The following is a 268,158-nucleotide window of genomic DNA, read 5'->3' as shown; positions in this document are numbered from 1 at the left end:
AAGCACTTGGTAGTGTCAATGTTGCTAAAAAAATCACGTGATACTGACACGTGCTGCCCTAGTGCAAGAGATATGCAACAAACTATGAACTCGCCACTACAACAGTATATTGCTCTAATTAAAATTTGACAGTTTTATGAAACACAAGAGGAAATAGCATTCAATTCTATGGTCTTACAAATTTCTATTGTATTTCAACAGGTTTGCAGTGAACATTCTCATGCATGTATCAGGGTGTATTACATGGACAAGGAAAAAAAAGTCTCTGACGTTTCCCGGATTTCCTGGTTAAAAATACACTTTCTCCCGGATGAAAACACACTTTTTCCGTGTTAAGTGACAGTATATTTTCCTTCGGAACTGCAAAACTTATGAATCCTTTGAATGGTTATGGTTTTATACACGGGCGTAGAATTTCCCGACACTTTAGAAAACAAAACGTAGGGAAAAAGACATGTTTTGGAAATATCTATGATGTGCAGCAACATGTATTTTCATATTACGAAAGTATACATTGGAATTCCACCAAACACCGTATGTTTACTTTCCGAATCATTGAAACCTAGCTTGCGATGCGCTTTTGTATGCCAGCCATAGCTCATGTCACGTGATCTCGCCAGTCGATGACAGCGGATATTCAGAGCATAGGACACGTGATGTAGTCAGCTAACAGCAACATCACTGTTAATTGGTCTCTAAGGTTAACAAGCTGCAAGAGAAGCTAAGCTGTCGCATATAATGTTGGTCTTCTTTGCGCGTGTTACACCTTAAGATATATCACACAAATGTGCCAGTAAAATTTTTAATAATGACATAAATGTCTGTTCAAATTTTTCTGACCAATGGTTTTTGAGTTTCAAGGGTTTTAAAATAAAAAAAAAAAACTTTTTGATCAATCGATGATTGTTTTAAACTGCTGTAGCTCAAACTATACAACCCAGAGAGCTCAAACTTGCACCACTGTTATCCTCTAAAAAATTCCCTTCAATTTGATATGTAACATGACTATGCTACCTAAATCTGAAAATTTTAAACCATTCAAAAAAAATTTTTTTTGTTTGAAATTTCCAAAATACGTACCCTCCTTCCTTATTCTAACAAACATTCTTGTCATCATGAATTCTGTAGCTGTTCCTGCCGTTGTCAAAATTTGTTAGCCGATTAACTTCACAAACTAGTTATCCCGTGATTATTCTCCGGTTAGGTGTTGTTACATATTGGTACAACACGTTTTCCGCGTTACTTCCAGAATAGAACTTAAGCGGCTGCTAGCCGGGAACTGTACAACTGGTCCTTACTAGTGTAGCTATCTGGCCAAAAATTGTCAAAATTTCATTATGTCTGACCGTCAGGGTTTGAAATTCTCCTAAATGGCTCGTCATCAAAGAGTTGATTTTTAAACGAGAGTCAAACGCTCTTTGATTTAAGAAATTCATGGTACATTCTCGCACATAGTTCAACTTACGTAAAAGGATATTTACTTTGAAAGTAACGCTTTTCAAACCACCATTCGCAATATTTTCCCGTGACCTGTTAGAAACAGGTTCCTTTCAGCAGATGCCAGAGAGCGCCAGATAACAGGCGACACAGCGCATGCATAGCTACCATGACGTAGGAAGCCTGTATGTACGTACGTGTAAAACATTAAAATATCATACATTGTCATAAAAGAAACATGACAGGATACTGCAAGAGCAACGGAATTTCGTGAACCATACTAAAATGTGCACATTTAAAGTTTTTTTAAAAAAATCGAAATGTTATCTAATACTGAAAAGCTGTTAATACAAATAATACCCAAGACTGGCGTGGTTTCAAGACCTGATTACGTGTATTTTGTCACTATCTGCTAGATAAAATGAAATAAGCTGCCTAATATTGTAGCAATTGTAACACACCAAATAAACAAGACTGTTTTGGCACAAATGGTAATTTTTATAAAACGACAATATAATCCATGAAGTACCAATATCATATGCCTATTAGGCCTACTACAAGCAAAAAGTTGTGTTAGGAAATAGTTTCACATTTCATTCATATGCTCCAGCTTCTGAAGCATGAGATCAAATATTAGTAGTACAAAATTTTTATTTAAATTTGGAATAGTTACATTCTTCCATAATTTGTGTGATGTCCCCGTTTCTTCTCCTTCCAACAATCTTGTCATCAAGGTTTCTGTAACTATTCCTACCATTATCAGAATATGTTCGCCGATTAACTTCACAATAAACTAGTTATTCCGCGATTATTCTCCGGTTAGGCGTTGTTACATATTCGTACAACACATTTTCCGCGTTACTTCCAGAATAGAACTTAAGCGCCTGCTAGCCGGGGACTGTACAACTGATCTTACCAGTGTAGCGATCTGCCCAAAAGTTATGTCAAAATGTCATTTTCTTGAATACACCTAGAAGATAATACGTAATTTTTCTCACCTGTTATTCCTGGTAGTCTGAATCTATGGATTTCGCTAGTAATTATAACAACGCTGAACATTTGCAAACCCAATCAACCACATAATCAGACAGCGAGTGGCGTTCATCCGTTCGGCTTTACTCCGCTCAGCTCTTATAGCCCCAATTTTATTTCTAGATGCGACAAGGATTCTCCTGACAGACATCACGTACACTATGCACGCATTCAAAAATCAACTTGCGATTCATTCAGAAATAAACAAAAATTTTCAAAAACCTACAGGGATGCGTTTCAAAATCATATGAATAATCGACAGACCAACGTGCACTGGATGTTAGGCGCTCTGTGAAACGAGATGTTTTCCCACAAGAATATGAATATGGCGCCCTCTTTTTCCCGGTAGTTTCTAGCTGCTTGATGCTACTGCTTGCACAGTTAACAGCCACCAGCCACATTCCTGTAGCCAGAAGCGGGAGAATCTACTACTCAAACGCTATTCAACTGCGAATGGGCATGAGCCCGCTCGTAACTGCTAAAACCAATCTAAGGTAAACAGTTGTGACATCACGCAAATCGGAGGCAATTTGTTGTTATAAAGCATTGCATAGTGTTCCTAAAACCTTTGACATTTTGTTGTTGGTAGACGCTTGCAAAAAGTCTGTCGTATATGGCGCATTTCCTTTGCGATTTAAGGGGCTCCGGAAAGGCTCAAAATCATGAAAAGTTCAATTTTTACTTTTTTGCGTTTTCTGAATCTGCAGACTATTACCTTTTAATAGATATATAATTTATTCAATTCCGAAGACTACAACTATTATTAAATGTGTTCTACATGGGGGTGACCCACTGTGGCGCTGTTAAACTGCTGTAAAATGGTGTTATTATTAACGTCCGTGTTCATCAGGTACATTTTAGTGATGTGTGAGAAAGTGTGTGTTGTGGCTAACCTGTGATGGTTCAATATATATCGCTGGTGTGATTGTCGATTGTTTCATGTTTATTTACTCTGTCGTTATCTCGAAAATATTCGTAATTAATTCTGTTTCTTGAGTCTCTGTTTTGTTGAAGTATAATAATGAGTAAAAGTAAAGTTATTAGAAATCCTCTGAAGGCTTTTAAGAAAAGGAGAAATGTTGGAAAGCCATAGGTATGTGTTATTACTGTAAACAATAAAGACGATAACCAAGTGAGTGAACCTAACCTCTCAAGTACACCTGCCCATAGCAGTCAAAGTGGGAAAGAAAATACTTCACAGAAGAAGCTTGGTTCAATGAGTGAAAACTATGAATGTTTTATGGGCGAATCGGATGTGAATGAAATATTTGATATGTCGGTTCTCAAAGGAATTTTTTCAAACTGTGTAAGATGTATTCATTGTAGTGAAGTTGGTCTGGAACTCTCCATAATAAAGCACGTAGGACTTGCTAGTGAAATACAACTGAAATGTGATAAGTGTTCATACATGACCACCTTTTGGAACAGTGTTGCAGTAACTGCAACTGAAGAAAATGGTAGCAAAATCTACGAACACAACATTAGATTTGTTTATTCCTTGCGTTCAGTTGGTAAGGGTGCTACTGCAGGTGATATTTTCTGTGGCATCATGAATCTTCCAAATCCCCCAACCAAGTTCACTACCAATAATAAATTAATAGGGTCTAAAGTAGAAGATGTCTGTATAGAATCTATGAAGAACGCTGTGGAAGAGGCAGTAATGGAAAATAATGGTAACAGAGATTTGACTGCAGCTTTCGATGGTACCTGGCATAAACGGGGACACACATCTCTTCATGGTGTAGTATCTGCCACCAGTATGTATACAGGGAAAGTTTTAGATGTAGCAGTAATATCAAAGTATTGTAGATGTCCACAAAAATATCAAGGTACACATGAAAATAATTGCAAAGCTAACTATAGTGGCAGTAGTGGAGGAATGGAAGTGGCTGGTGTTGCCAGTATTTTCCAGCGTTCTGAGGCGTGTGATAAAGTGCGATATGTTAATTACCTTGGTGACGGTGATTCTAAAAGTTTCAAACATGTTCAAGGACTGAAGCCCTATGGTGATGATGTTGTAGTGCAGAAATTTGAGTGTATTGGACACGTACAGAAGCGAATGGGAACAAGACTTCGGCGACTGAAAGCTTCGTACAAAAAACAAAAACTCAGTGATGGTAAAGGGTTGGATGGGAAGGGAAGGTTAACTGACAGTGTAATTGACAAAATACAGAACTATTATGGAATGGCTATTAGGCAAAATACACAAAGTGTCGACGAAATGAAGAAGGCTGTTTGGGCTCTTTTTTTTCATACTTCTTCAACCGATGAAAATCCCCAACATAGCTTGTGTCCCAAAGAAGAAGACAGTTGGTGTAAATATAACAAAGGATTGCTAACTGGTGAAGTGTACACTCATAAGCATAGTCTGCCTCATGCAATAATGGAGGTGATAAAACCTATTTTCAGAGACTTAGCAGCACCTGAACTGTTGAAAAAGTGTATTCACGGAAAAACTCAAAACCCCAATGAAAGTGTAAATAGTGTTATATCGTCGAGAATCCCCAAGACTGTATTTGTTGGAATAGAAACACTTCACTTTGGTGTGTATGATGTTGCGACTTTCAATGATGGCAACATTGTAAGGTGCAAGGTATTTAGAAATATGGGAATGAAGATAGGTTCTAACATGGTACGAGCGATGCTTGCTTTAGACAAGGAACGCCTTTTGGCTGCAGACAGGGCTGTAAAGAGTCTAGAAATACAAGCAAGAGTAAACAGGAGGAGGAACAAGAGGAAGCAGGAGGAGGAGTTTGCATAGGATGAAGATAATCCATCCTATGGACCTGGAATGCACTAAAAAGTTAATCCAATCTTTGTCGCTCGATTCCCAAAACTTTTATTTTCTCATACTAATTACATGTTTTCTAAGGATCTTCCAAACATATTTGTTTCAAACTTTCAGTAAATGTTACACAGTACCTTCTGCATAATTTAACACAGCCTTTTTTCAAAAAAACTGTATATTTTTTAATATATAAATAAAAAATTGCAAAAAAATGTTGTGAATTTTCATTACAATTGAAAAAAAAATCATCTTTAATAACTGAAATAAAATTTTGTAAAATCCCTGTGTTAAGTTGTAGCCCATATTCCAATAAATAATCTGAAAAAGTTCAACTTCCTACCGCAAATACTTTGTGAGGAAAGATGTAATTTATAAGCGTTATTTTAACATTGCAAGTATAGGACGTTCCGGAGCCCCTTAAGTTATTTTCGTTTATTTCTCTCGTTTATGTTTTATTGTTGAATTATTCTGCAGTACTGGGATACAGTAATATACTTTGGTAGAGTATCGGTTCTTACCAGTCAAAATTACAAAAATTTAACTGAATACTAAAACAATGAAAAATTCCTGGAATTCTAAAAAATTCCGTGTTTTTCCTGGTTTTCTCCCGAATGAAAAAATTCCCGGATCTCTCGGTTGTCCTGGGTCGTATATACCCTGATGTATGGATACCAATAAAACAATGCCACATTACGGTAACATTCAAAATTAGAAATGTTGTCCTTCAACAAACATTAGCTGATTAAGAACCCAGACCAATATTTTTTTTTATTGAGACACTGTAATGATTTATTAACTGGATTTCAAATGAGAAACTATGTCATTGTTCACATATTACAATACCGGGTAAAAAGTTAACAACTTTTAATCAGCATTAGCACATGATGGTGGCATTGAGTTGAAACAAGAAGGGAAATTAAACATCGATAGTTGACACATCCAACATTATCAATGTTATAACCTTAATCACTAATAAATTGCGTGGATTTACAAACGTAGAAACAATAACGGGTTACATGCTACCAACTCCGTATCTGTCACTCAACTGCCGTGCCGTGACATGCGGCCGGCGCCAGGTGGCGCTCCCGCGCTTGGCCGAGCTGCAGAGCGCCTCCATCGCCGTGTTCACATACTGACGTAGCGGCACTTTTAAATCTCGTGGCACTGTCACAACACCTTTCCCCCCTTTGAAAAAAAAAACACTCACTTCCTTGGAGACACGGACAGTGCGGAGACATCCATGGCCTCTTGGGAGGCCCCGATAAGATCCCGCAGAGTAACACGAGAGTATGGTCGAAAATGTCCAGGACGGAAGCTTGCGCGTGGAACGTGCCTCCTGGACGAGATGATGGGTGAAAACTCCGGAGCAGCATTCATAGGTGTCGTGGACCTGGGAGTGTGCTCCAGCGAGATGGGTCCTGGAGAAGGCGGCGTCACGACTGGGGCCGGTTCCGGCATACTCGGAAGCGGTAACGACGTCGGCTGCAGCAACACGCACGGAAGATCAGCAGCAGCGACAGGACTGGCTTCTCGGGCTGGTGGAGGCGAAAGAAGGGGCGTTGGCACCGGCGTGGCCACCACTTGTGGGTGCATCTGGTCGTAATGGCGAACAACCGTGCCGTCGTCCGTACGTATTTCACAAAGCCGGCGGCCGCGAAGAGCCTGGACCACCCCTGGAATCCATTTAGGGCGAGATCCATACCCTCGTGCCCACACGTCGGCACCCGCCGAGTATTATCCCGCACTAGCGGACACAGTACAAGGCCTGACAGGGTGAAGCAGGTGCAGTAGAGTGCGCGGTTGGCGGCCATGCAAGAGTTCAGCAGGGCTGCGATCACCCAGAGGCGTGAAGCGATAAGAACTCAGAAATTGCAACAGAGCGTCATCTGTGGAAAAATCACTAAGGAATTTTTTCATCAGGCTTTTGAAAGTGCGGACAAGGTGCTCGACCTCCCCATTTGATTGCGGATGGAAGGGCGTTGCTGTAACATGATGAATCCCTTGTCCAGCCGGCTGCGCCAGATCAGGCCATGGAGAGGGCATTGTACGGGGTGCAGCCAGTTGTTGAGCACACTGACCACACGCAGCGACCATGTGGGTGATGTCCGAATCAATACCGGGCCAATAAACGTGCCTGCGGGCCAGGGACTTAGTCCGAGAAATCCCCCAATGGCCTTCATGCAATAGTTTGAGAACATCTTTGCGAAGAGAGGCTGGCACCACGACCCGTGGAGATGGGCCATCCGTGGCCAGAAGAACAACACCCTCACGAACAGACAGACAAAGGCGCAAGGCATGGTAGTTGCGAAGGGGATCCGATGCCCGGCCCTTGGTCCTGTCCAGCCAACCCCGTTGAACAAAACCGATCACCTGACGCAGGACCAGATCCCGCGCAGTAGCCGACGCGACCTGCGAACCTGTAAGTGGAAAACCCTCGACCGCATGACATTCTTCCTCATCAATGTGGAAACAGTAGTTCATCTCGATCGAAAACCGGGTCGGGGCCCATCGGCAAACACGACAACGCTTCAGCGTTGGCGTGCTGGGCCGTGGGGCGATAGTGAATCTCATAGTGAAAACGAGAGAAGTATAAGGCCCAACGTTGCAGGCGGTGAGCTGCCTTATCCGGAAGCGACGCTGAGGGGCTGAACAGAGAGACCAGCGGCTTGTGGTCGGTGATGAGGTGAAACTTAGAACCATACAAAAAAACGCTGAACTTTTTTAGAGCATAAATGATAGCGAGCGCCTCCTTTTCGATTTGAGAGTAACGCCATTGGGCATCGTTGAGGGTCTTGGAAGCGTAGGCAATGGGTCGTTCCGACCCATCCTCATACCGATGGGCGAGAACAGCCCCTAGGCCATACTGTGACGTGTCAGTCACCAGAACCAAGTGCTGACCCGGATGGAATGTGGCAAGACAAGGCGCCGACTGCAAATGAGCCTTCAGGCGGACAAAAGCCTGCTCACACTCGTCGGACCAACAGAAAGGAACGTTTTTGCGTAACAGCTGATGCAGAGGATGAGCCACCGCCGCCGTGGATGGAATGAATTTGTGATAATAAGCAATCTTGCCTAGAAACGCCTGAAGTTCTTTGACCGTAGACGGCCGGGGTAGAGCGGTAATGGCCGCAACGTGCTGTCTTAGAGGACGTATACCCTCACTGGACAAGTGGAAACCAAGATATACAATGGAGGGTTGGAAGAACTGTGACTTGTCCAGATTGCACTTCAACCCAGCCGAATGCAGAACCCGAAACAGTGAACGCAAATTGCAAAGGTGATCCTCAGTGGAGGCCCCCGTGACAACAATGTCATCCATGTAGTTGATGCAGCCGGGAACGGAAGCCGTGAGCTGTTCCAAAAACAGCTGAAAAATGGCCGGCGCGCTAGCAACGCCAAATGGTAACCGCTGGTACTGATACAACCCACAAGGAGTGTTTATGACGAGAAATTCCTTGGAAGACGCATCCAACGGCAACTGATGGTATGCCTCAGATAAGTCAAGTTTGGAAAAGAACTGGCCCCCAGCGAGCTTGGTAAATAACTCCTCAGGACGGGGAAGAGGATAAGTGTCAATGAGGCTCTGAGCGTTGACAGTGGCTTTAAAATCACCACACAATCGCAGACTCCCGTTTGGTTTAGAAACCACCACGATTGGCGATGCCCATTCGCTGGAGGTAACAGGAAGGAGAATCCCTGAAGCTGTTAATCTGTCTATCTCAGCTTTGACAGGTGCATGCAACGCCATCGGAATAGGGCGTGCCCGGAAAAACTTAGGGCGAGCTGTAGGTTTAAGTACTGATTGTTTCAAGTCGGCACCATTCGGAACACTTCTTCGCTGCTGTGCTCTTTGTCTCACTCCAGCCAATGACAGTGATTATACAGTTATGGCATTATAGTTGTGTTATGAAGAATAATCCTGTTGTTGTGTGGCATTTAAATAACGAAATGAGGGATGAATAAGTGATTGTTGGCACACTGAGGTCACCTCCTACAATACCCCGCAGAGCTAGAAGCTTTAGAGGCAGAATTCTTCCTCGTGACACTTGAAAAATTATTAATCAGGTTGCAGAATGATGTAAACTTGAAAAAATGAAAAAAAATAAAATAAAAATAATGGTGAGCTTCAGAAATATCTACAGGATTTGGAGGTCTGCAAAAACATTCCTGGACATTCACAGTCAACTCTTGGCAAGAAGGGATTAGTTGTCTCACATCCACTGAAACGTTCACATTTCGCCCGAATTACTTATGAAAATGTACTGCAATGCTTTGAAAGCAGACAGCATGTAGATACAGCTGTATATTTTAATGATTATGTCTAGCTACCATACAAATAAAAAAGCTTGACACACTATGGGTTGTACTTTTACTGTATTCAGTTTTGGGGGAGTTGGAGTGTCCTCGAAGAAACAAGCTCCGCTAATCAACCATAACGTGGACAGCCAATATATGAATGATGTTTGTGCTTCTGCAAAAGCAGAAGTGACGCAGGGGCATTAGGATTGGGTCAGTGTTTTGTGTTTTTGAATCACTGTAGACGTTAACACATACAACTGGAAACACTTGTAAGTACAATGAGGACTCAGAAACAGAAGAGGACTGTAGCAGGCGTGTTTAATTACTAATAACAATAATTGTATTTATTTTAAAATACATTATACAATACAATCAGAAACACTTAACAAATCTTTAAAATGTCAATTTTTTCTCTACTAACTGTGTTGTATTACAACACCCTTATTTACATTTGTATTCCTTGCTACAAGTAAGCAAGCTCACTCCTTTGAAGATGAAAGTCAGTATAATGCATCAGTATGAGATGCGCACAACCGTCAGTTGTCATCATTGAAAGACAAACAAGAAAACTCCCTCTTTCACAACCCCTCCCCAACAGCGACCAATATATTAACAACATAGTTTATAAACAACTTAGACTGGCGAAGGTGCCACCATATTTGTTGTTGATTAAATACCCCCATGCAATCTACTTTCCATCTGCACTCCAAATGCCATGGAGGTAATACGAACTGACAATCTGTCAGGCGCCAATTCAAAAATAATTACATTATAAACGATAGGACTATCGATAGTGCAGACACTATCGATTAATCAATAGTTTTTTGATGTTTTAAGTAACACTAATCCAGAATAAAATGTCTAACAAAGCAAATAAATCATATTAAACTGACTTTAATTGTTATCGTGGGAATAAATTAAAGCAGCAAGACCTGTCATGGAGATAGTAGTACCAACAGACGTCACTAGATTGCAGGGAGAGCAGAAGTTTGAGAATGGAACTTAATTGTAGTTGCGATCTTTTATTTGTGTATTGGTTGGTGGTGTCAAATATGACCTGCATACTACAAGATATTGCAGTCTGTTTTTCACAGTTGCTCAGGTTCAGCATTACTGAAAGTTTGGAAAGGGTACAGTGACACCAGCTTGGCTGGGAGCTAGGATGATTGTGGGGAGGGGAGTGGCAAGTGAGCAGCTAAGTTCATTGTGTTGCCGGCAATAGGATCTACACTCCTGGAAATGGAAAAAAGAACACATTGACACCGGTGTGTCAGACCCACCATACTTGCACCGGACACTGCGAGAGGGCTGTACAAGCAATGATCACACGCACAGCACAGCGGACACACCAGGAACCGCGGTGTTGGCCGTCGAATGGTGCTAGCTGCGCAGCATTTGTGCACCGCCGCCGTCAGTGTCAGCCAGTTTGCCGTGGCATACGGAGCTCCATCGCAGTCTTTAACACTGGTAGCATGCCGCGACAGCGTGGACGTGAACCGTATGTGCAGTTGACGGACTTTGGCGAGGGCGTATAGTGGGCATGCGGGAGGCCGGGTGGACGTACCTCCGAATTGCTCAACACGTGGGGCGTGAGGTCTCCACAGTACATCGATGTTGTCGCCAGTGGTCGGCGGAAGGTGCACGTGCCCGTCGACCTGGGACTGGACCGCAGCGACGCACGGATGCACGCCAAGACCGTAGGATCCTACGCAGTGCCATAGGGGACCGCACCGCCACTTCCCAGCAAATTAGGGACACTGTTGCTCCTGGGGTATCGGCGAGGACCATTCGCAACCGTCTCCATGAAGCTGGGCTACGGTCCCGCACACCATTAGGCCGTCTTCCGCTCACGCCCCAACATCGTGCAGCCCGCCTCCAATGGTGTCGCGACAGGCGTGAATGGAGGGACGAATGGAGACGTGTCGTCTTCAGCGATGAGAGTCGCTTCTGCCTTGGTGCCAATGATGGTGGTATGCGTGTTTGGCGCCGTGCAGGTGAGCGCCACAATCAGGACTGCATACGACCGAGGCACACACGGCCAACACCCGGCATCATGGTGTGGGGAGCGATCTCCTACACTGGCCGTACACCACTGGTGATCGTCGAGGGGACACTGAATAGTGCACGGTACATCCAAACCGTCATCGAACCCATCGTTCTACCATTCCTAGACCGGCAAGGGAACTTGCTGTTCCAACAGGACAATGCACGTCCGCATGTATCCCGTGCCACCCAACGTGCTCTAGAAGGTGTAAGTCAACTACCCTGGCCAGCAAGATCTCCGGATCTGTCCCCCATTGAGCATGTTTGGGACTGGATGAAGCGTCGTCTCACGCGGTCTGCACGTCCAGCACGAACGCTGGTCCAACTGAGGCGCCAGGTGGAAATGGCATGGCAAGCCGTTCCACAGGACTACATCCAGCATCTCTACGATCGTCTCCATGGGAGAATAGCAGCCTGCATTGCTGCGAAAGGTGGATATACACTGTACTAGTGCCGACATTGTGCATGCTCTGTTGCCTGTGTCTATGTGCCTGTGGTTCTGTCAGTGTGATCATGTGATGTATCTGACCCCAGGAATGTGTCAATCAAGTTTCCCCTTCCTGGGACAATGAATTCACGGTGTTCTTATTTCAATTTCCAGGAGTGTATATCATGTACTTTAGCTTTTTATGAACACTTACTCCATTTAAACTGCAATTTGCCAGAGTCCATTTGTAGTTGGAATCAAAATGTCTTTAGAAATGGACAAATACTCAAGAATAGTATTCATTTCTACAGGAAATGGTAAAATTCTAGACAGGGGCCAGTGGCATACTTTCGTGTTTCTTACTGCAATGGTGTCAACACATGCCGTGACGTATAACTGTTATGAAAGGTGGTGTGTCAGTTGGTTCTACACAACCAACAGAGAGCGGTGGGCAGGTGATACGTTTGGAAGCGAGAGTCATTGTAACATTATCACATCAGCATAGAAGCGAAATCAGATATATAGTCAGAAAAAAAAAGCTGTGTTCAGGTCCCACAATAACAATTACCTGAGAAATAGCAACATATCTGGAACAAACAGCAAAATATTTGTGACAATGAAGATATAAATTAACAGCTGTGCTATTAGGGCGGTGGTGGTGGTTGTGGTTATTACAAATAGTGATGCCACAGAGTACAGCGCTAGTAGAAAAGAAAATGGTCTGAAGATTAATGTAAACCATTTCTTTTTGAAACTTCCTGGCAGATTAAAACTGTGTGCCGGACCGAGACTCAAACTCGGGACCTTTGCCTTTCGCGGGCAACTGCTCTACCAACTGAGCTACCAAAGCACGACTCACGCCCCATCCTCACAGCTTTACTTCTGCCAGTGCCTCGTCTCCTACCTTCCAAACTTTACAGAAGCTCTCCTGCGAATCTTGCAGAACTAGCACTCCTGAAAGAAAGGATATTGCGGAGACATGCCTTAGCCACAGCCTGGGGGATGTTTCTAGAATGAAATTTTCACTCTACAGCGGAGTGTGTGCTGATATAAAACTTCCTGGCAGATTAAAACTGTGAGCCGGACCGAGACTCAAACTCGGGACCTTTGCCTTTTGCGGGCAAGTGCTCTACCAACTGAGCTACCCAAGCATGACTCACGCCCCGTCCTCACAGCTTTACTTCTGCCAGTACCTCATCTCCTACCTTCCAAACTTTACAGAAGCTCTCAGTTGGTAGAGCACTTGCCCGTGAAAGGCAAAAGTCCCGAGTTCGAGTCTTGGTCCAGCACACAGTTTTAATCTGCCAGGAAGTTTCATATCAACGCACACTCGGCTGTAGACTGAAAATTTCATTCTAGAAACATCCCCCAGGCTATGGCTAAGCCATGTCTCTTCAATATCCTTTCTTTCAGGAGTGCTAGTTCTGCAAGGTTCGCAGGAGAGCTTCTGTAAAGTTTGGAAGGTAGGAGACGAGGTACTGGCATAAGTAAAGCTGTGAAGATGGGCCGTGAGTCGTGCTTGGGTAGCTCAGTTGGTAGAGCAGTTGCGCGCGAAAGGCAAAGGTCCCAAGTTCGAGTCTCGGTCCGGCACACAGTTTTAATCTGCCAGGAAGTTTCATATCAGCGCACACTCTGCTGTAGAGTGAAAATTTCATTCTAGAAACATTTCTTTTTGTTTATTTTATTCCTCCTGGTATTATCAGAATGTAGATAATCAATAAATGGCACAAGTTTAGAATAGGTATAATGTTAACTTTTTAGCACATACTTTGTAAATAAAACAGTTTGTAATTTTGATTAGTCAGAATATGTTAAAAATAAATTTTTCTCAAGGAGCCTCTTTTTTTAAAAAGAAAAAAGGGTGTGGGGTCATCTTACATTCATGGCTGTCTTATACTTGGCTAAGTACAGTAATATAGAATGTTGAAGGAATATATGTTCTAGTCTTTAGCACCAGTCTCCATCACCAGTGAAACACACCAGGAAAAATGGACTTTACAAACTCGAACTTATGCCGTGGTCATCAAACAACTATCCAGAATCCACCCAGTACAGGTACAACCAACTCCTATACCAAGTACAATGCCCTGCTCAGAAACAGACATTTGGTGTTTCCACTGTGGACACCCTGGACATGTTGTATAGTACTTCAGAGAAAGAAGGTGAGTTTTCGACAACTAGTACACTGCCACATGCCAAACATCAGAACAGTTCTATAAATGCCAGTCAGCTGCAGACAATTACAGTCGACCTATGGGATGGAATTTATCGCCATACCCTAGATGAGGTCACTCCCCAAAATGCCATAGCTGTTCCCCATGATCCTACAGAGGTACCAACCACTCCCGAATTCAGGAAACCTATGGAAGGCAACCACCTATGGAGGTGAGGCTACTCCATATGAAAATCCACCACGGGTGAAAGTCATGTGGCTGTCATCAGGGAACCTCACTGACATCATCAACGGCTACCCTGTCTCGACACTAGTTATCTCTGGGCTTTCTTTTCCAGTTTCGGATACTTATCATCACCGAGTAAAGAAGACTACATTACATGATAATAATTTTGTTTGCTGAAAGTCACATATGGGAAATAAGTCCAGCCAATAGGAAAATATATTAAATCAATGCCATAACACAGCCTTTCACATTTGGCATTTTATCAGAATGTAGTCATAATGTCATTCTCAGATGTGACATCTTCAAGGATCACAAACAACTGAGATTGCTCTGGGTGACTGGCATTGAAGGTAATGTTATTCCGCCATCATCAATGAGATGAGTTCACTCAAGCTCACAAAAAGAAATCTATATGCCTCCAGTGATCATAAGTACTGTAGGTGGTCAAGGAGAACTTAGGATCACTAATTGTCACAAGCAGCCACAACTCATCCCTAAAGATATATGCGTAGGAACAGCCAAACTAGCCAAAGGAGGGTAGCTTAATGCCATCAGCAAAGAATCTTACTCCCCTACTTCTATGAACACTGCAGGGGAGGGAGCTGTTATTGAACTTCCAATAGGATCTGATCTGACCGAGGAACAACGTTGGTGAATGATTGACACAGAATGGCTGTTTTTGCATGCTTTCAAATCCTGAATGGAGAAAAGGCAGGCCAAGCGGCCTGTCACAAAACATGCTATCAATCGTGGGTATCATCTACCAATAAACGAGCACTCATGTACAGTGTAACTGACTGAACAGCAGGTAATCCAAGAAGTAGAGAAGATTCTGCAAGACAACATTACTAAACTTTCAGAGTATCCTTGGTCCCTGTGAAGAAGCAGGATGGCATCATAGCCATTTTTGCATCTATCACCCAATAGCTGAATCCAAAGACATCAACTAACATTAACAGTTTTTCTCAGTAACAAACAAAAATATTTAGACACACAATAATGTTTTAATATGTGCTTAATTCTAACTGATGTTGGCAAATTCGGCTGTGAACTAAATACACCTGGCTGCTTACTTCAGGGCTGTGGGGATGTCAGGGGGAAAATGTTTTTTTGTTTGTCTTCCAGTGCTGACAACTAAAGAACATTTAAGTGTCATATCGATCTGCTGCTATCCATGGAGTAAATATTTGTAGCAATAAAAATTAAATTAAATTAAATTAAATTAAGGCTTTTCTAGATTAAGCTGTTGTAATACAATGCAATAATATTTCAGAATACACAAATACTATATACAGAACCTTCCAGAAATGATAAACTGGCGACCCGCAGCATGCAAGCAGCAACGCTAACTACTAAGCCACACTGCACACACATTTTATGGCAATATGGATTTGATATTATTTCAATAAAACAATTAACAGGTGTGGCCCTAAAAGATGCAATGTTCTCAGTCACTTGTATAATACATTAATAATTAGGGCAGTTTGCCAGACAGAACAAGGTCTGACAACATAATATTTTAATCTAAGTTTGGTTTTCAAAAGGGCTGCTCTACTGAGGCATCTGTTTATACTTCCACTGAGCACATAATAAAATTACTGAACATGTTGGGACAGTGGTAAGTCCGTGTGCTCTCATTTGGGAGATTGGCATTTCAGATCTGTATCCCGATATCCAGATTTTGGTTTTCTGTGATTTCTCTAACATGTTGACTGCCATGAGGCCACTGGAAACTATAGCAGCATCACAGCTGATGCCATATGCCTGCTGGCCTGATGGCAAAACATTTATCACTACGCATGTGGCGGTCAACTTGTTACAACACTTTTGGCAAATACCTGTTGGTTCGTTTTGAAAGGGACACAGCTAATTAATTTCCTTCTTCGATCTGAGCTTGTGCTCTGTCTCTGATGACCTCATTAGCAATGGGTTAAATCCAATCTTCCTTCCTTCATAATAAAATCTTTGAATGATGAAATAACACCAGTTGGGATCTTCAACACATCCGAGGCATTGGATTGCATCAATGATAAATTCTATCAGACAAATTAAGTTTGTATGGGATACACGAGTTGGCATGTGCTTTATTTAGTTCCTATTTATGAAACAGCATGCTGAAAGCTGCACTAAGATGTTAGTCTTACAAATTGGGCCGCCACTTCATCAGAGTCTGGAAAATTGGTGGTGGTGGTGGTTAGTGTTTAACGTCCCGTCGACTACGAGGTCATTAGAGACGGAGCGCAAGCTCGGGTTAGGGAAAGATTGGGAAGGAAATCGGCCGTGCCCTTTCAAAGGAACCATCCCGGCATTTGCCTGAAACGATTTAGGGAAATCACGGAAAACCTAAATCAGGATGGCTGGAGACGGGATTGAACCGTCGTCCTCCCGAATGCGAGTCCAGTGTGCTACCACTGCGCCACCTCGCTCGGTCTGGAAAATTGTAATGGGTGTTGGTCGCATTACATTTCTTGCTCTTTGTCAATGATTTACTATTTTATTGAAATCTAGAAGCGTAATTAGTCATTTTTGCAGATGATATAAGCATTGTTGTCAAGCCGAGCACAGAAGCACAAAGAGGGAAAAGAGTAAATGATGATTCCATTAGTTATTTATGGGGTTTTCAGAAATGGATTAGCTATAAACCTTTTTTGTTAAAAAAAAAAAAAGCAATAAATAAACAGCATAGAAAGTTCCAAGTTCTTGTGTGTGGATATTGATAAAAACAAACTTTGAACTGTACAGTAGACTTACTAATACAGTGTGTGTCAGTTACTTTTGGCACAAGAATATCGACTACTTTGAATGTAGAAATAAATAAATTAACATATTTTTGTTCACTGATGTCCTACACAACAATACACTGGGTTAACTCCTCAGTTAGGTGAAAAGTATTCATTATGCAAAAGAAAGTAAATAAGATGCACTTATGGCAGCAAATTTTCCAATCCTGGAGCTCGCTTTTTGTTGTGGTGTTCAGCTTCTTCAGTGATTCTGTTTTTATCTCATCAGTGGGGACAAAACGACGTCCTTTCACGCTTCTCTTCAGCCTTGGAGAAAGAAGTCACAGAGGACCATGTCCGGTGAATATAGTGGCTGCGGCAACATAACTTTTTTTTTTTTTTTTTTTTTTTTTTTTTTTTTTTTTGAGGTGTGGGTAGGAGCAATATCGTGATGCAATTTTCATGAGTGGTTTTGCCATAGTTGTGGTCTTTTCTTCGGATTGCTTCATACAAATGGTCCATAACTTCTAGATAGTATTCCTTATTGACCGTACGACCGTAAGGCAGGAACTCATGATGCACTATCCCATTGCAATAGAAGAAAACAGTGGGAAGAACCTTCACGTGTGATGGAACTTTTCAATTTTTTTTCGTCTTGTCACATCAAGCAGTTTCCATAGGGACAGTTGGACCTCTGTTTCAATGCCATATGTGTATGCCCATGTTTCGTCACCTGTTACAACCTTCTCCAGAAGTTCTGCATCATTGTCAGCTTCATTGAGCAATTCCTGAGCAATGTCTACATGAAGTCGTTTCTGGTCAAAATTCAACAATTTTGGAACAAACTCAATGCTGCTATGCATTTCATGCACAAAACATCTCAAAAAATTGATGGCACGAGCCCAAGGATATGCTGCCACCACCAGCAACCTCTCTGATGGTGATTTGACTATTTTCCAGAACCATTTTCTTTACTTCTTCCAAATTTTCTTCAGCAATTGTTGTGCTACGGTGTCCAGGGTGGTCATCATCTTCATCTTTCTGACCCTCTTAGAAATGCTTACACCACTTGCAAACTCTTGTCTTACTCATAGTAGATTCATCAAAAGCCACAGTCAACATTTTGAATGCGGTGCTGCACTTTACTCCATTTCTCGAGCAAAATTTAATGCAAGATCTTTAATCCATCTCTTTTGAAAGTAAACATTCATTGAGCATTTGCAAACGCCCACAGAACCTTTTTGACTGTTAACAATAAGCTAAATAGTCAAAACAGTTGAAAATGCAAACATACATCAGGAACATAATTCTGAAAATCGGATGTATAAAGCCCGCAAAATCAAAAAATTGCCATTACTTTTTTAATCACAGCTCATATGTATGTGTGTGTGTATAGGTAATAATGAAAGCTGGAGAACTGGCAATAGCTATAAGTTGAGATTTCCATCATAGTTGGCTATCCAAAGAGTCCAGACCTTGAACTGCTGCACGTATTGGGTCTGTCTGGTGCACTGTAAGTTATTCAATGCTTCATGAACTGGTAAAGCTCTGGATGTTTTTAGTTTCATCCATTGTCATCGGGGAGTACGAGGAACAATATTGGTGAGTAACGGGTTACGAGGGACAATACTGGTGAGTATTGACAGCCTTGGAATGCGTTTGGATTTGAGAGTTCCTGTTGTGATGCACATTTAGATGGATATATATTTTGTTGACATTGCTACTTTTACTCTAAACAGGAGAACAGGATACACAAGTGCTTGGGTTGTAGTTCTTATGGTGTTTGCATTAGATCCACAGCTAGCACCTGTAAGTGTCCTTAATATATTATTTCTTGATTTTAGCTTCCATTCTGTTAGTGCTAGGTGTTTTGTAAATGTCAGGGATCTGTCTAGACCATCATCACTCAGTTACTGCTACTATTGGTGTAAACAATGAACTAACCAACCTAATAGTCTGCAAACCATCTCCTTTCTTAATTTTAGTATTGACCGAGGTGTGTAAAATCATAAGAGGAGCTATAATAATCTGTTCTTGAAATTTTGCAGTTCTTGACAAATGAGGCTGGTTAGTGGCCTGCAGCCATACTTGCTCTTCTCATATGGTTCTCTGTGTGGCATTTCATGGATGATTTTGTTCACATGTCCAAAAGATTGGACAGCACTTACACATAATTAAGGTGAGGAAACCAACTGATCACTTCAGTCCAGATGCACACCATGATTGAACTCTTATGGAAATTGGTGAAATGCTGTGTGTAATGAGGATAATGGGCAAAGGGCACCACATATGTAGTGTAAGATAAGTTGAGAATTTGGGTTTGAAAGGTGGTGTGCTAGAGTAATCTGCGCAGCTGCAATGACCACTGTGTCCGTATGGTGCAGTGGTCAGTGCATCTGTCTTGTAAGCAGGAGACCCGGGTTCAAATCCCAATTCGGCACAAATTTTCAATTTTCCCCATTGATTTAAATCAACGCCCACTAGCAGCTAATGTCAGTAATTTATTTGTGTTTTAAAAACTGATAATTCTGTAAGGCCATGTGCCAAAATAATTACGAGGGATAATCATAAATTTTTAATTATAACATCAATAAATCTTTATTTTCTTTGTTTGCATGCACATTTGCCGTCCTATCACACATTGAAATCCCTGCACCATAGCATGCAACTAGAGGAGCCAAAATGAAAAGACTCAACCCGTTGATAAAGTGAAGTATCATGTGATAATTCATTTTCTACAACTGAAAGGGAGAAAACACTGCAGCAATCCATGCTGCATTGGTGGAAGTGTAATACAACTATGCACCACACTAGACTCTGAATGCTGAAGAATTAAATGGCAGAAAATATCTCTGACTAACTGGATATCACAAGAGAAGTGGAGCCCTCGGCACCAGAAGATCACAATCGAAGTAATGGTGCAAAACAATGTGAATCAGTTTTAAGCAACTTGCATAACATTTCAAACGTGACAAAGGTCACTGCGCACTGGGTTACACGACTTTCACATCCATTCAAAAAGGCCGTGGGACCAAGGCAGCAGCATAAACATTGTAGCTGTCATATACCAATCAAGATGTGTTAAAGCTACCTAATCACCATCTATGACTGCTGGGTGTATCACTATGACTCCAAGACAAAGGAGTAACAGAGCAATGCAAATGAGTGGATTCACCACCGCCAAAAACTATGAAGACTCAGCCATCATTGGGCAAGGTGATATTGAGTGTTATCTGTCAATGCCATTGTGTAGTACAAATTACCCCAGGAGAATAATACTGAAATATTGTGATGAGGTTACAGGAGCCTCTCAAAATGAAGCATTGCAGGAACCTGTGTGAAAAGGGGTTTTTGCTCAATCTGTACAGGAAACAGTCAGAGATGCTACATCTCTGGGGTATCAAATTTTGCCTCGCATCCCTATTCTCCTGACATGGCACCAACTGACGTCTTCCTCTTTCCTAGGATGAAGAAACCATTGTCAGACACACATTTCCAGAATGACAGGAAGGTGATGCATTTCCTGAAGAGCCAAAATGCATAATTCTACAACTGAGGTCTCCGCCATGCCATCCATCTTCAGGAAAATGTGTTGGATTGACAGGTGATTACATAAAGAAGGACTGACACCATCACCAAGTTTTGTGCTCACAGCTTGATTTTTTAAACCTGATGATTAAAATTTTATGAGTACCCCTCATAATGAGGCTTTGGCAAGATACTCATGTGGGAAATGGAATGGTGCAGTAAATGCAACAGACCTCATACTAGGATCAATACGGTAACAGAGGCAGCCATCGATAACATGTGAGATACGAGAATAAATACAGAACCATAAACTGGGGTGAATAGGGACATTTTTGTGTTTCTTTTGTTATTCCTGAACAATAAATTACTTCTGTACTGAAGGTAACGTGTTTATATTCTGTAATATTGCTCATGCTATCCATGCCATATAAAGAAAATCTATTCTCCTTTTTCCTCTACAAATATATATTTCTTTTGTTTGTGTCCCTAGTCCTGTGTGAAAAGGGACAGGCATTTGTTTATTATTGTGTTCCCTATCCAAATGTCTCGTGGGGTCTATAGGGACATAATTTTCTTTAAGACTTGATGATATTATATAAGTATGGTAGTATAAATGAACTTTTGTTTATTTTAAACTGATAACTATAATTTTTACAATACAATTTACTATTATACAAATCAGGGGTAACATAAAATTAGCAAACTGATTAATGAAACAAATCAGTCATTACAAAAATGAGTTTGGCTTGAAGGTGTAACAGTTGTTCTTCAAAATGCCAAAAATATTAGCTTTTAAGAAAACACAATTATCAGGCACATCAGGAAAAACAAACACATCTGAGCACTTGTTTGACAGGTAAAGAAATATTCCACTGTATTTTCCATTTTCCTTATCAATTTGAAGAACCTTTCCAATGAACACCTTCAGGCACCCATCATAAGAAAACTTCATCTTAACCCAGTCTCCTTCCTTTAAATTGTTTATCCCGTCATCTGCAGTGGCTGCAGCACCATTTTGTGCGTCTTCTACAGAAGAATCTAGATCAACTGGAATAGTTTCTTCACCATCAGATAATTGTTCTGGATCATCTACACTGGTTTTCTGGAAGTCTGCTAGAGTAACACTGCGACCAGTCGGGACATTCAGTCTCTTTTTCCAACATCTTGTCTGTTCTGGTTCATCATTCTTGTAGAGCATTACTTTCAAGAATTCTGTCAGATTGACTGTTGCAGAGGCTGGGGCAGCAGTTCATGTTTCTTCATGTTCAACTGGCAAGTTGTCAAGTACTTTCTTCCAGTTAAGAGGAAATATAACTGCCTTTCGAAAACCGCTTTGGATATTATCTTTCAACATTTCTTCCATTAAATTTAATGTTTCCTTCGTATGAGAAGGAATATACTTTTTATCAAATGCTCTGCTTTTGACATTTGCTTTGGATTTGCTATTCACAAGAATTTTTCTCCAGCTTATCCTGAGTGGTCGGAATAGGGCAACATCTAATGGCTCTGTCAAATCCGTCCAATTTGCAGGAAGAAATACAAACAAGATGTTATTTTCCTCACACAGCCTGACAACTGTTGGAGATAAGTGAGAACTTAAATTGTCACCTATCACAAGCTTCCTTCTCTCAAATCGACGACAGTATTATAACTCTCTGTAACCATCCATCCAGCTCTACTTACTGTGGTTGTAGAAGGCAACTGTCCACAAGTCATACATATATGCGGATTTGTAGATTACATTGGGGGGGGGGGGGGGTAGCTGCATCCCAGAAGCACATGCTACAAACATGAAAGATACACTAGACTTGCTTATTACCCTCTCTGGGTATTTGCACCCTCTTTTAAAAATAAGTTTGTGTCAGCCTGGGTCATCAGAGAGTGCAGACTTGTCATAGTTTATAATCAGATGTGATGGTACAGGCTCCTTTTATTATTATGGGATGAGCTGAGAGAGTTCAGCATTGTGTCTAGTCAGGAAGTCAAGTGCCCACTCATTCCTAGACATGTTGTCTTTAAATTTAGTTACATTCTTGCCTTCTCTGTCCAAGTGATATTTTATGAAGCAACCCAAGTCAAAGGCACTTAAAAGATAGCCCTAATCTGCACAAATTAAAAGGTGTTCACCAAGTTCTTGTTCAAGATGATCTGGAAAACAAGTCTGACCACCTTTCTTTTGGAACTCAATATTTCCAGCAGGTGTCTCTCTTACTTGCTTCATATAACAGTTTAGGGCTGGCTTAGAAATTTCAATTTTTTTTCTGCTTCCTTTGTGGACATTTCTGGAGTAACTGCCTGCATTATCATCTTCTCATCAACAGGACGATGTATGTTCGATCGAGGGTCACTTTTGTGTGTCCTAGACATCGTGAATCACGGGAAAGATGTTAACACTGAGGTTAGGTTTTAAAAATAAAGTTTGTCTGTCATTTTAATCACATATGTTTAAGCTAAATATGTTACCAGAATTACTTTTGGTATTTTTCATATTGTCCCTACTCACCCCAATAGAACTATACAAATGCTACTTAAAAACAAATTAAATGGTTGCTTTCAGAATGAAGATAAGTAAACATTTATTATGTATAAATACTCACCAAATTCATTGAACTGAGAGTCTAACTGCAACAACACGTCAATCCAGTCACCAGATAGCATCAAACAACATTTTAAAATGTATAAAAATTTTATGCACATTGCCAGCAGATTAAAATGTCTATCAACATGATAAAAAATAAAAACACAATTTTGGTGTCAAAACATCTTGTAGATAACAGAATGGCCATCTTAATTGCACTGGTCCCAACACATACACAGAAACACAAGTCAGAGGTTTCATTCGATTAAATTTTTCCAGTTTGTGTCCCTATTCACTCCAGTTTACAGAAACAACACAAATGTTGAAAGTGAAAACACAGAAATGAAATTAACTATAAATTTATAAATGATAAAGAAGAATGCAGAATGATGTAGATGCTGCACATACACTAAAAAAATAACTAAGTATTTTATAGTGCTAAGGAGTGCAGCGACCAGTGATGAAAGAGGTAAGTGGGTAATGGAAACAGAAACTGAAGCAGGAAGATAGACAGATTACATGAAGATACTTTATAGCTGCTCAGAAGAAATTAGGCCGTATCAAAATAAGGATACAGGTCAAGAAGATGATAGAAGAGATTCAATCCTTATATCTGAAATTCAAGAAGCTTTGCACGACAGCACAGGTACAGCCATGGAACGTATAAAGTTTTCGATGTTGGAAGAACTTTGTGAGAGGTACAGACCTAGTTCTGTTGAATGACGACAATATCAATCTCCACTTGAGAAACAATATAATCAAGTTGCGGCTACTAGTATATAATCAATTGTTTTTGCCAAGGCTTACCTATGTACTGAAACATGCCTGATACAAATCAGGATATTTAAAAGGATCACCTGTAACAGTTTGAAATCCAGCTGAATTTTCTTTTATATTGTGTTCTCAGTCAGGTATATTATGAGAAAAAAAATGTTCATTCATTTTGTGTGCATGGTGTAAAAATATTAAGTTTTAAGCAATTATTTACAGATTATAATTATTGTAAGGATTTTGTACAGTAATAATGAATTACTAATTGTTTTCAATTAAGAAAATATATATATTTAAAAAAAGAGGAGGAGGAGGAGGAGGAGGAGGAGGAGGAGGAAGGGAGTGAGAGAGGGGATATATATATATATATATATATATATATATATATATATATATATATATAAATGCAACACATAAAAAACAATAAAATAAATATAAGTAACATAAATAATTAGAACAATAATGAATATTTAGTTATTTTAATTGGTTATGTTGAAAATACTCCATCAGCACACTGCGTACAGTTTATTTTACAAAAATGGTATTTCAGAAACCAACTTTATTACACATGGATATATGAGGCTTGAAAACTGCTTTAATTTATGTTTTAATAAAAGTTTTCATTTTTCGAAATTAGTTAATGGTGGTGGGGTATTTTGCAAAATTTCAAATTATAATGAAAGCTGATTATACAGTTTTCAAGAATTTTATTTACATATCAATTTTTATATGAAAAACATTTTTTATTTATCATTATTTTGGAGATATTTCCTCTAAACCTAATATACCAAATGACCTTTCGGGGTGTGTTTTACCCCTTTAAAGTGAAATTGGCGAGGGGGGGGGGGGGAAGAAAAACACATTGCATTATTTACCCCCCTGTGCACACCTGTCAAGTTTCATCAAGATCATTTATTTACACTTGGGAATGTTCCCTTGTGAGTCAAAATAAATGAGTAAACTATCAAATACATAAGACTATCTTTATTTAACCAAAAATTCTATTAAGACTATCTTTATTTAACCAAAAATTCTATCATTTACATAAGCAACAAATATTTCAAATTTTTCGCTAGGCCTACTATCTCTGCTAGTTCACATATATGATAACATTTTGACTAAATCTACTGATCATTAAATAAATGTATTTTCACAAACATTTAAAAACGTACATCACATTCATTTGTACAAAACAAACATTATTTGTAAAACAGGAAACCACTAACATCAGCAACAAATGTTTCGAAGTTTTCCCTGAACTTCTTTTTTTCTTGACGGTCCATGTTCAGTGAAGCACTTTCAGTCAGCTTTTGGAAAGCAATTCTTAATCTGTCAGCACTTCCTTCATCTGCCTGGGAATTCAATGCTTTCTGAATAACAACTTGATATTCATCCTAAAAATGATGAATTGTATTGTATTACCACAAATACATGAAAAATACAGTTATACTACCAGGTAATAAAAACAAGAATGGGAAATCCTGGTTTGGATCTAGACAATATTATAGCTGAGGCACTGAGTGGGGAGTAGTCACGTAAAGTAGTAGTGATTTTTGCTCAGCTCTGAAATCTGAAATGAATGAAAGAAGGAAATGGATTGTGGTTGAGGATACAAAGGGACAAGAAGAGGATACAAACATAAGAGCAGCAACAGTTACTATAAATGCAAACGGGGAAAAGGCAAGGGAGGAAATGGAGACCTAATAGAGGGAGACTGTTAACAAACATGGTTGGAGGTATGCATCATTTTATGCAAGTATGGCAATCAACTGTCTACTTGTAAGATTTTTGTCATGAATGTGTAGTAAAGAACTAGCCTGACCACCCAACAGTTTCAGGGTTTGCTTCTCAGCAAAGTTTGATCAATTTCATCAGATGCTCCATAAACTGAACTTCAAACCCTTTGGTCCCACGACCTCCAGGCATCAATCTCCACTACTCACTTTAATCCACCATGTTAACCTTCCAATGCCCCCCCCCCCCCCCGCCCCAAATAAATAAATAAATAAAATAAAATCAGCTTCAGTTCTACTACAGTTCTCAATGTCTCATATGTTGCTTACAATTTTAATTTTGGAGTACACATATCATTATCATTCTTTGACCGCTTCTACATTGATTTTTAAGCAATTTCCCTCTGTTCTGTCCCTTTCCTCTTCTTACTGCAAACAACCTACCGTATTTACTCAAATCTAAGCTGCACCTGAAAAATGAGACTCGAAATCAAGGGGAAAAAAAAAAAATTCCCGAATCTAAGCCGCACCTGAAATTTGAGACTCGAATTTCAAGGAGAGAGAAAAGTTTTAGACTGCACCTCCAAATCAAAACAAAGTTGGTTCATTGTAACATGAGACACAATTTAGGTTGAATGGATGAAGATACAGCTACAGTAGTTTGGATTGAGTCGTAAGCATAACAGTTAAGCTTTACCAAGTAGCCATTGCTATGTGTCAGGCGCTCTGCATGTATTTGTATGGGTACCCTTCCTTTTTCACCTGCTTCGTCTGGTTTAAATCGATTGCTTATTTTGCTTTGATCTGATAAATGCCGTTCTCATTTTATAGGTGTTTACGTCACTCTAAGCTGAAACTGCATTATTGTAATGTGTCATGCATTGTTTGTCGCATTCTGATAATGAGTGTTTACGACCTGTCGCCGCGCGTGGCATGGTTTGCTCTTGTGTGCGCTACTGCGGCTTACAATTAAAAAAAAAGAGAGGAATTGTCTCATAGGCGAAACAATGGCTAGAGACTATATTTGTTGTGACTTAAACCGCTGCTTTATTTGATAATGATCAACAAGAACCAAGTAATAGACTGCATATGATAAATGTTCTGAATGAGAATTTAGCGAAAATTTTTCTCCGTTTGAAAATCTTTGCAGACGCCTGTTTAGTACATTACATTCTGCACAGAAATTAGAGTAGTCTTAGATTTAAAAATCTAGTCAGTTGCCGTGCTTCATTTCTGATTGTATCACTATTCAGCATAAAAATAATATGAATATAAACATGACATGATATGTATATTGTTCCGTGTTTGCTGTTGTCTCACCCTAGTTTCGTAGTTTATTAGGCAGACTGGATTTATATGGGATAGCAGCAAAAATGAAAGAATACATGGCATAATGTTTACATTCTTCTATCTTTTCTTTTAATTTATTTACTGATGCAGAGGTTTTGGCGCCAGTATTTATCTTTGTGTGTGTAAAGCATGCCTGTGTAGCGCCACATATATTCGACGGCAGAAGTTAGTTGTGGCGGCACCTACCAACAATTTTCAGAACTTTCGATTACTTTGCACTCGATTCTAAGCCGCAGGCGGTGTTTTGGATTACAAAAACCGGAAAAAAAGTGCAGCTTAGATTCGAGTAAATACAGTACAGTTATACCTGCCTATACCTGTGAGAGCTGTCGCTGTCCATGTACTCATATCCTCCTATCCTGCTGTCAGCTATTCTCTCCATCCCCCTCTCAAGAAGGGTAGTCTTGAGCAGTTCTGACTATAAAGAACATATTTCATAAATACAATTGTATGCATCTCAAATACTCTTGTCCTGGCAGGAATTAAATGAACTTGGAAACCCTTGATCCTATTTATATTATTCGTGCATTTTATTTTGCAAAAATAACATGATTTCTTTAGTTTCAACACACATCAAGGATGCTATTTTTGGCATAAAGTAAGTCAAACCAGCAGCCGTATCAGCCAAAACGAAGAATTCTAATCCTTTAGAAAAGCTTGGAAATTCTTTTCCCTCAAAAATGGAACTGATGAGGTCGAAAGACCACAACTGTGAATAACTGCTTTATTCACATTTAGTGATTTGCTGACTTTTTCATTCATCTGAAAGGCAAAAGGAATTACGATACACATTGAACTATATCCTAAGGCAGATCACTAGTCCCATTTATGTTCTTAATGTGAAAAAAGCATTAGTTAATGGAATCTAAATGCAGTAGAATGACCAAAGTAACTTAAGTGTTCTTATCTTTATTTTCAACCCTTCAAGCTGTTATTTTCCATATGTGCACCTAGCCTACTGGCAGTAGCTGATACGGCCAGCTGGTACAGGAATGCAGAGCGTAGTGTTTTAGTGAAATTGCTCTAAGGTGGGAATTATTTGTAGAAAATTAATTAAATTTTCAGGAATTGTTAACAATACATTTTCATTTTAATTAAACATACATTTTCAGTGCAGTGTACCTCGAAACAAAGTCCTACACCATAGTCCTTGCACCAGAACGATGTTTCCTTTCATTTTCCTGTAGCATACTGTGCCTCTCTTGTAGGATTTATCCTCTTGTCTGTGGGTGGGATCTTCTCAATGAAATGCCTTGCTGTGAGACATTTAGGCATAGCATTTGAAGGCCACCCACATTGAGGTGAAGCTACACTCTTCCTGCAAATTTCCAGCAGTTCTGACATGAGAAGCAACCTGTAATTTACACGTGTTTCTTTCTTTGTCTTTTGACTGACTTTATAAATAATAAATGCATTATGCACTGCAATGTTCACCAGCTAACCAAATGTTTCCATATATTACTTTACAATTTTCCTCCTTTCCACGAAAAAAGGTTGTTGTTTCTGATCCTTTAGATCTACACAACCCATAAAAGAAAAGTATTCTTTAATGCCACTTTTGATTGCTGTACCAACTATATCATTACAGAATGCTAAAATAAAGGCCATCTGTTTTTCATCCATCACTTTCAGTACCATAACACCCTGTGAGTGACATGCTACCAGTTCACCTTTCTTGAATCTTGCATTTTTCAAGGTATCATGTATCTTCTTATTCAGTCAAAGTGTGTCAGTGACTTTCATACCTCTTTCCTTCAAAAAGTGACACAAATGCATGTTGTTTTATTAGTTGTCCACCAAGAGCATATGGCTTATGTTGCGAAGAGGCTCAACAAGTTTTACTACAGTCTGACTTGTTTTCAGAGTATCTGCAGAAGGAAACTTCATTTCTGTCTCTGTGGGGCTTCCCGTATAAATAATAAATTGCTATAAATATCATGTCGATGATTCACAGATGTCATAGGACTTCATTCCAAATGGTGCTGCTTTTAGAGGTAGGTAAGTTTTTCTTGCCAACCTTCTTTTCCATCACATAAAAGGTCCATCCGTAGAAATTTTACCCCATGTTGTATGAATTTTTAAAGGTTTCATCCAAATGCTGAATGACTGATCCCTACTTGAACAATCTTTTATTCCTCTCAAATGCATGCAGTTCCTCATTGTTTACAGAATACAGGAATCTACAAAGTAACTCAAATTTGTCTTGGTGCATATTCTGGTAAATAGTCGGCACATTCAGAAGTCAATGTTTGCTGAAATAAGATTTTATGGATGATTTCTGACTATTTCCCATCAACATATGCAGTGCAAAAAAAAAACAAAGCTCATCTGCATCAACATGTACCCAGTTACAAAGCCTAGAATGTGATGTATAGCAGCCTGTTTCTGAATAAAAACTGCAGCAAAACAGTTAGTTTCATTCAGGATTGTTTCTACAATTGACTCACCAAAATGCAGCTTGAATGCTTCAGCAGCAGAATTTACTTATTTCATTGGTCCACGTTTACCAACAAATGGTATTTTCAAAGGCACAGTAAGAGCTGTCAACTTCTTCTCACTTCCAGTCTTCTTCATGTCGCAGAACTTTTTCGATCTCATCCTCACTATCCACGGTTTCTTTTTCAGTTGTTTAGGCATTTGTTCCAGTCAGTCAGTATCAATGTTATCATCAATATCTAGATCACTTCCATTGCTAATTCACTCATTCATCAGCTCACTAAGAATCACAAGACCCTGCTATGATGTAACACTGCATGAAGTATTTGGCTGTATCGTTTCGCGTTAGTGTCGCTCAGACTGTAAGATTCATCACTTGATTTCATCAGACATGCCCACTTTCTACTGAAGATCTTTAAGGTGAGTCTGCACAGATATATCTACAGTGAGCTGACAAAGTAGTATTGCCCATCATTAACCGTCAGCAGAGCAATACAGTTTTACCTGCGAGACTGCAACTGGTGAGTACATGGTCAGGATACTGCCAGTGTGGATGCTCACAGCATGCGAATACATACTAAGGCTACAGGCTTGAGGGTTAATAAGGAAATATAATAAGCTCTGCACAACTTGAATGTGACTGATAAAGAAGATGCATACTGAAATTATTGCTCCTATCAGCTTAGAAACAGTGAAAGCCAAATTTTACATAAGTAGTTTTCTTTTCAGATGTTTGCTTGCATTTCTGTTTCTTTGCAAACAGCATTCTCATTTCTTGTGCCAGTGCAGAAATAGTGACAGCAAAATTTATTTTATGTATAGCAATAATAAATAGTTGATAAGAAGATTATTTCACAGCCAGTACCATTTAATTGTGTACCACAGTAAAAATGTATTTTGCATTTGAGTGTCGATTATTGTGACAAACACAGCACTGTGATTTCACTTTCAAGAATTCCCACATTTATTTAATACAATCTTCTTGTTATTAATTGTCTACTATTAGGTGTTGAATAAATGCACCACCAGCTGAATACACGAACTTATGAACAAAAACGGAAATTGCTATTGAACTTAAAATTGTTGATGACCAGTAAAAGATCAGACACTTTTAGAGATGATTAAAATTTCCAACAAATGGAATAATAACAATGTGGGCAGTCGGAAACCTATTTCTGAAAGCTTGTTTATTTTTTAAAAAAATTAGCATTAAAATGAGGACATAGTTGAAACAATCAAGAAAGACAGAACACCTCAGGTACAATGAAAATAATGAAGATAACAGCTGTTTTAGAGTGGGAAAGGAATGTGTAAACATGTAAATACATGTGAAATGATGATGTCTAGGAATGAAAAATGAATTTAAACCCACTATAAAAGACATCAAAGTAGACAAGAAAAGGAACAAAATGTACTATTCATATGGAAGAGGAAAAAAAGAATGGTGGGGAGGCAACTGAAAGGAAAAGGGGTGATCAATAATGAGAGTTCAGAACTGGTACAGAACTGCTAATTATCAAATCAAAATTATTACAGGGGGCGCTACAATATGATTTTTCAGTTGAAATAATGGGGAACAATGGAGGAGCCACCATGTGTGCACTATCCAAACAGAAAATGCCGGTGTCCTCTGGAAACATGATTAAAAAAAAAGAACAGCACCCAATTCTTTTACAACTATAAATTGAAGTGAAACGAGAAAGAGAAATTATGCTTGTTGGAGTCAACCTTGACCACTGCAAGCATAAATGTGTTGAGAGAATGACTAAAAATAAACAACAAATACTGTCATAACTTTGCTGCAAATGCAAATGGGACATACTGTGCATTCAAGACGAAGGAGAAATAAGACCAGAAGGAGAGAGAATGTGCTTAGCCTTAGAATCTCCACACCCTAAATATGGCACAACAATCTTCATAAAACCTAACAGGGCCGTAACATCAACAGACAGGACCAACTGCAATAACATAGAGTTACTAACAAACAAATGCTGCACTTTCACTGTGACATCTATATATCAACTCCCTGGAGAAAAGATCAGCCTGACATTACAGAAAAACTTCTGTAACCAGAAAACAGCTCATAATAGAATATTTTCATAGACACAGCACCATATGGGGGCTGTAAGGAAACAGATGACAATGACCATATATTGGAGCAACGGGCTAAAATAAATAACTTATTACTATTATACAATCCAAAATTACCTTGCACCTTTAAAAGGAAAATATGGCAGCATGGTTACAATCTTTTTAACTGTTTCACCAGTACAAACAGGCCAACCAGTGCTTGGGAACCACATAAAACCCTATCTCTAAAAGTCAACACACAGTCCAACTGAAATCCAGACATACGATCCAGTTAGAACAACAAAAACATTTCAGAGAATGTTCCATTTTAAAAAGGCCAAATGGATACAACATGCTAAAGATTTTGATGCAGAAGTAAAGAAACTCAATCTACTACAGAGACAGTCTCATGCAGAACTACACTAATGGAAATGCTGAGCGAGGAAAAACCAAAGTAGGGATGGACATGACGCAGAGCAGCAAAATGACCTGCAACTTAATAAACTTAACTGCAACCCCAAGGTTGCCAAATAACAATCCAAAGTAACAACCAATGGGAAATCCAGTAAAAGATGTCTGAAGTCCAAAAATCAATAGATGCCCACACCAAGAATCAAATAACTTTGTTGTGCCTCTTGCCTTAAAAGAACTCATGCTCAATATCACTCTTATGAAACCTACACAAATTGTAAGAACAAGTGATATTTAACTGCACAGTGAACCCAAAGCTCACCACTCCAACCATCACCAGATCAGGAAAATCATTCACCAGAAAAATCTTGTCCATCACTGAACATTTAGAGGAAGGACATCAATATGAACAAGTAACAGGACTAGCTCTGGTTGACCTAAGTTATGCATACAACACAATGAACCACACACTGACCACGACAAAACTGTACAACAAATACAAAATTACCACATTATAAAAATCGCTGCTCCAAAACAGAATGTTGTATGTTATTCTATAGGGTAGGAAGAGGTGACGGCAATGTCTGAAAACTGGGCTCACCCAGGGTAGTGTTTTGTTGCCCTTCCCCCCACTTTCAACTTTCATAGTATACACCAATGACAAAGCACCACCAAATTAAATAATCCACTTCCTGTATGCCAATGACGTGGCAATCACAGACAAAGGAAAGAGTTTTGAGGTGGTAGACAAGTGGAATAATAATATCAAGATAGGGACAACTGGAGTAACAAATGAGATTTCAGGAAAAAGGAAACTAGAACATAAAAAAAAATCTTGGATGACAGAAGAAATACTATAGATCTAATCCAGAAAAGGAATCAGCTCAGGAATGAAAATAATGTAGATGAATACAAAAGAATTAAAAATTACATCATAACCAAATGCAGACAAGAAAAACTGAAACAGACAAAAAGCCTTGCTGAAGAGATAGAAGAAGATCACTAAAAGGGAAAACAGGACCACATTTATACAAAAATCAGAGTCCTTCAGCACAGAACAAAATCTGTAGTAGTAAAAAATAAAGAGGGAATATCACTGACACACGCTGATAAGATATGTCGTCATTGGAATGAATACCTAGAACTGTACGATGATAAAGACTTCAAGAATGAACATAATCTAACTGAACATATCAATGAATGTGAAAGAGAAGTGCGAGGTCCTCAAATCATGAGAAATTAATTTGAAAACGACATTTGGAACCTCAAAGAAGGAAAAGCGACTGGTGTTGATGACATCCTGCAGAATTGCTGAAAAATTTAGGTAATAACATGGAAGACCAATTATGAAGAGTAATAAATGACAGATGCAAAAGACGAATCATGCCAAAAGACTTCACACAATGCAGAACCATTAGCATACCTAAAACAAGAAAGACTGCACAAATTATAAAACACACTCAATATTATCCCATGCCTCTAAAATACTCACTAATATAGTTAAAAGCAGGATAAAGGGAGATATAGATAAGTAGTTGTATATTGGAAAAGACCAGTTTTGAATTAGAGAAGGCAGAGGAACAAGAGAAGCAAGTCTGGCCTTGCACATACTGAAAGAAGGATGGATATGAATACAAGAACTTTTCTTATCTCTGTTGATTTAGAAAAAGCTTTTGACGATGTGACTGGGAACTACTCTTTAGAACTATGAAAGAAATAGGATTGACTCGAAGAAAGAAGAATGGTTAATCAACTGTATCAGAATCAAAGCACAAAAATAAACATCGCTAAGATAGAGAAACAGGCCACAAGTACAAAAGGAGCTAGACAAGGATGTCCCCTATCTCTATATTTATTAACGTGTTCATTGAGGAAGCTATTCAAAGCATGAAGGAGAAGAGAAAGGGAATAAAGCCAATGGCAAAAGGATACACTGTATTAGATTTGCTGATGACATTGTGATAGTTGCAGCCTCTGAGAAAGATATGGATAGAATGTTGCAAGTCCTATAAGACACTCTTTAACAATGGAAATGGAAAACAAACGTAATGGCAGAATGGAAAAAAATATGGGAGAAATAAAAACTAGCATAAAAATTGACGATGTCAGAACTGATCAGGTGAAACAATATTGTTATTTCAGTAGCATAATCACAGAGAACTATACATACTTAATGGAAGGGAAGAGAGAGACTCCATTGACAAAACAGGCATTTAGGACTAAGAAAACATTTTAAACAGCAAACATATGAATACAGATGTCAAAAAAATAATTTGCATCGAATAAACTGCTGTACGGAACTGAAAGTTGGACTCTGCCTGATCAGGTGGGGCCTTATAAAAGTGGACTAAAGATTAAGTTACACCGTGTTATGGCAGGCCAAGTAACTTTCGGTGTGCTGCACTGCACTTCATAGTGACAGAGATTCATGACACTATTTTTCATCAGGTCTCTGTCAACAATGGTCTGAATGTTTTACCAATTGTTAAATTCATTGACAACAGAACTCCAGTCCTTGGCCATAGAACCATTCAAGAATCACTGTGTGAACATCTTCATCACTGGAAATCGCATGGTGCAAGAACTGAACTTCTTCGGGAATCTGTACAGCCTTGCCAAATTGTTGCCACCATTCCTCTACACCTGGATGTCACCTGGATGTGACATTCCATTTGGTCCATATACTGTCAGAATGCAATTTACACATTTTTTCCACAAGAATCCTTCTGTCCCACATACTTCAACCTTGGAACATGTTTCTGGTTGCTGTGCTACTTCAGTCAGACAGTGTTGTGCACTTATTATCTGAAATGCAGCAGAACTGTGTCTGCAGGTACCCAGAACATGTACTCACTTCTGACAATGTGTCTGCAGTAGCCACCAGAAAGATCGCGGGAGGCGCACATCGGCACGGCGCGTCACGGACGGTAGTTGCCGCAAGTAGAGTCCCGTCCACTAGAGGGCACGCGAGAATTCGGCCGCGACTTCTGCCAGCGGAACAACAACAACAACAACAACAACAACTCAGGCAGCACGGGCCGTGCCCAGTCAGTTCACATCGGGCATGCCTAGGACACAGCTCCCGGTCTACGCTATGTGAAATGCGACGGAAAACGTGAACCGTGTTACTACACAATTGGCGACAAGTAGGGTCGTTCTTTCGCGTGTTGCGTCGTTGTTCCAGTTTTGCAGCTTATCCACGGCATGGGAATTTAGTGCGGGTTTTGGCTGAGCAGCAGACAGAGCTCATGGCCACCATGAAACAAGTGCTTCCGGCGTTGTTCTCCATGCAGTCTGCTCCAGCGCCATTCCCTCCTCCCTTTTCCCCGTATGACGAGATGGTGGAGGATTGGGGCGCATATGATCATCTCCTTCGGCAGCATTTCCAGGCGTTTCATGTTACCGTTGCGGAGGTATGTCGTGCTCTTTTCTTGTCTTGGATATCTCCCTTGCTGTATCAAGTTTTGCGGCAGCTAGCGCCGTTGCAGGAACCCTCGTCCTTGTCTTTTGACGCATTGTGTTCATTGCTGTCTTCATATTATCGCCGCCGCACACATGTTGTGGCGGCTAGGGTTGAGTTCTATCAATGCAAGAAGCAGCCCCCATCAGCCTTACCGGGCATGGGCCGCTACCCTGCACGGTCTTAGTCGCAAGTGTCATTTTGTCACGGAGCAGTCGCGAGAGTCATATGCCCACATTATGGTGCGCGACGTCATTGTTCGTTTGGCCCCTGATAGGGAGGTCCGGCAACGGGCCCTGCAGTTAGAAGACCCTTCCCTTGAGGACATCCTGTCCATTGCTCAATCGTATGAAGTCTCTCACGCCACAGGTCAACAGTTGGAAGCGTGGTGCGACGTCGCGGCAGTTCAGGGCGGCGCGGCTTCATCCACTGCGTCCGGGATGGACGACGTGCGAGCGGTACAATCTGGCCGTTATGGCCGCTCCCGTACGGCGCGTAAACAGAGTTCTGGCCGCCGGCCCCTGTTACCGTCCTGTGCGTCATGCTATATACATCATGATCGGTCAGAGCGCCCCCAGCGTTGGGCCGTTTGTCGCAAATGTAATAAAAAAGGACACATTGCTAAAGTTTGCCGCTCAGCCTCGAAAGAATCGAAGGAAGCAGGTACAGAGGACATGGACGTTGACATTCAGGAAGTTTCATCGGGCCAGGCTCCCGACGCATCGGCACACAAACTCTTTATCGAGGTGTCGGTTCGGTCGTGCCGATTACAACTGCAAGTAGATACGGGTGCGGCAGTTTCTTTGTTGAATGCACAAACTTACTCCGACCTTGGGTCGCCCCCGTTGGCGCCAGTTTACTGGAGTCTACGCGGTTATGGTAAAAAGTTCATTCCCCTACTGGGTCAATTCACTACCGACATGACTTACAAATCAGTCACTTGGCCTATTACGTTCATTGTTGTCAGTGATGCAAGCTCCGCTAACCTTTTTGGCTTGGATGCCTTTCAAGCTTTCGGTTTTTCTATCGCTGACACCATACAGTTGGTTTCCAAAGACGTTCCCTATCAATCATTGGAATCTTTGATCTCTGACTTTCTGGATATCTTTGAGGAGGGCCTGGGGCGTGTTTCAGGCTTTGAAGCTCACTTAACGTTGAAGGCGTCGGCTCGCCCGCGTTTTCTACGCGCGAGGCAGATCCCCTTGGCTCTCCGCCCTCAGGTAAAAGAAGAGCTTGACCGGCTGACAGCCCTAGGGGTCGTTCTTCCCATTTCTTCTAGTGAGTGTTACAGGCACTCGTTATTGTAAGGAAACCCTCGGGAAAATTACGTCTTTGTGGCGATTTCAAGGCCACCATTAATTCCCAATTGGTGGTGGACGCCTATCCTTTTCCTCGTGCTGATGAATTGTTCTCCGCTGTGGCGGGAGGCCAATATTTTTCGAAAATCGATCTTTCGGAGGCTTATCATCAGATACCACTTGATAAGGACTCCAAACGGCTGGCGGTCGTCAACACCCCGTTTGGCCTTTACCAATACCAGCAGTTGGCCTTCGGAATATCCAGTGCCCCGGCGATATTCCAGCATTATCTTGAGCACGTCACGTCAACAATCCTTCATTGTATTAATTACCTGGACGACATAATTGTCACAGGCCGCAGCACGAAGGAACACTCGCACAACCTTCGCACCCTCTTTCTCAAATTCATGTCCGTGGGCTTGCGTTGCAACCTGTGTAAGTCAAACTTCTTCCAACCGTCCATTGAGTATGTGGGCTACACCATCTCTCGGCACGGCGTCCAGCCACTAGGAAGTTTGGTCCAAGGTATCATTGACCTTCCGCGGCCCGCTTCGCTGAAAGAGTTACAAGCTTTTTAAGGCAAGATTGCCTATTACCACCGGTTCATTCCCAGGGCTTCCACCATAGCCCGAACCCTGTACTGCCTTCTGCGCAAGGGTGTTCCTTTTGTTTGGTTGCCTGCATGCGAGCGAGCGTTCACCTCGTTGAAGGGCCTCCTCACGTCAGCGCCTTGTTTGGCTACTTTTGACCCCCATAAGCCGTTGGTCCTGGCTACAGATGCTTCGCAGTATGAGATGGGGGCGGTCCTGGCCCATCACAATGCGGATGGTTCTGAGCAGCCACTGGCTTTTGCGTCTAAAACTCTTAGTCCCGCGCAGGCCCATTACTCCCAGGTGGAAAAATAGGTTTTGGCCATTGTCTATGCTGTTACCAAGTTTCACCCTTTCTTGTATGGCATGAAGTTTCAGTTAATCACTGACCATAAGCCGTTAATATCGTTATTTGGTCCCGTCTCTCAGATTCCGGATAGGGCGGCCCACAGACTACAGCACTGGGCCTTGTTCCTCCCTAAGTACCATTATGACATTGATTTTCACCCTACCGGAAAGCATGCCAATGCAGCCGGTATTTCCTGTCTACCGGTGGGCCCGGATCCTAAGTTCGATTGAGAGGAGATTATGTGTTTTCATTTGGATGTGGCGTCCCGCCAAGTGGTTGATGGCTTCCCGATCACTAGTTCTAGAGTCACCAGGGAAACGGCAGCAGACCCGGTTCTACGGCAAGTAGTTCGCCTCATTGAGCAGGGGTGGTCATCCCGACCTCCAGGCCGGGCCTCGGACCCTCTTTGTAATTATTTTGTTCTACGAGACCGCCTCTCCGTCTTGGAAGGAGTTCTCCGTCTGGCTACCAATGATACAGCTCCTCGCATGGTTGTTCCTGCAAGTTTGCGAAGGGAAGTCCTCATGTTATTACATGAGGGGCACTGTGGTGTTTCCCATACTAAAACCTTGGCTCGCAGACATGTGTACTGGCCCAGTATTGACAGAAAAATTGAGCACTTGATGGCCGCCTGTTCCCAGTGTGCGAGCCAACAGGCATCTCCCAGGTCAGCGTTCTCTTCATGGCCGCCTGCATCCCAGGCATGGGAACGTGTTCACATCAATTTTGCGGGCCCGTTTCTCAATGGCTTTTGGCTCATTGTCATTGATGCTTGTTCCCGATTCCCATATGTGGTTCGCTGCTCCTCAACCACCTCAGAAGTTGCAATCCAGGCACTAGCAAAAATCTTTTCTGTGGAAGGTCTGCCAGTCACCCTGGTCTCTGACAATGGACCTCAGCTTATTTCGCAGACCTTCCAGGATTTTTGTAGGCACTTTGGTATTCGGCACGTTTGCTCTCCACCCTTTCATCCACAATCGAATGGGGAAGCCGAGCACATGGTGCGCACATTTAAGACGCAGATGAAAAAGTATGTGCACGAATTTCCTGCGGAGAAGGCGTTGACGTTTTTCCTCATGGCATACCGGACCACACCAAATGTAGTACCCGGCTTTCCACCGGGTATGTCGGTCTGGGCACGTCGGTTTGGTCGCAATCCACGGTGGATACTGGCGGTGGTCCTGCGCCGAAATGGCCGCCGGCTCTATACCTTGCAGGCGGGGAACCGGGAGGCACGTCGTCACCAAAATCAGCTACGTCCAACGTTTGGGCACCCACCCTCCGACCCCTCGGGCACTGGCTTCCCCATTGCCGGCGCCCGTGTTGGTTTCTCAGGGGACGCTACCGCCCCTCCCCCCGGTGACTCCGCTGCACTGTGATGGTTCTCAGCCTTGGCAGCTCCAGCACCGGCATCGCCATTGTTAGAGATGCCCCAGCGGGAGCCGGCCCCCTCGCAGGCCCGGTTTCTCAGAAGGCTGGTTCACCTGTGGTCGTACCTTCCAGGTCGTCCCTGCCACTGGGTCTTGCCCCTCCCGAGGTGGACCAGGATCCTGAATTCGACGGCTTGTCTCCCGTTTTGTCCCGGGCTCCGGTGGTGGGACGACGGGCGCCTCTTCGTGTGGGTCACTTCCAGCCATATTCGAAGGTTCTGGCTCGAGGGTTGGCAGATCCCCTCAACTCCAGCCTTCCGATGGACGTGGAGGTCATCACTCCTGCACGACGCTCCACCTTCCGACACAGTGGATTGCAGTGGCTTCACCTCCAGAAGGAGGAGGAGTGCAGTAGCCACCAGAAAGATCGCGGGAGGCGCACATCGGCACGGCGCGTCACAGATGGTAGTTGCCGCAAGTAGAGTCCCGTCCACCAGTGGGCATGCAAGAATTCAGCCGCGATCTCTGCCGGCGGAACAACAACAACTCAGGCAGCATGGGCCGTGCCCAGTCAGTTCACATTGGGCATGCCTAGGACACAGTTCCCAGTCTACGCTATGTGAAGTGCGACGGAAAACGTGAACAGTGTTACTACAGTGTCATTCTTGTTGTGCAATGGTCTTATTGTGGAACGATGTACGCAACTAACTTTATGAAGCCCCTACACAGATGAATATGACTACAGATGTGATTGTCGCAAATATTGGAATACGGAATATCTTCTGACCTGTGCTAACTTTGCCAGTAAATGTACCCTTGATAAATTATGACAAGAAAGTATTGGATGTAGCCTAATTTTGATATGAAAAACTTCGATCTCTGGACACGAAAAAATAAAGTAAGGCTGAAATAACTACACTGATTTATTTGGTGTATTAAACAATATAATGTCCATTTCCTGTTCATATAAAAAAGAACAATATTAAAATGTGAAACAATCTGCATCCAATACCATACAAATGAAAGTAATACTAATATAATACATGTTTACTTGGCAAAAAAGTCTAACTGTGCATGAATTTTAGAGAGAGAATATACATTAGTAGAGTCATACTAGCTGAACATTTTATAGCTCACCTGGTAACAGCATATAAGTGCGTAAAGTGCTGACCCAGCATTTGTCATGGCATCTGAATTTACTTGACGAGTGAGAATCATTTTCATTATGAACTGTAAAAAGAAATAACAATATCAAAACTGAGAACAATTATGATTCTTCAAAATAATATGCTTGTTTAACCATTTAACTTCTGTGGATGAGTTAACTCATCATACTTTGCTGCTCCTTGGATGCTGGAGAAATGTTTAAACACAGCCCCCAGGTTTCCTGAAGCACTACTGACATGTTTACACATCCCATTCCACTGACGTCTCACTGCTGTGGACGAGTTACTACCATATCTTGGCAAATAAAAAAAGTTTTGAGTATTTATTATAAAATGTGTGTCTTTTGCATGCTATCATTTGCAAAAGACATCACTTCAATATCTTGAACAGTTTAGGGCCTATGAAATGTGACAACTGCTTTGACCACAGTTCCCAAAGCGCAAGTACAAAAATGGGCGCATCTGGTGTGACCGTCCGCTTGATACAAAAACCAATATCTCAAGAATGAAATGAGGTATTGTTCTGCTCTCAATTTTAAACAAAATTTTTTAGCTTATCTACATTTCATACACAGCAATGTATCAGCTAAAATAAACCATACACAAAGTTTGTGCAATGTATTTTAACCTCTGAAAACTCTCTAAGATTTCATGCAATGGTTTACTTAATTTGATTCAGTGCAGTAACTACGAGGTACAAGGAAAATAAATTGAGTCCTTTATCGAGAAAAGCTATCAGACTGTAAGATATGCAAATATCAAATTTTTTCATCACAGATTCTTTTTTTAAAATTGGATGATAAGTATTGGAACACCATTTTTCAGCATAAGTAACTGCATTTGGCAAGCAGTACAGCCACAAAAAAGCCATGCTCAGCACCGAATGCACAGAGTGTGCCTGTAGCAGCAAAAGGGCTAATGTTAACAGCCATCAACTGACATTTCACATACAAAAAATCAACATCCTCAGAATCCCATACCTAACAAACAGAACTACTACACACTTCAGTTACAGTTATGAAAGAAAACTTTCTGTGTATCCAAACAATAAAGTTATTAAACACATGATCAAATTAAACAAAACTACTTATGAAAATAGTTGGCTGAATGAGTATAGTAAGGAAAGTTCTGGCAGAATGCAAATAATTTAGGATTGAAGGAGGCCACTCACTGAATAAGCAGAAGCATTGGGTTGTCAACAGGCACACACAAAAGAGAAAGAATACTAGCTTTGGGAATAAATCCTCTGATGAGCCAGAGTACGTACGTACACATACAAGTGGTCCTGGAATAAGAAATGCTGGGTGAGCGTATTGGGCAGGTCTTGCACTTGGATCTTAAACAGCGATATGACTCCTGTGGCAAGGGGTTGGGAGTAGGAGTGGCATATGGATGGACCAGTATATTGTGTAGGTTGGGCAGGAGAAGGAATACCATTTTAGGAGGGGTGGGAAGGATCTTGGGTAGGTTGTCCTTCCTTTCCAGGCATGATGTTAGATATCGAAGCAATTCACAGGCTAGATTTGTTACCGATAGATTCAAACAATGTGCAAGTATTATCGAGGTGCTTTGTGAACTCAAATGGAAATCCCTAGAGAACGCAACCTTCTTTGTGAGGAACACTATTGAGAAAATTCTGGAAACCTGCATTTAATGCTGACAGCATAACGATTCTATTGCTGCCAATGTATATTTTGCAGAAGGGCCATGAAGATAAGAGAAATTAGGGCTGATACAGAGGCATATAGAAGTCATTTTTCTCTCGCTCAATTTGTAAGTGGAACAGGGTACCCTCTGCCACACACTGTATGGTGGCTTGTAGATGTACGTAACACTACTCAATAGCCACTTTGCATCTCGGATGTGATTTACTAATTAGTATCTATTTTGGTGTGTGGAGTCCAAATCTACCTTCCAAAATGTTACAGGACATAAGATTTATGTGTTTTTAAGGCTTTTTTATTGTTGGATCTTCAATCATGTGAAAGAAAAGTTTCGTAAATTGAGTGAAGGAAAGCTGAAAGAAGGCACATTTCTTGGGACACAAATAAGAAAATTGATGAAAGATTAAGCCTTTCAAATCAAACTCACAAATATTGAAGTAGCTGCTTGGTCCTCTTTCAAAGCAGTGTTAAAGGGCTTTTTGAGCAATAGAAGAGATGATAACTATGTTTTCATTATCAATGATCTGTTAGAAAGTTACAACAATGTATAATGTCGCTTAAAATTCACTTTTTACATCCCCACCTCGATTTCTTTCAGTAAAATTTTGTAGCCATAAACTATGAGCACTGTGAACAGTTTTACACTCTTCTACAAAGACATCCATACAATGAAACACTGTTATCAAGGTCACTGGAACCCTTTGATAAGTTACTACTGTGGGGGTCTTGTTAGGGAGAGTGATGAAATGGCAAACAAAAGAAGAGAACTGTTGTCAAATTTTTAACACCAAAAAAGAAGACAGTTGAAAATATGTTTAGATCATCTGTATATACACATATTCAGTAGTATTGAATTCTAAAGTTTTGAACACATATTTCTTGTTTGTTTTAATTCTGTCACAGCTTCCCAGTACTGTTTCTGATTCTGCTGTGTATCTAGGAAATATAATGAATTCAGCACTCCAAAATTAGGTAAATCCACCCATTTACAAACCAGATGCAGAAAAAAGTTTAAATTTGCTGACTAGTGTAATCAAAGCCCTGGCAAGGGCTACAGTCCAGGGTGATATTGGGGAGGGGGGGGGGGGGGGGGGGGGGAGCCCTGGTAAGGGATATGGTTCAGTTGCTACAGTCCAGGGTGATACTGGACGATGAGGGTGGAGGGGCCACATTCCTTTATAGCTGATTCTTGGGACTGGTGGGAGGATTAGGGTGTGTGTGTGTGTGTGTGTGTGTGTGTGTGTGTGAGGATATTGCACAAGAAATGATGATTAGGTCAGGATTTGCTTTGAGATTGTGTATGGCTGCCATTTCTTCTGTTGAGAGGTCCTTAGGAAGTGACCTGGAGAAGGCTGGTGAGGCCAAGTTGTAGGTGAGGAATTCCTCGAAGGAGACCGGGGGATAGTCATGTAGGCAGTTAACAATTTGGATGGTGTTCTGAACAAAAAGGGGCAAGATTAACCAAAGCCAACCCAGTCACCCTCCCAGCAGACAAAAGCTATACCACTGTCATGATGAATTTCAGTGACCCACCTTCTATGTGCTCCCCAAAATCCACAAACACAACAATCCTGGACACACCATTGTACCTTGTTGTTATTCCCCTACTGCAAGAATTTCCACTCTTGTTGACCAACACCTTCAATCAATTGCCAGAAGCATAGCCTTTAAAAAATGCTAGCCACTTCCTTCACACTCTTCACCCTCCCTTTACCACCTGGATCCCTCATTGTCACTGTTGCTGCCACCTCTCTATACGCCAACATCCTATATGCCCATGGCCTTGCAGCTATAAAACACTACACATCTTCAGACTCCAATTCCACTATCTCATTCCTCATACATCTTACCTTACAAACTATATCTGCACATACAACTACACTCCTGGAAATGGAAAAAAGAACACATTGACACCGGTGTGTGAGATCCACCATACTTGCTCCGGACACTGCGAGAGGGCTGTACAAGCAATGATCACACGCACGGCACAGCGGACACACCAGGAACCGCGGTGTTGGCCGTCAAATGGCGCTAGCTGCGCAGCATTTGTGCACCGCCGCCGTCAGTGTCAGCCAGTTTGCCGTGGCATTCGGAGCTCCATCGCAGTCTTTAACACTGGTAGCATGCCGCGACAGCGTGGACGTGAACCGTATGTGTAGTTGACGGACTTTGAGCGAGGGCGTATAGTGGGCATGCGGGAGGCCGGGTGGACGTACCGCCGAATTGCTCAACACGTGGGGCGTGAGGTCTCCACAGTACATCGATGTTGTCGCCAGTGGTTGGCGGAAGGTGCACGTGCCGGTCGACCTGGGACCGGACCGCAGCGACGCACGGATGCACGCCAAGACCGTAGGATCCTACGCAGTGCAGTAGGGGACCGCACCGCCACTTCCCAGCAAATTAGGGACACTGTTGCTCCTGGGGTATCGGCGAGGACCATTCGCATCCGTCTCCATGAAGCTGGGCTACGGTCCCGCACACCGTTAGGCCGTCTTCCGCTCACGCCCCAACATCGTGCAGCCCGCCTCCAGTTGTGTCGCGACAGGCGTGAATGGAGGGACGAATGGAGACGTGTCGTCTTCAGCGATGAGAGTCGCTTCTGCCTTGGTGCCAATGATGGTCGTATGCGTGTTTGGCGCCGTGCAGGTGAGCGCCACAATCAGGACTGCATACGACTGAGGCACACAGGGCCAACACCCGGCATCATGGTGTGGGGAGCGATCTCCTACACTGGCCGTATACCACTGGTGATCGTCGAGGGGACACTGAATAGTGCACGCTACATCCAAACCGTCATCGAACCCATCGTTCTACCATTCCTAGACCGGCAAGGGAACTTGCTGTCCCAACAGGACAATGCACGTCCGCATGTATCCCGTGCCACCCAACGTGCTCTAGAAGGTGTAAGTCAACTACCCTGGCCAGCAAGATCTCCGGATCTGTCCCCCATTGAGCATGTTTGGGACTGGATGAAGCGTCGTCTCACGCGGTCTGCACGTCCAGCACGAACGCTGGTCCAACTGAGGCGCCAGGTGGAAATGGCATGGCAAGCCGTTCCACAGGACTACATCCAGCATCTCTACGATCGTCTCCATGGGAGAATAGCAGCCTGCATTGCTGCGAAAGGTGGATATACACTGTACTAGTGCCGACATTGTGCATGCTCTGTTGCCTGTGTCTATGTGCCTGTGATTCTGTCAGTGTGATCATGTGATGTATCTGACCCCAGGAATGTGTCAATAAAGTTTCCCCTTCCTGGGACAATGAATTCACGGTGTTCTTATTTCAATTTCCAGGAGTGTATTTCTCCTTTGTGGGGAAGGTATAAAAACAAACAATCTATCCATATTCCTCCACAACCACAACACCTTCTCACACATCAACTTCACAAGGTCCTCTTAAAATGAACATTCCACCTTCCTGGATGTTGATCTCCATCTCTATGATACTTCCATCTGCACCTCTGTCCATATTAAGCCCATTACCCACATTCTAACAGTTATCACCCTTTGTCCTTCACAGACAGATACTACCCCACAAACCTGGTCCATCGACAGCTTTCCTGTGTTGTATCCTTACACACCCTTAATCTCCCCCCCCCCCCCCCCCCCCCCAAGAATCAGCTACGAAGGAGGCACCCTCCACCCCCAAACCCAATATCACCACTGACTGAAGCGACTGAACCACATCCTTTGTGATGGCTTTCATGATCTAACATCATGCATAGAAATTACGGACATCCTACCAAAGATCCTTCTCACCTCTCCTAAAGTGTCATTCTGTCACCTACGCGACCTCCACAACATCCTTGTCGCCGGCCGGTGAGGCCGAGCGTTTCTAGGCACTTCAGTCTGGAACCGCGCGACTGCTACAGTTGCAGGTTCGAATCCTGCCTCGGGCATGGATGTGTGTGATGTACTTAGGTTAGTTAGGTTTAAGTAGTTCTAAGTTCTAGGGGACTGATGACCTGAGATGTTAAGTCCCATAGTGCTCAGAGCCATTTGAACATCCTTGTCCATCCCCATGCCACTCCCAACCCCAACCCCTTCCCACAGGGATTATACCATTGTGGAAGACCCATATGAAAGACCTGATCAATCCACACACCCAGCACTTCCCCTTCCAGTCCTGTATCAGGTTTATCCTATCCCATCACAGGGAGGGCAACCTGAGAAAGCAGCCATGTCATACACCAACTCTGCTGCAATAACAGCACAGCCTTTTATATCGGTGTGACAATCAATCGTGTGTCCACTAGAATGAATGCTCACTGCCAAACTGCGGTCAAGAACAAAGTTGACCACCCAGTGGCACAACATGCAGCTGAGCACAGCATGCTCAGTTTCAATGGCTGCTTTACAACCCGTGCCATTTGGCTCCTTCTCTCCAGTACTAGCTTTTCTGAAATACACAGATGGGAGTTAGCCTTGCAACACATCCTTTGTTCCCGTATCTCTCCTGGCCCCAATCTCTGCTACCTAACTGTTTCTCCTTCTCCTGTCCTTTCCCCCTCTCCCATCTACACCTCCACATCACATCATCATCATCATCATCATCATCATCATCATCATCATCATCATGCACCTCACCAGCTCTTAGCACCTGCCACCCTCTCTCCTGAATTTACAGCAAGCAAATCTGCTACCACCCTCCGGGCTGCTAGCTAACCTCTCTTCCTGGCTCCCACCTCTTTCTCCCTCTATCCCCCCCCCCCCCCCCAATGACACAAACACACTCCAAACTAGTCCACCTGCTGAAATGCAATCCTGGCATTGTGTATCCAGCCGGCTTAATGTAAGGGCTTGTGTGTGTGTGTGTGTGTGTGTGTGTGTGTGTGTGTGTGTGTGTGTGTGTACACGATTTATTCCAAAAGCTAGCAAGAAGTCGCCTTTCTCTTTTGCGTGTTTCTGTCAACGACTCAATGCTTCTACTATTCAGTGAGTGGGATCCTTTACACCTAAATTACTTAGTTGTGTGAACAGTGTTGTGAACACACTTCAATTTTTAGTGGTAAATTCAAACAGTTTAGAAATTATAATCACAATTGTAAAAAATGAGTCTCAAAACAGATTGGGTATAGACAATGAGTAATAAAAATAAATTTCTTTGTTGCACGATAACTATCACTGTATTACAAGAAAATAACCAGAATTAAAACATTTTTAAAACACTCAAAGTGTTGATGTGGTATGGTGTCAGAACAATGGTGAAGAGAGGATAAGCCAAATTTTTCATTTCATGGTTATATTATTGGACACATTTTGTATCAGTAAATGGAAGCCTGGAGAAGATAGAGTATTTACTACATACTGCTATAATTTTTGTATTATGTATTATTTTGAAATGGACAGAGAATTTTCTAAATGATTTTATGATGCCTTTAAAAAATTCATGATAGCTGTGGACCCAGTCACAATGAAAATTATACGATGCAGAATTTATTAATGAGTGTACAGAATATTATAATTAATAGATTGTGTAGATGTCCAGGTGCTAATTTCAATACATTTCAATAATTACTGGTGAAAATAGTAATATCTAGCCAAAATGCATGATATTTGCTTATTTCAATATAGAAATGCCAAATTTAATGAACATGTTTCAAGAAAATTTTTCTATCTTTTAATATCAGAGGCCTTACAGCAAACAAATTTCAACTCCACATGGAATAATATAGTATTAATATTAATTCTCTACAAAAATGTGAATTAAATGTGTGTCACTACAGAATGTTCCACATATTATTGCCACTAATTAGTTTAGCTTTACATAAATATGAAGGGAAAAAGTGAAGTATAAATTCTTAACAACTCAGGTTCAAAGCATGCATCCCTAACCACTTTAAATGAACTGAATAATAAACTCAACTCAAAAGGTACATCTGCAATACATCCACTTATTGTCAAGACCACTAGGATTAATGTTTTACACTGTATTACTGTCACATCCACAGATGTTGCAAAATTTGTTAACTAAATTCTCAAACTCCAAATATATGGACTTCACATGTAACTTCAAATTAATGCTAGTTTTTGAGAAAGAATGATATCTTTCTGCCCCCAAAACTACCAACTAGTTTCGATTATTCCTATCCTTTCAAAGTCTAAGTTCATTACATACACTGAAAGAGAGAGAGAGAGAGAGAGAGAGAGAGAGAGAGAGAGAGAATCTATTTCAAAAAGCATAATCTCCTCTCCAACAGTTAGTTTAGTTTCTAAGAGAGCAAAAGTACTAAAGCTGCTATTGCTGCCTTTCAAGTTGTAAAATAAACGGTAACAGCATTTGAAACTAAGGATACTGTTGGCTGTAATGATGCCATCTGACATCCTGACATTGAATGCCTATCCACTGCAAGTCATTTTCATCTCTTCATCATGTTGTTATCCTCAACTGTTTCTCTTAAAATGTTCTCATTATTTCTGATATGCTCTTGCAGACATATCTGAGTGCATTTGTTTAGTTCAGTATTTTATGGAATTTTGGCTGTCATGTTCTCTGAGTCCGCATTCCTCTTTTACTCTTTTACATCTATTATGTTTAACGGTACTTAAGAAGTTTATTTCAGGTAACTAATACACACCTGCAACGTTTTTAATGGTTACTCAAAATATTTGTTATACTTCATTTCTGACAGTTATATTTACCTCAGCGCCATCGACTACATAACTTCTCTGTGTAACAATATCTTTTCCAGTTGTTCTTGTTATCATGCAATATAGAAGAACCCAAAAATTTCTGTCATTGAGTGACAGCAAAAGATGAGACTTTTGTTTACTGAACTTACCTCCAAAAACTTCTTGACAGTGGCACCAGCAACTGATGCTTGGGAACGAGAACCATATATATGTGAAGCCAATCCTTCCACAAGGTCAAAGCTTAGCACAGAAACATCATGGCCAAGATCTGATAGACCCAATGCTACTGACTCCATGAGGTGAACCAACATATTTTGAGGTAATGCACAGACTTTGTCTGGATACAGTTCACTCACAAATGTTATTAACTTAAAATACTGAAGACACAATTTTGGGAACTTCAGCAACTCTATACTCAGTAAGGGCATCAGAGTGTTCAATCCAAACAGTACAATATCTGCTGCATCATATCCATGCCCTGTTGACTGCACTGGATGCTGTAAAACTAAAAAACAAAAAGGTAGTATCAGTTACACTTTACAACTACATTTAAATTAAGTATCATAGTACAATTATATTCCCAACATGCTCTAAGAAAAGGATTTATAGAAGTAGCACAATGCCAAGTACATTTCAATATCTTCATAGAACCCAACAAAGTTAACAAACTGAAATAAATGTTGTGCTCAATCTTCTTATGCAACTAGATAAGGAAACAATTTTGCTTCAGTTTTGTAACAGAAAAATGCAGCTTCAACTGATCAGATATAATTTTGGTAAAACCACTACTCAAGTGCCTCTACAGCCTGTTGACATTCACTTCTCACAGAACTGTATACATTCACATTTGATTAAATGTGGAAGCAAAAATGATGCAAATAACTCAGTGAATGTATTACCTGAACAGTATGTGCTTGAATGAAAATCTATTTTTATGACACCTGAGTTCCTTTACTACATTAAATTATTTTCTCAAACAGATGAATTAATTTGTATTATCAATACATATGGCATTCAATGAAAATATTTATTGTCTTCCATGTAAGGAACAGTGCCTCGTCTATTTCATCTGAAAATAACATCTGATCAAAACCAGGCATCAGGCAAACCATGTTGAAGCTTTACGCTGAATTTTAAATTTACTTACCACTGGGAACTAGATCAACCACGTAATCCTTGGACAGCAATCCCGTGAGGAGCTCAAGCAGCAATATTATATCTTGATATGCATTCTCTTCAGCAGCTGCCTCTATACTAAAACGTCCTTTGTTCCTTAATGTATACACTTTTACAGTCTCAAGAGCTGCTGCATTCAGTCTTCTGCTGTAGGCCTATTAAAGTAGTAAAAATGTTTAGTAAATTACATACAGCTACATCCAGAAAGAAAAGAAATGTAGCCTGAAACTCTTTGGCAAAAAGCATACAGCCCAAAATGATACTGTCACTAATAGCAGCTGCACACAGTTTTCGTATTTGAATTATTACAATGAACAACTATAGAAAATCAATGTCTATATGTACAGTCACATAACCATTACACAAAAATATGATGGTGAAACTAACTTGTCCTCTGTAGCAGCTGGTGTCTTCCTGCTACAACAGTATGACAAAACATTCCTTGTTCAATGTGTACCCCTTGTTAATTTACATAATCCTAAGGACGAATGGAGAGGGACTGCATTAAAAGCCAAACTGAAAAAAAGATAACTGAACAATAATGAAGCAGAAAAATTTAATAAAATGAATTTATTGGAGAAATTTGTCATCTTAATAGGGCCCTGAAATAAGAAACTACAAGAAATTAGTAGTTTCTGGCTTCAAAAACCAATTGCTCTTTTTGACAACAAACTGAAACAAGATACAATTAGAGCTTCGGTTTACTCTGAGGAAAGTTTAGTGAAGAATATAATTACAGTAAATAAATACACATTGCTGACAATGTGCTCCCTAAGACAAGGAGCATATTAATCCATAGTAACACGTTCTCAGTCTAAATGACAGAAATTATTTTTACTTTAACTCAAAATGTGATTTTTTTTATTTTATGAAAACCCATATTACTTTAGTGATTTCACAGAAAAATAGTCCATCCATGGCAAGTACTTTACTTATAATTTCAACTGGTAAAACGAAAGAGGAGGCTGGAGTTAAATAAAACTGCCTATTAAAGAGAGAGATTTACAACCACTGACATTTGTAGCAATGCTTTAAGAAATGTCTCAGTTGACTAAACAATATACTGTGTATTACAATTACATTAACAACTTTCATAAGATTACCTCTGACATGTCTAGGAGCAAGTAAACTATGTTAACACATGCCCAGAAAAGAACTTTTCCATAGTACATGGCAACACTGTTCTTCTTAACAACACTCCAAACATTTTCATCATATTGACATTTTAGTCCCACTGGAGATTGAACATGGAGTCAATGGTGAATTTTAATATACAGGGTGTAGCGAAATTCGCACACTCGGGCTTCACAGTGCGACTCCTCACATGCAAGCAAATAAAAAAATGACTGTCACAAAATTTTGTCCGGCAAGTGCATCCAGCAGAAAAAGGACGTTAAAGAGAGTGGCAATCTGGCAACACTATAGGCACATATATGGTAGATACCTCTTTCAGCACATATTAGTTGTGCTTTACAGTTGGTGGAGGGGATAGAGTTTTAGGTTGGCATGCAGAAGGTCGAGGGTTCGATCCTGGGTTGGAGTACATTTTTTTTATCTGCTAATTTCATTCTGACATTTCATACTGTAATATACATCATTTCTTAGGTCACAGGACAGAATAACTACATAAACAATATCAATTTCGAGATGCTAAAGATAATAGCACAATACAATAACACAACATCTATTTGTTATTTATACTACATGTAAGATTAGTGCTCCAATGTTGCACATTAGTAACCAGTTACAATAATAATGTCCATATGAATGACCTTCAAAACATAATACATTGTCCTCAGAACAACAGATGCTCAAAGTGCCCTCCCTGCATGTCTAAACATTGCGCAACTCACCAGATAATACAGCTCTGGACCCTTTGCAGCAAAGCTGCATTCACAGTAACAAGAGCAGCATGAAAACACGCTACCAGTTCTTCCACATTTTTTGGGAGAGTAGAGTGCATGTACTCCTTCAGGTGTCCCCACAGGAAGAAATCCACGGGATTTAGGTCACATGAACACGATGGCCACACAACTGGACCTGTATGTCTGAGCCATTTCCCTGAAAATGTTCTGTCCATATACTGTCGCACATTAATTCCAGAGTGTGAAGGAGCACCATCATGTTGGAACCATGTCCTCTGCTGAACATGTACTGGAACACCTTCCAGTGGATCAGGCACAGTTTGAGAGGAATGCATGATACTTTCATGCAGTCAACTGGTCAGGCAACATGTAGGGGCACAAACATCTGTCGTCCAATATTTCAGCCCAGATATTGAGACCAAAGCAAATTTGATATCCAAGATCACGGGTGACATGTGGGTTACCCTCACGCCAATGGTGGGCATTGTGCATATTGAAGACACCCTCACAAGTGAATGCTGCTTCATCTGACCATACTAGGGTGTTCAAGGAGTCATCATTGGCATCCTTTTGTTGTTGGAACCATTCACAGAATTGCATCTGCTGATGGCGATCTGCAGGATGTAGGTGTTGTGTGAAACCATAATGATAGGCGTGCAGCCCATGCTCATGCAGCACACTAACGACCATGGGTTGCAAGACACACAGCTATCTTGCTACACTATGTGTACTTCGCTGAGGTTCTTGGTGTATGACCTCCAGAATAGCTTCCTCAGTAGCTGGAGTACGGTGAGTCCGTGGATGACCATTGTCACACGATGGTGGAAGGAGAGAACCTGACTTCTGAAGGCGCAGCTCCAGATGACGAAGCACATTTTTATCTGGATGGCGTCAATGAGGTTTTCTAGCAGCATATCCATGAACGGCAACAGCAACCCGGTTATCAGATGCACCAATGACCAGAAGCATATCCCCATACTGTTTGTGTATGCCAGACATCTGCCACACTGCTTTAGAGGTTTACAATCAGAAAATTTGATACGTGTAGGCACGTACATTGGAGTCTGCATTGGGAGAATTACTCCACTCGCAATTAGTCCCTATCTGGTGGACAGTACATACAGTATAAACACACCGTGAGGCCTGCGCGCTGGTCCTCCTAACGTGCATTACCCCTCTGACAGATACTGTTCTGCATGATTCACCCTGACACCGCGAATTGCGAAATGTTCAGTTTCGAAGTACACTGTTTCCCTAACGGTAATAGATGTGATGTTTCCATAATCCCATCAATAGAATAATAATAATAATAATAATAATAATAATAATAATAATGAATTGAGATGTGTAATAAACAGCATGCAGTTACCAGACTCAATGTTGATAGGCATAATTAGTGGGACCATGGTGATAACACATACAAATAGGAACAGAGTTTGGACATTATTCGCAAAGCACGTTGCTAATCCCTCTGGTAACATAAGGCCCTAACAAAATGTAATGGACCTGAACGAGGCAAGAATAATAGTTGGTACTAATCTATGGGACCATTGGAGGAGGGTATAAAGAAAAAAAAGTTTTTCATCTAGTAAATGAAGTAGTGTGAATAAATTCACACACAAGAAGTGGAATGGGCTTCTTTCAAAGCTGACCAATCTTCCATTTCTATGATTGCAGTATGACAGTGCAAATGTTTTCTAGAGGACCCGCTACAGTCACTGTTGATGATTGAGATGCCAGATACCATACCACCTGGACAACATTTATCAAATAAAAAACATATCCCTCAACCCAGGAATGAACCATCAACCTCCTGCAAGCTAACCCAAAACTCTATCCACTGCACTAAAAGTACAGCACAACTAATATGTACTGACAGAGGTAGTTACCATACATGTGTTTACAGTGTTGCCAGATTGGCACTCTTTTACATCCTTTTTCTGCAGGATGTGCCCACCGGACGAAATTTTGTTGGAGACATTTTTTTTTTATCACTGCCGTGTGCGGAGTCGTGCTTTGAAGCCCAAGTGTGCAAATTTCGCTTCACCCTGTATATCAAAACAGTCCCTTAAATGAAACATGTCATTCAAACAAGGTTAAGGAAAAAATATTTAAAACAGCCAGATTTAAAAGAAAACGTACTTTCATAGACAACAACTGGATAAAAAAATTCTGCAGCCATGTATGAACTTCTGTATAAATATGGAACGTGTTGTGATCACATATGTTGAATTTTTGTGTCACAAGCATCTCCACCACTATGTAAATGACAGCTATGTGTTTTTTATCATTTGTGAGTCCCTGCAGGCTGCAGATAGCACAGCCAAAATTGATTTTATATCTCTTGATCACCAATAATCAAATGGTTCAAATGGCTCTGAGCACTATGGGACTCAATTGCTGAGGTCATTAGTCCCCTAGAACTTAGAACTAGTTAAACCTAACTAACCTAAGGACATCACAAACATACATGCCCGAGGCAGGATTCGAACCTGCGACCGTAGCGGTCTTGCGGCTCCAGACTGCAGCGCCTTTAACCGCACGGCCACTTCGGCCGGCGCACCAATAATCCTTTGATATAGTTCCGCATTGCCATTTAGTGAACAATACATAGATGCTTCTGGAATATCAAATCAGACATGTGGCTGGATAAAAGGTTAGGTTAGCATTGTTTAACGTCCCGTCGACAACGAGGTCATTAGAGACGGAGCGCAAGCTCGGGTTAGGGAAGGAAATCGGCCGTGCCCTTTCCAAGGAACCATCCCGGCATTTGCCTCAAACGATATAGGGAAATCACGGAAAACCTAAATCAGGATGCCTGGAGACGGGATTGAACCGTCGTCCTCCCGAATGCGAGTGGATGGATAAAAGATTTACATATGGTCAATTAGACTACATCAGTAACTAAAGCTGTTTATATAAAGGTAATGACCCGAAAAATTCGCAGTTTGTGATAAATGTGAAATAGATTTGAATTCTTCCTCAAAACGTGAAATTACTTACAGACACTATATCACAGAGAGTTTTATCCAGATGAACTATTTAACCAGGAATAGTGTCTGTACGAACCTGTTTCTAAAAATAAAGTCCACAAGTGCAATGATGTATCAATGCACTCATTGCTCTGGTGCCATGCAATTTGGGGGTGGTTGAATAGTCTTTTTAACATACACGTGACATAATGCTAAGTAGTACTCAGCTGTGGCACTGTGACATTTAGCATTTTATAACATAGAAACACATACATTTGTTTGTCAGCTTAAGTTCCAAAGTCATTAGAATGCACTTTTAACATGGAAAATTAGGTGGCAGATGTTTTAAACTATGGTTGTGTTGAATAGCGCTAGAGGTCGTGCCTGAGCTACATCATTAACAATGCCCTGCCAACCTCTACAAGCAAATGCGCGTAGCTGTTTCCAAATGCTATGTGTTGTGCACTGCTCGTTATTTTCTTTTCTTATTTTGAAATGAGTGAATCAACTAACCCCTGTCCATCATGGATTTCAGTTATGTTGCCTACAACACCACAAGAGATTGGCTGCCCTGCAAGAGGGAGGTCGGGCTTGTTTCTTCGCACCGCTCCTCTCCGATCTGGCAGTCAGGATTCTAGACTGTTTATACTCACGGACATCTGCCACTATACTGTATAGTGCCTGCACTCGACTCTATAATGGTTGAAAGAAAAATCTAAAATGTTTGCTTGAGTGCATTGAAATTCTTCCACTGTTTTAAAACACTAAATGCCTTGTCAGTTCTATCTGTAGCATTGTTAGACATAGCTACAAATGCCCAAAAAAGATCAAAATTAATATTCTGCAGCTTTTGTAGTCATCAAATTTGGTCGAAGAAGACAAATAATGTCCAGAAAGTCCTTTAATTGGAGATGTATTCAGTACACCAGTGGGAAAATGCTGCTGGATTTGAAAGATTAAATACAGCCAAATAAAGACCAATTTGGAAAAAAAAGCTGTTGAAGTTTTTGCAAAAGCAAACATTTCAGTTAAAAAGTTCCCAATCAGTACATTTTTTAAAAATCAATTTCGAAGAACTAAGGCTTTGTTGGTCTTCACTCATGCAGTGTGATAACTTTTTAAATTTGTCTGTTTACTCATAAAAAATTATATGCAAATTTTGAAAAAATAGATGCACATTTTGCACAAAATACATGCGGATTTTGCCAAAAACAGATGCTGCATTTTCTGGACCTCATACATAGGGGACAGTTGTGCACAAGAAGGCTGTATCAGAATATTATTATAAAATGCACAAAGGCCTGCTGTAAAATAGACTGGTGGCTGATTCTCAACATGAAAAACAATGTACTGTAAAAATGCCAAATGACAAAAAAACTTTTTTGTTTAATTAAAGCTTTGCTGAACAAACACTGCCATCAGCCACAACCATCTACTATTACAAGCAATTTATGCTGTGAGGAAACAGTTGTCAAACTGAGATTCACTGGGAGACTCCTCATGATATGTACCACATCCAAGAAGAAAATAGCTTACAAAACTTTCATTTGATCTATTCTTCACCATTGAGCCCCTTGCCAATTTGTATTATCAGAAAAGAAATCACAAAAACATTCAAATATTTTAAAGGACAGATACTACAGGAAAGATACTTTGCATCACATTAAGACACTTTTAAAATTTAAAGAATGCACATTACAAGATCAGACAAGAAACATTAATTCTTCAGTAAGGACACTAAAAAGCCCAGCTTGAATATCAAGTGCTGTTAGGTGGACAGTATGTTCTTACTGTTGAGACATGGAAAAAGGCAGAACCCCCATCCTTCCACCACACAAATATCAGCATAAGGTTAATAAGAACCTTCCATTCAAGAAAGTCGAGGAGGTACAATGCAGATTACATTTTTCTGCATGTTTGCCTTAAAAAATAGCAACATTAGCTTGGGCCACAGAGAAATCCAATTCCCTATCAGCCTTCAAGAATGGCAATAGTAGCTTGGACCACGGATAAATCCAATCCACTATTCACAAAATAAGTGTAGGATCATAAAAGGGTAAAACAACAGTGGAGTGAATTCATGAACATGTTGTGGAGAAGATGAATCAAAGACTGCATTTTACTGGTAGAACACTTAGAAGGCACAACAAATCTACCAAAGAGACTGCCTGCAGTACACCTGTCCATCTTCTTCTAGAGTACTGCTGCAAGGTATGTGATTCTTACCAGATAGGATTAACAGGGGACATTGGTAAAGTTCAAAGAAAGCAGCTTGTTTTGTATCAGCGTAAGGTAGGGGGCAGAGCGCTACATATATAGCATGTAAGTTGGGGTAGCAATCATTAAAACAAAGGCTATTTTGCTGTGGCAAAATCTTTTCACGAAATTTCAGTTCCCAACTTTCTCCTCCAAATGCGAAAATACTTTGTTGACTCTCACCTACATATGGAGAATTGACCATCACAATAAAATAAGAGAAATAAGAACTTATATGGAAAGATTTAGGTGTTCATATTTTTCCATGTGTCATTTGAGAATAGATCAAGAAACAATCTGAAAGTAGTTCTATCTCTGAGAATCCTCGGCCAAGCACTTAAGTGTGAACTCAAGAGTTGTCCTTTCAACGTAGAACATGAGTTGCATGGGAAAAGAAAGAGTTAATCTTACCAACACTTTGCTATAGAATTGTTACCCATTCTTTGATTTCTGAAAGGCATTACAGCAGTTATGAAGAGACCAAAGTGACATATGGGCATCTATAAAACCAGAGGCCTTTTACTCTCTTTCAAAGATGTTACAGGCCATATAGGAAAGACCTTTGCCAAAAGGAAAATCACTTTAATATGCAAAGAATATACAACATAATCTGAGCACGGACAAGAATGTTCAGCAATCGCAAGAAAATTCAGGTTTGTATACAGCGATTGGACTAAATTTGGAAACACTACGAGAAATGCATGCTTGAACATAAATGCAGGTGCTAGCCACGCCTACAGGTTGCGCCATTGTATCTGACCACGAATGGCACCTGTACAATGTTTTAAATACATTGCAAGTGTCAGTTGTGATCGGAATGATGTTCTGTGTAGTTGTGAGTGGAATATGTCAGAGCCCTTATGGTGGGTGCTTCCACAACCATGGTAACCAAAGTGTTTGATGATTTAAGAGGCAATGTACTGAAGATTTATAATGCATACAAAACATCAACTGCAAAGTCACAACACAGACAAAAGTGTGAGTTGTGAGATTCTGACACACAGTCATTGAAGATGATTGCACTGAAAAAGATAAGAGAACAACTGCAAAAGTCACTGCAGAACTGAATGTTGCACTCACAAGCCCTGTCAGCACCAAAACAACATGAAGGGAGCCTCATAATCAGGGAATTGCAGGGAGAGCTGGAATTCGAAAACCACTCATCAGTGACGCAAATACCCATAACAGGAAAACATGGTTTCACACTGTTTCTAACTTCTGACCAAGTTTATGTCCAAGAGCGAAACACGTTGGGAGTTCAGTAACGCTTTGAGCAGCCATATCATGGCATTCCACGAGCCCACAGTTACTTGAAAGGTTGCATTACTGCCAAGGATTATGTGACCATCTTGGCTGATCAGGTCCACCCCATGGTACATACAATGATTATTCCCCAATGGCGATGCTGTGTTCCAAGACAACAGTACTTCTGTTCACACAGCTCGCATTGTCCAAGATTGATTTTGTGAGCACAAGGATGAACTGTCACATTTACCTTGGCCATCGGAGTCACCAGATGTCAATATTATTGACCCTTTATGGTCTACTTTGGAGAGAGAGGTTGTGTTCACTATCCACCTTCATCATCATCATTACCTGAACTCGCCACTATTTTGCAGGAAGTATGGAATAAGATTCCCTTGAAAACCACACAGAACTTGCATTTATCCCTTCCGAGATGACTGGAAGCTGTTTGGAATTCCAGCAGGTTTCCTACACTGTATTAGGCATGGTAATGTGTTGTGTTTATGGTGCTTCCATATATTTGTCCACCATCTGCAGAATACTGTGAAGTTATGGGTAAATGTACACAGATACTAAGGAGAGGACATGGGAGAAAGAAATAAAGTAAGATAAATGCAGCTGTTGACATAAGACGGGGGGGGGGGGGGGGGGGGGAATGGATGCATTACTTATAGCTGAACATGCTTTGTAGTCAGAAAATATAATATTCTATTTGATAAGACCCAAATCCTAGGAGTCATGAGCACATGTTACAATAGATTATATAAAGTGCCAACAATGTATGCTAAACATGAGGATAATTCTATCTGGACAGGGGAACATGTCAAACTTAATGCTATAGGTTTACAGCACTGAAGAAGTAACCTACTAATCTACCATTTTGAGAAAATAGTAGTGGTGATGATGACAACTGAAAATACCCAAGCCTCACTCATTTTTCAGAAAGAAGTGTTATGCCACCTCTGTACTTATGTATAATACAACAAAAATTCACTTCAGACAATAGCAATACATGGAGTGCATCAAAACCTTGATGAATACTTGCCCAATAGATGTCCTATATGGGTAGAATATGAAATATTTTGTCATTGTCAACTGTTTGACATTATAAACAACAAAAGATTTTAATAGTTTAAAGAATTACCTGTAAGGGTACATTATTCTGGTAAAGTTTTGGCAGTGATATTGCAAGGAATAAATTATGGATCTGTTAACAAATGCAGAATGCACCAAATGGTTTTGGTAAAATTGCACTACTGTCGAGAAATTTGAAATTACCTTGTCCTGAATGTTTATCCAGTGTCTATACATTGCATCATATCATTTTGTGAACAGAAATCTCTTCATCTGTGTGATCATTAACAACATCAATTTGCGAATCCTTCCTTGTGAATACTTCATTGACATGCCCACTTATATCAAAAGATGTAAAGACAGTGTTGATTAACACATGTTTGCTAATGAGTTTACTTTACTGTGCATTCAAGCTTGCCTTGGTACTATTACACAAATGACCTTTCTCACCGATATTCTCCATCTCACATTTTTCAGTTATTTTAAGTTTTATGTCGTTGAAATTTAAAGGAAAATACTTACCTACCTACATGTATTATAATATCAAGCATCATGCATTTTGTGTGTATTTTCATTATTAGTGAACATAAAAGTAACTAGCTTCTCTTTTTTACTTCCATGCTAAGGATTCCCTCACATTTGAATTTAACATCCTTGCTACTTTCCCCATTGCTAACAATGCAGTCAAACTCCTTTTGCTTTACTTTCATCATTAGAACAACAAATTTTTATGTTGTTGCAACAACAGAAAGTCCAGGATAGACAATATATACAAACATGAGGAGAGGCCTACTTTTCCCTTTAAGGTAGGGTGGTGAATAGCAGGAAAAAGGGAAATCAGATTTCTGCTTGTTGTTGAGCTATTAAATTGTCATTCATATTCCAAGTAAAACAATCATCATCAGGAATAAACTCATTTTCTGAACAAGGGCCATAAACAGAAATTGTAAACATTTGTCATAGGTTTTTTTTCTGTTTAGGCCTTTAGACTGTGTGAACACCATGAAGAATAGTGGAACAACTGATCAGGGTGCTAAGCTCACCTGACAAAAAATTAGTCACCCCCAAGAGAAACCATTACAAGCATAATTTAATACTGTATAATTCAGCCCCTGGACTTCATAAACATACAGATTCGATTAGGAAATGAATCCACGAGGTTGTGCAGGTATGTCGCATCCAGGTTAAGCTACCCTTTGATGATATGGTCACATAATTCCACCAAATTGTGGGGCTGCTGATGTTGGTGTTTCACCCACTGTTTCAACATGTCCCACATATTTTCTATGAGATTCAAGTCAGGTGATTTTGCAGGCCAGGTGACATGAAATAATAGGGTGGGAAAGTGTTCAGAAAACCAGTCACATACTCTTACAGCTCGATGAACTTTTCTGTTGTCTTCTTGAAAAATAGAGGTGAGCAATGATTGCATGTAGTTTCCCTCAAAATGCTCTTTCACTAACAGTTTGGGATGGACCTTCATTTACTTCTTGCAGCAATTTCTACTGGGTTTGGAAGCAGTTTTGCTTCACAAGCCATGAAATGTGTTTCCAAAATGGCTCTGAGCACTATGGGACTTAACATCTAAGGTCCCCTAGACTTAGAACTACTTAAACCTAACTAACTTAAGGACATCACACACATTCATGCGCGAGGCAGGATTTGAACCTGCGACCGTAGCAGCAGCGCGGTTCCGGACTGAAGCACCTAGAACCACTCGACCACAACGGTCAGCAATGGGTCTCCAATCCCTCTCAATTAGGGTCTTTTTCCAACCACAATTCTGACTTCACGTTTCATGGTCACATGTGTCACACCACTGCTTGTTGACACGTTGAACAATCTACTACAAAACATCAACAAATCCAGCAACTTCACACACTTTACGGCCACAGGCGTGGCCAAACATGATTGCTCCTTTCTGCCACTTTGTCATATCCTTACATTTACAGTGTTTCAGAAAAAGATGTTGGCAATGTAGGTGACTACGTGGTTTCGTATGTTTTCCTGGCACCAGAATATGGAGTCAACATTGTAACCTCAGACCTTTGTGATGTATTTTCTTTAGTAAAAGCTTAGCACATACTCCGATCCACATGGGATGACTGCCTCAACAGCTAACACAGGCCTCTAGGGGAATACGTGACACTCACTCTCAAAGTGCTGGTATGTTTGATATGTTGCTGAGCATTTACACCCTAGACTCATTTAATACAGTATTAGAAGCACAAGCTCCCTGCTCAGGAATCCTGGTTTTGCAAAACCCAAACACAGTCACTGCTGTCTGAGCCCCCTGAAGTGCCACACAACTGTCTTGGGAAATTATTGTATAAAACATTCTAAAAGTTTTCCTGTAACAGGATAAATTTTATTTAGCTTGCTTATCAAGTACGGTATATGATTACTGAACAAATCATGCACCTCTGATAGGTCATTAATTCTGTTTTTATTACACTGCAGTGATACTTTCTTGACACTTGCTCATATATTATTATTTTGTTTTAAGAAATTTGTGTGTTCAACAAAGGCTTCTAACAATCACAATTGATATATCATAACAATGGCAATGCATAAAGAAAAAAAATGCGTACCTCTGAAAGAAAGCAAAGCATATATCTTGTACAAGAACAAAAGAATTCCAGAATCAGTTCAACCACTTCTTGATAGTTTTGGTACAGATCCACAAGGAAAGCACATTCTAACATGGCAGGATAAAGAAAGTCGAGCAGAGTCTCAGCTGTAGTACAATGGGCTCCTTGAGACACACCTGAAACAAAACAAAAAAAAAAAAAAAAAATGCAGAACTCCTTGTTTCCAGTCATGATAAAAGCAGAAATTTTAATTTTCAACATGACATTCTGGATTAATATAGACTATGAGTGTCATTCGTAAAGTATAGTAAAATGTTGATGTTGATAACAAAAGTATAATTCATCATTAAACAAAGGCAGGCAGAGATCCCTCTTTGTGTCAATAGCATGTGTGTACCATGACCCTAAGTCTATTACAATTGTAACCTGCTACAAGTTGATCTAGAAGCCACATGGACAAAAGTAGGATAAAGAAGCATTCCTGTACATCACAGACTGAACCCAGCTTTCTTCAGACAGTTCAAAACAACATTACTTATGGTCATACAATGATTATGCAGAAATATTACTCCATTTTTTGCTATTTGAGCTCTGGTCCTCATAAATGAAAGTCTAGTGTATTAACACTGTACATCTCTCTCTATTGGACTGATAGATTACAACTTTGTGCATGGAGTGCTCTCTTTCATGGAGGCAAACATCTGAGAAAAGCATTTGGGCAACAGCTCATAATCTATGCCACTAATCATTTTCTTTTGAATGTCACAGAAGAAACAGTTTACATCCTTAACATGCACAACTGATACAAGTTTTGAAAGTAGAAGGTTATTTAAAACAAGCAAATTTTTGTGACAGAATTAAGACACTGCCAGCACCCCAACAACATGAATTTTTCTAATGGAGCAGTATGTAATGTCCACAGCCATCAGTGGACATGTGAAAATCCCCATTACATTTAACAAAGTGTTCGGGTGTGATGGTCCTCTAGAGTCGCATCCTTGGTTGCCTGATTTAACACCAGTGCACTTTGTTGTTTGATGAAAGACACCAGTGAAGGTGAGTCACAAAATTTTTGAAGCTGCAAGAATCATTTGCAACAGAAAATGTGTGTTTAATGTAGAAAACCATGTATACAAACATACATTTTGCCTAGCTTTTATTACCATTCAGCTGAAACTATTATATTCATCTAATTTAATCAGTAACTGCGCAGTTTAAGATAACAGGTATTAGCAGAGGCAAGTACATACATTTTCACAAGCTTGGTGCTGTATGGTTGTGTCATTTCATGACCGCAGTTTCACAATGGTGCATGGTTACTGGGAAAACTTTGTTCAATTTAATATCGCCTACCCTGATCTGCCACCTACCCTGATCTGATACCATTACCACATTGCTTTTCTTCAACCTGTACTATTAATTCATCAAAGGAGAAACTTTCCTTCTTTTACATTCACTGTTGAAGTTAATCTTCTGTTAACCATATGAAAATCTTTTCTATGCCTCATTTCATAGTTGTGAATATCCATGTTTCTTTTTGTGATCTTAGAGTCCTCTTTCATTAGCATTATACAGGGTGTATATGCGGACAAAGGAAAAAAAATTCCAATTTTTTTCCTGGATTTCCAGGTTAAAAATACACTTTTTCCATGATAAGTGACAGCATACTTTTCCTGAGAACTGTAAAACTTATCAATCCTTTGAATGGTTATGGTTTTATGCACTGGTGTAGAATTCCCCAACACTTTATAAGACGAAACTCTAGGAAAAAAAAACACATTTTGGAAGGATGTTTGATGTGCAGCAACATTTACACTGCATATTTTCATATTACGAAAGTATAAATTCGAATTCCACCAAACAGCGCATGTTACTTTCCGAAGCACTGAAATTGAGATTGGGATGCGCTTTCATAAGCCAGTCATAGCTCATGTCACATGATCTAGCCAGCCGATGACAGTGGATATTCAAAGCATACGACACGTGATGTAGTCAGCCTATAGCAACATTACTGTTAAGTAGCACGACTACACAAACAGGAGAAGTTAATGGTTTAAATTAATATACATAGTGTTGCTACGAGAAAAGAAAAGCTTTCACATATAATATTGGTCTCCAAGATTAATAAGCTGCAAGAGAAGCTAAGCTTTGACATATAATGTTGATCTTTTTGGCAAATTTTACACTTTAAGATACATCACACTAATGCATCAGTAAAATTTTTAACAATGACACGAACATCTGATCTTCTGGGTTCGAAATTCTGCTATGTGGTCATCCTCAAAGAGTTGATTTTTAAATGAGAGTCAAGCACTCTGCGATTTAAGAAATACATCGTACATTCTCACACAGAGTTCATGTTTCGAAAAAGGAAATTTACTTCAAAAGTAACGCTTTTCAAACAATCATTCAAAATATTTTCCCGCGACCTGTTAGAAATGGGTTCGTTTCAGCAGTTGATAGAGTGTGCCAGATAACGGGCATCACTGCGCTTGCGCAGCTATGATGATGCAGGAAGCCTGTATGTTTGATGTGTGTAAAACATTAAAAGATCTTACATTATATCATAAAAGATACAATACATTAGAGGATACTCAAAGTGCAATTTCATGAACCATACTAAAATGCTTAATTCGGCTTAAAGTGCACATTCATATGTTCAGAACCAGATGTAAATTTTCTTGGAGTACCAGTACTGTACTATCTTATGTTTGGTTCTTTATTATGGCACAATGTCATAGGTGCCAGAAGATGAAAACATGCACTTGAAATGCAGTGAACAGTTGAAACTAGCTAATAGTGGAATTAAACACTTCGTTTCAAATAAATTGACTGCCTCAGCGGAAAAGATTACTAAAAGTCATTTTTTTTTTTTGCAAACCGACAAAAATAACTTAATTGTTATTAATTCTTGACTGTCAGAAAGGTGGAAACGGAATAAAATCTGAAACCAGTAACATATTTTAGCCTTCCGTAATTATGTGAATGTATTTTAATTCACTTAATAGCTCCTGGCCACAGAAATCCGAGAAATCCGTTTTGTTTTCATTTGACATGAGAGCAATAAATGAAGAGGAAACAGCAAAAGCACTAAATGTAAACACAGGTCACATGGAGACTACCCACCTCCTCACTAAAACTCAGACTGTTCTGTGCATCAGCCCCGGACCTATGATATTTCCAAACCAGGGCAATACTAGATAGTGACGGCCCCCCTCCCTCGAGTGTTTGAGGTAGGACACCAAAAATTTAAAGAAATCACTTTTCAAAAATATGTTTATTTTGTAGCACACATCTTTCTGAAGGTTGGTTGGTTGGTTGGTTTGGGGAAGGAGACCAGACAGCGAGGTCATCGGTCTCATCGGATTAGGGAAGGACGGGGAAGGAAGTCGGCCGTGCCCTTTGAAAGGAACCATCCCGGCATTTGCCTGGAGCGATTTAGGGAAATCACGGAAAACTTAAATCAGGATGGCCGGACGCGGGATTGAACCGTCGTCCTCCCGAATGCGAGTCCAGTGTCTAACCACTGCGCCACCTCGCTTGGTCATCTTTCTGAAGGGTCTGATACATAAAACATGTGTGTTCTAGGAAATGCAAGACATGTTATTTGGTCTTAAGGGTGCCAAAATGAAGTGTCACACCTTCACACAGCATTCTTCTATCACATGTCACTGTATTTCGCTCCATCAAACTCAAACATGTAATGGATGCCATCAAACTATATTCAGGTCAGTGGAAATTAAAATGTCCTATGGTGCCTCTCCTGCTCCCAGTCGGCCGGTTTGACATCCTGCCCCTCTTTAAAAAAAATTTGCAATTAATACTGAATGGGATTATCTGTAACTGAACAAGAACTCTTCAGGAAATTTGCACTCTTTATTGCCTATTAGCTAATAACTTGCTGTTTTGTGTGACATAAAATTAAATATAGGATACATAAAACTAGTTAAGACAACAGACAAGCAAGACAGTATACATTTCTTCAATCCTTAAGTCCTAGCATTTTTTTCTCTCTAATCTTGCTACAGCTTTACATGGCATGCTTCCTTTCTGGGAAAGAATCTATTACCTCATAAAAGTTCATCAAACATTTTGCCACATGAGAAAACGAAATGTAGTTGTCTAATACTGAAAAACCTGTTAATACAAATAGTACCCAAGACTGTTGGGGTTTCAAGATCTGATTACGTGTATTTTGTCACTATCTGCTAGATAAAATGAAATAAGCTGCCTAATATTGCAGCAATTGTAACACACACCAAATAAACAAGACTGTTTTGGCACAAATGGTAATTTTTATAAAACGACAGAATATAATCCATGCAGTACCAATATCATATGCCTATTAGGCCTACTACAAGCAAAAAGTTTTGTGTTAGGAAATAGTTTCACATTTCATTCATATGCTCCAGCTTCTGAAGCATGAGATCAAATATTAGTAGTACAAAATTTTTATTTAAATTTGGAATCGTTACATTCTTCCATAATTGTAACAAACAATCTTGTCATCACAAATTCTGTAACTATTCCTGCCAGTGTCAAAACTTATTCTTTATCCTTTATCACTTAGCTACAATATAGCAGGTCAGCAACTGGAAGCAGTTAATTCCATAAATTATCTGGGAGTAGGCATTAGGAGTAATTTAAAATGGAATGACCATATAAAATAAATTGTAGGTAAAGCAGATGCCAGACTGAGATTCATTGGAAGAATCCTAAGGAAATGCAGTCCAAACACAAAGGAAGTAGGTTACAGTACACTTGTTCGCCCTCTGCTTGAATACTGCTCACTGGCGTGGGATCCGTACCAGATAGGGTTGATAGAAGAGATAGAGAAGATTAAACAGAGACCAGCGCTTCGTTACAGGATCATTTAATAATCGCGAAAGCATTACGGAGATGATAGCTAAACTCCAGTGGAAGACTCTACAAGAGAGACGGTCAGTAGCTTGGTACGGGCTTTTGTTGAAGTTTCGAGAACATACCTTCACTGAGGAGCCAAGCAGTATATTGCTCCCTCCTACGTATATCTCACGAAGAGACCATGAGGATAAAATCAGAGAGATTAGAGCCCACACAGAGGCATACCAACAATCTTTCTTTCCACGAAGAATACAAGACTGGAATAGGAGGGAGAACCAATAGAGGTACTCAAGGTACTCTCCGCCACACACTGTCAAGTGGCTTGTGGAGTAGGGATGTAGATGTAGATATTCACCGTTTAAGTTCATTAACCCTGCCACAATCAATGGTTAGGTTATCCTGAATTTATTTTCTGGTTAGGCATTATTATGTGTTCACACAATGCAATTTCTGTACTGCTCCCAGAACAGAACTTAAGTGGCTGCTAGCCTGGGACTGTACAACTGGCCCTTAATAGTGTAGCAGTCTGGCCAAAAATTTTCTGTCAAAATTTCATTTTCTTGGATACACCGAGAATATAATACGTAACCTTTCTTACCCGGCATTCCTGTAAGTCGTTTATTTTCATTCTGGTAGTCTGAATCTATGGATTTCACTAGTAATTATAACAATGTTGATCATTTGCAAACCAGTCAACCACATAAACAACAGTTGGCAGTCATCCGTCCAGCTTTATTCCACTCAGCTCGTATAGCCCTGTCCCCTTTTGTCTGCAGGTAAGTTTATTTCTAGATGCAATGGGGATTCCCCTGGCAGACACATCATGCCCATTATGTATGCATTCAAAAATCAACTTAGAATGTGTTCAAAAATATTAAAAAACCAACAGAGATGGATTTCAAAATCATATGAATAGTTGATAGACCAATGTGTGCTAGATACTAGGCACTTTGTGAAACATGGTTTTTTTCCCCCTCAAGAATATAAATTTTTTTACGTTTACTTTTAGGTTCTCTCTTTCAAAGTGAGCTTTCGCCTTTTCAATAAAGTTATGTATCTCTTCAACTAGGCTGGGTTCACTGTCTGCATAGCAGACACCAAATGTATCTACTGCATAAATAGTGATCAATTGCTTATTGTCAAGAGAGCTTGGGAAATCATTTACATAGGGTATGAATAGGACAGGACCTAAAATGGATCCCTGAGGAACACCAAAATGTATATTTCTTATACTTGACCTTCCCCTCTCCAGTATTTCTCCATTAGAGTACATAATCTCCATGCACTATTGTCTACCCTCTAAATATGTTTCTAGCAATTTTTGATAAGAGCACGTCATGATGTACTCTATCAAAAGCCTTTGAGAGGTCCAGGAATACTCCTGCTGCTTGTGATTTTTCATTTATATCTTCAAGTACACTATGAAGAAATTGTACTGCTGCTGACGTGTACTTCGATTTCTCCTGAAACCATGCTGGAAATCACTTAACATGTCAGCATTGTTGTAATGTTTGAGGATTTTTTTTATTATTATTTTCTCTACCAGTCTGCTGAAAGTTGAGATTAGGGCAATGGGTCTGTAATTCTATACATGCTTTATCCCCCCCCCCCCTTTTTTGTGTCTTTGTTTCACTACAGACAGTTTCAACTTATCAGGGAATACACCGTCTTCGAGAACACAGTTTAGTAAGATGAACTAGTGGTCTCATTAGTTCAATAAATATGGAGAAATTTCATCTAATCCTGCTGATTTTTTGTTTCTGAGGTTGTCAATAAGCTGCAGAATGTCATATGTGCTTACTGCAAGTAGTGTACTGCAGTTCTGTTTGTTACTGCATTCAAATGAGTGCTGTATATCCTGTTTCATAGAGACATCATTTTTGACAGTACGTATGAAGTAATTATTAAAAATATTGCTGACTAGAAGAGGATCAGAGATATCTTCATTAATCACAGGTAATTGTACATTATTAATTTTAGTTTATGTTTCATTGTTTCTGATTTTATTTAAAATTGGGCAACAAGTCTTTGAAACATCATCTTAACCTCATATCTGTTGGCTGATCCTTTCTGATTTTAATCTCCTGACTTCTTTGCGTTAATTTTTCTGGATACTCACTTTTTTTTAATGGCATGGCTCTATTTAAGTGCTCAGTCATAATTTCTGTGAGCATGTTGACCCCAATGGTAGTCATAACTGAATCCCATGATTCCTGGCTTAAACTATGTCTTAGTGTAGCAATGTTGTTTGTAGATAATATTCATCTGTGCTCATACTTTTTTTTTGTTTGAATTTGGTATTACATTTTAGCACTAGTGTTTGGACTAAATGATCTGAGAGGTGACCATTTATGACATCTGTTGAGATGATGTGGTCATAATTTGTGATAACATGATCAATTGAAATACTGTGTGTGTTAGCTATTCTGGTGGGTATTAGTCCAAGAAGATCTTTAGCCCCATAAGGCAGGATACAATCTGTAAAAAGTTTGCTTTCCTGACCATCATGTAAAGTGTTGATGTTCAGATCTCCCAGTATGGCAAGATTTACACTTCTATAATGTGACATTATTTTACTTAACACTCCATTAAGTTATTTCAGTAAAGCATTAAAATTTCCACAGGGGGATCTATATAAACCTACAACATAGAAAGGAACAGTGCAAAATGTGATTTTAAGAATTGCAATTTCGAAATCTTTGTCAACACAGAAATGGTTCCCCCAAAGCACTTTTTTCGTGGTGGTTGTGAACTTACATTTTCTTGAGTAGATAGCAACACCACCACCTTTATTGTGTGTTCTGCAGTAGAACGTAGCTAGGTTGTAGCCCTCTAATTTGCAATATTGAATGTTGTCCACTGTTTTCTGGTGTTCTGTAGCTATTACTACATGCGAAGATAGTCCTGTGATAAATGATTCAAAAGCATTTATTTTGTTTCCTAAACCCTGTACATTATAATGCAAAAGTGATACATTATTCTCGTGTGGACTGACAACTGTTTTGAGGCTCATGTGAAACACATACACCTGCATCTGGTGTTGCACTGGTGGAAGGTTTCATTGTCCTAAAGAAAACATCGCTCTTGTCCTACCGATGTATTGTTTTACTAACCTGGCATTTTGTGGTTGATACTGGTAAGATCATAATTATTCAAAGTTAACAATTATGCAAGAACTATGATGTTTCTCACCAAATTTGTTGTTCAGCATACTTTGTCTCTATCAGCTGAAAGTGATGTACCAGGAGTCAAGAATTTTCCAATTACTTTTTGTTTCTCACAAACGAAGCCCTCTGAACAGACTGATTACCACTTAACACCAGAATGCCTGGCAGAGATACTGAGCATTTTTTATTTTGAGATGTGAATTTCTTCAGTGTTTAAAATAGTGATTTTATGACTTTTATTTATGTTAGAGGTTGTTTAATTGCCTTAATTGTTTTGTTTTGTAACTAAAATTTTTTAAGCTAATTACACATTTACCATTGATTCCTGATGGCGGTCAATTTACCACTTCTCACAGAAATGCATTTTACCTGTTTACTTGGTGCTTTCATTAGCCAACAATGATGACCTTCATACAATGTTGCGTATAACAGTTTTGCACTGTTTGTTGTCACTAGCAGTTCAACTGTTAACTATAATGAATTGCTGTCCCAATCTCAGCATTTCTGAAACTGAAAATAAAGCATTGGATGCTCACAGACACTAAAGTTAAATATGTTCTGAATGGTTTTACTTACTTGGGAAAACGTGAAATGAAACCTGTGGATACTAATCTACTAGAACATATTACACTACACTTCATGTAACCTTACTAACGAAAGTGGAGGAAAGTTACATCAGACAACTTCTTCATTTCTCTCAAGCTGGCAAAAGAGCTGAAAAATGGGATACAAACATTGTTGATACTCTGAACAGCAGTAGAAGGGAAGTGCCTCCATCTGTGAGAAAAGGACAAGCTGTACTTCATTCAGGTGTTATTTACAAGGTAAATGTCATTCCTCTAATATCTTACCAAGGGAAAATGTGCTTATTCTTAGTTCTTTGCACTCCAGTGTAACAAGCAATAAGGCTGCAAAAAAGACAATTTCAGAAACACCTAATTTGGTCTAGATGTGGTAAATCAAAACTCACAAAAATATATAGCATAACAGCCACAACGAGGCCCTGCCCTGTCCATGTTTTCTATAAAATTCTACATCTGGTTATGATCAATGCCCACACCATGTACAGGTTGATAACAGGTTTTACCATTTGTCAACTGTCTTTTATAATGATAGCTGTAGAAGAATTAGTGCTACCAATCAGGAATTCTCACCCTCAACAATTCCATACTTCATCTATTTTGTCTGCTAACAGAGAAGAAGGATCATCTAAAGGTGCTAAATGAAAAACTTGCAAAATTGAAGTGTGCAAGAAAAACAAAACTATAGATTGTATATGTAAAAAATGTAAAAAATTTGCCTCCGATTCGTCTAAGCAAAAAGATAACAGAATTCTCCATATAGATGTGTATTGTTAAACACTACTTATTTGTTACAGGATATAAGTATAATTAGTGAAGAGCTAAGTAATTCCATGATAACATTTGTCATGTTGTTATATGATGTAAAAAACAAAATACTGAAAAGTACACAATGTTATGTAGCTCTAAAACAGTATCACTTATATTTGTATGCAACATAAAAATACAGTTGAGCAGGTACAAATAAAATTGTTCAAAAATGTTCAAATGTGTGTGAAATCTTATGGGACTTAACTTCTAAGGTGATCAGTCCCTAAGATTACACACTACTTAACCTAAATTATCCTAAGAACAAACACACACACCCATGCCCGAGGGAGGACTCGAACCTCCACTGGGATCAGACGCACAATAAAATTGTGCCCACATAATTATTATACATGAAGAAAATAAGAAAAGCAATATTAAAGACAATAAATACAAAATACTGTTGCATAGCAATAAAAGTCTTAGAAGTCAACTGACCTCCATTGGGCATTCTAAGGGATAGGAGACAGATCGAAGATTTACTAAGATTTTCATCCTTCAATAATATCAATGGCACACTCATAGAACATCACGATGCTGTGCTTCAATTAAAATGAACACTATATACCAGATATAATACACAAAAGAAGAGTTAAGGAGGTCAAATCACAATTTTACAACAAAAAAAAAAAAAAAAAAAAAAAAAAAAACTTCAAGAAGACAAGCACAATCTCTTGATTTAAACAGCAAATATGTTTAAAAGATTGTGTAGTACCTATAAAACTTTCAATAATATCCATAATTTCCATCTTCACAGATTCTTGATGATACATTCTGCGTAGGGTCTCACGATTGACAACAGCTTGAAAACGATCACAAAGCGGTTTTGGAACCTGCACAACAAGAAACATTCACTTGATTAGTTCAAAAAAAAGCTTTTACAATCATGAGACAGACAAAATGAATTTATTATAACAAAAAGGTTCATCACAGCGCTTAGTGCCCTGTAACACACACACAAAACCCTCACCAGAATAACAAGACATGATGTAATTTGCTATGCATAATACTTACCAAATGTCATTTATACACAAATTAACAACAGATACCACAATAGTACATAAGTCACAAGCGGAAGGAAACAACTGACTGTTTTAGAGATGCCATAATATCATTATGTAACAGACTTTGTAGACTACAGACTGAATTTTACTACATATGAACAATTCAAACTTCACAGCCACGACATATTTAGATAAATGGAAAATAAAAATATACAAGTGCTCTGGAAAAGGAGACTGGACAACAGTACTGTGCAAAATCACCTAACGAGTCAGAACCTCCTGGTCACAATCCAGTGCCATACAGTAATTTTTCTTGTGCACTGTAATTGTATGGAGTTTTCTAGAAGACTGCGCACTGGCAATTCTGTGACTTGTATTTCTTTTAGGGTTTTGAAAGCAGTGCTTTAAAACTGTCATATCTTATTATTCAGTATTTCACAGGTTCTGTTCTACAGAAGAATAGTGTGAGTTTTTGTTCAGATGGTCTATATGGGTTCATTCATTATTAATTATATTTTTGTAGTTGCCAATCTGATGGAGAGAGCATTACATTGAATCTGACTTCACAGATCATATAGGAATGCAATCACATAAATCATAGTAAAGTTATGACTAGACACTCAGCCCACAAGCATTCGAAGAGCTGGGCAGTATGCGACACCCAGTCTGTGTCAACCGGAGTACTCTCCATCACTATGTCATCACCAGGCCGCAAATAACGGTCCTCCGCCCATCTGCGACAGCCAACAATCTGCCAGCAGCTCGCCTCTGAATTCACCATAAATCCAGATTTCAACTCTGGGAAACACCAATGTCGTGCCGCTGCGATGCTGCGAAGTACAAGAAATTACTGCCACACCATGTGCTGTACCACGTGCAGTATCTGGACACCACCATCACGTCAGTGAGCTGAGTCGGCATTCCACTGCGTAAGCAGCTTGCATCCTTGCACCTCTAGCCATTGCTACGCCTGCCACTTCAATGCCAGAACATTACACAAAGGCAGAAACACACTCAAATGACTGTTCAAGTTGTATGGATTAATTAGACTCATTTCTGTTCATTCTCATATCTGTCCACAGCCACTTCCAGCCAGTTACATGGTGGAACTAAGTCGAATGAATTAATAACTTTTATTTTGTCTGCAGCTTCCCCATGTCACACCTTCCTCCCAAGCCATCTATGAACCTTACAACACCCAAGGAAGACTCAAGAACATCCAGACAAGCAGGAACTGTTTATGTTCCACTACGGTTTCTCTGCAGCTATTCCCGACTGCTACATTTTGGTGCCAAATGGGCAACATCTTGCTTCTGATCACAACACATAATTTATTAATGATACATTGCTATTTCATATGAGATATACCAAAAGAGATGTTGGAACTGAGCAAGATAAAGATGATAGAGCACATCTGCTTATGGACAAGACTATGGGGTTCACTGCAGATCAGCGAGACACTAGTGTAAATGTAGAATCTATATCAGGAAATAATGAACTGCTATGAAGATCTGACATCGGCAGTTATCTGAAACTGGAAAGACAGCCATACACAGATGTTATACTTTATAAGCGTGTTTGATATACAACACTGTGACATAATGTCTTTTAATACAAAGGAATCAACCACCCACGTGACTTGATCAATGAACAGAACCAGTTCAATGAAACGTATGTAGAAAGAAGGAAGGAACGAAGATTAGTGTTTCATGTCCCATCAACAACGAGGTCATTAGCGATGGAACACGAGCTCAGACTGGGGAAGGAAATCCACAGTGCACTTTCAAAGGAACCACCACGGTGTTTGTCTTAAGCAATGCAGGGAAATCAGGGAAAGTCTAAATCAGGATGGCCGTACTGGGGTTCGAACTGCAGTCCTCCTGAATGTGAGTCAAATGTGCTAACCACTGTGCCACCTCACTTAGTAAACTTAAGTAGACGTATTCTTGAACTGTTGATGGCAACTATGGCCACTACGTACAGCTGTTAGTGATAATAGAATTGTTATTGTTGGCAGCAACACCAGCAGCAGGTGTAGTAGCAACAATGGAAGCAGTTATGATCTTACACCATGGAAAAATCATCAGATATTGCTTACTTTGGCTTTGATATCGATAGGACAAATGTTCCTCCTGTACACTCAAAACTTACCTCATTCCAGTAGTTCGCACGGTGTTCAGACTCAACAGCAGGTGCCACAACAATTAAGGCTTTGAAAAGACCTCTCTTGCATCCTTGAGGAAATAGTGGTGCATTTTGCTTCAAAAGATTTAATAGCTTCAGTAGGCCCTCAGTCTTTAATGCTGTCTTTGCCCTATAACGAGATATTAATCATTACTGTTGACAGGTTACAAAAATCTAGTAAGGTGGTTAAAATGCCCAGGAAAAATTTTCTCAACATTTGAACATAAAAAGAATTTAAATTTCTCAGTGTCAAAATTCAGTCATGTTTTACCACCAAAATTACTACTTTTAATATCGAGTTTGGTGATTACTGTGAGAAATTATAGGAAATAATTAAAATAAATGTACTAAATTCACTAGTGCAATCAAATAATAACAGCAGTTCATTACCTGAGAATTAATTTGTTACTTTAATTATTAGAAGTTTCTTCTCTAGATGAAGAAGAATTTATGACTGAAAGGGTTCAAATGGCTCTGAGCACTATGGGACTTAACATCTGAGGTCATCAGTCCCCTAGAACTTAGAACTACTTAAACCTAACTAATCTAAGGACATCAGACATCACACACATCCATGCTCGAGGCAGGATCCGAACCTGCGACCGTAGCAGTCGCGCGGTTCCGGACTGAAGCGCCTAGAACCGCTCGGCCACCGCACCTGGCGACTGAAAGGGAAGGAGATATAATGCAACAGAGATTTCTAAGAGGAGGATAAATCATTTAGATCACTGAATTAAAGATGGTAAGGGGAGTGAAGTGGGAGAGAAACTGAAAGCCACTGAAGGTTAGAAGGAAGATTAGAGTTTAACGTCCTATCGACAGTTTGATCATTTGAGATGGAGTACAAGTTCTGACTATATAAAAGGACAGGGAAGAAAACTGGCTGTGCCCTTATCAAAGGAACCACTCCGGCATTTCCCTGGAGCAATTTAACGAGATCACAGAAAACCTAAATCTGGATGGTCGCTTGGGGATGTGAACTGTTGTCCTCCGGAATGCAGAGAGCCACTGAATATCTGCTGGACCGAGTTCTGATGAACCATGTGCAATTAAAAAAGAATCAGAACTGTTACTCTATGTAGGATTTTGTGTTGCTAAAATGTTGAATTCAGCTGAGAAATAATAGTTCTAAGTCTTAACAGGTCCATAGTAAAAACAGTTATTATGGCTAATTCAATAACTAAATAAAATTTACCTGCAACTTAAGTTAAAAAACAAGACTAAACTCAAAAAAGAAACAGCATATAATAACTAAAAAACCATGCATGCAGAATGTGGCCATCAATCTAAGTTAGGGCTCATAAAAACAATCAATATAAGTACAGAATTGCATTTTTTTTAAAAAGCTGGATAGAGTCCAGAGTAGAACATGGTGCTCACTTAATAGGTGCGACCCAGTAATTGTTTAATTTTATTACCATATGTTGCACGTTTATCTACCACAAGCAAATATTTTCTAATTGTATAGTTGTATCAGATATACTGACACTAATATTTTCAATGGCAGACTCTGTAGTCAAGGTAGCCACGACCTAGATATATCATTTTGAAAAGATCAGAACACAGATGTAAGTCCTTTATTTATAGGCACAACCAGTTTTGCAGCATTTTAACTGCATCATCAGGTGCAATTAAATCATGTTCTGATCGTGAAAAGAGAATGGGATGACCCAGTGTTTTTAGTTATCAATCTGCAGATGGACTTCCGCGCTCCACATGACCACTCTCTCCATGTCGGTACCTGGCATTTCCGCAACTGTGTCTTGACATGCTGCCTGTTAGTACACAATCCAGTGCGTGTTTTCTGTGGGTAAATGAAGGACTGTGAGCTGCTTAATTTTACATAATCCCATAGATAATCATATATGCTCTGTTTTGATCACTATTTCAGTATATGGGGACACTGTTAGCTCACCAGGTACTGTTAGTCGCAGTATCAAGGGAGTGTTCTATGTTGCTTTATGTTTGATGTCCACTACTTGGTGAAAAATTGCTGACTATGGATGCTGAGTCATCCCACTGTCTTTTCTTGATTCGAACATGACTTGGATTTTACTGCATCTGACGATGCAGCTGAAATGCTGCAAAACCTGTCATGCCTATAAATAAAGGACTTGCAGATAACACAGTTTTATCTTTTCAAAACTAATATTTTGATAAATAAATATAATAAATAATGTTTAAATAATTCTTTCTTTCATTCAGTTTGAGTCTTTATTTCATACACTCGCTTGGCAGGCAGTAGTGTAGTCAGTATTAAAAATAACACACTCACAGTCAGAAAAAAGAAACCACATTGGTTTATTTCCTTATGGAGATTACCATATTTACCTGATTATAAGATGAGTTTTTTTTTCCCAAGTTTGTCCTCAAAAAGGAGATTCTCTTATATTTTCAGATTAAGCTATTGCTGCTGAACTCAATATTTTTACGTTGTTTAATAGACTATACTGGGGTAATCTTACGTTTGTAGGGGTCATCTTACATTTGGAGATGAAGGTTTGGCTACTGAGGTCATGTGCAGATTTATTTTGAAGAATTCAGAAGAGCAGGGCTCACGTTCCAGCAGGTTCAAGATTTCCTGATACCTGAAGCACTTGATATGGTATCGATGTTGCTCAAAAATCACAAAGACATAGATCACATAGTGCTAGTGCAAGAATTACACAAGAAACTATCAAACAGCCATGACAACAGTCTACTGCTCTGATTAAAATTTAACAATTTTGTGAAACATAGGAGGAAATAGCATTAAATTCTATCATTTTACAAACTTTTGTTGTATTTGAACTAATTTGCAATAAACATTCTTATATACCTATGGATATCATATACAAACATTTATGCCACTTTTTAAGTACAGCCAACATTTAAAAAACAAAATGTGTCCTTCAGAAAACATTCGCAGATTTAGGACCCATACCAATATTTTATTTGGTTATGATAGAATGTAATGATTTACTAAGTGGATTGAAAATGAGAAATTTTATCACTTGTGGTATTAGAATAGGGTAAAAATGTTACCAGCTTTAGAACATGATCACGACATTCAATTGAAAGAAGGTGGAAAATTAGTCCAGAATGAAATATCTAACAAAGGAAATAAATTATATTAAACTCACTGTAATTGTCATCACGAGAATAAATTACAGCAGCAAGACCTGTCGAGGAGATAGTAGTACCAACAGATGTCACTAGATCACACAAAAAGTGAAAGTTCGAAAATGGGACTGAATCGTAATTGCAATATTTTATTTATGTATTAATTCATGTTTCTACATATGATTTGAACACTAAAAGATACTGCAGTCTGTTTCTTACAATTGCTCAAGCTCGACACTACGGAGTGATTAGAAGGGGAACAGTGACATCAGCTTGGCTGGGAGCTAGGATGATTGCAGGGATGTACTTCAGCTTTTTATGAACATCTACCACATTGAAACTTTTGTTTCTCCGAATATATTTGTAGTCGGAATTAAACTGACTTTAAAATTGGACAAATGTTCAACAGTAATATTCATTTCTGCAAATGGTAGAAGTCTAGATAGGGACCAGTGGTGTATTTACATTTTCCTTGCTGCAATGTTGTTGACATTCTCCGTGATGTAAAAATGAAAGGTTTTTTTTTTTTTCTACACAGCCAATGAGAGAAAGTGTCAGGAAGGAAATGTGTTTGGAAGCAAAAGACATTGTGACATTGTCACATCAGTTTAGAAGCAAAATCCAGTATATTCAGAAAAAAAAGAAAGAAAAAACTGTGTTCTCAGGTCCAACCGTAATGACAACCTCAGAAACAATGACAGATTCAGGAGAAACAGCCAAATATTTGAGACAACAAAGACATAAATTTACAGCTGTTCTGTTAGGATGATTGCTATCATTATTATTATTATTTTTTTTTTCTTTACTTTCTCAGACTTTTTAGAAGTCTGGTTAAGAATGGAGTGACGCGGACCTTTATCAAGCGTCACTTCCTTTTTGCTGTACGGTACATGTTATATTGCATTTAGGAACTTTCGGGTAATTGAACATGTATCAATAATTACGGATTTCTGTAATTGTATATATATGTTTGGATGTAGCTGTATTGCATTGATGTATTGGTGGATATTGTGTGGTATGACTCCTGTAGTTGATAGTATAATTGGTATGATGTCAACTTTATCCTGATGCCACATGTCTTTGACTTCCTCAGCCAGTTGGATGTATTTTTCAATTTTTTCTCCTGTTTTCTTTTGTATATTTGTTGTATTGGGTATGGATATTTCGATTAGTTGTGTTAATTTCTTCTTTTTATTGGTGAGTATGATGTCAGGTTTGTTATGTGGTGTTGTTTTATCTGTTATAATGGTTCTGTTCCAGTATAATTTGTATTCATCATTCTCCAGTACATTTTGTGGTGCATACTTGTATGTAGGAACTTGTTGTTTTAAAAGTTTATGTTGTAAGGCAAGCTGTTGATGTATTATTTTTGCTACATTGTCATGTCTTCTGGGGTATTCTGTATTTGCTAGTATTGTACATCCGCTTGTGATGTGATCTACTGTTTCTATTTGTTGTTTACAAAGTCTGCATTTATCTGTTGTGGTATTAGGATCTTTAATAATATGCTTGCTGTAATACCTGGTGTTTATTGTTTGATCCTGTATTGCAATCATGAATCCTTCTGTCTCACTGTATATATTGCCTTTTCTTAGCCATGTGTTGGATGCGTCTTGATCGATGTGTGGCTGTGTTAGATGATACGGGTGCTTGCCATGAAGTGTTTTCTTTTTCCAATTTACTTTCTTCGTATCTGTTGATGTTATGTGGTCTAAAGGGTTGTAGAGGTGGTTATGAAATTGTAGTGGTGTAGCCGATGTATTTATATGAGTGATTGCTTTGTGTATTTTGCTAGTTTCTGCTCGTTCTATAAAGAATTTTCTTAAATTGTCTACCTGTCCATAATGTAGGTTTTTTATATCGATAAATCCCCTTCCTCTTTCCTTTCTGCTTAATGTGAATCTTTCTGTTGCTGAATGTATGTGATGTATTCTATATTTGTGGCATTGTGAGCGTGTAAGTGTATTGAGTGCTTCTAGGTCTGTGTTACTCCATTATTATTATTATTATTATTATTATTAATATTATTAGAAATAGTGATACCACAAACTGCAGGATTAGTAAGTGAAAATGGTAGAAAAGAAAACTGTCCAAAAACTAATGTAAACAGTTTCTTTTCGTTTATTTTATTTCACCTCATATTATCAATATGTCGACAATCAATAAATAATTTAAGTTTAGAATAGATATAATGTTAACCTTTTAGCAGATACTTTATGTTAATAAAACAGTTTGTAATTCTGATTAGTCAGGATATGTTAACAATAAATTTTTCTCAAAGAGCCTCTTAAAAAAAGGGTGGATCGTCTTATATTCAAGGTGAGCTTATATTCAGGTAAGTACGGTAGGTATGTGGTGAAGATTTTGAGGTAGGTCAGAGAATGTAACTATTAGCCGCAGACCCATCTTGGAGGAGAAGAGAAGTAAAAAGGTAAAGAAAACTAAGCCACTTAGTGTCTGCTCTGGAAGTGACTCGGAACAGAAGAGACCATGGCTCCACGATCCCTCCAGCTCACAAGTCAGATGAACCTGCAGCATGATTTGATTGGCGCGGAGACTTTGCTTACAACGATTTGGACTATTCTGGAGTGAACCAGTCAATTGTCATCACATTATCAGAAAGGTGAGGGACAAAAAAGGCTTTTTTTAAATTAAATAACAAAAATTTCTCACGTTTGGGGCCTACAGGCAGGTTGTATAATTTACTGCTACCTAGACACAGTTCCGTAAACAAACTTTTCTGCCTAACTAAATCTTTATTTGTGGTGCAAATGATGTGAGACATGTAAAAATTAAAATGAAATGACATACACTGATTGCTTTCATTCCATAATGTCATATGGTGTCATATTTCAGAGTAACTCATCAAAGTTACAGTTTTCAGAGTCCAAAAGAGTCTTATACAAGTTACTTATCGCACGAATTCATAAACATTTCTGTAGGAGCCTGTTCAAAGAAGTCTGTACATTAACTACTGCTTATCTGTATATTTACTTCTTAATGCAATTTGTTGCAAATGTCTTTCAAACCACCAACTCGGGAGATGGAATCAATAAAAGGAAAAACAACAATCTACATAAACACTTAAAATCACTTACTTTGATCCAGAAGGGTCTTTATTTATTCAGGAACAAAGATTTTCTCAGGAACACACATTTTCAACAGATCCATAAAAAGTTTGGCCATGAATAAAATATCATCTAATAGGAGTAAAAATGATTTATTAGTATCTACCTCCTCCTAATCCACTAGTGAATTTATTAGCAGAACCAACTGATGTACACTGAGGCGACAAAAGTCATGGGGTAGTGATATGTACAAATACAGATGGTGGTAGTATTGCGTACACAAGGTATAAAAGGGCAGTGCATTGGCGGAGCTGCCCTTTGTACTCAGGCCAAACGATGGGAATTAACAGGCTTTGAACGATGAATGGTAGTTGCAGCTAGGCGCATGGGATATCCAGGTTTGGAAATAATTAGGGAATTCAATATTCTGAGATCCAAAATGTTAAGTGTGTGCCAAGAATACCTAATTTCAGGAATTACCTCTCACCACAGACTTAATGACCGAGAGCAGCAGCGTTTGCATGGAGTTGTCAGTGCTAAATGTCTGCATGAAATAACTGCAGAAATCAATGTGAGATGTATGACGAACATGTTGGTTAGGCTGACCCACGCGAGTGCCTTTGCTAACAGCACAACATTGCCTGCAGCACCTCTTCCGCGCTTATGACCAAACCAGTTGAATCCAAGACAACTGAAAAACTATGGCCTGGTCACATGAGCTCGATTTCAGTTGATAAGAGCTGATGGTAGGGTTTGAAAGTGGCACAGATGCCACAAAGCCATGGACTGAAGTTGTCTATAAGGCACTGTGCAAGCTGGTAGTGTGTTTACACACAATGGATTTGGTCCTCTGGTCCAACTGAATGACGAGACGCGATTATGATCGGCTACTTGGAGACCATTTGTAGCCATTCATAGACTACATGTTCCCAAACAATGATGGAAATTTTATGGAAGCCAAGGTGTCATGTCACCGGGCCATAATTATTCACGACTGGTTTGAAGAACATTCTGGACAATTTGAGTAAATGATCTGGCCAGCCAGATTGGCCGACATTAATCCCATCGAAAATTTATGGGATGTAATCGAGAAGCCAGTTTGTGCACAAAATCCTGCACTTGCAGTTATGGATGGCTATAGAGACAGCATAGCTCAATATTTCTGCAGGGTACTTCCAATGACTTCTTGAGTCTATGCAATGTCGAATTATTGCACTAGGCCAGGCAAAAAGAGGTCCAACTCAATATTAGGAGGTATCCCACGACTCTTTCCCCCTCAGTGTATATATTACTAACAATGTCACATAACGCAAGTAATATCTACTACATTGTTATTGCACCTCACGAACACAGTTACATGTTGAGGTTCAATCCAAGAGTAGTCCAGGTCACCACAAGGCAGTGAGTGTAACATGGAGATCACACACAGCACCAACAAGAACTGCTGTTTCTGGCAGAGCGCCCGCTTATATTAGGCATGTCAGCCACAGGATCCCACCAGGTGACACGACAATTGCCTTGAGGGCGTGGCTTCTTTCTGGCATTTGTCCTGCGGCAGCCACCCACAGACTGCAGCGCCACTGGCGGTGCACGTGGCAAGCATGGAAAGGTTTCTGAGAGTTGTGATAACTCCATCTAGCTGCCCCAGTCACTTACACCAACCCATCAACCCCCCCCCCCCCCTTCCCCACCCCCCACCAAAGACAGCATATAGGGGCGGAAGCAGCCCTTATGGTGCCAAATGCAACGACGAGGTGGTGGGCCAGGAGTGTTCACTGCATGGAGGCTGGGAGTGGTCCCGGCAACGCTAAGTCCACGACAGGTCGTATTTCGATCTCTACAGTCACAGGACTGTCACGAGCAAGCACAGTTGTGCCCAGAGCAGCAACCTCCAATGGACCTGGAAAGCAACATAAGGGGGCGGTGGGGTCCACTCCATGATCTCCGGGGCACTGAGGGCAAGGCTGGCATGTAGCAGAACTGGTGGCCAGAGAGGGTGAGGCAGTAAGGCATCCAGTGCCGGGGCATCAACTGCAGAAATCTGAGGTGCAGCCAGTTCTAGTGGCACCAAAGATGGCACTTAGCAGAGACCTCGTTAATCCAGTGACCGTGAGAGCCATGGACTGTAGCAGGAACCCAGAGCAGACAATATCCAAATGACAGTACCCACACTGGGACGCTGAGCTGGAAACGGCTACAGGCCCAACACAGGGAGGGTTGAGATCCTGGAGGAAACAGTGGCATAAGGAGAGTCCACAGAAAGCCACCACAGTGACTTGGCAGGGCTCTTCCCAGCTATGGGAGTGGCTTGATAGGTGGCCAAAAACAGTGCAAGAACCTCATCTGTGTAAGCAGTGTGCCATGGTTGACATCTTCTCCTTGAAATTACGCACCATCCATTTTTGCCTCCACATTCTATAGTGGGTGTAATGGGGCAGTGAGCAGGTATGTGATCCCACTGAGCTCACAAAAATGGGCAAACTGTGCGGATGTAAACTGAGGGCTGTAGTCTGAGACGATGGCCACTGTGAGACTGTCAATAACACCTATGTGAGACGAGACCCAGATGACATTTGCCAAAATGGTAGAGTTGAGTGGGTGTATATGAGGAAACTTGGAGAATGAGTCGACCACAATAAGTCACATCTCCTGCAACAAAGGGTTGGCAAAGTCAACGTGAAGATGCTTCCAGACGCTGCTGGTGCACACATGTGGTACAGGACTGAACCATCAACATGATATCTCTACTGATGGACAGCCAATAGGCATGCTGACGGGCCAGCCGCTTCGTATGTGAAATACTCCAGTGACAGGCACATAGCAGATCAAGGATCTTGGGGCACAGAGTTGGCAGAATAATGACCGAAGGCCAATGCTGTTCCATCTGGAGGTACAGAACCCTGTCACGGAGGGAGCACCGAGACCGGAAGGTGAAGTATGTCTTCAGGGGACCATGGGTGTTCATAGACAATCTCTGGGGCCAACCATGTCAAATCCACTGGACAGTGGAACAGCGTGTGGGGTCCACCCGTATCCAAGCTGTGTCTACTGACGCATCAAGGGGAAAATTCTGAAAGGCCAATGACAAATACGATGACCTCCTGAGCATCAAACTCAGGATCTGGGTCAGACAGCAGATAAGATCGAACGTTAGCGTTTGCGTGGAAACCTGATGGTTTGTAGAGGATGATGTATGTATATGCAGATGGAAACAACACCCAACGCTGAAGCTTTTGTGGGAGTTTGCACCGAGGTCCAAACACTGTGAGTAACAGTTTGTGGTCCGTGATCAACTGAAACTTCACACTATAGAAATAGGTATGGAACTTCTTCACTGCACAGACCGTGGCTAACGCCTCTTTCTCTACCTGCAAGTAGTTGCGCTGAGCCTGGGTGAGAGTTTAGGGAATTAAAGCAAATGGGTGTTCGAAGCCATCAGGGCCCTCATGGGAGAGCACCGCACAAACTGCATGCTGTAAGACATCAGTGGTGAGGAGAAGGAACTTTCCCAATGAGTATGGGACAAGACACAGCGCCGACTAAAGAGCCTGCTTCAGCATAAGAAATGCCACACGCAGGTGACCACACAAAGCGAGCCCCCTTCTTACGCAGGACATTGAATGGAGGCAGTGAGCTTGGCAGACTGGGGGATAAAATGATCATAGCAGCTAATCTACCCCAGAAATGATTGTAGTTCTTTCAGAGTTGGAGGGCGGGGCATGTTCTCAATGGCCCACACATGGTCTCTGGTCATACGAATACCTTATTTACAGAGAAGGAAACCAGGGTACTCCACCACAAGCCAGAAAAACTTACACTTACTGAGGTTACATTTCAGGTCCTCGGCTGATAAGCAAGAAAACAAGAGTGCAAATTCTGGAGGTGCTCGACCATAGACGTACCTGTCACGATGATGCCATGTAAATAATTGCCCCCGAGGAATGGCATGAATCAGTTGTTGCAAGAAGATCTGAAAAACAGCTGGGGCACTAGTGATTCCAGCTATACAGCTATACAGGTATAAGCCAAAGAGTATATTAAGCATCAGCAGGTCACAGGAATCTGGATGTAATGACAGCTGTGAATTTGCATCAAACAGATCAATCTTCGTGTAATAGTCTCTGTTCTTTAGCCTGGTGAACATATCCTCTGGTCTTGAAATTAGAAAAGAATCTATGATCCACAGGTCATTCAAAGCCTCAAAATCACAACACACCCTGAGAGAGCCATCTGGTTTTTTGACAATGACGAGGGGATAAGCCTACTGACTGGAAGAAACTGGGTTGACTGCACTGAGGGTGACCAAACTGTCCAGTTCTGCCCTCAACACATCCCAGGGGGCACGAGAAACTGGGTGCAAGTGAAGATGTACCTAGACAGATGCCACCCGACCAAAACCTGGCGTGAACAATTCCGAAAAGGAGGTCATCAAATCTTCAATGCCTTGGAATGGAATATCCAGGGATACCAAACACGCAATCTAAGAAGTGGAAAACCCAAAATGTGAGAAGGCATCTAACCCAAAAATGTTTTCTGTTGTGCAGGAAGAAATCACCAAAAATGAAAGCATGCAGAACACATTTCTATATGAGACCCCCATCAGAAAAACACCCTGCATTGGAATTTCATGATCGCCACAGGCCATGGCCTTCCTCTGAAATGGGGACAGAGGAGGTGAGCCCAGCATCACATAGGTAGAACGATTGATCAGAAAAGCAGATGCACCAGTACCCATCATCAGGAACTATACTGCCTGACCCATCACGTGCAGCATGAGTAGGAGCTTGATGCATTTCCCTGATGCCGGGTCAAGCATAATGTCAATGGTGGGAACAGCTTCAGCTAGAACACATGACACAGTCCACCGAAACAGATAGCTGACTGATGCAGGAAGTCTAAGTGCAAATGCTGATAGAAACACTGAGGGTATCAAGGAAGATGACAGTGCCCCATGTGCTTACCAGAGTTGTTGTACAACTCAGAATAATTGCAGGGAACAAGCTGCTTATTCGGAATGTCGGGGTGCAGCCTGATTTTCCTGGTGCGTGCTCTCTGTCACAGCCCTCTACAGTCCGAGTCCTACATGAGTTCAGAAGCTGCAGCGATTTTAAGAATTTCATCCAAGGAAGGAACTGCACAGTGCATAGCTTGTGTGTTCACTTTCCTATCTGGGCAAAATTGAAGAAGAGAGTTCTTAATCACAGAATCAGCATACAATCTTCGACTAGTATCTGCCTAGCTGGTCAAAGCACAATGACAACTAAGGCCGTGAAGCTCAGTGACTCAATCATTGTATGATTTTGATGGCGACATCCACTGTCGATAGAATTCCACCCTAGCACACAACACCACAGACTGGCTTCCACAGTAGTTTGATAAAAAAGTGCAAATATCAAGAAATGACAAAGTATCAGGATTCACGGTAGGAGATAACTTGTGGAGCAAAGCTAACACATCTTGAGAGGACCATGTATAAATAAGGATTGCTTCCAATTGGTGTTGGTTACCTGATATGCCACAAAATGATGGTTGAGGCACTGTAAATGTGTGTCCCAATGGTCATCACTGTCCACAAAGGAAGAAAATGGAGGAACAGCTGGGGGTGAAGCACCTCCGACAGAGAACGCCGACAACTGTTGTTGTAATAAAACAAACAGGTAACATTGTTGTTCCACTAACTGCCTATCCAACTGACGCTATTGCTGTTGTGTCAGCCACTGCTCCAGCAATCTGGTTCCATGACATCAGAGTAAACGAAGCACAGAGGGTCTGAAAATACTCATTGCAACTGTTGAGATTTACACTTACTAACACACTTTATTCCGTATGCACTGGATACTGAAATGGTGAGCAAGAAGTACACAATCACACAGTCCAAAAGTAGTCTGGGTCCAAGGCAGTAGTTGTCAGCACAAGGTGGCCACCATAATAAGTGGATCATAAGGAGCACCAATGAGAACTACCATTCCCGGCAGAGCAGCCATTTATATCAGGCAGAGCAGCCATCGGATCCTGCCAGATGATGCGGCTATCACCTCAAGGGTGTGACTTCTTTCCTACACCAGTCTTGTGGCGGCACCTCATAGCTTGCGGCACCTCGTAGCTCGCAGCAGTGCAGGCGGCAAGTATGGATCGATTTTGGACAGTTGCGATAACTTCATCTCACTGTCCAAATAAGTTACATCATAATGTGAGCATTGTAAATAACTATTGTAAACTGTATTCTTTTGATGATGTTTGGCTATAACAGCTTAGAGATTTTCTTATGTACTATACTATGCAGAGATTTTTATGTTTGTGAAGTTTTGAATTAATTTGTAACTAGAAATATGTTTAAAAATTTTATCTTATTCGATACCCATCACAACATTTCATTTCACTTAGGGTCTGTTAAAGGAACATTAATATTTCAAGTCTTTTGCAATTATATATTTTTGTTTTTCTGATATGTTCCACATCCTGTGAGAGCTCTTCACTGTTGGTCTACAGAATGAACACTTTATATTATCCTATAATAATTACAATAATAAAAATACTCTGTATCATGTACTACCTCACTTGTAGTATCTTGTAACAGAAAATTGCAATTAAGGGAGGTAAGTTCAAGCCATGAACGGTATGAAAACAAACACACACACACACACACACACACACACACACACACACATACATTCTCCCTTTCTCTCTTTGCAAAAGACAAGAGTGTTATACCTGTTACCAACACAGCAACTAGGACTGCTGATATTTTAAAAAATATTAGAAATCCGATAAATTGATATTTTAAAAAATATCATCGTCAGCTTTCAATGTATCGCAAAAAAGTATCAATATATCGATGGCAAAAATATTGACATACCAGCCGATAAAAATATTTACTTCACATTGTAAATACACAGCCAGTTTTACAGCTGTATATTTGAGTATTGATTTATTACGAGATATTCTGTACATCAACAAACTAGCAGCCTGCCTATCCCCCTTACTGCAAGAACTGAAAGAAAAACAATGCACATTCATGCTTGGTGACAAACACTTTGCTAACAATGGTAACTGAATGTACATAGTGTAACAAAAGGTGTCCGATGGGTCCGTTGTTTGGTTTAGTCACATATCGGACTTGTCCAGAACACTTCATGTTGACTTCCCTGTTTTTTTTTTTTTTCATTTCTGCCAACACCAGCGACCTAGCAGTTATAGTGCCAAAATTGTATCGGGAAGCTAAACATTGCAGTTTCTGTTGGTAGCACCGAGCACCAATTACATCAACATTTTCCTTCGCACATCTCTGTCCACCACAAAGACCAATCTTGTCATTTAGGTTTCTGTTCGTGATTTTGAGCAACCGTTATTGAATAATGCTGATCAGAAGAAACAGCACATTAGTTGCATTAGTTCCCAGTGCAATCGGACTTCCTCTTTCGTGCCACATACACTTGCTTCACACAGTCAAAGAGAAAGGTTGAACATGATGAAAACTCAAAAAGTAGCAAGACTTCTTCAACAGTGAAAGTAAAACTATGCTCAACTACAATTTCAAAAACAACTTCAAATATGTGCTGAAAATTGTGAAAATATATATCAATATTTTTCGGAAAAAAATATTAATATATGGATATTTTATCAACAGCCTAACAGCAAACAACAACAGAAACCATCACTAAAATTTTTAAATAATGTTTAAGTTCATATTTGCAATTGGACTCACCTTCAACTAAAGAAACTACAATATTCGTATATGTACAACAGAGTAACAGTTATGACTAACTTAACACACAAATATGGTGTCATTGAATAGAGCATATTGTTCCAAATTTTTTGTTTTCATATTGACGGGATGAGCCAAATCTTTGCAAACAGCAAAGTTTATCAATGTTTGTTTTTTGTATAACTGCTACTTCCCAAAATACACCAATCAACAAATTAACGTATTTTGCATAGCACTGAGCATAGCCTGTAGCAATATATATACACAAATCTCATAAACAAGTCTGTTAACTGACTTGTTCTTAATTATTCTGAAAGAACCTATGTCAGTTATCTATGGAATTAACTGACTAACTAAGTGACTGAGTATTTCAGTTCACATACTCTGCATTACAAGATTCCTCAATCTAGGAGATTAGAGAAAACTTTTTCGCTTTTTTCTAAAACAGATTTTTGAGCATCCCATGTCTTAAGTCCATCTGCTGAAGGAGAAAGTTGAGTCCAAAAAACTAAATTAGATAAATTAAACATTGTCGTGTTTTCTCTCATTTGCTTCATCATAATACCTTCCATATTTATTTATCCATCCACGGATGACGTCACAACAATATGGGATTTGTCACTTCTAGGGGGATAGGACAGTGGTCAGCCATGGCCTGGAGGGAGGAAGGAAGGAACCATCCCAGCAATTTCCTGAAATGATTCAGGGAAACTATGGAAAAGCTAAAGCAGGAAAGCTGGGCAGAGCAAACTCCATCCTCCCAAATACAAGGTCATCATCCTTAACAACAGCACTTCCCCATTCAGTTGGTGCTTATTGTACAATGTTCTTTGATTTACACACGATTTGCTCCAGATAACTTACAATGTTGTGAACATGCAACTATGCCCCAAGCATATCTTCATGTTCTCCCTTCAGTCTGCCTGAAAAGCTGATGGGAGGACATGAATTTCTGCATGGGGCACAGTTGCACGTTTTCAAGCCTGGAGTCAGTGTCGTGAATGGACTGGAGTTAGTGCAAGGGGCATAGTAGCATGTTCGTGATAAAGGAGTCATCAGCGGGTGTCCTTAGTGTGTGCGGTGATGGAGTTCAAAACTGTTTTATATTATACGTTATAGGGAGCAAACTGTGCGTAAATCGAAGAACATTATACAATAGGGATTAAAAAAAAACTGGGCAACGCAGTTGTTCAGACACTAACCTCAAGATTGGGAGGATGAGGTTTGCTCTGTCTGTCCATTCTGATTTAAGTTTTCTGTGGTTTTCCTAAATCATTTCAGGCGAATCCTTCATCAAGATCACATGCATTATCCCCATAGAAGCATACTTACATGTTCTATGGGTATATATATTCTGAGTTATTTATATTCAAGGTGTTATGACGACAAATTCTATATCACTGAGAGATGATCACTGGATGAATAACTCTATCAATAACAGGAGGAAGCTATTATGATGAAGCAAACAAGAGAAAACACAGCAAAACACAATTTAATTTAGCTTGCGATCTCAACTTTCTCCTTATATTATAACTATTTTAGCTAACTTACACAATGATATTATGATTAATTTTTGCTTCCTCTATTCTATAACAATATCAATATCATCATACTCATTCCTAACAAACCCCTTCATTGCCAACTTAAAAACGTTATTTGTTTCCTCTCTTCCAGTACTTTTCTCTGTGTCTTATAATTCTTGAAGAAATGCTACTCAAAGAAATTACATGCACACAAAGATAAACAAACAAGTAAAAAAATAATTAAAGAAAAAATACTCACTTTTCTTTGGTCTCAAGCAGACAAATTAGCATGTCTGATGTCGATTTGACAACATCAGCATCAAAATTGAAGCACTGAAGATTCCCTTCCACCTTGGTCAACAAGAAATTTGTGCACCATACACTTCCATCACCATCTCTTCCAAAAGCAGCAATGAAGCTCGGACTAATCTGTAAGAGTAATAAAACATATTTGTTTAACCCATGCTGTAAACAGAATGGGATATGACTACGAGACCATCTCCAGGAAAGCTTTCCTTAAATTGGGAGCAATATGTTAGGGGATGGAGAAGTGACATGTTATGCATGAAAAATATTTATTTTTAAAATTCAGCTCAATTTGTTAGCGAGATCCTTGAGTTTATGTAGCCTGAAAAAATCTTTCTAAACATGCTTTACATGCAAGCATTTGTCTCATTTCGGGTTTCCCATTATTCTTTTGGAGTGGTTTTACAACTCTAAAAACATATAATCAATTTTAAAGCCAGATACTTCTATTTTTCATGAAACCAATTCATATTTCAACTGCTACATAACAATATGCTACAAATGAAAAAAAATTAATTGTTCCATTGAATCATATGATTTCCTGGAAATGGTCACATATAAAGACAGATGATTCTCTCTCTCTCTCTCTCTCTCTCTCTCTCTCTCTCTCTCTCTCTCTACCTCCTTGTACTTTCTACTATCACATCACAAAGAGCAGAAGGAGAATATCTGATGGTGGCCCTGTCACAACATAGCAGAGAAATCACACAGCAACCAATTCTGGTAGGGCTCCCAGCTACAGGGAGCCCCGACATCAGTAATCGACATCACTTTGGTTACCTTTAATGGGCTGTCTGTAAAACTAACATCATCTGTCCGGTGGTAAAGCAACATTCAGACATGGGCTCCATACTACCTGAAGATCTCAAGCAGTTGCCTAAAAGAAACATTGTGGGATATACACAATGCGATCACGGGTAGCAGGCCCAAGAACTGTATATTCATTTGGCTATACTGCTGGTGATACGAGACCACACATTATTGTGTATGTGACAAGCAGATCATTATCTAATTTCAGTAATGATGTTCAAAACTAATACACTGCATACTATGGTACAGTGGTACAGAAAGTTCCAGCAGAATGTAAATGTTTTAGGAGTAAAGGCAACAACTCGCAAAATACCAAATACTGTAAGTCCACACATAAAGGAATCATAAGAGGGTGAATCCCCACTAGCTTTCAAATGAATCCTTTTTCCAGTTAAAGCACATGAAAGGACCCCCCCCCCCCCCCACACACACACACACACACAACATTAAGCCAGCTTATACAATGCTGGGACTGCATTTTGGCGTAGGTTGAGAGGGTGACGGAAAGTGGTATTTTACCACTGATCCAACCTACACAACATCCTGGTCCACCCCTATGCCACTCCCACTACCAAATTCTTGCCACAAGGGTCATATTCCTGTGGAAGCTCCAAGTGCAAGACCTGCGCAATTCACCCACCTAGCACAGCCTACTCTGGTCTCAACACGAGCTTATCCTGTCCTGTCCTGTGAAAGGACCCATCTCATACACTAGCTCCACTGCAATTTCTGCACAGCAAGCCCAGCATCCTGCTATCTACCAGAATTAACTGTCACGGCCAAACTGTGGCCAGGAACAGAGTTGACCACCCAGTGGCAGGACATGCTGTTGAGCGCAACGTGCTCACTTTTAATGACTGTTCACAACACATGCCATCTGGATCCTACCCCCCAGCACCAGCTTTTGTGAACTACACTGATAGGAGTTATCCATGTAACACATTCTTCATTCCACATTCCTTCAGGCCTCAATCCCTGCTAACCACTGCATAAAGAGTGTGTGTGTGTGTGGGGGGGGGGGGGGGATAGGTTGGGGGGGGGGGGGAGGTTGCATGCATGTGAAACAAAGTGGGGAGGAGCATGGGCATGTGTGTATGTGTTTGTGCTCTAGCTTAGAAAAAGATTAATCCGAAAGCCAGCATAGATTCATTCTTTTATGCCTGTGTGTGTTGATGACTCAATGCTTCCACTGTTCAATAACTTTACTTTTAAAATATTTACAAACTACATACTACAGTATACTTCATATATGTAAACATTTACATGTCAGGCAAAGAAGGGAGAACAATAATGTTTGATTCCTGTAAATTGTATGGACACAGATACTCTATCTTATCTAACAGTATTTTGTGACCTTCCTGATAGAAATGGCAAAAATCTAAGCTCATGCAAAAACTTATAGGGGTCCAATTATAAAAGTAGCAGTTGAGATTTGACTATAGCACAATACTTTCAATAGAGATACAAGGTGCACACTTAGTAGGCTTTGGAGGAGGGGCTTGGACACTTAATAAAAACAAAAAGTGGTGCTGGTCAGAGACAGGGAGGTAAGAACCATATTTTCATAGATGGTCTACTCTGTGCTCTGCACTGTCAAGTTGCCTCATGATGGGTCGGATCTGCCCCATGCTGCTTGAACCACATTCCTGTGCATCTGTAAATCCAGTCTACCTCTGCTGCTTCGGGTATGTAAGGGGACCTTGCTATTCCTGCAATCAGTAATCTTAATTCCCGAAGAAAACAATGGAGGTGACAGCTGACAAAATGTTATGAATTTGGTGGAGTAGCTCAGCAGAAAGTGATTCAAATGACAAAGCAAATAGCTCTGCTTGCTGTCTTCTGCTCTTTGTGATGTGATAGTAGAAAGTACAAGGAAGGAGAGAGAGAGAGAGAGAGAGAGAGAGAGAGAGAGATCATCTGTCCTTATATGTGACCATTTCCAGGAAATCATATGATTCAATGGAACAATTAATTTGTGACAGGAGAGGGGAAGGAAACTAGTCTACAGAGTGGGATGTTCAATGGCAGTTTAGGGGGTACTGAAGACCATTAATCATTAATACAGCAGAGTCAGCAAAAGAGACATCATGCAAATGATAACCAATTCACTCCTGTAAAGAACAGTACAACCAGATTATCGGATCATGGGGCATCTGATCTGTCAAGCAAACAGAGTGAGCCAGAGATTTCTGGCCAGCTTTGTCCAACACCAAAATACCTTTGGCAAACTAAATATAAATACTATCTTACGAACAGAAAGTGGTATGAATTAGAGCAAACCCTCAACAAACAAAAAATAGAAATACAGGCACTTCAAGAAACAAGACTGAAATGGATTATGGGAAATACAGATTTTTCAAAAGTAAAACAGACAAACAAATACAAAAAACACACACCACTTTTAGGAGTCGCTTTTGCAGTCATGAAAAACATACTTACCTCCATGAGAATCTAGAAACATACACACTAATCAATGTACACATGCCAATCAATGTTGAAAATAAAGCCAACTGCAAAAAGGTAGACAAATCATGGAAAAAACTAGAAGAAATAGTATAAAATTCCACAAAAACGTGTCAAAATCCTACTAGGCAACTTCAATGCACAGCTAGGCAAAGAAAGAAAACACAGGAAAACAAATGGAGAATTCCCAGCACATAAACAGACCAACTGAAAAGGATGAAGATTTGATGAACTCTGTATGATAGTCAACCTTAAATCATGTCAACACACTTCAAAAAGAAACTGTCAAAACAAATGACATGACGATCACCAACCTTTCTCATCTGTTCATTACAAAGTGACTCTGTAGCAATCTTATTTAGTGATTAGTCAAGGATCACCAACAGCAGTTAGCTGAGTGTGAGCAAGAGTGTAACAACAAGAGGAAAATGGATAGTGCGACAGCATGGCAGAATAACAAAGTTCTAAGATCAAATGAGCAATCCAAGAGCGAAAACCCAAACCTTAACAAAATCTTAGACCAAACTAATCCTTTCTAATGAGAATGGCATGAGAGCACTGCAAATGCAGAACTGAAGGCAGAGCCATGGCACGGCTAGCTTTATAGTGCACCCGTGAGCACAAACTGGCTGGCAAGGTGTGACTGGCCCTGCAGTGTTGTTAGGCCAGCATTGCAGAAGAGATACTAGTGCTTCAGATGTTGTCGTGCCATCCATCATCGAGCTTCATGCATGTCTCCTGGAGTGCATTCTGATATTATGTGCACAACACGATGGTCCTGCGAGCGGGGCCAAGATGTCAGGCATTACTAATCCTTTTCACCCCCACTTCTATGGAAGGTGGGTGGTGCAGGCAGAAAATAAAGTGTATATTGCATTGTCATCCACTTCTGAGCCATGCTTGAAATTTCAAGTCTCTAGCTCATCAAGAAGTTAGTTTAAAAAAACCACAAAATTTGTACCAGACAGATAGACTGACAAGAAAGTGACCTAATAAAAACATGTTAAAAAGCACTCAAACAATTGGCAATAACTCAAAAGCAAACTGATCAAAAAAGCTCAAACAGTAATTCCTCTCCAGAAACAGAAAAAGCACCCTTGGGGGAATGAGGAATGTGACCACACAATGCAATATGACAGGATACATACAGCAATTACAGAGGGCAACAACAAAACATTCCTGACAGTGAAAAAAGAGACAGCCAAATTAATCAAAAAGACCTAAAGGAAATATGAAAGGGAGCAACTAGCTGAAATTGAGAGAGACTTTGAAAGGAACAAACAAACAAAATTTTTATGAGAACTTCAAAACTTGGCATCTCTGCTTAAAGAAATAAAATGGGCAATTCCCTCTAAGGAACTTTCCAGATATTTCAAACAATTACTTAACTGCCCAGAACCAACACAAAGATCCCCAACTGCAAGAACCTAAAGACACTAATCCAAAATCATTATGGCCAGATGGTGAAGAAATTGACAAGCAGATCAAAAGACATAAAAACAATAAAGCAGTAGGGAAAGATGGAATCATAGCAGAAATCCTCAAATTACCAGGAGCGAACACCATACAAGAAATCACCAAAATCATAGAAGACATCTGGCAAACACCAAATTCCAGAAGACTGGAAAAAAGCATTAATTTACCCATTACACAACAAGGGGGACAGAACTGATGTAAATAACTACAGGGCAATCCCATTAATATCAGTTGCATACAAAATTCTATCCCAGTGTCTTCTCGATATAGAATGGAAACAACCTGAACCCAAAATTAGAGTATCAGGCAGGATTCAGACCAGGCCATTCTTATCGGGTGAAAAACTTAAACCAGACTGTAATTCTAAGAAATCAGAGAATTTGTAACAAACATTTAGTCTGCACATTTGTTGATTTCAAAAAGCCTATGACTCAGCTGACTGTGGATCATTCTTCCAAATATTAAAACAATGAGTCTACATCTGAATCTACTTGCAACCATACAACGGACGCTTACAGACACAAAGTCCAAGATTAAATTTATGGGAGGCATCTCAGATTCCTTCATAATCAAAATGGGAGTAAGACAAGGAGATTGATTGTCTCCATTACTTTTCAACTGTGTCCTTGAGAAAGTAATGCAAGAATGGTAGATTGCCTTACATTTACAGATAAGATTTAGCAATTTTAACCCTGCAACATTTCATCAGCCCAAAATCAAAATGCACTCTTGAAAGAAAGTGCAGAAAACATAAGCCTTCAGATATCTTTTGAAATCATAGAAAACATGAGCAGTAACAAACAAGCACCAAGATTCATGGAGACCAAATATGGCAAAATTAATCAGGTTCTACAATTTAAATACCTTGGTGAAACCATTCAGGAAAATGTAATCAACACAAACAAAATTACATAAAAGTCAGAAGACAGAATCTGTACACTGACTTATCCAAAGCATCTACAACAAGAAATTTATTGTCAAACCCAAAAAGCTAAGACATTACAATACAGTAATCAAACCAGAATGCCTCCATGGATAAGAAACACTAATTTTCAATAGGAAAACAGACATTGAAAACATCAAGAAAAAGGAACACAACATTGCAGGAAAAATTCTAGGCCTAAAACTTGCAGACTAACAATGCCGATTATTCAGAGGCAAACAGGAAATCAAACAATACGCAAATACCCACAGCGACATTAGAAAATGAAGGTTAGGATTCTATGGACACATTAAAACAATGAATCCAGACAGGCTTACAAAACAAATTGTCGAATTTTTTGACAGCAGGAGTTGAGCCAACATGGACATGATAGAATGGATTGGCAAGATCAAAACTGATCTGAAACTGGCAAGAATTAAACCAGAAGACATCCAAAACTGCAAAATCTCCAGGTCAAAAATTCACAAATGGCAAGAGGACCAAAAGGAAAAACAAAAGAAGAAGAAGACTAGAACAGCACAGTATGAGGAGAGAAAGGAAATAAGGGCACATATGAAGTCAAGTTCTCTCTTCTAAGTACTGTTGGTAGTCCTAATGGACTTATTTACAAATAATAATCAACTGACATGGCTTGAGAGTCAGAGGGGTTTATTCTTCAATGAGTTGCCCTTGTATTATGGTCAATAAAGCATGCCAAACATGTTCTCCATATGGTAGATGTACACTGTATAGGGCTGTTTATATTGACAAATGTAACAGGCAGTTGTAACACAGCACCGACATTGTGTAAAACACAATCACCACTATAAATCATTAATAGCACAACAAAAGAAAGAGACTCCATCAAGTCAGCAAATTTTTAGGATTCCTTTTACTTATAATGCAGCCAGCCAGGCTGAAAAAGCAACATCAAAAAGTAAGTAAAAACTAAAGGGTTCAGTCACAAATGGCACAAAGATGATTGTAGGCACGAGACGGAAAATGGAAAGAATTCCAAGACAAGCAAACTAATTGCTTGTACACGAACATTCCACAACAATAATCATACAAGCAACTGTTAATAATAAAACTGTCACATTCCAGTCATAGACAACTTCACCAAAAGTACAGTAGTGGCTGCCTTATACACAGAAAGAAATCAGTCACAAATGATAACAGGATAACAGGAAACAAAAAATTCTCAGATTTTTCCAGGATTTTCCAGTTAAAAATACACTTTCTCCCAGGTGAGAATACACTTTTTCCGGGTTAAGTGACAGTATACGTTTCCTCGGAACTGTAAAACTTATCACTCCATTGAAACATTATGATTTTATACGCGAGATTGTGATGCGCTTTTGTAAGCCTGTCATAGCTCACGTAATGTGAACTCGCCAGCCGCTGATGGCGGATATTCAAGAGCATAGGACACATGATGTAGTCAGCCTATAGCAACATCACTCTTAAGTAGCGCGACTACACAAATAGGAAAAGTTAATGGTTTAAATTAATATACATAGTGTTGCTACAAGAAAAGTAAAGATTTCACATTTAATATTAGTCTTGAAGATTAATAAGCTGCAAGAGACTGTAAGTTTTCAAATATAATGTTGATCTTTTTTGTGTGTGTTACACTCTAAGATACAGCACACAAATGTGCCAGTAAAATTTTTAGTAACGACATAAATGTCTGATCATCTGGGCTCAAAATTCTTCTGATGGGCATCCTCAAAGAGTTGATTTTTAAATGAGAGTCGAGCACTCTGCGATTTACGAAATTCATCATGCGTACTTGCACATAGTTCATCTTGTGTAAACGGAAATTTACTTTGAAAGTATCGCTTTTCAAACCACCACTCGCAATATTTTTCCCGCGACCTGTTAGAAATAGGTTCATTTCAGCAGTTGCCCGAGGGCACGAGATAACAGGCGTCACTGCACTTGCGCAGCTACTGTGACGCAAGAAGCCCATATGTTCATACATGTGAAAGATTATGTCATAAAAGAGGCAAGACATCAAAGGATACTCCAAGAGCATTGGAATTTCGCAAACCATACTAAAACGTGTAATTTGGCTTAAAGTGCACACTCATACATCCAGATTCAGATGTAAATTTTCTTGGAGTACCAGTACTGAATTATCTCATGTTGGGTTCTTTATTATGGCATAATGCCATATACGCTTGAAGATGAAAACATGCACTTGAAATGCAGCGAACAGTTGAAAGTAGCCAGTACTGTGGAATTAAAAATTTTGTCTCAAATAAATGGACTGCCTCAGTGGAAGAGATTAATAACAGTCAAATTACTTTAGCAAACCGACAAAAATAACTTTATTGTTCTGCAATGCGATTAATGCTTGACTGTCAGAAAGGTGAAAATAAAATAAAATTTGAAAGTAATAAATTATTTTAGCCTTTCATAATTATGTGAATGTATTTTAATTCACTTGATATCTCCCAGCCACAGAAATTAGTTTTGTTTTCATTTGACGTGAGAGCAATAAACGAAGAGGAAACAGCAAAATCAATAAATGTAAACACAATTCACAACACGGAGACTACCCATCTCCACACTAAAACTCACGACTGCTCTGTGTATCAGTCCTGGATCTATGATATTTCAAAACCGGGACGATATTAGATAGTGGCACCCCCCCCCCCCTCCTCCCTCCATCCAGTGTTTGAAGTAGACACCAAAAATTAAATCGACTTTTCAAAAAATGTTCATTTTGTAGTGCACATTTTTCTGAAGAGACTGATACATAAAACATATGTCTTTGCGGAAATGTAAGACATGTTATTTGGTCTTAAGTGTGCCTAATTGCCATGCCACGCCTCTTCGCACTTCGCACATCAATGTATTTCTCTCTGTCGAATTCAAACATGTATAAATTGTAATGGATGCCATCAAACTATACTCAGGACAGTGGAAATTAAAATGTCCTGTGGTGCCTCTCATGCTCCCCGTCAGCTCCTCTGAAAAAAATTCACAAGTAATGCTGGATGGGATTATTTGTAACCAGGAGAACAACAGCTCTTCAGAAAATTTGCACTCTTTATTGCCTATTAGCTTACAACTTACTGCTTTGTGAGACATAAAATTACATACAGGACACAAAACCAGTGAAGACAAAGAGACAAGCAAGACAGTACACAGTTCTTCAATCCTTAAGTCCTAGCATTTTTTTCTCTCTAATCTTGCTATGGCTTTACATGGCATGCTTTCCTTCCTGCAAAAGATTCTATTACCCCATCAAAGTTCGTCAAACGTTTTGCTACATGAAAAAACAAAATGTCGTTATCCAATACAGGAAACGCTGTTAATACAAATAGTACCCAAGACTGGTGCGGTTTCATGAGCTGATTACATGTATTTTGTCACTGTGTGCTATATAAAACGAAGTAGGCCTGTCTAACATTGCAGCAATTGTAATACACACCAAATAAATGAGACTGTTTTGGAACAAATGGTCATTTTTATGACATGACAGAATATAATTCACAAAGTACCAATATTAAATGCCTGTGAGGCCTACTACATGCAAAAAGCCTTATGTTAGGAAATAGTTTCATACTTCATTCATACACTCCAGCTTCTCTAGCATGAGATGAAAAGTAGAAGTAAGAAATTTTTATATATATTTGGAATCATCATATTCTTCCATAATTTGTGTGATGTCCCCGTTTCTTCTCCTTCCTCGTTCTAACAAACAATCTTGTCATCACTAATTCTGTAGCTATTCCTACCAGTGTCAAAACTTATTCTCCGGTTAGGTGTTATTACATGTTTGTACAATGTGTTTCCTGTGCTACTCCCAGAATAGAACTTACGTGCATGGTAACCGAGGACTGTGCAACTGGCCCTTATTAGTATAGCAGTCTGGCCGAAAACTTTATGCCAAAACTTCATTTTCGTGGATACGTGAGAAGATAACACGTAACATTTCTTACCTGTTATTCCTGTTAGTTGTTTATTTCCACTCTGGTAGTCTGAATCTATGGCTTTCACTAGTAATTATAACAACACTGATCATTCACAAACCCAGTCAACCACATAAACAAACAGCGACTGACATTCACCCGCTCGACTTTATTCTGCTCAGCTCTTACAGCTCCGTCCCCTTTTGTCTGCACGAAATGTTATTTCTAGATGCAACAGTGATTCTCTTGGCAGAGATACCACATACACTATGGCCGCATTCAATAATCAACTTATGATTCATTCAGAAATCAGCTTAGAATATGTTCAAAAAACAACAGGGATGTATTTCAAAATTATATGAATAATCAATAGACCAATGTGTGCTGGATGCTAGGCACTTTGTGAAACATGGTTTTTTTCCTCAAGAATATGAATTCCCCCCCACCCTCCTGAAACTGCCACCCGTGGCAGATATCCTGGTTGCCCCTCCCCAGTAGATCCAGGCCTGTTGCGCGTGCGTGAATCTGGCAGCTTGGGAGGGGCAAAAATTTTTTTATGGGTAGCATCTGGCTGCTTGCTGCTACTGCTTATACAGCTAACAGCTACACTTCTGTAGCCAGAAGTGGGATAACGTACTGCTCATACATGACTCAACTGCACGTGTGCATGAGCCCGCTTGCAACTGCTCAAACAAATCTAATGTAAACAGATGTGTTGTCACACTCATCAGAGGCAATTTGTTGCTCTGAAGCACTGCATAGTCTTCTTAAAACCTTTGAAATAATTTGCTGTTGGCAGATGCTTGTATGAGCACTGTGTTTTGTTGTTGTATTGGCGCATTTCCTTTGCAAGTTAGGTTTTATTTTCATTCCCCCCCCCCCCCCCCCCCTTCTCGTTCATGTTTTATTGCTGCAGTACCAGGATACAGTAATATCCTTTGCTAGAATATTTGTTCTTCCCAGTCAAAATTACAAAAATCTAACTGAAAACTAAAACAATGAAAACTTCCCATAATTCTAAAAAAATTCCTGGGTTCTTCCCGGTTTACTCCCAGACGAAAAAAAGAAAACGCAGCTGAGTATCTTACCTTCCCAGATTGTTATTGATTAATATTTTTTATTTGTAGTTCACCATTGCTATTTGTGTCTACATACTGTCATTTTGTTATGACACAGCAATGTATTTTACTGTATGGCAAACATACAAACATGCAGAACAGACTTCCAAAAAAACAAAAACAAAAAAAGAACAAGACAAATCATAATCCTAAAGAACTGTCCAAAATAATTAGTTTTTATGTTATGAGAGGCATTCAATAAGTAATGCGTCATATTTTTTCTTGATCAATTTTGATTGAAAAATGCGGAATTTGTTGTTGGACATCATGGAATATTCCAGCTTTAGCCCCTATAGTTTCATGTAGCTCCGATAGGTGGCAGCACTACACATGGTCTTCAAAATGGCATCTGCATCAGAGTGTGTTCCAAGCAGAGTTGTCATTGAATTGCTTTTGGCAGAAAACCCGAGCATCACAGATATTCGTAGGTGCTTGCAGAATGTCTACAGAGACCTGGCACTGAACAAAAGCACAGTGAGTCATTCAGCGAGGCATCTATGATCAAAACAAGGTCGCACAATCCTGTTCGGTCTCCCGCAAGCCAGCCAGCAGCACACAACTGTGACTCCTACAATGTTTGAATGTGCAGACACACTCATTCAACATGATCAATAGATCACAATCACATGTCTCTGTTTATAGTGCTGACACACTCATCCACTAGTTGAGGTACTCGAAAGTGTGTGCGCACTGGGTTCATTGCCACTTAACAGAAGACCATAAAGAGCAACAACGGACCATCTGTGTGGAATTGCTGTTTGGTCTAATGAAGGATGCACACTCTGCAGGAAGCAGTATGTGGATATGGGGCGGTTATTGATGTAGCAAGACATTCGCTCCGACATCAACAAGCACAGTGATACCATGCGGCCATACAGGCCCTTCCAGTAAGTTGGTGTAAGGCCACCGTATCTAATGGAGATTATGTTAAAAAACAGGGTTTTGTAGCCAAAGAGTGGGGAATAATTTGGGATACTGGAATCCTGAATTCTCTTCTTTCCCACACAATGCTGTGCTTCAGACGTACATTCTCACAAACTCATTTTTCAAATAAAGGCCTATGCTTGATACTAGTAGACTTTTATGCCTGTGCTAGTTTGTTTCTTGTGTCCTCCTTGTTTCATCCATTGTGCAAGTTTTCACTTCCAATGTAGAAAAATTCTTTCATTTTGTTTACAACAGAGTACCCAAATTTGACGTGAAGCTTCTAATTAAGATCATTTCTGTTGTTCCTCAGTATTTCCATCTTTCTTTGAGTTACTCTTAATCAGTAGTTTCTACTCAGTAGACTGTCCATTCCATTCAAAAGGTCCTGTAATTTTTTTCTCACTTTCATAGAGGATGGCAATGTCACCAGTGAATCTTTGATATCATTTCACTCTGAATTGTAATCCCTTGAAATTTTCTTCCCCCCCCCCCCCCCCCCTCTTCACTGTGGTTTTAATTACAAGTTGAACAGAAGAGGCGGCAGACCGCATCCTTGCCTTATGCCCCTTTTCATCCAAGCAACTTTCTTTGGTCTTCCATTTTTATTATGCATACGTGGTTCTTGCACATGTTATACATTAGGTTAGTGCATAAGTTCATAGCGTTTTTGTTTTGAATGTCAGTATTCCGGTTGCTGTGGGTTTATTTATTGATTAACATTTTTTATTTGTGGTTCACCATTACTATTTGTGTCTACATACTGTCATTTTGTCATTCGGAAATAGTAAGTGGGGGCAGTGGATGGCATAAAATGGACTGGATGCCATAAAATGGAGTGCCAACTGGAGAAATCATAACATTTCCGATGTCTCTTCTGTTTGAGTTCAATAGATGGGTGAAGCAGCGGAGGCAGCCAGAAACATTTGTGCCATGTATCATGTACATGGATAATGTCAATGGCTGGAGAATGGCAAGAAATTGGTTTTCTTATTTTAAGGAGGATCATTTTGACATTAGTGACTCTCCACATTCAGGAAGACCTTCAGAGTTTGGTGATGACAGTTTAAATGCATTAATCCATGTCATTGTACTCAAAAACTGGCAGATGTGATGAACTGTGATCATTCCATCACCGTGCAATATTTGCATGCAGTGGGGAAGGTTAAAAAATTTGGTGTACGGGTACCGCATGCTCTAAGCCAAAATAACAAAAATCAGTGGATGGTCATATGTGCAGCTCTGCTTCATCATCATCAATTGACTCATGAACAACACCCACCATACATATCTTGTCCATTACTGGTGATGAAAAAGGGTGTCTTTATGCTAACGTAAGGAAAAGAAAGGAATCGTTGAGCCCAAACAAAGCAGCAAATCCCCATGCAAAGACCTCCTCACATCCACAAAAGATAATGCTATGCATCAGGTGTAACAGAGACGGCTTGGTGTATTGTGAATTGCATCAGTGAGGTGTAAACATTATTGATGACATTTATTGCCACCAACTGGAATGTCTTTCAGACACGATCCAGCCATGAAGACTGCATTAAGCACCGTACGAAGACCAAATCACATCCACAAAAGATAATGTTATGCATCTGGTGGAACAGAGGCCATATGGTGTACTGTGAATTACTTCACCAAGGTTTAACCATTACTGTTAACATTTACTGTTAACATTTACTGTCAACAATTGAGACATCTTGAAGGTGCAATCCAAGAAGGAAGGCAGGAAGAATGGAAGATTGGGTTTAACGTCCCATTAACATCGAGGTTATTAGAGGTGGAGAAGGAATTCGGATGTACCCTTTCAAAGGAATCATCTCAGCATTTGCCTGTAGCAATTTAGGGAAATCATGCAAAACCTAAATCTGAATGGCCGGACATGGGTTTGAACTATTCTCCTCCTGAAAGCGTTCTCACTCAGTATGCTAACCATGCAATCCTAGAACAATGGCCATGAAGACTGCATTAAGTGATGCTACTTGACGACAACATCCGGCAGCATTCTGCTAACTGACAAAAAACACTACACAGGAGTTGGGTTGGAAGTCATTCCACACCCACCTAATTCATTTGATCATGCGACCTCAGATTTTCACCTTTTCTGCTCTCTATTGAACAGTCTGCAAGGAACTTCATCACGCGATTTCTAGTCATGGAATTGAAAAGTTATCCCAGCAATGGCATACTGTTGTAAATATTGAAGGAGAATATATTATTGATGACTAAAGTCTCTATTCTGTGTATCTGTTGTTTATTAAATTTATGGAAAAACACTACAAACTTATGCTCTAACACAATATTACCTACACCGATCAGCCAGGACATTCTGACCACTGGCCTACTATCAATATAAACCTGTCACCTGCATGGAATGACTGCTAGTCAGACACACACATATGGTGCATGTAGTATCAGTGAGCGTGCTGTCCATATGTAGAATGGGGAAGGAGCGCAATCTATCCAAGTTTCAGTAAGGGCAGACAGTGATGGCCCAGAAGCTAGGCATGAGCATTTCAGAAACTGCACGACTTGTTGGGTGTTGGAGGAGTGCTGTGTGGAGTGGTTTCAACACAAGGTGAAACCATGTCCAGATGTTGTGGAGTTGGGTGGCCACCCCTCATTACAGATGTCGGACGTTGTAGAGTGGACATACTGGTAAAACAGGACAGGCAGCAGACTGTGGTGGAACTAATATCAGACTTAAATGCTGGACAGAGTACAAGTGAGTCTGGACACACAGAGCACCAAACAATCCTAATGATGGGCCTCTGCACCTAACAAGCCATGCATGTTCCATTTTTAACACCATGACATCAGCAACTACGATTGAAATTGGCTCGAGTATCAGCACTGGACACTGGTAGAGAATTGCATCGTCTGATGAATCCCAATACCTTCATCATCATGCCAATGGGAGGGCGCAAATCTGTCATCTACCAAGGGGACAGCTCTTTGACACCTGTCCTGCAGAACAGAGACAAGATAGCAGCGACTCCATTATGCCCTGGGGAACATTAAAATGGGCATGGGTCCAGTTGAGCTCGTGCAAGGCACAATGATCACCAAGGAGTTTCATACTTTGGTTGCAGACAATGTACACTCATTCATGATGATCATATTTCCCAATAGCAGTGGTAGTTTTCAACAAGATAATGTGTCATGTCAATTCCAGGCATGTGATTGTGTGGTTAGAGGAACACAGTGGCAAGTTCCAATTGATGTGCTGGCCCTCCAATTCACCAGATCTGAACCTTATCAAACACATCTGGGATGTGATAGAATGTGGCATCAGAGCTCATCGAGACCTCACCAGAATTTACGGTGATTAGGTGACTTGTGTGTGCCAACTCCCTCCAGTGACCTACCAAGGCCTCGTTGCTTCCATGCCATGTATACTTATCTGTGTCAAAGGTGGACATACCAGCTTTTAGGTAGGTAGTCATATTGTTGTGGCTGATCAGTGTATATTTCCCTATATTGTTTATCTATTTCTCTTGCAATTTCAAATAATTTGCACCATTTCAAACTGTCAAACACTTTTTCTAAGCCAAAAAATACTATGAACCTGTCTTGATTTCTAAGTCTTGCTTCTGTCAGTAAGAGCCTCCCTGGTGCCTTCACCTTCCCTAAAGTCAAACTGATCACCATCAGGCACATTCTCAATTTTTCCATTTTTTTAATATTATTCTGATCTGAAACATGGACAGAAGATGTCAAGCCAATTTTGCGATAGTTCTCACATTTACCTGCCCACAATGTCTTTGGGACTGGGTACACGATACTCTTCCTAAAGTCCAATGGCATGTCTCCAGTCTTATAGACTAACTTCAATAATCATTTGCTTGTCAGTTTCTCAAATTATTTGAAAAGTCTTTGTCACTACTAATTATGATCTGACTCCGCTCCTGAACACGCCTTAAAATACAATATTCGATTTCAGAATCTCTCCCTCACCTTGGTGCAATTCAGCTGGTAACTTTCACATATTTCCTGGCCTTTTCCAAGTATACAATATTATCTTTGATTTTTGAACAGAATATTTTGCTATTAGGGGCTGAAATTTCAAGCAGAACTCATGAAATCTTCTTTTCTCTTATTCATATTACAAAGACCGTATTCTTCCATAACCCTGCCTTCTATTCCTCCATCTAATGCAGTGTTCCAAACATCCATAATTATTAGATTGTCATCTCCCTTTAATACTGAATTTTGAGTTCAACTCCCTTATGTACTCTATGTCACCATCCTCTGTTTATGATCTCTGTACGTGTATCTGAGCTACAGTTGTGTTGATATGGATTCAGTTCTGATAAGAACAATTCTATTGTTGAACTTTTCACAGTAACTCACTTTTTGCTGTACCTTCCAATCCACGATGAATCCTACTCCTGTTATATAATTTCTCAAAATTATTGGAATATCACATATTAAACAAATACACAAAGCCTACTGCATACATTGTATACATAAACAATCCACATTACTCTCATACACTAACTGTATGAATACATTAATCATAAAGAATAATTTGTTTTGAAAAAAAAACTTCCATTTAGGAAATGATTCCCCTTTTCACCAGACAGGATACCAACATTTTTTGAAATCTTTCAGTGGCTGTTGTTTTCCAAAAAAACAGCTCTTGTTCTGCCATACCGCACATTAGAAAACATTTTGTTTACAGATGTTTTATTAGAGACAGTCTTATTCTTTTTAGTTTTTATTAACGAGTTCTGTCCCCAGTGGAATCATTGACAGCATGCCTGTAGTTTTAAAAAAGTAACATACTGGTGTTTTTTATGTAAATTTGCGGTATAGGTATATTTTCCCAGTCAAAATTTGAATTGCAAAACTGCCATTCGTCAGAGGTGACAATTCTAAGTTGATAGAGAGAGAGAGAGAGAGAGAGAGAGAGAGAGAGAGAGAGAGATAGAGAGAATTTACTGTCCACCAGGACTTTTTGGTTAATAATCTAAGGAATTTAAATTTGTAAATTATGGCATCTGGTACTATCTCTCTCTATGAAATGAACGTTGTACATTTTGGCCCCTCTCATGTTTAAGGAAATAAATACAGAAAATTATTCTACATAATTAAAATAATTTATAAGATGAGACAATCTCTTCGGTCTGGGAAGTGTTAAATATGTTCCACCCTGTTCCGTCACGAATTGTTCACTTTCTTCTTCTTCTTCTTTGTTTTTCCTACACATTAAAGACTAATTCTATTTGGGACAAGAAATAAGATGATGTCAATAAATAAATGTACTTTGCGGTTGTAGCTAATATGCTGGACACTCAAATAAATGGTTACAACATGAATGTGTATAAACTTCATGTACTCTTATAATTATTTCATTTTAGAGAATAAACATTTTTTGGAAAAGTGATATTAAAATATTATCTTGTGTGTCATTAATGAATGGAAATACAAAAATTAAGTTAATTTACTGATTTCTATATATGTTAAGTTGGCATTAATCTTATAACAACAGCAGCTGACTTTAAACATTTAAGCAGGCCTACTGTATGATTTTGGAATTTTGTATCCCATAACTATTGCTTGTTATACACTATATTAATCAGTGCGATATATTTGATAGTATAAAACTTGATAAGCTATATTTTCTGACCTATACAGAATCATTTAACCCTTTAACTGCTCTGGACGTGTTAACGCATGCCTTTGTACCTGTCCTTGTGTGCTCTGAACATGTTTATGCATGCCACCAGTCCTCCTACCTGGTACTCTGATCATGTCTACACGGCGCCAGCCGTACATTCGTGCCGAGCGCCTAGTAGCTGTTTAGTGTTCTGCTTGCATAGTAGAATTCTTGTGAGCATTTGTTGCTGTGTTCTTGGGTTGCAGTTTTTGTCTGTGCTTTTACTGACTGTTGACACCTTTAACATTTTGAGAAGAAAATGGCATGCCGTTGAGGTTGTGCACATGAGGAAATCGTCAAAATTCTCACTAGAAGCGACAGTGAGAATGACATTTTTAACAGCGATGGTAGCGATTATTCTTCAACTTAATTTCGAAGTAATAGTCCTGTGCCATGTACTTCAGCTAAAACAATGCATCTGTCAACAAGGGAGGGATATCATTCAGAATCTGATAGGTCTGAGGGTGATAGTGAAGTGCCAGTGAAAAGAGCTTGCTTTAGCAACTAGTTTGACTGGAAAAAAGTGATTTTCGTCCATTTATGCATGCGTTCGATGCTTCAGCTTCTGGACACAAATGTGGTTTAGGGCTAGATTCAAGTATTTTGTCATATTTCCTGATATTTTTAACAGAAGAACTGATTAAATTTGTAGCAGATGAAACCAACACATATGAAAGAAAATGCACCATAATCAGAGCAGTCTCATTTGTCCAGATGGAAAGAAACGGATTTCAAAGAACTGTATTTCCTCATTGCTGTTTGTATGGTAATGGCTCATGTGAAAAAGCTGAAAATCAGTGACTATTGGTCCACAGACATACTCTTGAACACTTATGTTTTAGGCAAAATTATGTCCAGGGAGCATTTTCTGTTAATTTTAAGAATGCTTCACACTTCAGTGATAACTCTGTCAGCAATGAAGGAGATAGTTTATTTAAAATTAGATATATTGCTGATAAAATACACACAACATTTCACAGCACATTTAATCCATAGCAAAAGCTCTGCATTGACGAAAGCCTCTTGTTGGTCAAAGGGTGACTATCATTCAAACAGTACATTCCCTCCAAAAGAAGTAGGTTTGGAATAAAAACATTTGTGCTATGCGACTGCCAGATGGGTTATATCCTGGATTTCGTTGTTTACATGGGCACAAATACTGAAATTGCCTTCCAGAATCTAGGGGAAAGTGGCGACATAGTAGCAACATTTATAAAAAACATTTTTAGGAAGGGGACATATGCTCAATGTCGATAATTGGTATTCAAGCATAGACCTGTTCCTCTGGCTTCATAACCATGGAACAAACGCATTTACTACTGTTTGCCAAAACAGATGCAACATGCCAAAATTAAAGAACAAACTTAAACAAGGAGAAACACAGTTTATGTCTACTGACAGTATCCTTGTGATGAAATCGTGTGACAAAAGAGAAGTGTGGATGCTGACCACCTGTAATACTGCAGAAATGGTTGAGATGGAAAACACAAACAGAAAGAGAGGTGAAAGATTAAGGAAACCACAATGTGTTGCAGATTACAACAAGAGTATGGGTGCTGTTGACTGCTGTGACATGTTGCCGAGTTCAGTGCAATCAGTACAAAAGACTGTCCAGTGGTACAAAAAATTCTTTTTCCATGTACTGGATCTGTACATTTTAAATGACCATGCTCTCCACAGATTAGTAACAGGACGAAAAATGCAACTAGCAGCATTTCATTTGTGTCTGATAAGAGAGCCTGTTGAAGCTTACACAAAAGAACAGAGGAAAGCTAGCAGAGGAAGGCGCTCAGGAGACGAGAATCCTGTAAGATTTACTGGGAGGCATTTTCCAAAGGTCATTGAGACGGAAAACTCGAAGAAACGTACACCAATGCATCGGTGTGCAGGCGTACACCAATGTGTCGGCGTGCAGTATGCTCAAAGCAGAAAGTGTGCCAAGGAACGAGATACAAATGTAGAGCATGCAACATACCACTATGTGTAGTGCCATGTTTTGAGGCCTATCACCCTAAACAAAACTATTAACTGTCTATAATCACTCAGAAGAGAAGGAGCGACATTTGATAATTTTCTAGAAGTAAATGACAACAAAAAGGAAATAAAAATATAAAACAATACAAAAATTGTATACAAAATAAAATAAAAAGAAAAAATATATTTTTAAAATTGCCAATGCCGGTCCAAAGCCCAGATCAAAAAGAAGGATGGAAAATATATTCAGAAGGTGTAAAAGAGTCTCCAACACTTAGGCTTTCTGACTTTGAAGTCATTTTACAGAAGTATTACTGCACTCTCAAAAACACGAACTGCATTTCTCAGATGCCATTAAATCTATTACAAACGTTAAGCATAAAATTAAAACAAGCATAATGCTACATTGCTGATTTAAACAAACATCACATTTGTTTGCATGGCCATCTTCCACAGCAGCTCTAACAATTAATTATTGTCAGCTTTGCCACCTTAATCTTACTGCAATTAATGAAGAAGAATTACACACTAGGCGCATTCCACTTTTATTTACAAAGCATCTTCTGTGGTCATTAGTGTTCCTGCATCATAATTACATCCTTTGCACACCACTGCTTTCCCTCTCTTCATTAGTGGAGGTTGACATCTAAAGAAGTCTTTGTATACATATAGCTGGCAGTTTTTTAGCTTTTTCTTCCGCTCTATTGGCACTGTACCTCACCTCACTTATGGAACTTGAGTTCCATAAGTGAGGTGAGCTACAGTGCCAATGCAGCAGAAGAAAAAGCTGAAAACAGCGATAAAGACTGCCAGTTTTATGTGTACAAAGACATCATCTTTAGATGTCAACCTCTGCTAATGAAGAGAGGGAAAGCAGTGATGTGCAAAGGATGTAAACATGAAGCAGGAAAACCACAGAACACAGAAGATGCTTTTTAAATAAAAGCAAAATGCGTCTGATGTTAAATTCTTTTTCATTAATTGCAGTACATAAGCAGTTTCAATGCACATCGTGTGTGTCAGTAATTCATCTGCAGAGTCAAAGCCACGGAAAAAGTATAGAGATACATCATGTGTCAGTGATTGCACTCAGAAGGTGAGAGAGCCGCGAACACCCTGGCTCACGAAATATTCAGCACAGGGTGTGCTCACCCAAGCGGCGAGCTCAGCTGCAGGCAACGGTCCATGGGGAAAACCATTAGTGCAGGTACCAGGATTAGGCGGCCTCAACGGCGTGCTCGAGCCAGCTACATGGATGTACGACTGCAGCAGCCAAAGGGTTAATAGCACTCCCAAAGCATCAGTTATTACATGTATGTACAGCGACACATAATCCTAGTGATTTCAAAGTGTGTATTCTGTGAGGAAAATTGTAGTCCTACAAATGGCATGAGCACAGTGTGGTGAGAAACACTTATACTGTAGAACTGGCTTTCAAGAAGATTAATGACAACTGTTCTGGTCCTACTGTTTACTCAATTATGTACCTATATATGTATTAGTTGAAAACAATCTTTGTTGCAATTTTAGTTCTTTTTTACTGCCACCAAGACTATTTTCAACTAATACCACTAAACACTGGTTTGCTGATTCATGCCACAGATGGATTGGAAGAATTATCTGTATCTACATCTACATGACTACTCTGCAATTCACATTTAAGTGCTTGGCAGAGGGTTCATCGAACCACAATCATACTATCTCTCTACCATTCCACTCCCGAACAGCGTGCGGGAAAAACGAACACTTAAACCTTTCTGTTCGAGCTCTGATTTCTCTTATTTTATTTTGATGATCATTCCTACCTATATAGGTTGGGCTCAACAAAATATTTTCGCATTCGGAAGAGAAAGTTGGTGACTGAAATTTCGTAAATAGATCTCGCCGCGACGAAAAACGTCTTTGCTGTAATGACTTCCATCCCAATTCGCGTATCATATCTGCCACACTCTCTCCCCTACATGATAATACAAAACGAGCTGCCCTTTTTTGCACCCTTTCGATGTCCTCTGTCAATCCCACCTGGTAAGGATCCCACACCGCACAGCAATATTCTAACAGAGGACGAACGAGTGTAGTGTAAGCTGTCTCTTTAGTGGACTTGTTGCATCTTCTAAGTGTCCTGCCAATGAAGCGCAATCTTTGGCTCGCCTTCCCCACAATATTATCTATGTGGTCTTTCGAACTGAAGTTGTTCGTAATTTTAACACCCAGGTACTTAGTTGAATTGACAGCCTTGAGAATTGTACTATTTATCGAGTAATCGAATTCCAACGGATTTCTTTTGGAACTCATGTGGATCACCTCACACTTTTCGTTATTTAGCGTCAACTGCCACCTGCCACACCATACAGCAATCTTTTCTAAATCGCTTTGCAACTGATACTGGTCTTCGAATGACCTTATTAGATGGTAAATTACAGCATCATCTGCGAACAACCTAAGAGAACTGCTCAGATTGTCACCCAGGTCATTTATATAGATCAGGAACAGCAGAGGTCCCAGGACGCTTCCCTGGGGAACACCTGATATCACTTCAGTTTTACTTGATGATTTGCCGTCTATTACTACGAACTGCGACCTTCCTGACAGGAAATCACGAATCCAGTCGCACAACTGAGATGATACCCCATAGGCCCACAGCTTGATTAGAAGTTGCTTGTGAGGAACGGTGTCAAAAGCTTTCCGGAAATCTAGAAATACGGAATCAACTCGAGATCCCCTGTCGATAGCAACCCATTACTTCGTGCGAATAACGAGCTAGCTGCGTTGCACAAGAACGATGTTTTCTGAAACCATGCTGATTACGTATCAATAGATCGTTCCCTTCGAGGTGATTCATAATGTTTGAATACAGTATATGCTCCAAAACCCTACTGCAAACCCATGTCAATGATATAGGTCTGTAGTTAGATGGATTACTCCTACTACCCTTCTTAAACACTGGTGCGACCTGCGCAATTTTCCAGTCTGTAGATACAGATCTATCGGTGAGCGAGCGGTTGTATATGAGTGCTAAGTAGGAAGCTATTGTATCAGCGTAATCTGAAAGGAACTTATCGGTATACAATCTGGACCTGAAGACTTGCCCGTATCAAGCGATTTGAGTTGCTTCGCAACCCCTAAGGTATCTACTTCTAAGAAACTCATGCTAGCAGCTGTTCATGTTTCAAATTCTGGAATATTCCATTCATCTTCCCTGGTGAAAGAATTTTGGAAAACTGCGTTCAATAACTCCGCTTTAGCGGCACAGTCGTCTGTAACAGTACCATCGGCACTGCACAGCGAAGGTATTGACTGCGTCTTGCCGCTTGTGTACTTTACATACGACCAGAATTTCTTCGGATTTTCTACCAAATTTCGAGACAATGTTTCGTTCTGGAACCTATTAAAGGCATCTCGCATTGAAGTCCGTGCCAAATTTCGCGCGTCTGTAAATTTTAGCCAATCTTCGGGATTTCGCGTTCTTCTAAACTTCGCATGCTTTTTCCGTTGCCTCTGCAACAGAGTTCAGACCTGTTTTGTGTACCACAGGGGATCAGTTCCATCTTCTTTGTTATTACACTGATGTTACAATACAGAAATTTGGTACTGGAAATTCTGTGCAGAATAAACTACATAAAATTGTTATGACTTTTAGAGAGATGTAATCAGAAGCAATAATAGGGTTATATTTATTTTTCAAGCTACATGTGACGACACAAGTGTTCCTATTGAACGATGACCTGATTTAGATTTTATTGAGAGTGGCCAACATCCAAACAACTATCTATGTCAAAAGTGGGCACACGCACAAGGAAAGCTGTGATGATGAGACTGAGCATATGGAAGAACAATTCAGAAATTAAGCGTCAGTTGACCAAACACAGGCAAGTAAAGAAAATAAAGTCCTCAAATTTTCCAGTCTAGGAGAAAAAAATTCCAAGAAAGTAATAAGCCATAATTTATTCAGAAGCAAATGTTCACAGAGGTCTCAAAAACTATTATGATTTTCCACGGCAAAGAAAAAAAAAATTAAAATTTATGTACATGATGGTTATAACTAAACTTTCGCTACATGAAAGGGCCCCTATGAAAAATGAGTGAGTGTAGGACAATGAACCTTTGTGGAAACATTTGTAAGGACAAGTGGAGGATAAATAATGCATAAACCATTGAAAGAAACACGTTTTGATTTCCACATGAAAGGGTAACATTTGTTAATTTTGTACCATGTTTACATTTCAGGTTACAAAAACTGATCAATGTGATGAACATTGGCATCCGTGAAAACTTGGAAGTGCACTGGAGGTACCATTTCACAGTTGTTCATGGCACTTTTCAAATGGTAGATAGTGGAATGTTCAGCTGTTGTGACACAGCTTGAAGATCACATACTGCATCTGGCATTCTTAGCCATGACAACAGTAACTTGTTCAACAATTCTTGGTGCAATTGGCTGTCAGCCTCTCCCAGGAGTAATTACAAAATCACTAGTTAATTTGAACTTCAGGATAATGTTTTTTAACCCCGGTGCAAAAAGAGGACCTCTCCATATTCATTTTAAGAGGCGATACTTGCGGAGCAGCAGCACTGTTGCCACTGCTTTAATAAAATAGCTTTAAGACTTAAGCCCTGCTCACCTTTTCCCGTCCCATGTTGACTGACTGCAACTGAAATGCACACTGATGCTACATCGCTGCACCAGTACCAGAGCATAATGCCAAGTCCTGGTGCATAATTGCAAGTCACGACACGAACACTAATAACAATGCAAATCCCGCAGCACATAGTCTGAACATAACTCCTATAAAGTTGGGTAGCCATATGGCAAACAGTTTTTGGCATACATTGACTCAAGTAGTGAAAGTTTAATTATAACCACCCTGTATTTTCTTAATGCATGCAGAAAATATTTACAAGAGTTTGGCATTTTGGATGATAAGACTAGCAAAAGACATTTACTGGATCACTGATTCTAGAAGTAAATTTAAAAAGGAAAACATTATCACTTAACAAGACAATACTCAGGTCACTGGTTCAAGAAGTAAACACCAAAAGAATAATATCTAATGAGCGGCACATCCAGGGAATTATCAGTTAAATACAGTTTATGTTTGTGGAGCAATGCATGAGAAGACTTGAGGAATCATAACAAAATCAGTGTACACTGTATTCACACTAACATCTGTTCACATATGATACCTGATCATATGGCAACTAACTCAAGAAATGTGCTTCAAATTGCTGAAGGTATAATTATAAGCATAATTTCAATATACAAATCACACTACTGTCAAAAGGAGAGTGGTGGTAAAGAGTACCTGTCCACTGAAATGACTGAAGCAAAAATGTATGAACACTGCAAGGCTGGAAATGAAGAAATGGAAACAATAAATTTCAGTTCCAAATGGCCGAAGCTACCAGTGGTAGCGGCCATGTGTGCATGGGGTGAGCCTGCTTGTGTGTTTTGTTTACTGAAGAAGGCTTTGGCTGAGAGCTATAATGTGTGATAGTCTTTGCGTTGTGGCTGTCTGCAAATCAATGGATTATCTTTACTGTGAGTAGCAATCTATCCTTTTCCTAATACTGTTGATATTTCTACTCGGAGTTTCCATCATTTTAAATGTAATTTTGTTGTGCAAAAATATTTTGTGTCTATATTTTGTCATTACTTATAGTTTTCTTGAGGTTTCTTTTGTCACCTGTTTCAGAATTATGCAGAGAAACATGCTACTTGTTTTTAGTGCACAACAGTCACAAGTTAAAATGTAGAACTTAACTTACCCCAAAGTTGGTTGTTTGCTTGATTTGGGGGAGGGGACGAAACAGCAAGGTTGTCTGTCCCATCAGATGAGGGAAGGATGGGGAAGGAAATCGGCTGTGCCCTTTCAAAGGAACTATCCCGGGATTTGCTGAAAGTTATTTAGGGAAATCACAGAAAACCTAAATGCGGCTTTGAACCATTGTCCTCTCGAATGCGAGTCCAGTGTAACTGTTTCCATCCTCATTCTGGAACCTCATTTGAACTTCGTTTGCCTTCTCTCTCTCTCTCTCTCTCTCTCTCTCTCTCTCTCTCTCCCCCTTATGCTAAGAACAAGACACACACACACACACACACACACACACACACACACACACCCATGCCCGTGGGAGGAGAGTGTCTTTAAATGTGTCAGCACATGTGCTATGTGAGCTAATGCTTTTTAGGGCTCTGAGGTGTTCAGAATAATTTGTTTATAAATTTCTGCAAATCTGTTCTATGTATAATAACGAAAAGAATGCCCTACAGAACCTCAGAACATACACAAAATGTTTTTAGGCCTTGTTACAATAATTACTTTAAATTGTTTGTATTTTACAAACCTACATCAAAGTATCCACTGACGATGACACAAATGTGCCAAAACATGTTTGGGCAATGAGAATATTAATTTCTTGCGTAATAGGTGTACCTGAATTCTGTTCATTTTACAGACAGTGTTTTACGGCATTGGCCCCTTACTTAGTTTGTATTCATGAATGTCTCACTGTAGCGTTGCTCTTGGGGGACGAAAATAAAAAAAATTGTTACTTTTTTTTTAATGTCGAAAAAGTGAATATTTTGGTGGGCCACTTGGCAACAGAATCAGGGATTGATTACGCTATTATAATAACATACGTTGACCATTAAATACCTGAATAAGAGCAGCATATTGATATATATATTTGAGATTGTTCGGAAGAAACATTATCATTTCTGTGCATTTTTATAGTCGCGATCTAGTCATACCCGGATCAACACTAAGGGACCAGAAGATTTACAGACTTTAAAAGAAATGCAACACTACACAAAAAAGTTGGTTCAGAAATAATAGGAAAACGATAATGTTCCTTCTGCCTCATGCTGCGTTCGGCCCATCAGCGTGATTGTAATTTCTGATGATGAAGTAACACAAAAATAATTATCATTCAGGTAAATAAGGAGATGGAATCATCAAGGTTAATTTACGAAAATAAGCACACTTATCTTTAACACACTTTTTTTTTAATGCTATGTACCTTTTCATATTAAATTACAATAGATGACCATTGTGTTTAAATACTTTAAACATAACAGTCAAAATGTCCTCTTGACGCTGTCTGTTCGATATCAGTTACAAGAAACTACATGTTTTCTGATTGGAAAAAATAACAATTAGCATATTCACTCAATATTTTCACATAAAATATAAAATACAGTTGTGGAACGCAGCAAGTCCGAGTCCGCCTTTCATAGAATACAAACAGTAAAAGGTGAGGCGCCAAAAGCCTCATTTGTCTTGAAACAACAGAATTCTTTTTTATACCATTAATCGATACATGTACATAGAGATTTACAGGCACCGCGCAAGAATGGCAAAGATAAAGAATAATAGATTCTGTCGCTGCTATGCGATGGTTCATTTCATTTACTTTACAATTGTTCGATAACTTTAGGCCATCAGGCGTTTACTATTGAGCGTATATTAATGTTTGTGAGGCGAAAATTACTAATATTACTTCACCCAGTACAAATCCCTAACCAATAGGAGAAAAAGTGCAGGTGATTCCTGTGTAAAAGAAAGGTATCAGAACAGACCCACAAAGCTACAGATCAATATTCTTACCATAGGTTTGCTGCAGAATTTTGAACAAATTCTAAGTTCGAATATCATAAATTCCCTTGAGATGGAAAAGCTTCTGTCCACAAACTAGTATGGATTTAGAAAGCATCACTCGTTTAGAACTGAGGTTGCCCCCTTTCTCACGTTATCCTGTGAACTGTGGATGAATGGCAACAGTCAGCTTCCATATTCCTAGATTTCCAGAAAGTGTGTGACATGGTGCCCCTCTGTGAACAGTTACCGAAGGTTCGAGCATACAGATTAGGTCCCCAGATATGAGTGTGGCTCGAAGGCTTCTAAAGTAATAGAACCTAGTATGTTGTCCTCGGCGGTGAGTGTTCATCAGAGCCAAGTGTGATAGGACCTTTCTTGCTCTCTATATTCATAAATGATCTGAGGGACAGGATGAGTAGCAATTTGTGGCTCTTTTCTGGTGACACTGTGGTATGTGGGAAGGTGTTATCAGTGAATGACTGTAGGAGGATACAAGATTACTTAGACAAAATTTCTAGTTAGTGTGACGAATGGCAGCTTGCTCTAAATGTAGAAAAATATAAGTTAATGCAGATGAGAAGGAAAAACAATTCTGTAATGTTCAGATACAGCATGGAACCAGCACATACGAGCAGTAGCAAGGAAGGTGAGTGGTCTTCTTCAGTTTACTGGAAGAGCTTGCCTTTTCCCCTTGGCTTCAACCACATATGCATTCGACATATACATTGAACACAAGTCCTTATCCCTCTCTCTGTGTCCACTTCTTCCTCCCTCTTTCCACCTCACCCTCCTACCTCTATCTACCTCCTCCTCCCTACTATCTACCTATCTCCATCTCACCTCCTGCCACACTCTTTGTCCATAACCTCCACCCCTCTCTCTGCCCATATCTTTCTCGCCCCCCCCCCCCCCTTTCCGTCTCCACCTCCCCCTCTTCCTTTTCTACTAGCCCACTACCTGTCTACACCTTACACCAGCTTCATTAACCTCCCACTCCTCCCCCCCCCCCCCCCTGTACATTTCCTCCTCCCCCTTGCACTGCCCATCCTCTCCTCTATCAATCTCAACCTGTCCCCAGCTATTCTCATCAGCACATGTAGCCCCTGCAATACAGTTCAATGAAATAAGCAAATACTATTCCCACAAGATTCAGACATGCAGCATGGGCTATACAGGTACATCTGAAGCTTGAAATCATAACAGATAATGGAAGAATTTTAGGGTAGTGTGGCTCATCTACATTGATCATCACAAAAAGAGCTGCACCCAGAAAGACAAGGCAGATTTCGATCACTGTTGGCAGGCAGGTGGATGGTACCACACATATAAAATGATTACACTTTCAGCTTTGAAGGGCCAACATTTATTGCGTTACATGGCCACAAAATTTACTTGTTAGTACGGCTTCAGGCACCCATGATTATGAATACAATTTTCCAGATGTCACATCATGGAGTTGTGCAGGTCCTGAATGTAGTACAGTGATACTCAGTCCCACGAATCTTGCCCCTTGCTTACAGTTCTTGCAGATTGATGGGTGGAGGGGGAGTCCTGACAGCACACTCCACGGCACTCTACACTCTCCCGATCAGGAGTCGTTGCCTTGATGGTCGTTGCCTCCAAGGCAGAAGTGGGACTCATCACTAAAGACAACCCACTGCCAGTCTTAAGAGTCCCATGTCCATCATAACTGACACCAGGCAGTCGGGCATTATGCTGCAAAGGTGTGAGTGGTAGGCATCATAACGGTTGGCCTGCAGAGAATCCAGTGTCATGCAACCACCTACCAATGGTACTAGCACTTGAGTGGCCCCTCCTACCATTGCCGTTGCATCTGCTCACATGTTGCGAACAATCTGTCAGTCCTCCCTCCTTGTGGTGCATGTCAGACATCCAGATCATACATATCCTGCATGCATGCCTTCCTGAATCCGCTGTAGTCAACAACAGCCAATGGGGCTGTTCATACATTGGATGTGACACGCAACACTATGACAGAACTACCCAGCCTCCTGCAGACCCATGATGCAATGCCCCTTGAACTCTTCCAGCTGGGAAACCCAATGTTGGAATGTGTTGCTTGGGCACAGTGCACATGCAACTACGCTCTAGTGATATCACTCACTGTCATACCAGCTGACACGGCAGTTTGGGGCCCTCTTGTATCAATTGATGGGAAAATCATGGCCTCAGATTGAAATGCGAATCTCTAATGGGAAGATGACATTCTTTTCGGGAAACAGTATTGAGAAAATTTAAAGAACTAGCATTTGATGCTGACTGTAGATCAATTCTACTGCCGCCAATGGACATTTCACATAAGAACAACGAAGGCAAGAGAAATCAAAGCTCATGTGACACAGTCGTTTTTCCACCTCTCTGTTTGCGAGTGGAAAAGGAAAGGAAATAACTTGTAGTGATACAACATACTCTCCACCACGCATGATTCAATGGCTTGTAAAGCATGTGTGTGTGTGTGTGTGTGTGTGTGTGTGTGTGTGTGTGTGTGTGTGTGTCTGTATATATATATATAATAGAGGGAAACATTCCACGTAGGAAAAATATATCTAAAAACAAAGATGATGTGACTTACCAAACGAAAGTGCTGGCAGGTCGACAGACACACAAACAAACACAAACATACACACAAAATTCAAGCTTTCGCAACAAACTGTTGCCTCATCAGGAAAGAGGGAAGGAGAGGGAAAGACGAAAGGATGTGGGTTTTAAGGGAGAGTGTAAGGAGTCATTCCAATCCCGGGAGCGGAAAGACTTACCTTAGGGGGAAAAAAGGACGGGTATACACTCGCGCGCACACACACACACACACACACACACACACACACACACATATCCATCCACACATATACAGACACAAGCAGGTGTGGATGGATATGTGTGTGTGTGCGAGTGTATACCCGTCCTTTTTTCCCCCTAAGGTAAGTCTTTCCGCTCCCGGGATTGGAATGACTCCTTACCCTCTCCCTTAAAACCCACATCCTTTCGTCTTTCCCTCTCCTTCCCTCTTTCCTGATGAGGCAACAGTTTGTTGTGAAAGCTTGAATTTTAAGAGAGAGAGAGAGAGAGAGAGAGAGAGAGAGAGAGAGAGAGAGAGATAGAGAGAGGGAAACATTCCACGTGGGAAAAATATATCTAAAAACAAAGATGATGTGACTTACCGAACGAAAGCGCTGGCAGGTCGATAGACACACAAACAAACACATGTTTGTGTTTGTTTGTGTGTCTATCGACGTGCCAGCGCTTTCGTTTGGTAAGTCACATTATCTGCTTATGAGATGTCTGCTTGTGTCTGTATATGTGTGGATGGATATGTGTGTGTGTGCGCGAGTATATACCCGTCCTTTTTTCCCCCTAAGGTAAGTCTTTCCGCTCCCGGGATTGGAATGACTCCTTACCCTCTCCCTTAAAACCCACATCCTTTCGTCTTTCCCTCTCCTTCCCTCTTTCCTGATGAGGCAACAGTTTGTTGCGAAAGCTTGAATTTTGTGTGTATGTTTGTGTTCGTTTGTGTGTCTGTCGACCTGCCAGCACTTTCATTTGGTAAAGCAGCACTTTCATTTGGTAATATATATATATATATATATATAAAAAAACAAAGATGATGTGACTTACCAAATGAAAGTGCTGGCAGGTCGACAGACACACAAACGAACACAAACGAACACAAACATACACACAAAATTCAAGCTTTCGCAACAAACTGTTGCCTCATCAGGAAAGAGGGAAGGAGAGGGAAAGACGAAAGGATGTGGGTTTTAAGGGAGAGGGTAAGGAGTCATTCCAATCCCGGGAGCGGAAAGACTTACCTTAGGGGGAAAAAAGGATGGGTATACACTCGCACACACACACACATATCCATCCACACATATTCAGACACAAGCAGACATCTCACAGGCTGACATATTTAAAGACAAGAGAAATCAAAGCTCATGTGACACAGTCGGTATTTCCACCTCTCTGTTTGCGAGTGGAAAAGGAAAGGAAATAACTTGTAGTGATAGAATGTACTCTCCACCACGCATGATTCAGTGGCTTGTAAAGCATGTGTGTGTTGCCTCATCAGGAAAGAGGGAAGGAGAGGGAAAGACAAAAGGATGTGGGTTTTAAGGGAGAGGGTAAGGTCATTCCAATCCCGGGAGTGGAAAGACTTACCTTAGGGGGAAAAAAGGACGGGTATACACTCGCGCACACACACACATATCCATCCACACTTGGTCTTTAAATATGTCTGCTTGTGAGATGTCTGCTTGTGTCTGTATATGTGTGGATGGATATGTGTGTGTGTGTGCGCGAGTGTATACCCGTCCTTTTTTCCCCCTAAGGTAAGTCTTTCCGCTCCCGGGATTGGAATGACTCCTTACCCTCTCCCTTAAAACCCACATCCTTTCGTCTTTCCCTCTCCTTCCCTCTTTCCTGATGAGGCAACAGTTTGTTGCGAAAGCTTGAATTTTGTGTGTATGTTTGTGTTCGTTTGTGTGTCTGTCGACCTGCCAGCACTTTCATTTGGTAAGTCACATCATCTTTGTTTTTATATATATATATATATATATATATATATATATATATATATATATATATATATATATATATATATATATATATATTACCAAATGAAAGTGCTGCTTTACCAAATGAAAGTGCTGGCAGGTCGACAGACACACAAACGAACACAAACATACACACAAAATTCAAGCTTTCGCAACAAACTGTTGCCTCATCAGGAAAGAGGGAAGGAGAGGGAAAGACGAAAGGATGTGGGTTTTAAGGGAGAGGGTAAGGAGTCATTCCAATCCCGGGAGCGGAAAGACTTACCTTAGGGGGAAAAAAGGACGGGTATACACTCGCACACACACACATATCCATCCACACATATACAGACACACATTCCTACGTGGAATGTTTCCCTCTATTATAACCATATATATATATATAGTTTGTGTGCCTGTCGACCTGCCAGCACTTTCATTTGGTAAGTCACATCATCTTTTTGTGTGTGTATATATATATATATATATATATCTAAAAAGAAAGATGATGAGACTTACCAAACAAAAGCGCTGGCAGGTCGATAGACACACAAACAAACACAAATATACACACAAAATTCAAGCTTTCGCAACAAACTGTTGCCTCATCAGGAAAGAGGGAAGGAGAGGGAAAGACGAAAGGATGTGGGTTTTAAGGGAGAGGGTAAGGAGTCATTCCAATCCCGGGAGCGGAAAGACTTACCTTAGGGGGAAAAAAGGACAGGTATACACTCGCACACACACACATATCCATCCACACATACAGACACAAGCAGACTGCCTGCCAGATGCACGACTCAAATCCTGAACCCCATGCACTTCAGTCGCGCACATAATACTGGAGCAACACCGACATGAATACTTGACTTGGGTTGGGACGATCAGATGCGACAGACTGGCAGGCTCCATCGCTGCATGTGCAGCAAGGTATGTCATCTGGTTACATCACATGTTCAACATTCACCATCCACCTTTGGGGATTTCCAAACATTTTCAGCCCCATATGTCTTAGATTAAATTACTTGTCTCAGCGTCATCTACATAGCTTTGGGGGTTTTTAAACATTAATGTGAGCCACCCTGTGTGTAGTGGAGAAATTGATGTCATTGTTAGCTACTTAATGACAAAAATACAATCTGTTTAATTAATAACAGCACATTTTACGAGAATAAGAACAACATCAACCATTACATCCCTCCTCCCTTTCTTACCACGCTTTCCACACGGTGCTATGATCTTTGTCGATAATGTGGTTGCAATAACTTATAATTTAAGGGGTCATTAAGTCATTTTAACAATCTGTAGTCATGTTTTAGTACAGAGAACTTTTCAGTAATGCAGTGCTTAATGTGACATCATCACCACCACCTTCATCATCTACAAAGATGGACAGGTTTGTTTGTTGTAGTCTGTTTTCTGTGAATCAACTTTAATGTGTACAATACTTATACCAACAGTTAATGACACAACAAGTCACTAATGAATATCACAATGACTGATTTACAGTAATGATAGTCTTAATCATTAAACAACTGGGAACTTCACACTGTGATATTACATTTTTGTGCACAATAATAGATTTTTTAAAATATCTGCGGTTTATCCACATAATGATCTTTGACATCAATGGGGCAGAGTAACTTCTATCTGACACATTACAGCTCATCACAAGCATATTAACTGCTCTTGTTTCTAACTGAATCCCAGATATCATAATTCAAAACACACAAATGTGGCTACACATGCATAATTTAAATACATTTTAAATCATTCCAGTACATTAAAATATATTAAAAATACAACCTTTCTTTTCAACTGTAATTTTTATGAACACTACAGGATTTCCTCTTTGGTTAGCATGTTAGACATACAAATCAATCATTAGAGTTCTCAAGTGACTTCCATTCTCTCAGTCATATCCTGAGCTTTGATTTTCTTTTTCTAATTAATGATCCATGAATTGGCTTTTGGGTTTGGGGGTGAGAAAAAATGAGAGGTAAAGAGGTACAGTTGAAAATAGAAAAATATGTGTGTTTGCCTGAAATCATAAAAAAAAGGGTGTGGAGCCATGTGAACATGCATGTACTAATACTGTGCTTGAGCAATTCTTTCTAAAATTTCTTACAAAATTTCATGTGGGTGTGTTATCTGCAACAATTAAAAGGTATTGTAATTGTCAATTATCATCAGAAAATAAATTTACCTCAGAGTAGTATCGTTCCTCTGGCAATAAAAAGCATGCAGCCCATCTCTTCATGAACCACATAATATTGCAGGCCAGGTTAGGACTCATTATAGCAATCAACTCTTTTATAAAGGCAGCTTGTCTCTCAACTTCACAAAGACGAAATACTGCAGAAACCAACCTGAAAATATTAATTTAATACATGATCACATTGAAATGAGGTAGAATATCTCAATATATTATCAGCGTATTTTTGGTCCAAGGAGGAGTTACATGGTTATAAGATGTCTACATATGGCATTTGTGTCCATTAACTATTAGTGTGATCAAACAAAATTGGAAATGGAAACTTGGGTAATTTAATTATTGTTGCTTCCACAGCTAGATTGAGACAGAGAGAGTTAACTACTTTCCATAAGATTCTACATGACTGATTATGTGAAAACACTGTTAATATGTACCACTTCTTAAATAACCTTTGTCAAAGAAACAGCTATACTGAACTAACAATATATTGGCTTGATCATTTATATAGAAAAATAACAAAAATATAAGAATGTGGGAATGGAATGTTCATATCCAAAGTTCATAATGACAACAGATAAAAAGTAAGTGTGTGTGTGTGTGAGTGTGTGTGTGTGTGTGTGTGTGTGTGTGTGAGTGCGCGCGAGTGCATGTAGGGGGGTGGGGGTGAGGATAAACAAAAAGGGGGCAGGCACTATGCACTAGCTGGTTCATCATATTGGCAATGTGGTAACTCTCTGACAGCTACAGAGAGAAATTTGGTCCATGGCCCAGTAATATCAAAGATGTTTGCTCCTTGAGATCACTGAAACAAGGTGAACATAGCCTTCAGATGCCAATCGAGGAGCTACTTGAATGAGTAGTGGCATCATTTTGGAAAAGCTGACATTAACTGTCTACAGAGTGGTAGGTTAACCACATGCCACTTTACTGAGACATCCAATATCATCACTGGCTGAGGATGAGCCAGTGTTCAGTTGGAAGAGTGTGACTCACGACACCTGTCTGCCGAAGCTTACTACTACACGAAAAGAAAATAAAGCTTGCCACAGATGACAAATTAAGTCTAGCATGTTATCACACAGTAAAATTGCTACAATTGTTCAATAAAATTGTACTCATCTCACATCGGCAGACATCACACAAAATGATTGACACAAAAATTGTCAAAATAAAATTGTGGCATTTCAGTGCAGTGTTTCACAAACTACTATATCAATGTAGAAATGCTATTCAATCAGTTCATCACAACTGATAATGGTTCTGAATGTCAAAGCTGTTTTTAAGTGATGACCAAAGAACAGGGATGAATCAGTCAATATACCATTTAAGAATGATTTCATATAGCAAAAAAGAATATTTAAGGTAATGAGAGAGGAAAATGTGTAATACTTTTATACGATATAAGCTAGAGGTTTCAAAATAACAATTCTTCCATGCAACAGCCAGCCAGTCTGAAGGAAGTTCTTAGCACAATTTCAGATTTACATTTTCCATCAAAGATGCTGAGCTCATCTTTTTCTTACTTTCAGATGGGACGTTGCCAAAAGCTTTAGATCATTAAATGTCATAGACATCACTTTTTCAGTGTGTGAGAGGCAAGTATAGACTCTCAATTATCACCCCTACAGCAACAATGCACCACCATATGTGGCACAGACAAGTCCTGTATGGTCAAACTAGTTTGAACGACAAAATAAAAAGTGGCAAATCATCTCACTGTGAAGAACTGAGATATGTGAAAGTCCTGGTGCTCAAAGACCAGTGTACAACAATCAACAATTGGAGAAGAGGTGGAAATCATTCACAGATCAATTTTCATCTTGCATAACACTGTGAATGACAAAAGTCACCATCCGCTAGGTTCTGTGACTGCTCACAATCATTTTAAAAGCACACTGAATCGAGGCAGCAGCATAAATGTTGCAGCAGCGTCAAGTTATCAGATGGCTTCTTTAGCCACCTAATCGCTATGGACGAGTGATGGTTGCATCATTATGACCCCAAGAGAAAGGAGCAAAGCAAGCAGTGGAAATGTGAATTTGTGACCATCGAAAAAGGCAATGTTAACAAATCATGATTATAAGAGTCAAAACATCACAGGAGCATACTACTGAAATCTCCTGTTGAGGTGACTGGTACATCTTCACCTACAGCAATACTCCACAAGCCACATGGTAGGGTGTGATGGAGGATACGTATGAGACCCCTAACTGGTATCCCTCCCTGTTCCACTTGCAGGTGAGAAGAATGATGTGTCGGTAAGCCTCGAATTTTCTCATCATGATCTTTTGCCAGATGTATTCGGGAGGAAATAATATGTTGACAAACTCTTCCCGGAAATTACTCTCTTGAAATTTCAACAGTAACCTCTCTGTGAAGCACACCTCTCTCATAGCATCTGCCACAGGAGTTTGTTGAGTATCTCTGTAATGCCCTCGTGATGACTAAATGATACCGTGATGGAACGTGTCACTATTCATGGGATCTTATCTCTCTCTCCTGTCAGTACTACCTGGCATAAGGGTCCCAGACTGATGAACAATACTCAAGAATCTGCTGAACAAGTATCTTGCAAACCACTTCCTTCATGGATGAATTACATTTCCTTCAGATTCTTCCAATGAATCTCAGTTAAGCAGCTGCTTTTCCAGCTATTTGTTTTATGGGGTCATAACGCTTAAGGTTGCTCTAGATAGTCAGTCTTAGGTATTTTATGGCAGGTACTGTTTTCAGCAATTTGTCATCGATGATGTAGTTGTACAATAGTGGCTTTCTTTTCATATGTATGTGCAACATGCTAAAATTATTTACATTCAGTGTCAACTGCCAGAGCCGCCACCATCACCAGCCCACTGTAGATCATTCTGCAAATTGATACTGTTTTCTGGCATTCGTATGCATCATCTGCAAAAAGTCTTAAAGAGCTTCTGATGATTTCTACTAGATCATTTATATATGAGGTGTGTTCAAAAAGTAAGGTGACTTTATATTTTTATGAAAAAATATTTATTTAATCATCAATATTCATGTTGTCAGCTTCAAAGTAATCCTCCTCAGATACAATACATTTGTGCCAATGCATCTTCCAATCCTTGAAGCACTTCTCGTAAGTACTTTTTGGTACTGCCTTGAGTCAGTGAAGCAGTTTTTATGTCTTCAATCATTGAAAATCTTGATCCTTTCATAAGTCTCTTCAGTTTTCGGAAAAGAAAACAGTCGCAGGGGACCAAATTCGATGAATCTGGTGGCTGAGGCATGATTGTCATGTTGTTTTAGGCCAAAAAATCTCTTACAAGCAAATATGAATGAGCAGGTGCATTGTCGTGATGCAAAAGCCATAAATTGTTTTTCCACAATTTCGGACATTTTTTGCATAATGCTTCTCGCAAACGGTGCATAACTTCAAGGTAATGCTCCTTACTGACAGTATCACCTTGAGGTAACAATTCATAATGCACTACGCCACAGTAAAAAACAGCGAGGGAAACTTTGGCATTTGATCAAACTTGGAATGCTTTTTTCGATCTTTGCTATCAGGATGCTTCCATTGGGACGACTGGGCTTTGGTTTCGATGTCATAACTGAAAACCCATGTTACGTCACCAGTTATGACCCTTTTGAGCAAATCAGGATCATCACTGATGTCATTCAAGAGCTCCTGAATGATGCTCATGCGACAGTTCTTCACACATCTCATGCCCAAAACATCTGAAAAAAATTGCGTAACGCAAGCTGACCTTTATGCCAACATCCTCAGCAACTTCTCTTATGGTAATTTGACGATTTTCCAAAACAATTTTCTTTACAGCTTTGACGTTAACATCTGTTGTTGATGTACTAGGGCATCCAGAACGAGGTTCGTCATTGGCATCTTCTCGGCCACCTTGGAGGAGCTTGTACCACTTGTAAACTTTTTCTTTTTTATTTATTTTTACTTACAGCAGACTCACCGTACACCACTGTCAACATTTCAAGTGTTTTAAAGCACTTGATTCCATTTTTCACACAAAATTTGATGCAAATTCTTTGCTCCATTTTTATAATAATCTAAAATCGCCGAACGCACTAAAACACATCTATCCTTTCTATCTGTCAAAAACAAACGAAGTATGCTGTACACTTGAAACTGTGAACATATGTTCGGGACATATATATATAACCGAATGTACATTGCCCGCACAATTTGAAAAGTCACCTTACTTTTTGAATAGCTCTCATATTTTATAAACAGTAATGGTCCTATCACACTTCCTTGGAGTACCACAGAAACCATCTTTACATCTGTCAGTTTTCTTCCATTAAGAGCAACGTGTTGAGTTCTATCTGCAATGACGTACTTAATCCAGTCGCAAATCTGGTCCAATACTCAGTAAGCTTGTATTATTTTCACTAAAGAGAAGTGTGAGACAATTGTCAAATGCCTTTCTGAAGTCAAAAAACACGACATCAACATGAGCGCCTTTGTCCACAGCGCTATGGATCTACATCTACATCTTCATCTACATTTATACTCCGCAAGCCACCCAACGGTGTGTGGCAGAGGGCACTTTACGTGCCACTGTCATTACCTCCCTTTCCTGTTCCAGTCGCGTATGGTTCGCGTGAAGAATGACTGTCTGAAAGCCTCCGTGCGCGCTCGAATCTCTCCAATTTTACATTTGTGATCTCCTCGGGAGGTATAAGTAGGGGGCAGCAATATATTCGATACCTCATCCAGAAATGCACCCTCTCGAAACCTGGCGAGCAAGCTACACCGCGATGCAGAGCACCTCTCTTGCAGAGTCTGCCACTTGAGTTTGCTAAACATCTCCGTAACACTATCATGGTTACCAAATAACCCTGTGACGAAACGCGCCGCTCTTCTTTGGATCTTCTCTATCTCCTCCGTCAACCTGATCTGGTACAGATCCCACACTGATGAGCAATACTCAAGTATAGGTTGTACGAGTGTTTTGTAAGCCACCTCCTTTGTTGATGGACTACATTTTCTAAGGACTCTCCCAATGAATCTCAACCTGGTACCCGCCTTATCAACAATTAATTTTATATGATCATTCCACTTCAAATCGTTCCGTACGCATACTCCCAGATATTTTACAGAAGTAACTGCTACCAGTGTTTGTTCCGCTATCATATAATCATACAATAAAGGATCCTTCTTTCTATGTATTCGAAATACATTACATTTGTCTATGTTAAGGGTCAGTTGCCACTCCCTGCACAAAGTGCCTATCCGCTGCAGATCTTCCTGCATTTCGCTACAATTTTCTAATGCTGCAACTTCTCTGTATACTACAGCATTGAGGAACAGAAGCAGATGTGTTTAGCAACATCTCTGTTTGCGGAATGTGTGTTGCCTTTTACAGGGAATATTTTCGTTCTCCAAAAACGTCATCTTTCTTGAGTATAATAAATGTTCCATAATTCAAGCACAGACTGCCATGAATGACATAGGCCTATAATTAAGTACATTTCTCCTCTGACCCTTCTTCAAAACAGAAATAATCTACACATTTTTTCCACGCGCTAGGTACCCTTCCTTGCTAGAAGGGGAGCAAGTTTTTTCGCACAAACCTTGTAGAATCTTACAGGTATCTCATCTGGTCCTGATGCCTTTCCACTACTAAGCAACTGTTGTTGCTTTTCTGTTCTGCAATCAGTTACCACAATATCTGCCATTTCTACATTCATATGATAATTGAAAGGAGGGACTTCCGTTTTGGTGACTGTATGTTCACTGAGTGATTGAGTAGATGATTTCGAACCCTTACTGATTTTACATAAGGCCAAAATCTTTTAGGGATTTAGTCAGATTATCAGAAAAAATATTTAGTTTAACAGTCTCCAAACACTTCTCTCAGTGCTTTCCATCCACTCATTTTCATTTCATTCTGCTTTTGTTTGTCAGTTACATTTTGACTTCTCTCGAATCTGTGATGAAGCTCTCTTTGTTTACAAAGCAGTTTTCTAACACAAAGTAATCCTCCTCAGATACAATACATTTGTGCCAATGCATCTTCCAATCCTTGAAGCACTTCTCGTAAGTACTTTTTGGTGCTGCCTTGAGTCAGTGAAGCAGTTTTTATTTCCTCAATCATTGAAAATCTTCATCCTTTCATAAGTCTTCAGTTTTCGGAAAAGGAAACAGTCGCAGGGGGCCAAATTCGATGAATATGGTGGCCGAGGCACGATTGTCATGTTGTTTTAGGCCAAAAAATCTCTCACAAGCAAAGATGAATGAGCAGGTGCATTGTCGTGATGCAAAAGCCATAAATTGTTTTTCCACAATTTCGGACATTTTTTGCATAATGCTTCTCGCAAACGGTGCATAACTTCAAGGTAATGCTCCTTACTGACAGTATCACCTTGAGGTAACAATTCATAATGCACTATGCCACAGTAAAAAATAGTGAGGAAAACTTTGGCATTTGATCAAACTTGGAATGCTTTTTTCGGTCTTGGCTATCCAGGATGCTTCCATTGGGACAACTGGGCTTTGGTATTGATGTCATAACTGAAAACCCACGTTACGTCACCAGTTATGACCATTTTGAGCAAATCAGGATCATCACTGATGTCATTCAAGACAGTTCTTCACACATCTCATGCCCAAACATGGGGGGTCTTTCCCATTCCTTAAGACCTTGGTTGGAACGTACTTAACAATGCATACTGAATGATGCTTTTGATTTTTTTCCCTTCATTTGTGCCCCACATCTTCATCCTCAGCACTGAATATTTGATATTGACTACTCAGATACTCTTAAATTTGTAACCTGTCACTCCCACTATACAAAAGGGTTTTTCCACCTTCTTCACATTTCTTGCAATACCCATTGTCATAGTTACTGTCACAGCCTTATGACCACTTATACCTTCCTCTACATTAATTGATTCGAAAAGTTCATGCTTGTTTGTTGTTAGGAGGTCTAAGATGTTAACTTCTCAAGTTGGTTCTCTAATTATCTGCTCAAAGTAATTTTTGGACAAAACATTCAGAAGAACATCACACAAATCCCTGTCTATGGCACTAGTTTGGATAGTATGACTCTCCCAATCTTTATCTGCCAAGTTGAAGTCACCCCCTGATTACAATGGCATGATCAGAAAAGTTAATAACGATATTCTGTTAGTTCTCTCTGAAGCTCTCTACCACTACAGCTCCTGACCTAGGCAGTCTATAAAAGCATCCAATTACCATTTCTGACTGACCTTTGATTCATATTCGGAATCCGTCATAATCACACTAGATATTACCGAATTCTTTACTACAATAAATATGCCACCACCATTGGTGACTAATCTATCATTATTATAAATATTCCAGTCTGAACTCAGGATTTAGTTGCTATTCTAATGAGAGAAAACTATAGGAGAACTTAGAGCAGACGTCAGAGGCCAGAACTGCAACAAGGTCGCAACCAGACGGAAGATGCTTGTCACTGAACTGCACCAGCGCCGAAATCAGGCCACAAGCCACGGACATCGGCCGCAGTCGCCCATCACTCCTGCTTGATCAGCACCCCTCAGCAGCAGTAAGACTTCCCTGACACCATCTCGTGTGTCAATGCCCTGGGTTAGCCTTCGAGAAGCCACTCCAGCTCGACTGACTTCCGCATCATTGGTGATTATGCCAGACCCCGGTCATTGCCCTATTCCAGATGGTTCACCGTGGCCTACAAACAAAGCCCTTCCGCAAATTCAGTGTGGGAAGTCAGCATTTAAATACTGGCCCAGCTGAGTACGTTACATTCGAGGACAGCAGGGCCACACCCAGGCCTGCTGTGTGTCAGCCGGGAAACCTCAGTGTGAACTCTGCTGCCAGCAGTCTGCAAAGGAGGGACTTCTGCCTCTCTGCCCATCCCGGGCAGGCAACATCATGGAATCCGCTCACTCATGCTCCTCACCATTGGTCCAGACTTCAACTCCAGGCACCATCATCACCACACCATTGGAACAACGCGACCTTCCACATTAGATAAGACCTGCCACTTCAACTTGCCTTGAATACCAGAGACACTAGCACAGTGCTCTGTCTCCCGAGCAGAGTGTTCACACCACCTGTCATATGTCAATGTTTGCAGCAATGACCCCACAATATTACAAGTGAACTCCAGACCACGCCAGGGAATGGAGCACAGTCAGAAGAGTGTCTGAACTGTATGAATTAGTAAAGAACTCATAAAGAGTTATTGTATCTTTACCATGACCCGCATGTGCTGCTATCCGCATCCCCCATCTTCAACAGAGAACACAGCCCACACCCAGACAGCCTACCTCTCTCACCCTTACATAGTGTTCAATAAGCGATACTAATTCTGGGAATTTTCCTTGGATTATCCTGCAGTTTACTAATATCACGCTAATCTTTTCTATATACGAGGGTGAGTCAATGAAAACCTTAAATTTGTAATAACAAATCGAAATTTCAAGCCGTTCTACTGTAAGTTGGTAAGCGTGCTACAAACAGCATGCAGAATGGCCTGTAGGTGGCAGCATAGTGCAGACGCACACATACTGTTGCAGTATCAGTATAAAGATGGTCGCTCCACTTGCAACTTGTACCAGGGAAGAATAGCGTTCTGTTATTCGGCTTTTGCGTAGTGAAGGTATCAAACCTATTGAAATGGCAATTGAATCTCAATGTAGACAAGTGTAATGTGCTGCGAATACATAGAAAGAAAGATCCTTTATCATTTAGCTACAATATAGCAGGTCAGCAGCTCATTCCATAAATTATCTGGGAGTAGGCATTAGGTGTGATTTAAAATGGAATGATCATATAAAGTTGATCATCGGTAAAGCAGATGCCAGACTGAGATTCATTGGAAGAATCCTAAGGAAATGCAATCCGAAAACAAAGGAAGTAGGTTACAGTACACGTGTTCGCCCACTGCTTGAATATTGCTCACCAGTGCGGGATCCGTACCAGATAGGTTTGATAGAAGAGATAGAGAAGATACAACGGAGAGCAGCGCGCTTCGTTACAGGATCATTTAGTAATCGTGAAAGTGTTACAGAGATGATAGATAAACTCCAGTGGAAGACTCTGCAGGAGAGATGCTCAGTAGCTCGGTATGGGCTTTTGTTGAAGTTTCGAGAACATACCTTCACTGAGGAGTCAAGCAGTATATTGCTCCCTCCTACGTATATCTCGCAAAGAGACCATGAGGATAAAATCAGAGAGATTAGAGGCCACACAGAGACATACCGACAATCTTTCTTTCCATGAAGAATACGAGACTGGAATAGGAGGGAGAACCAATAGAGGTACTCAAAGTACCCTCCGTCTCACACACTGTCAGGTGGCTTGCGGAGTATGGATGTAGATGTAGATGTAGAAATTCATTAACGAATGAAGGTTCAGTATGGTGATGCATGTTTGTCACAGCAGCAAGTCTATGAATGGAGTAGGAAGTTCGCAAATGGTGTGACTTCAGTGGAAGATGCTCCTCGTCCAGGTCAGGCACAATGAGTTGTGACTCTACAGAACATTGCAGCAGTTGAAGCCATAGCGAAGGAAAACTGCTGAGTGACACTGAGTGACATTGCAGCATGATTACAGATCAGTCATGGGTCAGTACACCACATTGTGCACGATGTGCTCCAGTTTCACAAAGTGTCTGCAAGATGGGTGCCTGGGCAGCTGACTCCTGAAATGAGAGAATGACGTGTTGATGCTTGTGAAGATCTTCTTCAGTGCTTTGAACGAGAAGGTGATGGCTTCCTTGCAAGAATCGTTACCTGGGATGAAACCTGGGTTCACTTCCATCAACCAGAAATAAAGAGAGCGAGCAAGGAATGGCGCCATTCCTCATTACCAAAACCAAAGAAGTTTTGAACAGAACCATCAGCAGGGAAGGTTATGCTGACTCTCTTTTGGGACGAAAAAGGCGTCATTTTGGAGCATTACATGCCTAGAGGGACCACTGTCACCAGTGCATCATACACAGATCTCCTAAAACATCATCTGCGGCCTGCAATCAAATCAAAGCGACGTGGATTGCTGTCAGCAGGTGTCCTTTTGCAACATGACAATGCAAGGCACCACATTGCCTGTACAACAGTTGCAACAATCAAAGACCTGCATCTTGAGTGTCTTCCTCATCCACCATTCTCACCAGACCTTGCCACAAGTAATTTCCATATGTTTGGACCACTCAAAGACACAATGGGAGGAAAGAAGTTCCATTCTGATGAAGAGGTATGACGTGCGGTGCATGAGTGGTTGCGAGGACTACCAAAAGAATTTTTTTTCTAAAGGAATTTATGCACTTTGTAAGTGCTGGAGGACTTGCATTAAGCGTGGGGGAGATTATGTTGAAAAGTGATACAGCTTTGTACCACTTCTGCACAATAAAAAAAATTTAAAAAAAATATTTAAGATTTTCATTTGACTCACCCTCGTATGATCTGTGGGGACTAGCATTTTCTGCTAACAGTATGGCTGATGTAGCTTCGGTTTTGGCAGGCAATTTGTCTCTAATCCCAAGGAGGATTCCTCTAGGAGAACCCTACAGTTCTCCACCCGATAGTGGAGGTCAAGAAATTTGCAACTGATACCACTGCAGAATCATCTGAGCCTCTGGTTTAGACTTTCAACTCTGCCCCAAACTAGAGGCTCACGATCGAGCCTGGGCACGTTGTCACAAATAGTGAGCTTAGCCTGCATCCCGCTTGCGATGCCAGTTTCCTTCATCAAATAAGCCATCTGCCCACAGGAACCCCATCGGCAAGCATCATTTGTGCCAACATGTGCCACTATTTGCAGCCGGTTGCACCCAGCACACTCCATAGCCACCAGCAGAGCCACCTCCAATGTCTCAGACAAGACCCTCTGGCAAACACACCAAGTGGAAAAATGGCATTCTTTCCCACTTTGCTGCCCTGCCTACTGTTTCCCACCTAAGGCTGGAGCACCCAATGACTAGCATACAAACCTTCTGCACATGTCTGCATTGGGCAGGAAAATCAGCCACTTGCCCAACAGGAGAGGCATCCCGTGTTACCTTAGAAGTACAGAGTGTATTAAAAAGAATCATCCGATTTAAAAAAGTCATAACTATTATGTTATTTGAGATATGTGCGTGAACAATGTATTGCTGGAAAGCGCAAACTCTCGAGTTCTACATGGTTCCCGCTAGGTAGCAGCAGTGCGGGAATTTTTAAATCAAAGGATTACTGAACAATGGGTCGCCTTACATTACTGGCCTCCAAGGTCACCAGGCCTGACTGAATGTGATTATTTCTTGTGGGGGTTTATAAAAGGCTCTGTTTATGAGCCTCCATTACCAACAACAATGAATGAACTGAGACATCACATAACAGCAGCTGTAGAAGTTGTCACTCAAGACATGCTCGCTGCAGTCTGGTAATAATTTGAATACTGCATTGACATATGCTGTGCATCTCAAGGGGGGAATACTGAACACCTATGAAAAGGTACGAAAAAATTTTTTTTTGAGTTTCCGGTTCATCAAGAAAACAAATTCATTGTATATGTTTATTAGTTTCAGAAATATAGACATGCCAAATCCGATGATTCTTTTTGATACACCCTGTATTATCAACATTGTTGCTAAGGAGTAAGGAGCCAGCTGTGCCTTCCACCCAGTGACACATGAACCCACCATTGTCCACCACTCACTCATAAGTGAAGACAGGCCAGTCAGTGAGATGTTGTATATCAGAAAATACAGTGACAACTGGGTCACCATGAGATTCCAACAGCACCAAAGGAGGCACAGGTCTCATCACTGGTGCCCCGATGTCGCTGTCGCTGCAGCTGCAGCTTTGAGCTGTATCCACAAGCCTGCTGATCATGGACAATGGAGCTTCCAGCTATTTATGGAAAGCAGCCAATTCTCCTTGTGTTTGCTCACAAGTACAGTCCTTATCCATATTGGTACTGTGTGTGTGTGTGTGTGTGTGTGTGTGTGTGTGTGTGTGTGTGTGTGTAAACGCAAATGGTACAAACAAAGCAGTCAGGAGTAACTGAGAAAGCACAAACAGACCACCCACAACAACAACAACAAAAACCCTGACTATGGTGTTACTGAGGTTCAAATGCACACAAAATATAAATACACAAGCACAGAGTTCTCACTGCAGCCTAAGATTGCAAGAACCACAAGCTCTTAAAGCAGAAATAAATTTCTCTATTAAAATTGTATGTATCAACAGTTACTTTTTGCTAGTAATTCTGCTAACACAAAAGCGAAGGCAGGAAATAAATATGTGAGCTCTAAAGTGCTGATCTAAACTATATGCTGTTAACTAACTGGAGATTTAAACTGAGTCATGTGACACAGTGCTTCTGGCAGCAGGAAGCTACCCGATAAAGCTGTTTTACACAAAAATATGCACAAAAATTTACACAAAAAACTTAGAGTAAGCTAGTGAACATTAGTCCACTCAGAAGTTAGTTAGAATACCACTGAACTAAATTATGTACACGAACTGTGTACAACAGATAAGACGCTGCTGATCTCTGCTCTGTTCAATGGCTCTGAGCACTATGAGACTTAACTTCTGAGGTCATCAGTCCCCTAGAACTTAGAACTACTTAAACCTAGCTAACCTAAGGACATCACACACATTCATGCCCGAGGCAGGATTCGAACCTGCGTCCGTAGCGGTCGCGCGGTTCCAGACTGTAGCGCCTAGAACCGCTCGGCCACTCTGGCCGGCTCTCTGCTCTGTTAGGAGGATACTGTAGTTTACTGGGATTTGTGTTAAGGATGTTAACACTGGTAATAGTTTATGCAATTTGTATCAGTTTCATACTGCACATAGCCTCACACTTGTTTAATGTCATTTAACCTTTACAGTTAAAAAGCTCAGATATAATGATGACATGTACATAACAGATGATTTTTAAAATCTGACATGTGCTGAAGCACAGTCTTTTGCAGTATACCACTCGATAATGGCCTTAAGGCTGAAACTGCAACAGCGAAAATAAATAATTTCTACATTCCATGGCATTCTGCACAGGTACTTCTATGGGTTACCAAATTTTGTATCTATCTCCATATTTTCCAGACACGGCTCCCAGTGACTTCTTCCACTATCATCAGATGAAGAAACCGTAGCATGGATGGCATTTCCAGAATGACAAGATGGTGATTTTCAAAGTGGAAAGTTTTCCTGAACAGCCAAAATGCAGATTCTATGACCATGGTCTCCACCAAGCCATCTACTATTGGTATTAATGTATCACACTGAAAGATTAATATGTAAGGAGGAATAACACACTCACCAAGTTTTATGGCCACCGTTTGATTTTTCCAAGGTGATAATTAATACTTGATGACCAACCCTTGTCTGATAAACTCCTTAACCTTATTGGTTCTACTACATTTAATAAATGGCTTATAATTTTAGACAACATTATTGGGAAACAGCAATCTGTCAGTTATGTAAAATTTGTAAACAACAGCCTCGATCGCATAGTCATTTATTAAAATTATTATGAGCAGTTTTATGACCTGGGGCCAGCACAGCTGTTCCAAGCGTTATCAGTGTCAGTCAGATGGTGCATCATCTGAAGACAGCCTACTACTACGGGCTGAAACTGGTCATATTTTAATAAATGACTGCACGACTGAGACTAATTTCAATAAGTGGTTATTAATAAAATCTGCAACCTGTCAATTATCATTTAAAACCAGAAAATTTTGATCAATATAGATGTTATCCTGTCTTGTAGTGTGCTGACTTTACTCTTATTTTACTATGTTCCATATAAATTTCATTCTTTTACATGAATTATTGATTTCTGGCATAATGCAGAATCTTCAAAACTTTTTAATAGCACTTCTTGATAAGTGTGAATAATTTTTATATTACACGACTAAAGCAGATCTTTCTACATTTCATTTCATCCAGCTAGGAGAGTATGTTACAACTTACATAGCACTTCTTTTCCTCCCAAAATCTATCCATCTGTCTGCTGTGTTTCTTCTGCCATTCTTCTGGTTATCTTGTACCTCATCAAGGAGGCTTCTCAGAAAATCTGTAGTTGTTAATGACTCAAAATTTTGTCCTCTCTTGTGCATGACAATTTCCTTTACATCTTCATGTGTTTCTGCAGGACAATGAGAATGGGTCGTCTTCAATTATGCTAAGATCATAATGTTCTTTGTGAGAATCTTGTTACCCATTCCAAGTCAGTGACCATAAAATTGTCACTATTTCCTGATTGTATGTATGATTTTTTCTGTAATCTGATAGACTTCCTTTGATTTCTTCTTCATCCAAATTCCATTTTCACATTTGCATCCCAGAATTTTCCCCAGAATTATTCTTCCTTGTTTTTAGATATTTCCTATTTATGATCAGTCAAAAATTATCATAGTCTCAGATCTGTTTCTGTTTTAATAACTATATTATAATCTCATATCTTTCCTTTTTTAGAGAGGGTGCTTTTATTATTACTATTCCAAGAGATTTTGTATGCTGACCTCTCAAGTTTTTTTATGAGATTAACTAGTGGTATGGTGTTCTTTTAGGTGTTCAGCTGAGTTGCCAGTTCCATTCTTCTGTGTGATGTGCTGATGATGGATAGCTGTTGCCTGGACGCCAATCAATCTCATGGGAGTCCAGGCACAGAATAACATAACAATGCAGCTTGGAGCACCTGTAAACAATGACTTGGTCGTTGGTTGAAATATCATGCAGAAGAACTGAATCAAAAACTTGATTGAACACCCAAAACCACACCAGCAGAATTTGTATGCTGTTTGCAGTTTTGGAATTCTTTCTTTGTTATCTTCCTGTTTTGGCACTGCTGGTTAAAAAATCTCAGCAAAATACTTGAATTTTTCCACTAAGAAGATTTCCTCGATCTGTTGATTAAAGGTTGTTTGCTGAGCCCTATTTGGCTCCTTGCATATACTACAACTCCTCGTACCAAATTTGGAGTCTGCTTTTTGCCGCTATTTCATGTAGTTTCTCTATAGATTCAATCACTTATTGTCCATTACTGGAAAGAACTGAAGTAAATCAGCAAATGCTAGGCAGTGTAGGTCAATTTAGTTTTGCAGGCATCTGCCAATAATTATACCATTACATATATTTTTCCAGTTTGTAATCACTTTTTCTACAACTAAATTCAGCACTGGATGTGGTCAGCTATGCTTTGTTTGATAACATCCTTTTTTTATCAGCTTGGAATTCCTTGAGAATTATAAACACTGTCTGTGTGTCTATGAAACATATACTTGTCTGAAGTTAACAAATATGATAATGGTTTGTTTGGTTTTGTGAATTTGAAGGATAATTTTAAGCATTAGAAATTATTCTATGTAATACCTGCTTTTTTGAAATCCGCCTGGTGTTCTCCAACTTCTTTCTAACCTATTCAGTAGGAACTTAGAGAACATTTGCAGATGATTAAGGGTATGCAATTCTTCTATAGTTATTTACATAAGATTGGTCCCCTGTCTTGTGAGGTGAGTGAATTAATGTTTAATACCCTTACCAATGGTCGATATCGATTGCAGGTCAGAGGTGTTGCAGTTTGCAGTTGAACACCAGCAGAGGTATGTGCAGCATGTCACATGGGCTGAGTAGCTCGCCAGTCAAGCAGCTGTAATTCAATCTAGTACAGTCAACTGCACGAGTTACTAGCAATCACGCCATTCTGCTTATTGGATTTTGACTCTGCATTGTTCCTGGACTTCCGTGTTCTCATTATTGGCTTTCATTTCCTGTTCTGCTCTCGAAGAACTTGGCTTTGTTATGGATTACACATTCTTATTGGGAGCTAACAGAAAAGTGACGATGAGGACAGCATATGACTTTGCACTTTACCCCCTACAGGGAGGTTACAACAAAAGTTTTGACCACATCCAATCCTACTTTTGGTGAAGAGCTTAAAACTGTAAATCTTTTGTGGTTGCTCCTTGACATCAGTATTCTTTCACAAATGAAATTCAAGAATCAAAAATAGTGTGTCACCACCACAAGCAGCATTCAACTGATGATTCCGACTCATCACCTTCTTTTTCAGCTTATAAGTCTCACCCGAGTTCTCTGCTCAGATCGCCATTGTCTTATGAGCAACTTAAGTACATGAATCCTTCTGGTCCTCCCTCAGTGCTAAATGATTTTTTTTTGTAATGTTAACCAGACAGGTCCAAAATGCCCTCCCTCCTTAGCAATGTGACATGTTTAGCATTGTGACATGCTTCAAGCAATTCAAAGAAACTCCAGTGTTGCCCCGACTGTGGCAGTCAGCTTTACAGAAGCAGCTGCCCACACTGTGCAAAAGACCATCACTCTTCTGTCAGCTCTCAATACAAGAGCATAATCTGTTACAAAGTCAAGCTCTTTGGCTCTTTGAGAGCAGAACACGAAATGTGTGCCAATAATGATAACAAGAAAGTTCAAGAAGAATGCAGGGTTGAAATCCAATATGCAGAATGGCATGATTAATAGTATATCACACTACAGAGTCAGTGTGCTCCCTGCCGCCGTTGGATAAGCAGCTGCAGCAGCAAGTCGTATACTCCTAGCTCACTCATTTCTTACATAGTTTAATTCTTAATTTCTTTGCGTGTTTTTGGTACTTGCATTGTTTGATACATAAATTTCGGGCTTATTATAGTATTTGAGAGTTGTAGCATCGCGTTTTAGTACCTGAATAGTGTAAATTCGCGTAGTCATTTGTCTTTTGTTTTTGTTTTGAACGGCCAGTGTCGGTTGGTCACAGTCAGTGTGCTCCCTGCCGCCGTTGGATAAGCAGCTGCAGCAGCAAGTCATATACTCCTAGCTCACTCATTTCTTACATAGTTTAATTCTTAATTTCTTTGAGTGTTTTTGGTACTTGCATTGTTTGATACATAAATTTCGGGCGTATTATAGTATTTGCGAGTTGTAGCATCGCATTTTAGTACCTGAATAGTGTAAAATCGCGTAGTCTCCTTCCGCTGCCGAGCAGTGTGTCAGCAGTGCGTTAGTAGCAGCATTACTGCATTTACTAGGCAATCTTGTATTTTAATAACCGTTTAAATTTTGTCGATTTGTTTGCGCTCTCTGTAGATTAGTTCAGACGTTCTTTGCAAAACAGTTTTTAGCATGGATAGGGACTGCAACTGCTGTGTTCGGATGCAGGCTGAGTTGGCATCCCTTCGCTCCCAGCTTCAGGCAGTGTTGACTTCGGTCACACAGCTTGAGGCTGTTGCCAATGGGCATCACTGTGGGGGTCCGGATGGGGGTTTGTCGGGGACGGCCAGCTCGTCCCACGCATCCCCCGATCGGGCTAAGACTGTGGTTGCCCGGGATACTGCCCGCATTGAGGCTGATCCCTCACCTGTGGTAGAGTGGGAGGTAGTCTCAAGGTGTGGCAGGGGGCGAAAGACATTCCGGAGGGCTGAACGGAAGGCCTCTCCAGTTTTTCTGACGAACCGGTTTCAGGTTCTGTCTCAGGCTGATACTGATCTTCGGCCTGACATGGCTGCTTGTCCTGTTCCAGAGGTTGCCCCTCAGTCTGCAAGATCCGGGCGGTCGCAGAGGGTGGGCTTACTGGTAGTTGGGAGCTCCAACGTCAGGCGCGTAATGGGGCCCCTTAGAGAAATGGCAGCAAGAGAGGGGAAGAAAACCAATGTGCACTCCGTGTGCATACCGGGGGGAGTCATTCCAGATGTGGAAAGGGTCCTTCCGGATGCCATGAAGGGTACAGGGTGCACCCATCTGCAGGTGGTCGCTCATGTTGGCACCAATGATGTGTGTCGCTATGGATCGGAGGAAATCCTCTCTGGCTTCCGGCGGCTATCTGATTTGGTGAAGACTGCCAGTCTCGCTAGCGGGATGAAAGCAGAGCTCACCATCTGCAGCATCGTCGACAGGACTGACTGCGGACCTTTGGTACAGAGCCGAGTGGAGGGTCTGAATCAGAGGCTGAGACGGTTCTGCGACCATGTGGGCTGCAGATTCCTCGACTTGCGCCATAGGGTGGTGGGGTTTCGGGTTCCGCTGGATAGGTCAGGAGTCCACTACACGCAGCAAGCGGCTACACGGGTAGCACGGGTTGTGTGGCGTGGACTGGGCGGTTTTTTAGGTTAGATGGCCTCGGGCAAGTACAGAAAGGGCAACAGCCTCAAAGGGTGCGGAGCAAAGTCAGGACATGCGGGGACCAAGCAGCAATCGGTATTGTAATTGTAAACTGTCGAAGCTGCGTTGGTAAAGTACCGGAACTTCAAGCGCTGATAGAAAGCACCGAAGCTGAAATCGTTATAGGTACAGAGAGCTGGCTTAAGCCAGAGATAAATTCTGCCGAAATTTTTACAGAGGTACAGACGGTGTTTAGGAAGGATAGATTGCATGCAACCGGTGGTGGAGTGTATGTCGCTGTTAGTAGTAGTTTATCCTGTAGTGAAGTAGAAGTGGATAATTCCTGTGAATTATTATGGGTGGAGGTTACACTCAACAACCGAGCTGGGTTAATAATTGGCTCCTTTTACCGACCTCCCGACTCAGCAGCGTTAGTGGCAGAACAACTGAGAGAAAATTTGGAATACATTTCGCATAAATTTCCTCAGCATGTTATAGTCTTACGTGGAGATTTCAATTTACCAGATATAGACTGGGACACTCAGATGTTTAGGACGGGTGGTAGGGACAGAGCATCGAGTGACATTATACTGAGTGCACTATCCGAAAATTACCTCGAGCAATTAAACAGAGAACCGACTCGTGGAGAAAACATCTTGGACCTACTGATAACAAACAGACCCGAACTTTTCGACTCTGTAAGTGCAGAACAGGGAATCAGTGATCATAAGGCCATTGTAGCATCCCTGAATATGGAAGTTAATAGGAATATAAAAAAAGGGAGGAAGGTTTATCTGTTTAGCAAGAGTAATAGAAGGCAGATTTCAGACCACCTAACAGATCAAAACGAAAATTTCTGTTCCGACACTGACAATGTTGAGTGTTTATGGAAAAAGTTCAAGGCAATCGTAAAATGTGTTTTAGACAGGTACGTGCCGAGTAAAACTGTGAGGGACGGGAAAAACCCACCGTGGTACAACAACAAAGTTAGGAAACTACTGCGAAAGCAAAGAGAGCTTCACTCCAAGTTTAAACGCAGCCAAAACCTCTCAGACAAACAGAAGCTAAGCGATGTCAAAGTTAGCGTAAGGAGGGCTATGCGAGAAGCGTTCAGTGAATTCGAAAGTAAAATTCTATGTGCAGACTTGACAGAAAATCCTAGGAAGTTCTGGTCTTACGTTAAATCAGTAAGTGGCTCGAAACAGCATATCCAGACACTCCGAGATGATGATGGCATTGAAACAGAGGATGACACGTGTAAAGCTGAAATACTAAACACCTTTTTCCAAAGCTGTTTCACAGAGGAAGACCGCACTGCAGTTCCTTCTCTAAATCCTCGCACAAACGAAAAAATGGCTGACATCGAAATAAGTGTCCAAGGAATAGAAAAGCAACTGGAATCACTCAACAGAGGAAAGTCCACTGGACCTGACGGGATACCAATTCGATTCTACACAGAGTACGCGAAAGAACTTGCCCCCCTTCTAACAGCCGTGTACCGCAAGTCGCTAGAGGAACGGAGGGTTCCAAATGATTGGAAAAGAGCACAGGTAGTCCCAGTCTTCAAGAAGGGTCGTCGAGCAGATGCGCAAAACTATAGACCTATATCTCTGACGTCGATCTGTTGTAGAATTTTAGAACATGTTTTTTGCTCGAGTATCATGTCGTTTTTGGAAACCCAGAATCTACTATGTAGGAATCAACATGGATTCCGGAAACAGCGATCGTGTGAGACCCAACTCGCGTTATTTGTTCATGCGACCCAGAAAATATTAGATACAGGCTCCCAGGTAGATGCTATTTTTCTTGACTTCCGGAAGGCGTTCGATACAGTTCCGCACTGTCGCCTGATAAACAAAGTAAGAGCCTACGGAATATCAGACCAGCTGTGTGGCTGGATTGAAGATTTTTTAGCAAACAGAACACAGCATGTTGTTATCAATGGAGAAGACGTCTACAGACGTTAAAGTAACCTCTGGCATGCCACAGGGGAGTGTTATGGGACCATTGCTTTTCACAATATATATAAATGACCTAGTAGATAGTGTCGGAAGTTCCATGCGGCTTTTCGCGGATGATGCTGTAGTATACAGAGAAGTTGCAGCATTAGAAAATTGTAGCGAAATGCAGGAAGATCTGCAGCGGATAGGCACTTGGTGCAGGGAGTGGCAACTGTCCCTTAACATAGACAAATGTAATGTATTGCGAATACATAGAAAGAAGGATCCTTTATTGTATGATTATATGATAGCGGAACAAACACTGGTAGCAGTTACTTCTGTAAAATATCTGGGAGTATGCGTGCGGAACGATTTGAAGTGGAATGATCATATAAAATTAATTGTTGGTAAGGCGGGTACCAGGTTGAGATTCATTGGGAGAGTGCTTAGAAAATGTAGTCCAGCAACAAAGGAGGTGGCTTACAAAACACTCGTTCGACCTATACTTGAGTATTGCTCATCAGTGTGGGATCCGTACCAGATCGGGTTGACGGAGGAGATAGAGAAGATCCAAAGAACAGCGGCGCGTTTCGTCACAGGGTTATTTGGTAACCGTGATAGCGTTACGGAGATGTTTAATAAACTCAAGTGGCAGACTCTGCAAGAGAGGCGCTCTGCATCGCGGTGTAGCTTGCTCGCCAGGTTTCGAGAGGATGCGTTTCTGGATGAGGTATCGAGTATATTGCTTCCCCCTACTTATACCTCCCGAGGAGATAACGAATGTAAAATTAGAGAGATTAGAGCGCGCACGGAGGCTTTCAGACAGTCGTTCTTCCCGCGAACCATACGCGACTGGAACAGGAAAGGGAGGTAATGACAGTGGCACGTAAAGTGCCCTCCGCCACACACCGTTGGGTGGCTTGCGGAGTATGAATGTAGATGTAGATGTAGATGTAGATGTAGATGTAGATGTACCAGACTGAATCAAGGCTGCTCGCCTGGCCCCGTTGCTATGTCTCTTGGCCAACATGACAGGCCATAAATGGCTTGGCCCATGTGATAAGCTGCACACACCCCTGGTGGTGACTGTCAATGGCAAGCTGTATCACCTCCAAGTCATGATCGATACTGGCCAATGGCAGGGAGAGTAAATAATGCACACTTCCATTCTTAGGAGATTTTCTCAGGTCACCAGATGTCATGTAGTATTTCTTGAGGTTTTTGGGCCACTTTGTTACAACTTACAACATTTCAACAGTTATTGACACATCCTGGTGCTTTTAATGATTCTCATTAATACTAGTGATTCACCACTTTCATATGCATTTTCAATGTACACTCCTGGAAATGGAAAAAAAGAACACATTGACACCGGTGTGTCAGACCCACCATACTTGCTCCGGACACTGCGAGAGGGCTGTACAAGCAATGATCACACGCACGGCACAGCGGACACACCAGGAACCGCGGTGTTGGCCGTCGAATGGCGCTAGCTGCGCAGCATTTGTGCACCGCCGCCGTCAGTGTCAGCCAGTTTGCCGTGGCATACGGAGCTCCATCGCAGTCTTTAACACTGGTAGCATGCCGCGACAGCGTGGACGTGAACCGTATGTGCAGTTGACAGACTTTGAGCGAGGGCGTATAGTGGGCATGCGGGAGGCCGGGTGGACGTACCGCCAAATTGCTCAACACGTGGGGCGTGAGGTCTCCACAGTACATCGATGTTGTCGCCAGTGGTCGGCGGAAGGTGCACGTGCCCGTCGACCTGGGACCGGACCGCAGCGACGCACGGATGCACGCCAAGACCGTAGGATCGTACGCAGTGCCGTAGGGGACCGCACAGCCACTTCCCAGCAAATTAGGGACACTGTTGCTCCTGGGGTATCGGCGAGGACCATTCGCAACCGTCTCCATGAAGCTGGGCTACGGTCCCGTACACCGTTAGGCCGTCTTCCGCTCACGCCCCAACATCGTGCAGCCTGCCTCCAGTGGTGTCGCGACAGGCGTGAATGTAGGGACGAATGGAGACGTGTCGTCTTCAGCAATGAGAGTCGCTTCTGCCTTGGTGCCAATGATGGTCGTATGCGTGTTTGGCGCCGTGCAGGTGAGCGCCACAATCAGGACTGCATACGACTGAGGCACACAGGGCCAACACCCGGCATCATGGTGTGGGGAGCGATCTCCTACATTGGCCGTACACCACTGGTGATTGTCGAGGGGACACTGAATAGTGCACGGTACATCCAAACCATCATCGAACCCATCGTTCTACCATTCCTATACCGGCAAGGGAACTTGCTGTTCCAACAGGACAATGCACGTCCGCATGTATCCCGTGCCACCCAACGTGCTCTAGAAGGTGTAAGTCAACTACCCTGGCCAGCAAGATCTCCGGATCTGTCCCCCATTGAGCATGTTTGGGACTGGATGAAGCGTCGTCTCACGCGGTCTGCACGTCCAGCACGAACGCTGGTCCAACTGAGGCACCAGGTGGAAATGGCATGGCAAGCCGTTCCACAGGACTACATCCAGCATCTCTACGATCGTCTCCATGGGAGAATAGCAGCCTGCATTGCTGCGAAAGGTGGATATACACTGTACTAGTGACGACGTTGTGCATGCTCTGTTGCCTGTGTCTATGTGCCTGTGGTTCTGTCAGTGTGATCATGTGATGTATCTGGCCCCAGGAATGTGTCAATAAAGTTTCCCCTTCCTGGGACAATGAATTCACGGTGTTCTTATTTCAATTTCCAGGAGTGTATTTTCTAAGTAGTTCGCTGAGAAAATTACTTTTAAATAGTGAGACAAACTTACAATGATTACGTTAAATTTGGCATTTTATTCCTTATAAATTTCATTCCAGTCCACCTCTTGCAATTTATTACTAAAATTTTTTATTTAGGTCATTAATTATTCTAACATGTTACCATAGCAGTGAGTCTGTACTGTATCACAATGGGTTGTTTATGCTAATATGCTGTTCATCATGATATGGGAATCCATCAACAGGTGATTACAGTTATTAGCTTGCTTTGAGCTTTGTCTACAAAGGCATCAGCTATTATGGCTCTACAATACTGATCCACTGATGTCAGAAAATTAATTACTGAACTCAAATAACTGTATGGCCCAAATATATTTCAATCTTTTTTTCGATCAATATCCTTAGAAAATCTATATGGGAATCACCAAACAGCAGTAAGTGCTTCTTTTTGTTGGTCTGATACTTTAGCCAAGAATCACAAGCCTAATAATGAGTTCAGTTTCCCAGGATGTTCTTTATATAGTTATAAATATGATTATATAAAAACTGTCCATCTCCATACTGCTTTTAACGTAAGTGGATGGATAAAAAATCTACATACCAAGCAGTGGCAGGAAGAAACACACATAAAAATTATACGAATGTGCAGGCTTTTGGAGCCAGTTGCTCCTTATTCTGACAGAAGAGTTGAAAGTGAAAGAAAAGGGATGAAGGAAAAGGAGTGGCAAGGTTTTGGAAATGATGGTGTTACGAAAATGTCGCCCACAACTCTGGATCAGGGGAGACTTACTGAATGGGATAAGAAGGAAAGATTGATTGTTGGAGACTGCAACATATGAGTTTTGAAAACATAAGAGCTTAAAGTGGAAGATAAGGTAATAAGCAAGGCAGAGATTACTAAAAAAACATTGTGAAAGAATTTTTACTGTAATAGCTGTCCTGCTTATTACCTTACTTTCTACATTTAAGCTCTCAGGTTTTCAAATCTCATTCAGTGCAGTCCCCAACAACCAGCCTTTCCTTCTCATCCCATTTGATAAGTCTCCCTTGACTTGGGGTTCTGGGCAACTTTTCCGCAACTATCCCCATTTTCTAAGACTCCCTCCATCCTCTTCCCCTTCAACCCTTCTGCCAGCAAGAGGAGCCAATGGCTGTGAAAGGTTGCACATTTCTATAATTTTTATAAATGTTTCTTCCTGGCACCACTTGGTGAGTGCAATTTTTATCCCTCTAGTTACATTATATTTTCAAAAACTGATTCTTTTTGCCAATATTAGTCGATACCCCTTTTGAAATTCACTGATATGGACATGGGTAAGTTCTTAGCATGTCAATATATCTATAGGGTCGTCGACGGTACTGTGGAAATCAGGTGTATCTGAATGTCATCCAAATGTTTCAGTGTCCACAAGAAATGCCAACTCTTATGATCTTATGATTTCCAAAAGTGTGTTAACATTGCACAGCCTCTACACAGGATTATAAATATATGCAATTCCTTATAAGGCTTAATGACTGTCTTCATGCCACATCAGTGTAGTTGCACTCATCCCAGCAACAGCCACTTAAAGTCTTCATGATGGAAGACGTTTTCAAGGGAAGGAATTATTGACATCAACTGCATCAGGACTTCATGCGGAATCAGAAGCAATGAGTGAAAATGTGTGCCACATTGGGATTTAAACCAAGGATCTCCTGCTTACGAGGCAGCTGCATTAACCACTGCACCATCCAGACACAATGTTCATTGCAATTGCACAGATGTCTCCCGGCCAACTCATATTCCCACCTAGTACTACCTATCCGGAGTCCCTGTCCATGTCCTCCATGCTCACTACTTGAATATTGCTTCAGGTCAAATGTTACTGTGCATCCACACTGAAGGTGATGGACTCATTGCCCATCACGGAAAATCATTTATAAGAATGTGTGGTGTCTGTTCTTCTGGACATGTCAAAAAAACAGACAACACGCATTCATATAATTTATATATAAACCAAAGACCAGACAGCATCATTAACGAAATCAGAATAGATACATTTAACTAAACATGCTGCCCCATTTTATTGCTCCAAAACTTTTTCTGTCATACTTCCAAACAGATAACTTTTGTGGGAAACTAACTGGATGACTGTCCTCCCTTCTTCAGTTTTTTCCTTTGACGTTAATGTCACCCACATGCCCACCAAAACAATGAGATTTGCTGTAGACTTGAGATTAATTGTGATTTATTACCTGCTAGGGAACTATTTGTTCCATTCAAATAGAGCCCCACATGTCAAAGGGAACCTGATACGACTGGGATGCCCACAGATCAGATGCTAATGAAAGTGTACATGTTGGTCACCTTGAGAATGGGCGTTTTTATGGAGGTTTGACTATTCCCCATATGATAAAGGCAGTAAAGCCAAGATCTTTACAGCATTCCACCACCACCAAGTTATTTCATTTGATGTGCTATAACTTAATTTCAGCGTAAAACTTCGACTGACAAAGCAATAACTTAGTAAATTTTGAGAACCACCACGATTATTTTAAATAAGCAGCCAATATGATCATAACCAACTGGAAAGCAACTTTTTGTTTTACTCTCTCTCTTTTTTTTACCAGGTAAAAGCTAAAGGAAATAGTCTGATTCTGTCTCCATCAAAAATATATTAATTCTATATAGATTTTTTCTACGCAGTGTTCCTCTAAGAAGGTATATTACATCATTGTTTTTAATTCCAATTTAATACACAGTGCTAGGCATCCATTAAATATGATATACACTTTCATCTAGTATAAAAGCCTAAGTTTACAGTGTGTGACCAGCCAAGTACTCATACATGCATAATCATTATCTTTAAAACATCCCACATTTAGAAAAAAATACTGGATTGTATTGAAAATGTAAAAGAGACAGGTAAATGTGGCAGCAGAACACGTAAAGCTTAAAAAAGGAAACTGTGATAGTCATCAATTCTATTGCAGAAAAGCTAGTTCATACACATACCTGACAACATGATCACATCTCTCCCAGGATTGCGCAGCATCTGTACTTGAAAAACCACGTGTGCACATTAACTGTACAGTTACTGATGGATCAATTTCACCACTTGTACTTTGATCAATACTGTATCGCATTATTTCAGAAGGGATTAAAGACATTTCACCATCGCTATCCATTGATAAAACATGTCCTGCTATAACAACAAGCCACAACAGATTTTCATGCAGCTTGTACAGCAAAGGTCCAGCCTGATGAATATTTGACTGGTTCTTCTGCATCACTTCATGTAACCTGGATGACTCTTGTTCTATTAAGCTTGCCAGCAATGGAAATGAGTGATTTAGTATCTGCAAAAAAATTAAATTTCTATTATCAAACAAAGGAAACTCCAGGTTATAATTAAATTTCTATTATAGTACAGAAAAAAAAACCACTGCAGCACAATTACAGGTCAGATTGTGTCGGAAGAACAGAACATTGTAAGCAAATCAGCTGATTTGCCTCCTCATGAAAGACAGAAATTTTCAGATTGATAAACAGTACAATGAAAATCATACCAAATACAATTTTATCATTTGGAATTTGTAAATGTTGTGTGGAGTGTTAAATGACGATGAGAGGTTTTAAAATCAAGATACAAGGTTGAAAAATGTGAAGGAAATGAAGCAGTTTAACAGGAAGGAAGGAAGGAAGGAAAGAACATTTAACATTTAAAGTCCTGTTAATTACAAGGTCATTAATGACAGAACAGCAGCTCAAAATGGGAGGGGTCTGGAAGGTAATTGGCTGTGTCCTGTGCGGAGCAACTATCCTAGCATTTGCTGTAAGTAATTTAGGGTAACCACTAAAACCGTAAGTCGGGTCAGTCATCCCATGAATAAGTGCCCAGTGTCTTAACCAGCTGTGCCACCTCACTAAAGAGGGGCTGAAGTGCTTTTCTAAACAAAGATAGGCTGTTCCTTAAGGATAAAAACATCCAAAGCTGTACAGTGGACAGCAGCTATACAGTATAGTACACATTTGGCTATTTCATAGTGTATACTTAAAATATAACAAAACTAACAGTATTTAGACACATTGGCATTATTTATTTCTATATGGGGCATTATACAACTTTCCACAGAGAAAAATTCTAGTACCCCAAACACAAGCTAAAGATACACTCTGTCATTATACTACTTGGTATGAAAGTCATAAAAAAATTACAATTCTGTTTTTCTCAGTTTTGTAGCATTCAATCTATGTGGCTTTCTCCTGCACTAAAAAAGCATTTTGAAGTCAGGCGTCTCACCGTCCTCATTCCAACTCCCCCTCTCTCCCATTCCCTTTTCTCCTTTTTGTTTGAAGGAGAGGGATGGGAGGGAGGCAGGGTAGGAGTTATAAGTAGCTCATTGGGGAAATAAGAGCCAAAAACTCTGGAATAATAATTATTAATACAATGAGGAACACTAAAAGTTTAAAGCGTAAGATAAAGGCTGACAGCCTTTAATCAACTTTTAGCTGTTTGGTTCAAACATAACAAGTGTCATTTATAAAAGGTCTGTGCTCAGACAATAAGAAACCTTGTTTTTCAAGAACCTTACAACAAAGTTATTGCTATTTTTTCAAGCTCACTTGTAGAATTGCAACCATTTGGTTCTTTTAACAAACTTCTTACAACCAATAGATACCAACAATGGTAAGATCAAGTCACAATGTGGGATTACATTTGAAGTTATGGGCATGGCATTGGTTGCTGGGCTGTTTCACATTCAAAACTATAAATTACTGTAATTTTTGACACATTTTTTTAACTGTTAATTATTATGATGGGACCACTGCCAAGTCATATCAATGCTTTACCAGTTATAAAAACATCACATATTATTATCTGCCTTATTTGGTTTGCCTATTCCTCTACCGTCAATCTAATCCTTTTCCCTGTTCATTTACTTAAGAACATAATGTCTATGTACTTTCTAATCTAATATTTCTATAATTACCACTATCACTACTTCAACTAGAACTTGTAACTACTGTGGCAACTGCTAAACAATATCTGTATTTAGTGTTACACAGACTAGGCATACTACCTAAGGAGAGCACAATGGCTGCCTTGGAATGATTTATTATTTTTTTTAAAATTTTATTCACAACTTCAAGTCATACACCTAGTTTCATTACCAGTTTTGACTTCTTAGCAAGTCATCACTTGATATTTTGAATATTTTATGTGGTAACTCGTCAACTAAATGGGCCAAGAGAAGTACACACAATGTAAAGATATCTGCACTCTGACTGTTGTTCTAAAAATCAGGGCACAGATATATTCACATTTTGAGCACCTCTTCTGGCCTGTGACAAGTTACCACTTAATATATTTAAAACCATCTGACAATGACATTCTAATTAAACTAGTTCTGTTTCATGAGAGCATCACAATCCTTCCATATAACCTTATACATTGCTTCAACTGCTCCTGGTTGTATGATGCAATGTACAATGTACCTAACAAGAGCAGTATTGTTTTGTTCATTAACAGTGGGGTAATAACAGTAACAATCAATGACCTTCTTTACAGAGCTATCTGTAAATACATCTGCAGAAATACAGGAAGACAACAAGATTCCTGAACTAGTCTATGCACAATGGGGTTTGAATCCAACTGCTTCAGATTTTTAGATCTAGTAATTTATGACCATTTTTTTGATTTAGCCTAACTATTAAAACAATAAGAGTACACTGAGTAATCTGTTTCTTGTATTTGAACAAGTTCAATAACCTCTATTTTCCATTTCCTGTCTTCATGAAATAAGCTCGGATACACAGTGAATTACTTCATCTTTGACATCATCTAGTTATTATCCTAAAAGCTGGAGGAAGTAAGGTTAATTTTTTGCTGTCATGTATTTTACTTCAAGCCAAACTTGCTTAACTAAGTTCCAGTTCAGACTGCAATGCAATGAGCCCAAGATATATGACAGACATTCATTCAACCATGTATTCCAAGTGTGTCTTTTGTACAAAGGTATGAAGGCAATTGTCAGCCTGTAGGTTGCTGAGGGAAACGTAGACAGGTAAACCTCACCCTGTATGCTTTCATTATCTATGTTTTTGCTTGTACACTGTTCATTTTTAAACTGAGCAGAACAGTAATTCATTATGGCACAGTGGTTACATTGTGCACACTCTTCTAGTGTGGCCAAATAAGTCCAAAATGACAAAGATGCCCACTGAACTGAGGCAGTAGCATAAATGTTGCAAATGGATACACTGTTCTTATTTCAACCGAATGATGCCCGTGATGACTACATGAAACATACAGGGTGTTTCAAAAATGAGCGGTATATTTGAAACGGCAATAAAAACTAAACGAGCAGCGATAGAAATACACCGTTTGTTGCAATATGCTTGGGCGCTGTGGTCTGAGAAACTCTATAGTACGATATTTTCCACATATCCACCATGTGTAGCAATAATATGGCGTAGTCTCTGAATGAAATTACCCCAAACCTTTGACAACGTGTCTGGCGGAATGGCTTCACATGCAGATGAGATGTACAGCTTCAGCTGTTCAATTGTTTCTGGATTCTGGCGGTACACCTGGTCTTTCAAGTGTCCCCACGGAAAGAAGTCACAGGGGTTCATGTCTGGAGAATAGGGAGGCCAATCCACGCTGCCTCCTGTATGTTTCGGATAGCCCAAAGCAATCACACGATCATCGAAATATTCATTCACGAAATTAAAGACGTCGGCCGTGCGATGTGGCCGGGCACCATCTTGCATAAACCACGAGGTGTTCGCAGTGTCGTCTAAGGCAGTTTGTACCGCCACAAATTCACGAAGAATGTCCAGATAGCGTGATGCAGTAATCGTTTCGGATCTGAAAAATGGGCCAATGATTCCTTTGGAAGAAATGGCGGCCCAGACCAGTACTTTTTGAGGATGCAGGGATGATGGGACTGCAACATGGGGCTTTTCGGTTCCCCATATGCGCCAGTTCTGTTTATTGACGAAGCCGTTCAGGTAAAAATAAGCTTCGTCAGTAAACCAAATGCTGCCCACATGCATATCGCCGTCATCAATCCTGTGCACTATATCGTTAGCGAATGTCTCTCATGCAGCAATGGTAGCGGCGCTGAGGGGTTGCCGCGTTTGAATTTTGTATGGATAGAGGTGTAAACTCTGGCGCATGAGACGATACGTGGACGTTGGCGTCATTTGGACCGCAGCTGCAACACGGCGAACGGAAACCCGAGGCCGCTGTTGGATCACCTGCTGCACTAGCTGCGCGTTGCCCTCTGTGGTTGCCGTACGCGGTCGCCCTACCTTTCCAGCACGTTCATCCGTCACGTTCCCAGTCCGTTGAAATTTTTCAAACAGATCCTTTATTGTATCGCTTTTCGGTCCTTTGGTTACATTAAAACTCCGTTGAAAACTTCGTCTTGTTGCAACAACACTGTGTTCTAGGCGGTGGAATTCCAACACCAGAAAAATCCTCTGTTCTAAGGAATAAACCATGTTGTCTACAGCACACTTGCACGTTGTGAACAGCACACGCTTACAGCAGAAAGACGACGTACAGAATGGTGCACCCACAGACTGCGTTGTCTTCTATATCTTTCACATCACGTGCAGCGCCATCTGTTGTTGAAAATTGTAACTACTGTAATTTCGAAAGTTTGTCCACCTGAAAATGTACTGTTGTCCCAAGCATATTGCAACAAACGGTGTATTTCTATCGCTGCTCGTTTAGTTTTTATTGCTGTTTCAAATATACCGGTCATTTTTTAAACACCCTGTATCATCACCAGAACAGCTGTGTCATTAGTTGCCATTATGCGGAAACAACATTATACTTCCACGCGTTTTTTCCACTGTCACATCACTGTCCTAAGGCTGTAACTATGCCCATGAGAGATTCTGCTTTGGACCAGAAACATTTTTCAAGTTTACTGTTCAACAACATGCAATGTGCCTTATTTATAATGTTCTTATTCATCCATTCACTCCCTCTATTTTGTTGTGGTGTATATCTCTTCATAAATTCATACTAGATTCCCTCCTCCTCAAAGAGGCTTTTATCTCATTAGACAGATATGATACAAGAAATTAGGGCTCATATGAAGACATACAGATGGTCATTTTTCCATCGCTCTATTTGCAAGTGGAACACAAAAGGAAATGAGAAGCAGTTGTACAGGGTACCCTCCACCACACATCATCATATGGTGGTTTGCGGAGTATCTATGTAAATGTAGATGTAAATATTCACCTCTATCATCAGTGCTGAATCTACTAATTCTCAAACCAAAAAGAGCAGTTGCCATTGCTTCATGCTGTTTAACATATTCCAGTACTTTGGATTTATTCCGCATCACATATATAGCTGTAAAATGAATATAGCTATCTATAAATGTAATGATGTACCTTTTTCAATCATAAGACATGGGGGTAATAGGACCCACATCATCACTGTGTACTAGTTCCAGTGAAAATATTGCTCGTCCTCTTCAGATTGTGTGGAAGTCTTGTTTGCTTGTCTTCCATGCAGATGGTGCATGATTCTGGTATCTTCGGACCTTCAATGTTCACTCCTTCCATGTATTTCGGAAGCAACTTTAGATTACCAAAATTAAAGGGTTATAACCTTTGATCTCAAATTTGCAGTATTTCAAAAAGAAATGTCTTGCAGGGGTTTCTGGCGAATTCCAGAGTGTATTTTTTCCACCTAATTTTTCATTGCTGTGGCAACAACATCCTTTCCTTTATGAATAGTTGCTCTTTTGCTCTCAAATACGACTTTGAAACCACTGGTCTCCAGTCAGTGCACTGACATCAAGTTGTGAACCAGTCCAACAACAAATAAAATATTTTAATTGAAATTGAAACTACCTTTACATCGATATATCTGACAACACTCATTTCACCAAATTGCTTTGCCTTCAAAACAGACTGAGATTTTGCAGCATTTATCACTACTGGTCTTTCAAGCGTTTCCACATTATCAACGTCTTTCAAGCCATAGTGCTTATTACAACTGGTCTTCAAGCATTTTCACATTATCAATGTCTTTCAAGTCATTCACAAAGTGTTCTCTCACATCACAGTCCAAATACCACAATACCGAACCATTAAAAATACCAGTATAAAAACAATATGCATCCAAGCTCTCAGCAACTTCTTGAGAGTCACAGCTTACTGAGTTTGCAGATCCTTTCTTGTTTTTGTTCCTTTTATTACAGTCATTTCTTTTGTGTCGCAATTCACCGCAGCTACGGATTTTCAGCTAAACTGTTTTTCTCTACCTGAATTGTGCTTGTCACTTTCGCCAAGATTTGTGAACTTCTTTTCCTTTTAGTTTTCCCATTCTCATATATGTTACACACTGTTTTCTGTCCCGAGTCTACTGCAGGTTTCTTCTTATTGTTTGCATGTTTATTTTTTTTATCTACGAGCCTATTTTTCACAAAGATTAACTTAAGATTTTCCATGGATAATGTCTTGAATGCAGTTATTGTCTCATTCTTGTGTCATTGTCAACAAAAGAGGACACACATCAGTTTCTTCAACCGCTGCATTATTCGACTGAAGATCATGTATCAACTTGTCAAATTCTAAGGAATTATCAGTCAATACACCTACTGTTGGACTGAATTCCAATTCCAGTAACTACATAAAAGTGTCTAGCAATGCTTTTCCTTTCAAATGTGTCATACAAGTTTTTCCACACTCGAAGTGCACTGTTACAGTCTTTCATGTATTCCAAATAGCTGCCCTCAATCCATTCCATTATTCTTGAATGACACTTTTTATCACTCTTATTTTTTTGAGTTGTTTGTATTTCTCAGTTCATTACTCTTCCGGGTCTCTTTCTTGAAACTTCACTTTTTATGTGCATTCTTCTGCAATGAAATAAAAAAAAATCTGCTTCATCTAATACATTTTGCATTCGAAAGTTCCAGTTTCCAAAATTGTTTCCATCAAAAAGTGGAACATGATATTTGCTTTCATATTCTTCACACATTTTGTTGTTCCAAAAACATGAACCAGAAATACAAATACAGTAAAACTTCATTTACATGTTTTCCACTTATATGTTTTTCTCACTTATACTCTTTTTTTTTTTCTTTTCTTTTCGTATCCCAGCGCCCGCATCTCGTGGTCGTGCGGTAGCGTTCTCGCTTCCCACGCCCGGGTTCCCGGGTTCGATTCCCGGCGGGGTCAGGGATTTTCTCTGCCTCGTGATGGCTGGGTGTTGTGTGCTGTCCTTAGGTTAGTTAGGTTTAAGTAGTTCTAGGGGACTGATGACCATAGATGTTAAGTCCCATAGTGCTCAGAGCCAGAGCCGCATCCCAGCAAAATATCCACAGCGTGCACAAGTTGATGATGCAGTGTTTCAGAGTGGGTCGCCGGGAAGTGGATTGGTAAGGCCGATATTAAGACTATAATAAAATTTGATAGTGTAATAAGGAACTTTTTCAAAGTTAGGCATTGGTCAAATTTTCTTTGATCAAATCTAGTGCCTCGCCTTAGATTTGATCAAAGGAAGCATTCGTCTTATGTTTACTGCATGGAGAAATCAACCACTTGGAGCACTAGCATCGCTGCAGCTATCTGACACACAATGTTTGTCACTATGACTCCCAAATTTACATGGTGTGTCACATATGTAACAAAATTGATAGAAATATTCGAGATGGATGAAGCACTGTGTAACTTCAACATCCTGAATACAAAGACAGAATAAAAAGTGAGAGCTACAAAAAAATTGTGGATGCTATTAGCCATGAAGTACAGCCAGGATATACCCCCAAGAATATAAAGGAGTAAATCTACAACTTCTGTGGAAATAAAAATTTTTCATGACTGAAGATATTTATAACGCACTGAAGGAGGAATACGTGAAGGCAAATAAATTTAATACATACTGCAAACGTTTCTCGCATTATTTTCATCAATGTGCACTGCAGCATTAGAGCGCTATACCAGTACTGTAAACTAGAGTAGCTAGAAATCACAGAATTACGCTAAGTCTGTCTTTTGCGGATGTAGCATTTCTGAGGAGAGTGTTCAGCTTCATAATATGAGGAGCCACTTTCTTGAGCACATATTGAAATGTACTCTCGCCATTCCCAAAGGCATTTTCATGCGACAATGATGAAAACCTCTTCACTACAGAACCCATGACTATCGTTGAGATAGTTCAATGTGCATCACGGGACCTGGACAAGGAAGAAACTGATGATGAGGATGATACAGAGGAGCCTCAGCATTCCTCCATGATGTTTAACAATGCAGTAAATGCATTTGAGATAATTAAATGATTTGTGATGCACCACAAATGTTTCTGACAAAATAATGACAGAGTCATCCCATTTTGAGGGTAGAGTGTACGCTATTGCCGAGTCAAAGAAAAAACAAGCAAAAATTATGAACTTTTTTATGAAATGATGTTTTCTTCTGTGTCTAGGTTTACATTTTTGTTTGTTAAGTACAGTACCTAGTAAGCCTATCTAATGTTTTGTAGAATGTAACCTTTTATTTGCTGGATTTTTCATTTGTGTTTACCAATTAATTTGATAGTATGGTTCTATATTTCATACATATGTTTTTCACACTTATACGCTGTTTTTCTGTAGTCCATTGAAAAATGTATAAACAAAGTTTTACTGTAGTATTATTTAGTTTTAAAGTAAACTTCCAACTATTTTATATCCATATCTGGACCCATAACCTGTTGAGAAAACAGTTTGCAGAGCATGGTTGCAAGCAAGAAACATTTAGGTTGGACTGATTTATTCACTGTAGAAAAATATCCTTCATCAATTACGTCCCATTGTCAGTAGCCAGGGTACCAAGAACAAGTTACAACAGTTATGGGCCAACTTGCCTCAGGAGCGGATACACCAGCTTTATTACACCACTCCCATATGAACCAGGGCATTCAATCCAGGGCAGATTGGGTACAATGTCAAAATAATAAGTGGGCTCATACTGCAAAGTTTCTTGTAAATTTGACTCAATTTTGTAATCAAAATGGATGCTTCAGTTTTGTTGTCAGGCAGTGTATTTGTGATTCAGTATCCACCACTTCTGGAAGATTCTAAAAACTTTCGCATTTGTAATTTTTGTATATTCTAGAATATTCAATGTTTGTATAAATAGCAGTACTCTCCACCCAGGACTTCAGTTCTATTCTGTTTGTATGTTTGTGTTATGTAATAAATATGCTTTCTGTGCTAAGTGTTGTATTTCACTGATGACCCTATTTTTGGACTGAATTTTACTATAGTTACAATGTGACAGTACCTCTGCTACATTGATAATAGTTCCAAAATCCCCCATACCTCTCTCTTTACTTTTTTCATTCCACCTGCACAATCCCTGTCATGCAGTTCTGTTGATGTATCATTATTTCAATTGGACAGAATTGTTTCATTATAAGAAATGCGGATGACAGTTTCAGTAGGACTGACATTGCTGTAAATATAATGTTTACTACTACTACAACTACTACTATTGCGTATTAACTCACGTACGAAGTACACTTCAATGTTAACTGCAAAGAGAGTTTGTAAGGATGCCTGGTTAGATTTATGAGAGGGCCTCAAGTTCTTAATCTTGCCATGTGAAATAAATCAACAGAATCAGTGTATACTGTGGTACAGAATATGTTTGCACTACATTTTCATGCAATCTGCAGGGACAGTTTCATATGTATTCAAATAACACTGTCATAATTATAGTCTTTATTGGCTGGCCCTATCTAAACTTCCAGACAGCAGTGCATTCTGTCACATGTAATTTCAGTTCTGCAGTGGTCTGAAGCTAGGAAGTGAAACATTGTCAATCCACATTAAATATGAAACCAACAATAGCATGAAACAAGGGTCATAATTTGAGATGGCATCTTATTACCGAAACCTTGACTTCTAAGTAGTTCCATGAATGACAAAAATAGCAAGCCAAGATGATATTCATATTTTGAATGCCCGTAACCAACCACAAGTAAGAGTTACTGAGAACATACTCGTTTTGACAAAGGTAGTATGACCATCAAGCAAAACAAATAAATCAGTATGTTGCCAAGTTTCTGCACTGTAGCATTAAGCATGCTCATTCTCATATGCTAAACCACTAGTTTTCCAAAATCGGCTAATTGTGTCATGGAGGTTCATACACTCTAGAAGATTCCTGGTTCAATTGAATGATTGGCTAGGAAGATCTCATGACAAATGGGGTAGCTTAAGTCCTCCAGCAATGCACATTAAAAAATACCAAGGAGATTTAAAAAAGTTTTAAAATTGGTATGTGGTACATACATGTTGCTCATTTCACTCACAATTTCTGAAATGTGTCCAGTTTATTAAATGGTATCAATGATAAACGTCCTTATGTAGGCTGCACACTTGTGCTTTGGTGACATACATGAATTTACACATCTAAAACTTGTGTTATAGTGGGTGTCTAAGCTTGAAGTTACAGGAAGATGGAAAGAAGATTAGGAATTAATGCCCCCATTGATGATAAGATCATTATACATGGGGCACAAACTCAAATTATGGAAGCACAGGGCATAAAACTGACCATGTCATTTTCAAAAGAACTTTACTGGCATTAAGAATTTAGTGATTTAGGGAAACCATGGAAAACATTAGTCTAGATGGCCAAATGGGGATTTGAACCATCATCCTTCTGAATGTGAGACCTGCAAAGTTACAGGAATAGTTTTCATATTTCACACACACACACACACACACACACACACACACACACACACACACACAAAAACCATTACTGTAACAGAGCCCATCTCTCACATGGAAGGCCTACCATCTGTCACTGAGGATAAACAACTACAATAATTCTTTTCAAACAACTATACTTACAAGGGAGAAGAAAAGAAACTGCTGTTTCACTCACATGTTGTTAACATGATGTGTCCAAGCGTACTACGTCCTACATACATATATAAGTACATGGAGCTGGCAGAATGGGTCAAAAATCCATGTCAGTACCAAGTGTGGCTTTATCTAAAAATGTAAGGTTTGTAAGGTAATGCTTGTCTGTGAAAGCCTTAATAAAACCTTCAGCAGTAATTGACGATGCACTTTCATTCAATACCTACACAGTTTACTATGGACACACATTTAAAAACGCTGAACTTATTTCTTTCTTCAGACTCAGCTTCTCTATAAATGATATTATTATTGTCAACTAAGTTCACTGACAAGAAAGAACTTTAAAACTGCATTTAATTAAAGAAAAATTACATGTTCAGCATAACTGATTTACTCCTTCTATTACTTTATTCCATCAAGGATCTTCTATTACCGTATTTATAACAGAATGTTCATTTTATTAGATGACCCTTAGATTGTCATCCGTGGACAGCGAAATGAGATGTCAGGATGACAGCGAATTTGTTTAATTAACCTCTTTATTCCACCCTTTAGTAGTAGTATATTGGGAACAATTTGGTGGAGACACCCAGTTTCCACTCATATGAAAGAACAAGTGTCTGGCATTGCTGACAGCACAAAGAGCAAGGCCGAGCGAGGTGTCACTCAAATGCTGCTGTCAGCGACGTCTCCAGCTGTGAGCGCGATGACAGCATGGCGGTGCAGTTGATGATAGGCGTGGTTTCCCTCCACCAAACAGGAAGCTCCCTGCTCTGGTGGTGGCTCTCTCATGACCCAGGGCAGGCTGCCGCATCCCTTGGTCAAACAGCAGACACCGTACTTAATTCCAGGGTATCTACCTGTGTTTCACAGGTGTCGTGGTGTAGGCTTTGATACTGAGATGAATGTACTCTAAAAACTTCCATGGTGGCAAGCGAGGAAAGGCTTCTGTCCTTCCACAAGTGTACCACAGCAACAGCTTTGCTATACCACACCCAGAAGACTCTGCTTTGCAACACCTGTCGGCTGTGTTTTGCTTCGCAACGCATAAAACTCTCGACTGCCTGCAGTCTGTTGCAATTCACTTCCGGTCTGGCATATTTTTTGACAGAATATGGTCAATATGATACACTGCCCTCCTTTTTATCAAGACCTTGTCCCCCGGGTCAACCAAACCCTTTCTACTAGGGTTCCTGGTGACCAGCGCCCTGTTTCCCCTCTTGAGAATTATTCTAACAGTTGGTTTCCTTAACCCTATCACTTAATCTTATACATTTCTACAAGGCCTCTTGCCCTTTCCCTTAACTCAAACACTATCGAACTTATTTCATTACTAGGCTTCTTGCACAATAACTTCTAACTCTCTATTCCCAACTCAGAAGCTAAAATGAACCAATGATCCTTAATACTACCCCCTTGTGCATTCAATGTTGTCTCTTACTGGTATTGATTTTTCAAATATCAATTTACATCCTGCTTTCCAGGGAGACTCATCCCTTCTTCTGGTTTAGGAGAATGTTTACAAAAAATGGTTCAAATGGCTCTGAGCACTATGGGACTCAACTTCTGAGGTCATTAGTCCCCTAGAACTTAGAACTAGTTAAACCTAACTAACCTAAGGACATCACAAACATCCATGCCCGAGGCAGGATTCGAACCTGCGACCGTAGCGGTTTTGCGGTTCCAGACTGCAGCGCCTTTAACCGCACGGCCACTTCGGCCGGCTCGAATGTTTACAGACTGCATTAATTCTGGCCCTAGAGTTTGATTCAAGCTCGTTAGATTTGTAGCAGATAGCACTTCCATGGGCTCCTCTGGCCAATACAAGCGAGGCTGTGAAATATGAAGATGAATAATCCCTGAAATCATGGTGAGCAGATGGAAAGTAAACCTCATTATCTTGCATGCTGTTCAATTTAATAGCAAACCACTCCCATTTCATTCTAGTCTCTTTACTGCTCAAAACAACTAGCCCCTATTACCATCTTGCCAAAGGTAGAGTAAGTACAACCAATGCACACTGACCTGCTAAAAGTAAATTCTGGTTCGATCACTTCTTTATTGCATTCTCTTACCTCCTTTTGCCCCATTAGCAATTTCACTGTTGAGGAATCATGCCCCTCTCTTATTAACATATTTGGACAGACTGTAATTTCCCCTTGGTAGCATTTTTGTAGGTTTGCTTCCTCAATTTCTACTTATCTTTCCTTGTCTTTTGCAACTAATAATAGTCACTGTGGTTTTACTGTTACGAAGTTCTTCAACATTCCCCACTTAAGGATAAGCATGAACTACTAGGTCTACAACTTTGCTTCTGCCATTTTTTCTTTTTTTTTCAAAGTTTGGGGCTTTATTGTGAAAAACTTACAAAAAAATTATGATTATAGTATTGCCCATCACTGGCCACTACATTCTCCCATCTTTTGGATAGCATACGAATCCCGTGGTGAAAGAACTGGGCGTCTTTTGTGGGAATCCAGAATCGATTCAATTTTGCACTTATTCATATGATCGGAAGTGCTGGTCAGCCAGACTGATTGAAAAAGATGGTAGTCAGAGACAGCAACGTATGGAGAATACGGTGAGAGGGATAGGACTTCTCATTTCAATGTTTCCATGTATATTTTGATGGGTTTTGCGACATGGGGTCGAGCACTGACCTGGTGCAAAATTACATTTACGTGTCTATCGCTGTATTGTGGCCATTTGTGTTTCAGCGCTGGGCTTGAATGCATCAATTGCTTTCGATAATGATGTCCTGTGACTGTCTTTGTCTGTTTCAGTAGCTACAAAAACGTTCTGTCTTTCCCCGCATGACAGTCTTCGACATCAAAATCGCCCTTCTTAAGGCATTGAAATATTATTCTCTGCACGTTCTTCCACTAATAGTTCCCTCATCATTGGTCTTATCCAGCATTTTAAGAGCCACAGCCGCAGAAATTCATGTTAAAGCAGAAAATTAAAACTTCCCACAAATGGCGAGAAACGGGTATGTAAGTTGACGTACTTAATCAAGAATAATCTCATGATTCAATCACAAATCGACTAATATTTTTATGGCATTGTGTTTACAGATGCTTAAGCTTATTGTATTATGCCTATGACCAACCACCTGATCCCCACTTGCCCCAACTGCCATCTATTGCAAAACGGTGGAAGCAAAGTTGTAGACCTAATATGTAACACTTGTAATGCGCTTGTTTCCCTCCTACTGGTATTGAAACGGTAAACCTTTCCTCTATCAGTTCTTACCAATACTGTAGCTACCTTGAAATAAAAAGGTAAGTTTTTGTGCTCGGGTTCTAACACCCAAATCCAGCAGCAGTTCCTCCTGCACTCTCATTAGATCCTCTAAATACTGTTCTTGCAACAAGAAGTTTACCCCTGGCTGACCTCTTACAACATGCTGCAAAGCCTCCTGTAGTTCTGTTGCTTTCCCTCATACTTCCCACACACTACCTTGTACAGACTACAACCATTTTCTCTTTACTACTTTCCTATGTAAGATTCATACTTTGATTTGTAGTTCCCTGGTATTTTGATTAATTACCTCTTCTGCAGCTCTGGTATATCACCGCATTATCTCACCTTCTCTGCACCTTACCTATTGGCAGGAATACCTACTACTTTCCTCCTCCTCCTCAAATTCACTGCTTATACTAATTACACTAACTCTATACCTAACCCAAAAAAATATTAAATGACAATCTCCTAGGCATTAATCAATATGGGTTCCTCATTACCGGTTCATTCAAAACCTTTTGTTTATCTTCCAATACCTTTCCTCTCACTCTCCCTATCTGTTCCACATCTCCTATCCCTGTAATAACTTCCAAACACCCTGGAAAATGTTCTGACTACCCTACATGCACAACTGTCATTCTCTCCAGCAACTAAATCTTCACACTTACTGGCCATGCGGTCTCTACCATTTGGTATGGCCCTTGATACTTCCAGAAAAACTTCGTCTTTCCTTTGGTGTGTAGGAAGTTATAGCATCACCCACTGGCCAACCTTACATTGTGGCATTCTTCTGAATTGATAGTATCCCCAGGGTGATAAAATCACTGTTTTGTGTTGATCCTGCAGTGCAGCCTCTATCTGGTGATAACCACTATTCAAATCCATCATTGAAAATCATCTGCATTGCCCTAAATGATCCAAGGTTTCTGCGATGTTTAGCAAAGGGTAGGCAGCCGTCGTGGTTTTTGTGTTTTGGTGCCTGTAATATCAACAAAACCTATATTTTTGTGTTCCATCTGTTGATTTTTTGACACAATGACTATTCCTGCCTCCTCCCCATGGACTATTATTTTCTTCAATTATTCTATCTTTCAGCTGTTGATTGAGCAATTCCTCCAAAATTGGCTGTAAGTAGCTAGGAATTCTGTATGGTTGAGGTAGACTGTTGATTCATTTCCCGCCAGTATGGGGTGCTGTGTAATATGCACAGCTGGTTGTTAATGGCCCTTTTGGAGAAAAGGGAACCTTAGATTCCAAAAGTAATTTTCCCATCCATTCCCTATTGCTTTCCTCTAGGTGCTTCACTTTTTCTCTAAATGCAGTTTCACTGGCACCTGGAGATTGTCAATAGCCAATACCCCTTGCATTCCATTCTTCTTCCTCAATATTAGTGATTACTAACCCCTTTGTTAATCTTATGTCCTCTACGCTAAAATTATGTATAAAAGGGGCACCTTCTTTTCACCATTCATTTCTTGTATGCATAAAATACTTCTTTTAACTAAGCAACTCACCTAATCTAATACTTCATTCTCTTCTAAAAGTTCCACCACACACAAAATTCCTATGCAGGGTGAACTCAACACTGACCTAAAGTGATTTCCCAGTACCCTTAGGTACAAAAATGGGCAAATCAAGTCTTAGTGTGGCCATTCATTGTTTAATCCGTTAGTCTTTCACGACAGACTCCCTTCACGATATCATTACAATGGCAGTGGCTTCACCTAACACAAACATTATTCTGTCAAATTCCATCTAATGCTGATGAATATCGATTATGGCAACCCCAGAATCATATCGTAGCCCTCACTCACATGTGGCACAATTTCTACACATTGTTTAAACTGAACCATATCCACGCAAAATTCTATGTCCAGCGATCCAAATGGTGTGACATCTTTACCCCCACTCCATACAATCACACAATCTGTACTGTGGTGAGTCCCCTTGCTTATGTTTCACCAGATCACTATTGGCGACCGACACATGCACCCGTGTATAATAATTTCCTGCAACTCTTTTTCCTACTATTCCTCTTATCGCACAATCCACCTCTGCATACAATTTCATAGCATCCGATCTTACTGGGAATGACTGTAGATGGACCTGGGGTTCCCATTGGCATTTAACACATTTTTTTCCATGGTCCACTACTTCAAAAACCATTACTTCCTCTTACTTTATTAACATCACCCTGAGGCTTGCGACACTATGTCCTTACATGAACCATTTGTCCACACATGAAACATTTTATACCAGCTACAAACACTGTCCATTTATCCTGCTTTCAGTTCACAAATCAATCTCCTCACATTCTACAGCTAACCATAATGCTGTGCGCAAATCCATTGGACCCCCTTGTCCATACACGTCTTGACATTTCTGAATGCAACCCTCTTAAAAAAGCATCGAGCAGACTTTGCTCAGCTTCTTCCAAAATAATTTCATTGACTGTAGCATACTGTCCTAATTCATAGATACATCCATTAACTTTCCTTATATTACCCGCAGTTTGTTCCCCAATTTCCGAATTTTTCTTAGTTATTACCCCTAATTGTTCCCTATAGAGCCTGGCACTATTTTCTTTCACATATCTCTGAATTAACTCTTCTTTAAATCCTTCAAATGTTGTGGCTCCCTTAAGAGCTTCTGTATACCCTACATTAAGTTTTAGCTTCCCCTGTTAGTCTCAATTTTGCAACATTCAATAATTCCTTATCACACTAACACTCCAGCTGAGCCATATTCCCAAGGTCTCCCACAAAGGCCTGAGCATCCCCAGTTGCCTTACCAGAAAAAGAAGCAATTAAAATTTCGACTGACAAATCTAAACCCCATAGTGACAATCACGATTCTACCAACACAGACAGTTCTGTGTTATGCGCAGTTAATTGCGCAACCTTTTTTAACAATACACGCACAGCTTCCAGCTCTGACACACCTTGCATCTCTGGTTCTGTCACAGCGTTGGCCGTGACAATGCTCATTTTGAGAACTGACATCCACAAGCCAAGAAAACAAAATGTATTAACTTAATTCTTAGGTCTAACCATGAGCCATCTCAACTCCCAGCATTCCCTAGCCATATGCCCCAATGATTACGTGTATAACATTTTGCTGGAACTGGTTTTGTGAATGGCACCGAGTGACCCTCAAGGTTACACTATGCACAGTTAACAGGAACTATCCGATTGTGACTTCCATTACCTTTAAAATTAGGCAAATCCCACTGGTTCTCTACTCACAATAAAATCTACTTTCCAAAATGCATGGCCATTGAACCCTTTCTCTATGACCAAAACACAATCAGAAAAATTTTTGGACTGACCATACCATAGACTGTAGGTTTCAAAGTTGTTCTAAGAATGTGATGTTAATGTTCTGACACCAGTGTTGGATTGTCACCCTTGGAGAGTGAAATGAGATATCAGGGCGACAGTGGTTTTGTTTAACTAACTTCTTTATTCTGGCACTTGGTCATAGTACATCAGGAACAGCTTGGTGGAGATGTCCAGTTGCCTCTCATTTGAAACAATAAATGTCTGCCATTGCTGACAGCGCAAAGGGCGGGTTCAAGCGAGGCATCACTCGAATGCCACTCTCAGTGGTGCTCTGGCTGCAAGCGTGATGACAGAGTGGTGGCACAGCTGATAATGGCCGTGGACACCCCTCCCCCTCTTCCACCTATGAGCTGGTAGCTCATTGCTCTGGCAACGGCTCTCTCGTGAGTCAAGGTCGAACAGTGGAGCCCATACTGCATTCCAGGGTGTCGCTCCAGGTGTCACAAGCTCATGGTGTAGGCTGTGATACTGAGATGAGAATATATTATTAGTACACGAATGGCTGAGTACTTATATGCTCCAGACTACGTTCATTTAGGGCTTAAGTTGTGTACTCCACACACTTCTGTGGTGACAGGTGAGGAAAAGCTTCCGTCCTTCCACTAGCATATTGCAACATCAGCTGCTGCTAACGAATAACACTCCCACTTGCCTGCCTGCCTGCCCGCCTGCCTCTGTTCCAACTTGCTTCTGCTCTGGCATATTTTTTGGCCGAATATGGCTGATACATTACAATATATTACTGTAATATAACTATATGAAGGACCTTAAAGCTTAATGTGCTTACCATTTAATGCTTAAACTACATTCTTAACAGTGATGCAAGAGCAGCTGCAACTAAGTTACCTGCCGACCAAACAGTCCTACAGCTTGCAACTGTTCCTTGTATCTTGACTTAATATCAGAATTATCTCCATCAACAAATGCTTCAAAGCTGTCTTCATCCTGAAAGAACAACCATGATCAAGTTACTTGTTTTCAACAGAAACTGATAATATCACATTATCTAAAAATGCAAGACACTCTCTAAACAATCATTTAGTGTTACTTACATCGTCCTTCCTTATACCATGTGGTGGGAATAATCGGGCTTGTACATAGGTGTCAAATATCTGAACAACATAATCAGTGACAGTGCTGCCTGTTATGGAATACGTATCTTGTAATATTGACACCCACACTTCCAACATATTGTCAAAAGCATCAATAAAGTATTTCTCTTCAGAGGAATTCTACAAAATAAAAGCACAATATTTAGTCTACAATCAAGGATATCTGCTTTGATACAAAATTTGTAACAGTTAACTGTTGGTTACAAATAAAAATGTAAACCTCTTAAAATACTACATGACAGTGACAGACCATAAAATAATATGAATCTCACAAGAACTTTGAAATTTTGAACTGTCTCAAGTGACTTCTTGCTCACTGCTATTTAAATGACACTATTTGCTTATATATAATAAAAATGAATATTGTTATGATTTAAATATTATTATACTGTATTATAACAAAGCTGAAAATAATCTGTGTTAAGCCATAGCATTATGACAACAAAGCGAAAATTATTTGGCCTGACACTGGAAGATGTTCTGGTCGGAAATTTCCATCCCCTAAGAGCAATTCCGGAAGGCTGGTCAGAAAGTTCCATCCCCTAAGAGCAATTCTGGAAGGTCTGCAAACTACACATCTACAGTGGCTAAAGATTCTTCACAAGGTATAAAATGATTTCCAGCCACAAATTTCTTTAAATTTGGGAACAGATGGTAAATATGGTTGACATTCCAACAATTCATATTTCAAATAACTGAAGAAAGTTAATCTCCCCTCCCCTCTCCTCTTTAGGTACACCAAGTCTCATCCATGGTAACAAGTAGGCAAATAAAATCAGCTGGATTCTTTTACTGTGCTGAATCTTTTTGTTTTGTTTTGCAAATGATACAAACATTCCAATAAATAGAAAATTGAGAACAGTTTTAGAAAGACCGGATAAAGAAAGTTTCTTGGCTGTTAATATATGATTCCGAGACAATTCTTTGTCACCAAACTTTGAAAAACCACACTCTATGCAGTTTGGAACTTTAAAAGAACAGCCCTTGCCCCTCCTCCTGCCAATTTATGCTGAAAATATAGCAAACAGATTGAAGAGATTGACAAAGTGAAACTCTTGATATTACAGCTTGGTAATAAATTTAACTATAAGGGGCATACTACTGGACTGCACGAGTGCCTAAACAATTTTTATTTGCAATTCAGATGTTGTCACACATTGATGATATGAAAATAAAAAAGCCAGCATACTTCACTTGCTTTCATTCTGTAATGTAATATGGGATAATGTTTAGCGTAATTCATCAAGCCAAGGTAAAATTGTCAGACTCCAAAAATGTGTAATACAAATTATTTGTGGTCTGAATTCGACAATGTCCTGCAGAGGTCTGTTTGAAAAACTGTGGATACTAACTACTGCATCCCAGGATATTTATTCCTTAATGAAATTTGTCATTAATAATATATCTCTTTTCCAAATCAACAGCACAGTTTATGGAATTATTCCCAAGTTTAACTACTTATAAAGTTCAGTTTAAGAGTAGCCTAAAGGATTAATTGGTGGCCGACTTACTCCGCTTCAATGGTGAATTTGTTAATGGTACCAACTTACATGTTGTATTATTAATATTGTCAAACAATGTGAGTATTATGTACAACTTGAGTTCTGCACATCTTCAGTGCAATAATGTGATCAATGTAAATAAGTGTTGTAACATGATTTTTGTCCTTGATGATGGGTGTCTACAATAGCCTAAGAATTATCATATACACCATAGTGCATCGTACATTTACCTGTTTTGTGACAAGTTTGTGATAAATTTTTAAATGAAAATATGTTAAAGATTGAAACTACCTGGCAGATTCAAACTATGTGATGGACTGAGACTTAAACTCGAGACCTTTGCCCTTCATGTGCAAGTGTTCTGCCGATTGAGCTACCCAAGCATAACTCACAACCCATTCTGACATATTTACTTCCTCTACTACATCGTCTTCTATCTTCCTTGCAAAAGGCAAAGGTTCCGAGTTCGAGTCTTGATCCAGTACCAGTTTTAATCTGCCAGGAAGTTTCACATCAGTGCACACACTGCTGCCGAGTGAAAATTTCGCGTTAAAGATTTATTGACTTATTCCACATTCACGTAAGTTCTGTGGAAGATACATTACCATACATTTTTATCTTCATAGATCTGTATTGTGTATCCTTGTTCAATGAAATATTCTACATTCTCGAGGATTTCCTCCCTATGGATCACGTGGAGCAAAATGTACATTTAGTGTTATCTTGGTTTTTAATGTCATTTAACAAGTGAGACACCTATTTTGGACAAAGCTATTTAACAGTAAATTTAAAATGTATCATTCATGCTTATGCTATCAGCTGTTTCATACAACTTTATCCACTAATCATCCAATTCCATATTGTGTAATCTCCAATTGTTTTCACCTGTGGTTAAAGTTTTGGGATATCTTACGAGTTTCTCCCAACGGTGAACACTGAGTATTCTGAAGCTAATGAGCTAATGTTCATACTGTTTGAAAACAATATACAGATCCAAAAAAGATATAAAACCATCTCAAGAGTATTACAAGGCTAACAATTATAGAGGAAACAGATATTCTCCTTGCTGAATTGAGACATGTCATAAGATTAGGTCATTCTCAAGATAGGTCTGTTACATTTCCAGTACCAGTGGCAGCAGAGAGGATTCAGTTAAGCAGAAAGAAACCTACTTCAGGATGTGAAAGAGCTTCTTGATTTTCTGTGTATTCACTACGCAAAATGCTACATTTGTTCTGGATGGGATGTACAGAGATCTAGTTCAGGTTTCTGGGTGATTAACATGATGTCTCTTAAGCAATTACAAAGGAGAAAGTAAATCTGCACTACTAAAACGTCTAGAAGTTTAAACCAGATGATGTAAATAGTGCAGTTAAACATGGTGATGAGTGCTATGCTTATGAGTGAGCTACTCACCAGCAAAACAGCATGTGTGCAGGTGCCGTAACATACTATAAATGGCAATATTCTAAATCTACCAAATAAGTAGGGAGATACAAAAAGGTCACTAACCCAATTCTGCCATAACTGCATTTAAAAAGAATTTGGTGGTTTCAAGGTGGGTCAAGTTTGCAAATAACTAGCAACAACAAATATTGCCATTATTCCATCCTGGATTTTCCATTGCTTAACATTAATATAAGGATGACATAAGTGAATAATTAGAACGTATGAAGAATGCAGTTCTGTGGCAAGCAGAAAAAAACATATAGTGACTATGGACACTAACATGTGTTCTATATTGCGGAATAGTGTCTGCATTGACGCAATGAATTTAATGATCATAAACAGGCCTACTAAACCACTGACATATCAAAATAGAGCAGGTGCTAATTCAAATATTGGCATAATAGAAGCAGGATATTAACGTGTAGTAGTTATATGGTAGTCTATTGTAAGAGATCATAACACAATATACAAAGTTGTGAAGTATAAACGAGATGTAAAATCTCGAGGGTACATGATCACTACATGATTCAAAAGCTTACTGGTCACTTTTAAGGGGATGTTTTAACTTAGCAGAGTGGCAAGAGGATAATCTCAGCCTTAAAGAGAGAACAAGCAGGCTGGGAAAGACAGTAAAAACGTAAACATAAACAGTGCAGTTATTGTTCTAATGCGAAAACGGAACGATTTATTTGACATTCAACAGGGCATTGGCTTTTGGACCACGGGTGGAGGGTGGAAGCACTTCCAAAACAGATAAGTTTGTAAACTGTTCCTGTGTCAATTATATGCAGAACAAAAACTGATGGAGAGATTCACTCAGCCCTGAATAAGGATGACCGCTTGCAGCCTTACTTTTTCAGTAGACTTTGACATTTCACCTGTCCCCCACAGCCATAGTAATAGAGTGCTGAGATTTTCTGTAATAGATTCTAAAACTTTAAATAAGTTCCACTTAGTGTTGGCCAACTGGCCTTGTTCTCTGCATGCCCAGGCTAGTATCAGATGTCATTTGTGGCAGTACACTTTGTTTCTAAGTTGTCCAGACCATTTTTTCTTGCATTCCAGACACTATGAGGGTGAGTCTTGTAAGTGTTTAAGTGTTTATGCAGAGGTCATATTGCAGAAGTATACCACTGCAAAATGGGCACCAAGCATTAGCACTAGAGAATTCAAATTAATAACATTTTAGGCAGTTATTATATGTTAATGCCAAATGACATTTTGCCACATGCTAAACTGAAAGATGTTCTAGTGACATTCATTTTTGATACCAGTGCGTCAGTCTCAGTCATTAAGTCTACATACTTTAGTTAGTGTATTCCCTTGCTCAGTGAAGTGCAGTCAAAGCTGTGGGGTTCTGGCCACCATGAGATGCCACTTTTAGGTTGTGCAACCGACAGTCCCTTATAATAATGTATCTCTTCGTTGTGTAGAATCCACCAGTGGAGAACACTTTTGACTTTGGTGTGTATTCCGCCTTTGGATTTTCATTACATCATGAAGTGCACTCCACTGGCTCATCTGCACCCCCGTGAAGCTAATGATACACATTGTACACAATTTGAGCAATTTTTTGAATCAGGTTTGGGGAAGGCAGTTTACTCACAACGCCACACTGTCTTCAAGCCAACGGCAAGTCCGTGACTGGAAAGCACACCCAATTCTGTTGGAAATTAAGAATTAGGTTACGACTTAACTAGACAGATTATAACAACAACAGGTTTTGTTCCCCATTTTCTACAATCAGTGGGCATCATGGTTAATGGTGGTTAAAAATCCTGGAGGCTTTCTTCAGTCATGTGGAGACTTCAAGCAAATAATTAATGTGCAACCACACATTGATTCTTAACCCTTGCCTTCTTCAAATGACCTTTTTTCTAAACATTCTGGAAAAAATTATTTTCTAAAATCTATTTTGTTGAAGCATATTTTCACTAGTCTCTAGATGAAAATTCGAAGACAAGTTATAGCCTTGAACACACCATTCAGACTGTATCAATATAGCAGGTTGCCTATCGACATGGCCAGTGTCCCATCATGTTCCAGAGGTTTCTTGAACTTGCTATTGCAGGGATTCTGTATTGTGTGAATTATCTTGAAGATATCTACAACTATTTACATACTCCACAAGCCACTGTATGGTGCACGGTGGAGGGTACCTTGTACCACGACTAGTTATTTCCTTTCCTTTTCTTTTCCACTTGCAGAGTGAGGGAAAAAGGGCTATCTATATGCCTCTGTACATAACCCAATTTCTACCTTCAGTGTCCTTATGCGAAGTGTATGTTGGCAGCAGCAGAATCATTCTGCAGTCAGCTTAATGCCAGTTCTCTACATTTTCTCAAAAGTGTTTTGCAAAAGGAAATTTACACTTTGTTCTAGTAAGATCAACAGTGCAAAAGTTTGCTGCTGAAGTGTGTAATTCCTATCCAAAACTAAAAAATACAGAGTAAATAGGATGTAATCAATACACCTGCACCACAATATTCAACTGATATATGCAATTACAGTAATAACAGAGGCGAGAATAAGGAAGTTCCCATAAAATGAGCGTATGAGTGCCCTCTTCACTAATTACTGTGTTGTCCAAAGATGAATTCAGTTTTTTCTTTATCATTTTTAATCAGTCAAACAAAATGCTGCCAGTTTCCCCCTCCAGCCCCCCCCCCACCACCACCATGGATTCCAAATGGAATGTTTCACTAAATCAAGTCAAAGGTGGGGCACACAATGGAGTGCAGTGCTGGTGTGTCTGGGACAGACTATACCTTCTATACCTTAAGCACCAAAGAGGTGCAGCCTAGTGGCCAGTAGAAGCTTAGCTTTAGAGATAGATATAGGTAGGGCAGAAGAAGATTAGGGAACTTATCGTTAGAGATGGAGCACAGACTAAAATAGGAAAGGGATGGAAAGGCAAATCATCTGTGTGCTTTTCAAAGGAACCGTTTTGGCATTTGACTTGTTCAACTGAGGACAACTACCAAAAATCTGAGTCAGGATGGTTAGATGTGGAGCTGAAGGTCGCTCCTTTCAAGGAAGTGCAGTTTACACTTCTGTGAAAGACTGCTGGGTCTGCATATCGATCCAGCTCTGCGAGCACTTAGGGTCTACCTAGCTCCCTCGCTGTGGATGACACAACTGATCATTGAATAAGATGGTCTTGTTGATCTGTATTTGTATATCTTCAATCTGTCCTGAGTAACACAAAAAACAATAAACATTGTCTCAGATAAAGGATCTGTGAAGAAGGCACTTCAAGATGTTTATTGTTTTAAGAAATGATGCTTTTAATTTTAAAATTCCTTAGTTGCAGTAAGCACAACAACTAAGAATCATATGTGAGACTCAGAAATCACACTAACCTTTCAAAACTGAAATGTCCCATGTATAAAAATTGCATCACAAATACAATGAGAATGGTCAAAATTAATACACTTTTTTTCTGCATAAAAAATAAAAATCAAACAGTGGAAAATCCAGGGTGGAATAGTGACAATATTGTGAAAAGGATAGAATAATACTCAACATATAACATAAATGTTGAGTTGCAAATAGGCACAACGAAAAGACTGTCAAACAAGTAAGCTTTCAGCCAAAAAGGCCTTCATCAGAAATATATATATATATATATATATATATATATATATATATATAACAGAGGGAAACATTCCACGTGGAAAAAATATATCTAAAAAGAAAGATGATGAGACTTACCAAACAAAAGCGCTGGCAGGTCGATAGACACACAAACAAACACAAATATACACACAAAATTCAAGCTTTCGCAACAAACTGTTGCCTCATCAGGAAAGAGGGAAGGAGAGGGAAAGACGAAAGGATGTGGGTTTTAAGGGAGAGGGTAAGGAGTCATTCCAATGATGATGAGACTTACCAAACAAAAGCGCTGGCAGGTCGATAGACACACAAACAAACACAAATATACACACAAAATTCAAGCTTTCGCAACAAACTGTTGCCTCATCAGGAAAGAGGCAACAGTTTGTTGCGAAAGCTTGAATTTTGTGTGTATATTTGTGTTTGTTTGTGTGTCTATCGACCTGCCAGCGCTTTTGTTTGGTAAGTCTCATCATCATTGGAATGACTCCTTACCCTATATATATATATATATATATATATATATATATATATATATATATATATATATCTAAAAAGAAAGATGATGAGACTTACCAAACAAAAGCGCTGGCAGGTCGATAGACACACAAACAACCACAAATATACACACAAAATTCAAGCTTTCGCAACAAACTGTTGCCTCATCAGGAAAGAGGGAAGGAGAGGGAAAGACGAAAGGATGTGGGTTTTAGGGGAGAGGGTAAGGAGTCATTCCAATCCCGGGAGCGGAAAGACTTACCTTAGGGGGAAAAAAGGACAGGTATACACTCGCACACACACCCCTAAGGTAAGTCTTTCCGCTCCCGGGATTGGAATGACTCCTTACCCTCTCCCCTAAAACCCACATCCTTTCGTCTTTCCCTCTCCTTCCCTCTTTCCTGATGAGGCAACAGTTTGTTGCGAAAGCTTGAATTTTGTGTGTATACTTGTGGTTGTTTGTGTGTCTATCGACCTGCCAGCGCTTTTGTTTGGTAAGTCTCATCATCTTTCTTTTTAGATATATTTTTTCCACGTGGAATGTTTCCCTCTGTTATATATATATATATATATATATATATATATATATATATATATATATATCAAGCTTTCGCAACAAACTGTTGCCTCATCAGGAAAGAGGGGAAGGAGAGGGAAAGACGAAAGGATGTGGGTTTTAAGGGAGAGGGTAAGGAGTCATTGCAATCCCGGGAGCGGAAAGACTTACCTTAAGGGGAAAAAAGGACAGGTATACACTCGCACACACACACATATCCATCCACACATATACAGACACAAGCAGACAGTTTGTTGCGAAAGCTTGAATTTTGTGTGTTTGTTTGTGTTTGTGTGTCTATCGACATGCCAGCACTTAGTTTGGTAAGTCACATCATCTTTGTTTTTAGATATATTTTTCCCATGTGGAATGCTTCCCTCTATATATATATATATATATATATATATATATATATATATATATATATATATATATATATATATATATATATATATGTGAGCATAAATGCCACTATCATACACACATGACCACAGTCTGGCTGCTGGGGGTAGACTGTGGGCAGCAGCTCAAGATGCGAGGAGCAATATGGGTGGTGAGGGTAAGGAGAAGACCGGGGAGCAGTGGAGGGGTGGAAGATGATAAAGTACTGCTTGGAGGAGTGAAAGGAAACATAAGGTTTAACTTCCCATCAATCAGAAGCTCAGATGGAAATGACAAGGAAAGAAATCAACTGTGTCAATTTCACAGGAACTTTCCTACCATTTGTTTCAATGAGTTATGCAATGTTTGGTTGAGGAAGAGAAAATTAGAAAATTTAATGTTAATGCTAATGTAACAAAATTTTCTGTGAAGGAGGTAAGCTCTTGACTCAGTGTCATTGATACTATATTACTGTTTGTGATGGCAAAGGCAGCTACGCATAAAACACTTTCTAGGGGATACAAGTCTACTGCTTCAATCTGTCATATATAATTTCACCAATTCTGGTTTAACACCAGAGACACAATGGAACAAGAAGGTTCATCTGAATATGACAGTGGATGCCCCACTGATAGTACTGAGAACATTGTGCCATCTGGGAGTCTCATACAGCACTCTGTCTTCAGGCCACGAATGGCCTTTTAGGACCATCCGACCGCCGTGTCATCCTCATAGGAGGATGCGGATAGGAGGGGCATGGGGTCAGCACACCGCTCTCCCGGTCGTTATGATGGTATTCTTGACTGAAGCCGCTATCATTCGGTCGAGTAGCTCCTCAATTGGCATCACGAGGCTGAGTGCACCCCGAAAAATGGCAACAGCGCATGGCAGCTGGATGGTCACACATCCAAGTGCCAGCCACACCCAACAGCGCTTAACTTTGGCGATCTCACGGGAACTTGTGTATTGACTGCGGCAAGGCCGTTGCCCTGGTAGTCTCACATGCCTTTATGAAATCAAAGATGAAATCTGTGAGATTCTATCTTCAAATTAAAAGTCTGTTGTACAGATGCCTTCACCAGCATCAGCTTGCTGACTGTATCATTGCCTCCTGAATCCATACTGAAACTGACTAAAGAGCTTCTAGGCTTTAAGATTCAGACCAGGTACCAATTTATCATCAACTTCAAAGTTTTACTTATACACACGATTAATGTGATGCTTCAGAAATTATACAGGCCAGTTCGGTCTATTCCGAGTTTGAGGAGATGAAGTAAAATTCTACTGACAATTTAAGAAATTATTCTTTTGTCATATATTATTACGAAATACTAGAAAGCAACTCTCTGGTTAATTTTCAAGGCACCATAATCTGCTGTAGCAGATTGAATCATGAGACAGAATGACCTCCACACCAGTGATTATGGATTCCAAAAACAATGGCTGTGCAAAACTTAACTTGCACTTTCCTCATATAACATCCTGAAAGCCATGGATTAAAACAGCCAGGTAGATGTAGTATTTCTTGACTTCCACTACCACACCAATGCTTAATAACTAAAATACGGCTGTATGGAGTACCAATGTAATCTCTGATTAGACTGGATATTTTTGGTAGGAAGGAGAGAGTATATTATCTTGACTGGAGAGTCACTGACAGACGCAGAAGCAACTCCAGGAGTGTCCCAGGGAAATGTGCTGGGATACTTGTTGTTTATTCTGTGAATTAATTAACTAACAGACTTTCCGTAGATGATCAGTAGTCTATAATGAAGTAATACCTGAAAAAAGCTGCACAAATATTGTCAGATCTTGATAAGTTTTCAAAGTTGTGTAAAGACTGGCAACTAGCTTTAAATGTTCATAAAATGAAAAAGCATTTTATCACATGGTTACAATATCAATTAGTCACATTTGGAATCAGTTAATTTATACAAATACCTGGGTGTAACAATTTATAGGGATGTTAAAGGAATGGTCACAAAAACTCAGCCATGGGTAAAGCAGGTGGAAGACTTTACTGCATTGCTAGAATATTGAGAAAAATGAATTAATCTACAAAGTATACTTCTTACAAAACAATCATGCAACCCATCATAGAATATGACCCAAGAGTTAAGAGCCCGTACACAACAAGTCCAACAGGAGATATCAAATTATGCAAAGAAGGGTGGCCCGATTGGACACATGTTTCTTTGACCTACGGGAGACCACCACAAAGATGCTGTAAAACCAGCACTGGTAGACATTTGAAGTTTCAAACCACCTATCCTGCAAAAGCTTGCTTACAAAGTTTCAAGAACTAGCTTTAAGTGAAGAATCTAGGAATATATTAAAACCATTAGATATTTTTCCTGTGGGGAATGCAAAGACTGACTACATTAATTACAGAACACATAGAGGCACTTTTGCAATTATTCTTCCCACACTCCATATGTGAACGGAGAGTGTAGATGCCCCAATAAGTGGTATAATGGGGAGCACACTCCGTCACGCATTTCACAGTCATTTGCAGAGTATAAATGTAGATACATACACAGATAAGCTGTTGCTGAAATGCAACCTCAGGCAATGTCAAACGTAAGTTTCCAAGTGAAGAGGAGGCAATTACTGACTTTGCTACTGTAGGAGCTAAGTTCAAGCCACTCCTCTCCATGGGCAATTTGCGAAAATGAATGCTCGATCACAGCTAAAATTTACAGTAGCTGAGGCAAAATGCTCTGCCAGCATCTGGGATATGCCTCGAGGTGGCTTCCAAAACTTTTAGTTAGTGGAATCGTTAACTGAGTCTCAGAGCACTTCCCACGAGGTCTTCTTGCTCTGTTTAACTATTCATTGGGGTTTAGCCATTTTCCTTTGAAAAGCTGGGGGGATTCTCTCAGGGCATTCGGCATGTGAATCCCCATGTGCCACATGCCAGGCCCACATTGCTGAGAAACACATATCACTCCACTAACAGGCTGTTACATAGTACAATGTGAGGACTATGGAGTGAATGAGTCTGTGGCATATTGGATTGTATCACTAATGTTTACACCCAGTTCAGAAAGCTATCTAGGTGCTGAAGCCAATCGGAGCCTACTTGACTGTGCCGATCAAACATCTTGGTGGCTTCCTTTTGTGCACTGCTCTGTTTGGTAGAGGGATCCACAGTAGGAAGTAGGCAATGGACTGGAGAACAGCAGCACTCTCTCACTACACAGAATCCACCGCAGTTGGAGAGAGCATTATGAGCTGTCTATGGCAGAAGATGGCACTCTAGCAATTCCGAACTACACACACACACACACACACACACACACACACACAGAGTATGCTGCTTCTATGTCACCCACCTGTTCTTCTCCAATAGCCAGTGCACACCAACTGCAAGTCAGATGGGTTAAGCAATTCAACATAGATCTGAGCAGCCCATCTGGCACACCCACCAATAAGGCAGGTGGGAAAAATGCAATCAATTTTCGCAGACTGCTGGAAATACCCAAGGCTTCTTGATCAATAATCTCAATGCTAAAAAAAATGAAAAGGAGAAAAGAAGCAGTACTGTGAAGAAAGATATCAAAATCTCCTTAAGAGACCTTAAATTACAAATAATACACTGATCAGCAAGAACATTATGACCACTGACCTACTACTCATATAAGCCCATCCAGGCGATAGTAGTGTCACCTGGGGAGGAATGACTGCTAGTCGCACACATGCATGGTGTACGTAGTATCAATGAGCATGCTGTCCATGTGTAGAATGAGGAAGGTGCGTGATTTAGCCGAGTTTGAGCGAGGGCACATTGTGATAGCCCAATGGCTCAGCACGAGCAAAAAACTGCATTACTTGTCAGGTGTTCAAGAGCTGCTGTATTGAGTGTCTTCAACACATGTCAAAACCAAGGTGAAATTATGTCCACACATTGTGGGGTTGGACGGCCACCCCTCATTACAGATTTCGGATGTCGTACATCGGGCATACTGGTAAAAGAGGACAGGTGGTAACTGTGGCAGAACTAACATCAGACTCTAATGCGGGGTAGAGTACAAAAGTGTGTGAACACACAGTGCACTGAACACTCCTAACAATGGGCCTCCGCAGCCAATGACCCATCAAAACGAAAATTTCTGTTCAGACACTGACAATGTTGAGTGTTTATGGAAAAAGTTCAAGGCAATCGTAAAATGCGTTTTAGACAGGTACGTGCCGAGTAAAACTGTGAGGGACGGGAAAAACCCACCATGGTACAACAACAAAGTTAGGAAACTACTGCGAAAGCAAAGAGAGCTTCACTCCAAGTTTAAACGCAGCCAAAACCTCTCATACAAACAGAAGCTATACGATGTCAAAGTTAGTGTAAGGAGGGCTATGCGTGAAGCGTTCAGTGAATTCGAAAGTTAAACTCTATGTACCGACTTGACAGAAAATACTAGGAAGTTCTGGTCTTACGTTAAATCAGTAAGTGGCTCGAAACAGCATATCCAGACACTCCGGGATGATGATGGCATTGAAACAGAGGATGACACGCGTAAAGCTGAAATACTAAACACCTTTTTCCAAAGCTGTTTCACAGAGGAAGCCCGCATGGCAGTTCCTTCTCTAAATCCTCGCACAAACGAAAAAATGGCTGACATCGAAATAAGTGTCCAAGGAATAGAAAAGTACCTGGAATCACTCAACAGAGGAAAGTCCACTGGACCTCATGGGATACCAATTCGATTCTACACAGAGTACGCGAAAGAACTTGCCCCCCTTCTAACAGCCGTGTACCACAAGTCTCTAGAGGAACGGAGGGTTCCAAATGATTGGAAAAGAGAACAGGTAGTCCCAGTCTTCAAGAAGGGTCGTCGAGCAGATGCGCAAAACTATAGACATATATCTCTGACGTCGATCTGTTGTAGAATTTTAGAACATGTTTTTTGCTCGCGTATCATGTCGTTTTTGGAAACCCAGAATCTACTATGTAGGAATCAACATGTATTCCGGAAACAGCGATCATGTGAGACCCAACTTGCTTCATTTGTTCGTGAGACCCAGAAAATATTAGATGCAGGCTACCAGGTAGATGCTATTTTTCTTGACTTCTGGAAGGCGTTCGATACAGTTCCGCACTGTCGCCTGATAAACAAAGTAAGAGCCTACGGAATATCAGACCAGCTGTGTGGCTGGATTGAAGAGTTTTTAGCAAACAGAACACAGCATGTTGTTATCAATGGAGAGACGTCTACAGACATTAAAGTGACCTCTGGCATGCCACAGGGGAGTGTTATGGGACCATTGCTTTTCACAATATATATAAATGACCTAGTAGATAGTGTCGGAAGTTCCATGCGGCTTTTCGCGGATGATGCTGCAGTATACGGAGAAGTTGCAGCATTAGAAAATTGTAGCGAAATGCAGGAAGATCTGCAGCAGATAGGCACTTTGTGCAGGGAGTGGCAACTGACCCTTAACATAGACAAATGTAAGGTACTGCGAATACATAGAAAGAAGGATCCTTTATTGTATGATTATATGATATCAGAACAAACACTGGTAGCAGTTACTTCTGTAAAATATCTGGGAGTATGCGTGCGGAACGATTTGAAGGGGAATGATCATATAAAATTAATTGTTGGTAAGGCGGGTACCAGGTTGAGATTCATTGGGAGAGTCCTTAGAAAATGTAGTCCAGCAACAAAGGAGGTGGCTTACAAAACACTCATTCGACCTATACTTGAGTATTGCTCATCAGTGTGGGATCCGTACCAGATCGGGTTGACAGAGGAGATAGAGAAGATCCAAAGAACAGCGGTGCGTTTCGTCACAGGGTTATTTAGTAACCGTGATAGCGTAACAGAGATGTTTAATAAACTCAAGTGGCAGACACTGCAAGAGAGGCGCTCTGCATCGCGGTGTAGCTTGCTCGCCAGGTTTCGAGAGGGTGCGTTTCTGGATGAGGTATCGAATATATTGCTTCCCCCTACTTATACCTCCCGAGGAGATCACGAATGTAAAATTAGAGAGATTAGAGCGCGCACGGAGGCTTTCAGACAGTCGTTCTTCCCGCGAACCATACGCGACTGGAACAGGAAAGGGAGGTAATGACAGTGGCACGTAAAGTGCCCTCCGCCACACACCGTTGGGTGGCTTGCGGAGTATAAATGTATATGTATATGTATATGAAGTGCCGATTTTTAACACCATGACATTGGCAACTACAACTGAAATGGGCAAGTGACTATCAGTACTGGACATTGCCACAGTGGCAGAGTGTTGCATGGTCTGACGAATCCTGATACCTTCTTCATCGTGCTGATGGGAGGGTGCGAATCCATCATCAAACTGTACTGTGAGACAGAGACAAGCTGGCGGCAGCTCCATTATGCTCTGGGGAACAGTCACATGGACAGCCATTGGTCCAGCAGAGCTCGTGCAAGGCACCATGATGGGCAAGGAGTATTCTACACTGGTTGCGGACCACATACATCCTTTTACGATGATCACGTTTCCTCCCAAATTTACGGGACTTACGTGGTGTGTGTGTGTGTGTGTGTGTGTGTGTGTGTGTCAACTCCCTCCAGCGACCTACCAAAGACTCATTGCTTCCACGCCGCGACATGTCGCCGCTGTTATCAGTGCCAAAGGAGGACATAGAGGTTATTAAGTAGGTGGTCATAAGGTTCTGGCTGATCAGAGTGAGTGAGTGTGTGTGTGTGTGTGTGTGTGTGGTTTACAGAACCTTGTTTAGAAAAGGATATTTGTTTTCTTTTTTCCCTCCAGAACACACATAAAATGATATTATATAGCACCACTGCAATTTTAAGTGGCTGGAAATTCATTAGTTCATCTTTCCTGCATTTCAAATGAACATATAAAGCAGAACCAGTTATATATACTTACCTGGAAACAAGTTCCAGGAAGTTCTCCATAAACTTTGCAGCATAGTGGACCCTCTCATCTCTAGAGGGAATTACTGGCCCATTTAGAGATGCCAACTGCATTATGCAATTCATTGAATATTGCAACAAATCTGGATATTGCCGTACATTCCAATGGATCTGTAAATTCAGAAAACTTGCATTATGATCAGATTCTCAAGTTTCAAAAATAATGTAACACTTTAAAATGATAACTCTCTGACTACTTACTGTAAAAAACAGCCTCAAGAGCTCTGGATTCAACATCATATCCTTCCACTGAGCTGTTAGTCTTAGCGATGATGGCTGTTCACACTCATATATTGTTTCAAAAACACCAATTAATCTTTTTGGAAGTGGAAAGGAATTAAGGATTACACCACAAAAACAGAAATTTTCAAATACATGAACCAAATAAATATATAAATCATCAAACTATCACAGTAAAAATCGTAGAGGGAGACTAAGAGATGAATACACTAAGCAGATTCAGAAGGATGTAGGCTGCAGTACGTACTGGGAGATGAAACAGCTTGCACAGGATAGAGTAGCATGGAGAGCTGCATCAAACCAGTCTCAGGACTGAAGATCACACCAACAACATCACAGTAAAAGAGATCTGTAAGATGAGCTGATGTTTCTTTAACACTCCTGGCTTCTATCTAGCATCTCTGAATTCAATTACTTCACAAGTTGCACATAAAATGTACACTACTAAGAGTATTTCCTTTCACTTAATGTGTAGTATATGCACCACATACAACTGTTTAGTACAAGCATTATGACAATTAGAGTCAGGCAGTCACTACACACATCAAGTTTACTCATTACTCGTGAGCACGGCAGCTGCTCGGGAGTGGAGCAGTGAGTACTGGTGGCTTGAGCACAGGTGCTGATGAGCAAGGCGACTCAGCTGTATTTGTAGCATACGAGAATTCGGTCAAGTGTGATAATAAAAGGCCGGCAATGAAAACTGCATGTATGAGGTCTACAAGTTTGATGAATTCATTATTTCATCTTCATAATATTTTGATCTTTATATTTTGATACTATCTTGTTTAGAAACATTTTAGACGCAGGAAATGATCACACAACTTGTTTGATGAGTATGCGGCAAGAAGTAAAACTTTTCTCTGTCATAATCAAACTCAACTTATGAAGTCATTTCATGACTGTTTAATCGAAGAAATAACATTCTTTGCACTTAATAAGATTGAAACTACTAGAGTACTGAATAATAAAGTGGAATCAGTTACTGGAGTAGAGGTTGAAGGTAACGTAACATAGTGCATGACATCTACGTGTCTAGAATGCAAAAAATCTATTTGCAACAAAAGCTTCTGAATAAAAACCTGTATATTATATTTATATTATACAAGTGGAGACTATTTACACAGATTGTGTGTGTTCCATCTCATGATTGTCTTCAAAAAATAATTTCCTTATATCTCTTATAGTTGTGAATTTACAAAATGTCATTGACACATTCTGGATTGATACAGAGGAACTCAGATACAATTAGGCCTGCCCTGCTAAAATTTCTTTCGCTTGCAGTGCTACTAGTAGGAATGCAGACGATTTCTTTTTTCCACTTTAAAGAGCTTGGAGAAGACACAGGCATTGGCCTTTCACCATGACAAAATATTCTTGACATTATCACCTGGAGTGTCCATATACAAATATTTCTCAAGTTCATCTCTGCACTTAAAAGTTGACGAATGCCTGCTTTGGAACTTCTTTACAGGAGAGGGAATGGGACCTTTTGCTCTTCTTCCATGACTACACTATTTCGCTTGTGACAAACAGTTTGATAAATATTTTCTTTTTTTCTCTACACTCAGTACAGACAGTTCTTTGAAAGATACATGAAAGACTGTAGCCATACACGCAGAACCCTGTAGTTCATTAACAACTCTCCCTTTTCGGTAGGTTTCTGCATGTTCTGAAGTGCCATCTTCACTTTGGCATGTATCTAGTAAGCTAAATGCCCACAGTACGACAAAAGGCAGGGTCAGTTCTGTTACACCCTCCAGGTCATTTGTGGCCTCTTTAAAAGGTTCAAGGAATTTAATTACACCCACTATCACATCAGGCGAATAAAAATATATCATTTTCTGCTTTGGTTTTTTCCAACAGCAAATTTTGAATTTAATTTTTCTTCTTTTTTTATGAGAATGAAAGAATCTAACATCATGTAGATGCTACTCTATCTTGTTGAACATCTTGATGTAATGCTTCTTCAAATCTTGCCACCAAACCTGAGCATTTCATATATCTTACAATTCTATGCACTGCCTGAATGGATTCATAAATATCAGACAATGTTTCACTAAGGAACTTGTCATCCAATGTGAGCCTTAATGTTGTGTTTGTTCAATGCATTGCATATATCAGATGTTTGTGGTGTTGAAGAGCGTTCTTGATGTTCAGCCCCTGATACATCACAAATTCACTTGTTTAATTCCAGAGGAGATATGTTTATCTCAGACAACTTTTCATATAACTCAGTACGAATATTTTCACTCATTTTTGAAATGTTGGGAAACATCATTGTGAGGAGTGCATTATCTCTCAGTTCATACCTTTCCTTAGAGTCTACATTAATACTAGATATATACACCTATCATTCTGGTCAACAGCTATCTTTACTTGAAGCAAGATCTCACTTCTCACTTGATCAGCAAAATAGTTCTTGGAGGAGGCAAAATCTCTTGCACTCTCACTGTTCCATACTTGGCACCAATATCAATTAGTCCTTGTGAAAGGCTAATAAATCCTTCCCCACTACCAATGTCGAACGGCCACAGATTCTATGCGCACACCCACCCCTACCCAACCCCCCACACCCACACACTTGACCCTGTCTGTCTCTTTATAACTGTTTGAAACTGTTTTAGATGTTGAAAGAATGATAATTCTGTATGTGTGTCTTTTCATGTTCATGGTGCTTCCATTGTATGTGAGTAATGCTTTGCATCCTTCTCTTTGGCACTGACCTTAACCCACAGGATCACAAGTATACCTTTCAGCCACTATCTTGAATTAAAAACAGCAGTAATAACCACCTGTTCTGTCAATTATGCTCCTATTTTTTTCTCATATCTCTTTTCGGAAACTACAAGGCACCAAAAAGTAAAGCAGGAAATAATATGATTATTATACCCACAATGTCCCAAGTTTAACTCTGGTGGACAGTCCCTTAAATACATTATAAATATCATTTAAATCTCGATGAAGTTGAAGGAACACATTTCTGAGTTCCATTCACAATTGTTCATTTTATTTTATTTCTTCTTTTAACAGTGACTTTCATTTGCGACTCAATTTTTCAGCTTTATATGGAACAGAGTTAAATTAGACTATGAATAAGAGAAATATTGTGTAATGTGCACATCCAACATACTGGATATCAGGTTTTAATTATGTTTTATAAAGCTTTGAATTAAATGTAAATAAACTTGGCACCGGACTCATAAAAACACAGTGCAGGTTCAAAATTTTGTCATGTTATTGTAATAAAAACATACCACATAATGAAACATTGCACTACACACCACAATATTTTCAGTCCATTGGAGCAGATGGCACTTCAGGAAATTTGGACTTAAATAGCTAGAGGCTCTTTGATAAACTTTCATTCAGTTGAGCTGACGGCTCTTCAAAAACCTGCCCATTCAGCAAAGTGCATCACCAATTAATTCAACTTATGTGATGATGTGATAATTTAAATGATGCACTCAGAATATCTGGTAGGCACTGATTCATTTCCACTATTAAATACAGATTGTAGCTTTCCTAAGAAGTGTTAAACAGATAAAGCAAACACTAGAAGTAAGAACAAGAGCAAATGAAATTTAGTTTTACTAGTTTTTGCAGTCAGCAAGTGCAAGCAATTAGCAACATAAAATACAAAAGTTTTAACTCAGCATAGTGTCTTTGGTTCACTTATTCGCAAAGCATACCTTTTACAAATGCACAAAGTCTGCATTCATAACAACATTCACAAATAAACTGAACATTCTAATAGCGTACAACAAGCTTTAACTTGTCACTGTTAGAAAGTAAAAGAGACATGAGAATAAATGTTGTGCAGTCTTGTCTGGCGTGGCTGTAAGACTAAACTTAAGGAAAATCATATAACATTATCGTGGGCACCTCATCCATGTAACATGAAATGACACAAATTCCTCATAAAATTAAACTAGTACCTTGAACTTATCACAGCAGAAACTACCCCACCTTGTTCTGGCACTGTTCAGCAGAATGTGCGTCCTGTCTGTTAACATTCACAGAATATGCTCATTCACTGTCATAGCTCTGTAAGCGACAGCACTGGAGTGTCTGTTAGACTCACAAGTGCAGTGAAAACTTGTAGCAGAAGAGCTGAGGCAGGCTCGCCTGGCCCCACCTCCCCCCTGTGACTACGAGTATGACTCATGGCAGTAACGAGCTAAGAGCGAGCCTGAGGGCTCAGGTGATCAGCTCTGATGATAATGTTTCTAAAAATTCAGACCTGCTTTATACCTGAATAAATACAAAAAATGACACTTTTAGTCACTTTGTATTTCTCTGTTCTTTTATGGTTTGTTTCAGATCCTGATGTGTGTGTGTGTGTGTGTGTGTGTGTGTGTGTGTGTGTGTGTGTGATTTATTTATTTATTTATTTATTTATTTATTTTTTTGTGGGAGGTGGTTCACCTGTAGGAGACCGCATATAGCATGCTGGTACAACCTATTCTTGAGTACAGCTCAAGTGTTTGGGATGCGTACCAGGTCAGATTGAAGGAAGACATCAAACCAATTCAGACGTGGGCTGCTAGATTTGTTACCGGTAGGTTCAAACAACATGTAAATGTAACGGAGATGCTTCAGGAACTCAAATGGCAATTCCTGGAGGGAAGGTGACGTTCTTTTTGAGAAACACTATTGACAAAATTTAGAGAACCGGCAATTGAAGCTGACTGCCGAACAATTCAACTGCCACCAACATACATTGCGCGTAAGGACCACAGAGATAAGATTCGAGAAATTAGGGCTCATACGGAGGCATACAGACAGTCATTTTTTCCCTTGCTCTGTCTGTAAGTGGAACAGGAAAGGAGATGACTAACAGAGGTACAGGGTAACCTCCGCCACACACTGTACGGTGGCTTGTGTGGGTATGTATGTAGATGTAGATCAACATCTGAAACATAGAAGGTTAATGACAGCACCAGTGACTAATATATACATTTCTATGAGCATCTCTGAGAGTAATGTCCGGAGTATGTACCTCTTGACATAAGTCATGATGCATCATGTCAAAACAAATGTATGAGAGGATACATGGCTATTTGTTCCATAAAGTTGTAAGCATCAGCCTGGTAACAATGGCAGGAAAGGACAGCAATACTGAATCCAGGAGGCTAACGAAATGTCTCAATGTCTGGGTGATGAAATGATGTCCTGAGTCAATTACTGACATTATTATGAATAACCATCATGGAAATTGTAGAATTCCATTTGATGTATCAAGTGAATTTAATCCATGACTAAAGGTGCTGCTCATTCTATATAATGCGCTGGAATAGCTCATTGTCAAAGAAACTAAAGTCTAAGCAGCCTTGTGTCTACTATAGTCACCATTTACAATGTATAACTGGAATAGTTATTACATAAAAGAACAAAAATGATTACTAGTATTCTCATTATGACTTCATTGATAGAGCATACAGAAATCACTTAAGGTACAAGATAATGACCAATATATGCAACAATAAACATCAATATGTTTAATAATAGTTGAAGAACAAAATTGTATAATGTTTCAAAGCAAATACGCCAGTGCAAAAGGATATCATTTGCCTGGATAAATCCCCAGCAGAGTATAGCATCTGCTATAGACAACAACGGTCGTAACACACTCAGGATTTCCTGTTGGTAGGGTGCCTTTGTCTTCATTATTTCACCAAGAGCTTCAACACAAAATTCAAAAATCCTCTTCAGATCTGTTCCCTGCAGAAAAATAAATCAACACTATTTTATTATAGACCATCTGAATATAAATACAAAATATCACCTTAACTTCAATATCGCCTATTAGGTCACTGGGTGGTACAATAGTAAGTCAAATGAAAACTGTAAATGTGTATTAGAAAAGCAAATAAATGTACCAGTACCCTGAAAGTAATTAAGCACATTGATCACAGTGTGGCAGATGTTCGCTAGTTGTGAAGATGTAAAAAACATGGTCACAGGCACAGTGTAAGGATGGCTGTCCCACTGGTAATTTGCATCAAGGATGCAAGGATGAACAGAATGCTGTTGTTTGGTTTCCAAGTAGTAAGGTGTTTTTAAACCTACAGAAATTCATTGCATAATGAAAGTTATGTATACCAAAGCACATTAGGAAATGGACTGACATTCATGGTTGAGGTTCCTCATCCAGCTCAGACACTTCACATTGTGCATCCACATAACAACCAACCATTGACACTATTGTGGTGGAGAGACACCAATCGACACAGAATCAATTCAAAACATCACACTGTGCATAATGTGCTTGTATTTCACAAAGTGCCTGCAAGCTGGGTACCCCTGCAACTGATACTTGAACTGAAACAACATGTGGAACAACTTCTGTGGTGTGCAGAACCAAGAGCTGTAGCCTTCCCCACAGGAATTGTTACAGGAGTGAAATCTGACATGAAGAGTGTGAGCAAGGAATAGAATCATTCTTCATCACTCACACTGGAGAAGTACTGAACATGCCCAGAAGGGTATGTAGTCCCCTTTTGGGATGAAAAAGTCATCACCTTGGAGCACTAAAATACAGTGAGAGGCCACTATCACTAGACCATCTTACTTTGCCTTCTAAAAACTAATTTTCAGCTTGTAATCAAACCAAATCGATGGGTATTTTACCTGCCAGTTTTGTACTGCAATATGATAACGCACCACCTCATATGACATGTGCAATGATTGCAACCATCACTGACATCCAATCTGAATATCATCAGCATCCACATCCTGGACCTTTCCCAAAGTGATAATCACATGTTTGGACATCTCACTGAAGCATTTTGCAGCAAGAAGTTCTGTCCTCATGGAAAGATATGCCGTAGAGGGCACAAGTGGCTGGTGATATTCCCAAACTATGTCTTTTTTATGGGAATTAAGGTATTTTTGAAATGCTAATGAACTTACATTGAGCATAGAGAGAGTAAGTCAAAAAGTGATAAAGCTCTGCCCCACAGTTGCATAATAAATTGTATTTTAAAATATATTTACAATTTTCATTTGACTCATTATCATAAACACTTGAAACATTTGAGTGTACTGAGACTTTGGTTACGTGCTGACCATTTCACTATGTGAGTAGCACTCATAATGGCATGCACACATTTGATCATTATTTGGAATCTCATTCCTACTATTTTTATCTCTGTTTAACGAAAACACACACACACACACACACACACACACACACACACACAGACAGGAGAGGGTGTAGCAGGTATAAGTGCAAATATTTCTGTTGGTGACTGTCGACAGTGTACTGAATGACATTAAATTCATATTTACTTCAAATGCAGACTAATAATTATAGCTATTAAGAAGTAGTAGTAGTAGTACACTTTTAGGTTGGTTCAAGTACATGTGGCAAGAGCAAGCCATTAATGCTTATTTTCAGCTGGGCAGCAAGTCAGGCAATGAAGCGTGGCACATGAACACAAAAGAGATAGTCCATACTGACAGGCATGGTCCCTTTAGTGGTGCAATTATGACCATGCAGAAAACATCTGGTCATACAGTTAGTGATGATTTGTGGGAAGACTATTCAACAAAGGATAAAAGCAACCCACATTCTGATCTGTGCATATATTAAGGTACTACACACAAAAATATCTGCATTTATACCCATTACACTGCAAATATAACTGAAGATATAAAACTCAGTAATTTGACACACATGGCACAAAAAGATGGTTTTCTAAGTGTTAAAACACTATAAAATATGATCGAGTTTACCCAGTCACTACTACTACATAGATCATAACTGATTATGTATTCATTACAGCACACCACAGCTATGCTTGCATGAGATGGAGAGTATCTTATCTAACACTCAGTTAAGGGGCAATTTTTTTAAAAAACAGTAGTCAAAATGAAATTGGTGTTTTACTATTCATCAGAATCATCAATAGTGGTTGAGGGATCATCTAAAGACATACCATGCTCATGCAGTGTTACCAGTAGACAACTTTACCATGCAGCCATGCTGAGTATGAGAAGTCATCACATTATTCATCATCAATGGCAAAATCAATTATTTCAAGTAGTTCTCAATGCATTTTCTGATTAAGATCTTGATCAGCACATCTCTCCACGAATGAAATGGTTTGCACATGATGACGACACAAAGTCCTAATATTCTCAGTTTTTACAGTTATGAGACAAGAATTATGGGTCATAATGTCGTTAGAGTGGTGTTGGTGATGTGGTGATTAGTACACACACACACACACACACACACACACACACACACACACACACACACACACACACACACACACACACACAAAAACTTTATGACAAAGGGTAGGAAACATGTTCGTGTTTGGTAGCCATTGAAACCACTTTGACAAAGAAATAACAGCATTCATTAACAGGAAAAAAAAAGGAAAGTTTGTCTAGTCAACGGCAATAACAGAGACAGCCCAAATGTGGACAGAGGAATGATCAAGTATGAAATCAGCAATGCCCTTAATCTATTTAGGGAAACAACAGAAAACATAAATCTGAATTGTCAGACGTGGATTGGAACCTCGGTAAGTAAAGGAAGCAAGCTCAGGATTTAACATCCCCTTCAACAATAAAATCATTACACATGGAGTACAAGCTTGGTTCCTTTTTTCAAGGAACCATTCTCATAGTTTCTACTGTGCAACTTCACTCAATTTGAACCTTTGTCTACCCAAGTGAGAGTTCAGAGCCATAACCTCTCCACCAACTTGTTACAGCAACCATCCAGGCATTCAGCTCAAGAAATTTAGGTAACCAATGGAAAACCTCAATCAGGATGGCCAAATTCCTTCTGAATACAAGTCAGCTGTCGTACAAAATGGACCACCTACCCCAGTCATTTACAAGGGTGGTGTGAAAAGTTCTTGGTCTGATAGTGAAAATGACAATTTATGATTTCAGAGAAGTTTTATTTTTCAACATAATCTCCTCTTTTATCAATAAATTTTATTCAGCAGTGTTCCAATGCCACTATCCACTCTCTGTAATGTTCCTCTAGAAGTGCTGCAATGTACCCATCTACAGCTGCAGTGGCTTTTTGATTGGAAAAAAAAACACTGACCAGTGAGGAATTTATTCAGTTTTGAGAACAGGTAAGTCTGAGGAAGCCAAATGTTCCAGCAGTTCATAGTGCAAATCCCTCAATCTCCATTGCCAAGGCACTTTTGTGGGCAGGTGCATCACCCTCATGGAAGATGAGTTTTTTCTTTTTTATGTTGTATCTGTTTTCAAGAATGCTTGCAACCGGTTTCGTTAAAAGTTAAGAGTGTTATTCTCCAATTATGGTTTTACCTTTTTAACGATAGCCGATCAACGAAATTCCTTCCACATCACAAAACACCAATCTTTTCTGTAGATAGCACCCACCGTCCATCACTTCTTTAGAGTATTGTGTGAATGCATTTGTGATCTGCAGTGAGCACACGTGGCACCCATTTTGCACCAAGCTTTCTAATGTTCAATTCCTGGCGCAAGATGTAAGCAGCACATTCGATTTTTACTGTAGGAATTGACGGTGAAGAGCCACCATACATGATTACAAGCTGCAAGTGAATTTTGGTTGGTGTTAAATCTTCTTTTACAAAGAATTTAATACCACATGCACAGTAACTGCTTCAAATGACTGCCTACAGTCAACTGCTGCCTGGAAAGACTTGCAATTTTATGGGGCCTCTATTATTAAGTGTGACAATATAAGGGGAAAAAATCACGTGAGTATTGCTGCAATATCTGGGTGGTGCCAAGAACTTTTCAGACAGCCCTTGTATATTGGATGTGATACACGGAGTCAAATAAAAGTTTATACATATCATTCATCAGCCTCTGGATAAATACATATTAAGTATGGTGGTGATAAGGGTCAAGGACCAACATAAAATCACTTGGTACAACAAAAGCTTCACACAATCACAAATTAATAAGCCTGGTACTGAAACAGCATATAACAAAATATAACTTAAATTTTTATATCTATCTACACTCTCGCTGATCACACTGACCAAAACATATAGATAAAAAACAATAAATGCCCCTGATGTTGAAATATAACTGAAGTTTCTGGAAATAACTACAATGATAGGTACTGACAGAACTCTTGTTAGGTTTCATTTCATCTGACTACACACTTTTTAATTCACTGTAATCATCTTCAGAATATTATCCAGCAGACCAAATGCTTTCATCCCAATCTTTTCTCATGAAACAATGCACAGAGATTTTCAAAAATCTGTCTCACAGTATCTCTATAAGTTTTGTTTCACATCTTCTATTTCTTGAAAACCACTCACTTTTCGGACACTTCTCATAATAAGGAAGGTCACATATCCAATGAGTAGTGTGAGTGTGAAACTGTTGTCTTTTGTGTTTGGATAAAAACTTACATTCAATGATGTGTAAGCAAGAGCATTGTTGCAGAGGATGAGCCAATCCCTTGAACACTTCAACGTAGACTAATCTTTTCTCAGTATCTTTCAAACATTCTTTTAGCACTTGAAAGTAACAATGCTGCTTAACTATGGTGCCTTGGGGAACAAAATCATTGCAGACAGTCCCTTCACATTCTGAAAACAAACCAACAATGTTTTCATGTTGGTTCTCACCTGTTTTGCTTTCTTCAGTCATGGTGATGAAGTAGTCTTCCATAGGTTTGATTGTTGCTTGGTTTCTGGGTCATACCAATAGGGTTTCTGCAGCTGATTTCCCTAACAGGAAACAGAACTTTATGTTAGCATGTTGTTCTGTTATGTCCACAACTGTAAAATCACCTAGCATGTGAAACTATTTATGAAAACAAGCTCTCTAGTGTAACTGATGTTTCTCCACAAATGATGGTCAGTCAACTGATTCAAAATAGTATGTAGAGGCTCCTTGTGGGATAATCTGTCACTACCACCCTTATATCCAGAGAAAGGAATACTTGTTGCTTACAATGCCATTGTTGAGTAGCTGTTATGAAATTCAGAATGGTGTACACAGAAATTATTTTCAATAAACTGTAAGTGCAAGACAGTACATGTAAAGAGAAATAAAGCAAGTCCAGTTACATTCAATTACGCAATTAGTGCACAGATTCTGAACTCAATAAATTAAATTAAATACTTGCAGGTGATATGAGGCTTTATTTATATAAATACGAAAGCATGTAGAGTAAATGGAAGCCTTGCATTTATTGTTTGAAATGGACTGTCTAGTGTGACCTATTCTTGAGTACTGTTTGATTTCTTGGATTCCTATCACATTATTCAGAGGGAAGGGATTGGAGACTGATGGTATGTTTGCAAGCATTCAGTTTAGTCAATGTTAGTATTTGTGGATTTGCACAGATAACTTAACTGAAAATCATTGTGAGAAAGAAGACATTGTCCTTGAAAAAGGCTACTGGGCAAATTTCCAGAATTAGCAATTAATACAGAAGGTAAAATTATTCAAGTTCCATAGTGCACTTTGCACAATACAAGAAATTTCTAAACCAATAATGTAAGTTTGAAGCTGATTTTCTGAACTGTCATTCACTAAAACATGTACACGACATAGTGTTAGTAAGAGGAAAGTCTTATGTTTCATGCAATAACTAGCAGGTTACAATGGCTTGATCAGTTGCTCAACTCACTCATCCCCTCCCTTGCATCCTACCTTCATCCATCCAGAGTACTGTGCTTTGAAGTATGTGAATCCATTTTGTCAATAGTAGGGTGTTATGACCAAATTGCAACTGCTCAGAATATTCACACAAACAGTTCGAAGACACAGGTCGCCTGTGATGGGGGGGATTAATACGCTACCTTTGTTGTTCCAGCATAGATGTGGACTGCATTCAAAAAATCACTGTTTGCAGTTCCACTCAGTAAGACAGCAGAGAACTGGCAAGTCCTCTTTCCACAGTTTGACTTGTATTGTGACAACTATTGATGTTCAAGCCTTATCGGATTTGAATAACTGCAAGACTTCCACAGTGCACAATGTGACGTGGTATTCCTGGTAAGAGTCTCAAAATTTTATCCTTAGTGAGGAAACACAGGATGAACATTTTTTTGTCACAAGTGGGGTCAACTAATGAGATACCTCTTCATCTAAGTGGGAAGGTGAACTAGCCCAGTGTGGAAATCAGGGATTCACAGCAGTTACGTGAAACTGGCTAGTGTGAGAGATGCTTTATTGTGCCATTCTTTTAAAAAAAGTTTACAGCTTATTTATGGCTGACAGTGTGACAGGGATATTGTACATGGATATTATGCAGAAGAACTTGATTCTGATAACTAGTTTTCCTTGGAGCTCCACTATATTGGTATCTGTCTTTCAAAGATTACTCAAGAACACCTTCCTCAGTACTGGGTAGGCTGTAAAGGTCCAAACTATGAGAAAATGCACAAATAGCCCTCCTACATCATCAGATCTTAATTTGTGTGCTTTTTTCTACTAGAGGTACATTATAGATACTGTTTACATGCCTCCGCTGCTATCAACAATGAACTGTGAAAACAGACCATAAGAGGAGTGGAAGCAGAGACCCCTCATACTTTCAACCATCTCATGAATAGTGAAATAGAAGATACTGAAATAAGTGATGGTGGAAAAGAAACTCAATAAAAATCACTGAATAGCAGAAAGGTACCTAGACTGGATGATATACTACTGAGAGTCTACACAGATTATGCAAAAGAATTTGTTCCCCTTCTAGCAGCAGTTTATTGTAGGTTGCTACAGCAACAGAGAGCACCAAGTGATTGGAAATAAGCAAGGGTTATTTGTGTTTTAAAGAAGGCTCATCAAACAGATGCACATAATTATTTATCTTTATCAGTGATTTAATAGCATTATAAGTTCACTGGACAAAACATTAGTCACCCCAGCGTGTGCACACAGATGAATCTTAACGCTTTTACAGATGGTGCAGAAATCAAGTCATGTACTCAACTGTGCACACAGTCTCTAGGTGAGCATAAGGCAGTAGTGATCTGTGAGACATTTATGATTCAAGTGGACATACATAAACATGGGTAAATGAAAGGATATGACAGTGGCAAAACGATGCAATCGTGTTTGGCTGTGCCCACACCCATACGGTGTGTGAAGTTGGTGAATCTGTTGGTGTTTCAAGTGGATTGTTCAATGTGTCTACAAGCAGTGGTGTAAAACACGTGGCCATGAAATGTGAGGTCTGAATTGTGGTCAGAGAAAGATCCTGACTGGAAGGGACTGGAGATGCATTTCACAACTTGTGAGTCAAAATTGCTTCCAAACTCGACATGAATTGCTGTAAGCAGTGCACAAAGGCCCGTCACAACCTGTTAACAACAGAACATAGTGACAGGAACTATTGCAATGTACATCTGGTATTCGTCACCACTGATACCCCTATTTTTCTAGGCGACAACAGCAAAGTTCATTGGGCTGGAAGAATATGTGACTGGTTTTTGAACAATCCCCCCCCCCCTTTTTTTTACATCTCAATTGTTTGCAAAACCACCTGTCCTTAACCCCCTGTAGAAAATTTGTGGGACATGCTGGACCAGGAAGTAAAATGTCAACACAGCATCCTTGTAATTTGATGGAATTGCATGTTCAAATCCTCAGGAAGTGACTTAACCTGAATGTGAAATACCTGCACTACGTTGTGGACTCAACTTCCTAACAGAATTCAGGTGTTTATCAAGACCAGGGCTGGAATTACATGGTAGCTTGTAACAATTTCTCTACGGCTGACTAATTTTTTGTCTGGTGAGCTCGGCATTATGACCTTCTTAGAGGACAAAAATCACCTCTACAAAAAATTAACAAAAATTCTTCAAACAGAAATCTTTGAAAAATCAGCTCACTCTGTTCAGGAGACCCATAAAACTGTAGACAATGCTGCCCAGTTTGATGTCATGTTCCTTAATTTTTGAAAGGGATTTGATACAGCTCCACAGTGTCATTTACTGAACAAAATATGATCCTACCAAGTATTCAACCATCTTTGCATTTGGATTCAAGATATCCTTGTAGACAGAACTCAATGTGTTGTTTTTAACAGGATGTAGTAAACAGATATAAAGGTAATTTTGGGGGTAAATGGCTGTTATAGGGTCATTTATGTATTAGTCCATGTTTCATTGAGCTATGTTACTTGGCAGTGACACATCATGCACAAGTTACTTTCATCTTTAAGTTATGCTCACCGGTGTGTGTGTGTGTGTGTGTGTGTGTGTGTGTGTGAGAGAGAGAGAGAGAGAGAGAGAGAGAGAGAGAGAGAGAGAGAGTGGGAGGGCGGGAAGAACACTGCTGTGCTAAACTTAAAGGTGAAAGTAACTTTAGCATGATGTGTCACTACCAAGTAACAAGCTTGATCAAAATTGGACCATGCACAACAAGAACAGCTACAGTAGATCACCGAAGATAATTGACAGAAATACACAATGAGATCCCAGAAATGACACATTTATTTAAGCATAACAATTTCACTGAAGTCACCACATTTCATGGAGGTGTCCTGAACATTACAAACAGTGGGACATGGTTCTTAATAGTGTGTGTGTGTGTGTGTGTGTGTGTGTGTGTGTGATCACCACAGATAGTAATGCATGCTCTGCAATGTGCTTCCATGCTAGCCCCAGGGCTGTTACGAAGTTCTAGTGGTAGGGCATTCCACTGCTCCACCAGCACAGTTGACAACTTCTAGATCGTCACTGGAACATGTGGAAGTGTTGCAATATGTATCCCCCATGCACACACACACGCTCCATGGGATTTAAGTCAGAGGGAATAGGCAGGGCAGTCCTTTCACCGAACATCCTCTTGCTCAAAGAGTTCCTCCACTTCTGCTGTTTGATGTGGTCATGCATTGCCATCCACAAAAATAAGATCAGAGCCGAATCCATCCCTGAAAAGATGCACACGGTGAAGGAGTACAGTGTCATAGTAATGCTGTTCAGTGAGTGTATGCTGTTAGACGTTATGGGTGTTCAGTACACCCCTGCAAAATTATGCCTCCCCACATTATAACACCTGGCCCACCAAAACAGTTATGTTCAACAATGTTCCTGGGTGTATTACAAGTTCTCAGCTCTTGCCTTGAGGTGGCCCAGGTGTTATGGGTAGGGGGAGTGGGCATAATGACAACCAGATCTTTGAACGCAGTACACTCACTGGTCCACATTACTGTCACACTTAACTCCTTCACCATGCGCATTTTTTCAGGTATGCATTCGGCCCTTACTTCATTTTTATGGATAACAATGTGCAACTGCATCGAACAGTGCAGGTGGAGGAGCTTTTGGAAAGAAAGGATATTTGGCAAATAGAATGGTTTGCTCATACCCCTGATTTAAATCAAAACAAGACATGGTTGTCTCACTGGGAGGTCCGCGATCGTTCATTAAGTAAAATATGGCGTTTCAGTCTTCGATCGCTATTCTTTATTTTCAATAACCGGATTCGGGCTAGCTGCCCATCTTCAGATCTGTTAGACAATGTTAAAAATGTAATTAATAAGAGAGATACAGTTAGTGATAAAATATCTTAGTTTACAAAAAGAAATTTTGGAACGTATTAAATGCCAACATACCATATGTTGCTAGCCCGAAACCGGTTATTGAAAATAAAGAATAGCGATCGAAGACTGAAATGCCATATTTTACCTGATTTAAATCCCATCAAGCATGTGTACATTGAACTGGGGAAACATATTGACATATTGCAGCATGGCCACATGCATCAACGACCATCCAACATTTGCCAACTGCACTGATGGAGGAATGGAATGCCGTACCACCGGAACTCCTTACTACCCCAGTGGCTAGCAAGGAAGCACATTTCAGAGCATGCATTACCATCTGTGGGAATTACACACACACTATTAAGAACTATGTCCTGTCCAGGGGACCATCACGAATTGTGGTGTCTTTGAATAAAAACATCATTTCTGTTTGTCACATTGCGTGTTTTGTGTGTGTGCGTGCATGTGTGTATCAAAATTAGCATGAGAGATGCTACATCATAGATAAACAAATTTATTATTGAAGATTTCATCTTGTACAAGTTCTACAACTTTGCTTCCGCTGTTTGCCGATAGGTGGTGACAACGGTAAGTAGCAGTTAAAAGAAACAGATCACAGATGTCAGGCAGTTAGCTTGGACCTCAGTCAACATAACCCCATTCAAACATTAGTCAATTTGTGTCTGCATCATAAAGTTGTTCTTGATTGAAAATGTCAGTTTACAAGCCTAATTCTCATCATTTGCGGGAGGTGTTACTGTTTTGTTTCAATATGAGAAAACAGCGGCCGAGTCTCATCGAATGCTCTCAAGTACGTATGGTAAGGACGCTATTAGTGAAAGAACATGTCGTGAGTGGTTTCAATACTTCAAGAACGGTGCTTTTAACAGTTCTTTCACAGAACAAATGGTAAGCTCATTAAAACTCACTGTTGTCCTCAGTATAAACATCAAAATATATATATTGAATGTAAACAAAAAGAACAATTTAATTATCAGTCCTCATGGCTACTGAATGCAGAACTCTACTCACCACAGTGGCCCTGAACACTGTAGTTTGATTAAAATTACTTGATAGTTGATGTTTGTCACTTCCCACTACAGGGTTGCCCCATTTGCTGCTGTGTGCCAGCTTCCGCTAGATTACAGGTGACACACGAATGCAGTGGGTCACTTCTTAATGTTGTTAATGTGTAACGTGGAGCAATGATGGAAACAGCTGCTGCTATGTATGACAGACAGAAACTACAGATACTTTGTCGACATCTGATTTTAAGTGACCAATGACTGAACTGTGACAGATGACATGCTTTGTAGCCCTGTATTTAAACTTGTGCCCCAGCCTAACCACAAACTCATGATATGCGATGTACCCAAGAAAAGAGTGATCAATAATTTCCAGCAGGGCTAAAATCAGATCGCTTTGATCATGATGATTACAGCTAACCTCTATCAGCAAAGCCGAGACAGAAAAATTTCAATTTCAGTGCTAAAAGCAAACAGTAATTAATCACTGTCATTGGTCACTTGAAACTATCCTCACACCAGCTACATGAGCGGCCACATTACCAAACAATGAGCAGTCCTGGTTGGCACTTGACTGCAGATTATAGGCAACACAAGCACAAAAACAATAGGAAGAAAAAAAGAGCAAATAAAAATGTCAATACGATTTTGAAAATGATGTGGCAAAGTATTAGAAATAAAAAAAATACATTTAAACCAATTAATTGAATAAAAATAATAATCAGTCATCTTGGCCACAGTTTGATAGTGGCAATTCATTTGGGTGGACAGCTAGCTGGTGGTAACACCCATATAACACAATGTACCGAAGTTGAGGCAGAGTTGATGTAGGACATAACTGCTTTCATAGGCAGTCTTACCTTTGATACAGTTGGGTATGTCTGTGACAGGACTAGTATAGGATGTGATGAGTGGGGCCATGGGCTAGCTCTTGCATCTAGATCTATCAGAGGGATATTTTGACATTAAATGTCAGAACAGCATGATCGAACAGAGATAGTGTAGCTCTCCATCAAAGTAAATACTAATATAATAGAAGGCAGTCAGAGCCCTGACAAACATAAGTTCAAGCTGTTCCAGTCCAAGGTGTATAGGGCAATAAAGGTGGGAGGGGGGAGAGGGAAGTGGGGGGGGGGGGGGGGCATTTGGCGGGGGGGCAGTGGGGGGAGGGCTTTTACGGGTATACCTTTTCAATTGGTTAAAGTGGATAAGTGAAGAATTATGTGTGTGTTGATATAACGGATATGGCACAAGCAAGCTGTTTGTGGATCAGCTTTGTAAACTGTGCCTCTCTGTGAAAACTCTAGGAAGAACTTCAGCAAACTGGGCATGTGATTGCCTGTCACTATAGGGTGCTGTCCACAGATGGCTCAATTGTACAGGGGAGACTTTGTTGTGTGGAAGGAAGGGTAGCCATGGAAATAGAAGTACAGTTGATCATTATTAGGTTTCATATGTACACTCAATGTATCAACTACACAATTCATGGTTATTTTTACTCCTCCACAGAAAGTTCATTTTTATCATTTTAAAGATGAATTTCCTTACTAGGTGCAGCTCATCAAATCACAGTCAGTTTCCATCATCACAACAATGAAGCACATGTGTAAAAAACAAAATTGTACTCATTATGATGTTGACAATAATTTGAGCTTGTGTGTGTGTGTGTGTGTGTGTGTGTGTGTGTGTGTGTCACTGTTACGAACTTCTAGTGCTGCACCTTCATGAAACATGCAGCTACCAGTAAGGCCCCTTACTCAAGTTGTAGTACTGAACTTTCAATGAAAATTAAAACAATTGACTCTCATTTATATGTATACTACAAAAAACACCAATCAAGCTATATTGGTTTATAACCTTTGTGGTTTCCCTTCACCCCTACAGGAGATTGTTTAAACTGTTCCTCCAATAAGCCCATCAGAAACTTCTACTGCATCCTCATTCAGCTGATATAGTGCTATCTTTAGCACAGTCACTGTCAATAAGGACTAAACACTATTTACCAAAAGTAGATACTGAAAGACACTGCTAACGTACAGGTTCTTGTTGGCAAACATGCAGGAAAACATCTATCAGAAACATGCAGTTAGTTCACATGCAGAGCAAAAAAACAACAACAAAGAACTATTTGTGGCTGATTACTGCATTAAGTTCCAATTATTTAGTTGAGGGAGATTTAGAATATTTAATACTACTGATTATAAGAAAAATCAGTACTTTCGGTTTAAGGGATATAAGAATTCCTCACCTCAAACTGCTTCTTGGCTTTGAAATGAGTTTCAAATGAGAGTCCAACATCAGAAGATTTCACTGTAACAGCAAATTCCTGGAGAATGGCAAGGATGATGTTACATCCAAGAAGTTTCTGGAAGGAAACAAAATTTGGATGAGCAAACATTTTCACATTAATGAAATACATTACATTTTGATGCATTTTACAGATTTCTATGATTTCTAACAAACAAAGTAATAGATCTAAAAACAAAGATGATGTGACTTACCAAATGAAAGTGCTGGCAGGTCGACAGACACACAAACATACACACAAAATTCAAGCTTTCGCAACAAACTGTTGCCTCATCAGGAAAGAGGGGAAGGAGAGGGAAAGACAAAAGGATGTGGGTTTTAAGGGAGAGGATAAGGAGTCATTCCAATCCCGGGAGCGGAAAGACTTACCTTAGGGGGAAAAAAGGACGGGTATAGACTCGCACACACACACATATCCATCCACACATATACAGACACAAGCAGACAAATATGTCTGCTTGTGTCTGTATATGTGTGGATGGATATGTGTGTGTGTGTGTGTGTGCGCGCGCGCGAGTGTATACCCGTCCTTTTTTCCCCCTAAGGTAAGTCTTTCTGCTCCCGGGATTGGAATGACTCCTTATCCTCTCCCTTAAAACCCACACCCTTTCGTCTTTCCCTCTCCTTCCCCTCTTTCCTGATGAGGCAACAGTTTGTTGCGAAAGCTTGAATTTTGTGTGTATGTTTGTGTTTGTTTGTGTGTCTGTCGACCTGCCAGCACTTTCATTTGGTAAGTCACATCATCTTTGTTTTTAGATATATTTTTCCTACGTGGAATGTTTCCCTCTATTATAAACAAAGTAATAGAGCGTATAAACTACTGCTTAATAGTCTCAGGCAAGTCCATGTAGCCTTCGTTATCTTGGATATTATCTTTTCCAACTAGTCTGCTTTTACAAACAAATTATGTTTCAAATTAAAAAAAAAATATATATTTCCACATTTTTATGTTATGTCCTACGGACAACATTTGCAATTTGTGAATCAATACAGTTCAGTTTGAAAAAATGTGAGCAATGTCTTGCGCATATTTCAGGACAGTCACAACAAATGCCAGGCTTAAGTAATTTTCTGCCATTTTTAAACCAATTCACAGTTATCATAGAACAGCAGACAGATTTTTGTCTCATTCTTGGGTAAGAAACCAACTTATGATATTCACAATATAGATACATAAAAATTGCCATTATCTTTATTGTTTATATGAGTGATTCATCTATCAACTGGTGTTACCTTTATCTAAAAAGATCCTCCACATTCTAGTAGTATGATAAGAATGGGAGAAATGAACAAGACTGTTTGACAACACAATTATTTTCTTCAGCTGACTACATCGCATCCTACTGTCTTTCACAAACCATCAAATGCCTGAAACAAGACAGGTGATTTAGATCTTAGACGAAAAAGGGTGAGTTCTCTTTCTGTGGAAAAGACTATATCTTTCAAACAAGATAGGTCCGCTCCCTTTCAGACTTATTTTAAATTTCTGAAAGTGTTCAAATCCACTCATGAAAGAGACCATCTATGCAGACATATTCTTCCTGCTGTTAGTGTATTTGAGACTCTGCAACATTACAGAAAATGTTCGGGAACTCTGCTACTGTCTAACAATTTCCTGTGTAGTGCTCAATTATCCAGTTAAACTCGTTTCGTATTCTCATGTCAACTAAATGAAATACTCTTAATATTTCATATGTAAGAAGTAAATATAATTTTTTGAAGCCAGGAAAGTTGTTCCATACATACATTACAATTGTTTTTATCTTCCATTTTATGAGGTCTACGTTAACCAATACTACAGCAAAAAGGGTTGGTTTTGGGGAAGGAGACCAGACAGCGAGGTCATCGGTCTCATCGGATTAGGGAAGGACGGGGAAGGAAGTCGGCCGTGCCCTTTGAAAGGAACCATCCCGGCATTTGCCTGGAGCGATTTAGGAAAATCACGGAAAACCTAAATCAGGATGGCCAGACGTGGGATTGAACCGTTGTCCTCCCAAATGAGAGTCCAGTGTCTAACCACTGCGCTACAGCAAAAAGAACATACTTTACAAGTACAGTGTCATACTATTTATGCAGTATAGTGGCATCTACTTATGTGAAGCCTGTTGTAACAGCCAGTTCAAATCTCACTAGTGAAGAGTAATACAATATTTTGAGTTAGTTTCCCCCTTTTCTTTAATTAAGATGTACATAGCCAGAATGGAATTGAGTCATGAAATCATAGGAAAATTTCTGCATTACTAAGTCACTGTTGCACAGACTGTACTCTGAGGTGACAAAAAAAATTATTCCACGTGGGAAAAATATATATAAAAAACAAAGATGCTTTAACTTACCAAACGAGAAAGTGCTGGTATGTAGATATACACCATAAAATAAAAAACACACAAACACACACACACGAATATTCAAGCTTTTGCAACCCATGGTTGCTTCATCAGGAAAGAGGGAAGGAGAGGGAAAGACGAAAGGATGTGGGTTTTAAGGGAGAGGGTAAGGAATCATTCCAATCTCGGGAGCGGAAAGACTCACCTTAGGGGGAAAAAAGGACAGGTATACACTCGCACGCACGCACGCACGCACACACACACACACACACACACACACACACACACACACACACACACACACATATACAGACATGGGCAGACATATCTAAATGCAAAGAGGTTGGGCAGAGATGTCAGTCGAGGCAGAAGTACAGAGGCAAAGGTGTTGTTGAATGACAGGTGAGGTACGAGGGGCGGCAACTTGACATTAGGAGAGGTTGAGGCCTGGTGGGTAACAGGAAGAGAGAATATAATGAAGGGCAAGTTCCCATCTCCAGAGTTCTGATAGGTTGATGTCAGTGGGAAGTATCCAGATAACCCGGACGGTGTAACACTGTGCCAAGATGTGCTGGCCGTGCACCAAGGCATGTTTAGCCACAGGGCGATCCTAATTACCAACAAACACTGTCTGCCTGTGTCCATTCATGCGAGTTGTTACACAGAGGTGGCAGTAGTATCGTGAACACAATGTATAAAAGGAAAGGACAGTGCATTTGGGAGCTGTCATTTGTACTCAGTTAATTCATGTGAAATGGTTTCTGAAGTGATTATGGCTGCACGATGGGAATTAATAGACTCTGAACACAGAATGGTAGTTGGAGCAAGATGCACAGCACATTCCATTTTGGAAATCATTATTAAGGAATTCATTATTCAGATATCCACAGTGTCAAGAGTGTGTCGAGAATACTAAATTTCAGGTATTACCTCTCCGCAAGGACAACACAGTGGCCAGTAGCCTTCACTTAATGACCGAGAGCAGCAGCGTTTGCATAGAGTTGTAACTACTAACAGACAAGCAACACTGCATGAAATAGGTGCAGAAATCAATGGGAAACACACGACAAATGCATCTGTTATGACAGTGCGGAAAAATTTGGCGTTAATGGGTTATAGCAGCAGACAGCTGACATGAGTGCCTTTGATAACAGCACAGCACATCACATCACATCACTTGTAGCACCTCTCCTGGGCTTGTGACCATATCGGTTGGACCCTAGACAATTGGAAAACTGTGGCCTGGGCAGATGAGTCCCAATTTCATTTGGTATGAGCTGATGGCAGGGTTCAAATGTGGTGCAGACCCCCACAAAGCCATGGACCCAAGTTGTCAACAAGGCACTGTGCAAGCTGGTAGTGGCTCCATAATGGTGTGGGCTGTATTTACATGGAATGGACTGGGTCCTCTGGTCAAACTGAACTGATCATTGACTGGAAATGTTTATGTTCAGCTACTTGGACCATGGACGTTATGTTCCAAAAGAACAACAAAATTTTTATGGCTGCATCATGTTACCGGGCCACAACTGTTCGCAATTGGTTTGATTAACATTCTGAACAATCTAAGTGAATGATCTGGCCACCCAGATTCCCATAACGAATCCCATCAAACATTTATGGGACATAATCAAGAGGTCAGTTCGTGTACAAAATCCTGCACCAGCAACACCGGCTAATCATGGATGGCTCAATATTTTTACAGGGGACTTCCAATGACTTGTTGAGTCCATGTCATGTCAAGTTGCTGCATATGCCCTGCACAAGGTGGTCTGACATGATATTAGGAGGTATCCCATGACTTTTGTCACCTCAGTGTCTAAAAGCTTTAGAGAACTATCAACCTTTTAACAGTCCCTGATTAAATTATTAGCATATTACTATTTCTTGCAAGAGTCAAAGAGGCACCACATATCAGTAGAATAACAGCAGTACATGCTGCCTGTAAAATTCTAATTTGCTGTCAATTTTGTCACACTTGCCACAATCTTTAACAAGAAACTGTTGCATCAGGTGTGTGAAATTAAAACCACATTATCATACATGAAAACTGCATTTCATGTAATTTAATGGATGGCATAACTTTTTAGGTAAAAAGATGAGGGCAAATAGAAATCCTTGGGTAACAGAAGACATATTGAATTTAATCGATGAAAGGAGAAAATACAAAAATGCAGTAAATGAATCAGGCAAAAAGAGATACAAACGTCTCAAAAATGAGAAGGACGGAAAGTGCAAAATGGCTAAGCAGGGATGGCTAGAGGACGAATGTAAGGATGTAGAGGCTTATCTCACTAGGGGTTAGATAGATAATGCCTACAGGAAAATTAAAGAGACCTTTGGACAGAAGAGAACCACTTGTATGAATATCAAGAGCTCAGATGGCAACCCAGTTCTAAGCAAAGAAGGGAAGGCAGAAAGGTGGAAGGAGTATATAGAGGGTTTATACAAGGGCGATGTACTTGAGGACAATATTATGGAAATGGAAGAGGATGTAGATGAAGACGAAATGGGAGATAAGATACTACGTGAAGAGTTTGACAGAGCACTGAAAGACCTGAGTCGAAACAAGGCCCCAGGAATAGACAACATTCCATTAGAACTACTGATGGCCTTGGGAGAGCCAGTCATGACAAAACTCTACCATCTGGTGAGCAAGATGTATGAGACAAGCAAAATACTCTCAGACTTCAAGAAGAATATAATAATTCCAATCCCAAAGAAAGCAGGTGTTGGCAGATGTGAAAATTACCGAACTATCAGTTTAATAAGTCATGCCTGCAAAATACTAACACGAATTCTTTGCAGATGAATGGAAAAACTGGTAGAAGCCGACCTCGGGGAAGATCAGTTTGGATTCCGTAGAAATGTTGGAACACGTGAGGCAATATTGACCCTACGACTTATCTTAGAAGCTCGATTAAGGAAAGGCAAACCTACGTTTCTAGCATTTGTAGACTTAGAGAAAGCTTTTGACAATGTTGACTGGAATACTCTCTTTCAAATTCTGAAGGTGGCAGGGGTAAAATACAGGGAGTGTAAGGCTATTTACAATTTGTACAGAAGCTAGATGGCAGTTATAAGAGCAGAGGGGCATGAAAGGGAAGCAGTGGTTGGGAAGGGAGTGACACAGGGTTGTAGCCTATCCCCAATGTTATTCAATCTGTATATTGAGCAAGCAGTAAGGGAAAAAAAAAGAAAAATTTGGAGTAGAAATTAAAATCCATGGAGAAGAAATAAAAACTTTGAGGTCCGCGATGACATTGTAATTCTGTCAGAGACAGCAAAGGATCTGGAAGAGCAGTTGAACGGAATGAACAGTGTCTTGAAAGGAGGATATAAGATGAACATCAACAAAAGCAAAACAAGAATAATGGAATGTAGTCAAATTAAATCGGGTGATGCTCAGGGAATTATTTTATACGAGGTGTTCAATCATTACTGGCGATTCAAGTGTGCTAACCACTGGGCAATCTCACACGGTAATAGATTACGAGTGGTGCCATAAGAAGCGAGGAAGTTTGGAATCATCCAACCAAGATAAATGCAGTCACAAATATTGCCAAAACTGGAAGAGGTGTCTGCAGCAGCTCAAAATGCATTTTCAGTTAGTTGGCAAATAGCTAAGCTCTCCATCACATGTTGACAAATTAGACCCCCAGACAAGGAAGTGTTTCTTGCTCTCAAGTAGATTTCTGAATATTAGTGAACAGACACAGCCTAGACAGACATCTAGTGTTCCTTAGATAATACAAAAAGCTCCCCCACTGCATCAGACATTTCACCTGGAAAGAGGTGCACAGACAGACAGCATTATCTTTCTGTACCTGCAACAGGTCATAACGGCCACCCAAAGTGAGTGTCATATTTGCCCCTCACTGATGTATAAGTTTTGTCCAGACTGTAGGAAGTGCCACAAATGTCACCAGTGTTCTCATGTTACTTGTGTACCAGAGCATGAGAAAAATGGGGCGAACTGATACACTGTGGGAAGTAGAGCCTGACTAAGTATCCGTGTTCATTTTAACTCCAATGTTGGCAGAACCTGGCCAAGCAACTAATATACTCCTAATTGAGTTGAATATCAATAGTATTATGACTCAATTTCAGGCTGATGCAGGAGCTGTAGCTTCCTTGATTAACCAGGAACCTCTCAGTGTTTGGCCTCCCCCTGCCTGCAGCCATCACAGTGGCAGGTTATTTCATATTGCTGACAAAAGATTCCTTTGAGAGAGAGAGCATTACTATATGGGCAAAATACAAGAATGTGGAAGGGTAAATCAGCTTGTATGTTGAACTTTCACCATCACCAATAAACCCTTTCATTTTGATGTATTTACTACATTTGATTTCCAAGTATTGTAAGAGGTGAACCTCGTGTCAACCTTGGTACTATTCCAAGATTTAGAATCATTATTAGATAATTATCAGTGGTTACTCCAATCAACAGTGGGTACGGCCAAAAAGATTTAAGCTTACATGTCACTCACGCAGTCCACTGTGCCTAAATTTTGTCATGCACAGCCAGTCCCATTCACAATGTCGGATGCAGTAAATGCTGAATTAGACAGGTTACAGAAGTAATTCAATCTAGGGGCAGTTTTTACCCACAGATTATAAACAAACAAGTAAACTATTTTCTTGTGTTCAAAGGTTTATCCACAAATGAGGTAATTAGCACTGTATTCACTGAGTTATGAAAACTGGTTCTAATTACCCAATAATTAAAATAAATAAAGTATGTAAAATATTGCTCTTTTTGCACAAATTGTGCTGGAGTGTTTGCACAACAGATGTCCATAGGCTCACATTTTTCATTCCCTTCCACAGAATGGCCCAAGATGGAGCATGACTGACTACAATAGGATAATGGACAATGACACAGTTAGATGCTGCTCTGTAGTCAATTCAATGGAGAAAGTATGAAGTGCTACAGTAAGCAATGATTCTCAAAATTGTTAGTTAAAAAGAAATTGTAATGAAAAGCGAGATGGAACAAACGCGTACAGGAAAACAAAAAAATTAAACAATGTCATTGAGGAGAAGATTAGTTTTCTCAGTATGGGAAAGAATGATCAAGCAGGAAAAGTTCGCATGTTTGACTAAGATCTGTAGCTGTCAGGATATATTCATTCCTTGCTTTGTTCTACTGTTAAATTTACAATGTTTAGAATGTTTAGCATAGTAAATGCATTAAAGCTCACAGATTATTGACATTTGGTACAGGGGTAGGTAGTTGACCCTCAATACAAAAAAATTAATGCCTAGTGCATAAATAGGCAGAAAATCCAATTACTGTTTGATTTTGCAACTGGAGATCAATCACAGGAAACAGTCAAAACTGTAAAATGCTTAAGAGTATGTGCTCACAGAAAATTAAAGAAGAGTGACCACATAAAACTACTCGCAGAAAAGGCCGATACCAAACATATTCAATGAGAGAATCCTAACGAAAAATAAATTTTCGCATGAAGGAGGTAACTTACTAAACCTTCATTTGAACAATTCTGGGCATTGTTCATTATCTAGCACTCTTACCAGATAAGCCATTACACAAAGATGGGCAAAAGTAGTTCAAGGATTATATGAAATGCACTGATTGTTGGTGTAGCAACCATTTGTCAATGTACATATTTATCAAATTTAAAGACAGTTCACATTCAGAATATTTTGAGATACATATGTTTAAGTGTACATGCATCATTTGAAAATGGGCACTAATTCCAAAACTGTCCATTCATGATGTGTCAATAAATTCTAATTTTCGACAAAAAGTTTACAGTTTCTGCAGAACAGTGATTTTAACCTTTAATGATTTAATAGGGGCTGTGAAACAAGTACAGAAATTATTCAAAAATAATTCACTGATGCTTATTTGTGAATCATTTATTTCAATAACAACAGTTGAAAACAAAACAATTTCAAAAAATTTAGAATCAAGTATATCTATCAACAACTTACTTTTGGTGTATCTCCACTCCGAATCATTGCTTCAATGGTAGTCAGTAGGTGACCCCTCTTAATACCAAAATCATCAATGCTGGTACGTTTTATCAAAAGAGCGATCACCTAGAACATAAAGATTAAGATTAAGTGTGTGTGTGTGTGTGTGTGTGTGTGTGTGTGTGTGTGTGTGAGAGAGAGAGAGAGAGAGAGAGAGAGAGAGAGAGAGTGGCAGGGAAGGTGATTTGGTCACAATTCATATAGTTAATAGCAAAGTCATCAATGCTGCCATGCTTTATCAAAATAGAAATCACCCAGAACATAAAGATTAAATGAGAGAGAGGGAGGGGCTGGGAAGGTGTTCTGGTCACAATCCATGTAGTGGAAGGCAGCCCACAAGAATTACCGATGGTAAGGTACATCCACTTTACTGCCCTTGTATACATCTTTCAGCTGTATATTTGGCTTTAACAAAGTAACAAGAAGCTGAATGCGCAACGAGATAGTGAAATTCAAACTAAAGAGAAAATTTATATGAAATTACTGGAAATCGTGTGGCAAAAATTATAAAATACAGACAATTATAAAACACTGTGCATGGCATGGATTTTATTGCATTTCAAGATTTAATGTTTTCCCAGTGCACCAAAATATTTAATATTTCTCAGGTATTCATACGGGTGGCGTCGTTCAACAGGCGTGATATTTCGGAAAGCCAATTTCTTGCCATCTTCAGGTGTTCATGGAGTCTGATTTACCTCTGATGGATGCTGACTTTATATATACCTTCACAACCCCCCCCCCCCCCCCCACATACACACACTTTTCATGCAACCTCCATCTGGCCGCCTCTGAGAATGATCTGGGTGCGGTGGTTGGGAAGCACAGCACCTGGTCGTGGGGGAAGTGCAGCACTGTGTGACGGATCACAGACCACAGTGCTTCTGCAGCTGTATCCTGATGGAAGTGGATTTCTGTGTAAACAGCTGCTGTGCTTTGATCACACTCCAGGCTTGGTCCCAGGCCTTGCTTAATGGACAGCTGCTGGCCTTATTTATTGGCTCCTCATATAGTTGGATCTCCATTGTCTCTTTGAGAATACAATCCCAGAAGGTGTTTGTTTGCTGCAACAATTTTGTGTCATCATGATTCATCACATGTCCGTGGAAAATGCAGCGCTCTGCCACAGCGGACTTTGCACCTCTCCTGTATTGTTCGGATCATCTGGCCTACATACATTTTTCCACACTGGCAAAGGATGTGGTAGACTCCTGGGTTCGAAAGTCCTAGGTGATCCTTGACTGATCCTAACAATGTTTTCATATTGGATGGAGGGCAAAACAAGCACATTGTGTTTTCGGCGTATTCTCTCAATTTTTGCCGATGTATAGTATAATTGCCACTGCAACCAGTTTATCATCATACTCAGTAGGCTGTGGTCTTGGCTTCTTTGGCCTTACAGCATGTTTTAACTGGCAGTAATTGTAACAGTTTGTGTGGCAGTTCAGCTGCTAAGCTGTCACAGTCCGATATTTCGTGTGCTTTGTGCACAAGTGTGCTTAGAATGCCTTCTCCTTCCATATTTCCACACACAGTTTTCTACAAGCGTTTTACAAGTCTACAACTGTCTTCTTTCTTATAGGCAGTTCACCTGTTATTAAAAAGTCCATACACCTTTTAACTCATTCGAATTTTAATGGTAAAATTTTTATAAGACTTAATATGCTTCCCGCAAACAAAGTTTTTTTTAATGTTGCGACTAACTCAATCGTCTTCCTTTTTGCAGCTCCACTAATCCCATCAGTACCTTATTTATGAGCAATAAGGCTCATAGCTCCATCACACTTCACATGATTTCTTTCTCTGGCTATAAATCTGTACGACATGCACCATTTCAATACAGTGCCTTCGTAATCCTTATGGATGAGGTTACTGCAACAAAAGTAAAACAGATTCATTCACCACTGCTGAAAACACAATGCAGGGAAATTTTATTAGCCATTCAAAAGAGAGTGCATTCTCAAGCTGACGTCATCTGTTTCAATATTTCTCACTTGCTACTTCAAGAACATCAAATGCAGCATTAACAACTATGGTTCCTTCAGAGTTGTTCAAAAACTGAGGAAGTGAGAGGAGAAAATAAAAAGTGAATACATGTACAGTTATAAATTTTTTTACTGAAACTTTGCTTTGGGTTGGGGGGGGGGGGGGGGGATATAACCCTCATGACATGGCCTCTCTCCCTTTGCATCTGCACCTGTCAGAAGTATCTATGCAGCACATAATGAAACTATTGTGAGAGCTTTGATTACTATCTATACATCACAGCCAATACAGTAACAAATTGAGAGACATTACCATTACATAGAACTTGGGCTATATTACATATTGTTCCATCACCTCAGCTTACATTTCATATTCACATTCACTGGCTCACCAAGACATAACGAAACTGTCACCTTCCAGACCTCAACCTTCATTTCACATTCACATTCATTGGCTTTACCTATGCTCAACTAAACTATCACCTTACAGTATAACATAGATCTCAAGCTAAACTACAGGTCATAATAGAAATGCCCGGATGCAGCAGTAAAAATGCGAATAATTCATGAGACTCTGTCATCAATACCAAGTTCCGTAGATGTAGATACACAAATCCCTTTGTATCAGTCTGCCACAAAATGAATATTTCTGTAATTTAGGCAGATAAATAATAATTTCTTCAACATGAAAAGTTCCTAACTACATATGTTGAATAATAATTTCTTCAACATGAAAAGTTCCTAACTACATATGTTGAAGAAATTATTATTTATCTGTCTAAATTATAGACTTTTTCATTTTTTGGCAGACTGATACAAAGAAATTTGTATATCTACAGAATTTTGGTACTGATGACAGTCTCGCGAATTCACATCAAGTGGACATCGCCTTCTCCATTTTCTATACTCCAGCATCCAGGTATTTCTGTTAGGAACTGTAGTATGGCCAGAGATCTAGGTTAGGCAGGAAGGTGACAGTTTGATTGTGAGTTGCTCAAGCCAATGAATATGAACATGAAATGAAGGTTGAACGGACAGAATGACTGCAGCAAATCTACAAAATTAATAAAGGGACGTTTATACAGCAATGTGAGTTATTCATACCAGTCACTAACCTCCAAAAGTTCACTACTATATAAAAATTCCTACTTATCAGATTGCCACAAAACAAAAATTTCCATAACTTAAACAGATCCCGTAATAACTGCTTCAACATAAACAGTGCCTAGCTTTTGTGTGTGTGTGTGTGTGTGTGTGTGCGTGTGTGTGTGTGTGTGTGGGCGCGCGCACATGGGCAACACAAGTAATATGTGCGAGTGTGTTATCAGCATAAAAATTTGCTAGTATGTAAGAATTACTTTTGATCAGACTGTCACAACAAAATTTTTGCAATTTCGACATATCCAGGAATAACTTCTTTTGCACAAGAAGTGCTATACCCTTATATACATTAATAACAGAAATGTAAAAATGTAGCAAAAGTAGAAAATAAATAAAGAGCTGTCTACAAAATGCGAGTATTTCATACTCGTCAGTCACCACTAACAATATTCTGCACGCACGCACACATGGCCCTATTCACATAAATGTGAGCACGTCTATGTTTGACATGCTGGCTTTCAAATAGAAAATGTGATGAGTGGCCTTCAACAACGTACCCTCAGACTCAAGAGTTGAAATATTAGAAGTTTTGGCTGGTTTCATTGTCTAGAGGCTGGAATACGTGGTTGCCGCATTACAAGCCAAATACTGTTGAGTCTACAGTATACAATATAAATATACACATGAATTGCATGACCGACGGTTCCTATCATTGGCAATTGCGAATTTTGAATCTTTTTAAGGTATCATTATTCCTCTGGCTACTATTAATTTCTACACGAACTGTGAAATGTCTACTATTATGGTTTCACAAAGTCCGCCATCTTTGGCACTCCCCACCTACACATCTCCTTCATCGACACAAAGCACAGTCCTCGACATTGCATCAACACGGAATTCCCAGCCACTCGGTCGGCCTGGGCCATGTGCTGGAGTTACCCCTCTTGCACCGGCCGATGCTCGGCACCACGCAGCCGCTGCCCGCTGAACGGCCCGTGCGGCCACGCTAACTCCAAACTTAGAATATTTTCAGGGCGTCACAACTCACCTGTTACCTCACACACCTCCACTTATTAACATTCTGGCTTGCCAGAATGTTTATAAGTAGCACCCTTCAGTTCATCCAAGTACGTATAAAACAAATTACAAAGAACAGAATTAAAGGACTAAAACACCAGGCCAATAGTGTTTACAAAATTTTTGTAGTGGTGTGGAAGCAGCATGAATTTCGAAATAAACTTAAACTAACAAATTATGAATGAAACGGCATATTCAATAAATGTCTGCATTTCAGTTATGCATTAACAATTTTTTGGACAAGAAATCATTTTTTTAAAATGCACTTTCACTTACGTGCGATTTTTTAAGCACTTCTTGTGCCACTCTAAAAGTATTTGTTGTCTTACTGGCTTACTCATACCACCAACTGCAGTTTTAATCTGAACGCCAGTGAATGGGAAGATTACCTGTTTCCTATTTTTGATCATGTTCGTAAAACTTTCCGACACAGCTGACACATTACTACCTGAATCTATCAGTGCATCTACCATTTCTTCGTCAACTTTAATTTCAATAATCAGCTGTACATTTACCATTTCCTTTCATGCTAAACATTTCTTCCTTACTAAATCATTTTCTACATCTCGTCCCTTCTCTTTCACCAATTCTAGCATACACACATCCTGTTCTATCCATCCCTCAATCTCATGTTCATCCTAAAATAATTCATTAAATATTTCCTTCGGCCCAAATTCATTCCTTCCCTTTTCTTAACCTCTAGCAATCTTAAAACTTCTCTCATTTCCACATATGCAACAGTAACGACCGTAACAACGCCAATCAGTCACTAAAATCACACTACTCCTTCATATACCAATTTGTACGAACTTCATTACACAAACTATCCCCATCCATGCTATTTACTTCAGCCCAATCTAAATTTTCTGTTAGTTCTTCCACACATTTCGCCAATTCACTACCCACAGCATACAAAACTTTACTGTTTTTCCCCCTCCAAAATATCGACACTTGCAGCTTCAACAAAATTACACATCAATTCACTGTTAAACACTATCTTCCAGAAATAATACATCAATGCCTAAGCCATCATCACCATAAATACTCACCTCAGCAACCCTATCTGCTGATACACCATTTAAATCACTACATAAATTCAAATCAGAAACCTTACTTTCCTCCGTTGACAAATTAAGTTTACATGAATCATAAACTTTATCCTCCGCCGCTACATTACACAAATTGCTGCTACCTTGTCGTACAATTTTGGGTCTTCCAGACTTCCTACATTCCGCTGTGATCGGACAAAATTCAGCACACACTGCCATTACTACACACTTTTCATCCAGATTAACACCCAATCCTACTTTACATATATTCTCACATTCACACACTGACAAACATTTTAGATCCACACACATTCATCAATAAGTTTCGTTTCACCTTCATTCGTGACTAGAAATGTGTAAATTCCTTCCTTCGAAGTATTAATACCAGTAGCTTTTACATCATTACATAAATTACCATTACTCTGTTCCTTTAAACAGAAATCATCTACCTCCGCCGATACATTTTTAACTTCAACTGCTGGCAAGACCAACGCTAAGCCTCCCTTAGTAACATTGACGCCTTCTGCCAAAACACAATCACCCTCACTTGCAACTGGGGAAACCAAAGATACGCTGCCTTCACCAACATCAACGCTTTTTGCCGACTCACTAATACTTACTACTACAATGCCTTCCTTACTGCAATTGCTACTATTTGCTAATACCTCTTCAGAACTCTCCACACAATTTGCTTTCATAAAATTCATCTCCTCTTTAACTTCTTTTTGAACCACTGAATCTTTCCATTTATCACCATTCACACACTCATTCATTTCACATCCATAACTTACATCATTCCCCGCAAATTTATTCCCATTACTTTTACTTAAATCTCTCACAAATCTATGCTTCCACCATTTGCGCCTGCTTTTACTGAAAGAGCCACGTATATAGCCTTTCTCTTTAACATACTCCATATTACATATTTGTTGCCTTTCTCGAAACCTATCAACATTTCTACCATTACCAATATCTCCAGTCCTTTTCATCGCCTGTTTAGATCGCAATCCCCAGACCTGAGATGTGGCAAACATCAGTTTCTCGACTGGTTGTTAGGCGAGTGCACTTCACACGAATTTCCCCCATCAAATCTGTATTCTTTACTTGGCCCCGTTCACGGAAGTTATCACTCCTGTTCGTTCTCCGACCATTCTGCTCATTCCAGCTACTATCTCCCTGAGAATTCCTTTGATTTCCTCATTATTATTATTTTGGTGATGATTATTTAGATTCCCATTTTGATAACTACCACCCGGTTTGCTCTGAGGTTTGAACTTCAAAGCCCTCTCTAATTTTTCTACAAATTCGTCCATGGAATCACATGAACTATGGACAAAATCCCACCGCAAATTTTCGGATAATCGCCTTTTTAATGTGGTGATATCCATTAAAACCCCCAACAGATGTTTCACTTGCATAAGCTTGCCAAGTTCGCGCATGCAAAAATCTCTTATTGTCCTATTACCTTACCTGTAACTCGGACCATTTAAAAATTCATTTTGGATCCGCGTCTGTTTTGCCGCACTCCAAAATTTATTCAAAAAACACTTTTTGAACTCTTTGTATGATTCGCACAAACTACATTTAACATTTGCCCAAGCCTATGGGTCTCCCTCCAAATGCTGTTTAACATATTTTATTTTCGCTTCGTCCGACATGCCATGAACAAAAGTGTCCCAACACACAGCCAAGAAATTTACTGGGTGATATCTTCCATCATCTGTTTAACATTTCACAGATCCAGTATTTCCCCAAGGGATATTTATAACCGGTGTGGCCTGTTGGGAGGTTAACGAATTTAAATCACTCTTTATCCATAGCATTTGTTTTATAAATTCATTTTCACTAGTAATATTGGACTCTTATTTTATCTTTAGTTTTGCCCACTTCTTTCTCACCTTCACCTACACGAATGGCAATATCACTAATTGCTACATTTATATTGCTTTTATGAGCATCTTGCGCTTATATACAGTTGCTTACCTTGCCCCCAAGTTCCGTCTGTCTCTTATCCATGTTTTCCCCCAAGATCTTTCCCCACTGATTCAATTTTAGATTTTACTATTACAGCTTTGTCTGTAATTTTCCCCATATCCACTTGTACACATTTAAATTTATCATCAATTGCGTTTTCAAGGTTACCCATAATTTTTTTCAATTTTCCCTTTCATAGCGGAACCTATTTCAGTTCGCATTGTATCCATATCAGTCCGAATTGTATCCGTAACTGTCCAAATTGTACTGATATTATTTGCCATTGTATTATTTCCAAATCCCTGGATTTGCATTAGCTGAGACATCATATCTCCCCCATATTCATTCCCCTTGCCTGAATTCCTACTATTTGCACTTTTGCGCTCTGATTTCGGACTAACCGGCTCACTTCCGTTTTCCGAATTACACATACTAGGTGACTGTTTTATATTCGCAAGATCTATAAGTGGAGCTTGAACTTCAGAGTTAGACACTATCTCACTTTTTGCGCAGGCACTTATCTGATTTGAGATGGTTCCCTCTGCTGTGGTGATGCCATCAGTTTTAGTGGAAGTCAACACTGAAGACTGCCCAGGAGTACACGAAGACCCTGCCGTCGTACTGCTATTCCAACCATCTCCAATACCGCTGTCCATTAAACGCGCTAACCACGCCTGTTCCCTGCGCTCTACTTATTTAGACTCCGAGCCCCCATGAAAATAGCCTTTAATGTGATAGATTAGGACCTCTAACAATCGCATATGTTAGTTGTGAAAATCATTGCGTAATTTCACTATTTCCAGAAACCTACTTGCAGAAAAAAAACCGATCTCACAATGTGTTTTGCGAGAGGTTCACTCTACAGAAATTTCTACTCATTTTGCAAAAGTTTTTACACTTCGCATAGTATGCTGACTAACAGAGAGCAAAGTAATTACCACTTTGCATGACACAAATCCCGCATAAGACCTCAATTGTGGGCTTTCCAATAGAAAATGGGATGAGTGGCCCTCAACTATGTACCCTCAGACTCAGAGTTGAAATATTAAAAGTTCTGGCTGCTTTCATTGTCTAGGGGCTGGAATACGTAGTTGCCACATTACAAGCCAAATACTCCCGAGTCTACAGTATACAATACGAATATACACATGAATCTAATGGCCGAAGGTTCCTATCACTTGGCAATTGCGAATTTTGAATGTAACATAGAAATTTATAAATGAAAAATTGCAATTAAATAAAATCTGCAAGTACTATTTTTAACGACATTAAATGATAAGTACAATAGCAGAAGTACCTTTAAGAATGCCATTTATTACTGCAAAACACTTATTGGTGTTGATGGTCCAGCAATTAAATAAAATACAAGTTGAATAACAGGGAAACAATAGATTTCTATTTCACATAATTAGTTATGAACAACAACAACATAGCTCGTGAGATATTCACTTATAAAGGCATACTACGTCTTCACTGCAGAAGCCACGGAAATCTCAAAAGTGCCCAAGTCGGCACTACGAAATATTTCTATCTCCTGCGACCACGTGCAAAACTGCTCCACTCTCTTTCCTGAGACCATATGTTGCTGCTTCCCGTGCAACACTCTTGTGTCCAGCACTTCCATCCAGTCTCCCCATTAACGAGCACTGTAATTGGCTAGAACACTCCCGCCATGTCTTCAAGCCAATGCACACTCATAAACATATTGAAACACATACAAAATACTGGATTTACATTTAAATATCTTGAAATTAAATAAATATTCCAACGGCTGGACCATAAACATGCTTTAACACACATTATTAAATACATACAAAAATCAAATAAACTCATATCAAAGGAATAGAAACAAAAGGTACGCCAGTAGCCTAATGTCTCTGTGCTTTCTAAAACACAGTAAATATTTAACCAATTTCTTCATGAATAGTATACATCAGATATAAACAAAGACATAGACAAATAAATATATTTATAAGCATGCTGCTACCATTTTTTTGTGTAACTGTGGAGTACTTATGGCTTGCGATCAATAGTAATCGCCCACTCATGTACTATTCATGTTACATGCTTGTAATTCATACCAATTTAGGTTTACACTAATAGTTTTTCTAAAGACACATCAATTGACAAATTCAGATGAACCGTTTAGATTTTGGAAATTCGTTGCTGGGTGTTTCTTGTATAATTTACAGTCGGATACTAATCTTTAAACTAATAAACATATTGAAAATCTGATTACACCATCAGAATCATCATGCAAATAATGGTAATGTACATGTTTCTTTTTAAGGTATCATTATTCCTCTGGCTACTATTAATTTCTACATGAACTGTGAAATGTCTACTATTATGGTTTCACAAAGTCCGCCATCTTTGGCACTCCCTGCATACACATATCCTTCATCGACACAAAGCACAGTCCTCGACATTGCATCAACACGGAATTCCCAGCCACTCGGTCGGCCTGGGCCATGTGCTGGGGCTACCTCTCTTGCACCGGCCGATGCTCGGCACCATGCAGCCGCTGCCCGCCGAACGGCCGTGCGGCCACGCTAACTCCAAACTTAGAATATTTTCAGGGCACCACAACTCACCCGTTACTTCACAGACATCAACTTGTAATGGCCACTCACAGACAGCAGGTGGCAGCACAGCAGTGGAGGATATATACAGCAAGTCGGGGGCATGCAGAAAACAGTGCAGCTGTTGTCATAATGTGGAAACAGATTGATGTATCTGACATCCAAAAGAGCACGATCGATGGGTCTTAGGCCAAGGGTAGAACCATTTCTGAAATGGCCAAGTTTGTAAACTGTTCACGTGTCACTGTGGTTAAAGTACACCATGGATGGCAAAATGCCATTATCCAAAACATGCACAGAGGCAACTGTGGTGCACCACAAGCCATAGATATCAGTGGTGAACAATGGCTGCAGAAGCATAGAGGTGATTAGACATGCAACTGTTGAACAACTGACTGCCCAGATGAACCAAGGGGCATGTCTCCTCAAAGACTATTCAGCGAACATTGCTGCGTGTTGGCATCTGCAGACGGTGTTTGGTTGATGTACCCATTCTGGCTGCCGTTCATCAATGACAAAGGCAGGAATTTGCATACCAATACCACAACTGGATGTACACTGAGAGGTGACAAACGGACTTTTTAGATAAACCATATTTTATGCTTCATCAGACAGTTGGCCATTGGCACATAGGTGTGAAATGTCTGAAAGCAAAGGGTTCAGGCCAAAGAATCGAGTGTTATGATCTGGGGAATGTTTTCATGGCATCCCCTGAGTGATCCTGATAATTGAGGAAGGCAAAATGGATCAATAAAAGAATGTATCCATCCTTGGGAACCATGTCCCCCCTTCATTCAGTTTGGTTTTCATTGGTATGCTGGAAAATACTAGTAGGACAATGCAACGTGTCACACAGCTCACAGTGTACGTGTGTGGTTCAAAGAACACCAGAATGAGCCTACTATAATCCCCCGGCCACTAAACTCCTAAATTAAAACCCAATCAACAATCCATGGGACCAGCTAAACTGGGCTGTACATGCCATGGACCCTCAACTGAGAAACCTAGTGCAGCTGGCCACGATACCGGAGACGCCATGGCTCCACATCCCCGTTGGTACCTTCCAGAACCTAAATGATTCTGTTCCTGCATGTCTCACAGCGGTCAGCACAACAGAAAGTGGTTGTTCATACTTTTGACAGGTGGTCGCAATAATGCAACTGGACAGTGTATATCAATAATAGAAACATCAATATGCTACAACAGCAGCAAATGAAGGAAAAAATGAAATGATCGTATGGAATTTATTGGTCAGGATATCCCCTTCGGGGTTCAGCCGCTGTATTGCAAGTCTTTTTAAATGACATCAGTTCGGCGACTTGCGTGTCAATGATAATGAAAATGATGATGAAGGACACACAACACCCAGTCCCCTGCTGGGAATCTAACCCGGGCCCCTTGCGTGGTAGGTGGTAACACTACCACTGCGCTATGGAGGTAGACTTTCAAATGAGGAGAGGGCCATCCATACAATGCTATTGGTGCACATCTGACACCACATAGAATCAGCTTGTCACCACTACAAATGCTCTGTTGTTTAGACATATTTATTAATATCTGTTTCAGTACAAAATCATAAAATTCTTGTACACATTAACTACAGAGATGCCCAGACAGAATCTTTCTCTGTATTCCAGAAATGTCAATATGTGGTCAAAGCATTATGTAAAGAAATAGTGCAAGTAATTCACATTTTGTGGCTAACATCTTGTCACTGACGCTGCCACCAACCTGACAACCACACATGTTGCAAGAGAAACCACAGTAAACATGGTATTCTTTATGTTCTAAACATTATTTTAGATGAACCTTGAAAAGAAATTTCCTGAAGCATTCACATCAGTTGCAATGTTCCACAAAAACAAACAGATGTAAGTCTTGCAGACCTGTAAGTATTCCAGTTTCATGGACAAGAGCGTACCATAGGTACAAAAGGATTGAGAGGAGGGTGTTGACTACTGCAAAAAAGACATTTAATGACAAAATATTATACGATGTAGCAAGTAAATGCAAAGTACTCAGAGTTGTCATTTAGCAGCAACCAGGGAGAGAGAAACAAAAGCATAACAACATACAGATTAGACAAGGGGGTGGGGGGGGGAGAATAAAGAAATAAATTATCCTCACCAGCTACCATTTGTGTGAACAATCATTGTTCAGGTATTGCTGAGGAACTATAACAAAAATTCCCAAAAACATTTTCATCATCCATAGTTAATTATGCACAAAGTAAAGTTATATTGTTACATCAAAATGCATTTAAATCATAAAAGACCCCTTAATAAACATAGTACCCAAGTTATCTGAATCAATAAACTTTCCCAAGTATGTAAAACTGGTGAGAGTTGTGACTGCTAAAGATAAGTACTACAGAAGACAAAGAAAACTACAGGTCCATTTGCTTGTTGTCGTCATTCTCAAAAAATAATAGATTAAGTTACAAAAGATAGATTAATGAATTACTTGAAGACATACAACTTTCTAAGAGAATCACAGTTTGGGTTCCAAAGTGGCAGAAGTACAGAATCAGCCATAATAGAATTCACAGAAATGGTACCTGATGCCCATGACAAGGGAGAGTGTGTCTCAGGCACATTCTTAAATCATTCTAAGGCTTTTTTAATAATTTTGACCAAAAGATTCTACTAAATAAGTTAGAATCATTAGAAATAGTAAGTGTACCTAATGACTGGTTCTGATCATACCTACTAGATATGAAGCAAAGAGTAGAGTTAGCACAAACCTCAAGTAAGGCTCAGCTTTTAATAAAATACTTACCAGAATCACAATGTATTAACACAGGAGTTTCTCACAGTAGCATATTACCACTAAAACTGTTTCTGACATACCTCGACAACTTTCCCAATAGTGTTAGTCATGAGGGGGAAAATTTCTCTCTGCTAATGACAGCAATATTTTTATTTATCGAGATAATTCTTAGTTACATTTTTAAGAAGTATAAATTTAAGGAAAGAATATTCATGACTCTATACAATGCGAGTTTACATTTGCCGAGAGAACAAAAACACTTCTTGCTCAGGAATTAAATGAAATCTTTCAAGAAGTTTACAACTGGCCAATATGTAATAAAGTTACATTGAAAATCAAGAAAATAAGTACCATGAAATTTGGTTTGAAGATGTCAAAATGACACTCTTAAATTAAATATAGATGGTACCTATATACACAGAGTAACAAACATAACATTTCTAAGGATGAATATTGATTCTCAATTGAAGTGGCAAGAACACTCAACCAACTTGCAAACATAATATTCTCAGAACAAAATTTTCAGTCCGCAGTGGAGTGTGCACTGATATGAAACTTCCCGACAGATTAAAACTGTGTACTAGACAGACTCAAACTCGGAACCTTTGCCTTTCACAGGCAACTGCTCAACCAACTGAGTTACTGAAGTACGACTTACAACCCATTCTCATAGATTTACTTCCACCAGTACCTTGTCTATTACCTTCCAAACTTCACAGAAATTCTCCTGTGAAACTTGCAGGATTAGCGCTACTGGAAGAAAGGATATTGTGGAGACATGCTTAGCCACAGCCTGGAGGATGTCTCCAACACTTCTCCTAAGTTTTGAAAATAGGAGACGAGGTACTGGAAAAAATAAAGCTGTGAGGATGGGTGATGAATCGTGCTTGGACAGCTCAATTTGTAGAGCACTTGCACATGAAAGTCCTGAGTTCGAGTCTCAGTCCAGCACACAGTTTTCACCTGCCAGGAAGTTTCATATCAGTGCACACTCCATAGCAGTGTTACCATTTTACTCTGGAAAAACATCCCCCAAGCTGTGGCTACACCATGTGCCCACAACATCCTTTCTTCCAGAAGTGCTAGCCCTGTAAGTTTCCCAGGAAAAAATGGTTCAAATGGCTCTGAGCACTATGGGACTTAACATCTGAGGTCATCAGTCTCCGAAAACTTAGAACTACTTAAACCTAACTAACCTAAGAACATCACACACATCCATGCCCGAGGCAGGATTCGAACTTGCGACCGTAGCGGTTGCACGGTTCCAGACTGAAGCGCCTAGAACCGCTCGGCCACACCGACCGGCCTTCACAGGAGAACTTCTGTGAAGTTATGAATGTAGGAAACAAGGTACAGGAGGAAATAAAGCTGTGAGGACAGATCGTGAATTGTGCTTGGGTAGCTCAGTTGGTAGAGCACTTGCCCACAAAATGCAAAGGTCCCATGTTCGAGTCTCGGTCTGGCATACAGTTTTAATCTGCCAGGAAGTTTCAAAACAATGTTATTAGAGTCTTTTCAACATCTGTCACAAAACAACCTGTGTCTTTTAGTTACACACTATTCATAGATATAATACATTCTTATCTATAGACTACTTTATTGGGGAACAAATGCACAAAATATGAACACAGTTTTCAAACTACAGAAAAGGGTCATAAGAACAATAACCAAAAATAGTGATCAGCCTCGTTTTAAACACTTGTTTGAAACATTGAGGATTTTTAAATGTACCACAGGAGTACTTTTACCAATCAACTATCCACGTCAAAAATAACTTTGATAATTACTGCACAAACAGCTCTGTCCATGACCTTAAGACAAAGTCTAGATTGTACTTACATTTGCTATGAAAGGATAAATGTAAAACTGAAAACAGTATTTTCTACCAAAGGAAAATGTACAATGAATTGTTCATGGACATTACAAAGATAACAAACTTATTTAAAAAGGCAGTTAAAAAGTACCTGTTAAGCAATACATTCAATACAGTGAGGGATTAGTTATACAACACAAAGTAGTTGTTTGGTAAAAAATGAAATGTAAGATCAAATCTATGTAATGGATTGTGCTAACATCTTATCCTCTCTCTTAGCTCAACATCTCACTCGTTATAGAAGGATGCTGACTCAATTTTTCAGGCAATGGAATAGGAATTTGTGGTACACAAAGTGAAAACTGCACATCATAATAATGGCTGTGATGCCAGCTGGTACTCAGTATAGTGTTACATTATGAAATAATGGGTGTATGGTGTGTGCAGTATATGCAGTGATCACTACTGAGAAATGAATGAAAAGTGTAGCACTAGCTTTATAGAATATCAAAGTACTTCTTTGAAAGAATGTGTAATCAAAACAGTACTGTACACTAAGCCTAAACAGAATGAGGTTGTAAATGGCTGGCCTATTATTTGGAAGGATTGAAGCTCCAATAAGACTAAACAGAATGAGACTGCAAATGATTGGCCAATTACTCGGAAGGATGGAAGCTCCAATTTCCATCTGGGAATTCTGATTTAGGTTTTCTGTGATTTTCCTACATCACTTCAGGCAAATGTCAGGATATTTACTACTACAAGACCACAAACATACTTGTCAAACTGGATCTGTGTGTAAAATGTATGCATATGTATTCATTGGTCCTTAAGCTCTAATACCAGGAAATATCTAATACCCTTGTAAAACTGACACATGGCTTAATAAAACTACAACTCCTGTATCATTTTCAAGGGAAGCCCTAATTCTTCACAAAGCTTTAAATCATATAGCATATTCCCTTAAATATCTAATAAAACAGACTGCATATCTTCAGCTAAGTTTAGAATTTCCACCTCACAGAAAATATGTTTTAATTAAAACATTGCCCAATAAAAGTCATATGCCACAAGCAACACATGCAGGTAGCTGCTCCCACCAAAGGACATAGCATGTGAGCTGCATGGTTTGCTAAAATATAAGTGATCTTCACCAACTTCAGTCACTCCAAGTCACATAAAGGTCTTCATGAGTGTCTAGATATTTGTTGTTGGTATGAAGCATATGCACAAATCAAAGTAAACGACTAAACAGCCACAAATATAAAATATGGCACTTTATACGACTATTGTAAAAATGTATACCTGAACACACTTTTTTCTTTTTGTGTTTCATCTAAGATACCACTGAACCTCCTAAGTAGCAAGTGCAATGATCTGTTTCAGTTCCAGCCAGCAGCATTTATTAGTTCCAGACAAGAGGTTTATCACTGCTCTAATTCCAAGGTCACTTCATCATTTGAAGATTTTCAATAAAGATGAATATTGTGGAACACAAATGTTTTTTGGATGAATAAGACCTTACATACCAGTTTCAATATGGGAAGTTTTCATCAGATGGCTAGTGGCAGTATATCAGTTCTGCACACTAGAAATGGGACTAGTTTTGTAAGCCAATGTGTCCCAACTCGATTGCCTCACAGTTTGCTGCATCTAGCATTATGAGATAAGATGGCTTCACTCAGGCACAAAGAGGCACTAAAAGCCACATCCACACCACATGAAAGCCTCATAGAAATGGAGAAAACAAGACCTGTTTGCATCCCAAGTTCTTTTGAGGCACTGAAAAGCATTCAGTGTAAGCAGGGTGTCACATTCAACAGCATTTAGAAGGTCTCACTTTCAATATCCTAGGGTCAACAGTTGTTGCAGTTTTCAATCCAATGTGAAGGTCAGTAGCCTTAATAGCATTATAACTTAAATTAAGGTACACATTCACAGTTCAATGAAATTGACTTTACGCCATGTACAGTAAAAATTGTGGCTCAGTGGTAATGCACCAAACAGAACCTGAAAGTCTCAGGTTCAATTACCGGTCAGTCTCGGAATTTTTATGTGTCACTTTTCACTTCTTTTGCCTCTGCCATTGTTTGCTAACATAAAAACTGTCAAGTTTCACTGGAGTTAGGAGCCCATGGTAAGCCACAGTACCACCCATAACTGGCTGAATAAGTCAGTTAAGAGATCGAAGGGAGTACTGGCATTACAATTCCCATAGGACCATGTCTAGTAAAGCATTGTGGTGTTTGAACCAACCTTTTGGTTGATGATGACTTTACTATTTTAGATGGTAAAAATGAAAATATACAGAGGTCCTCAAAAGCTAATATAAAACCAGTGCATTCTGCATCTCTCTTTTTTTCCCAGATGTCGGGTATGATAAAACAAGGATGGACAGACAGAAAGACAGACACAGGGGTACCAAATGGGAGGTTTTATACAGAAACCACTGCACTCAGCAGTCTCTACAGTGTTATGGCAGGCGTGGATGCTTCTCTAATGGTTTCAGACCTATTGAAAAAAGTTCCACTTGGAATCTGTCAGCACACAAAATCACATTTGCTGCTGAAGGAGTGGCCTAGAGGTAGGTGCTGGCCCCTATAATTTTGACTTTCTACCAAATGTCTTTTAGTGCCCATGCAATACAATGGAACTAAATTAGTCTTGTGTGATATTCAGTTCAACGCTATGTATTATCAGGGACTACAACACACTAAGTATAACCAGTACTCCAACACCAGCTGAGTAGCACTGCTGCATGGTGGTAGCATACAGGAAGTTTAGTATGTACTTGCATATGAGATGAGGGAAGTAGTGCAAGGAAGACATGACAAACTAATCTTAATGGATCTACCAAGTGTGTTGTTGCTGTTATCATCATCATCATCATCTGCATTAGAAACTGATATAAAGTCACGTAGGCACAGCACTGAAAAAAACCTGGTCCAATGCCTGTGGTTTCAGTTTCCATATGCCCAGTTGTCCTGTTTCCCACACTGGTCCACAGTACACTGTTTATCTAGTACCACAAGCAGCAACATTACTCAGTCACTGCTGGACAACAGTTCATTCTTTGTGTTTTATGTCATTAACACACATTGTTAAACCAAATATCACACTAGACAAGTGATGAACAAATGAAATAATTCAGGCATGGACACCTACAGAATGTTGTGTTGTCTGGCCACAGCTGTGTCCTATGTGAGGGACAGAAGCGAGTGACTTCTGGATATACGACACTCCAACGACAAGCAGCAACATCGGGCGAAAGCCTTGGGTGTCCTGCGTGCGCGCGACCATGTCGCGCTACAAGATAGCTGCTTAAGAGCCAACCAGCTGTTTCTATAAAAGAGCGTCCTTAACCTGTAGAACACTGCAGCTGGAGAGTAAGGCTACAGAATTAGGTTTACTTAAGAAAATATAGCGAAAAGGAATGCTGTGCATTTCTGTATGTTCTGTATACTAAGTTTTATGTATACTGTTTACACTGCATTGCTAAGTATATTTTTAAGGTCTTGCAAAGAACTTTGTCTTCATGCCTATCCCAGTATATCACACACGTTTAATTCCTAATAAATTACAATGAACCATGACATTTTACAGATATTTGATGCTGCGAACGTAATTCATGAGCAGTCAGTGTTAAGGCCAACTGTTTCAATTACTCTAAGTAGTCTGTAAAAGTAAAGCTTACAAAATTTTTGAAAAGAAAGTCAAATGTTTTGTGTAATAATTTGCCTAAAAGTATGAAATAAAAAATATTAGGGAAAGGTTTGGTGCACCTCATTTTCCGTTCATGATTCTCAGCATCATTCAAAGGCATGTAGAATGTTTCTCTGATCTACTTATTTCTTTTACACAAATCATTTCATAAAATATTTGACTGATTTCTTCCATTTGTGAATTTCAAGTTTTATTCAGAAAGCATGATATTACTGACTCCTCATTTGCGTTCCTAACGTACTTGATTCAAAGGAAGCCTTTTTGACATTTAAATACCACACCAATGTATCTTTTTATGTGCAAAATAGCTAGGTCTTGAACAGATGACATTTTTGACGCTTCATTTACAGCAGCTTTTCGTGAAATATTTCAATTTTTCCTCAGCTTATTAATTAAGATTTTGTTCATTACCCTGGTTACTTTCAAGCAGTTAAATATTTTCGTGCCAAACTAGACCTCATGCTGGTGCTTTGATACCCCGTTTACCTGTTTCTCTCCCTTTGTTTGGCTATGAAAATTTGGAAAAACCTCATGGTGTGAGTTATAGGGAGTCTTGTTTTCGCTCTGCTTACGTGTTTACAAAAACATATCAAGTGTTAATCACATGATAAAATGGTCCTTTCTGTGTTCTGTCATTTCCAAAATTCGTCATTTCGATATCTTGAACCTTTTATGAGACATGACGGTTTTTACAACCACTTGATTCCCGAAGCGGAGGAAAGGTTCGGATGCGCCACGAGCGACCCATCCGAGGATATAACAACCAATATCTCAAGAATGAAAAGAGATATCATTCCGTTCTCAACTTTAAATACAATTTAGATATATTGGTTACATTCCATACACAATAATGTATGGCCTTAAATGAACTATATGGAAAATCTACACAATGTGATTTTGTCTCTGCAGATTCTTAAAAATTTCGCGCAGCCATGTATTCAATTTCGTGCAGCACAGTAACTATGACGAATAATGAAAATCAAATCTGACCTTTATCATTTAAGGATATCAAACTATAGGTTGCGGAAGAATCACATTTTTTTCACCGAATAGTTTTCTTAAAATCAGATGTTAAGTAATTCACAGCTGCCGTCACGTCTGCTCCACTGTTTTGCCAAGAAGACACGTGGATGTTGCTCTGTGTCGTGCGTGCTGCAGCGACAAGATTCAAACACGTTTGAATTCAAATGTCGCCAGTTGCAGCGAGAGACAGGCAGTGACAGATGTCACTCACGTAGGACACTTCCGTAAGTACACCTGCGGTAGTGTTTTGTCACCTGAAGCTGTCGCGCACTGTTGCTCGCTTCTGTCGCTCATGTAGGACACAGCCTTAGACTAATTGTAAGTGAAAGAAAATTCTGAAAAAGGGAGACACTGATTCAATGTTAAAATGGAGTTGTTCCCGTGCTACACACTATGAGGCAAAATCTGGCGATAGAATTAGTGACTTAAATCAGTTGGAATTTGGTTTTAATATAATTTGCAACTATATTTGCAGTGCAAATTGAAAAGGCAGATCCTGAAATTCAGTTGTAGCCCACTGTCTTATTTGCAAATCTTCCACAACAATTTTCCTTTTGAACAGTTCCTGCACGTGTTTGAAATGGTTGTTAGAGTCTGCAGTATGTTCCGGATCACATACTCACATGAAAATGTCCCCCCCCCCCCCCCCCCCCGCCCAATACTGAAATTAACAAAAACAAAACCTAGTAGTGCAGTCTCAATGGTGTTGATCTGCCTTAAGCAAATAATCTGACGACCAGCACTCTAGCTAGTACATGAAAACAGTATTCTTTCCTGTAACAGTTACACAAGGGTTTGCTATTAGTGTTTTACATTCTAAATGAAAATATATCTCTGAAAACCAGTAAGTCACTGATTCACCTTTCTATTGGCAAATCACAACATTTACCCTTAGGTAATGTGCCCTTTTAATTTAGCTATGACTCATCTGACGCATTTCACCATTACTATTATAACACAAATAATGCAAATAATTTTACTGCAATCCACTTACAACAAACATATGTGGTGCATAAGCTAATTTCTTTAACATAGGCTTACCTGCAATAATTTGTGATGAACAAAAGGTGGCATCGTTTTATGTAGTGCATACTCCATCAAATAAGTTAATAATGTTTCCTTCTCTGCTTCAGGTAACAATACCCACTCTCTAATCAAAGCTTCTTTCAGCAAGTTTATTGCTTCAAATAAAACATGGTCCACTTTTGATGTTTCTGCAAAAGGTGAGGTTGAAAGCATGAGTTATATCTTGAAATTGAAGGATGCAGTAAAATGTAACATAATTAACTGCATATTAACTGACAATTGCCATCAACAGAAGTACAGGAAAAGTATAATTCAGCACATTCAGAAGAAAAAAGAAACTAATGCTACACTGTCAGTCAAGAAGTAGCTATGTATGTTCTTTAACAATCAATTCCTTAAATAATAGACAGCAGCATAGAAATACGAAAAAAAAAAAAGAATTTTTCTTGGCACATTATTGGTGAATTTTAGATAATGAAATTCACTCCAACGAAAATGAACAATAGGACAATAAAAAATGTAATTCCAAAACTCAGAAAACAATGAGAAAAAAAGTGTTAATTAGTGTTCCACAAAATGCAATGATTTTATGACATCATTGGCCAGGAGACCCTGTCTGGTGTTGTTCGGCTGCCTGGTTCAAGTCTTTCTATTTGACATCACTTTGGTGACTTGCACGTCAATGAAAATGAGATAAAATAAATAGGACAATACAGACACACAGTCCCAAAGTGAAGAAAATTTCAGACTTGGCTGAAAATTGAACCCAGGACTCAGCAAAAGAGAGGCAGTGATGCTAATCACTAGACCACACACTGTGGACTAGTGTTTAACCATAAAAAAGGAGAGACACCTGACTATACACAGGAATACAGCAATCCAGAAACCATAAAAAGAGAAAGAGAAAACTAACCAACAGTCTACTAACCTCACTGTGGATAGTTGGTCCCAAATCTAGCCACTGTCTTCCACGGACTACTCAAGCAGTGATTAATCACCAACGACTAAAGACAGCTGAGTCGCAATCATTTTCAAAAAAAGTTATGATGATGAATTCGAATGATTATCAACCTATACTTTATGTAATGTTTGTTTATTATTATTATTATTATTATTATTATTATTAGCTTCCATCACAAATACACACACATATCTGCACTTTAAGATGGCAACCATCAGTGTTGCCGTCATACTATTGCTTAGAAATGAATACACACAATGACATCTAATGATGTCAAACCAAAGTACCACCTTTTACTTCCGTCATTCTGCTAGCACCTGCTGAAACTACTGGAAAACTGCCCATCCTCAGCTGACACAGCTTCTATCAATATGGTGACCTTTGACATGTCCTATTGTGTCAACCAAGTAAGACATCAGAATTACACTGTGCCTTTGGAATCAAATTGCTATTTATACAGTTTAAATAACACTGAAGGCTAAATTCAAGCAAGATTCAGGGGGCCAAAACAGAATTAGAGGACTCTAATTGTTGCCCATTTATCTCGTCTGCAAATCACGTTTATAATGTGTTGACTGAACCAGGTTGACATCAGGATAAAAGGGCTAAAAACATGCAAAAATGAAAATCACTACAAAAATGCTAAAAATTTTCTTCGTAACTGGATATACACCCATCAATGCTGGATGTACCCTCATAGAGCGAGATGTGGAAACACGTAATGCACCCAGGAACATTTTCAATCATGACTGCTTTCGTGGTCCAGGCATTATGGCATGGGGAGGCATAACGTTGAATGGTTGTATTGATCTCCAAATCTTTCGAAATGGTACACTCACCAGTCTACATTATTGTGACACTGTGCCCCTTCCCAGTGTGTGTCTTTCAAGGGGTGCATTCAGCCCTGACTTCATTTTTATGGATGACAATGCACAACCACATTGAACAGCGCAGGTGGAGCAGCTCTCAGCCCGAGTGGGTATTCGGCAAATAGGCTGGTCTGCCCGTTCTCCAAATTTAAATCCCATCACGCACATATAGGATGCATTGGAAAGACATATCATAGCACATTTGCATGCACCAACGACCACCCAGCTCTTGTTAACAGTACTGGTGGAGGAATGGAATGCCCTACAACAAGAACTCCACACCAACTTTGCAGCTAGCATGAGAGTAAATTGCAGAGCATGCATTACCATCCATGGTGATCTTACACCCTATTAAGAACCATATACCACCTTTTGTAATGTCCGAGTGACAATCAGGAATTTGGGTGAGTTCAGTGTAATTATTGTGTTTGAATAAAAGTGTCATTTCTGTTCATCTCACTGTGTCTTTGTTTCAGTTACCTACTGTACTATACTATAGCAGTTCATTCTCAGTATGGTCCAAGTATCATCAAGCTATGTTACTTGGCAGTGACACATTGTGCGAAAGTTACTTTCATCCTTTTATCTTTTGAAAGTTATCAAAACATTTTACTGTCTTTTTAATTAATTAATTAATATTAATTAAAAATGTTTTTATAAGAAGCATGTTACATGTATTGAAGTATTTTCACCTAATACAATGACTGAGATAACTCAGTTCCTGAGAATTCTTTTTAAAGAAAGTGTCCAAATGTAAGCTGAGCAGTGCTCTTGTATCAGCCTTCATGAGATTAGTTCAGGCATCATATCACTGCACACAAGAGATGGTCCTGGCTTCCAATAAACGTTAATAACATTGGGCATAATTTCTAAAAAGGAAACCAAATGTGTAAACTTGTATCATATCACAAAAACTGATAAAAGTAAATATCAGTAAAAAGACTGATATGAAGAGAGATTTCATGTAGTTTTATTATAGCTGAAAGTGTTCTACGTTACAACAGAATAAACTTTTACTATGTGAAAATTTAAGTTATGATCCACAAAGTGTCTTCCATCAAAAGCAATTAAAGATAGATTGAATGTTTGCAATCAGTCTTATACTGACAAAAAGCAAAATGAATTAAACAGAATTATATCAAAATTTTTTTTTTTAATCGTTTGCCTCAAGCAATTTAATAAAACCTTAGAAAACCTGTGACTGGATAGCTCAATAAAGATCAGAAGTGTAACCATCTCAAGTAGAATTCCAGTGTCTTCAGTACTGCGCCATTTTTCTCAGCCATTCATTCATACGGGGGCAGTTCTCCCTTGAGAACTATTGCAACATGAAACTGGATTTGTGGAAGGTCAACACAAAGTGTGACATCTGGACTCCTTACACATATGCTAACATAGAGTAAATGTCTGATATAGGTACCAGCAGACTGTGATCTTTCAGTACACATTTGGCATTTGGAAAGGCATATAATACAAAATGGATCAATTTCATAACTACAAGTAACAAAGTGTGCTCCCTGCCGCCGTTGGATAAGCAGCTGCAGCAGCAAGTCGTATACTCCTAGCTCACTCATTTGTTACATAGTTTAATTCTTAACTTCTTTGCGTGTTTTTGGTACTTGCATTGTTTAATTCATAAATTTCGGGCGTATTATAGTGTTTGAGAGTTGTAGCATCGCGTTTTAGTACCTAAATAGTGTAAAATCGCATAGTCTCCTTCTGCCGCCGAGCAGTGTGTCAGCAGTGCGCAAGTAGCAGCATTACTGCATTTACTAGGCAATCTTGTATTTTAATAACCGTTTAAATTTTGTGTCGATTTGTTTACGCTCTCTGTAGATTAGTTCAGACGTTCTTTGCACAACAGTTTTTAGCATGGATAGGGACTGCAACTGCTGTGTTCGGATGCAGGCTGAGTTGGCATCCCTTCGCTCCCAGCTTCAGGCAGTGTTGGCTTCGGTCACACAGTTTGAGGCTGTTGCCAATGGGCATCACTGTGGGGGTCCGGATGAGGGTTTGTCGGGGACGGCCAGGTCGTCCCACACATCTCCCGAACGGACTAAGACTGTGGTTGCCCGGGATACTGCCCGCATTGAGGCTGACCCCTCACCTGTGGTAGAGTGGGAGGTCGTCTCAAGGTGTGGCAGGGGGGTGAAAGACATTCCGGAGGGCTGAACGGAAGGCCTCTCCAGTTTGTCTGACGAACCGGTTTCAGGCTCTGTCTCAGGCTGATACTGATCTTCGGCCTGACATGGCTGCTTATCCTGTTACAGAGATTGCCCCTCAGTCTGCAAGATCCAGGCGGTTGCAGAGGGTGGGCTTACTGGTAGTTGGGAGCTCCAACGTCAGGCGCGTAATGGGGCCCCATAGGGATATGGCAGCAAGAGAGGGGAAGAAAACCAATGTGCACTCCATGCGCATACCGGGGGGAGTCATTCCAGATGTGGAAAGTGTGGTGTCACCGCTAGACACCACACTTGCTAGGTGGTAGCTTTAAATCAGCCGCGGTCCATTAGTACATGTCGGACCCGCGTGTCGCCACTGTGTGATCGCAGACCGAGCGCCACCACACGGCAGGTCTAGAGAGACGTACTAGCACTCGCCCCCAGTTGTATGGACGAGATTGCTAGCGACTACACGTACGAAGCCTTTCTCTCATTTGCCGAGAGACAGTTAGAATAGCCTTCAGCTAAGTCCATGGCTACGACCTAGCAAGGCGCCATTAACCATATCTGGAGAGAGTCTCACTTGAATTATCAAGAGCGATGTACCGCAGAAGCGAATAAAAGTTAAGTATACGAGAAGCTCCGTTCTTTTCTTTATAGCATTCATAACGTATCCTGTTCCAGACTTCACGCCAGTCGGCGTGTGTGTACGCGTGCCTTCCAGTTACCCGTCACTGTGGACTGGCTGCCTTGTCAGTCCACTACAGAAAGGGTCCTTCCGGATGCCATGAAGGGTACAGGGTGCACCCATCTGCAGGTGGTCGCTCATGTCGGCACCAATGATGTGTGTCGCTATGGATCAGAGGAAATCCTCTCTGGCCTCCGGCGGCTATCTGATTTGGTGAAGACTGCCAGTCTCGCTAACGCGATGAAAGCAGAGCTTACCATCTGCAGCATCGTCGACAGGACTGACTGCGGACCTTTGGTAAAGAGCCGAGTGGAGGGTCTGAATCAGAGGCTGAGACGGTTCTGCGACCGTGTGGGCTGCAGATTCCTCGACTTGCGCCATAGGGTGGTGGGGTTTCGGGTTCCGCTGGATAGGTCAGGAGACCACTACACGCAACAAGCGGCTACACGGGTAGCAGGGGTTGTGTGGCGTGGGCTGGGTGGTTTTTTAGGTTAGATGGCCTCGGGCAAGTACAGAAATGGCAACAGCCTCAACAGGTGCGGGGCAAAGTCAGGACATGCGGGGACCAAGCAGCAATCGGTATTGTAATTGTAAACTGTCGAAGCTGCGTTGGTAAAGTACCGGAACTTCAAGCGCTGATAGAAAGCACCAAACCTGAAATCATTATAGGTACAGAAAGCTGGCTGAAGCCAGAGATAAATTCTGCCGAAATTTTTACAAAGGTACAGACACTGTTTAGAAAGGATAGATTGCATGCAACCGGTGGTGGAGTGTTCGTCGCTGTTAGTAGTAGTTTATCCTGTAGTGAAGTAGAAGTGGATAGTTCCTGTGAATTATTATGGGTGGAGGTTACACTCAACAACCGAGATAGGTTAATAATTGGCTCCTTTTACCGACCTCCCGACTCAGCAGCATCAGTGGCAGAACAACTAAGAGAAAATTTGGAATACATTTCACATAAATTTTCTCAGCATGTTATAGTCTTAGGTGGAGATTTCAATTTACCAGATATAGACTAGGACACTCAGATGTTTAGGACGGGTGGTAGGGACAGAGCATCGAGTGACATTATACTTAGTGCACTATCCGAAAATTACCTCGAGCAATTAAATAGAGAACCGACTCGTGGAGATAACATCTTGGACCTACTGATAACAAACAGACCCGAACTTTTCGACTCTGTATGTGTAGAACAGGGAATCAGTGATCATAAGGCCGTTGCAGCATCCCTGAATATGGCAGTTAATAGAAATACAAAAAAAGGAAGGAATGTTTATCTGTTTAGCAAGAGTAATAGAAGGCAGATTTCAGACTACCTAACAGATCAAAACGAAAATTTCTGTTCCGACACTGACAATGTTGAGTGTTTATGGAAAAAGTTCAAGGCAATCGTAAAATGCGTTTTAGACAGGTACGTGCCGAGTAAAACTGTGAGGGACGGGAAAAACCCACCGTGGTACAACAACAAAGTTAGGAAACTACTGAGAAAGCAAAGAGAGCTTCACTCCAAGTTTAAACGCAGCCAAAAACTCTCAGACAAACAGAAGCTAAGCGATGTCAAAGTTAGCGTAAGGAGGGCTATGCGAGAAGCGTTCAGTGAATTCTAAAGTAAAATTCTATGTACCAACTTGACAGAAAATCCTAGGAAGTTCTGGTCTTACATTAAATCAGTAAGTGGCTCGAAACAGCATATCCAGACACTCCGGGATGATGATGGCATTGAAACAGAGGATGACACGCGTAAAGCTGAAATACTAAACACCTTTTTCCAAAGCTGTTTCACAGAGGAAGACCGCATAGCAGTTCCTTCTCTAAATCCTCGCACAAACGAAAAAATGGCTGACATCGAAATAAGTGTCCAAGGAATAGAAAAGTAACTGGAATCACTCAACAGAGGAAAGTCCACTGGACCTGACGGGATACCAATTCGATTCTACACAGAGTACGCGAAAGAACTTGCCCCCCTTCTAACAGCCGTGTACCACAAGTCTCTAGAGGAACGGAGGGTTCCAAATGATTGGAAAAGAGAACAGGTAGTCCCAGTCTTCAAGAAGGGTCGTCGAGCAGATGCGCAAAACTATAGACATATATCTCTGACGTCGATCTGTTGTAGAATTTTAGAACATGTTTTTTGCTCGAGTATCATGTCGTTTTTGGAAACCCAGAATCTACTATGTAGGAATCAACATGGATTCCGGAAACAGCGATCGTGTGAGACCCAACTCGCTTTATTTGTTCGTGAAACCCAGAAAATATTAGATGCAGGCTACCAGGTAGATGCTATTTTTCTTGACTTCCGGAAGGCGTTCGATACAGTTCCGCACTGTCGCCTGATAAACAAAGTAAGAGCCTACGGAATATCAGACCAGCTGTGTGGCTGGACTGAAGAGTTTTTAGCAAACAGAACACAGCATGTTGTTATCAATGGAGAGACGTCTACAGACGTTAAAGTAACCTCTGGCATGCCACAGGGGAGTGTTATGGGACCATTGCTTTTCACAATATATATAAATGACCTAGTAGATAGTGTCGGAAGTTCCATGCGGCTTTTCGCGGATGATGCTGCAGTATACGGAGAAGTTGCAGCATTAGAAAATTGTAGCGAAATGCAGGAAGATCTGCAGCAGATAGGCACTTTGTGCCGGGAGTGGCAACTGACCCTTAACATAGACAAATGTAAGGTACTGCGAATACATAGAAAGAAGGATCCTTTATTGTATGATTATATGATATCAGAACAAACACTGGTAGCAGTTACTTCTGTAAAATATCTGGGAGTATGCGTGCGGAACGATTTGAAGGGGAATGATCATATAAAATTAATTGTTGGTAAGGCGGGTACCAGGTTGAGATTCATTGGGAGAGTCCTTAGAAAATGTAGTCCAGCAACAAAGGAGGTGGCTTACAAAACACTCATTCGACCTATACTTGAGTATTGCTCATCAGTGTGGGATCTGTACCAGATCGGGTTGACAAAGTGAAAACTGCACATCATAATAATGGCTGTGATGCCAGCTCGTACTCAGTATAGTGTTACATTATGAAATAATGGGTGTATGGTGTGTGCAGTATATGCAGTGATCACTACTGAGAAATGAATGAAAAGTGTAGCACTAGCTTTATAGAATATCAAAGTACTTCTTTGAAAGAATGTGTAATCAAAACAGTACTGTACACTAAGCCTAAACAGAATGAGGTTGTAAATGGCTGGCCTATTATTTGGAAGGATTGAAGCTCCAATAAGACTAAACAGAATGAGACTGTAAATGATTGGCCAATTACTCGGAAGGATGGAAGCTCCAATTTCCATCTGGGAATTCTGATTTAGGTTTTCTGTGATTTTCCTACATCACTTCAGGCAAATGTCAGGATATTTACTACTACAAGACCACAAACATACTTGTCAAACTGGATCTGTGTGTAAAATGTATGCATATGTATTCATTGGTCCTTAAGCTCTAATACCAGGAAATATCTAATACCCTTGTAAAACTGACACATGGCTTAATAAAACTACAACTCCTGTATCATTTTCAAGGGAAGCCCTAATTCTTCACAAAGCTTTAAATCATATAGCATATTCCCTTAAATATCTAATAAAACAGACTGCATATCTTCAGCTAAGTTTAGAATTTCCACCTCACAGAAAATATGTTTCAATTAAAACATTGCCCAATAAAAGTCATATGCCACAAGCAACACACGCAGGTAGCTGCTACCACCAAAGGACATAGCATGTGAGCTGCATGGTTTGCTAAAATATAAGTGATCTTCACCAACTTCAGTCACTCCAAGTCACATAAAGGTCTTCATGAGTGTCTAGATATTTGTTGTTGGTATGAAGCATATGCACAAATCAAAGTAAACGACTAAGCAGCCACAAATATAAAATATGGCACTTTATACGACTATTGTAAAAATGTATACCTGAACACACTTTTTTCTTTTTGTGTTTCATCTAAGATACCACTGAACCTCCTAAGTAGCAAGTGCAATGATCTGTTTCAGTTCCAGCCAGCAGCATTTATTAGTTCCAGACAAGAGGTTTATCACTGCTCTAATTCCAAGGTCACTTCATCATTTGAAGATTTTCAATAAAGATGAATATTGTGGAACACAAATGTTTTTTGGATGAATAAGACCTTACATACCAGTTTCACTATGGGAAGTTTTCATCAGATGGCTAGTGGCAGTATATCAGTTCTGCACACTAGAAATGGGACTAGTTTTGTAAGCCAATGTGTCCCAACTCGATTGCCTCACAGTTTGCTGCATCTAGCATTATGAGATAAGATGGCTTCACTCAGGCACAAAGAGGCACTAAAAGCCACATCCACACCACATGAAAGCCTCATAGAAATGGAGAAAACAAGACCTGTTTGCATCCCAAGTTCTTTTGAGGCACTGAAAAGCATTCAGTGTAAGCAGGGTGTCACATTCAACAGCATTTAGAAGGTCTCACTTTCAATATCCTAGGGTCAACAGTTGTTGCAGTTTTCAATCCAATGTGAAGGTCAGTAGCCTTAATAGCATTATAACTTAAATTAAGGTACACATTCACAGTTCAATGAAATTGACTTTACGCCATGTACAGTAAAAATTGTGGCTCAGTGGTAATGCACCAAACAGAACCTGAAAGTCTCAGGTTCAATTACCGGTCAGTCTCGGAATTTTTATGTGTCACTTTTCACTTCTTTTGCCTCTGCCATTGTTTGCTAACATAAAAACTGTCAAGTTTCACTGTAGATAGTGTCGGAAGTTCCATGCGGCTTTTCGCGGATGATGCTGTAGTATACAGAGAAGTTGCAGCATTAGAAAATTGTAGCGAAATGCAGGAAGATCTGCAGCGGATAGGCACTTTGTGCAGGGAGTGGCAACTGACCCTTAACATAGACAAATGTAAGGTAATGCGAATACATAGAAAGAAGGATCCTTTATTGTATGATTATATGATAGCGGAACAAACACTGGTAGCAGTTACTTCTGTAAAATATCTGGGAGTATGCGTGCGGAACGATTTGAAGTGGAATGATCATATAAAATTAATTGTTGGTAAGGCGGGTACCACGTTGAGATTCATTGGGAGAGTCCTTAGAAAATGTAGTCCATCAACAAAGGAGGTGGCTTACAAAAGACTTGTACAACCTATACTTGAGTATTGCTCATCAGTGTGGGATCTGTACCAGATCGGGTTGACGGAGGAGATAGAGAAGATCCAAAGAAGAGCAGCGCGTTTCGTCACAGGGTTATTTGGTAACCGTGACAGCGTAACGGAGATGTTTAACAAACTCAAGTGGCAGACTCTGCAAGAGAGGCGCTCTGCATCGCGGTGTAGCTTGCTCGCCAGGTTTCGAGAGGGTGCGTTTCTGGATGAGGTATCGAATATATTGCTTCCCCCTACTTATACCTCCCGAGGAGATCACGAATGTAAAATTAGAGAGATTAGAGCGCGCACGGAGGCTTTCAGACAGTCGTTCTTCCTGCGAACCATACGCGACTGGAACAGGAAAGGGAGGTAATGACAGTGGTACGTAAAGTGCCCTCCGCCACACACCGTTGGGTGGCTTGCGGAGTATAAATGTAGGTGTAGATGTAGAAGTAGAATGTAAGATGCAAGCTGAGGACAGCCCAAAATTGTAACACTTTTTCTTTAATTGAGAAAATTGAATGGGTGAACCAGATGGTTGGCTTTAACACCACAGTGCAGGATGGAGATAGTGTGCCTTTTTCTTCCTCTGATCTTGGAATTCGCTCACCTGACCAATTGGTTGGGACTTAAGAGCTCAACACACACACTATGAACTGCACATCACAGTTGAACTTCGTATTCTCCACATCCTTAGAGCACAATGCAAAAGCCACATTAAGTACCAAAAAAGAGATGGCCAATCATGTGTCTGAACTCCAAGACTTCAGATTTGTAGTCAAGATATATATCCACTTAACCACCAATATGAGGGGATAATAGCACACAAGAAAGAGGGAGAGAGGGGGTGATAGTCTGTCTCATTATCAATCAAATGTCTCATACATTAATATAAGCGTTGAAGGTAAACCAGTCAGAGTAAATCAAATATGGTATGACACTGATTCTATAATAATATTCAGCAAATAATGGAAGATTAAAGTGTATCTTAAATTGACTCAGTGCCAGAAGAGCAAGTGAGAGTCTTGTCTGGCTGTTCTCATGAATTAGACTTCAAGAATAGTGAAACAATTCTGTGACATGAATGAAACTGTAACTAGTACACTTATGTTATGGCTATCACCAATACTAATATGCTATGATCTGACTTTAACAGTGCGTTACTCATTCACTAGGGTTTCAATTTTTGTGCTCCTTCATAAGTAATCACTACAACAACAAAGATACATTAAAGTATAAGAAGAGAAAATAAATTGCTGCCCACCTAACTTTGAACTTTATGAGGCAGTATAAATACATTACAAAGCAGTGCCACAAAGAGAGAGAAAAGTTTTTACCATTCATAACTCTCAATTTTTTCACGGCATGTGCCTGATATGTAACACACCATCAGGATATTTAAAGATGATAAAACATCACAAGATATGAAAATGGAATTCTCCCATCCCTTTTTTTACGGTCTGCCACTCAGTTGGGTAAGGATAAGACTTTGGCAGAATTCAATTAAGTTTCTCGTATTCCTCAAAACTAATCTAAGGAAAATCACAGGAGCCAGACCATGATTTGCAGCCATCTCCTCCAGAACACAAGTCCTTACACAACACTGAAATAATTTTGTGACATGAATGAAACTAGTACAGTTTTGTTGTGGCTCTAGGCAATACTTGTATGCTAGGATCTTTTTTTAACAGTACATTTATCACCAATGCACTTACTTTGCTGGAAACTTAGGAATTCTTTATTACCCCAAACCTTTTTCTTCTTTCATTATACAGAGAAATTATTGACGTAAATAGACTTATTTTTCATCTGTTGATCACTGTTTTTATTATCTCAAACTGACCAGTTTTGGCCAGCATTGCTCATCTTCAGATCCTTTCTCATATTTACAGAGTAACCAGTCTTAATGGAACAACCAGTTTCATATCACCCAAATCCAGTCAGTTTGAGATAGCAAAACAGCAATTAACAGACAGAAAATAAGTGTTTTCTACAAACAGCAATTGTGGATAACTCACTGTTGGCAAGTATGTCCAGTTTTGATAAAATAATTGAAGTAATGATCAACCAACAACAATGAAATGAAAAATCAATCAATAACTGAACACACTTCCCCTACTACTAATAAAAGGTTGGTTGGTTTAAAGGCAGGAGAAGTGACCAAACTACGAGGTCATCAGTCCCTTGTTCCTAATAAAAAAATGCCACACGTGTGAGAATAAAACAGACGAAACATAAAACACAAAACGGAAAGAAAGGAAAAGCCACAAGAATGGAGGGAAGGCAACAAACACTAAAAGAAACAAGAAGAGGACAAGAAAACAACAGAGATGCTAGAAACAGAAGAGAGTAAAACATGAAATCAGATTACAGTGGCTGGCCAACCATGAGAATAACAAGGGGAAGCCAGCCACTCTGCAACACATTAAAACCTCCGCCCTAAAAGCACTAGGGTGGAAGACAAAGAGGGACAAAGGACATGCGCTAAAACCTACATAGAAGTATAAAACCCACTCTCATGGATAAAACGTAAAACAGAAGCTGCTGTGGAGACATTGTCGCCCTCCACCGAAGGCAGGGTGCTGGGAAAGTTAAAAGTCTGCCGCAGAGTGGCTAAAAGTGGGCAGTCCAGCAAGAGGTGGATGACTGTCATTTGGGAGCCACAGCGACACTGAGGAGGGTCCTCACAATGGAGTAGGTAACCATGCGTTAGCCACATATGGCCAATGCGGAGCCAGCAGAGGACAACTGATTCCCTGCGAGAGGCCTGCATGGAAGACTTCCACACATTCATAGTCTCCTTAATGACACGCAGTTTGTTGTGTGTGCTGTTATACCATTCTGTCTCCCAAAGCCGGAAAACTCTGCAGTGTAAGACAGAATGCAGGTCAGCTTTGGAGATGCCTATCTCCAGAAGCAGTTTCCGTGTCGTCTGTTTGGCCAGCCCGTCGGCAAGTTCGTTGCTGGGGATTCCGACGTGTCCTGGGGTCCATACAAACACCACGGAATGGCGGGACTGTTCCAGGGCATAGATGGAATTCTGAATGGACGCTACCAGAGGGTGGCGAGGGTAGCACTGGTAGATAGCTTGTAGGCTGCTCAATGAGTCAGTACACAGGAGAAATGACTCGCCAGGGCATGAGCGGATGTACTCAAGAGCACGAGATGTGGCCGCCAGCTCTGCAGTGAAAACACTGCAGCCAAATGGCAACGAGTGCTGCTCAATATGTCCTCCATGAACATATGTGAAGCCTACGTGACCATCAGCCATTGAACCGTCAGTGTAAACCGCTTTAGAGCCCCGGAACAAGTCAATAATCGACAGGAAGTGACAGCGGAGAGTGGTGGGGTTAACGGAGTCCTTAGGGCCATGCAAAAGGTCCAGATGAAGCTGTGGCCGAGGCATACACCATGGAGGCGTACGTGAATGGACCGCAAGTAGAGGTGGTAAAGGTAAGGACTCCAGTTCGGAAAGAAGAGACTGCACGCGAACCGCAATCGTTAAGACCCGATCTGGGCTGCCGATGCAGGAGATGGACTGTTGCGGGCGGGAAAAGGAGACGGTAATTCGGATGCTCAGGGAAACTATGAATGGGTGCTGCGTAACTGGCAAGAAGTTGCACAAATCTGATCTGCAGTGGAGGGACACCAGCCTCCACCAGGACGCTGGTCATCAAACTCGTCCTAAAAGCTCCTGTCGCTAATCAGACACCACAGTGGTGCACAGGGTCAAGTAAATGTAATGCTGAAGGCGCAGCCGAACCATCAACCACACTACCATAGTCAATTCGGGATTCGACAAGAGCTCTGTAGAGCAGCAGCAGAGTAGAGTGATCTGCACCCCAATTGGTGTTGCTCAGGCAACGGAGGGTATTGAGGTGCTGACAGCACTCCTGCTTAAGCTGATGAAGATGAGGGAGATAAATCAATCAAGTATTGAACACCAGTCCTAGGAATTGATATGTCTCCACTACAGTGAGTGGATCGTCATTAAGGTAAAGTGCGGGTTCCGGATGAACGGTACGACGCCGACAGAAGTGCATGACACACGACTTTGCGACTGAAAACTGGAAGCCATGGGCTAGAGCCCATGACTGCGCCTTGTGGATGGCAACCTGGAGGCGCCGCTGAGCAACAACAGAACTGGAGCAGCAGTATGAAATGCAGAAGTCGTTTGCATACAGAGAAGGTGAGACGGAGGGCCTGACAGCTGCTGCTAGACCGTTAATGGGCACTAAAAATATAGACACACTCCATACAGAGCCCAGTGGGACTCCATTCTCCTGGATATGGATGGAACTATGGGAGTCACCAACTTGGGACACGGAAAGTACGGAGCAACAGGAAGTTTTGGATAAAAATCGGGAGTGGTCCCCGGAGTCCCCACTCATACAATGTGGCAAGGATATGATGTCGCCAGTTCGTGTCGTATGCTTTACGTAAGTCATAAAAGATGGCAATCAGGTGTTGCCATCTCGAAAGGCTGTTCAGACGGCAGACTCAATGGACACAAGATTATCGGTGGTAGAGCGACCCTGGCAGAAGCTGCCCTGACATGGAGGCAGCAAGCCATGTGATTCCAGGACCCAACCCAACCGCCGACATACCATACGTTCCAGCAGCTTACAAAGAACATTGGTGAGGCTGATGGGCTGATAGCTATCCACATCAAGCTGTGGATGCTATCCGGCCCAGGAGCTGTGTCAGGGCAATGTGCAAGGGCACTGAGGAGCTCCCACTCTGTAAATAAGGCGTTATAGCATTCACTGCAGTGTGTAGTGAATGAGAGGACGTTCCCTTCCAGCTGCCGTTTGAGTGTGTGAAAGGCTGGGGGGAATTCTCCTACGCAGAGGCTTGAGAAAATTGCTCAGAAAAGTGCTCGGCAATCGCGGTTGTGTCGTTACATAACTCGCCATTTATGGTAACACCAGAGACAGCTGTTGGAGCCTGATACCCGAAAAGACGTTTTATCTTTGCCCAGACTTGGGAAGGTGACGTGTGGCACCCAATGGTGGAGACATATCTCTCCCAACACTCCTTCTTCCGTTGTTTGATAATGCAGCAAACACGAGCACAGAGCCGTTTAAAAGCTATGAGGTGCTCCAGGGAAGGGTGCCACTTATACTACCGTAGAGCTCGCCGACACTCCTTAATTGCTTCAGCGACTTCCGGCAAGCACCAAGGGACTGCCTTACGCCTGGGGCAGCCTAAAGAGCGAGGGATCATGTTTTCTGCCACAGAAGCAATTGTGCTAGTCACTTGCTCAACCATCACATCGATGTTACCGTGTGGGGGAGATTCAGCGGTGACAGCAGAGGTGAAAGTTCCCCAGTCCGCCTTGTTACAAAGCCCATCTCTGCAGGTGTCCGTGTGCCTGACGCTGGGACAGTGACAGAAAGATGGGGAAGGGGTCAATACCACACAGGTCATTATGTGCTCTACAGGGGATAGATGGGAAAGTCCTGGGCTGCAAATTGATAAATCAATGGCCGAGTAACTACCATGAGCCACACTGAAATGTGTGGTGGCCCCTGTATTTAAGCAGCAGAGATCAAACTGCGACAGTAAAGTTTTGACATCTCTGCCTCGGCCAATAAGCATGGTAACACCCCACAAGGGGTTATGGGCATTAAAATCTCCCAGAAGTAGGAAATGTTTAGGGAGTAGATCAATCAGTCCAGCTAATACATTCAGGGGCACTTCACCATCTGGAGGAAGATATAGATTGCAGACAGTTATTTCCTGTGTCATCCTTATTCTCTGACAGCCACAGCTTCAAGAGGGGTTTGAAGAGGCACATTTTCACTACAGACCGAGTTTAGCACATGAACGCAAACTCCACCTGACACTCAATTATAGTCGCTATGGTTCCTGTGATATCCCTTATAGTCACGGAGAGCAGGGGTCTGCATTGCTGGGAACCAGGTTTCCTGGAGGGCAATGCAGATAGCAGGTGTAAAGCTTAACAGTTGCCTTAGCTCAGCCAGGTAGTGGAAAAAACCGCTGTAATTCCACTAGAGGGTGACATTGTGAGAAGGCATGGAACATTCAATCAGGCAGTTTACATCTCAGAGTCACCTGCTGCCACCAATTTATTGCCTGAGAAGTCTATATCCATTGTGTCTGAGGGTTTGGAGAGATCTAGATCCTCAGCAGATGCCAAAATCTCCACCCCAGCCTCAGCCACAGAGCTTGTAGGTAGTGGTGGTGTGGGTGCCACCACAATTTCCATGGTCTTAGGGGTTTTCTTTTTGGATTTCTCTCACTGCTCTTTGGGTTTCTCTCTCTGGGAGGACTTCACTGGCTCAGTCTCCGGGACTGAGGACGAGTGTGAAGCCCTACAACCAGCTGCTTTTGGGCTCTTCAGCCACTGGCGGGTGTCATCTTTTCCACTAGAAGAAACCTGGGAAGGGAGTGACCCAAGGGACCCCTTCCTTGTGAGAGAAGCCAAAGAAGACTTACGCTTCTCCGGCTTAGAAGTGGGGACGGACACCCCCGATGGTTGGGAGGGTGTTGCTCCCGAAGTAAGTGGTGCAGGAGCAACAGGGAGGGAAATGCACCCCACCCTCAAGGGGGCAAGTGTAGTCTTCTGGCTCCGAGAGGTGACCTGGGTTGGCAGAGCTGATGGTGCCAGAACTGTTGTAGCAGCGGCATAAGATGATGTCATACACACAGGATGCAGGCGTTCAAATTTTCTCTTAGCCTCAGTGTAGGTCAGTCTGTCCAGGGTCTTGTACTCCATGATTTTCCTTTCTTTCTGGAGAATCCTGCAGTCAGGCAAGCATGGTGAATGGTGCTCTCTGCAGTTGACATAGATGGGAGGCAGGGCACATCGAGTATTGGAATGTGATGGGCATCCGCAATATCGACATGTGACGCTGGAACTACAGCGGGAAGACATATGGCTGAACTTCCAGCACTTAAAGCGCTGCATCGGGAGAGGGATATAGGGCTTTACATCACAGCAGCAGACCATCACCTCGACCTTCCTGGGGAATGCCAAGATAAAGGCACCGGTGGCAACCCGATTATCCTTCGGACCCTGGTGGACACGCTGGACGAAATGTACACCTCACCACTGTAAAATGGCGCGCAGCTCATCATCGGACTGCAAAAGAAGGTCTCTGTGAAATATGATACCCTGGACCATATTTAAGCTCTTATGGGGCGTGATAGTTACAGAAACATCCCCCAGCTTGTCACAAGCGAGTAACTGCCGTGACTGGGCAGAGGATGCTGTTTTGATTAAGACTGACCCAGATCTCATTTTGGACAAGCCCTCCACCTCCCCAAACTTGTCCTCTAACTGCTCAACAAAAAACTGAGGCTTCATCGTCATGAAAGATTCCCCATCAGCTTTTGAACATACAAGTACCAGGGCAAATAAGATCTGCTGCCATTCTTAGCCTAATGTTCCGCCCATGGTAAGGACAAGGAGGGGAATGCTTTGGGGTTGTACTTCTGTGCGCTGAATTGAGCTCGTGATCGCATAGAGACTGCTGGTGTTTCACCATCAGCAAGAGATGATGGACTATGCTACATCGCGTGTCATCCGCCCTGATGTCACCCAATCCGACGAGGGCCTCCTCACAGGCGCAACCCAGCCACAGCAAAGGTCACCTGGGAGGATGACGATTGCCAGAAATCCCAATGCCCCAGGTGGATGGGCATCTACACCTTGATGTACATGGTGAGTTAACGGTGAAGGCATCAGCAGAGCAATCCCTGTGTGGTCAGGGGGCTACAACCAACAGGGTACATGGTGGCCCCACGACAACGGACTGGCTACCATGATAGATATCAGGTGGAAAGAAGTCCGTGGTCATCGTTGATGCAGAAATCTACACTGCCTAATGCATGGTGGAAAACGCACCCAGGAAGGTGTCCTCGCCCAAAAGATGGAGAATGGGCAGCACTGCAATGCGACAATGAGAAAGTAGGGTAAAGATCTCAATGAACGATGGACACAAGGCACCTTGTAAGGCGCCCTTCCCCAATTGGCTCGCGCTTCGGGAAAATTTTGAAGAATGGACGTCAAACCCTACAGGGGACCATCACATAAAAGCCAAAACGTGCACAACTCCTTTTAGTCGCCTCGTATGACAGGCAGGTATACCTTGGGCCTATTCTAAGTCCTGGACCCGCAGTGCGGCGGGTGAGGGTGCTAATAAAATTAAAAATTAAAGTGTAATAGGATATGGAATCTACTATGACTGTTATCCCACCCATTTTTTCATTCCCTCCCAAATAAACACATATTTGTTTATGGTTAATTACCACTTTTACTATCCTCTTCTGAGAAATTAAACACTATTTTTAATTGACCTTTCTATCATAATTTCTAAAACTCCAAACAGTTCCACTTTTTATAACATTCAAAATTAGTTTGAACCACTAACATTTTTACGTTTGCATCTGCCCCCACCCTCATCACCACCACCACCACCACCACCACCACCACCACCATTCCAATATCAGATGGTTTTCTACCCTGGCAGACATTTATGGTTCATTTTTGAGCTTGGCCTCAGAAATTCCACAATTACTCCACACATGTATTTGGAAATATAACACAAATTTCAGAACTATTTTGGTCATCAAATTACCTCTGTTAAAATGTTGCAATGTTTAGCATTTTACCACCTTTTTAGACAAGCTTCTATACTCAGGGCGTCAATTATACAGTGTCCAAACTTTAGGTTCAAACAGACCATAGAGGATCTTACACTGAGAGATCTAGTTTTTTATTAATATGAGAAGGTTACAGGAACATAAACTCATAGCAGCTGTTCAAAGAGACTATTACCAGTCGCAGTGTATGCATTACACACAGTTTATTGACAGAACTTAATTCTGCGTGCAAAAGTATTTGTACCATTTCTTGGACATTTCGTTTCTGAAATGTCCCACTGTATAAGTGTGTTATCACAAAAGATTTGATGGGTACTTATTGACACATCTTCTCACACACCATGTCCTGTAACCTGAATGATCCGATTTCTCATATGTTTCTATCCTTGATGATAGATTTCTTTCAATTAGGATGACAACAGTTTCAAAAATTCTCTGTGGATTCATACAGCTTTTGAATACTAAAACCTTTTGCATCATACATTAAACATATGTCTGCAATTTGCTGTAGCACACAATGCTTCATCTTTGACAGCCAGTCATGAGCTTAAAACAGTGGTAAACTTCACTATGAGCACATCACAAACAACTGTGTACGATTTTCAAGGTAGCACCACTAATTTCGAAGCGGCAGGCTGTTGTTTGTTTTCTTAAAAAAAAAAAAAAAAAAAAAACATCGACAGTCCACAAATTCATACCTCTCATGCATTAACCATTCGAGACATAGTATCATCTGAAATATTCGTTTCCAACCAGTAGACCATTATTTCAAATAATCAATGTTGGCTCTTCTACCACCTGTATACATTCACCCCAAAAGTTTTGCAACACTCTGTAGCTCTATTAACTGTTTAATTATTTCTAGTTTTATTTACACCATCTTCACAAGTCTCAACTTATTCTGCCTTGTACTGTCCACTGCATCCTTCTGTACTCAACTTTTAATACAGACAAAGTACATTAAAAACAAAACATGGTGAAAGGGGAATCACTGATTTATTACATAAAACAGAGTATAATTTTTTAAGTCCATGGTTTCAAAATCCATTAGATTCTCTGAACACTGCTTGAAGACTAAGTGAGTGAAGTTGAGTTCTTCTACCTGACACTACCTTTTATTCAATGCATTTAGTTCCTTCTATGCTGTGGCTGACATTCCACTAAAAAGAATGACTAAATGTCCAACCAAACTGTAAACATTGTGGAACAAAGAAAATTTTTACATATTCTAAGACGAGTTTTCAAATGGTGAAAAAGCTCTACATGGAAAAATTTGTTAATAATTTCTTACCAAGAATGTGCCTACAAAGGGCATATGGTGATGATGACTTCCGAAAATCAAGAAATACATGCTCTGCAGTATGCCTCTGCTCACTGGAAACCACATTTGGCGATGCCTGTGAAGAGCAATAAAACTGAGTTCAACACAAATGTTAACATGAAAACCACTACAAAGAATAAAACAATAACTTTGATGTTATTTTACTGGTGATGGATCTATGTGATAAGATCCTTTTTAGGCTAATGTTCATCAACAGATGTCTACATTATTACTCACATTGCTCCTCTACATAACTCTGAGCACTTTCCGTGTCTGTGATGATATACACATGTTATAAAAAATTGTAGCAGTAATTTTACTATCAAAAAATAAGTAATGACTTGTGTTATCCATACACAAGAGTTAGAGTAATTAAAAACATTCTTTCTCTCTTAAAATGTAAGTATCCACATGAAAAGCCTGTTCAAATTTTTTTGTAATTATCTCACATGCCAAACAGGTTTACTAGATAAATGGAAGAGGTGTGGAATCAGCAAATTACCTGAAGCATTTGCTACTCCTCCGTCAACTCATACCCAAACTGTCATCTTTCAACATAACATACGCTTTGAGCTATGCTAACAAGGGAAATTCCCCATAACACCCCTCTCAGATTTAGTGGTAAGAGGGTCCAGTGGACAGCCTATTAATACAGATCAAGCATGAAAACAGGAAAGAAGTTGTACTGGACTGTGGAAAAAAAAGCAAAATAGAAACAGCGAAAGGTCTAAGAACAACAAGTGTAATATAGAGGAGGTGGGAAGAGAAATGGCGTTGTGGTTATGGTGTTGGACTGCCAAGTGGTCAATCCATGTTAAAACCTCTGTCATGGCTTCCCCCATCGCTTTTCGCCTTATTCAAATTTGTGTCTGTGTCATGGTGTAACATCCGCTTGTGATGGTGAGGTATAAGGTAGGGACTATAATGATAATTGATTCTGCACAATTACTCTATTAGCAGTCGAAAGGAAGTGGCTTTCGAATGGGAACCACAAACATTTGATGACAAGGCAACAAGTCAACCGAATCCTCCACCGGAAAATGTGTCTGGTGTGTCACACATGGCATTAGTGGCTGTATGTGTGTCATATGATAGGAATTTCTTATCAACGCACCTAATCTGTATGACTGGTAAGTGAGTGAGATATGCCTCATTGCCTGATATAGATGTTCATATGACAGTGAATGTGATCACTCCCAAGGAAATGATGAAAACATAATAGTTTGTAAACAAGCAGCAACAAATGAATGCAACAGTTTCACATATGCGATTGCAGTCTTTCTCGGCGTATTTCAATGATGAATTCTTCTCAGGTTATCAGCCGAGCGGTGGTGTTGTCTTGTCGCAACGTTTCAATGATCAACAATTTCACAAACACACAGTTTCTCTGTGCTCTGTCAAAACATATATTTATAATGTTTTTGCAATTGCATTCTGTTTTGGAAGTCTTGATTCTTAAATTCCTTTGTTGTAACATAGCTCATACCCATTTATTTGTTATTTTCATTTCTGCAAATATGTCTATGTGGCATGTCACCTGCTCTCACTATTCATCACAATTACTCGCGATAGTAATGCAGTCTTACCATATGACTAATATTCTATAACCAATGTACAAGGTGTTTGAAAAAGAATTTGTAGGCATACAACTTACGTCTTTTACACACAACATTGTACACAATACTTTTAGGCACTCCTAATTGTAGACTTCATCTGGCCAATGATTTCTTCAGGCTTGAAACACACGAAACATAGACCTGTACAACAACATCTTCGGAAGTTCTTGGTCTACCTGATGATATTGCTTTTAAAACACTACCAGTTTCCTTGAAAGACTTTAGCCAACGACAGATAGTTCTTGCTGTAGGTGGTTAACCACCATATTGACATCTAAAATTATGTTGCACTATTATAACTGGCTCAGTTTTCACAAGCCCAATAACACATTGTGTTTTCTGTTGCGGAGTCCACATTGTTGCTGAGTTGCTCTGCACTGCACGCACACCTGGTTTGAACTGAGGGAACAGAGGAAAAAAACAGCACTGATCTGTCTCAAGGTCAAGCAGAGCTGCCAACTGCAGGGGGGCCAAACTTGGAGAGTTGATGGATCAAACACCACAAACTAGAATAGTGTATGTCAATTTGTACAGCTTCTAGGACACATTAAAACTAGGGTCTTCTTTTTCAAATATACTGTATAGTATGACAACTGCCAAGACTACAGAAGGAGAACAAGAATTTCAATGAATAAATAAATGGCACAGGAGAGTTTTGAACACAGCACACCTGCTTGGCAGTCCAACACTATGACCACTTACCCATGAAGCTGTTGCTGTTGGGGGATGCTCTTTATTGCACTTCTTGTTATTGGACCATTCACTGTTTCTATTTTGCTTTTTTTTTCCACAGTTCAGTACAAGTTCTTCCTGTTTTCAGGCCTGATCTGTGTTCAGTTTTTGATGGGCTATCTACTGTGCCATCTTACCATTAAATCTGAGGGGGGGGGGGGGGTGTAATGAGGAGTTTCCCTTGTAAGTGTAGTGGAGAACACATTGGGAAGAGAAAAGGATGGTTCAACAAGGCATCCCAGAAGGCTACAGAAAAGAGAAAGAAGATGAGGGAGAAGTGGCTGGCTGACAGGAAGACTAAGCAGACAAAGGAAGATTTTTTCTTCATCAGAAGAGAGATGAAGTGAATCCTTAGAATAGGAAAGAGAACATATCCAACCAATTTGTTAGATTAACTTGAGGCAGAGAACCACACCAAGAATTCAAGACAATTTTTCCAACGCATCAAAAATAGGAAATAGGGATTTCATAGCCCAACTTTTAGCATTATAGATAAGAATGAGAACTTGATAAATGACAAGGAAAGAATTGTAGAAAGATGGAAAGAATTCTGAGAACTCTTTAGTCACCCAGGTCCAGACAAGACGTTACCTGCAGACCCCATAAGGAAATTAAAGATGAAGAAGAATGGGAAGGAACTGAAGATGACATGAAGATTGCGAGCTAAAGATTGAGAAACAACAAAGTTCCAGAGGAGAACAGAATAACAGGAGAATTAATCATAGAGAGGTAAGGCGTTGCACTTGGAGATATCTAAACTGATCCAGTTGATATGGAAGAATGAGACATTGCCAAAAGAATGGAAATTGGCCATAATATGCCTAACATACAAGGAGGGAAGCAAATGGGAAGATGGAAACTATAGAGGTATCAGCTTGCTGAATGTGACCTACAAGGTACTATCATTATCCTCAGAGAATTACAACCTTTGATAGAGAACAACATACAGGGATACAAAGCTAGCTTTTGACCAAATCAATTTACAACAGATCACATTCTTACTCTAAGAAAATTGTTTGAAAAATACTGGAACTATGATAAAGATATTTACAGTCTGTCAACTTTCAACATCCATATGATAGCATCCACAGAAATAGCCTACACAATGCACTGCATGACTTCAGAATCCCTGACAAGATAGTGAGAATGGTGCAAACCTGTATGGATAGGTCAAAGGTAGCAGTGCGTTTCCATGGGAACACATCAGCAACATTTGAGACAGAGACAGGCTTCAGGGAAGGGGATGCCCTCATGTGTTATATTCAATGTCATCTTACAGACAGTAATAAGGGAATGCAGGCAACAGGAGTGGGCTAGATTACAAAGGGACAGTAATTTCAGTTGTCTTGCATATGCCGAAATATAGTGCTACTAAGAGAATCAAACCACGAGTCAAAATAAAAGTACCAGAAAATGGAGAAATATGCACATAAGGTTGGCATAAAGGTGAAAATGGAGTTCATGCAATTAGGAAGAAGTCATGAACAGAAGAATTTCATGAGATAGATTGCATGAAGTTCAAGAGAGTTCACTAGCTGAGATACTTCGTATCTTGGTTCACAGGTGGCAACAGCATATAAATGAACATCAAGGAAAGAATAACAGTGGGCAATAAATGCACGTATTCCCCTCAGGGAGAAGCTCAATTCCAAATATCAGAGAACACTAAGATGAGAATATATAAAACTGTGATAAGACCAACAGCCATGTATGGTTCAGAAATCTGGAGCAAGACTAAACAAGAAAAGGAAAACTATTAATAGTTGAAAGAAGAGTAATGAGGTTTCAGATATGGCTACCAATCTTAGATATAAGAGTATGGAGGGGGAGGAAGAACAAGAAAATCTACCTCTTGATGCATCAACCAACAATCCTACATACACTGGAGAGTGAAAAAATCCAATATTTAAGCCACCTAGCCCGTATATCAGAAGAAAGATAGGTGAAAAAGGCACTTCAGGGGAAACCAAATACCAGACACCCCACAGGACGACCAAGGCAACGCTTTGGGAAAGGATATGGCAATCCTGGGGTTGACAACACCTGGAGGAACCAAGTACAAAACAGAAAGGAATGGAGGCAGTTTGTGGAAGCAGCGAGTGGTCTGCAGGGCCAGCGGTCGCTGTATATGTATGTATGAAATCAGGTCTACTTTAAAATTATTTTCTTGTTTCAGACCTCTTTCTTCCATGCACACTTCTTCAGGTTGTATTATTGTTGTTTTTAAAAGCCTATTCTTGATTACTGGACCAGACAATACTTTCTACACACAGATCACTTTCCTAAGTCCCTTCTTCAACTAGGCTGGAGAGTCATGTATGAAACATGTTTCATGGCTAACCCAGCTAAGAATCAAACACAGACTAGATGTATTGCCACTTGTGCCAAATGCTGTGTGTGAATCACCCCATGGGAGCAAGTAAATGGTAAATTATGTTATCAAAGAACATTAGAGATAAATCTGGTAATAAACTTGATGAACAATTAAGCAGGTGAAAACTATAACAAAAATAATATGTGTGGATTTTATTACAGCATTAACTGAAGTCAACATTTCAAGAACATCTTACGTCAACTAATGCAACTGGATAGATAAAAAATCTACTCACCAGGCAGCATCAGGAGAACACACATACAAAAGGTATTGCAATTTGCAAGTTTTCAGAGCCAGTGGCTCCTTTTGGCAGAACAGGTGAAAGGAAAGGAAGACGGGTCAAGGAAAATGACTGGCGAGGTTTAGGAAAAGAGGCAGAGTTCGGAAAAGTTGCCCAGAACCTCAGGTCAGAGGAGACTTACGGGATGGGATGAGAAGGAAATATTGATTGCTGGGGACCGCATTGGATGAGATTTGAAAATCTGAGAGCTTAAAGGTGGAAGATTTAATATGCAAGACAGAGTTTACTGCTAAAATATTGTACGCAAGTCAGTATTTCTTCATAATAACTATTCCTTTCTTTACAGCCTTTCAGTTTTTTACGTCTTTCATTTTCTGACCTGTCTATTTTTCGCCATCCACCCCCCATTTCTGCCACATTCAATGCACTTAGCTTTTCTCTCTTATCAAGTCATGTAGGATGTTTCAGCAGTAATCTCTGTCTTACACACTGCCCTATATTCCACCTTTAAGCTCTCAGGTTTTCAAATCTCGTCTGGTGCAATCCCCTACAATCAGTCTATCCTTCTCAAACCATCCGGTAACTCTCCCCTTTTCCTAAACTGCACCAGTCCTTTTCCTTCATCCCTCCTGCTCCCTTTTAAACCCTTCTGCCAGAAGACGAAGCCACTGGCTCCAAAAGCGTGCAAACTGTAATATCTTTTATGTGTGTGCCATTACTTGGTGTGTAGATTTCTTATCCATCCAATCACATGATATTTTCAAAAACTGATTATTTTCACTGATATATTAGCCCATATGGTTAACTAATTTCATTTAATGAGTATTGAAATTGTCGATTACATTAATCCATTACTGAACCAAAGGAAAAAGAAGTTCATATTTATCAGCAAGTACACAATTCTGAAGAAAAGTGGACAAGAAATTATCATGCCATTAAACAAGTATGTGTTGTTTACATATACAAATGTGTGATGATGATGATCAGAGTTAAATTTGGAGATGTGGAAAACTAACAGTGACTCTCAAAATGACAATACAGGCAACTATGGGTCCTTCTACGTAGAGTGAGCAACAAGAATATGCACCCAATGACATTTGGGCCATATTGGTGTCATGATTCATAATGCACTGTTAGCATAAGGGGTCAAAAGAAGAAAAGAATTTTGCAGAAACTTTAAAAACATTTTTACTTGAGAGAGAATTTTACCATTAGGTGAATATATTTTCTTACATTAATACAAATCAATTGTGAAATTGCTGAAATCTTTCTAAACTGATACCACAAGTATAGTTTACTGCGCATGTGTTACACATGAAAGGTTGCCATTGATGTATCATAAGTACCACGACAATGCACTAAGTCTGAAATAAGAAGACTAATGAAATGTTACAAATCAACTAGCTAACGTTGGCATCAGTGTGTGTGTTCCCAGAATGAAAATTCCTTCTGGAAACAATCACCTGGCCTGTGGCTACATTTCTTTCTGCAAGGTATGCAGGAGAACCTCTGTAAAGTTTGGTAGTAGGAGGTACTGGCAAAAGTGGTAGCTGTAACAGCAGATCCTGAGTTGTGCTAAGATAACTTTACTTGCTTGCGATAAGCAAAGGTTGCACGTTCATGTCCCAATCCAACAGACATCTAATCTGCCAGGAAACTTCATATCAGTATGTGTGTGTTTCTATTTGGAAATGTAATATAACAAAGGTTCCATGTTTTACTAACATACCTGTTTATAGCCCCTGCACAAAATATAAACTATTTGTACTCTCTTGACATTATTTACTGCTTCTTTTCAAGCAAGGTAGCACAGTGTCAAGGCGGTGGACTTGCAATTACGATGAATGAGGATCACACCACAATCTGACCACCCATACTGGGGATTTCTATAATTACCCAATATCACCAAGGTTGGCTGACAGGATACTTCCATTTAAAACGCCGAGGTTGACTTCTGGTCCCACTCAAGTCTAATCCAACACAAATTTCAATATATGCATGTAAACATCCCTATAATGTATTTGACATGTCCTACACTATTAAGTTAAATGAACGAAGGGTAAATAAGTAAATTACCATTGCCAGTAATGAGTAAGGCAAACTGCAATATCCACATATTATGTGAATTGACTGACTGACTTACAAATACTGGGACATAATTAATTTAAATCTAAACATAGGGTAAACTATTAACATCATCCCCAAAATAAATACAGCGTTATTTTATATCAAATAACTCCATAACAACCAAGGAAATAACTCTTGACCACTAGATGTTTGAACCAAATTGGAAAAATGGATTTATATACATCATTAGCAATCGAATGTCTCTGACAGTTATGGCAAAAACTATGCTGGAAACATTTTAAATCTAGCTTCATACAAGTATGAAACTGAAGGGAAGGTAATATCAGGTGTCCCCATTAGTGTAATATCACAAAAATGCAGTGACCAGTAGAAGCTGGCAAATAAAGACTTTGCAGTGACTTAGGCAGGAGATAATTATATACAAAAAAGGAAGCCAACATAGAAATTCGCACTCTACAAAAAGCCTTGTAAGCCTTACAAAATACAAATGTGATTGTAGTTGTAGTTGCACTCAGGCATGACCGGGCTGAATGGTAATGTGTAAATCAAGAGATCAAATCCACAAACAAAACTAAAAAAAGTATTGAAAGGCTTTCACAATTTGTGTTTTTATTTACATACATACATTTTTTTACACAAAACATTATTTGATTTTTATATTTACTTATTTATTTATTCCTTCTTACACTTACTACTTCATATCAAAAAAATCTTCTACTGAATAGAAGGAGTTGTCATTCAGAAATTCTTTTAATTTGTTTTTAAATGTTGGTTAACTATCCGTCAAGAATATTACTGCTATTCGGCAAATGACCAAAGATCTTTGTGGCAGCATAATTTACCCCTATCTGTGTCAAAGTCAGATTTAACCCAGAATAGTGAAGATCATTCTTTCTTCTAGTGTTGTAGTTATGCACTTCGCTGTTATTTTTGAATTGGAATGGCTTATTAATAACAAATTTCATTAGTGAATATATGTATTGCAAAGGTACTGTGAATATCCCGAGTCCTTTACGTAAATGTTTGCAAGGTGATCTTGGGTGGGCTCTAGCTATTATTCTGATTTCATGCTTTTGTGCAATGAATACTTTTTCTCTTAATGATGAATTACCCCAAAATATGATGCCATATGAAAGCAGCAAATGAAAATAGGTGTAGTAGGCTAATTTACTGACATGTTCATCAACAAAATTTGCAACAACCCTAATAGCTTAAGTAGCTGAAACTAACCGTTTCAGCAGATCATCACTGTATTTCTTCCAATTCAATTTCTCATCAATGCACACACCCAAAAATTTTGAATATTCTGTCTTAGCAACAAACTTCTGTTCATAGTCTTTATCTAACAATGGTGTTATGCCATTTTCTATACCGAATTGTATTCACTGTGTTTTCTCAAAATTTAGTGAGAGTCCATTTGCAGAGAATTTCTGAATGACATTATTTACAGTTCCTCGGCTGATTCTTGTGTGTTGGGTGTGATTACTATGCATGCATCATCATCAGCAAAAAGAACTAGCTTTGCATCTTCATGAATATAGGGTGGCAAGTCATTTATATACATTAAGAACAATAAAGGACTCAAGACTGAACCCTGTAAGACACCACTCTTGATGCCTCCCCAGTTAAAGCTCATCTGCTGATTTTTGCAGACTATTTGTATTGTTAATTTCAGCCTTCTGCATTCTTCCAGTTAAATGTGAATTAAACCATTTGTGCACTGTCCCACTCATTCCACAATACTTAAGCTTACCTAGAAGAATTTCATGATTCACGCAGTCAAAAGCCTTTGCGAGATAACAAAATATCCCAATGGGTGATGTTTGATTATTCAATGCATTTGATATTTGATAAGTGAAAGCATATATAGCATTTTCTGTTGAAAAGCCATTCCGAAAAGCAAATTGGCCTTTTGTTAGTACTTCATTTTTACAAATATGTGATGCTACTCTTGAATACATTACTTTTTCAAGAATTTTGGATAATGCTTTCAGAAGTGAGATTGGGTGGTAGATGTTAGCATCAGACCTAGCCCCTTTTCTATGCAATGTTTTAACAATAGCGTATTTCATTCTGTCTGGAAAAATGCACTGTTTCAGTGAGCTACAACATATGTGGCTGAGTATCCTACTTATCTGTTGGGAATAAGCTTTAGTACTCTTTTGGAAAGGCCATCAATTCCATGTGAGTTTTTACTTTTGAGTGAATTTATTATTTTCCTAATATCAGTAGAAGAGGTGGGATTAACTTCAATTTTATCAAAATGCATAGGTATTGCTTCTTCTATATACTACCTTGTATTTTCTAATGAATAGTTGGAGCCCATTTTCTCTACAACACTTAAAAATGATAATTAAAAATGTTTTCTACTTCTGACTTTTTGTTAACAAACGATTCATTGAGAATGATGGAAATAAAATCTTCCTGTCGTCCTCTCAGTTACCCTGTTTCCCTTTTAACAATATTCCAAATTGTTTTAATTTTATTACCAGATGTGCTGATCTCAGACATAATGCACATACTCCAGGACTTTTTAATAACTTTTCTTAATACAGTGCAGTAGTTTTTATAAATTTTCTCCGTTTCTGGATCATTACTCCTCCTAGCTAGAAGATATGTTTCCCTTTTCTGTTTACAAGTTATTTCTATCCCTTTAGTAAGCCACAGCTTTTTAGATTATTTTTTACAATTATATTTCACTGTTGTCTTTGGGAAACTATTTTCAAATATACTCACAAAGGTATCACAAAATATGTTAAATTTTAAATCAGCATCATGTTCCCTGTACACCTCATCCCAATCAAACTGTTCCAAGCTTTCCCTAAAATTTTCAATTGTTAAATTGTTAATTAACTGCCCTACTTCAAAAAATTGCTCTGAGCACTGTGGGACTTAACATCTGAGGTCATCGGTCCCCTAGAACTTAGAACTACTTAAACCTAACTAACCTAAAGACATGACGGAAATACAGAAGCGTCCGATCCCACCGGTCTGCTTTGACCCATGACGTCACAAATATAGCGGAAACAAAAACAAACACACACACTTTCCACAAGAAGCCTAATGACACTAACGGGACAAACGCGGGAAATGGGGTGTTTTGGGTGGGGGGCAAACTAAATATAAACAAATTTAGACGCCTTGCATGAATACCCACCCACCTCCCCAGGGGTCGTAACCCCTGCAACCCACAGAAGATAAAGATGCTTCAGTAGCTGATTAGTGTTTGTCTTTTTTTAAAAAAAAAAAAGTCACGGGATAGAACGAACAGATCAGAAAGATAAATATAATAAACTAAAACAGAAATTGGAGGAAACAGTAAGTAATAAGTGTTTTTAAATTAAAAAAAAAAAAAAAATTCACGAGATAGAACGAACAGATCAGAAAAGTAAATAAAATAAGATAAAACAGAACTGGAGACAGCCACACTCAAACCAAACTCCGCGCCGTCATTACGTCACACGCAACACCGTTACGTCACGGGTCAAAGCTGACGCGTGGGATCGGACGCTTCTGTCGACCCGACATGACACACATCCATGCCTATGCTCGCACAGTTCCAGACCGAAGTGCCTACAACAGCTCTGCCACACCGGCCAGCTTGCCCTACTTCAGAGGACTGTTTTGCATTACTGTATGGAGCTATGGCATATACTATAACTATCTGTGCATCATGATCAGACAGACTATTCTTAACAGGAAAAGTTTTTATTTGATTAAATTTCTCTTTCTCAGGAAAGCAGCACATTATCTATGTGCTGCTTTCCTGTACCATCTGAGTAGAAAAATCAATAAATGACAACAAATTGAAAGAACCAAGTAATACTTTCTGTCAGACTCTTCCAGAAAATCTACATTGAAATCCCCACAAACAATAATTTGCTTCCTTCTGTCAGGTAGCACAACAAATAATTCAAGTTTTTCAAAAGAGCTGAAAAATTCCCAACAGGGACATACAGACGGCTACAATTATAAAAGTGCCATTATTTAGTTTCTGCTCATATATTTCTCTACACATTTTTTTTAAATTTTTCACACCAGGACAGATTTTAATATATATGACAACTCTTCCTATCTCCATTGTTTCTCTACTTACATGTGCTGAAAGCTTTTATCCACCTATATTTACCTCTTCCATATATGATGTTCAGACAGCCATAGTACATCTACCCCACCCTCAGTTTCTAATTCTTCTAAACAAACAAGAAGCTCATCTTCTTTGTTATTTAATCCCATGATATTTTGATGCAATATACTATCATTATTTTTCACTGGGCTTTTATGAGAATCTTGTGACATCTTAACATCTCTAGTACCTGCCTCTCTGAGCTTCTCATTAAGATCATTGGACACTGATCGTTGCCGAAGAAAAGAGGTACTCCCATGAGTTTCAGTACCCCCCTCCCCTTTAAAGATTTTGCTATCATCCCAGCCAATTAACCCTTCCCTTTCCAATTGAGATGCAGCTCATGCCTTGTAAAGTCCCACCTATCAATACCATCAACAGGAACCAAACCTATGCCTTACAAAGTAGCCGCACGGAGCAGGTGATCTAGCTCCATATTGACCCTCCTGACAGAGCTATTCAATTGGGGCCTCTTCCTTAGCTGACTGGGGTAACAAAGCAAATCTATTGTTTGTGCCAATGATGGCAATAGTCCATGTGCTATATAAAGAACATTGACTATAACTGAATGCAACTGGTAAAGAACTAATGGCCACAAGGATTCATGAGTCACTGAAATCAAACAGGAAAGTGAACAAAACATCAATGGAACTGAAATGGAAAGATTCAGCAGTAAAACAGAATCCTTAAAAGTAAATAATATATCTGCAGATAATAAAATTATGCAAGAAAAAAATCATACCTAAGAGATCAATGCAAAAGTTAAAAGGAGTACTGAATGAAAATAATCCAGCAGAAAACATAGCAGAAAAGAAGACATCTTATAAGCAGACAGACCAATTTGCAGAAAGAAGAACATAATAACGCAAGCTCAGGAAGTGGGAACGCCAACAGGTCAACCAGAAAGCATGGAAGTCAACCAGAAGAAAGATACACTACCGAAGGTCCAGGATTTCTGGTGGGATAAGATGCTGTTTCGCAAGTGACCCAACAAACAGAAAAACATATCTGAGACTATCATAACACATACTGTCACAATGTACCAGAATTAAAGAGATTAAAGACATTAATGGAGCTTACAACTTCTAGTATAGAGAGAAACAGCTCCCAGAGAAATACAGACAGAGACAAACTACTTATTTTTCTACAACATATGCTGCATTAGAGATAAGCATTTAGTATTAGAACATTTGTCTAACATTTAGCGTGTCAGTATTATAGGTGTATCTGAGCACTGGTTAACCCAAAATCAAGTAAATATATTTGTTTCTTAAGGATATGTTGTTGCAGGCATGATGTGTAGAAAACAGAGAAAGAATGATGGGGTTGGAATTTTTGTCAAAGAAAGAGTAAATTTTTCCATAATTGATTTATCTACATATTGCTCAGAATTGGATGGGGTGTTTAGTCATGTAAAATTAGAGAAAGAAAATGTAGTTGTAATTAAATTAGTATAGGCCTCCAGACTGAGATATAAATATGTTTATGAACAACGTGAGTTAACATTAAAAAAAAAATCTTGAAGACTCAGTCAAGAATTGCTGTCTGTAGTGATTTTAACATAGAAATGACAAACACGGGGGAAGATGGGGGGGTGCAAGTCACAAGGACATTTCTCAATATGTTAAGATCAGTGGACCTATATTGTAAAAATAACCGTGCTACACGTAAGAAAATGCCTGCAAAGGCAATATTATTGTGAATTTCCGTAGGGAAGACTTTACAGCCAGGCTTGCAGGAGTATGCCTGACAGATCATGAGCCTTTACTTCTAATACTATAAATGAGGCAACCGATTAAAATTGAAGAACACAAAGTGATACTGGTAAGAGGACAAAAGGAAGAGTACATATGAGTGTTTAATAGACTAGGAAGTGCAAACTGCGACTTTGTATATAACTGTCAACAAGGGAAAAGGGCAGCTGAAATGGCTATTGACAACTTTTTAAGGAAATAGATATTATCGATCACCAGTAATAAAAATTAGAACTCCAAGTGTGGCGAAAAATAAAAGGCTAAGGTGGTTTTCTGAAGAACTTGCAGAAATAAGAGAAAACACGCTCATATTGTACCAGATGCATAAACGAGGCACAGAGAGAACAATTATAGGTCACATTTTAAATGAAAAAATCTAAGCTCCTTCCCGAAACAAAACCAGCAGTGAAAAACTATATAGAAAGGGTTCCCAATACATGCAAGGCACCATGGCAAATAATAAAAGAAATGGTCACACGAAAATACATACAAGCAGTTTTGCTCGATCCTGAGGAATTAAATCACTATTTAAACTCTGTTAATGAAATAGGGGAGAAAATACTGCAGCAACAAGTTCATCTGCAGTTTATGTACACGATATCTTGGAAATTTTGCTGTAGTATACTTAAGTTTATTGACACTCGATTATTTCAGTATTATTAAATCCCGTAGTATAATTCAATTTCGATGCCTATTTCGTTGTAAAATGACCAATGGTGAATAAAAATTACTGATTCTTGGAGGCCTATAACTACAGTGTCAAGTATCTTCTCCCTATGTGGCAGTACTATGATATAAAATATTCCACTTTTGAAACATTTTATGTACTTGTTCCGTGCACAACAAGCGACCGTGGGACCAGAAATAATACAATCGTAATTCACTGCACATCCATGAACAAAGAAACAATAATAGGCAAGATTCGTATAATAGTTTATAATAGAGAAAACGATTCTATACATTAACATTGCGATTATTATAAGCAGATTGAATAATTGGAAACATTAAAACTGTATACTTGTAGGTCTGCGAAGTTTTAATACGACGCATGGTTTTACCGCAGCCAAACTCACCAGGAGTACCCGTGATGCTTCCTCGAGTTGTCCAACAATATTTTCACTCATTGTCGCGGACTGGATCCAGCGACGGGGACAAAAACGGAGAATGGATAAAAAGGAGATGACAGCCGCAAACGAATAAACGAAATTACATTATCAAAAACACGGATGTTGTTGTTTTCTTCCGCAAATTTTGATTTTTATCGAAAACCACAACTGTGAGGCTTACTTAACAAATATTTCCGAATTCATTACAGAAATTCTCGGATCATCCACACGACAGGTAACAAGGCGTCCCCACTTAGTAGACCAAACACTTCTGCCAAAACAACGCCACAGCAACGAACTATTGTCAATCGAGAATCGACTACACCCAAGTCTCTCTTTGAATTTTCAAACAATAGCGGATGTCAAAAAGCGTGGAGCACCTGAAGTAAAACGCAAACTTAAAACATAAAAAAATATTAAACATAAGTTCTTAATATTACTGTAAATTCAGCTGAATTAATGTTCGAAAATAAATAATTCCGCACATTAAAAGCATGTCACGTCTAACGCTGGCTTTCTTAGAGTCGCTATTATTTCCTATACACAAGGACAAATCCATCGGCTCTGTGCCATACCAAAATCAAAAGATGATCTGGTGCCGACTGTCCCACACGGACAATGTTCCGTGTTTAATCTGGGCAAGTGTTAACTTGCTGCTAGTTGTAGTATATTTTGTAGCTCGACTTGCTGCTGATAGAGCATTCAAGGATCAAAGAATAATATAGTATTGGTATATCGAGACAGTCTCATCAGTCTCATAAAACGCAACAGATGTCCTTCAGTGTGAATGCCAAGAGAGTTATAAATATAATAATTCCCTTTTCCTGTCCAGGCTTTAAGACACATACAGTGGCCTGTATCCAGTAATAAATCGTCACTCGGATGAACATTCGTTAGTGGATAACCCATCAATTTCCATTTCCTTATCTCAGCGATATAAAACTTTCTATCAGTTGTTATATTCCTGGAAGACTTCAATAATGACAAAATTATACGTATTTTTTCGTGGTGTACACATTAATATAGCGAATAAATCAACATTAAAATGTTACAGTTGCCGTCAGCTGTGATAATAGAATCAACAGCGATTAACATGGCAACAGAAGTATTTTTTAACATTGAACAGCGCAACAGAAAAGTAGAACAATGTCTGTCTGATTTAAAAACAAGCATATAAACATATTATACTCAGAAAAGTAAGTTATTCTTGCGTACATTTTGATGCGTTCCATGCTGCAACGAAATATCGCTAACATGAGCGATCAAACATGTAAGTCATTAACTTTCTACTGAGGAAGAGTCATACTTGTGTTTTCAGAATCATTCGATAACTATGAATGTTCTCATTTAAATCATGCTCTCAAAATAAAAGTTACTCCATATGTAAAGCTTCTCGAGCTCACATGGCTGATGTGTTATTATGTTGGTGGATGTTGGCGAAGGAAGAAGACCACTTGGAAGTTGAAGGGAAGTAAGAGAAAAAAGACCATTTCGGGACATCGAGCGAGAAAGAGAGACTCTGGTTCTCTGCAGACTGGTATTATTTCATTTATATAGAGACATTTCGGATCGGATGGCTTATCGGACATCGACATATCTTGAATTTAGTGGGAATCTGTCATCTTTCGTGTGTCACTAGATAATTCGAGGTCTGTTGATAAATTTGAATACTTAACTTTATTTAGATATAAAACTGCTTTTAGACCACTATTCAGTAAGAGTTCGGATCCTACCGAATAAACCGTTTGTTCTTAAAAGTTAAATCTGCCTTGTTGCCTGTGTTTATTACAAATGTTTCCCCATTTCTTTAAGTTCATTGATTTGTAATTCGCACAACTTGTCCACACTCAATTATTCGACTGCAGGATCACCTTTTGGTGAACAATATTGCTAATACAGCAACAGGATGTAAAGCAGACAGTGTACAGCTCATCCTTAGAACTTTTACAAGTCAAGCTTTATTCAGAACCATGCGTTTACCGTTGTGTCACCTTAGAAGCAGAGCAGTAACGTCGCAAATACTGTTTTCTAGTCCATGATTGGACTTAAAATCATTCCATCTTGAAGCTGTAAATAGGAATTCGTGATCCAGATCCTGAGAGGTGTAGGCAGTTTGAGAGGGGCTCATAGTTAAAAAATCGTCAGCAGTAGAAAATACACTAAGGTGTGTGGGAGTTTCCAAGAGAGAAGAAGATGGCAACGCAAAGCCATGCTGCGTACGAAACGCTGGGTTTAGCAGCAGAAGCTCAGACGGCGGTGAAGGCATCGGCAGCGGCTATGGCTACGACATAGACATCTTCACTGTCGACATTGACAGCAGCTCTGACGTCGGTAGAATCCTCCACTTCCGGCGTCAACAACATAACAGAGGCTGTCACCATGCCAGAGAAGCTAGATACTGGCGACGAATGTCTAAACATGTGTGACTTTGCAGGCAAAACGTGTGAAATGGAGATTATGCCGATTAAACAGACACTGAGCACTTGTGGTCTGGAAAATAATAGTTTAACGAATAGCTTCAAACCAGAGTGGTTCAAATTGCTCTGAGCACTATGGGACTTAACATCTGAGGTCATCAGTCACCTATAACTTACAACTACGTAAACCTAAATAACCTAAGGACATCACATACATCCAGGCCCAAGGCAGGATTCGAACCTGCGAACATAGCAGTCGCGCGGTTCTGGACTGAAGCGCCTAGAACCGCTCTGCCACAACGGCCGGAAAACCAGAGTGAGAAAGTTTATTTGCTTATTTTGCAAAGATGTTGCGAATGACGGGGAAATAAAAACTAATATTTCAAACGCGAATTCTAAATTGAGGAATGAGGGGAATCTGAAAATGGACCAAAAAGCTGTGCTTGGGAAAGTTAAAATAGATATAGAGGGTATGATTGATGGGAAGCTCAAAGAGATTGCTGATGAAGTTAGTTGTCTTGGTGGTAAAATAGATGACATCATAAATCGATGGACATAAAAATGAAAAAGATGCACTGTGCGTTGGAGGGTGATGCAAATTACAGTATACTCAGGCAGAGTGCACTTGCGTGAGAGACTTGAAGAGCACTTCACAACATGCCTGGAAAAATCATTGAGTGCAAAACAGCCATTGTGCAGAACCAGTAGGATTTGGAGAAAGCAAGTAATGCAGAGGCAGGACAGCAGCAACAGCAAATTAAAGTTATGAGCACAGAATTATAAAGTCTAGTCACATTTCAGGCAGCGACTGTAGTAATTGTCCTTTGAGGTGGACCAGGAACTGTAAACTGTTTTGCCAACAGCGAAAAGAATCATCCAATAAATTTTCTTGTCGCATGCCCAAATAATTTAACACCATGAAATTTTTATGACACTAATATCAAATTGGGTACTCCATAGGAGTGAAATTTGATTATAAGCAACTACTGAGGCACAGTGTCAAAAGCCTTCTCGAAATCTAGAAATACAGAATCAATTCGAAATCCCTTGACGATATTACTCAACACTTCATGTGACTAAAGAGTTAATTGTGTTTAAGAAGAACAATGTTTCTAAATCCCTGTTGACTGTATTTCAACAGACCATTCTCTTCGAAGTAATTCATTATGTTTTAATACAGTATATGATCCAGAATCCTGCTGCATATCGACCTTAATGATATGGCCAGTAATTTAGTGTATTACTACTATTGCCTTTCTTGCATATTCTTGTGGCTAATGGAACTTTCCAGTCTTTGGGTACAGATCTTTCGTCGAGCCAGTGGTTGGATGTAATTGTTAAGTATGGAGCTATTGTACCAGCATACTCTGAAAGGAACCTAATTGGTATACAGTCTGGACCAGAAGACTTGCTTTAATTAAGTGATTTAAGTTGCTTCACTACTACAAGGATATACAAAGTGGTCCATTGATCGTGACCAGGCCAAATAT

The 268,158-nt window shown here is 39.9% G+C and overlaps 1 protein-coding gene across 2 annotated transcripts; it reads right to left on the bottom strand.

The window, feature by feature from the left end:
• Nucleotides 1-24,991: 24,991 nt before the first annotated feature.
• On the bottom strand, nt 24,992-264,533 carry LOC126248904 (exportin-4-like). Of its 2 annotated transcripts, XM_049950379.1 has the most exons (21): nt 264,219-264,533; nt 250,185-250,290; nt 230,452-230,624; nt 210,273-210,380; nt 201,926-202,042; nt 188,733-188,889; nt 183,127-183,251; nt 182,879-183,036; nt 179,347-179,521; nt 167,951-168,130; nt 167,745-167,843; nt 149,435-149,778; nt 123,670-123,832; nt 89,997-90,166; nt 74,307-74,469; nt 71,867-71,984; nt 61,734-61,909; nt 49,702-49,885; nt 48,704-49,059; nt 40,227-40,319; nt 24,992-25,416 (listed from the first exon to the last, which is right to left on the bottom strand). In XM_049950379.1, exons 1-21 carry the CDS (start codon nt 264,267-264,269, stop codon nt 25,222-25,224), a joined length of 3,411 nt encoding a protein of 1,136 aa, XP_049806336.1. In that variant the 5' UTR covers nt 264,270-264,533; the 3' UTR covers nt 24,992-25,221. The 2 variants fall into 2 exon arrangements, with proteins under 2 accessions (XP_049806336.1, XP_049806337.1); XM_049950380.1 differs by lacking the exons at nt 201,926-202,042; nt 210,273-210,380; nt 230,452-230,624; nt 250,185-250,290; nt 264,219-264,533 and adding an exon at nt 193,779-193,863.
• Between the last annotated feature and the right edge of the window lie 3,625 nt (nt 264,534-268,158).

The sequence above is a fragment of the Schistocerca nitens genome, chromosome 3, assembly GCF_023898315.1.
Source record: "Schistocerca nitens isolate TAMUIC-IGC-003100 chromosome 3, iqSchNite1.1, whole genome shotgun sequence".
Classification (NCBI taxonomy): domain Eukaryota; kingdom Metazoa; phylum Arthropoda; class Insecta; order Orthoptera; family Acrididae; genus Schistocerca; species Schistocerca nitens.
The sequence above is the reverse complement of the archived record's forward strand: the minus strand, read 5'-3'. Positions and strand labels throughout refer to the sequence as shown.

Excerpts from the sequence above, each read along its gene's own strand:
- LOC126248904 (XM_049950379.1), bottom strand. The coding sequence starts at position 264,269 with ATGAGTGAAAATATTGTTGGACAACTCGAGGAAGCATCACGGGTACTC. Across the intron at positions 230,625-250,184 it reads CCTTTGTAGGCACATTCTTG|AAACATCAAAAGTGGACCAT; the intron begins GTAAGAAATTAT and ends CACCTTTTGCAG. Across the intron at positions 202,043-210,272 it reads GGAGTGGAGATACACCAAAA|AAACTTCTTGGATGTAACAT; the intron begins GTAAGTTGTTGA and ends GTTTCCTTCCAG.